The following is a 205,000-nucleotide window of genomic DNA, read 5'->3' as shown; positions in this document are numbered from 1 at the left end:
GCTGGTGTACAAGCGTGACCCATTTTGCTGGTTCTGGAGGCGGGTCTTGGCTAAGTGGATGGGGAAGACACAGGTCACACCAATCAGGCCAGCAACTCCTCCATTTATCAGCTTTACAGGGAGGCTGAAATAGCACACATAATATGAAATAACACTGAAATAACACACATATACTTGCTGAAAGGGGATTCAAACTACAGATACAACAGCTACTGCAAAGAGCTGCCAAGAAACTGGAGAAACTCTTAATTTTATAACAATCAAACCTGTAACACTTTGGGTCAGATGAATCTCTCTCTCTCTCTCTCTCTCTCTCTCTCTCTCTCTCTCTATATATATATATATATATATATATATATATATATATGATAGACAGTCGCATTTTGATTATTTTTATTTTGTTCCATACACAGTACCCTCAGAGCAGCTGTGTATAATCTCAACTTCAGAAATGTGCACTGCGATGATTTTGTCTCGCCCAGTTGATTTTGATGTCCATGTGGTGAGATCAAAATCTTAGGGAGGAGTTTTAATGTCTGAACCTGAACTTTGTATTTCTGCCTCTGAGCTTGTGTGTGTATACACACAATATTTTGTGTAAATACATTTAGATATATAAATATTTTGTGTTGTATAACTGCAAGGCTGTAGTAAAATCAATTAAATACAAACCATACACTTATATTACAGCCAACCTGTTAAAGTGTTTTTTGTTGTTCTTGTTGTTGTTTTGCTTTTCTCCTTCAAACACAGACTATCCTGAACAGTTTTTATCAATATTTCACCACAATATTCAAACACAGTATTTCTGAGTATAACATAAAAAATGCCAGCCTATAAAAAGTATGTTCTCAAAGGTTCCCAAAAGAGGTCCAGCTGTTGCTTGAGTTGCTTAATTCTCTACAAAGGAGCCGAAATCACAGAAATTCCCATTTTCAAAGTCAATACACTGTGTCAATTTCATTATGTCTAATACATAATCCCAGTTTTAGAAGGTAGCACAGCACCAATGGAATTTTCTTGTAATGGAGCTCTTACCTGATCTTCTTTTCAGCCATTCACCAGACACTCAGGCCTGCAAATACTCCACCTGTGTGTCAGCTTGGCAAACTATCTCCTGTTTAAAAGTGTCTGAACGCCTTCCTGTGTCTGAAGGCCTTCCCACACACACAGTTTTCAAGGAAGACTCTGTAGTTGCTGTATATTGAAGACCTGGTGGGATTGACTCGGTGCCAGTCTGTTAGCTGCACAGATGGCCAATCAGGTAGAGAAGTCTAAATGATGCACTGGTAGGCAGATCCTTACACAGGAATATCTGGAGAAAAAAGAAAAAGTTACACCCTTGCAGACTCAGTTGTGACCTACTTAAGAACAACAGCAAAACATATTTTGGAATTTGGTGATCAATTCTTCCAGTGATGCTATGTTCAAAGAGTACTTCAGTGAGTTTGTTATTTTCCTCTCTTTTTGTCTCTCTCTCTCTCTCACACTCCCCCCCCCCCCCCCAAGGTCTGTACTTATGTAAAAGGGAGGATCTTAGGACCTTGGGGGTATAGATACAAACAGATTTAAAATTTGACACTATTTTCCTTCATTGTTTTAATAGCAGTGGCAAGTAGACAGTCCTTGTATGATTACCAGTATGATTACTAAGAATTTCAAATCAGCTACAGTGTGTGCCTGGATCCCCTTCTAGGATGAAGACCATTATAATGGCTCCCTTTCATTGACTTTCTTTGGGGTGTGTCTGCTTTACAATTTTTTTTCTAATTGTTTTTTTCCCCCTTTGTTTTTTATTTATTTATTTATTTATTTATTTATTTATTTATTTATTTTAAGGCTTAGGTGCCAGACAAGGTTGCTGCCACTTTATGCTGCCATCTTAGAAACAGCCTGCCCACCCTAGACCCACAGTGGAGTAACTGAGGCTCCACTGAAGTGGCTACTTGGACTAAAAATAATGCAATAAAGTATGGACTGGTACTAGGTGGGCCACCCATTGGAGCATGGGTTCCTTCTTGAGTCTTGATCCTCCCAAGGTTTCTTCCTTAATTCCACCCAGGGAGTTTTTCCTTACCACTGTCACTTTCAGCTTGCTCATTAGGGATCTGGACCAATAGATTCATAAAGTTGCTTTGTGACAATGTGTGTTGTAAAATGTGCTATAAATAAATTTGAGTTGACAAGGTTTGGGATCTCTGAGCAATTTTCGCAAGTATCCTCCACTTGGGTACTTTACCTCAGGTTTGCAGTGTGTAGTTTGCTGTGTGGTAGTTTATGAGCAGTAGGCAGGTGATTCTCACAGCAGCACCTTTATGCAGGTTCTTTATGTAAAAAAGACTTTAAGTCTTTTTTTCAAATTTGTAATTTGTAATGAAATCTGATTTGTAGTAAGAACATTCCTTTATTCCTCTGGGATCCTGTCCTCATTTGTTTCAACACTTTCAGGATTTGTGTTGGGTAGCCCTTTGACTACTAATATATATTTTTCTGTCATCCTGTAAAATGGGGATAGTGCTGCAGATAAGTTATAACGGATATTTTGCTGGTTCCATAACCAATTGCTTTAACCTATACTAGAAAAATATTTTTGCTCTCTTGTTGGCACAATTCCTTGCATTGTCACAGGGGATTTCTCAAGACTAGGAGCAGATATCTCTAGAGTTGAAAATAGGCATTGTAAAAATTGCTGTAAATTTACAGCCAGTTTTCATTAGTACTATCCCATTTTACTTAAAATCTGATTGTTACTGTAAAACAAATTATGGCTGTAAATTAACAGCCAGTTTTACACTTCCCCACTGTCCTTAAAAACTTTAATTTCCTGTAAAACTAATAAATTGCAAACTCATGATTTGGAGTAGCAGTATATTCAACCATCTGGGATAAGATTTTGTCGGAGGATGTTTTTGTCCTATAAGCATATTTTGCATTTAGCCATTGAATACTGGCATAACAGGGTGTTGTCATAACATTTAATTTTCCTCTAAGATAGGTACCTTCCAAAGCAACATTCACAAGTATTTTATTTTACAAGTGTTTTATATTAATAGTTTTATATTGGCTAATATCTTAGTTGTTGGAGAAATGATTTTGCAGTAACTGGTTTGCATAGCCTAAGGTTGATTTACAGACGAGATCTCATCAGAGAGACCAAGTATATACTGTAAAACAACAATTATGGTAAATGTTCTTGTTCACTTATTTGTTAAACTTATTAATGCAAATGTAGTAACACTCTTTTATCTGTTGCTTATCAGTATTCTTAGACGTTTGTTGAATTCTGTTAGCTAATTCTATCTTGTGTTTCTTGTTTTCAGGTGTTTTTTTCACATAATGCTTTTTTGAATGTTATAGCATGTTATTCTCAATCTGTTAAAGGTTAGGTTTAAATGCATTTTAAATGTTTTTGTTGTAATTACTATGATGGTGTTTCGTGTTGAGGTTTAACAGTTTAGCCTGCAGCTATGTATGTCATCCGTTGGTTGGGACCCAAAACAAACATAGTAAATATTCATATTCATTCAAATAATAAGAAATTATGTTATTGTTTTATCTTAGTAATTTGTTTATTATTGTATGAATCTCCTTAAAATGCTTTACACATAAAATACAAATAGTCAGGCACCATTAGTCAATAGGAATCCTGTGCAATCCTGCTGCCAAGTCATTAGAGTAGATTAGTAATTTATAGTTAAAAAGGATTATGGATTTTTTGTTTGTTTGTTTGTTTGTTTATTTGTTTGTTTTGGGGGGTACTTTTGACAGATTTATTCAGAATGTGTGTGAGAAACTTTAGGAAGATCAAAGTGTGTACTGTTAAATTTTTGGAAATTTGTATTTTCTTTTTTACCAGTGATTATGTCAAAAGAGTCTCCTATAGAAGATTAACTGCAAGTCTTTACTGAGCAGGTTCAGCAGCCACAGGCAGATAACGACTATGAGGATTATGGAGTTCGCGTGGTGTTAATGTTGGGCTAGTAACCGCCCTCAGGCCAGTACTACTCTACTGAAGCACTATTGATGTACCTAGAGAAAGCCTCAGGTTCACAGGTACAATAACTGATCCTTTTTTGGTTGTGGACTGGGTGGAAGGCATCACATGTCCTTTGAGGAATTATTATTTTTAAATGATCACTTAGAATTAGAACCTAAGTAAAAAATTAGATTAGGATTAGAAATTAGGATAAAATTAGATTTCATCCTGCTGATGATTTAAATGACCCAGGTTTTTTTTTTGGTTTTGGGTTGTTTTTTGGGTTTTTTTTGCTTTTTTTTTATAGTTGTATGGGCGTTACTGTGATGGGGGGTGGGGGTGGGGGGCTTAGCAGGATGCGAAGAGGAGCCGTGATACACCGAATGACGTTTATGTATAGACACAGAAGACAACATAGCTCTAAGGCCATTGGGGGATCAAACACTGACAATACTAACATTTAAACAAAGGACTTGTATACGCTCACATTAAAAACACAACTAGGAGCAGGTGTGAAACACATGGGGGCGTGGTGACACAGACACACACACACACACACACACACACACACACACACACACACCCGGGTAGACATTTGGGAGCAGGGGCCGTACCTTGACAGTTACCATTATTACATTACCCTAAACACGTAGTTTTTCCAACATAGATGGTTGAAAGGAGAATATTCCCATGCCTTGTTCTCTTTTGGAGGTACTGAAGCATAGTGATTCATGAAGTATTCCAGATGCATATGAATTTGTTTGTGATCAGTAATGCTCTGTAGGAAGCCTAAGCAAGTGACTAATCCTGGATTGTAATTTCTAGAAGTGGAATGGGCGTGGACCGTAAAGTCCTGAGCTCTTTTGTGCAATTCTCCTCTCCTCCTGATCAGTAAGAGTAATGCACGTAGTGAGGTGGTAGTAGTTAAACCAAGTGATGAGCTGGCACAGCTCAAACAGGGTTTTCATATACAGCAAGCCCATCTTGGGGCTATCTTCAAGAAACTAGAGACCTGATAAATTTGAGGAAGATGGTAGACCTATTTGTGCACAATCTAACCAACCCAGACATATAGCTCAGAAAGGTAAACTAGGTAGTAGGAGGGAAACCAGGAACAGGCCCAAAAACAGAGGGCAGGCTACTTCTGCTAGACATTCTGTGCAGCAAGGAAATTAGTTCCCTGTGGCACAGATATACAAGTGCCAGAGTGGGCCTGATTAGACTCTACACTGTCTAGAGATTCAGGGGAGGTGCCAATTAGTAGAAACTTTTATGGGAGTTTCTAGGGTATCTTGAAACTGGGTCCATAGTAACTACTCTTTCTGAAAATTTTTGTGTGTATGTTTAAAATTTCCAGACCTAAGGAGCTGAATTGTTGCAGGATTACATCTGGCTACAATTGAAGGCTGCCAACGGTTCAGATTAGGGATGTCCCAGTCCAGTCTCAAAGATGGGTATCGGGGCCAATCAAGGCATTTTTTAACTTATCGGTATTGGCTTTATTGATCATGAACATAAGCCAGATCCTTTGTTTTACCTCAGCAATCACACGGGTGTCGTAAACAGAGAGCAGAATGCGGCTAAAATGTCTACCAAGTGGAAATATTTTAAATTGTAGAAGGAAACCAGTCCTACAGCCATGTGTAATGTCTGCAATGCAAACATTTTGTGAGGCAGTAGTAACAGAGCTATGTTTGATATAACCAATTTGATACGCCAAGTTTCTCTGTGCCCCCTGCACAAGTGTGGACAGTAAGAGACTTTTTAGTGCCATCTCAAACAACATTGATGAGAAGCGGAACTGTTAATACAGCAGATGCAGATTTTCCTCAAAAAAACCCAACAACCCTTCACTTCATTTTGAAGTGAGAGTAAAAGTATTGAATGAGAGGAAAACTGAAGCAGCTGTGATAAATGCACTTTAAAAACCAGCCTGCCTTTATTATAAGTGTAGGCTACCATTTTATTATTTTGATATTCAGTTTTTACTGTAATGCTGCTACTCCAATAAGTAGAAACTGATTTAACTTTTTCCATGTTCACATTAAGCTGCTACACCTCTTTAAAGTGGCACTGAGTTTTGTTGTTCATTTTTATATGAACCATTTATAAAGACATCTTTTGTTTACTTTATTATGTAAAAATAAAAAAATTTAAAAACCATTAAGCAACAGCTTGCATGCAATTTTTTTCTTAATACTCTACAGAGCTATTCAGTTGTCAAGCATATACACTGGATTGATTTAATAACTGTAATGTACTTGAAGTATGCACTGTGCAATAGTATTTTATAGGAAAATACAAGTATCGAATCAAGGCTCGATATCGAAAGACATTCAATATTAAATGACTCAGATCAGGATCAGGGGCAAAAAAACTTGATAAGAACATCTCTTGTTTAGATATACCATAGATCGGGTACTTGGAACTGGATGTCAAGGTGCTGGACCATTTTTTAAAAAATGGTTTTACTAATCCTGGGGTCCTGGGGATAAACATTAACAGTGGGGGGTATCAAGAACTACTTCAACAATGTGGTTCTGCCCTGTTTAATCCTTCCCTAATTCAGTCAGCTGGTGAAGACTGGAAGCTGGCCTTGTTCAAGTGTTCAAAATGTTTTCCTACATATGAGATCCTTGGTAAGGTCAGGGTGTGGGGCTTAGCTGCTGATTATATTCAAAACCTTCATTTAAATTAGATATGGCCTCATGTAATCAGAGTTTGGGCTTAGCCCTCCAGTATGACTTGTTTTATCCTACTGGGAAGGGATTTCCTGTGGCTTGATGATCTCCCAAGCTTTGCTTACTGTGAGTCACAGTATGGTTTTGGTGCCCATTGTTAATGTTGAGATGCATAGCTCCTGCAGTGTACCCATTTAGGTGAGTTGTCTGTAGTTAAGTGGCAACTAAACAACCACTTAACACGTTTTGGAGAAACAAGTGATTTAGTCCCTGTGGAATTCATTCAGTCCATTCACCTTTGTTGTATTCACCCATAACCTGTCAGATATGTGATGGCCAAGACTTTTAGCTGATCAAGAAAAGCAAGGAAAGGAACTTCTCTTGAGATATAGCAATGTATTTAGTCAGGGTGATGAAGTGTTGGGCTGTATAGATTCAATGCAACTTGAAATCCCATTATTAGATAACCCTTGTATGGCACCAATGTTGTTTGCCTCTATCTCAGTAGGAACTAGTTAAAGCACATATTCAAGAGTTTTTAGAGAAGGAGGTCATCAGACCTTTTTAGTAGTTGTTCAGAAGAAAGATGTTATGATATGACTTTATGTCAATTACCAACAATTAAATGCTCATACTTGAAAGGATGCATTCCCTCTTCCATGAATAGAGTCTGTGGGCATTTTGGCTGGTGCCAAGTTACAAAATACAATTGAGTGCCTATTCTTGAGCAAGATAAAGCTAAAACTGCCTTATGCACTTCCTTCGATGTCTTTGAATTGAACGGTATGCCATGAGTCCAATCTGCAGTGGTTGGACATGGCTTTAAAGATACTGTATCATCATCATCACAGCTTAAAGCTCAAGTTACAAAAATGTATTTTTTTCAAGAGGAATATCACTAACTGGCCCATTTCCTTTCTGCATCAGGTGTGACAACTGATCCAGAAAAAATCAGGGTGGTAGGCAGGGTGGGAACTTTGAAAAGCCTGAGACATTTTTTGGGTTTTGGGTTTATTGGTGCTTAGTTGATGGCTTTGGCTTTGCATACGACCTTCTTACCACCCTCAACAGGTGGTGTCCTTCAGATTTGCCTGTGAAGATCAGGTCAGAAACAAATAGGAGAGCTGTGGGATGAGGCCTGTGAATTTTCTGCTCGTATCCATGCTTGTAGTGTACAGAGACAATAGTCCCATAAATACTTGAAGTCTGTATAACAGCAGTAGACCTCTGTTAGCTCAAGCTGACTTCGAAAATATCATCCAGGGGCTATAAAGCAAAGTGCTGATTCCCTCTCTCCTCAGCCTTGTATACTTCATCCAGAGTCCATGGCTGATATTTCATCATGAATGATGGTCTCTCCACATGCTCACGAAACCCAAGCAAGCTCTTCTCAGTCACAAGCTCTCCTCAAACAGGTTACATGGTCAGTCACTTCTCAGTTCAATCTTCTGAGGAGCATCAAGCATCACAAGGAGCAAACCTGGCAATAGAATGGAAAAAAATAGGAGACTGCTACGATAGGTGAGGCTGTAGTGGAAAATTTGAGCCTGTGAAATTTGAGACACTCCTGAGAGAAGTGAAGGGATTCTGCTGTTATTGCTCCCCAAGTGTTTACAGATACGCTTCCAGGTGCTCCATTATTAACCAAAGGTATCATGGGTGTGAGCGCACGGTAAGACTACTTTTACAGTGGTGCTGCTGGCCCAATATGAGAGCAAATGTTGAGCAGTGGTTCCATAATGGTGAATGGTGTTTAAACTTTAATATTATTTCTCTCTGGAGAGAATAGCTTTAAATTTCACCTTGAATGAAACAGCATCCTACAGAAGGGAGAATGTTCTGGTTGTCACTGATGTGTTTTCAAGACACCCCAGACCAGAGAGCCTCTACTATAGCATGTGTCTTGACTGACAGAAGGTTTTGCTTGTTTGGAGATACCCCTGAGACCTGTATACAAATCAGAGGTGAATTGTTGAGGAGTCTGTGTGAGATTTATGGCAAGGCCACACTGCTCCATATCATTCTCAAGGTAATGAGCAATGTGAATGATTTAAACACACTCTGTGTAGTCTCCTTCAAACACTTCCCCTAGAACAAAAGAGAAGATGGCCACAACATCTCCACCAATTTTGTTTGCATACAACAACATTATTCATCAGTCTACATCAGTCTGCCATTGAAAGAGCTGTGTGTCAATTTTATGGATTTTTGGGTTTTTTTTGGGGGGGGGGGATGTTTTCCCTTTGTTACCCTTAACCATATTGTTGGCTTAGGTTCCAGACAAGGTTTGGGTTCACTGCAGCGCTTTTCACAACTAGAGAAACCTCCACATGTGCAGTTCTCTTCAGGCTTGAGTGTGTGCTTGGAGGTGTGTAGTTCGCTGTGCAGGAGTGTAGTACACTGCACTGCCAAAACACAATTCATGATCAGAAACGTAATGAAACAAGAATTACCGTAGGAAGTTTCCAAAATTGACAGAAATGACAATGGTCCTCCTGTATACGTATATCTATGTAATGCATTGAACTGTTTGAGTGGCAGACTTTACATAACGAATCATGTAGATAAATCTTTATCACTTAGAGAGCTAAGTAAAATATGGTTTGGGTGAACCACCTTCAGAGAGGTATACGATACTGGAGTACTACATCAAACTGCCTTGCAGCTAGCTAACAATGCTATCCTAACTAGTCATCTGGCTAACAAGCACATATCTACTGACTGCTAAACTGGGTGCTTGTTACAAAGAAATATTGGTCAGGAAAAACACTCAACTATGTTCAGCAAATTGTTATGGTTCAAAGTCTAAATGCTATAGGCATTCAATTTCCCTATCGAGAAGTTAAATTTTATTTTGCCAAAACCACGTCAGGATAAAATGTGAGCTATCAGCATCATGTCCCCCAGACATGAGTGTGATGTCTGCTCTGGCCAAATGCCACTACTATAGAGATATGTCACTCTGAAAAATTTTTTTTATGATATGTTATCATATTTTTCCAAGCACATCATATTTTGCCTGGGGAGAGCAGCATTGTTGTATTGTGTTCATCTACTTAACCACTAATGGTGGTGTTTCTTAAATCTTGCATAAATCACCTTTAAAGAACCTTTTCGGTGTTATTGCAAAATTTGAATCTAAATCTGATCAGATATGAAGTTTCATATGACGCTCTGGCTGCACTTCTAGCAATGGAGTTACAGGGCCTAACTATTTCACTTGTCTTTAAAAAAAAACCCTCTTCTCTTCAATACCCCCATCATTCACTTAAAAGGGCTGGTAAAAAATGTTACATCACTAGTATGGGTCTCCCTGATTGTCAGTCACACCCACTGTACAACAGCAGGTTGGACAAATGAGCATTAAAGCTGGGGGAAAGCCAAGTGGTGGGGGCTTTGGGGCTTACTTCTAAGAGGGACACAAAATCACTAAATCCATGTTTACATCTGATCTGTGAGTGCTGCAAAAGCTACCTGAAATGTGGACATTATCACTTTAGCATCTCCAGATAGAGGTCTGAATGTAACGGTGAGTGATAAGGAGGAGGACACGTGTGCAGAAGAGCAAGATTTATTAAGGGTAAATCCAAAGTCAGAGTCGGTATAACGGTCCAGGGTCATAGAGCCAACATGGAGCATTTGAGGATACATTATAAACAAAACAAGGGCTAGGATAAACGAACGGAAGGCACATGAAGGCAAACTGGGGAAGCAGGTTATAACAAGGACGCTATATATATATATATATATATATATATATATATATATATATATATATATATATATATATATATATATATATATATATATATATATATATGTCTGTCTATCCCTTTGTATTTCCCTATTTCTCTGTGCAGTGTGTTTGTGTGTGTGTGTGTGTGTGTGTGTGTGTGTGTGTGTGTGTGTGTGTGTGTGTGTGTGTGTGTGTGTAACATACAATCCTCTCCCTGTCCCCTGTCTGGGCTTCCTAATACTTTTTTTGTGCTTTATCTGACCCAACCCAGCCAGCCATTGTTCTACTGACAAATCGAATAAATACTATAATACTATGTATCTGCGTGTGTCTGTAAAAAAGAAACACAGAAAGGACACAATAGCATGCATCTGGATATTGAATGAAACTATACTCTATCCCCTCCACTGTCTAGTTATCTAGGAGAGTCATTGCTCAATTCGATATTCAGATTACTAACTTTCACCTTCACAAAATTAGCTACACTCTTTCTGTTCCAGGAATGTCATTCATACCTAGGCTGCTGTTCATATGAAAGATATGAAGATATATGAAGCTCACTTTAAAAAAATAATAATACTAATGAGTAAGGAATTAATATATTAATACATTCAAGTTTTTTTTTTTAATCAGGTTTTTCACTAGTGCATTGGCTGTCATGGCAACATAACTCCAAAGCAGTTGTATTGCAAATTAAGTACCAGGGTTCACAGTCTATAGGTCTAAACCTGCAAGAGTTGCTTAAAATCAAAACTGTCACTTTTCACATGCTCTGACCTACCAATTATCTATAATCTCTACCAAAAGAATAGAATAGGAGATTAGGATTGTTATATTAGTATGATGTGCAAATAATTCACATAATAGCAAATCATTTTTCTGAACTTTTTCTCCACTTGTAAATATATATAATTTGCAAATGTCATCTTGAAACTATAGTGACATACTGATATCGGGCCACACCCTTCAGAGAAAAGCAGCAAATGCAGTTACCACTATTGTGATGCCACAATGATGTTTGTTTATGTCCACATATACTGTTACCGCCACTCTGCAAGTTTTGACGTATCTACCCTCCTGCAGCTAGAACAAGTTAAATAAGTAGTTTACCTGCCACTGGTTTATGCAGAAGAGAGTGGCAAGCCCTCAGTACAATACTGGGTATTGAGGGAATAATGTTCAGAAATTCAGTACCCAACCCTGACAAAAATACTTGCAGGAATAGAAGCTGGTAATGTAGCAGGAGAGGAGGGTGGAATGTTCTGGAAAGAGGTGACATAGTCACCCCATTTCAGTGCAGTCAAGAAATTAACTGAATCCAGGGGCACTCCAAAACAATTACGCTTACTGTAGAAAGGACGTGTAGATCAGGTTTATCCCAAGTGCATATGCACGTCTGTAGTAAGACAAGTTTGCAGAGCTGTGGGCCACACACCTGGATTCTTACATTTTTCCCATTACAAAATGGTGCTCTGTATGTACATCCAGTTGCTTACTTGTGCAATGAGATTATTCATATGTATAGTGTGTGCACAAATGCTTCATCGACAAGTGACATACTGAAAATGACACTATGTGGCTTTGATGTTGCATTTCTATATCCAATTACATGGAACTAGGATTTACTCAATTACTTGCTTTTAGAACTTGAAAGTCAAAAGGTTTGCCTCTTTCAGTGTATTCAGAAGGTAAAATGCAGTTTATTGTACTATTTACAATGAGAACAACTATTTTGTTAATATCCAAACTATATCAAGACACCGAAAAGCAGGAATGACACACAAAAAGACAGACAGAAAAAGATTAAATTTTCTCAAAGAGGTCCTTTCTCAAAGAGCATTGTGGATGAGATCTATATAATGGGAAAGAGGCTCTTCTCTTAGGGCTGCTTTTTATTACAGGTTCAGAATATATTTATAAGGTATGAGAATTAATGACAGGCTATTAACATCTGAATATACTCTTCACAGTGTAGTCACAGACAGAATAAATTATGATTAAGTAGAGCTGAACCAATGTGAGCACGAGAACAGGTATCTCAAATGGCCATGCTGCCATCAGTGTAGCATACGCACCTAAAGAAATGCAGGCTCAACAAAACCCGTCTGGTCCCACAGGTCATATGACAAACACTTTTGACTTCTCGTTCTATTGCACTTCCATTCTTCTGCTTTCCTGCTTACTTAAGGCCCAAGGAGAGCTGTTTGAAAACTCGGTTGGCGATAACGAACAAGGCTCTTCGTCGGAGCTCAGGAGAGGGGAAAGACTTTTGATATTACAATCAATAGTACTTAGTTTTCACAACGGTGTCCTGCTCCTTAGTACGTCCCAAGTTGTAGCCAAGGTGCCTATAACAGCAGTATTGGTGATACCAATACTGTGACACCAATCACAACAAACCTCACAAAAGTAATGTGATCATCATGTAAACATTTAAATCGGTAGTTAGTTCGGTCACAATTTTGAGAACCTTTTATCCTTTTATATTCCGTATAAAATATTATGAACTTGTATTTTCCGTGTAAAATAATTTGAACTTGCATTCAAAAGTGCATTTTCATATGGGTAATGTGAGAATACTTATTTGGTAAAAGCAAATACTGAAAGTAGGACGTACAACATCATAAACTAATCCCTCCTAATATACGAGAAAGGCTAATAAAATATTAATTTAAAAAATACATTTCCAACTTTCAAAACTCTTGTAGCCTATGCTTATAACCTTTAAAAATCATTTGTCTTATTAAACACTTGGCCACGGACAATGGTAACTCGTACGTAGTACGCTCTCAAATGATCAGAAATACACATTATGCTAGATATGTTCGAAAAGAATATTCTGTATTTGTAAATATGTACCTTTGTATAATTCAAGGTCCTTAGACCCAAGGCATCCGCCGGCTGATGAAAACGCGCTCCTTGGTTCTTGACAAATTGGTGCGATCGCCCGCACACGAGGAACATATAATCGAAAGTCTGGAACTCAAGGATGCTTTTGGTCGGCGATTCAAATGATGTTGCCAGCGAGAAAACCCTGCGGCAAAGGCGAACTCTGCTGGTCACTCAGTGCAAATGTCACTTGTCAAGTGATCTGCGCCAAAACAAAATTAAATTAAATAATTAGTAGAATAAAACGTTAGCTGACTGCAAATAGTAGTAAATGGACCGTGTATCTTATTGTCAAACAATTTCACATTTTTGCAGATCTAATAGATGTGACACAAAATTAACTCCATAACACACACACAAAGAGAGAGAGAGAGAGAGAGAGAGAGAGAGAGAGAGAGAGAGAGAGAGAGAGAGAGAGAGAGAGAGAGAGAGAGAGAGAGAGAGAGAGAGAGAGAGAATGAATATAGAGGGAGGGAGTTTGGGAAAAGCCCGCCCATAGAAAAACAGACATGACTTAAGACCAATAGACGATTGTCTTTGTCTGCCGTGAATGACGTCACCAATACCCCCCCCCCCTTCTTCCGTTTTCCGACCCGCTTTTACTTCCTTTCCGCCTGTAGAGCCTTGTCGTGAACACGCGAAAACTCTCAGTGAAGTGAGTGGACGAGTATGACTTTACATTGCTTGAACTAATAATAAAAGATTGCTCATTCCAGACTCTCTCACTGTTTATTAGATCCTTGTTTGAGTTAGGAATTGCCAAAATGAACTGAAAACAAGTAGAGAACGTCAGCGCTAGCCTTAAAGGTCCATGCGTGTTCACGGAGCCTCCCCCACCTAAAGCTAGCTAGCTAGCGCATTAGCTACCAAGCACATTAGCTAGTCATATTGGTTCCTAAACTATTTCTTAAACAAATTATAACTTATCCTTATTTATTTGTATGATAGCAAGCTGTAGAACAGTATTTCTTGAAACGAAGTAATCTAGCCATCTAAATAAACCGTTCAACACGTTGCGCTCTAAGGTCCTCAAAAGTATAATTGATTGGTTTATTACAGCTTCTGGAAATTAGTAATATGTTTCGTGCATTAACCCTGTAACAATATGCATCTGTTAGTTTTGTTTTTGGGTACTAAAGTTGTAATAGGTATATAGAAAATACTGTATATAGTGGCTACTGTATTGGTTAGTGTTAGTGTGACAAGCTATTCTTGCTGAGCAGTAAGTTTATTAATGTACATGGCACTGTGTGTGTGATCTGTGTTTCAAGATGGGTGGCTTTTTTGAAAAAAGGCTTTTCTGCATTTATCATCTGATGTTCATACAGAATGCGTTACGTTGCTGCTTATCTTCTCACTGCCCTGGGTGGCAAAGAAAATCCCAATGCAAGTGACATCAAAAAGATTTTGGAGAGCGTTGGCATTGAGGCTGATGCGACCCGTTTGGATAAGGTAAGCTTGTCCATCCCACCCATGACTTAATCGAACACCCCTAGCAGAGTTCTTAATCAAATCTAGGTGGTGTATTTGTTTTGTTTTATTTGGTTTTTTTTGGGGGGGGGGGGTGCCACATATTCTGGTTTTAAAACGTGTTGTTTACAGTTTGCTGACATTTTTATCATTGTTTTCTTTTTAACAGGTCATATCAGAGCTTAATGGCAAAAATGTTGAGGATGTGATTGCCCAAGGTGAGTATCATGCTGAAAGCTCGAGAAAGCATTAGTTAACTTCAGAAGTATGCTGACCTGTTTAAAGAATTATTAATCATTATGTGAAAAAGAAAACCACAGTAAGTTAATCTATGGTTTATATCATAGGTCAAATTCCATCTGAAAGTTTGCTCAAAACATGCCCATACTTGTTCATTTTGGTAGGCCAGTGCTATAACATGAATACAGCACCAAAGTTTTTTCATGTTTAGTGTTCTTCCCTTATCAATGTTAACCTACCGTAAGTTGTTTTTGTTTGTTTGAGAGTACTGCATTGTCTAATGGTGGTAACATCACTCATCTGGAACAATGAGACCTATGCATTATGTATTACACACCTAATGAGATTTTTTTAGATGCTGTATTTCAGGACAGAATTTCTTCCAACTACTGTTATGTTTAATTGAAAACGTAACATATTAGCCGTACTCTTAATAATGATGCCCACTCTACATTTTACCTACAACTCAAGTGGCGAAAGGGCTGGCAGCGTCCTTAAGCATGTTGCCAACATCTGGCAAATGGGGAATCGTACTTTTCATAAGCTTTTCCTATCATTTTCATGTTTTTTAAACTTTGAACTTGGGCTTCTTGCTTTGATGTTCTGCTTTGGTCTGGTTTCTGACGCGCGTTCTCTGTTCCAGGCTACAGTAAGCTGGCTAGTGTGCCAACTGGTGGTGCTGTGGCGGTGGCCACTTCTGCAGCACCTGCTGCCGGAGGTGCCGCTGCCCCTGCTGGTTAGTGGTCCCCTTATTAGCTTTCATGCCACACCTCTTGCTAGGACACCAAACTGGTAGTAGTAATATGGAAAGGCATTCCTTAATCCCAACACCTTGTTGCTCTTGTATTAGCTTTCTGCTATGTGGTTAAGCTTTTTGCTCATCTCAGTTCTTTGCTTTGTTTATCAGCTGCAGCAGAGGAGAAAAAGGAGGAGAAGAAAGATGAGTCTGAGGAATCCGATGAGGACATGGGATTCGACCTGTTCAACTAGACAGTTTAAGCAGGACCAAAATAAAGTTGTTGGGTTTTTTTTTTGTGATTCTGGCCTGAAGTCATTTGTATGATTTGGCATGGATGGTGGTTGACGTTGTAGGGGTGATCCACATATCATGCAGTGTTAAAATGTGTATTTATAAGCTATTGAAAGTCACTTGGGTTCTAAGAAGCACGCCCCATTATTGGAAATTACCTCTTGTATTTTTTGTCAGAACAGAATCTAAACCTAATTTTTAAAAATTTGACCCTACAATAGTAGTGGACAGTGAAATGGCCCAGGGCAGTCCACATGTTTATTCTGCTCTGGCTCCCAGTGCACCATTACCAGGAATTCTCCATGTTTACAGTGGTTGGGAGATGAAATACAGCAGAAAATTGGACTGGCGATATGTCCCTGAGAACTATGTTGAGAGCCTCTATCCTAGACCATTTAATACTAATCCACTAAAGTTAGAAATATATTCTCTCTTTTTATAGTCAGTTTCTTCTTCCATCAGTGATTGGTCTGTGGGATAATATAATTTTCTTTGTCCTTCCATAACAATCAGTTGTAGAATTGTAACAGGAAGACTTCTTGTAGTTAGGTCTGCATGTTTTCTTGAACTCCTGCATAAATTCTCATTTGAAATGCAAGGAAGTAGTAAAAAAAAAAGGGCTCAAGTGTAGTCATTCATTATGGCTGAACAAAGAGCTGAGCACAGAAAAACAATTCTAAGCAATGTTACAATTGTTTAAATCTATTTTAGAAGTGTTTCTAACATTTATGGATAAAACATGCTCTTTAGTATACAGACAAGGTAATTAATTGTGAGATGTCATCAAGTATTGTCACATCGGTATACATTAGTATTGGAACGACACATCAGTAGGGTAAAACTAACCTGTCATGTGTAATCCCAGGTCATATCCCAGCCCATGTTCTTACATTACTCAACATTTGCATTTAGATATGTTTAAGCAAAGGTTCCAAGTTTCGATGTTTTTTTAGTACTTGCTACAGAGTTCAGGAGATCTTTGGGTCTCTAGACATTTGGAGCACCATCGTCACATCCCAAGTGATTGGCCTTCTAGTCAGTTGCTGTATCGTCATTCTGTATCCATTCCCTCCCATCACTGCACAGAGGAGATGTTCACACATCAGATACTCGAATTTTAGGCAACAGACCAACCAGTACAAATCCAATCTGTCAGTCTGTGAATCAGAAGGTTGGAGCACTCACATGGTTTATGAAACTATTGGAACTAACCATACAAAAGATGTGCATGAAAGAAAAATGTCATTTGAGCAGTGCAGCACTGAATAGGAATTTGCAATTTGTTTCATTACCAACCAGTAAAAAAAAATCGTGTATCTGTAAATATTAACCTCAATAAATTCTGGATTTGTATTCATGCCAACATCTAAGGATTCCCAACCTGATGTTTACCAACCTGATCACTTCAGCAGCCCTCCTGCCTCCAGGGCACCTCTGTGCAGTATCATAATTCCTACATGCATGGATATACTTGTCTGAGTTCCTCCAGTTGTCACTGTAGGCATACCACATGTCTGCTGCACCTGCAATGGACTCAGTCACAGTATTTGCTTGTAACCATAACACCAACTACATGTAAAATAGACAATAATTAAGTTATAAGGAATAGGAAATGACCTTGGAAAGATTTGCCAGGAAAACGGTAGCACTGGGCATGAGCTCCCGTCCCCAGAACCAGCACGAGTGCAGCTACAACCAGTTTCATGTTTGTAGAATTCAGTGGAAAAGAATCCCATATACAACTACATGATATTCAGAAATCAACTCTCCTTCATAGTTTAGTTCCAGCCATAAAGGTCTCCACTGCTACTACATAAGGTTATGCCATGCACTACATTACAATGTCTGTGTAATTTAGACCCCTACTTCTCTTTCTTTGTCAGTTAGCTCTTTGAATGTTTGTTTTTGTCGCTGCAGTTCCTTGTAAACTATACAGGTGTACGCTGGCCATGGACATTTCCAAATTTATAACCAGATATGAGTTTTGCCTTTTTTTCTTTGACATCTGGAATCCGATCACAAAATCACACTAAGGGGAACTGCGATGCCGAAATCACCAGACAGGCAGTAGCCTATACAAACAGTGTGCAAGATTGGTATTAGAGCTAGTTTTGTAAACCTACATCTGTAAGACTGGCACTGACACTGAAACTGTCTCTAAATGTTTTTGCGTGTTTTCCATAACAATGTGGTATCTGTGATATTTTTATCTGAGGGTTTTATTACTTTCTTTCCCTTTGGAAAAGTGAAAGTAGGAATTTCCATTTGGGCTGATTTTTCTTTCATTTTTTGGAGAAAGTTTGTTTTCCAATTTTTTTTAGAGGATGGCAGTAAAAATATGAGGCGATGACGTAACTTGCAATTGACGATCTAAGAGGACAGACTTTGTTCAAATCACCATTCTGCATATTCTAAACATGTCCACTACACTTTCCTGTACAAACTCACTGCTGTTTCATTGATTTTCAGTTCCAGTGCAGACAGCAACTGCATACATTATTGCGCTCCTGTTCCTGCAAATTTCACACAGGTTAATATGACTTAAAACAGAAAACACTGACATAGTTTGCAGGAGGCCTTCCAGGGCCGCATTCAACTAATTGGAGAATTATCATGCCCTTCATGAACTGATCTGGGTGTGTGGAAAGATGGAAAACATGTAATGCATTGTGTTGCCCTGTCTGGAATTGAAATCCATTAACATGTACAAATTTAGTTTGCCACAGGCTGTTAGAGGTAGGTCTAAATGGAAAAAAAAAACTAAGTAAAACACTTTTGTTACAATGAGGCTATATTGAAGAATTATTCAAATTTATAATTGATTTGTCAGCAATAATCTTGGAATGCTACATCAGCATTTAAGTACTTATAAATCAAACACAAACACTTCACAAAAATAGTGTATTCATGTTGTAAAGTGTAGAAGGGTGACATGACCCAATCCAACATAGCAAATAAGTTTATGAATTTATTAATGGTGTAATATTTGTATTAGAAATTATGTCCAAATCTGAAATATATGAGAAATTTAGAGAAAATAAAACTAGGAAAATAGTACAGGACTGTGTGATTATCAAATGAATGTGACAACTGGTTCTTCTGCTCTTATAGCGAGCCTAGAGGAAGTTCTGCTTTATTATGCAGTTATAATCCAGCAAACAATGACTGTAAAAAATTACTGTCCACAACCTCGTTTTTATGGGTCATCCATCATTTAGATGGCCGTAAAATAGGCCCCAGACAGGACCCACCAAAGAAAATTTCTCAAGGGAATTTCCCACTTTCATTTTTTGTTTGTGTTTTTGTTTTTTAATGGTAGTACACTGTAACCAAGCAAAAAGGTTTAGGAGCAAAACAATAAAACACACAAAGAACACGACACAGACTGAACAAGGCTGAAATACTGGTTTGGTATTTTTAAAAATCTGGACCCACTTTATATTGTCGGCATTAAAAGCTGTAAATGCCACTATAATGTAACTACTGAGGGTGTTGCATATGAATTATAGTAGTATACTTTGTAAATATACATGCATATTAATTTACATAGAACAATAGAACAGGAACTGTCTACTTATCTAAAAACAGTTGTACATTTATACAAGCCAAATCTGAATCTGATACACATGCATATTTACATAAACTGTAGTACTGTAACCCCCCTTTTAACAGTGCATACATCCCCACTAGTTGCATCACAGTTACATGTATAGTTTATGTGTAACTGCACAGTTGTTAGACACACAATATAAGATGTGACCTAAAGTGCTAAGAAGCACATTAGGCTAACATCTTTGAACTCAAGTATTCATTATTCAAACTTGTTCTTATAGATAGTGGTGTACATAACTGGCTAAAGTATTCATTAGATCCTCTGTATACAACTGTATTTTGTCTCTTTGAGCACCACAGACCCTCAGGCTTGACTTTTAGTTTTTGAAAAATCTATGCCCATCCCTTTTTTTGCATTATGGGTCTTTAGAAAATAGCTACAAAAACAAAACAACACCAAAAACAACATCAAGAACAAAAACAGTAACATGGTTTCAAAGACAGACATAGAGGATAAGCGGTGTCTTAATTATATGGATATTGTATCTTATTAACACTGAGGCTCACTTCAAAATGAACAAATGAACACATTTGCCTGAGGTTGGTAGCCAAAAGTGAGCCCATTTCCACTTCTAGGCAGTCAAAGATTGTCCTCCAGATCCTCGAGGTAAACCCTGGTCCCCAATCTGGGACGATGTCTAGGACTTCTGCGAGTCGTTAGTGACAGAACACTTATTTGAAAAGTTGTTTCAGCAATTTAGAAAGCGTTTGGTAGTCTCAGAATAAGTCTGCAACCCTTGAAAAACTGCATGGTCTCTGTTCACTCCATGAACAGAGAGTGTTGACCTTGGACTCGGTACTGTGAAAGCCTATTGCAAAGTATTACAGGGAGGGTGTGGGCAGAAGAAAGCAGTTACCTGCTGGAGCTTGAACTGGGGACATGGCACAGATCATTTGCATTATGTCACATTTACAACATTACAGATCACACAGGAATAGACAAATTCTTGGACCCTCTTCTTTATTTCAGGTCCGTAGTACTTCTCTGACAATACTTGGATAGTCCTCTCCTTACATAAGTGTCCTGATCTGAGGACATTTGAGCTCAGGACAATAGATAAAATCAATATTCCTCAAGGATATACACCCATTCAGGGAAACATTCTCAGGGAGATATTAATGTGAGGGGAGCTTATAGAATTAACAGAATACAATTGCCAAAAAATAGTTGTACAGCTTCCAGCCACTAGAGGGTGCCAGACACATACTGGCTTCACGTTTTCACCCAGCGTTATCCAATCCACTTGTATATATAGTCTAACGTGTAGAATAAAATATTATCTATATAAAGAAAGACATATGAGACAGTTACATTTCTGAGAACTTCATTGATAAATGCCTGAAACATGCAGGGATCTGCAGAAAAGCCATGTGGCATTAACATGTACTGTGACCACAGGTGGCACTGAAAGTATTTGGCAGTTTAAGTATATACAGCCTAATCAGACATAAAGTTCATAAGATAGAAGGTTTTCAAGTCAGTTACCAATCAGGCATTACTATGCAAATCTACTATTGCAAAGCACTATGGGAATTTAATTTCTTTCTTTCTAAGTAATTTGTCATGAATATTCTTGCAGATATGTCTTACTTGTGATGCATAATAAGAATTTCAATAATAAAATCAAAATTTTTATTTTGATCAAAGTCTTAATATACTAAAAGCAGTTTATATATAAAATTCATGAACATAATGTATAATTAAAGGGAGGGGTGAGGGTGTCAGTAGGGGTATTGAAGGTAATAAAAAAAACATCATAACATTTAAAAGGCTGAAACACTTTATGAGATTCAATACTGAAAATATGTCCTATAAAACCTTCAACTCATACTACTGATAAAATAGACATACCCTAGCTTTCTTTTTGCTTTCTCTTATGTGCCACCCTGAAATTCCCATAATGAGCCCCTTTAACCCAAATCAGAAATCACAACCTAAGCCTGACATTCTATTACACATCTTCACACCTTCTGCCTCATCAAATGATAGTAAGAATGGTGAGGAAGTGAGTAAGAAAAATGAAGGATGACTGGCAGTTCACTCCTTCCTTTCAATTTTCTTATGGACCACCCAGAAATCATTTGACAACAGAGGACATATCCTATTCCAGCTATTAGGCTAATCACAGGAAAACTGAAATAAATTAATAGCAACAATAGCAGCAATGGCATGTGCCTCACCCTTGGCTCCTATTTTGTCCATATTAATTGTGTTAATGGATGCCATTGTAAATTCACAAAATGTAACACTAGCTAAGTGCCATCCATGGAGTACTTCTGGCCAGTGTAGTGAAATTCAATACCTATATTATTATTACCAAAGGTAATAATACCAATAATAACAATATAATTACCAATATTATTAACAATGACAAATCTAACCCAGCAGCCTTCTAACCATAACCCTAGCTCTTTTGGCTGTGTGCCAACTCTAGGATTTGTGCCTTATATTATCAAAGTGGCAAATCTAACCCTAAGCTTTGCTTTTTGCCATATGTCAGTGTTGGTGAATCTAACCCTAGCAGCCTTCTAATCTTAACACCAATGTGGCCAGATAATCCTAGACCAGATCTTTTCACCAAAGATATTTGACTTTTATACCCTACATTTTTGAAACTCAGTGGAAGCCATCTACCTGAGGTCTAGTCTTCACAAGTCAAGTTGAGGCCCCCTAGGTTGCACAGCTGGCCTGCTTTTCCCCGGAATACATCCAGGTTGTAGGCCTTTGCTTAAGTGCCCATTGGGGTCTTGCATGGATCATCCTTCTGAATATCCTGGTCATCTCATATTTAATTTCAATCTGCAATTTTTCAAGGTATTAGGGATTGGCACTGTGAAAGTGGCAGCAATGTGGAACCATATTTTAAAAAGGCTTGGTGTCATAACTCTGTGACCTTTTGACTTTGGGCCTTAAAAACTAAGAATAGACCATAGCCATGCAGCTTAATCTATGCCTGCCAGTTTGGTGCCCATCACAAGGCTGGTCTGTAGGCCCCTGTAATGTTAGTTTGACCTTTCAAGTGTCTTTGGCCTATTTGAATATATGGAAAGGGTCACTGTGCGCTGACCCTCTAACCTAGGTTCTTCAAACTCAGCATTTGCTAACTCCTTAAGGTTTAGTCTACACTGAGTTGGGAGCCTCTAGGTCACATGGATACTGAGACCGTATTATGTTAGTTTGCCTTTCCAATTAAAAAATTGTGCTCAGATCAACCTCCTGACCTCCCTCGTGGCATTATATTTCAATCTTAAATTTAGGTATTAGGTACTTACAAAAATAGCCATTTAATACAAAAAAGGGGCCCATTAACTCTGTGAAATTTTGACTTAGTACCCTAGGGAAACTCAGATATGTCAGTCAGACCCTTGCCACTTTGGACAATGTAGTTGAAAAGATGTTGGGGAGCTGCTCCTTGTCGAGTTATTTAAATTTGCACACACACGCGTGTGTATTTTCCATGGGAAAATTGCATATAGTAAATGTGCAAACGATAATGTTAATTTCCACAATGTCCATTAAAAACATATATACAGTATATTTGGACACACACAAGGCATTTTAATCCAATATATTATGCTAAAATTTGTTTTAAAGACAATATAATTTTGGAAAGCTGAAAGCCTATATATGGATTCATTTTCAAAAAACACACAAACAATTAGTTTTAGATGCACCCTCAGCAAACAGTTTTCTTTAGAACTTACCCTACAAGTGCTTTGCATAATTGCGTTATATGTGGCCTTATATTACAAAAGTGGCAATTTCTTACAAAGACACTTAAGAGCATTAACGCTGCATCCTTTTGCCCTAGGGCTTCAAAACTTCAAAAGTTTGGGGTACCTAGGTGGAACTGCCAGTGTGCAGAACCAGAAATTTTCATTGACGGGCTACTTAAACCGAGTGTTGCTTTGGCCTTCTCCAACAATATCCTGCCAAAGTCCCATATTCAAGAAAGAGAAGAAAATGAGTCAAGATTGAACAAACTTTTCATTTTATTGAATACGTCATGTTATACAACATTTTTAAAAATGTATTATGATTATATATATCATATAAAATGTTTAAATGTTCATAATTTATATAATTATTAATGTTATTTTCTAACTTCTTTATAGCTAAGCATAAATATTTTATAACCATATATTGTAAAGAAATGTGTATTTTAATAGCACACATGGAAAAAGTCCAATAAAACAAAAACCCCTATCATTTATTAATGCTGTAATTATTTATATCTTTATTATTAATTACAATTATCAATTTAATTTGGAAACTTTTTTTTTTAAAACAAAGTCTAATAAAGTTGCAAAATGCACACATCTTTGAACTGTAGGATCCATCCTGTGTGAAATGTTGCTTCTGCTCATTTGACACAGCTTTGACAGAAAGGTCTGTGAAATTTAAAACAAACTAACAAAAAACCCCACAACAACCCTATACCCTTTACACATCAATCCAGCTTCATTAATGCTTCATCTAGTGTCATTGGCACTAGATGGGGGGGGGGGGGGGGGGGGGGGGGGGGGTGGGGTGTTTTTTTTAAAGGCTTAGGTATGTTTAATAATATTAGGCCCTAATTCAAAGTAAGACATTTAGAGCATGCTCTCCTAACCTACACTGCACGCAGATGTAAAATGTAAACATAACATGAGCGTAAACATAAAGTGTGTGCATGCAAGGGTTTTGAATGTGGAGAGTGTTTTGAATGAAGCCCTAGTGTTTTGTCCATTCAAAACCCGTACTTGCAAAACACTAGGACTCCATTCAAAACAAGAAAACTTGTTTGAGCAAATCAGAGCTTACACATATTTAGTCGTGATAAATGCTTTCGTGTTTATTATTTGTATGCTCAGAGCATCGTTGTCTTATCAAAGTGCAATATTCCTTTTTAAAATCTTTTGCAAAAAAAAAAAAAAAAGTTATAAACCCAAGCCTGAAAGCTTTCTATCAGTAATAAAACTTGATCGAAATTACATTAACAAAAATAAGCATTTCTTTAATTATACACAAAATCCCTGAGTAAATTTACAAGATGCAATTCACAGATCACAGGGTGAATTTGAGATATTCTGTGCACTCTTTAGACCCCACTGCAGGGTAGTCTGGAATAAGGTTAATATGGACTGTTGGACAGAAAGCTCTGAAACAAGTGAAATGCAGGACCTGGAGCCCACTGAGGAACCATGTGACCAGCACCCTGCAAAGACAGTAATGTATTACAAACTTGTATAAAACATTTCACTCCATGAAACTGAAAAGAGACGAAATTTTAGACTGGATTATTACTTAATACTTTAATAATATGGGTGTAAATTTCAGTTAGTGTGCATTCCTGTTTAGGCTGGATTAGTTTACCTGGGGAGGCACTCCAATTTAACTGAGTACCAATGAGATTTGTAATATTGTTCCAGTATGAACATAATGTCCATAGGTTTACAAGTCAGGACCCAATTTGCCAAAAGCATTGAAGCATTAAGATACCTTTAAATTAAAAGGAGTGTGTTCAGTTTGACACTCCACCATTTAAAGATAATATTTAATGTTACTATACTTTTGGGTAAGCCAAATTCCACTTACATTTCACCAACAGAAAAGCAAAATCAGTTATATTCAAGGTATCATGTAATGTAATAAAACCGATTAATAGGCAATGTGTGTCCAAGAGCAGCTACAGACACTACAGTATATACCCTAACTAGGTAGGTTGGGGTTAGAGTATATATCCTAACTAGCAAGCTACTAGAGAGTTGTACCAAAATGAGGAGAGTGGTAACACTGATCAAATGCAGATGTAAATTTTAATATTCCCACATTAATAATGGGAACAGGGATAAGCTTTATGGTATTCCCATGGGTACTGTAATATAATGTCTTAATGCCACCAGTAACAGTGGGAGTGCAGACCTTCACATAGTTTAATCCTAAACAGTGTCAGCTTCTGTACAGTGTTTTGTTTGAGTGAGTTTATTCTTTGTATGATGGATGAATGGTGATTAAATGCAGTGGTAACTGGATGAAAGATGTACATTTTAATTTTACAAATCTTGTATCATCTGTAACTAGACAGAAAACCTGCTCAAGCATGGACTCCAAGGTGGTCATTCAGCCACCTATCAGAAAGCTGACCAATTACATTTTGAAAGAATATTCCCAAAAGCCATGGATAAAAACAATTTGCAATTTGATCAAAGTGGATGGATATACTGTCCAATACTGAGCAATACAATATAATTTGCCAAAGCACAGAGTTGTGGAATTATGAATTTATTAACATTGACTTTGAAGGTTTAGAATTTATATTAAATATCCCAAAAACTCATTACCAATTCAACACCCAAACATTTAAATCCCATAGTTGAAGATGAATTTTCAAAATTGAATTTAGGATTAAGAAGCACATCTGAAGTTTTATGTTTGAAATTATTATTAATTGACATACTCCTAGTACTATTAAATATTGGGTGCTATTTATTTTTATTATCCTTTTTTTTTTTTTTTGCAATTCACAACTGAAACAGTGTAATGATATGTACAGTAAACCATTACATTCACTTCAGAATTAAAACATTATTATCTTACCTTGACTGTGAGAAAAGTGATGTTGCCCATTTGCTGATAAAATCCAGCAATCTGATCTTCAAATAGCCAGTGCTGATACTTCACTGTTGGCTTTTAAAAAGAACAATTTATTAAAAATATATAAGGAATATTTGAATACTGATATCTAGACTGAATGTATGCCTTTGTGGGTTCTTGGTGGCTTAAATTCTGTGTAGTACTTCACTAAATGTGTAAAAGATGGTTGATCGTACACCTACTTTCTGTCCAAGCTGTTCAACAAACCACTGGTCTCCAAGGAAGTTGCAGGCCATATCTGTGTCTCCATTATAGACCAGTGCTCTCAGACCTAAAGCTAAGAGCTTCTCATATACAATTTTAACTGTAGAGTAGAGAATCTGATAATGGCTCCCAACCACATCACTGCAGAGTCATTGTGAAATAACATGTGTAAGATATCAGACTACATGCATAAATATTTAATTGAAGGAACAGAAATCCAAATCAAATTTGAAATAGATGTGTGTTTACCTGCAGATGTCCCATGGTGGCAGTATGTCAGGGATGTGTAGGGCCTTCCTAACATCTCCTCGGTTTAGCCAGTTCATTTGAGCTGTGCTATTGATGCATGGAGGCACTACACCAACTATAGGATGATTTTCTGTCAGCTAAACACAAACAATTTGGTGATGTAAGGATTTAATGACATAACATGTCCCAGCCAAGGTCAGAGGGTTAGTGTTAGACCAATGTGTCCCAACAAAGGTTAGAAGAATAACATGAGGTGCATGTAAATGTGTATGCTGAATGTACGAAGAAATTAACTCCCAGTACAAAAACCAAAAAGACATTTTGTTCAACCCATTTTGAGCAACAACTGGCAGATATCCAAATTCGGTTTCAATAAACCACAATTTTCCCCTCAACAACAATTTCCTTGAGTTGCAAAGCAAAACAATATTCCAATATTCTTGTGTGTCTCACAAGAAACATGCCTTTGATGTGGAAACTTCTGATAAAATCCAAATTTAATTGTGTGCACATTTAACTGGAGCTAATAATTTTGTATTTAGGTCTTTACAGTGCTCTGGTTGCAACTACAGAATAATTATGAAAAGAAAGTGAATATAAAATATGTAGATAATCTTCATTATGTAGATATGGTGATCTGTGCATTCTAATAATAATAATGGATAACTGATTATGCAGCCTATGCATCATCAGTCAGCAATTTGATTCTAGCACTCAATATACATTTTTGCTGTTATAACTGCCATAGCCTACGTTAGTCATACATAATCACATATATCCATATATTCATATTTACGTAGTAGGATAAACATCTACTTCCTCCACTGAAAAATAATCAGCTCATCTCTATATTTCTTACAAACTTCATTATTTTATATGCACATGTACAAGGATCTGAGCATGAGTATCTAACCCTGGGTTGACAAAGAAAGTTGTCAGCCACTGTTGTAAAACAATTTAACTATGGTTGTGCTTGTTAGGTTTTGTTATGCTAAAGTCAGTAGTCCATAAACTTGACCAACTCAAATATGCTTTGTGAGTCAGGCTTCAGGCATCTAATGAACTAACAGCTGTGAGACAGTTGATGCTACAAAACTGAATAGAATGCTGTTAGCAGAAATGGAGGGAAATTACCATTATTGGTAAAGAATATTGTTCCTATATACCTGACACCTCCTAAAATGTCTCCCCTCCATTTTTAGGTAATGATGACGCTTTAAATAACATCAGCCAGGTGTTGTTAGCTAGTTGAATTAACCTATTCAGCAGTTATTTGAACAGCAAAAAAAACCCCTGCAAAATCTACTAAGAGTCAAGTATAAACAAGTATTGTCCTCAAGTATTGTCCAAACTACGAATGCTAGACCACATTCTTGTGGTTATGATATGTGCTTGCAGGATGAGTTAGGACTCACATTACTGATCTTCCAGTGTTCCCTGTAGTTCTTGTAAAGGTGGAGCATTGTTCTTTCATAGGATCTGTGAGATCTGAACCCACCCGCACAATCCAGATAGAGAGCATATTCATTCAATCCAGAACTATAGACAATGCCAAATGCCTGCGCTACCTGGAAGACAAAGCATACAGATGTCCTTAAATGACAGTGCAAAAGAAAACACTACAAAACAGGGTTCATGAATTAGTTAGCCCTGTATTAATGGTAACATGATAACGGCCTAGTTGTTAATATCTACTTGTCTCTATTAGTATGGAAAATTCAACTCTGCAGGAAACTTAAGAAAATGTACATGTTGCAGGTTGTGTGGCCATAACTCAAAAAAAAAAAAAAAAAAAAAAAAAAACACTAAACCAAAAACTTCAAGATAACTTTTTCTTAAAACAAGCAAGTTATGTACAATGTAATACTAACTAGTATTTTGTGCAGTGCTTTATAATCATATCCATATACACTGTATACAGTACCATGCATATATGGTGCTCTACGTACCAAGTAGATATCATATATACAGCACCTTCCATATGTGGATTTCTATGCACCATGTAGGTATCATGTATATTGTACATATTACCATTCATATATTGCACGCTGTATAACAAGATTGCAGCACACACAGTTGGAAATGCTAAATCTAAAACATATGTACACTATTCTTTGTCATGCTTACAATATCTGTTTATGGTGCTATCGTCTTTCAGAGATGATGACCAGAGCAATAGGCTTATAGGTATAAGCTGTTTTATGAGTGTTTTATAGAAGGAGACTGAATTAGGCACTCCTCTCGTGCATGAAAAAAAGTGGTAGAACCCTCAGTCTCTGTTTTTATGTCTCTTTTATTCAACAGTTCCATCTCACTATACTGAATTCAATAAACTAATGTCACTCAATTATACTCAGTACCCAGCTAATTACAAACATAGCTATAAACTAAAGTTTTTTTTTGTTTGGTCTTCAACCTTAACGTACTGTTACATAACTTATGAAAACAAGAATTTTTTTAAATCAAAAGGGCTCCGATAGGCTCCAACAGAAAACAGGAACGCTTTCACAAAAAATGATCAACAGCACAAGTCATTGCATTACATGTTAAAGGTGCTGCAATCAATTTTAGAGCTCTTCATGAATTCCACCTGAATTTGCCCCTCCAAGGAGTCTACCCATTCTTTCTGCATGCCTTGAAACTCCCTGTTCTCATTCACACTCACTTTTCTCTTCCATATCCTGTGTGCACACACAAAATAATTGACAGGCAGGAAGAGTCTATCTGTGAAGAGGTTTCTTGATTGGTTAATACATCCAGACAGTGTTATGTTGCTTATTACAGAGCCCAAGGCAGCCACTGAGTTCCCCCTACCCCCACTCAGGGACAGCTATCAGGATGTAAAGACAATTAAGCCAAAGTGTTTTTAAAACACTTTTAATTAATCCAGAATATTCTCCCTCTGTCAACCCCCCTCCCCCCCAAAAAACAACATTTTACATGCATGTTTGTGTGCATGTGAATGAGTTACCGAAACAGAGCAATGTTCTTCACTGTTGTTATAGAAGTTACAGACTCCATCCTTGCAACAGTTTTCATTTAAGTCCTTCCACAGCCTACAAGCAAAGGCACATGTTACAGAGAACAGTTCAATACAAATATATGCAACCACAAACAGCCCAGCTCTTTTAGAAGTAAACCAAAGGTGGGAACAGGTAATTTTTGCATGCAACAAGTGAAATCTCACGTCTTTCAAATTGTCCTGAATTAGGACTTAAAGTATCAAGTAGAATCTCAAGTCATAATCTTTGAGTCTTAAATTAGTCAGAATGTGTTTTATACCAATTGAAATGACAATGCAACAACCTAAAAGTGGTATTTTTTTTATAATACACAATGAATGTTGTTTAATATCTCCTTTTTTTCTCACTGATATTTACATTTACAGCATTTGGATGATACTTTTATCCAGTGTCTAACAATTATTACTGAACACAACTTAAACTATGGAGAGCTCTCTTACTCTTCTCCAAACAGGCCATGGTAGTAACCAAAGTAGATGAGTGACTGGTCATTCAGAGCAAAGCTGCCAATACCATTCCCAACTGCAAAGCCCTGCAAATGAGCAGAGCATAAAGAAAGCAAATATTATATTAAAATTAAAAAACACTAACAAGCAATGCCCCTGAGGTCTCAGTGTAAATGTACACTGTAGAATTCAAGAAAACAGCTAACCATAAATGTGTCCTAGAGCTTTTCTTTCACCAAGTGATACAGGTGCCTATTAAAAAGATTCTGATTATTCTGTATTGCCTTTTTTTAATTAGCATAAACTTCAAAATCATTTTACTTCTTATTAAAACAGTAATAGTAATGATTCTTGTAAATCTCCAGTATTTTTCTCATAAACCTGAGTACGTCTCAAAACACTTTTTGAAACGATTATGTAGTGCATCTAGGGCTAAATAACGGGGGAAAAAAAAAAACTATACACAAATACTAACTATATACAAAGTGATGAGTTTGCTTTTGGTGTATAAGACCTCACAAGACCACACAATACTCTTAGTATCATTTTATTTAGTTTTATGATTTTTTTTGTTTGTTTTTAGTTTTTATTTAGATTATACTTGCATTTATCTGTATATTTTTATGTGTATTCAAAAAACATGCAGGTTATTTTAATAATTTTGCATACGTTAAATGTGCTACATAAATGAAAATTGTTGTTTTCTTTTTGGCTCAGAGATAAAACTGCTCACTGGCATCAGCAGTATGAGGCCCCTTCTACACAACTGTAAAATGACTACACTGATTACATCCATAGCTTACACTGCACAAATCATTCATAAATGTTTTGCAGCACTTCCTATTACCTGAAAGTTCACTTTGAGTTTTCCTCCCAGGGCTATTTGCAGGCTAAGTGTAGGAGCATAAATGCCTCCATAGCTCTCACCAAAAATAAAAAACTCATTTTGGGTAAAATTTGGAAACTTGGTAAAGAAGCTCTGCAATGCCAGATAGTTGTCCTCTGCCACCTGAAGATTCAAAACAAGGACAGTTAGGAGGTTTGTGTGTGTGTGTGTGTGTGTGTGTGTGTGTGTGTGTGTGTGTGTGTGTGTGTGTGTGTGCGTTTGCACTTTCTGACATGTACCTGATCATCATTAGTTGCATACTGCTTGTCATCTGAATAAGAGTACCCTACTCCAGCAGGAGACTCAAGATAAAGCATGTTAGCGATCCTATTCCAGCTGAATTCATTCTTATAAAGGGTGGCTCCATCATCGTTGACCTAATAACACATACACTCAGGCTTGAGTTGGTTATAACCATCTTTCTGAATGGCTGCAATAAAATACTCATCAGTTTGAGAGACTAAGCAATGCAAATGTTTGTGGTTTGTTTTTTTACTCACATGAAAGGGGCCATTCTCAGACAGAAAGCCATCCAGTGAGCTGCAGCCAGGCCCGCCATTAAGCCATAACACTACTGGATCTGCCAAGGGATCCCTCTGTGAGGTCACAAACCTAAAACACAAAAAGATTAAATTGTTACTTCATGCATTTCAAATGATATATTTTGGATTTATGGATGGATACATAGTCAGAATTGCAGGTAAACAAGCTGTGTGTATGTAGCTAGATATATATATAGAGAGAGATTTCAGGAAGTATCTGCAGTCTCTATAGTAAAAGATACAAGGGTAGCCAAAACTGCAGTTTTTCCAGAGAAACAGGACGTTTCAGACAGAGGTCCTTCATCACCTTTGCAAGCCAATATGCCACATAGACTAGCCAATATTAATAAACTCACCAATAATGCAAGAACTTTCCAGAGCTGGCTTTTAGATATCCCGACCACTGCCGATAATTTGGTGTGAAAGACATTCCCGGCAGGTTTATCACCTCGTCCGGATCGTACATAGCCCATGTTGTTGCCACAAGGGAAAAAATAACAAAAATACGCAGACAGCACATTTCACCGCGCAAGCAGTATAACTGAAAGTGTCCTCTACGCTTGGAAGCGTCTGGATTCATGACTTCTACCTTCGCCCCTTTCACCACTGAGTATATCGCCGTCCGCGTCCTACAAAGTCAAATGTTTCCTTTCAATGTGCAAAAAGCGGAAGTATCACCAGTGCATGACCATCATGTGAAAGACACGCAATATCCAAAATAAGGAAGAGGTTCTCTTTTAAAGAGTCCAGCAGTAACAATTGCCGTCCGCTTTATACGATTACTTGGGGGGGGGGGGGGGGGGGGGGTTAATGTCTACATTCTAAGCTTACGTTCGACTTTACGCCAAGTAACGTTTATTTTTTTAAGGTAGCATTAAATGAGGATATCCTAAAGTCGTGTTTTTGTCCCGTTTCCTATTTCATAAGTTTGACACTGAACCAAACGAGGATTAAAACGTTTTGTGGCGCACCCAGCCTTTGTGAGATGTGTGATATTATACCATGGAGTACAACTAAAGACGACAAATCAGAGAATTATCTTGCCAGTAACAAAGATGATAACCTATTTAAAGTATGTAAAAAAAAATAGCGTATGCCTATTCAAGTCAGAGACGAAAAACAGGCGAAGTGTGTAGCTTCTGTTCGCATCATAGTGAGTGTGCCCCCTGGCGTCAGACACCTTTCCTGTCGTTGTGGCAACAACGTGAACAAAACTGCAGCAAAATCGTTTTTATTAAAATCGACTCATCATAAAATACTCATTGTATGCTCACAACATCCTAACAAACACACAATTACTACAACACCATTGTAATCACCACAGGGAAGACAGACTGGCGCTTCCCCGCTCATAAAGGCGCGAGTTCCCGCCAATCCGCTTAACTCACGTGACGCGCGCGGACAGTGACGATTTAATCTTTCTGGCTGTTGATGAGGACCAAACGATTGACGCAGAATTCACGCGACGGAAAATCCCATTTCGCTGATGTGTTAGTTTTGCAGTAGACATTAGCTCCCCGATCAGTGTATGGGACGTCTTGGGCCTTAGTTTGCGTTGAAACCGATTTAGAAACTAGTAAGTGTAAATCGTAAATGCACCAGAGAAAGGAAATATCGCTCGAACGGCTCAGCAGCACGGGAACTAGGACGTAAATGACATGGCGGTACGTTTACTTTTTAAAAGTACAGTGAGCAAATATGCACTAGCCAAGCTAAAATCTTAAAAGTGCACAGCTAAGTAACGCTAACCTGTATTCGCTGTTGATTGGTGTTTTGTGTGAATCATCTGTTGCGTTGCTTAACTGTCCGGGTTGATTTCTTCTTCTCATAATACTCTGTAATAACTATTTAGCTACGCCACCCCTGATGCATTGCCAGTTAGGCCAAAATAATATAGGATTACTCAATGAAATACGTTCTGTAATTTGTTAGCTAGCTAGCTAACATTTAGTCCCGTGGTGCTTAACTCAAATGTAGTTAGAGTTTGAAAGAGTAATTGCTAGGTAGGTTAGCTAGGTTAACATATTGGATAGGCGAGACCGCATTTCTAAAAATATTATCAGTTTTTATCAGATTTATATCAGTTTTCTCGAGAAGACAGATAAATTAAAAACAATTTCGTGATTTGGTCAAGCAAATGCTCTGTCTGGCACTGATGATTTCTGTTGCCAGATAGCATGAAAAATAAACGACGACCATTTGGTGTCTGAAAAGGTGTATAACGTGAAAAAGATTAAAAATAATGAATGAATATATCTGCAAGCGACGATGTAACGTTTCCAAACAAAGTAGGACAGAGGTTGGGCTTCTACAGATTTGTAGGTTATCATGCATGCCGAATTTAATGAAGCTCAAACTAGGAGTTTCAGCTGTTCTGTCATCATATCACCGTTATTGATGAAAGTCCGTGAATCGTGCTATACTTTACAAGACTGTCCATTTGAGAGCACTGGGCAAAGTGTGCATGAGTTTGATCTGGTTTTAAAGTTATTTTAGTAATGTAGCGCCCCCTATTGATCAATGTATATTAATTAAACTTGGCATGACCTAGAGCTGCTTCACTATGTACCTGGCTGTCTGGTTTGGTAAGTATTGTGCAGTTGATTTAGAGCTCATGTTAATATAGCCACAGTCGCTAAAAGGTTTTAATATTTGGTAGCTATGTGGTAATGAAATTTCATATTGCTTTTTGATAGTTAAAATGTTTTGAGCTCTTTGAAGCCACATCTTTTAAACGTGGCTGTTCACCTGATTTGCAAGCAATATATAAAGAATTTAGATTTTATGAATTCTGGTTTAGCAGATATAGAAATTAGAATGAAAAAATCTGAACAAATGGGTTTCTACCATTTTGTGCTTGGAAACACGAATAATACTTTTTGTCAAATCAACATACTACTGCTTAAATTACCCCTAAGCATAGTTTGTTCATAATGTTTTACTACAAGTAAGCCACATGAAATTTAAAAAGAAAATTCTAATTCATACCTAGCTCTGTCTAGTGATAAAACCATTATTGTTGATGATTTCAATACTCATAATGACAATAAAGCCAACTCTTCGAAGGCATTTGTGTTGCTCAGAATTTTTCTTAGGTTCTACACAAGTTAAATCACACCCTAGATTTTATTCTGACTTTTACCCATATTAAGATACTTGCAGTCCTCTGATCTCAAGTCATAATTTGGAAAATGTTTGTAGTTATGAGCTATTAGGAGATCATTTTAAAGATTTTCATGATTTAGACAAGAAATCTTTACGATGAGTCATTGGGGGAAATTACAGTACTTCCTTATTTGTCATTATTATGACTTTTCAAGTCACTGTTTTTCTTTCTGCTGTGGTACAGCCAGGATTCTTTAGAAAGTAAATTACACAGAAAATTGTCTTCATATGTGGATTTGATCACTTAAAAAATGAAACCCTAATAAAACACTGATTTAAAACCTAACTGTCACTATTCAGCCTAAAGGTAAGGTTGGAACCAAAGGCAAGAAGCAAATCCATGAAGAAAATGAAGCTACTCTTAAATTCTACACTAGAGTCATACTAGGAGCCAATGTAAGACACATTCTGATGTTCTCACCTAATTTCCCCATATTAACTTCCTTCTCAGTTTGTCTTAATCTCACTACCTTAATTTCTCTCATACTTCAGACTATATACACAGCAGTAAATCTGATTTTCTATGAGACAACCTTTTGGACATGGGTAAGCATGTATGATGAGATTGTATGATGAGTGTATGCCTGCCTTGCTTATTATTAGTAATAAATATTGTTTTTTGGCATGATGAGTGTTAATTTATCATCTTCATACCAGTCAATGAGCAGTGAATACATGGTCCAATTTTTCAGGCTCCAGAAGTATTGAACAGCATGTAACTTTTCTTTCTTTTTGCTAGGTCTCCTAACTCATTGTATCGTTTTTCCTTCCAGTTCCTACTGTTGTTTGCACTGATGGTCTATGTGGGCAGCTACAGGTCCATGGCAACCATGGCCAAACCAGCATTTGCAGATGATGGTAGTTTGCTGGATGGAGGAATAGATCTCAACATGGAACAGGGCATGGCTGAGTCAGTACCAGCTTGTTAATAGTTTATTTAACAGGGACCAAATACATTCATCATGTCATTATGTAAATGTGCCAGCTTCAGCCGAATGGCTCCCATTCATCTGCACTAAACGTTTTATTTCACATAGGCATCTTAAGGATGTCATCCTGCTCACAGCTATAGTCCAGGTCCTCAGCACACTTTCCTCATACTTCTGGTGTCTCTGGCTTTTGGTAAGACCAACATTTAGCAGCTTTTTAACTATAAGAGCAATATTTGTATTTTCCCCAATGCAAAACCTGTGGGTTTTTTTTTTCTCCTTGATCAGGCTCCTGCACGGGCTTTACACCTGCTGTGGGTGAATGTCCTAGGTCCCTGGTTCTCTGCTGAGTCAGCTGCACCTTCAGAGGAAGTTAATGAAAAGAAGCAGAGGCGACAGGAAAGGCGGCAGATGAAGAGATTCTAGCTAGTCCACATTCGTTTTTTGTTTACTCCAGATAAACGGAACACAAGATGATCCCCTTGCATTTTTTTTAAGTGAAAGAAATACAAGAAGTGATTTATTAGCAATTTAAAATTTCTCACCAATCTGTCCTTTTCAACTTTTTTTTTTCTTTGACTTTTTGCCCTCATTCTCCTTCCATCACTTCCCCACTCTTTTGCTCAGGGTTCACCTGATTATTTTTGTGGGTCGGGGTTAAAAAAATGCATCTGTGTTTTGTTTTTTGATTAGGGCACTATTTCATTTTGAAGTGTTACTCACTTTAAAAAAATGGATTGCTGCTACTGTTGTATCAAGCCCACTAGTAAGTGAGACATGCCATCATCAGTGGAAAGTACAGCTACCAACAGGGACCCTGCCTTCAGAAATTGAGGGCGCATGAGCCGATAGAGCTTCAAAGCGCAACCATCAACTGTTCTTAGAATGCCTCATAGTTTTCTAAACTGCATTTTTAAGTCAAGGTATAAAGTATGCAAAGCATGATACCGTTATTACCAAAGTTAATCTATATTCTGAGAATATAGCATTATCTTTGTTAAATATTTTTTCTCCTCAACAATATGCTAATGTGAAAATGGACTGGTGCCATTTTGGAAACGTGAGGTAACTACATGATGTTGAGTGACAATAAAATAGAATACAGTTATCAATGTTATCTAATTGAATGGCTTGAATGAAAGTGGTCTGTATAGCAGCTTGAAGTTTTATTTATTTAAAAAAAATGTCTTGGGAAGTGAAAAATTCATTAAGCAGTTAAAAAAATTTTTTTTTTCACAAATCTCTTATACCAGTCTATATATACTACAAAGAAAAAGTACAGTAGTAATCTAGTTTTAAAATAATCAAAAGTATTTACATTAGTCTTATTCTTTGATTTTATCTGCAGTACAGCAGATAAAAATGTTATGTACATTAGCAATTGACATTTCCCTAGCTAGTCCTTTTTAATTTTAGTAAGATTCCAACTTGAGACATAAGTTACAATGAGTTACCCTATTAATGTTTTAGTCTTATATTTTAAAAAAGCATACACTTTAGTATTTATACATTCTAAACTTGTAGCATATTTACATGAAAATTACACAACTTGTAAATTCAAGGGAGTATCATGCATTTACTGATCACAAATTGTAAGATGGATCAAATACATTTTATTCAGACAAAACATTGCTTCTGATGTTACAGGTCTAATGTCTTACGAGATTCAAAATTAGAAATACACATACCAAGCAAAAGTGGTTTTGGATCTATACAACTGCATTTTTTTTTTACATTTTTTTTTTTTTTGCATTTTTTTTTTTAAAAAAAAGGCTGTTTTGGTTTTTGCAGACTGCTGCCAACATTACAGCCTGCAGACACAATCAAGTCTTTAGGCACACAGTGCTTTCACCAGTAGTGTGCGTGTGTTAATAGTCCAGTGGTGCCATAAGTAGCTGCAATTCTTTGAAAGTGCTGCCATGACGACCAACTTGCTCAGCCCGGAGCTTTACGACATTACTGAGGTTCTTCAGCTGCTTATAGCATGCCTTACATTTTTGATGCCTGTGAAACAGTAACAGTTATTCAAACATGCCTTACCTATGCTGCACTCCCACAGCTGTCATTAAACTACTGACTGGTGCAATATCGTTACTCATAGAAAATTGGGACAGGGATTGCAATGTACAATAACCATGCTTTACTATAATGTTATTTTAATGCTTAGATTATTTCAGGATAACAGGTCACTCAACTATCTCACTTTTATTGGACACTTTACTAGTCTACACATATCTTTGGGTTAATACTCTTTGTACATCCTGTTCTAATAGAACTGCCTGCTGCATTATCAACTGTTATCTGTGGTGCACTTTAGTATGTGTCAAACTGTTAAGTCTTATAAAGTGTTTTATTCACCACTAAGAAAGCTTTTTGCTATACTGTATTAGACATAACACCAGTGAAACTGAATAGAGCTGTTTAGCACCCAGAGTGAATGAAGGTTATACTAGCCTCTCCTCCCGTGTAATGTCCACTCCAACAGATGGAGGAGCGGTTAAGGTGTCTGAAATCAATGGCCAAAAACGCTTCAGAATCAGTCTTAAAGAGGTACATCCAGTCTGCACATAGCTAGGGGCAGAAAAGGGAGAGAGATTTTTATATTATATATATATATATATATATATATATATATATATATATAAAAAAACACACACACACAATCATATAATTGTGTCAAGTATTCTGTCCAAAATACCTATGGACTGTCTAAACATAGTCATAGTGTACACACTTACAGACTGCAGTGTAGAAGTGTTACTGCTTCGCGTGATGTCATATGCCTTACACCTACCTCTCATATTTACTCTGCAAGAGCTCCTCAATCTGAGGTAAGATTGAGCTGCAGGTGTCCAGTTTCCAAAGTGACCTAAAAGTAACCGTTTACCAGATGATGAGTATTATTATTAAAATTATTATTCAAATACTTATTATTCATGGAAGTTTTTTCAAATAATGTTCTTATTCTGATAACCTCTATTAGTGCAGAGGACTTTTCATTCATGTTTCTGAAGATATGGATGTGTATGCTTACGGTTTAAGGTTGATTATATTGAGGACGTCCACCACAATGGACAAATCATTCATGGACACAGCAGAGTCAAGTGTTGCCTACATTGTGAAGGAATACATGAAACCAGTGCTATTAGCAAAATGCAGGACTGTACCATCTCTACATATATTACTTGTTGAGTAGTTTTTGAGTAATTACCTTGATATTATTTCTAGCCCAGACAATCCGCACCATGTCAAGATTTTTGTGTCGGCTGGTTAGCATCACACACATCGTGTCGTGCCCTTTTCTGATCTGAACCAGTGCCTCTTCATCAGATGCGACACTGGTCTTACCACTTTGTGCAGGCTTTTATGTACATGAACACACACAAACAGGATTTTGTATGAATACATGAAGGGCATGTATAAGTAACTCTACACAGAAAATTCAGTTTCTGAGTAAGACATGAGGATCCATTCACACTCACTGGTAAGAAGTCCCCTGCATTAAGGCCAACAGGCTCATTGCGTGTAGAGGGGATGACGGCTGAATTGGGTTTGAGTTTGGATGTAGGTACAACATGCCCTGAGGGAGGAGCGAGCGACGCTGTTACCACAGAATTGGGTGGTCGTGGGACGGCAACTACAACCGTGGGCTCCACTCTCAGAACAGGCGTGGAGGAGGCAGTGGGTGCCTTCAGCTGCACACAAAAATACACACACTACATTAAAACACAAATAAACCAGAAAAAGCAAAGAATAAAAAAAGTAATTTAACACATACTCTGTCAGGCATTGGAGTAAGGATCTCTGCAGCTGGACTGGGCTTTAATAAAATGGTGTCTAAAAACAAATACATAAATTGAGGAATTTTTTGGCAGTTATCTTCAAATTAAAACCACATACACCTCTATACCCAATATATTTTAGAATTTAATTATACACACTTTACACTCACCATCCTCAAGTGGGGCAGGGAAGGGTTCATTCGTTTTGGGAGGTGTGCGTGCTGAAGAGAGTCATAGCAAGAAACATGAGTAAAGAGAAAAAGATGAGACTGTATATCTGTGTTCTCATGTATTGTAAATCCATGCATGTAACATGGCTGTCTCACAGATGGCATTGCGGGGCTGAAAGATCTCTCTGTAATCATCTGGATTGGTGATTTCTGCACTGCTCTCTTTCTCATCACGCTCCTCCTCACTGCTTGGGCTACGCCTCTCCCCCTCAGGACTGCGCCTGTCTGCATCTGGGTTCTGCTTCATTCTACGTACACATATGCACAAATAAAAACAATATCAAAAAATTGAATAAAATAATAATAAATCATAAAAATCTATGTATGAGTCAAAAGATAAATGACAAATTATAAAAAGTGACCTCAAAAGCAGGTCAATTACTGGTTGCTACAGGAATTCATATTAATTAAACTCAAATGAACGATAACCCTGTTTCTGTTTTATCTTTATGAGCACACCTAAACCTTTAGGAACTCATAAGTGATCATCCATTACTTACTGCTTCTCTGGTATATCTTTACATCTAGTGTAGGTGTATTTCTCCCCCAACTGAGTAGGATGGTTAAAAGCTTCCTCAAAAAATATCACAGCAGTGTAGGAACTGGATGCACCTGGGAGTCATCAATTCTAACAAACTGACATCTAACGCCAACTCTGTGCTAATAAATTCAATTCCAAAAGTATTTGGACAACGGCAAATTTTGCCTCTGTACACCAACACAATGGATTACAAATGAATCAGTTAAGATGTAACTGAATTGTAGGCTTCCACCTTTAATTCAACAAAATACTGGATTAACCATTTAGGAGTACAAACTTTTTTTTTTAGATTAGTTCCCCATTTTCATATGCTTAAAAGTAATTGAAAAACTGACTGACAAACAGTTTCATGGCCAAATGTAGCCTGTTCTCTCATTAATTCATGATAATTGAAGAAGACAAAAGGTCTGGAGTCCAGGCATTGAAATGGCATTTGGTAGCTGTTTATGGGAACTCTCAATATGTGGTCCAAAGTGTCAACATTTGGCTGAACAAACAAATCTATCAGAGAGATAGCACAACCTTTACGAGTGGCCAAATCAACAGTCTGGTACATTCTTAAAAAAGAAAGAATGCTTTGGTGAGCTCAGAATCCCAAACATATTGGAAGACCACGGAAATGAATGATTGCAGAATTCTTTCCTTGGTGAAGAAAACCCCCTTCACAACATCTAGCCAAGTCAAGAACACAGAAGGAAGTAGGTGTATCTTTGTCAAAGGGTACAACCAATAGACGCCTTCATGAATATAATTACAGAGGTCTGAATTAAAGATGCAAACCACTGCTAACATTCAAGAAAAGAAAGACCAGATTAGACTTTGCCAGAAAAAAAAAGCCTGCACAGTTCTGGAACAAGATTAATTTATACCAGAATGATGGGAAGAGTATGGAGAAGGAAAGAAAGGGCTTATGATGTGTAGCATATCCACCATTGACATCATCAGTCACATGCTGTAAAACTGACAGGATGGTGCTTCACAGGACAAATGGATAATGACTCAAAAATACCATGAAAGCAAGCCAAAAGGCGGCAAAGAAATGGACTTTTCTGAAATCACAGAAGTCAGTCACCTAACCTCAAACCAACTGAGCATGCTTTCCACTTACTGAAGACAAAATGTAAGGCAGAAAGATCCACTACATTTGATGACGTACAAACTGGTAACTGTCAAGTAAAGTGAAATCTAGGCCAGAGCTCATCTAAACTGTTTTTTCAAGCCTGTCATTAAAATTTCATGGTTTATGGGGCGAAACGCTGCACTCAATTTAATCCACACCTAGAGCACACTAAAACACAACTCAACTCAACTCCTCAAGTGACAGGAAGTGACATCACAGGAAATAACAGGAATTATGTCTGGAATGCATGTGTGAGCAAAAGGAATTGAGACGCACTTCTGTCTGTTGCATGATGTATTGGTTCGCTCATAGTTACGGCGTAGTGTTGTTCCTTTAGGAGTGGGAACTGCAAGTGGCTTATCGTCCTGAATTAGTCCTTGGATCACGGATCCTGATTTCTTTACTCGGCTGAGATCCACAACATGCAGGCTCACATTCATCTGGCTGTAAGACACTCCAATCTAATCAAGGCAATGATTAATAGAGAGGATAAAAGAGAGGGTGAGATAGAAACACACATTATGAGCCTAGCTACACTTGTTGAATGAATATTCTAGCACTTAAAAACAAACAAACAAAAAATAAATCAAGAAACAAACAACAAAAAAAAACCCACAGATTGAAAGTAAACTTAGGGCAGTTGCTGAACTCAACAAGCCCACCTAGACTTCCATTACAAATATTTCAAATCAACAGGCTTTTATTGTTTTTTTAAGTACAGGGACCACATATGTTCTTGTTCATGGTAGCATGTACTACAGGGATGAGGATGAAAAACACTTTTCATCCTCAAGTTTTCCTTTAATTATTTTTATTGTTGCAAGTTAACTGTCAGTGTGGAAGACTATGACTTTATTGTGACGTAAACTGCCACCTTAGACACTAACTAATGATTTCCGCAAAGGTTTCTGAGTGGTAAGTTTATATGGCAACATGCCCAGGTATGGTTTCTTAATAAAATATCTATGCAAGGTGAACCATGATTGAATATGGTGCTATAGTTCATTCACAATGAATATGTATCAAACAAAAAGAATTCACTCAGTTAACATTGGAACTACCCCTTTCAAATACTTCATAATTCATAGTAACTAAACCACCAAGATGTTATTACAATGAAAAATGCATATTAAATACACAAAAGTATATGTCTTTCTCAGTATGGAACTGACCATTTGATTGTTGCAAATTGCAAGGTCAGCCACCTTGCCCCAAGCTACATGCACTGCATCAAAGCAGCGGTCAGGTTCCCAGCCATACACTCGCAGTGTGTCCTCTGAGCCACTGTACAAACAACTACCATCAGGACTGAACAACACACACCTACAACAGAAAACACAGATAAACAAGGTGAGAGACTTCAAAAACAACAACAACAACAAAAAAAAAGGAGCGCCAAAGAGTGATATCCACCTTACAACTCCTGTTTCTCCTACTGAGGAGCCTATCATCTCAAATTTCTCCAGATCCCACAGCTTTATGGTCCTGCCAAGCGGATGGGTAAAAGTATATCTGTAGGTTATGAAGTCTAACTCTGGGAAAGTGTTGCTACTTGGACCAGAGTGACATCACACAGAGTAAAAGCAATAGATCATGCATACCTGCACTGAAGTAGTGGGAAATAACTACGGATAACTCCTTACACAGCACGCAGCGAGAAGTGGGAGGTAATTACAAATAACTCCCTCTTATTTCTATGAAAAAACTGTAATGTCCAGGCATATAGCATCTATGTAACCTGATTATTTTTACATGCCAGTGAAATCTATCCAATTTTGTATTCTCTTTTATTCAAACAAATCTCCACATTTTCCTTTGCAGACCAAAACAATTTTTACAGCATTAAACAGCCTAAACCAATATTTTTCACCTACTCAACCAGTATATCTAGAGTTTAGGTGTGCTTGCACATGGTTTCCCACCTTACTAGTACAATTACACCTTTTATTTATACAGAGAAACTGCTCTCCCTAGCCATGACTCTAGCTCTAAACAGTCAAGAAGTGCTTCTAACAGAAGATCTGGAACTAGGCCTAGCTCATCAGTCTCATCAGGTGGATATCCAAGAGTGAGGAATCTCTCATACATGTATATATGAAATGTACTTTTTGCAAATATTTTGAAGGACACAATAAGGACACATTTTTGGTTTTATAGGCAACCACACACTGAGAAACCTGTGAGAAGTGTTTGGGAGTAGTCAAGTCTGAGATCACAATGGACTGAAAAGCCTGCCTGAAGAGAAATGGCAAAATCCTGATGAGATATAGAACAAATCTGAATTACTATGTCAGTGTGTGATAAGAAGTATGTCAGTTTTCCAAGTCTACAGGTTTTGTGCATTTTTAGAAGCCGTGATGAGATGTTTTCAAAGGAGACTACAAAATCATTGTATAGGCATGTACTTCCAGGGATCTAGAGCGTTACTTACAACAGATTGTAGCATTAGGAATGGAGTTAGTGAAGAAAATATTAGTTACTGGCTATGTGGAGTCTTCCAGTTTTACTTTGTAGAAGGATAACTTCATAAATTTGTATCTTGCTTTTACAGCATTACTTATTAGAATAGACACATCGCATCTGTTTGCCCCATGTAGGTCCTCTTTTGTTGCTGTTTGTATTCATCTTGATCAAACTCTCTATGGTACTACTTATTACTTTACAGATATCACAGAATGCCACAAATCAAACAATGAAAACCACGATTACCATATAAACCAAAATAAAAGCAGATTAGAATAGCAGAACATAATCTAAAAGGTAACTATAATAACCTTTATAAGTCAATCTCTTATGTTCTCATGCAGTAAAATACACTGAATACCTGTCAGCACTCCCTGAAGCCAGAAGGTACTCATTAGGGTGAAACTGGACAATGCTGACAGATGAGGTGTGTGATGTAAATTCTGTGATCATCTTCCCGGCTGTTAAATCCCACAGCTAAAAAGGGGAAGGGCAAATGAGCATTAAGACAGAACAGAACAAAAACACAACAGCATGAAAACATCAAACTGCTTATCTACACATTAATTACAAGGAGTATTTATTGCCTTAATTGTGCTGTCATCACTGGCTGAAGCAAGCCACTTCCCATCAGGACTAAAGGCCAAAAACCGCACCGCTTGAGTATGCCCCTACAACAAAGGAAGGAAACACACCTGACTATAGTATTAACTGTTTAATTTGAACAAAACCACATTATAGACAAAAGGAAAACACTAATTACAAACTCACAAATTAAAAAAATAATCAAACTAATGGTGTTTACACTGTATTTGGACACTTTATTCCAACCCCAGATATTCAAGTCAAACAAAAATACTTTTTTCCCCCACTGCAGTCCAACTTACAAAGCTTTTGAACTTTCTTTGGTTTCCCTAAACTACTAGCTAAAAAAAAATTTAAAATCACCCTTGGCAATATATTGCAAATATATAAACATTTTTCCTCAACAAAACGTCAGTTACAAGCATTACAATAAATTTTTGTGAAGCTTGATTACCTGAGCTTATCATCATATACATGCATACATCTCTAAGACAACACAACGATTTTCATTTACCTTATACCTGAACACGCATCCTTTCCTCCTCACATCCCACAGCTACAAAAAGCAGAATTTATATGTATTTTAATACAATACACACAGGAATTTGCAGACATTTGGAGGATATATGACACATATGTTGCAAGAATAAAGAGTAATATGCTTGTATCACCTTAATGTTAGTGTCCATGGAGCCTGAGGCCAGGTACTCCCCAAATGGATGGAAGTCTAGACTGCAGATATTTGCCTTGTGCCCTGTTAATGTACGAAGTACTACAAGCAAAACAATACTACATGGGTAAACATGGTTTTTCTCAATTTATCATGTGTGTGTTCAATATATCTGTTCTCTCTTACTTTTGTTGCATTTATTGTGCCTGAACAAAAAATGGGTTGCATCTCCAATGCATGTTTTTACATGTACATCACTTGATTCAAAATGTTTCTGCTTAGTGCCTTCAAGTTTCAAATGAAGACGTCCATAAACACACTAAACTCACTCTTGGCAGCTTCCAGGTCCCAGACCCGCAGAGAGCCTGACTGAGAGCCAGCCACCACCTGCTCCTCAGAGCTACTGAACTGGACACATTCCACAGGGGTGTTGTGGCCTGTTAAACTCTACACAAGGGGACAAAAAACAAAAATGTATTCAACAGCTTCACCACAGACAAGATATGCAATTGCAGAGACAAAGTAGTAAGTTAGCAACGAATGTCTGTTTTGCATAGTTTCACACACACCACTAGGAATGGGCGATCTTCCCAAAAACAAAAATCATATCATGATCTTTTTAACATAAAAACATGATCCAGAATCTGAATTGCAATCCTTCTTCCCAATTTTTACAAATGCTGTCAATATCCAAATTTGAAACAGCCTATGATCTTATCCATTTGCACCATTTAAAACATATTGCACTAGACACTTTCAAAATGGTAAATTAAACCTGAGTTAAACTTTATTCTAAATATTAAACTAAGCTGTAAAAATAAATAACACAACAATTAAATAACAGATTTTTCAAGCACTGTAGAAGGAAAATGTAAACTAAAAAGTGCTTTATTTTGCAGTCCTTTGTCTTTCATTATTAGAAACATATTTGCAACTTGACAAATCGTACCATGCATCCATCATCAGTGTCTGCATCAGTGTCTTAAATTCCACATTCTATAGTTTTGAATGGCACCATGTCCTTAGCTAGGTGTGATTTGTCTTTTTACCTTGAGAAGTTGCCCAACAAAGATTACAGATAAATTTGTTTTCTGAAAAATCTGACTGTGCATAGCAGACTGTATATACAGTCTATGGTACATAGCCATCACATTAATACTACTGACAGAGTCACTTTTTGGCACTAGCTCCATATCTTTCTTACAGTTAACTCACTTTGAACTGTTTTTTAAAAGAGTCACAAACAAAAATGACCCCATGATAAAAGCTAGTGTTATAGTATGCCAATCAGCAGTCACCTTGTAGGCAATCATTCTGTCGGTTTGTGAACATAGCATGGATGCTCTTTATTACTGGCCATCTGTTTTTGTGAAGTTTGGGAACATTAGTGCAAGAACATAAAATGTCGTGATCTCCATGATTCGTTTGAAAAGTGGACTATGCAAATCTTCAAGCTCGATCACGATATCAAATTGTCAGATCGCCCACCCCAACACAAAAGGCAATCTGATGGAGCCACTACCATAATGCAGTTAGGTTTGTTGACAGCCCAGATGTTGACTCTGCAGTCTTCTCCTCCAGTGGCCAGCAAGCGACTTGATGATTTACCCAACACCAATGAAGATACATTACTAGAGTGGGCAACCATGTCCTCTAAAGCACAAAATATACATTTCAGGAATAAATGTATAGGAATAGAAATGTACAGGAACAAAATCTATAACGCTGTACAAAATCTCAAGCACAGGGCATCTCAATTTCAGTCACAAACAAATAATTCAGTAGCATTTAATTGTACTGCCTTAGAAACAAACTATTACTCACACTAAACTGCAGCCAATAGGAACTGAGCACCACTAATACATCTGCAGATTTGTTATGAGTTAGAAATTAATCAAAATTGACTTGCAAAAAGTTGTACTTACGGAGTTTCCATGCAACTTTTGTGGCACTGGACTGAGCCATTGTGAATGTGACATCAAACTCAATGCAAGGTAAAGGACACTATCTGTACAAAATGAAATATTCTGCTGGCTTTATTCTCTTTTGATGGAATAAAACTACTTTATGTTATATATAAAACAAACAATAGTTAAACTGAATTGGCATGAAAAACTGTAATACTTCCTTCATCTGGCAACAACCTGCTATAAAACAATAAATTACCAGAAATAACTTAGTTATTAGCGAAGACAAAACTTCCTTTGATTACAAAGCATGTTCATTCGTTTTTAATGAAATAGTCAATTATTTTGTATATAGCTATTGCATTTAAAATTATAGCAACAGTTTGAAAGTCAGTTTCACTCAAAATTGTGATTTAAAATTGTGGTAAAGTTCACAATTTGCAGAGAAACAGAACGTTTCTGACAGAGGTCCTTCATCAGCTGTGTATGTGTGCTATTCCTAACGAACATAAAAATATATAGCTACAGGAAAAGTATTTGAAATAACCCACTCTAGCCAGCTAGTTATTGTCCGCTTTCTACTTACCGAACCTAGCTTGATTAACTTTAGATTGCTACATTGAAATTAGACAGATATCGTTAGCTAGCTAGCTAGTTAGCTAACCTAGTTTACGCAGCACTTCAGTCTTTACACTAGTTAGCTACCCTAGCAAGCCTAATATTTTGTTCAAATGTAGCTAGTTTAGGGATTTAGTTGTTTAGTTAGTATAGCTAGCTTGCAGTCTAACCTGACGTGAGCTACATTAGTCAACGCTAATTTAGTGGCTAATCTGCTTTCAAACACCAATGCAAAACAACAAACTTGTTTCAACTGCTTCGCTGGTTCGGTGCTATGAGTTGAGCTTCTTCTTCTGAGAATAAATAAAACACATAACTTACGGAGCAGGAGCCTGTTAATAACATTTTCAAACATAAACATTTATTCGATTTAATCCACCCAGCTAACCCTAGATAGCTCACCTCATTGTTGTCAAATTTGTTTCGCCTGTATCTCTGGAGATCTGGACGCCGCTAAAGAACGAACCTTTCGGATTGGTTGCCTGTTGCTAGATCTCGCGAGGAAAAGGACAAGCAACCTCACACCGTAAACAAGAACGCATGCCGCTAATACGTCAAAATCTATCGTATTTTCTAATAGGTCCTGGATTAACAACACAGCACAAGGCTTTTAGAAACAGTGAACGATATTATGAAGGTTTGAGCGGTTCTATATGCCTAGCTATTTCTAGACAAGACTTTTAAGGTGTGCAAAGTCTAGAAAATAATATTCCAAAAGTAAACACGTCCTAAGACGTTTGACTATCGGTATGCACCCGAAATAACAGAAATGTAATTTTTGACTCATTGCCTAGTAATCGATGTTCTCCCAGTTGTCCAAAGACCAAAGTTTCCTTACTATGACAGATTCAATAAAGTGTCAGCGAAAAACTGTATTTCCCAGCCAAACTTTCCTATCTAGACACTCCCAGACAATCCACGCTAGTCAGATACATATGGATAAAACGAGTCAGGGGTGGGGACAGAAAGATGGTGGTTGACACATATCTATTTTTATTTGTATTGTTGTTTTTAAATTCTATTTTTTCATATATACAGCACTTTCAGTAAACATTCCCCCTGATTAAACGTATGTGTGTATTCCATGAACACTCCCTGTTTATAGATTGAAAACAGCAAGACCAAACTGCACGTTTTCTCATGTTTTCGTCCAGGTTGCACAGTGCGTTAATCTTACACACAAAATGATTGGATAATTTTAGATATACAGGCTATAGAGGCGGGACAAAACACCCACGTCGAGTCGCCTTGGAAAGCTATTAGGTCGACTAGCTAACGGTTGGGCTGAGCTTTGTTGGGGCTTTAGACACCAAAAACCATGACGAGTAGGTTATTCTACTATTGATTGTATTCACACGATGCCGCCATATGATATTCTAATACGCATCGTTTCGGTACTTATATTAGGTAAAATATATAGCTGGAAGTTTTACTGAATGTGCAAGCTTAAGACAACTAGCTAGCTAACTGCGTAGCTAGTTAGGAAGCTAGCTGTCTAGCTAACGTTGCCCATCTTACGTTAGCTAGCTAATGCTCGCTAGGTGTCTAACTAATTATACATTAATTGTTAACCTATATAGATAAGAAATGTATTTAGCTAAAACTGGCGTATTCATAATAGCTAATACTTTTGGTAATGTGATTAGCTAATGAAATGTAGCTGGCTACCTAGCTTGGTAGCTGATTATTTTTGCGTAACTGCCTGTAGCTGGCTAGCTAGCTAAGATAATTGTCGGAGTACTAGCGAAGTTAGCGAGAAATAATGAAACTAAGATACTAGTTTATTCGACAGCAGAGAGGAAACGTCATTAATGCTTATTGATACGCATGGTAGTTTTGATACATGCTATCTTGTACTTTGCTATTTGCTTTGTTTTTAAAGAGCTCATGCGCGCTTGCGTTGCCACGTCGGCTTCTATAAAATATGTTTAGCACAGTTCTGTTTCACCCTAACATGACCGCTCGCTGTTCTAAGGAGTACAATTCCTCTACGGATATTTGATCAATTGGAACGAACTGCAGCAAACCTACCGAGGAGGATGAAATTGTCACCTGATCATTTAGAGAATGTTTACTTTATCGAGTAAGCTTTTAGCCACATAGATAGCTAAACTAAAATAAATAATACAATTTACTTCTGTTTTCATCTAGTTGCTTGCCCTGCTCATGTTAGAATTCAAATAAGCATGATGGGCTTTTCTTATAACTATTCTAAACATTTGGAGTAATTTTTAAGACCATATGAGGAATCTTTGGTCTATGTTTGTTTAAATGTTTGTTCTAAGTGTTTGTTTAAATCTAGATTAAAAACTTACATATTTAGGCTGGCCTGTCGGGTTGAGTGTTTTATTTACATTTTATGTATATTGCATCATTTCAAGATTAGTAGTAGTAGTAGTAGTATTGTTTTTTCAATTGTTTATTTAATCTATTTTATTTATTTATTTAATATAAAGGTCTTTAAATTTTGCTGTATAATTTTTTTTAAAGTAGTAGTAGTTTAATTAGAAACAGTAATTGGCAAGTGGTGGATGAAATCTCCTTAATGAACAGGGGGAAACCAACGTGAACTTGCCCGGCAGAAGAATGCTAAGAAGCAGACTGAGCACAGCAAGGGCAGAAAAGATGATGGCCTCTCTGCTGCTGCTCGCAAGCAGAGGTGAAGCCCTATGCCATGTAAATCATCTTTTATCTTTTAATCATAGCTAATAAATTGTGTACTAATTATCTAACATCTCTGTTTGCTTTACAGGGATGCAGAAATTATGCAGCAAAAACAGAAGAAAGCAGGTCAGAAGACGGATGATAAAGCTAAATAACCGAGGAGGAACATTGTGACTGAGGAGCATTAGTGGAAATTCTTGGGTCTAATATGGTCATGAGAATGGATCTTTTATTGTATGAAAAGGGGCGTGCTGCTGTCCTCTTTTCTTTTATCCCATTCTGTAGTCCACATCATGTTTGAGACTGACACACGGAGAAAGCTATTGTCTCATTAAATTTGCATGATATTTCTCAGATGCAGGCCTTATGAGGGAGATTGCCAATCAACATACAGATTGACATTTGTATTTTTGTATGAAAACCCCCCAATAAAATGTACATTTTTAGTTCAATTCAAGCCATTACATTTTGAATTTTTTTTTTTTTCCCCCTTGTACATAACTTGTACATAAGCCTATGTGTTTCAATGACCAAATACAGTTTTCTGTCAGTTTTAAACCACCAAGTCCAAGCCTGCAGTGTCTCTTTTCTTGTCTGATTTATGAAACAAGTAAAGGCTCAGGGAAAAGACATGTATACGAAATGTGATATTAACTTTGGGATATTAGATCTAAACACCCTTTTGTGTGAGGTGTACAAAAGTACACAAAACACAAAATTATTGCATGAACAATTTTTATTTTTAATTTTGAAACAGCTAACTGAAAATTAAAATTGTAATATTTAACATGAAATGTAAGTTACATTTGAATAAGTTAATTTAAGTGTTGCACTGTTCCAACAATCAACCATTGCATGTTCCTTATTTCCCTTCATCATGGATGTTACCTAATCTATCCAAAAACTCAAGCAAACACTCACACCCTGATATATTTGTATATCAAGGCCTTCTTGGGTGGTGGACAGATTAAATTGTAGTAATGATAGTAAATGTTACATTTAAATAGGAATTCTATGTTGATTATGCTAAACAGTTTGCACTGCGTGTATCTCTGTGTGTTTCCTGTCTCATTGAAACAGGTGTTGACCTGACTATGGGTAACCGACCCTGAACTGTTGTAAAGACTACAATTCATGGATATCTCCCTATCAAACTACTTGCACTTGCATCGTGGTTTATATTTCACATTACATACTCATCTCTCAGCTACTTTTGTGATCTTATGAACTGAAACATAAGCATCATTAGATGCTTACCTTCCAAACAGGAAACTTTGAAGTGTTGCATAATAAAGCCAAAGTTAACATCATCTGGGCTGGAATATTACCAGGCAGTCAGGAAACATGGCTATTGGTTGTTTTTTCCACATTCACAAAGTCTTCATTATGTGTGTTGTGTAACTAGTTGCACAGCTATTTGTGAAGTTTCCCAATGATAACAGCAAAAGGTGTAGGTGTAAGGTTTTTCTTGCTAGCTCGCCCTACAATTACAAATCAATATTATGTAAATCAACAGGATGGTAAGCAAACACAAAACACAAACCCAGAATGCCTACTAAAAGGCGGGGCGGGAATCACAGCGAAACAAGGAAATCACAGAGAAACACGGAACACCTGGGTGGTGAATATGGGGGAGGAGAATGAAACACGGGACGAGGGGCGGGAACCAGGAACAAAACCAAAACCAAAACAAAATACACGTGGAAGCCGTCGCCCTGGATACGCGAACGCTAGAGGGGGGAACCATGATCCGTACACTAACAAGCATCAGACATCGTGTGATGATAGACCTAACTATCCGACTAAAATAAACCAAATCAGGATTTCAGAAATGAAAGCAGAGGAAACAGAGAAAGAAAGCAAAAATAGTGCATATAACGTCTAACACATTTCATTCAGAATACAAGTGAGCCTGAACTGTGTTAAACAGTAACGTTAAATATGTTTAGTACCGTTAGTTAGCATTAGCTATCTTGCGATTAGCTACATCTGTGGTCTTTTTAAAAATATACAAGTAAAAGAAGAAATTTCATTCAGTTCGAGCAAGTAATAACTTTTAAATAGTTAATTTAAGTCAATGTCTCTGCTGTCAACGAAGTTAGCGAGCCTAGCTACTAACTTGTAAAATGTACACGTTAGTTCCAGAAGCAGTCACAGTCAGTGAGAGACAGAAAGCAGACACCTCTGCTTTTTATGATGTTTAACCTTTTTAAACCTTCTGATGTTTAACCTCATAAAACATTATCAATACATTATGTCTATTTTTCGGTTTCTTTTTTGGGGGAAGAGGGATGTCTTCAACTTATATAAATAGCATTCTTAACAGAAAATACATCAGTAAAGTGCTGGGAAAACCACGTTAAAACGTTTCTGTTACTTTGTATCCTCCATTAGGTAGTTCAACTTAAAATATTTCATAAAAATCACATTTTGACTCCTGTAGACAAAAATTTGAGGTAACGAGGTTCACAGGTGTTCGGTTTTTGGTGACTGCAACGGGCGAAGGGAGTGGGAGTGTGTGTGTGTGTGTGTGTGTGTGTGTGTGTGTCCATCTGGCTGGGTGCCTAGTACACCATGAGATGTTTCTTTTCCTCATAAAGTCAAATACCTGAAAAAGAACATGGACGCAAATATGATCCAGTAAACTCTGTTTTTTTTGTAATGAAATAGTAAAGTAGACTCTGTTTTTATTGGCAGTTATTGATTGATATATATATATATATATATATATATATATATATATATATATATATATATATATATATATATATATATATATATATATATATATATATATATAATATATGGAAAATAATAAGTTTATTAACCAGTGTTTTAGTCAATCTTTAATTGACAGGTCCCTTATGGCACAAAGGAGTCATACATTATGTGCCCAGAGCCCTTTAAATTGCACTCACGTCATACTTTTAAGTGGTATTGAAATGAGAAGTCACAAGTGTCATGATTTTAGACAAATTTAGTGATCCCAGTGGAAACTCGCTTAGAAAAAAGAAGCAGGATGGAAAAGAAGCAAACTAAAAACAATTCCATTTCGATCATGTAATCACAAAATATATAATTAAAACACACATCCATGTATTACTAAAGATGTAAATACTAAAGATTAGTCATACTTGGCATTAATCTGACCTCTGACCTCTGTAAGACTCTTCAGACCATCTCACAACTTTCAGCTGGAGAGGACATGTGAATTTATAACATGACCATGTAAAGCTGCCTTGAGCAACCTATTACCCATAGACATAACTTTACCTCCTATGCCATTTAAACATCAAGTAACATGGAGCACATATGAGGAAGATGAAATGCTGAGAGGAGAGAGATTTATTAAGGGAAAATCCAGAATCATGGTCATAATCACAGCCCAGGGACAAGGAGCCAACATGGAAGGTCTGAGCATACATAGCAAACAAAAAAAAACCCACATGGCAACAGAAAAGGGGAACAGGATATATCAATACAAATAACACAGTCAAGGGTATGAACACAAACACCGACATAAACAACTAACACCAGAGATCACAAACAAGTCATGGAAAACAATGAGCAGCGATGAGACTGAACAATCAAAAAAAGAGTACAAAAGGGTAACCATGATGACAGGATGGTAGGGATAGGCCAATCGTGACACATGACTTTTTTGAAATGGCTGTTCATGCATTTAATGTATAGAGTAATATTATATTTGTTCTGCAAGCATAACAACAGCACTTTCTGTTTTAATCTAGGTCCTCGGTGCTAGTGTGTTTTAGCATACCTGATGGTTCTATGTATACTACATCATCAGGGCATACAATCTTACTCCATGCATACTATTTCATCAATGTACATCATTATCAGAACATAATCACTGCGTAGTATCATAGAATCTCAACAGCGTGAATATCTATGCTATGATTTTTATCTGTTCTATGTTATTAACTCACTTAATTGTTGCTGGTCTGTGAGTTGTAGCAGACACAGAATTCTTGCATTAGAATCCAAGTGCTAATGAAGGGTCCTGTAAGTGACTCAGCTTTACAATAATAGGCTGGTGTTTGTGGATTAGTCTAAATCAGAGAGCGAGAACTACAGGTACTTCCAGTTTATCTTGCTTGGGTTGAAGGCGTGGCAGAGAGCAATCAACATGGTCACTCTCTCTGCACTGGAGTTCCTACCCTGGCGCTATTGCAAGAAGAAGTCCCTCTCTCCACACACCCACATGCCAAACCAGAGGCCCAGTAGACCATGATATGACATTCTGCACATACACATCAATGTGAATCTAGAATATCTAGTCAAGTTGAGTTGTAGAATTTGTTTCTTTACTAATTTAGGAGCACTCTTCTACACATTTGTAATAGTACTCTCGTACTGGCAATGCCAAATATAACAGGCTATGTAGAAAATGTTATTGGATGACAATGATAATTTCCTTCGCCACTCTTGGTAAGTGCTTTTGCGTGTATATGTGTATAATTTTTATGTATACACATACAGTATACACACTCTCTACTATACACATATTAAATAATTATATGCATATATTTGCATAATTAACACCTACCAATTCTGATATATGCATACACACACAGTATATATGGGTGTCACGGAACGCTCCCCTCTCACTGTCACATGGTACGGCCCGCCGCCTGCAGTGGGAGTTTCTTGTTTGTAATCACGCCTACATGTCTGCACACAGCTGCACCTAGTTAGTGTTCTGTGTTTATGTATTTAAACCCTTGTCGGTGTGTGCATCACTGTAGGTCATTGACCTTGTTCACATTGCCTTTGTTTGTGTCAGTTTTCACAATGTCAATGCCCGTGTTTTTGTTCATCGTCTACGTCAATAAACGCCTGTCACTGTCAAGGGAGTCAGTGCGTCCTAAGGCACTCGAGCCGTTACTATATATAGATATGAGAGAGTATGTTTGTGTGTATATATATACACACACACACACACACATACACACACACACACACATATATACACACACACACACACACACACACACAGTATATGTGTATATCAGAATTTTGTAGGTTTCAAGTTTCAAGTTTCAAGTTTGGTTTATTCGTCACATACATAGTCATACACAGTATAACTCGCAGTGAAATGGTGGAGAGTGCTCTGTCCAGACTGAGGAAAAGAAAACGGTATTAATTATTATTAATAATAATTACTATTAATTATTATAGGTATTAATTATGGAAGTATATGCATATAATTGTTAATTATGTGAGTGTATGAGATTGTGTGTTAGGCTGCCCGAGTGCCGCAGGGCGAGGAGCAGGACGCACAGAGTTCCGTGACGTGGACATATGTTTTACACAACATAAACAGTGATCTCGGATAACATAATCCAAGAAGTGAACATAAAGATACATACGGTTATCATAGACAATGTGAACAAACACGTGAATGACGACAATAACCGACCACCTGCACTAACCCGGTGCAGGTGTGTGCAGGCGTGGTTACCAATACACAAACAAGACCCTCCTACTGCACGTGGCGCGCCAAACCACGTGACTCGCGGGAGGCCAGCGTTCCGTGACATTATGTATATGTGTTTAAGGAGCAGTAATTTTTATAATGGAGTAAACATTAAATGGTGCAGATGTAAATAATTATTAAAACTATGAACGTGCTGAGAGTTGTAGTCTTTGTCGTTTCAGGACAATTATTATTTATTATTTAATTTTTTAACTTGTTCATATCTTTAATGAATTTCTAATATTTTAGTAAGCTCGATATCTATTTTTGTTATCGTGGTAGGTCAGCGAAATGCAGGTTCTTGGCAGTCAACTGCATATCAACTCAAAATGATATTAAATTAAATATTAAATAAAGCTGTCATTTCTACAACTATGCAGTCAGTTTCCTTTTTTTTACTGACACTGGTCACTATAATGTGTATGATATGGCTGATAGTGTATGAAGTCAGAGCTGAGAGACAATCTATTGTTTTTTGTGTTCTTCAGTCAATAAACATGGCACTACAGCTGAAGTAAATGCTACTGTGAGGAGACTCATAATAAGTCACAGTAGACAGTCCCAGACAGACTCAGAGGGGATATATGTACATATTTGATAGACTGTGTGTATATGTATATTAGAGAGTGTGTAGATGTGTATACTTATGGGCGTGAATGTGTATAGTAGAGATTGTGAATATTTTATAATTGTGTGAGTGTATGAGTATGTAAATAATTATATGAGTGAAAGTATATGTTTATATGTGTATGTGAGTGTGTGTGTATATTTATGTAGGTATTTATGTGACATCTTCCACATCTTTCATGAGTGTTATTTCAATCCAAGTTCTCACATCTAACAGACCCTGAATGCAGAGACAATACTCCCAGCAACCTCATCAACTGCTTCCTCAATTTAGCTTTCATGCTGGGCTCATCAAAGCTGGGAAATGCCTTATGTGTAGAGCTTGGCTCAAAATTTGCCACCATTATTGTCCTGAATATTACAAACACAGACTTGAATAATATTAAAATTTGTAACTTTTTATGGTTGCAATGAAATAAAATTGAATTGTTTTACTTGGTAAAACATGAGGCAGGCCACAGAAGGATTTGTAGGGTTTATCTTAAATTTCAGTGTTACAGAGTAAAGTGTTAGGTTGTTGTTATTATTGTGGACTGAAACAAAAATATCTAACCCACATGAATAATAATTCCAATTAATAATGGATGGAAAACAGAGAGCTTAACTCTTCCTGCCAATGTCGACATACCTCACTGTTCCAGCTGGCATCTGATAGGTCCACTTAAGGTCTGAGAGAGGTTTTCATTAAAATAGAGGCTGAACTGACATTGATGTCCAACTCAGTGCCACTGCCAACTGTTTCAGAGAACAAGACTCTAGAATGTGCACAAACATATTCTGCACACTACTCAAGTTTGAAGGAATGTTATTTTGCAGGAAGTTGAGCTAGCTGTTTTACATATGATGTAGTTAGTTCTGGTGGATCCTGCAGTTTCTGGAGAAATTGGGGGTGGGGGGAATTCATGTTGTAACACTATTACTTGCTGGTCGGAAAGCAGTTTGACAGAGACCTCTGAGATACCAAGGGATTTGCTGTTTAACACAATGGTGTCGGTTTGGCTCAGAGCAGTTAACAAAATAAAGATCTGACCATTTTGTTTGTAGATTAGGGTAGATCTGACTTATGTAGTGGTCTTGTTGGACAGTGGTTGAGAGTCGAGGCTACTTCCATGGAAATGGCTCATTTAACAAATCTGCTGAAAAATGAAGAGCCTCTGTTTTAAGCCCTGCCTTTATGACAAAAAGCTAAAGGAAGAATTGCAAATAGCCCAGCATAACAAGTCTGTAGAGAACATATAGATTACATAGATAAAATTAAAAACATAGTTCACAAACAGTAGCTGCACTTCAATACATTTTACCTCATCTCCACATACAAACACAAAGACACACACAATTCAGCACAACAACCAAGGCACAAAAGTAACAACCAGTATCCCTCCCAACTGTTATTGGTAATATACATTCATAGAAACAGTCCTCAGTATTGATCTGTCTTTCAACTCTAGTTTACATGACCGTGATGGTTATAGGCAAAATTTATGAATTAATATGAAATACCGCTCAGACCACACTACCCATTAATTCATCATCAATATCTTATAGTCTCTAAGTTTGTGATTGTGATAATTCATCATTAAATATCTTTAATTTGAAATTTATACTGCAGGCAAGTATTCTGTGACTGGGAGATTCTTTTCTTAAAGGGCAATCATGATGGCTCATGAGGCATTTCAGGAGCCACAAGAGCTTGTCCACCAGAGAACTAGCAGATCTTTTATATCCGAACATCTAAAATGGATCTGACAGATCACATCCTGGTCTGGGATGTGCAGTTGTTTTCCAATTTTTCTCATTACATTTTCTTTTTACTTTTTTTCATTAAAAATTGACTTTTTCAAAACATTTAAATAAAATTTCCAGCTTTTCTATTTTCTGTGACATTCTGTGATTTTTCTGTTTTCTGCAATAGGCTCCAACAACTAGCTGATGGAAGAGCCAATATTTTACAGGCTTGGTTAGCAGCCATAACCCAACTAAATAATAAATATATCAGATTCCCATATCATCCAGCCCCACATAAAAAAATCCCTCAGATAGCTGGTTTTGTGGAACCAGTGTCAGTAAGTTGTAATATAGCACTCCTGGTACCACTATTGTGCTCCAAATTCAGCTGAGAAACTGCACCAAAGTAACTGTCAACCTTTATTGCCCACTTTCCCAGGGCATCTGGTTTTGACAAACGGGCATGTGTTCCCCACACCAGAGGCAATTGATGGGAGCAGAGTTTACTTGGAATGAGGACTGACTTTTAAGAAATTTGGACCATTCTTGAAATTCAAGCCCTAAAAAATGGACTAAGTGGAGAAGAAAATGGGATGGGAAGCATTGTATATATGATATTCACAATAATTTGAAACCTTGAAGATCGAAACCTTATCACTCTAATTTAAACACAAAGCTCTTGTGGGCTGTTTTTGTATGTCTGCCCTTCAGAATTTACTGATATTCTATGCCAGTATCATGAGGGACAGATGAGCAATAAGCACCTTTCAGAGTACCTGGAAGCAGGGTACATGAGCACTGTACGAATATGTGAAGGAGTGTGGGGCTGGTGAGGGGTCGTTACAGTATGACAGAGTAGAAGACAGCACTGCACTAATTTGACACAGAGGTCAACACTGCACTAGTATGACACAATAGAAGACTTCCAGTGCTCACTTTCAGCAGCAACCACTGCCTGCAAGAGGTCATGGCTTTTTACTAGTGTTTCCAAACCTGCCTTCTGTAGCGTGTATTTTTTGTACAAACATTAACAAACATTACTTACATTCACACTTATACAAAATACATTTATAGTGTTTGGCAAACACTCTTAGCCAGAGTTGCATACATATATTACTTACATAAGATAAAATAAGATATGAAAATAAATACATAAATGAAAAAATACACAACACTAAGTCTCTCCCCTGACAAAAAGTCCCATGTACCCATGTCCCATAATCATTTACATGACCATCAGTTCCTCATGCACATCAACATCAGTGTACAAAGCCAAAGACCTTTATTTTTAGAAACCTTTTAAAGTGGGCATGTGAGGGACCATTTTGAAGTTAATTAAGCAAAATCCCTTTGACATCCAGGAGGGAAAATCTTCTCAGTACTACTCAGTACTCTCATACAACCAGTAAAGCACCATGATTCTTCCTGCACTGCATTGCATCAGACTATGTAGTTCATAAGTTACCCTTTATCACTTCAATTAAATGATCAAATATATTAGTCACCTTATGTCCAACATACTCATCGCGAATAATTAAATTTGTAATGTTTTAGGACTCATAAATACAAGTGTAACGGTGAGCGGTAAGGAGGCGGACGTATGTGCGGAGCAGAGCGAGATTTATTATGGGCAAATTCAAAATCAGAGTCATTGTCATAGTCCAGGGTCATATTACCAACATGGAGAGTACAGGAAAACATGATTTAAAAACATGGGCTAGGATAAACGAAGGCAAACAGGAGTATCAGGCTATAACAAGACATTAGGAAAACTAGTGTCTAAGAAACACAAAGGCACAGAGTACAAACTTAAACACAATGATTCAAAATTATATGTACACACGAAGTCAAGAAACATGGGCAATGAACAGCAACCACATCTGGATCACGACAGGGTTTAAATGCATGAACTAAACTAGGGACAGGTGTTGAAAATTAAACAAGGGTCGGAGAACACAAAACTACGGCATGGAACTAAGGTACACAAGACAGGGAAAAATACGGAAGACAGAAGATGGGAGGGATTAATCATGACAACGAGAGTACATTGCATGACTAGATGGCAGGACAGCAATTTTGCACCTGTACCAAAGTGTACTAAACCATATATTTGCTTTGACCAAAACTAGATTATTGACTAACCTTGTCTTGGCATCATGAGTTCTTTAACGATGGCAGAACCCATTGGAATATTACTTTAGAATCAAGTATAGTCTACAAGACATGACACTGAAAAACTGGAAATTTCCCAGGGTTAAACCAAAGTATCTACTCATTGCATTTCAGTTCTGCCAGGATTAATTAGAAAGAAATTCTAAATACAGATTTTATATGACCTTGAGAAAAGGCTGAATCCACTAGAGTAACCCCACTGACACCACACTGACCACACTGACCCACCTGGACAAAGGGAGGGGTAATTATGTTAAAATGCTGTTTGTCGACTACAGTTCAGCATTTAACACTATCATCCCCTCCCTACTCACTACTAAGTTGGAGGATCTAGGACTGCATACATCCCTGTGCGACTGGATCTCCAACTTCCTAACAGACAGACCACAATCAGTACGGGTGGGCAACTGTGCCTCATCCACCCTCACCCTCAGCACTGGAGCTCCTCAGGGTTGTGTCCTAAGCCCCCTGCTCTACTCACTGTACACCTACGACTGCACAGCCACTTCCAGCTCCACCATCATTGTCAAGTTTGCTGACGACACAGTTGTCATGGGCCTGATCTTGGACAACGATGAGAGGGCCTACCTGGAGGAGATTAAACACCTGGAAAACTGGTGCCAAGAAAATAATCTCCTCCTAAACGTCAGTAAGACAAAGGAGATGATCGTGGATTGCAGCAAGAAGCTGGAGCAGTACTACCAACCTGTGAGGATCAGTGGAACCACGGTGGAGAGAGTAGATAGTTTCAAGTACCTTGGTGTTCACATCTCACAGGACCTGTCCTGGTCCCACAATACCAACTCCCTGGCAAAGAAGGCTTGTCAGCGTCTTTACCACCTCAGACACCTAAGAGACTTCAGACTGCCCTCCAAGGTACTGCAGAACTTCTACACCTGCACTATCGAGAGCATCCTCACGGGGAACATCACAGTCTGGTTTGGGAACAGCACCAAGCAGGACAGACAATCACTCCAAAGGGTGGTGCGTTCAGCAGAGCGCGTCACTCATACGGAACTTCCTGACCTGCAGACCATCTATTACAAGCGGTGCCAGACCAAGGCCAGGAGGATTGTGAAGGATCCCACCCATCCCAAAAATAGGCTCTTCTCTCTGTTGAGGTCAGGGAAGCATTTTCGCTCCCTGAAGACCAAGACAGAGAGACTGAAGAGGAGCTTCTTCCCACAGGCCATTCGGGCCCTGAATCAGGGAAACTGATCAACTGTGGGGACCACCACCATGTAACATATAACTGTAAATATGTTCAATTACAAGATGGAACTGTACATTGTGTACATAAATATATACATATCCATATATACATTGTACATTGTGTATATAAACATAATATATATTGTACATACATTGTTAATATATTTTGTATATATATAGATATATATTTCTCTATGCACCCCTGTTTTTCTTTTTCCTCAGTTTGGACAGAGCACTCTCAACCATTTCACTGCGAGTTATACTGTGTGTAACTATGTATGTGACAAAAAAACCAAACTTGTCTAAGATGTACGGCTTTTTCGCCGGAGCCTTCAGATTAGAATGTTCTTTAAATAACTTTTATTTGGCTTCTCTTTCTTTCTCTTTCTAAGACCAATAGAAAATAAGTGAATGATTCTGTCCAGGACAGGCCCAGAGTGACCAGGGACCACTCTACATATAATCTATAATATGTATATAGAAGCTGGCTTCTTGTCACCATCTTTAACTTATCTTGAGGGATTCAGCCTCATCTAGAGTAGACTATAACATATTTAAGAGAATCCCAGCTGCCTGACCAAAAATGAAACTGTCCTTAAAATAAAGGACAGTCAGGAAAATTATTGAATAAATGAGTAAAAAAAAGACTAAACATTAAAGAAAAGAGAATAAATTTGCCTGGTCTCATAAAATAAAAACAGCACACAACTTCTGATCCATGTATAATCACCCAGATACCAACAGAAAGTCTACAAATAGACTGAAGCTTCATTTTAACAATTATCTCCAGAAAGCTACCAACTAGATATTAGCAGCTGCATATATCTATAGCTATATATATGCTATATAATAGCTATATAATACACCCAGGAAGGCAAACAGCAGTGACAAACAAAGTAACCAGGGCTGGGTTGTAAAAAAAAAAGGTCTGGACAGCAGAGTCCCTTGTATCCTTCAAACGCAGAGTGAAGACCCATCTATTTGCAGAATATTTAAAGGACAACTGACCCTGCTCCCATATTGACTGACTAAATTAGTACTTATTGTAGGGTACTGTTTATTTTGTTTAACAAACTCTAGCACTTATTGCTTATTGCACTTATCATTGTTTAAGATAGACCTTATGTATTTTGTACTTCTAGGTATCAGCATTGATCCCTGTATTCTACAGTATTCAAGTTTGTTGGTATGTTGGACTCTAACCTACTTTACTGTACTAGGATATATTCTATGAGTAAATGACAAAGCACTTTTTTAAGTCGCACTGGACAAGAGCATCTGCTAAATGCTGTAAATGTAAATTTAAAATTTGTAGTGCAAGTATTACACTCAATAAACTATCTCTCTCATTTAAGATGGTCTTAACACTATGACAATTTGGAGAAATTACACACACATTTACCTGATGCTTTTATCCAATTAAAACTGAATACATCTTGAGGGTCAAGGACCTTGCTCAGGGGGCCCCCAAGACTGATAACTTGGAAGTGGTGGGGCATGAACCAGCAACTTTCTGATTACAAGTCAAGCACCTTAACCACTGAGCTACCACTGCCCAACATAAAAGGTATGTTCTTACCATAAAAATATAGTAGTTTATTTTATTGTCCGGTGAATATAAATAAAGTTATAAAGTTTTATGGCGTGTACACGTATCCTTTTTACATCCTCTATATACACATCGTGCGACCTCTGGTGTTAGCATAATAAAATGTGCTCGAGGATAAAAAAGAATGGTTGCACAATGGCGTCCTCTGATGTTCATTCTGTGATCTTAACTGAGTCTGGAAGTTCTTAATTTTTTAAATTTCGAGATAGAAGAAAGTTTGCCAACAGGATTTAATGCTGAATCATTTATTAAACACTGGAATTAAAATGCCATTAAAATATTTACTTTACGGCAAATTTACCCAGTCAGTGTTGAAACAAATGTACGTTTCCTAGATTATATAAAGCTATGGGGCAATATTATAGAGTGACATTAGCGATATTTTAAAGTTACTGAGCACTCTTGTGTCTGACTAAGGTTTCTACTACTTCTGACGAGGAGGTGCCCGGCTGTTATTCGTTCACGTCACTCTTCTCTCATTCCCTTCTTCCTTCCTGTCGAACACAGAGACTAGACCTAGCCACAATTCAAACTATATAGCGATTTCGAAATCTTCCAAAGTGTTTTCTACGTATACCACCGATTTTTGGAGCGTGGTAAGTTGAATAACTGTTTGATCCATATTCTTATTGGACAGGTAATTGAACTAATGGACTAGTCTTGCAAGACCGGTTGTCCCAGTGTATCCCAGCGAAACTCAACGAATTCTTTATGACTGGCCTGTAAAATAATCTGCACTCTGAACTGGATGCTGAAATATACATTTCCGCTTCTCAGGTGACATATATATATGACGATTTGTGTGAGAAATACTAGGTGGAAATTATTTATCTTTGTCATTTTACAAAGCCAAAATGTCGCCTTTTCTCTCTCTCTTTTTTTTTACTTCCACATTCTCTCATGCCACAAACAGATGGCGTCTGGAGGGGGATGGAGGGAGTGAAAAAGAGCCGCATAAACGAAAACAGCAGGCCACACTCGCCCTCTCTGCTCTGGTACAGAGAGCAAGTGCTAGCTTAATGTATCACGACCGGACGAACACTTAAAAGAGACACATATACCCGTGAAGGCTGGATCCAAGTTGTCTCCTTAGACTCGAAGTTCTTTTTCAAACTTATTGCTTGACGGCTAATTTTGGTTAGCTGGGCTATGAAAAACAATGTTACGAAGTTAGCTAGCTAACTAATTAGCTAGCTAGCTGGCTAGGTGTTGCTATGCTCTTAAGCCTTCGTTTGGACCTTGCTGTGATTTAGACTAATAATAATAATTGCGCGCTTGTGTTTTCAAAGCAGTGTACCCTTATCGAGCTAAAGCAAAATTAAATATCGTATCTAGCTAGTTATGTCACAAGCATTTGCCAGCATTAGCCTTAGTGCGGCGTATAACTGTGGTTCATTATTACGACTTGACAAAAATATGTTTCGGGTAGCTATGAATGGTCAGATCAGTTTTATTGATGGGGAACAAATGAGAATTTACAGAGGAAAAACAATACAACTCTGAATTTAGCCGGTGTATTTAGTAGCTAAGTGTGTTGCTAACGTTGCTCTATTGACGCTTTAATAGCAAGCTGTAGTGGCTGTTTTATCGCCCTAGTAGTTTTACCAGTACGCTACCATCGGAACATATTTCTCAATTGATTGCTGAAATGTTTATATATCCTGCTACAAGAAAGTAGCCTGCGACTTAGTTTTAGTGCCACTATTTAAAATTAATAAGGGTAGGATTTCGAGAATAAAGTTCTAATATTGCGGGAAAAAGTAGTAATATCGCAACAATACAATCTATTACGTTTTTATTCTCTAAATATTAACTTGTTAATATTAGCTACTTTATTCTCGCAAGTTTACGACTGTCTTCCCGAAATGTTAGAATTAACCTACGATTGTGTTTCTACAAATTTTACTTTATTAAGATACTTCGCCCGTATTGCAACTTTATTTGCGTAATATCAGAATTTAGTTATGCATTTTCATCTGGAAATATTACGACTTGATTATTTGAGTCTTGCATAAATAAATAAATAAACAAACACAAACAAACAAATAAATAAATAAAACACGCAAGAGTTTTTGTTTTTTAACAGCAGTTTATAAGGAAGCATAATTCTGGATTGAAGTAAGAACAATAACTTTTGTCTTAAATTAAGAGGCCAGTGTTCTTGGTCTGGGGCGCTATATTTCCATTTTAGGTCATGAGGTGCTACACAGTCCTGTAAACCAAGTAATCTTAGATCAGGATATCGGTGATACTCTGGGGAGTCAGTTTTGGCCTGTGTACCAGTTAGCCAGATGTACATTAAGCTTTAGATTAAATTGCATTGTCATTCTGAATCATTTTGATAAAGGTATATGACTGATTGCACTTGTTTATTAAGCCATGACTACAATACCTAGATGTGATCTGTGCTCAGACTGAATTCAGGGTGGGTATTCCAATGTCTTTCTGTGATAGTGCAGGGAAATGTAGTTGGCTGTGTACCTAGAGGACTTCAGGCATCTCTCTTTTGCTCAATACTTGCAGTGTTCACAGAGGCAGCAAAGGCAGTTTGTGTTAATGGAGTAAGCTTGGGCTAGTCTTCCATTTAAAGTTTGTAATCTTGGCGTATTAAGTTTTTTTTCTTCTGCATTTCTGCAGTGTTTACTTATAAATGATATTTTTGTCTTTTTGTAATTTGATTAATTGAATTGTGAAGGACATTTTTATACACTGGAGTTTGATGCCATAAAAATTTAATTAAAGACTACTGTCTGGCCTTAACTGAACGATAAGGCAAATAATATACATACAAAATGGCAATTTTCTAATGAAATGATAACTTTCTGTAAAATGACAATGGGCAATAGAAACATTTCACCTTTTTTCATTACATAACTGTGCAGTGGTAGTCTAGTAATGTGTTTAAATTTGGTATGGTTAAAGTGCATGTTTTTGTGCATTATTTCACAAACTTTAGCTTTACTTAAAACTTGCTGAATTCTTAATACAAGAATTCTTTCTTGACACTTTGTATATTCTGCATTAAACGATTTTGTATGACTGTGGGGAGTCTATCATCCTCAGCATTAAATAAAGTTTTAGATTTACTTAAGAATGCAAATGATTTAGAACCATAATATACTTTTTTTTTTTTTTTTTTTTTTTCAAAAAATTAAGCTGCATCTTGGAATAATGATCTTATTTTATTTGAACAACTGTGTAGGTTAACTCTAGATCATAGTAAGCAATGTTTTAAATATACTGGAGTCATGGTAGGCTGCTGTTTGTTACTGTGTTAACATGACCAACCTCCAACTTTGCATCAGTGGTCAGTGTTTGACCACAGGAACATTAGTGGCTGGATGTTTTTGGTTAGCAAACCATTCTCAACCCAACAATGACATTCTCATTACCAACACTGTTGCTGATATAGAAGTATAACACCCACCTCTATATCAGAATTACTGCTGTGTTGAGCATATGATATTGTAGCTATAATCTCAACTGAATGTGAAGTATAAAGCATTAGCCAGCTAGAAATAGTAAGTGAATTTACCCAATAAAGCCCTTGAGTAACACAATAATATATCAAGAATATTTTTGCCAGCAAAAGGAGCACAATTATCAAAGTATAAAGTTATGACTTCAATATATAACTGAAAGTTGGTAATCTTACAACTAGGCTTATGCTACAAAGTGAGCGATGCTGTTCATCTCTAGCATTGTTGACTAGTAAAAATATGTTGCGTAGTAAACAAAAACAATGTAAATGTTGTTGAGGGATGACTTTAGAATTATCAAGTACATCATCATGGTGTAAACTGCTTGGTCATTACAGTGCCGTAGCTCAGATAAAGCAACTGCATAACAATACTTCTGATTAGTAATAAACAAGCATTAGAATGAAATTAACTACTTGTGGGTTATGGGTTTGCTGTTATGTTAAATGTAGTTAGAACTGCTCTTCTGTAGTAATGTTTTGGCACAGTCTATATTGTGCCTTTTTTAAAAGAAAATCCACCATGACTAAAATATAAAGTTACTAATTTTCTTTTGGCAAATACCTTTATCCAGATCTGCCTACAACTGGGGCTAAGAGGCTGAAATACAAACATATCTGATGGACCAAAAATTCAGACTGACAACATGAATGGATGGGAATATGTAAATATGACAACATGCACAACAAATTAAAAATGGGTGGTCCTTGCAGTTTTTAAACAGTGTTTATAGTGCAAGCTAGCATCACTCTTTAATTTTAAAAGAGCAAGGAAAAGATGGTTTTCCATGATTTCAGCCTTTTAACTATTAGCCCAGCTATATTGTAGGTTACGTGGATCATGCAGTAGCGGAGATATTTAAGGCATACAATGATAAAAAAAGTAAATCTATAATTATGTGGATTTTGGAATGGCTAGCAAGGCCCACAAGCATCCACTGGAAAAGATTAAGTTCTAGTATTGAACATTTATAATTTTGTTAAATGTGTGATTTGCAAAGGACCACTCAGACTGCTGAGAAGTCTGAGTAGAACATTGTAACCTTTATCATGTGAATATCTCTACACTAGGGAAACCCAGTAGATCAAATACCATATGTTTTATCCCTTAAATTGTTTTTAATGATCTGCCAGTATTTTTAAAATTCCGTAAAATATGGAGAGTTCACGTGGAAACCCATAGATACTTATGATCTTGTATCTAGTGGTTTTGGTTTGGCTGTTCTTGAGTCTTTCAGACTGAAGAGTCCAGAAATGAGATGAGGGTTGTTTATCATGTAAATGGATGATGTAAATGGACATGTTTCCGTATGAGACTAGTAATAAGAAGGCTGCCAGTTCAAGCCCTGCCATTGCCAGTTTATCACTGTTGGGCCATGAGAAAGGCCCTTAACCCCTCAGTTGTTCGAATTGTACTTGGTCACAGTTAAAAGTTGCTTTGGATAAAAGCATCTGCTAAATACTGTAAATGACTAAATGATTAAAATGATTTCATAGGATGATTAGGTTATGGAATTTCTGGGCTGCTAATTATAACCAATAATTAATTTGGCAAATACTGCTAACCAAAAACTTAACTTTTTTGCACTTTAAAAGAAGTTTATGCTACAGTCTGTGACAGAGGTTGTCACTCAGGAAGGTGAATGTGTGTTTTGGCTGCTGTGCCTGGAAGGTGGCTCCTTGGTTCAGTGCTCTGAGCACATGTTTAATGCCCGGAAGACTGAGATTTGAGACCAGGTAACCTCTGCCCTCATCACACAATCCATGAAACACAATGAGTGCTAGACAGACCAGAACTTGCATTCATGTAAGCTGCATACCACACAAAAAACAACTGTTGTCAGTTGTCCCTTTATGCAACATAGCAATGCCTTTTATCCTACATACCCTTTTGTACTAACAAGTTGACAAAAGAAAAGCAAACTAGTACTTTGATTACTAACTTCTTTTGTAAAAGTATTAGGCAGTTGTAGTAGCTGTACAAATAAGCAGTAATGGTCTGCTGTTTTCGTTTGTAATTATCAGCTGAAATGTACCAATTATTAGCAAATAATTTATCCAATGCAGATTGTGCACCCAAGTTACAAATCAGCTTTCAATGTGCACCCAAGGAATCTTGATGGGTTGGGGGAACTCAAGCTGATCGTTCACTTCATATGAAGACATTGTTGAACGTTTTTTTATTAAGATAATCCCCATGTCATTAAACCATTAAGTTTGTAAGTGTTCTGTGCTGGGCCACATTCATGTGGAAATGCGTATGGAACAGTTACTGTCCATACTTGGAACCATTCAGCCCTACAGTGGGAAAGAGGCTTTGGGGACCCCTGAGTTCAGTAGTGGTGAGCAGCATCATGGATCCTGCCAGGGGTCAGCATTCAGCCTCTTTTCTACTGTAGAGCCAAATAGTTACTAAGGCTACGCCAGGCTGATCTATGCTATTCTGGACCCCTGAGACGGGTTACAGTTTCTCTTTCCACAATGGTTGTGCTGGAAATCAGAGCCAGGAAGTATTTTTGGTGGTGATGACGTCTTGTCATAATTATGTGATAGTTGTCAATAAACAACTCTGGTCACTGTATGTGTCTGCTGAGGTAGAGTTGTTTGGACCTGGATCCTATCTGCCTGATGTCTGGTATTCAAGTCATATAACATCTAGTTCTAATCATAGTGAAGTTTAATCACAGTGAAGGTACATGTTTACAGTCTGAGGTTTGGTGGTAGTGACTGCTGAATTATGTTGATTATGACAAAGTAAGAATTCAACTGATTGTTTGCTATTTGTTTTACTGTACAAAGGTAATGATGCTCTATATACTCTAAGGTTCTGTTAGTACTTGGCTAAGAATCTTTCCCTTCTGTTTCCAGTAATGCATAATGGCTAAAACTGAATAGTGACTGAGAGAGATGCAGGGCTCTGTGTCATTGCCAAGGGTGACTTTTAAGTTTGTTTTAGTATGTTTTGCAGTGTAGGTTACATTTGTTATTAGCTAGCATAATCCACAGTTGTTTTCTGGTCCTAAAGTCTTTACTGAGTTATCTGCAATTTATTTGCACATACTATCAATTCCTGAAACAACTAAACAGTAGAAGCTAATGCTTCTGGATGGAGTCAGTCACACACAATTTTATTTTTTTAGAAGGTTCCTAAGATTGTGTATTACAATTTTCTAACAATGACTAAGAAACATGTAATGTTAATCATTCAATACCAGCTGATGCCTAATCCATTTAGTGCCAATACTGATATATTGGTTTGGTGTGGTGCATCATTAGTTGCATTTAACACTGTGTGCGTGTGTGTGTGTAATAAATATATACGGCAGCTTTAGATGCTGTGTGTGTATATAATTCCCCACTATATAAGTTTAGGGAATTGGCGACCTCTCTGATGGAACTATGTCATCGTATGAAATGTGAGGAGTATTTTGAACTTGTGTTGTGTTTATATTTATGGCATTTACGTGACGATTTTATCCAAAACAACCTATAATTATGAACGGGTACAAGTCGAGCAATTGAAGGTTAAGGGACCTGCTCAGGGTCCCAACAGTGTACTGCAACTTGGCAGTGGTGGGGCTTGAACCAGCAAGCTTCCGATTACAAGTACTTTAACCACTGACCTATCATTTATCTGCACATTTCAGGTGCAGATATGTATGAGAATAAATATCAGGTTGTATTTACCGTGTGCTAGGTTCAACTTTAGCTATAACAGTGGTTGGTGATTCTGTATCTATTATCTATGTTGCTATCAACAGTATTGTGAGCAGTTTAGCCTTTTTGGTTGAATATCAGTTGCTTTGATATTGTCTGCTATTAGACACCTAAAATCGTCACCTAAATTCCATAAACATAAATGAAACACAATTTACAAAATGCTCCTCACATTTCTTGCAATGACAGTTCCATCAGAGAGGTCACCACACATCTGTCATAACCTTATGAGCCTGTAGCCCATTGAAATATCAGTCAGGTGTTAGTTAGATGAGTCCTTCTCTACCAGCCCTATGCCCTTGGCACTGTGAACCCAACACCCTGCCATGCCTGCATACCAACACCTGGCTCTCATTACCTGTTCATCAGCTCGACTATTTATTCAGCATTCCTTCACCACCTTGGCGCGCGACATTGCACTTCTCTATGTAGTCTTGTTCCGTAGCCATATCATTCCTATATCTGGTTAATTCTTGTTATTTCTCTGTCAGTGTAGCTCATGTGTATTTAGTGTTCACCTTTGGCTAGCTAGCCAAGCAGTCTGAATTTCATTTCATGTTGTAATGATTTTGTTTTGTGGTTTACTGTGTATTTCTCGCCTGTGTTTCAGCAGTGTATGTTTATTGCCAGTCACTTTTGAATCTCTTCAGGTCATAGAGCTGTCGGCAACACTGTAAAGCCAAACCCATGTTTATTCTGGTCTGTCGCTCTCCCTTTTAGCTTGCCAACTCTCTTCAGTTCTAAGTTTCTTTGCATTGACCACGGGGGAAGCCGCAAATGACTGGTTTTGTCATTCCATCATTTTCATTCCATATTCAGTGATATCTCTCTCCTTCCACTCATTAACTTTCAGTGTTGTACAGAGGAGCATGGTGAGCCATGCCCCCCCCACTAATGTTACTCAGGAAACCTGTTCATTCAGCATGTTTTTGAGCACGTGTGTGTGACATTAATACGTAAAGATGTCTGACATGTTCCAAAAAACTCCCGCCAAAGCCAACCCGACAGCAATGATTTTGAATTAATATTTCATGCTTTACAGGGCTACTCACAGCAGCAGAAAGACTCTATATAATAGCAGATATTTTTTCGTCTTGATTCAGTAATGCGACTTCATTCAGTTTTAACAAATCTTGCATAGTGCAGCTTTGTAAGCTGCAAAAGCCAAGCTAAAATTTCAAGTTACACCTTCAAAGAGTTTTTTTTTTTTTAGAAAGTTGTATTCTGTCTCTCAACAGCACTGATGCTGACTCTAGTGGTCTCCACTGCAGAGACTGCAGTGGAGACTCTAATTTCATCTTCATCTTTCATCTTTCATCAAACGTCAACAAGATGACAACTGGCCCACTGGGGGATTTCTAACACTGCAGTGCAAATCAGTGTATCCATGCTGCCAATCACACATACAGGCGTTAATGTTGAAAACTGAGGTTTCTGTGAGCATTAATGAGTAGACGTTCTTGGCAATCAACTTAATTTCTTAAGATGCTAACATAGAGCCTTTAAATTTTAATGCCTACATAAGTTTGTATACTTTTGAATTTTTGTGTTATGGTGAAATAAAAATAAATTAACCACTACATGGAGCACATTATGAAATGAAAACCAACAACAACAAAAAAGTCACCTTGTGCTTTAAATATGATTCATAAAAAGTATGATTCATAAAAAGTTTATCATGTTTGTAATATGTGAACTTTCACCTTTAAACTCAAAAACATTTCGAAAAACGACATTTCCAAAAGTTGTCCATTGTCCATTTCTGGACAATGGACCTCCTTAAGATTCATTTACAGTGTTTATTTACTATTCTTAACAGATTTTTATCATTATTAATCAGTTGATTCAATCAATCAAACTTAAAAACAGTGAGTCAAAAAAAAATATTGAATGTATCTAATATTTCTCATTAAGTATGAGGTTATTACAAAAATAATGATTTTAAACAATTTTATAGAAATTTTAAGTTTTAATTTTACTTCATAAGAAAATTCTTATGCAGTGTCATATAATTTTACTTCCTTCAATCATTTATTTCATTAAAAAGCCAAATTTCCAATGCAGTAATATTTTTTGCAATGGATAACGGTACTTAGAATCACAATAATCTCTTGGAATAACTTGAATAATATTAGAATTTGGGGCAGCGACATATCCAATGATTTTTTACCCTGTTGGTTGCATTCAAAATGTTATAACTTGAGTGTATCATTTATTGAAGATAAAAGATACACAATCATTGGCTTTACGTGGCACACATCATCTTAAATAAAATAGATCTTATGTGTAATAATTAATCTAAATCAATTTGGAAAAATAAATTTTTGTGAATCTAAAGTAAAGTATTTAAAGTGTAGAACGTATATTGTGCTATCCTTTAGCCATAGGTTGCAAAAAATAACAGTTATTGTGTATTTGGCTTTGGATAATCAAGAAGTTCATTCACATGAAAGAAAAAAAGTAGTTGTCTTACTTAACTTGATATTGTTGTTCATATGGGGCAGTGATGGAGGTGTTTTACAAGTGGTTGACAGTGGCAGAAGTGGCAAAAACAGCCACAAAAAACACGTGTCATTACTGTATTTAATAGTTTACATTTATAGCATTTAACCATATAATAGTTAACTGTTATGTTGCATCCACTGCTGACACATTGACTATTCCTTTAATTGCAGGTCTGAGCCCAATCATGCTATCCAGTAGCAACACAGTCAGTTATATTTGGTTTCTAAAAGCTTGAATCCAGCTGTTGTCCATGATGTATGGTTTAACGTTTAATTTGCATTCAGTGTCTAATATTCACCTTTCACTGCCTAATCTAATGGTGGGACAGACGATTAACAGTTTTGACCTCAGCATCCCAGTACTTACTGAGGGCACTGTGTCTGATATGACAGAGTTTCTCAGTGCTCTGAGGAGAGCCTTAAGCACTGCATGTAATGTGACTATGCAAATACTGATTGCTATGGCAGTGATGGAAGTGCATTCATCAATCTCCAAAAATTCTCCAAGGTGATTTCTGCATCCTACAGTGTGATTACAACTTTTGAAAAATCTGTGCAAAATTAAGATCAGTATTAAGTTTCCATGCTGAGCATGTTTTCTGATGACTCTTCTTTGGCCTCATAGACATTGGGAAAGCTGCTGTTCTGCCAAACACAGGTCCTAAGCAATGCTTTGTGCAGCCATTACATCATAGCATCTCCTTTCAAATGCAGTATGCTGGTCAAAACTAGTGAGGTTCAGCTTCTTGACTGTACTTTCTGTCCAGCACACATGCTGATACACTTAACATTTTAATGTATTTAGGTGAGTTTACAACATAGCTAGGGTTCATTTACAGTTACATGACGGTTACATGATAGGGACTGTTAATGTTTGGACTGTGTTGTTTGAAACTCGGCCTAAAGTAATCACTCACCCATCTCTCTTCTCTTTTCTTTCCCTCTTTCACTCATGCTCTGATGCATTTTTTTGTCCAATGATTTTCTTGTTTCTTCTCCCTTTCTCACTCTCTCCCTCTTCTCTCTCTTCCTTTCTCTCGTCCTTTCTCCCTCTCACTCCCATTCTCTCTTCCCCCTCTCCCCCCTCATTTGGTTTCTGTGTCCTTCCCCTCCCCCACTGCTTTCTTTCTTCTCTCACCCTTTGCTCTCTCCCTCCCTCTCTCACCCTCTCCCTCTTTCCTGTCTCTCTCTCTCTCCCCTTGCTCTCTCCCCTCCCTCTCTTTCTGTATCTCCTCCCCTCTCTCTCTCTCGCTCTCTCTCCATTTGTGCTCTCTCTCTTCCTCTCTCTCTATTTGCTCTCTCGCTCTGCCTCCCTCCCTCTCTCTCTCCTCACTGGTGAAGGCTTTTCTTCTCCTCCCTCATCCCTCCATTTTCTCGTCTTCCGCAGTCTCCCTCACTCTCAGCCATTTTCTCCAACGGTATAGCCAATATTATTCTAAATCTCTTTAAAATAAATAAAAACAACAAAAAACTTCATTGTGTAAATATTTTGCGACCTTGTTCATTTGACTAAAACACATTAAAATTTTAAGTAATAAAGGTTAACAACTATGCCAAACTACATGCAATACTTTTTAAAATGTATTTGTTCAATTGTACTTCAGCCCTTTGTGGACAAAAAATCCAACAGACAGAATACAAATAATAGAAAACATTATTTGCTATAAAGTAAAACAAAACAAAACAAAAAACATGGATGTTTGGTTATTAAATGGTTACTTTTGTATAAGTTTTAAAGAAGTTGTATCCGAGTGCTATGTTTGGCTTTGTGTAGTATATTTGAGTGTTTAAAGTGGGTCTTGAGGTGCTGATGATGTGTATGTACACTCAGTACAGGTGGTGCTGCAGACATTCACTCACACACAAGGCTGTAGGCCTATAGGACTATGGTTACATTTTCTAGGTTTTGCATATTTGAATTTACTGCATCCGTTTACTGCATCTGCTCACTCATTCTCCCTATCTTTCCCCAATACTCCATCTCTGCCTCCCTCCCTCTTTCACCCTCCCCTTTTCTCTCTCTTTCTCTCTCCGTCTGTCTGTCTCTCTATCTGTCTGTCTAATTTTTCTCTCCCCTTTTACTCTTTGTCCCTGCATTTCTGCTAGACTGGATGTTTATCAGTATATTACATGTTTACCAATTCAGATATATGCAGATCTTTTGGATATTATATATAGTACACCTAACTGTATTGTGTATTAATGTAACTGAACAAGTGTTTGTGGTGTGAGACAGCGAGGAAGAATTCTTCTATACTGTTGGGGGGCAGTGTGTGTGTGCGCGTGTGCATGCGTGTGTGTGCGCGTGTGCATGCGTGTGTATGCACGAGTGTGCATGCTTGCACCACTGAGAGAGAGAGAGAGAGAGATATGGGGGAGGGGAAGAGTATAGAGAGAGAGAGAGAGAGAGAGAGAGGTAGAGAGGGAAATTAGAGCAAGCACATAGGAGAGAAAAAGAGAGAGAGTCTGACAGGGAGGGGAGAGAGGAAAGAGAGAGCTCACAAACAGAGAACAGAGAGAAAGGACGACAACATAGAAAAGAGAGTGAGTGTGTGTTTATGCGTGGCTAGAGCCAGTGTAGCTCCAGACAGCAGCAGTGTGTGAGAAGCAGGAGATAAATAAACCTCTGACTGAGGATGAGATCTCTAAAACACCTGAAACCCCAAACCAAGAAAAATGTGGTGAGTTTGTCTTCCTGCACCCAGGACACCCTTAGAGGGCGTGTGTGTGCGTGTGCGTGTGTTCCATGTGTGTTCACCATTTCATTACTGTGTATTATAAAGAATGATACCAATGAAAGACATCGAATGAATTGACCTACTTTAATAATTGGACAGACACTATTCTTTCAGTCAGATACATTTCTTTGAATGTATTTGTTTCATCACTTCTAGTCTGTGTTTCAGGTTTCAGGAGCTTTACTGTTTTCTGCTTTGTCTGTTTTACTTTCTGATCTAATCCTTCATTTTGTCTGTCTTTCATTTTGTCATCCTCCCTGCCTCTCTCTCTCTCTTTCTCTCTCTCTCTCTCTCTCTCTCTCTCTCTCTCCCTCCCTCTCTCCCCCTCTACCCCCCCCCCCTTGCTTGTTCACTCACTTGCTCACTCATGCTGTTGGCCCCTCCCTCTCTAACTCTCCCTCCCTCCCTCACTCTCTCGCTCTCTCTCTCTCCCCCTCCTTCTCCCCATTCCCTCTCTCTGCACTCTGTTATCCCTTTCCTGCACCACTTCTGACACTCTGCATACTCTCACTTTCTTTGCTGTTTATGATTCCTTACTCCCTTTCTCACTCCCTATCCCTTCCTTTCTCTTTCACCTTCCCTCCCTCTTTCTCTCTGTTCTCTGCCTCTTTCCCTCGCTCTCTCCCACCGTGTCTCTAACTCTTTTCATCTCTCCTTTTACCTTTTGTTTTTCCTGCATCAGGGTTTACACAATGTGCTATTAAAGTTTGAGATCTCTCCAGTGTTCAAGCTGTAATAAACTGTGAGGGTAAAATGAAAAAGAACATGGCATTGAACATGGCATACTGTAGGTGTGTGGAGAGATAAGCAGGTGTGTTGGCAAGAGGAAGAGTGGAACGGAGACAAAAGAGGGTAGATTTTGTCTAGAGAAAAAGAAAGATGAAAATAGTCACAGCTGTCTGTTATCTAATTTCTGTGAAGTTTAATGGAATTTAATTAATCTGAATGTAATATTCTTACCTGAGTTCACTGTCAGTTTTATTCCAAATACATGTTTAATTTGGGGGTGTCACATGCCACTCCAGTGTTCTCTGATTTAACACACCCGATGAAGCTCAACACCTCACAATGAAGGCTGGTTCAGTTGGTTAAAAGTGGCCTGGTTTAAATCCAACATAAACCGGATTTTTATTGAAATGATTGTGAACTCTTGAGTCCTGTAGCCTGAACTATTTTTGTGCTTGTTTCGCAGGAGGAGAAGACCCACCGGTTGGTCAGATGTTACTCTGAGGCCATGCACCAGCAGATGGATGCAGGGACACAGACAGACCCTGTGGTGGTCTTGTCTCTGGCCCAGGCTGCTGTGTTGGGACTTATATCCCAGAATGAGGTCTTTGGCGCCACCATTGCCCCCAATGGCTTCTACACCGGAGACCCCAAAGAGTCGCCTGCTCCACCCGGAGAGCGTATGGACTATGAGTACGCTGACCAGCTCATTGGCGCCAATGGGGACTACTTGGGGGTGAACCTCGGCGAGGATGGCCACATGCACCCAAGCTGTGCCGAGAGGAGGTGGCAGGGGCCTCCTGAAAACAGCAAGCCGCCTGTGGGGCATCTAGAGACAGGTTCACATGTCAAAGGAGAGTCTGTGACCCCAGGTCTCCCATCCTGCAACCACATGATGAACACCATGATGCCTAGAGAGACCATGCCGATGGTGGATCCTTCTGGCTACCGGGTTGCTCCTAAACCGCATCCTAACAACTGCTGTGCTGCCTGTATCCGGGAGCCCAAGGGTACTCAACCAGTGCCTGAGCCCCACCCTCACACCCACCCCCATCCCCACCCTCAACCCCACCCCCACGTACATCATGAGGTTTCTCCTCGAGACAGAAACCACACGCAGGAGAAGACAGGAGTGGAAGAGGTGCCAGATGAAGGTGAAGATGGAAGAATGGGGAAGGGTGGAGGAGGGGAGGAGATCAGCAGCTACTTTCAGGCCAGCGAGGTTGGATACGAGGGTGGCGATATGGATGGGGTAGGTGACTTTGATGAGAGCAGTCAGGGTATGTTCTGGGGGGAGCACGTGGAAGGGGAGGCACCGCGGGGCCGCCGCATCGACCGCCTGGACATCAACATCCAGATTAATGAGTCGTACTGCGTGGATGTTGGTGAAGGCCTGAAGCGCTGGAAGTGCCGCATGTGTGAAAAGTCGTACACGTCCAAGTACAACCTGGTGACGCACATTCTGGGGCACAACGGTATCAAGCCGCATGCCTGCCCGCACTGTGGCAAGCTGTTCAAACAGCCCAGCCACCTGCAGACGCACCTGCTCACGCACCAGGGCACGCGACCGCACAAGTGCACCGTCTGCAAGAAGGGCTTCACCCAGACCAGCCACCTGAAGCGCCACATGCTGCAGCACTCAGACGTGAAGCCATACAGCTGCCGCTTCTGCCGCCGCGGCTTTGCGTACCCCAGCGAGCTGCGCGCTCACGAGGTGAAGCACGAGCGCGGTCGCTGCCACGTCTGCTCCCAGTGTAGCATGGAGTTCCCCACCTACGCTCACCTCAAACGCCACCAGGTGAGCCACCAGGGCCCCGCCTCCTTCCAGTGTGGCCAGTGCACCAAGGTGTTTGCGTACCGCAGCCAGCTGCAAAACCACATGCTGAAACATCAGACGCAGCGCTCCTTCTCCTGCAGCCAGTGTGGCCTGCAGTTCCTGCAGCTGCACCAGCTGCGCCAGCACTCCCTCACGCACAAAGTGCTCAAGCCCCAGACCCGCGTCTCGAAGGTACACAATGCCTCTTACTGTCTATCTTTTCTGTTTGGTAAATGCATCTGTGTATATGTATTTATTATGTACACATAGGTAGGTGTCTATGTGTGCATCAATTTCTTTACACCAAAAATTGGAGATTGTTTGCTAATTCCCGCAGTGTTGCCATGGATTAGGCCATTTGCCTACATCCAAAAGAAGCTGTACACATTTAGAACATGGCAGATAAAGTCCTGCTTTACACTGTCAGGGAAAAAATTATTAGTTTATAAAACCTAACCTCTTACATGTTAGGGTAAAATATATTTTTTACTGAATGTGATGGATGGCTAATGCCAAAGTGCTCAGGATCTCACAGGTTAATGGGGAGATCATATTACGCCATGAATGCCCACTCTTCCTTAGTGACACAGCTGATTAACATCATTTTACAGATGCAGTACTCTGGGCTCAGTAACAGTACTCTCCACTCAGTAACTGTCCACAGCAATTGTAAATAGCTCCTTGCTGCAGTTACTGATGAGTCTCTATGTAGAAATACACCCCCACCTATTATTAGGAAAAGGTATTTATCAGAAACACCTTGTAGCTGTACCGTTGAACACTATAGCCCATTACTTAGCCATTGGCAATTTATTAGCAATTCTCTGGTTCCTAATCATTGGTCAGTATCTGACCACAAGACTGCTGTGATGGTAGACCAGTCTCAATCTACTAGTGACACTAGTGTATTCCATCTATGTTTTAAAAAAAAATCAGAATGAAAAGCAGAAATGGGGTGGGGGGGACATAAATATTTCCAGAGAGTTTTAGCTTAGTCGATGTGGAAAAGATGGAATATTGAAAAAGAAATGCAAAGAGGGTTAGAGATAGGGTTATCTTAGGGATAGGGTTAGGTTGGGGTTAGGTTTAGGGTTAAGGTTAGGTGATGGAAAAGCTTTCTCTCAAATAAATGATATTTATGGGGCCCAAAGTCACATGATTCTGTTCCTCCTGTAAACCAGACAAAATGCAAACATAGTGTTAAATCTCTCCATTAGGTTTGTCTTTTGGGTTTGTTTCTTTACATGCACAAGGAAATGACCCCCATACACTTTCTATACTATACAATCATGCTACATCTTGACGATTTTTGCATAACTGTAATGGATGGAAAAAACTTTATTTGTATTTTCATTTGTGAAAATGAAATGCACATATTTTGCAAAAACAGTGGAGTGGAAATCTAGTCATTGACACAGTAACACTACGGTGCATAAAAGACTCCCAGTAATATGCCACCATCACGTCAGTGTCATTTCTGTGTTGAGACTGAGCTCCTAGTTCATTATACAGCAAATAATAGTTGCTATGTGTTTCTAATAAAGTGGGAAGTATACTCTTAAATTTACATTAGTAGACTAGTGAGAACAATTATTCCTAAATAACTACTTGTTTAGTTAGCTTTTGTTTACCAAATAAATAACAAATATAAGAAGCTTTGATTGAGGTTTGAATCCCAGTTTTGCCATGTGGAGTTCGTGGCCAGCTTTTCAGTAAGATGCTTTCAGTCAGTTCAGCTCACGAGTCTTGGAGACTGGAGATTAGGGTAATAAATAAATGCGGGTTTCAGATAAATGTATTCTGGCTTTCAGTAAATATATTTATTTATAGTTGCTATTTGATATACCGTTTCAGTTGAATTCATAAAATATAACTTTTGGCAGGCTGGTGTTGATTGTAAATTGTGCTCCACATGGTGTTTGTCTTGTCTTGTTTCTGCATACATTTCCAAATAGGCTAATTTATTTTACCAAAACCTTAAATCTGAGCTTAAACAATGTCTGAAACATGAACGTATTCTAACATTTGACTAGTATTTGGGTTGATTCCTGTTGACTGTCAGGGAATAAAGGGATTCAAGTGTGATGTATGTGCACGAGAGTTCACATTGTCTGCAAACCTGAAGAGGCACATGCTTATCCACGCCAGTGTCCGGCCCTTCCAGTGTCACGTCTGTTTTAAGTCCTTCGTCCAGAAACAGACCCTCAAAACTCACATGATTGTGCACCTGCCTGTGAAACCCTTCAAATGCAAGGCAAGTATTCAAAAAGTCTAGACATCACACATGACTCCACAAATCAATTTTACCACTCAAGCTGCTCCAACATAGATCTATGTGACCCCAACTCAGTTAGAATAAGGTACCTGTGTTTTCAGTGTTACACTTAATTACGGAAGAGGTAAAGAACACAATATGAATTTGAGGTGCCTGGTTTGTCAGCAGTCTGTAGGAGATCTTCAGCCCTTCATCTGAACCTAGAATTCAAATCTGCTTGTCTCCCTCTTCTCTTGTTATTATCATACTTGACAGCTGAGACACCAGTTCATTGCTATCTTTGCTGGTGCCTTACAGGTCTGTGGGAAGTCATTTAACCGAATGTACAACCTTCTGGGTCATATGCATCTCCATGCTGGCAGCAAGCCCTTCAAGTGTGCGTACTGCTCCAGCCGGTTCAACCTGAAGGGGAACCTAAGCAGACACATGAAGGTGAAACATGGCATGGACATTTCTCCAGATGGACAAGGTGAGGGAAAATCAAACAAAATATGTTAAGCTCATTTTTAGCCAGTTTCATTTTAGGTTGCGATTGGGGACTGTTTGTTTGTTAGCAACAAACAAGTTAATTTATTTTTCTCATTCCTTTTTCAGATGCTCCTCCAGATCTAGAACCTCATGAGAATTATGAGGAAGAGAACTTCCACTTTGCCGCACCTGAGAATATGGATAGTAATGATGCACCTAATCTCACCAAGCTCTCTGAGGTGGCTATCCAGGAGCTGGACTACTATAACTTTGGAAAGGATGTGGCAAGCTATAACACAGCCTGAACACTACACTTGAGTTAAAATGCTCTTAAGTAACAGGTGGCCTGGGCTGGCTGAGATGTTTCTCCATGAGAACCAAGGCCTAACTTTTAGGATTGATGGGCTGGTGGCGGCCTTGGTCTCACTCCCATGGTAACTACTCTGATCCTGTTTCAGAAGAAGTCTACTAGCTAAGAGTCTTTTGAACAGTTCTAAAAAAGGTCACCCCTATAAGTTAGTACTTTGTGATTATAGTTATATTTGAAACAGTTTCTACATACTGAACCATAGGTGTGTTTACATTCACTCACTCTGCAAATCATCCAAATAGCATTTTTAAGCAGGAAGAGTGGTACAAGTACCACCTTGTGGTCTTCCTCTCTGCTGTTCATCCCGAAATTACAAATACTAATTTCCACTCCCTTTCACTACATTCGTTTACATTCACTTAAATTACTCATAGAATTACTCCAAAAGACTCTTAGGTGAAAGAACGAATCTACACTGGTCAGTGTAGTATACAGGATGACTGGAATTCTGTATGAGTATGTTGTAGCGTGAGTATGTATGAGTCTGTTAATAGCAAGTATGTGTCTATGCTGTAGTGAGAGTGTGTATGCTATAGTGATTGTGCATGCGTGTATGAGTATGTTTAGTAGTGAGTGTGTTTATGTATGTGTGAGAGTTGTAGAGCGTGTGTATATGTACATAGTTGAGAGTGTGCATTTGGGCCCCTGTACCAAACCTACCGCTCTCAGTCACACCCATTTGCGGCCCACCCTAAAGCGCCACTACTGTTGCCAGAACTGAATATAACCATAAGAAATCTTTGGTTTAACAGCCACTTATTTTGTGAAGTATTATTGTTTCTTTATATTGATTTGCTATTTATTTTGCACTTTTGATGAAACAAAAATTCATTTAATATCTTCCAGAAAAAACCTAGTTCATCACTGACAGTTTGAATTCTGGTCTCCCCTGCATCTTCCAAGGATACAGACCTGTATCACATCCTTTGTATGCTGTTCCTTAAGGCAAACTTGCCAACTGTGTAGGTTCTTTAATTAAACCATTTTGAAGTGAAGTCATTTTCTTGCTTCCTTTACTTAACCAGGTAAGTACCTTCAGGTCTGTGAGCTCTTTGGTAGACTAGTCAGTCTACACTCACATTTCAAGTAAACTTGTTCAGTCCATATTTACATTTACCATAGACCTGGCAAGTTTACACTGACATTTACATTAAACCTGTCCCAATCAACAATTACAATGACCAGGCTAATCCACAATTCATGTTTTATAATAGACCTGTGCAACCCACATTTGCAGTAGAATGGCCAACTTGCATTAAGTATTTGGATTCCTAACAGCACTTTTCCATAATTGTGTAGGTTGTATGTTTGTATGTAGATAACATGGGAATATGGCAATGAACATCCCAAAACAACACCAAAACATTTATCAAACATGGACATTGTGGGAAAGATAACTCTTCAGTGACTTGCATTGTTTTCTTATGTGCCATGTTTAATTGTAGCAGCAAATGTATAAAACTGAATATATTTTATTACTGAAGAGGCCAGTGTCAGGTATGTTGCATACAATAGTGTTCTTCTAGAGGCTATTAATGCTTGGCACCTAATGGGATGGAGCAATGTTCAAATATATCATTTGCTCATCATGGAATAGACTTTAACTGTTTGAAACATCTCACTAGAGACCTTTTTTTTTTTTTTTTTTTACTGCAAACAGCGTGCACAAAATGTGTTCACTATCGTTCACTTTGTTAAATTGTTGGCCCTTAAAGAACAAAGCAGCACTTCTCTGAGACATTATTACACACAAAAATCTGGATGTGATGCATCTTAATGAGTATTACTTAATTACTATTTTTATCTAAATCCCCATGGTTATAGCTATGTAAAAGCTTCATTTGACTAGGGATGGTGGTCTCACTGTTAAAATGTGCAGTCCAAGACTTACATGATTTCTTGTCTTTTGAATATATGGCATTCAAGTGTCAGCCCAACCCCCTTTGGTTGTAGTTTTAGTCTGTCATCCCCCGAAATCACACCTTGACTATATAACTGAACTATTAAATTACTTTAGTGTCTGCAATGTCTCTGATTGTATTATTTTGTCAGTAGTATAGATGTCGTTTAAAAAACTGCAGTTGCTCAAGATTTTAGAACTGTATTTGAATGTTTTGATATAACTCGTATTGATTTCCCTATTCACTCTCATGGGCACACACTTGATTTGGTTTGTTCAATGATGTCTCTAAATGTTAGTAGTATTGGTTCTGGTTCTTGGAACCAAATTTTTTTTATTTGTTGAAATTGGGTCTAGGTTTCCTCTACTGAAATCTAAGTTGTAAACCACAATATTCTACCATAGCCTTAGGTCAGTTGAGCTTCAGTCCTTTTCTACTTTCGTGTAGGCTTCTTTTTCCTCTGCTACTACCAATCTATTCTGTCCAAATAGATCTCGTTCCTGTTCACACCTTGCTACGAAAGCAGCAGGCTGTCCCTTTGAGCAATTTCATTAAAATAACTGGCCTTATTGTTCATTGCATACCATATAATAAACACATTATCATACAGGTCTGTAATCAACATTGCCCATTCTCATTGCATTTCATCCATGATCAGCAATGTTAGTCGCAGGCCTAAAATTCACTTTTTACTACAATAAAAAAACCCATTAAACCCTCTGTTTCTGGCTCTGTGAGGCATTTCTTCACTATTTTCAGAATAACATGGACTCTATTTATAACATTTTCAAATAACCCACAAATTTACATGACCCTGCCCTAGAGGGATTTTTTTTTATTTTTTATATACACTGTATGCATCCGTTTACTGATTTCACTCTGACCATGCCATTAGGCATCTCAGATTTAATTAAGAAATGACATTCTACATGCCAGCTAGACCCTGCTCCCACTCCTATACTCAAAAAATGTGATATTTCTCTCTTGATTAACACATTTTTGGTAGAACTAAAAATTATGCTGTCATCCCAGTCCTGAAGAAACCTGGTTTGGACTCAACTACTTTAAATAATTACCAGCCAATTTCTAATCTCCCCTTCAGTGCTTAACTACTGGAAAGGGTTGTTCGGTTTCAGTTACAGTCCCATTTAGCATCAAATAATCAGTTTGAATGGTTCTAGTCTGGTTTCCATTCATACCCTAGTACAGCGAGAGCTCTCCTTAGGGTCATAAATGACCTTGTTGCTTTATATTCTGGAACAATTAGTATCCCACTTCTGGATCTCAGCTCTGCTTTTACAGTCTCTCATGTCATACTCATTGCCTGTCTTTCTGCTATTTCTATCTCAGGTGTTGCTCTTTCCTAGTTGAATTTCTACCTCACTGACAGTAACAATACAAATCCCCTACTGCTGATGTTGCTCAAGGCATTCCCCAGGGCTCTGTTCTTGGTCCTCTCCTTTTCATAAATTTTATACTCCTATTTGTCAGCATGGATTCAGTGTACTTGTGTCACACTGATCTATATCAGCTTTAGCTCCTCTACTCCCTTGCCTCTTTTCTCTCTATTTGCATGTATCTGTGATATTAAGTGTTGGATGCGCTCACATTTCCTTAAATAACGCTCTCCTTATAATTGCATCCAAAAGATCTATTAGTACCAAGTTTGATATAATCTTTGACATTGGAGTACATGTAAATCTTTTACAAACTGTTTGTAATGTTGGTGCCCTCTACCATCTCTAACATTTTCAGACTCTGGTTCATGCTTTTATCAGTTCCCTTCTTGTTTACTGTACTGCCCTTCTCTTTGGTCTCCAAGTTAGACTCCTTAATAAACTACAATGTATAAGATTCAGCAGCTAGAGTCTTTATTCACACTATACACCATTACTATATTACATGTTCTCCCCACACTACACTGGTTACCGGTCCCATTTCCTATCCAATACAAATTTTTCCTTATAGCCTTCAAAGCCTTACATGGATTTGCTCCTCCTACGTCCCTACACTTTAGCTTGCGCTGGCCTTCTGGTACTGGTTTGCTTAAATTTGGTAGATACTACTTTGCCTAGTTCAAACTGTCTTCAGTTGGTGGTATCATATTCAGTATAACACTGTCAAAACATGAACTCACTTACCCAAAGTTTATGTGACCTTAATTTCTGCCTTTAAAACAGAACTCAATCTTTTCTGGGTGTTTTCCCTTTCTCTAATTTTTGAATGTTTTGGTTCTGCACTGCTTTTTTTGTTTGTTGCCTGTCCTATGTTTTATGTATAGTTTATATAAAGCACCTTTGAGTGTGAGAAAGGTGTTATATAAAAAAAACTTATTCTATACATGTTAATTATTCTAAAATGATTATGCAGTAGCTTATGGAACAAGTGAAATAAAACTGGACTATTCATTACTATGACTTCATGTAGTGCAGCTGGCCATGAGCCATGTTTACATCACATGTTCATACATCACGTTATTAAGCTAAATTGAGTTAATGGAGTTTCCAAAAAAAAAAAAACAACAACACGGCAACAATTTTTAGGCCAGTTATTGTGTGTTGTCTGATGCCATTAGATGCAGGGGTAGGATCATCCACAGTGTGTCAGATTTCATAACAATCCCTTCAGTATGCAGTTTACTGTAACTAATTTTACTTGTTTAAAAAGGGTATAGTCACAAAACATGAAAAAATATACAGAACTAATTAAGATGTATGAGCAGACAGACTAGAAAAGTGTCAATGAAAAAAAAAACCAAAATTTTACAGAGATTAAGCAGAATAAAAATGTTACCATTTTCACATTTCCTCAAACACCTTCCTTTTCTTTTTTCTTAAATTAATCATTCATTCAAAACCAAAACAAATAAATATATATTTTTAAAGTATTTTGTATCATGAAGGTCTACTGGTGAGAGCAGCACAGGTACAGACGTACTGAATGCAAGCATGCAAAATCGTAAAACAAGATTTCTCTCACAATTATACACTAGAGTTCCATACACCTGAAAGGCCTGACTACTGATTCTTATATAAAATGCTATCACAACACAACCTGTTCAATCAATTAAAAAGCTCGCTTTAATTTCAACTACATGCATGCCTTCCTTGCTTACTGCAGAGGTAGCCAAGTCTGGTCCTAGACAGCTACCGTCCTGCAGAGTATAATTCCAATCCTAATACAACAAACCTGGCCCTAATATTAAGATGCTACTGAAGGACTTGTTTACCTGTTAACATAAATGTAATGTAACTGGATCAGGAATGATAGATTAGGGCTGGAACTAAACTCTGTAGGGCATCAGCTCACCAGGACCTGCCTTGGCCAAAGAATCTCTTGTGTGTTCCCACTAGGAAGTGAAGAGGGGTAAATTAGAAGTCGCATACTAACTTTTAGTACCGAATAACATTCATATTTGAAAAACTTGAAAAAAGACTATAGTAAAAAAAATCATACAGGTTCCTTATTTATAGCCCTAGTACAATCAGGTAAGAGGAAAAAAAAAGTTAACTGATTTGAACACCATGTCCTGTTTTCTAAATAATAAGCCTACTGTAGGTACCTGATCTTGCCATCAAAGCATGAGGTCAGCACTGTTTCCTGTGCATGGTGAGAAGGCGGCACTGGAGACACTCCCAGAGTGGCCTTTTAGTTTACACACAGGTGATCTGACTTTCCTCTTCAGATGACGACAGTCATATATGTGCACTGATCTTAACACAGAGACAAAAAAATTGTCTTTGATAATTCTAGATTGTGCAACATTTGAATTCAGATCTGGGTTTTGATGCCAAAGATACAGATGGCTTCTTATGAGAAAGCCACCAGCTTCTACACACACTTCTTATACTACAACGTAAAATCACGAGTTTGACCAGTTTTGTTTATAAACCTGGAAAATGCTCAGTCATTGTGTTTCAAACCTGCTCTCTGCAGCAGCAAAGTACTGCCTCTGCAGTGGGTGCACATGTACACTGCTCACACACTTAGGATCCAAGGTGTGGAGCCACTCATATGACATCCTATAAAAAACATTCAAAACATATTTATTCTGCAGCTTCAAAACCCCATTTGAAACAACCTAAACAACAAATAGGTTTTATTAAAAACAGGATTTTTTTTTTTACCTTGGAGTCCTTCGGTCAACTATGACAACATCTCCATCCATGAGTAAAGTTGAACAGTCCACAGACAGAAAGTCAAAGCTTTTCAGACCAGAGTCTGAGTGGTACACCTATGTACAGCATTACATATCAGCCAGTGAATAGACAAAGGTTATAAGAAAATCATACAGGGAGCAGGGGAGTTATCACCTCTATAGATTACAAACTACACTTTTCCGCATATAAATCCAAGTTTACACCAACTAAATTGCTTGATCCACATAAATTCTAAACAATGTTGTATTAACAAATCGATCTTACAAGTTTGCAAAAAAGATTACTTTTAGAAAATATCTTATGGTAGTAAGGACATAACACAGTAATGATTTGAGTGATGTGATGTGTTGCTAAGTTTGCAAAGCAGATATTTAGAAGAGTAGGCAGGACATCAGTATAGACAGGGCCTAGTTTTACCTTCTTACCTCTTCAAACAGCGCCCTTTCCAGGTCCATGCTGTGTGTACTACCATCATTGCTGACTGTGAGCAGGTTGGTAGGCTGTGCTGAGGAGAAGGCCAAGCAGCCAACCACACCAGATTGTGGCTTAAAAAGCAGCACGCCATCATCACCCCAGTCCACCCCCTTTGAAACAAACACAGGCCACACAGGTTAAAAACATTACTGGTCATTTAATTAGTTCATTTATTTACTTTTTTGACCAATTGTATTTGCCAGTAGCAAGCCATACTGTCTGTCTGCAAGATAGAAAACATATGTCTTTACCGAGCTCTACACCGGAATCACAATGGTGAGGAAATGCATAGTAAAGGGAAAAACCTATCCACCACTCAATCAGAAAGACCTAAGAGGCCACTTAAAAAATGCTTTCGAAATGTGTGATTTGTCTTAGGCACTTCTTCAATGAACATTTCCCACCACATATTTTTGGCAGACCATTCGCATCTCTCAGTGCCATGTAATAATGACAGACATTTTTTGGTTCAAAATCCAAACAAAATACAAATGGCATATCATAACTGTATGGAGATGCTCTGCTACTCAAAGAATATACAGTCAGCAGTACTGTAGTCAGAAACTGACCAACGATGAATAAGGTGGAGTGACTGTGCTTGTCAAACGTTCGGTTACAGTCTGTAATTGGTTTTGGGTTTGCGGGGCAAGTAGTCCGGGAGCCTGATGATTACTGCATCAGCAGTTGAGACTCAAGAGGAGAATGCTGCATCTCATTTTGTCTGGCATTATTGAATAAAGGTAAGAAATACTGACCTAACCACTCAAATTATGCCTAGGATTAACAAGGGGCATTGGTCCCCATTAACTCACCATGGTCAAAAGGCCAAGGTGGCCTGAATAGTCCCCAGCAGCCATAAACAGAGTGGAGGAACATGGATGAAAGTGTGCAGAAAAAAGTGTGCAATTATTCACCACCTTTGTCACAGCACTGGCATCTATGGACATCATATTCAGTTGTTCCTGGTACCTGAGACACAAAGCACCTTACTACCTGCACTTTCTCCAACAAGCAAGTGTACAAAGAAGAGTAAACTGACCTGATCATCTACTCAGTAATGTCACAAGATTATATAAATAATGCCAGGTAAGATGAGGTTTTGTTGTTTTTTTCCAACAAGGCATGATCATGTTAGCCAATAATTTAATAAAATCCAAGGTCTTGTCTCACAAAGCAAGATTATTGCTTAGGAAGAAAGCTTTACATTTAGTTTTATCTACCCCTGGATTTTCTGTCTTATCACAGTGGATCACTTTTTTTTAGGGCTACATCACAATGGCATTTTATGCACCATGGATATTCTGTTCAGTGGCAGATTAAGTTTGAAACTGTTGATCATAAACAAGTCAAGTAAAATTTATTTATATAGCAATTTTCATAACAGATGTAGTAAACAACTCTTATCAATTCTCTGGTGTACCATATGTATTTTCCAGAGTGTCTCGCAATGCATTTGGGAGCCTTAACTCTGACACAAGCACTTTGCTTATGTAAAATATCATTATTTACTACAATAGTCATTAATCACATTGCATCACATAAAACAGCATGATTTACTGTGTTAGTCATTATTCACATTTTACATATTTATTTGATTAGTATTTATGTAGTAAGCACTAGAGCTGTGCGATATGAACAAAAGGTTAATATTCTTAAAATGAACTGTGTACCCCAAATAAATTATTTACTACTCACTTCCACTGGAGGTGCCTCTGATATTTTTAAACAATATGTTGATCTGTGTAAGACATTTATTTGGAATGGGAAAATGCCCTGTATACATTTGGGAAAATTGCAACAAACTGTTGGGAGTGGTGGTCTAGGGCTACTAAAACTTTTTTTAATTATTATTATGCTTTTAGCCTTAGACATTTGGTTCATTGGTCACTCCCACCTGAAAGGGCTCTCCCATAGTATGGAATTGAGTATTTGCCATAAGCCCCACTCCCACTTTTTCACTGTCCATAAAATTATCACAGTACAGTAGTTCAAACCCTATGGTTTCATATGGAATAAGGTTAGCCCAATGTTTAAATGTAATCCCTATTTTAATTGATCTTCTTGCAATTGGCTAAATCCAATGATATGTATTCCAAAATCCCATTATGTGGAAGGAGTGGCTTGACTATTTTGTCTTAGATATAAGAGATACTTAAGATCAAAACTCATTAAAACCTTTCAACCAATTGGTACAGGAATTTAGCTTGCCTAAATAACAGATTTATAGGGATATTTGCAACTAAAACATCTGCAAATGGGAATTTTTGAGGCGAGGTCAAAATTATCCTGAACAGGCAGAGTTGGTTTCTGAGATGCTAAATGTATATGGTAAGGGACATGAAGCATCTGTTTACTATTCTTTGCTTTTAAGACAGTGTAATAATAAGGCTACAGTGGGTCTCAAGACATCTTGGGCAAAATATTTGAAGCTGTCATTAAATGATGAACAGTGGGATAGATTTTTCAGAATATTACAATAATGTCTAGGGATCTCAGAGATAGACTTATACTGAGGAAAAAATAGATAAATATCAGATGTGGGGAAAATACTTACTAGTCACATACAGGGTTGCGGGTGAAGCACTTTTAAGGTCCTATTTCATTATTATCATCTATTTATTTTATATATGAATATTTGTTTTTTCTCTTCCTTTGTTGGAATACCTGTGAGGAATATGACTCATAGTAATTTGCAGTTGTTAGTGTAGGCTGAATGTATGCTTAATCCCCCAAGGATGTGTGGTTGGACAAGTTGAGTGAGACATTGTTAAAAATTGAAATGTAATAAACTATAAAGTTACCACAGCAGTGGTAGCTCAGTGGTTAAGGTACTTGACTTGTAATCAGAAGGTTGCTGGTTCAAGCCCCCCTGCCAAGTTACCACTGTTGGGCCCCTGAGCAAGGCCCTTAACCCTCAAGTTGGTCTCACTCATAATTGTAAGTCACTTTGGGTAAATGTAGTCATCCAAATGATGAAAAATATTGCTGTAATGCTTGTGTTTTGCCACATAATGAAATAAATGAGAGATGGGTTTTGGGCAGTAGGACGCTAGCATTACTGCTACTCCAGCTCTCCAACTAATCAGCACTCAGTAGCAGAAACACCTATATCCTACTGCCAAAAACATGTTTGCTGTAGAAAAATACACAAGTAAGTTTGCGTTTCTATTTTTAGTATAATACACACTGCTAATTTCAAAATTAAAGGAAGATCCTTGCCAGGTGGTAAACTATTTTCATTTTTATTTTTTAGCCATTTATCTTCATTCACCCCCATTCATTTTGGACTTGCTTGGGAGCATCTCTAGCATCTGACAATAGAGAGTGATAATTCTCCTCTCTCAATATTCTCTGATGGAACACAATATGAAACAATTATGTATCATGTAACATCATATCATCATATCGCACAGTACCAACTACTTGAATCTTAAAAAAGTGTCATTAACTGGTTAACTTAAGCTCAGTCATGGTTTCATTTCATTTCAAGTATGGGACAAAAACATCCAAAACTGTGTTACTAAGGAAATACTTAGGCACAGCACTGTATATGTACAGGACCAAAACACAAAAGCTGGTTCTTACATCTTTAGATCTGGCACCTCTTGGTCTTGTTTAATGTGGTTCTGTCTCAAATAAATTACAATTAAGTGGGGGTAACATAAATTATACATAATGTAGACAACAAAGGAAACCCTCACTACCTCAGTGCACAGCTTAAGGAGTCCCTCAGGTAGTCTGCTGTTTTCCTCCACATTAAGTGGGTTCATCTAGCTAGGTCCTGCTGCCAGTCTTCAAAAAAAATGTTTACATTATCAATATAAGGATTTGATATCAGATTTATTGAGCCAGAATCGCACACTTGCCCCTTACTTCTCTCGCTGGCCCTGCAGCTGCAGCCTTTGAAAGAGAAAGGACTTCAGTCTCTTTCTTCTGTAACCTTAGTGACTTGCGACGGGGAAGCACCTCTAGTCTTCACTCTACATTCGAATAATTTTTAGGCAGGGACAAATCTGACAGCAATTTCTATTTTTGCACACATATTGTAATAAGTAATGACATAAAAATATTCAGTATCTTTTCTAAAGCCCTGATGTTTAGACCATAACTTACTTTTTGATGCCTCGCTGAGAGGACTTGGGTTTTGCCCTCAGTGCTTCAACGTCCTGCCAACAGTCAAGACTGAGTTGCTACCTTCATTACAAGGCCCATAACTCTACTCTCAATTCTACTGATTCAACATCTACCTGTAGGTTAGGCTTGGTTTGGCTCTGATTGATATTTTACATATTTACCTGATGCAGTTCCAAAAAGCAGAGGAAGGCTTTGTTCTGCCTGATATTTTCTAGACGACAAAGTTCATACTTGGACAAATGTTGATGAACCTATGAAAAAACACATGGTGACCAACTTGCTCCAAGAGCCTGGATATTAGGGAAAGGGTGCCACTGCTTAATCACTTACTGAACTATAATCTTCCTCAGAGTTGTGATCTGAGTCAATACTTTTTGTTTCAATTTTAATCTGGTCCTCATCTTTTCTGGTTCTCTGAAGATGACAGTCAAAGTCAAGCCATGATTATTATATAAACACACATAATACTATGGTTATGAGGGCTGCAGACCTCTCTTCTGACTTGTTTCTTTTCAGGCTTTATCTCTTCGGGGCTTTCCGATTCCCCTTTTCGTTCCACCTTGACTCGTTGGGACCGTCGCAATTGCATTTTCATACTTGGATTCTCAAACTCCATAATCTAAAAAAGACAGTTTCAGCTTTTAACAGGGCATCGCAATAGTATTCGGGTTTTCTAAAGATTTCAAAGCTACAGTGACTGTTAGCTAACTATCGTCAACTAGATTACTAGTTAGGCTATAGCCTAGTTAACTAGCTAGGTAGGTTAGGTCAGCTTGCTACGCTATGGAATGTTTTGGTAGCTTTTGACAAACTAACTAGGTTTAAATAAATAAATGTTACCTAGGTAGATAACTAAACAAGAAGATAGCTAGCTAAATGTCATGTAGGTCTTTTAAGTTAGTTAGGTCAGCTAGAGGTATTTTCACTATTGGCTGCGACATCCTAACCTAACAGGCAGTGTTGGGAGAAGAGCTCTCTCTTGATTTAATTTATCCACAGCGCAAGCATTCGCTCTAAAATCGAGGTTTACTTGCTTAGCTAACAAATAGCTAGCTCCTCCAGAAACTTTTTTTTTCTTAAACAAAGTTGTTATCCTAGCTTGCTAATTTACCTGTAAACGATGCAGTTTCACAACAGTCGTAATTAACCGACATCTCTTGTGTAGCTACAAAGGACATATCTATGGCAATCATACGTATTTAAAACAGGTCAAAAGTTATGCTAGATGGCTGAAAAGCTGTGAGAACGACCACATAACCTAGCTACAGAACGAAAACTAGCAAAAGCTAACAACTAATAACTAACAACTGCATGAAAACTTCCACTTTGAGGGACGACCAAAGCCCACCTGCAAGCGTGAAGATCTATAGACACCGAACTGGCTGTCTACAAATACAAAACGAGTGAGCTGTGGGTTTTCCTTTATAAAAAGCACTACAACGTTTACATTTCTAAAACATTTCTCAGTGTGCATGTGTATACATGTGTATGAAAAGAGTGGCAGAGTGAGTGAGAGAGAAAGAAAGAGCGGGAAACTTAATATGATTTCTTATAAAGTCTCAGCTTTCATAGCCAGCTAGCATTTAGCTAACTAAATAGTCTAATTTAATAGTCTGACTGACCAACTGCTTAGCTCTCAACATAATGTTATAAAGGCCAAAACCCAAACAACTAAAAACAATTGTTTAGTGTTACCCGTGAGAGGTAGTTAATTCCCCAAGATCTGGTTTGGATTGTGCCACGGTTCGTACAGCCCCAAATTACAACAGTTACGCAATGTTGACACAGTTCAGATGTCATTGCGGCATCTATGTGAATATCATTAAGACTGACTGTATAAGCCCTTCCCTGATCTCAGATTAATTTATTTTAGTATGTTTTTAACAGAATAGGTAGATGTAGAATAGATTCTTTATTATTACTGTACTCAGGTGCAGTGAAATTTCACATGGCTTCTCTTACAGAGATTACAAGGAAGTACAAAAAAAGGTTGTGCAACTGTGCAAGTTGACAAAGTTTACAAACTAAAAATACCTGGTTAAATGTTCATATTTATGGGGTTGGGTGTTATAAGAATAATACATATTAATAAATAGATAAATAATTTTAATGTTATGTAGAAATAGTCTGTGGGGGTTAAGGTCTGTACATATGTGCATGCATATGTTATTAGTGTGTGTGCCACAGTTTTTGATATATATGTGTGCATGTGCACGTGCACTTCCAGTCTTTGTAATCAGCTCAGTGGTTGGGCAGGGAGATGTGTGGTAGAGGCCACAGCCCTGTTCCTCAGTCTGTTGGTGCGGGATCTTATTGTCCTGAACCTTTTGCCTGATGACAACAGTTCAAACAGGAAGTGAGCAGGGTGTGTGTTGTCTTTGATGGTATTGCCAGCCTTATTCCTCAGGCATAAATAGTGTCCAAGTTTGGGAGCCCTGTTCTAACAGTGCGCTGTGCCACCTCCACCCTGTGATGCAGATCTTTTCGCTCAGTGGCTGTGCAGATGGCCAGGATACTTTCACTGGTGCTGCTGTAGAAATTCATCAGTAGTTTCTTTGGGAGCTGGGCCTGTTTTTGCTTCCCGAGTTAGAAAAGTCTTTGTTGTTGGTTTTTTTTTAAACAGGTGTGAGGTGTTAGAGGTTCTCGTCAGCTGTTTCAACACATATGTTCCAACTCCAGCATGTAGGCTGTCTCCTCATTGTTTGTGGTGTTGCCAACAAATTTATGTGTGATAGAGGATGCAGTCATATGTGAAAAGCAGGGGGCTCAGCACAAAGTCCTGTAGGGTTCCAGGGTTTAGGATGAGGGTGGAGGAGGTGGGCCTTCCAAATTTGACCTGTTGTGATTGGCCAGTGAGGAAGTCCATGACACATGAGCGCACAGAATCAGAATCAGAATTGCTTTATTTCCAAGTATGTCCAAGACATACAAGGAATTTGTCTTGGTGTGTGCACACATGTATGACATGCACAGATGGACTAGACAAGTGCACAGGCTATTTACACAGCTTGCTGTAGCGACAAGTTGAATATGTTGGTAAACACTTCTGCAAACTGGTGCGCACATGTTTTCAATGCCCAGTCAGGCACTCGATCTGAGCCTGATGCTTTGCTAGCATTGACCTTCCTCTGTGTGGTCCTAACCTGGTGGTGCTGTAGAGCCAGTATCGTTTGCTGATGAGTGAGTTTCAAAGTGAACAAAGAACTGGATCAGGACATCAAGCAGAATGGCATCATTACTGGGAAGCATATTGGAGCTGATGTAGTCAGTCAGTGCCTTGATGTCTTTCCATATATTACATGGGTTGTTATTTTTAAAGTGATCCTCAGTGTGCTGTTTGTATCAGCACTTGGATCCCTGATGCTTCTCCTGAGTTTCCCCGTGTTTCAGAGTAGAATTGTTTGTCAAATGATCAGAATGCTGCCTCCTGCTCCTTGAGTAGTGTCCTCACCTTGTCATTTATTTATTCACTTAGAAAACACATTTTTTGTCAATTGGGCTAACACATTTTCAGTGCAAAAGTTTATGTAAGGTAGGTATAGTTACTATTGATCTTGCCTTTGTTCTCATGGAAGTCTATCTGCTGTTCACACATAAATGTTTATATATCAGACTTATATAAGCTGGACCAGGCAAGTCAAATGGAACATGTTATCTAAGACTGCATAATACATGCAACAATAATGTTTATTAAATAAGGTGTATAACAAACATTTAATGCTAGGCGTGATGTCCGTGAATCTCAGTGAATTTTCAATGTTACCCAGTGCATCATGCCAGGATGCATTACTGTGAGGTATGCATGCTCACAAGGTCAGATTTGATGTAGGCCATGTTCTATAATGTTCTAGGCTACTGTTCTATAAAGCATTGCCTAATTTTGGCCAGCCTGAGTGAACTCATTACCCTTTATGATCTGTCCCAACTCCTGTAGCTCTAGCCTGTTCTTCCTTCTGTTTCTGCATTTTTTAGGCAATCTGTTTTGGCTGGACCTGCTGGAATCCTTGTCCCTCGATCAACATCCTGATATGTCCCATCATGGAGCTTTACATGCGCTCTTGCCGCCTGACATAATGTTGATGTGCTGCCCTCTGCTGTCCTCCTCCTTCTCCCACACCTTACATCCATGTGTACAGGGTGTCCGCCCCTTCTGCTGTCAGCAACGTCATCTAGATACTCCACAGATTTCTTATAGTATTAGAATACAATATATCTTAGAATATGATTCATGCATTGTTCCTCTGTAATATCTGAGTGCCTCTGTTTAATCCTGTTGAAATTACATATCAAAATCCTACAAACCGGTTTTGCCCAAAAGAGGTTTGACTCTGCGATTGAGTTTGACTGCTACCATGACTTATTCTACATATCCATGGAATGAGTTTTTCCATGGAGATGTTTTATCCATGGCCACCATCGCCAGGTATTCCAGCAGCTTGGTATATATTACAGTATCGTTCATGTGAAAATGTAAATCAATTGTGAGGTTAAAATAAGGTCAGTGCCACTTTCTCTTTGCTATAACATCTAACAACTAACCCTAACCCCTAATTAACATAAATATTCTGCACTTATTGAGCCAACTTAGGAAGAGCCTGGTTCTCACTGATTCTTTTGTGTGGCCTATTAATACATGGGTTCTACAAAAATCAACTTTTGACTCTTTTTGGGACTCTTTCTGCATAATCCATCAAATTGCACTGTTCTTTTTACTAACAAGATGAAACATATGCATTTGCTCCATTTCTCCAGTTTATTTTCTAAAAGAAAAGTAAATGAATCATCACTGACTCAAGTGTTTTGTCATTTTTATTTTTAGCAGATATTACAGATAAAATTGGCCAAATGCACATGAATTTTTTCTAAGGCTACAAATATGTTCTGCATACCAACTGTTATGCAGAAGCTGTTCAGCATTTCTTTCTGAAGGAAAGCAAAATTATGTTGATATATGGGGGACAGTGTGGGGTATGGTAGTGGTGGGAATGTAGGCTGGGTAATCCTGATCCCGCACTGAAGATATTTTAGTGGTGCTCCAGCACATGAATGAGCTGGATGTCTGATTCAGGCAGAACGTTGTGATCAGATAAAAGGCTGTTTGTTTTACAGAGGACTTTCACGCTATCCAGAGGTGCTCAACTATAATCAATGACAAAGCTTCTCAAGAACATGGGTCTCTCCATAGTGACATTGGCATGCTAAAACATCAGCAATGATTAGCCACAATGCAGCCAGCCAGGTGGAAAAATTCTGGTCAGCTTAACTTGGATCATCTCAGTTTGGACAACTACACATTCATTGTTAAATCTTCACTATAGCAACACATTTCTCTGGTCAGCATTAACTACATTTACTTCACTGCAGAAAGAGCCTTTGTCCATAATAGATTTTTATATGTTCACAGTCCTAAATACACTATTAATAATTTATTTGTACTGAAAGAATTTCAGGCTAATCTGCTCATATTTGAACATAACAAAAAATAAAGCTTTGTAATTGTACTTTGACTTTGAAATTTTCAGGTTGATTAAGAGGAGTATAATATGTATTTGAAGGCTGAATGCTATTTTCATGCATCAGTGACCTAATTAATGCAGATTTATATATTTAGTAACAAGTTAGTTTAACTAAGTTAACTATAGTATAGGATTTAATGTTAGTGTTAGTTAAAATTAGTTTTAAAGCTGGTGTTAGATTTAGATTGATGTGTATATAGTTAACATTTGTTCAGTAGGGAAAGGAGTGTGATCTAATTGTTTGGACAGCTATCTAAACCCTCTATTTTAATAACAACTTCCATTCACATCTCCTTCTGCAATACTTTCTATTATGTAATATTACAATTTTATAATTATAGTTTTAAATTAATCTATATTTAAAGCAACCATGCATTAGCTAAAAGAACAAAACTGTTGAAATTGTAAAAACTACAGAAATCATCACCTGCATGTTTTTAAGGCATTTCAAAAGAAAAGGAATTTCACCACACACCACATACTGTTTCCATGTGATGTATATCTATTTTGACAGGTGAAGGACAATTCACTGGACAAAAATGCAATAGGACGTCATTTCTCCTGCACCTTCTGGATGTAGGAAAAGCTGCCACTGCCTCTTTCTGTCCCCACAGCAGCAGAAACAGAGTGGAGCTGACAGGTACACAGTGCTGACAGGTATGCGAAGATCGAGTATGTTGACTTCAGCTATACCTGAGCTATACAAACCCATACGTACCACCTCTCTTCCTCTCACTGGCCAATTTTATTATGACAGTCAGGACAGACAGCAAATAGGCTTCAGCCAGTGGCCCTCCTGGAGCCCTGAGAGTACTTTCCAAAATGTGTCTAGTAGATGAAATGTGGGTAGGTGGGGTAAAGGGGTAATAAAACTGCCCAGAGTAGTGAATCTGCAGGAAGAGTGGTGGTTTTCTCTTTATGAAGTGGATCTCAAGAAGGCTTTTAGACTGAGAACTGGGAGTAAATTTGGTGAAATCTGACTGATTCCACACTGCACTCTGTTTAATCCTGTCAGATATGGAACCCTTCCAGAGACTCTGCTTTTCTCACTAGCATCCACTGCTGGGAAGGATTGAAGACGACTCATTTTTGCTCAGAGGTTTGAATTTTGTACCTGGAGGAATCCGGGGAGAGCAGTTCTGAATGGTATTTTAGAGACTCTTCTCCTGGTTGCTCACATCTCCTTATCATTTTTCCAGCCCAGCTAACATTGGTGAATACGTTGGACGGAGAACTGATAAGGGCATGTGCCTGACACTTACAACCAAAACCATTTAGGCCATATCAAGGGATGCAAGCAACACATGATACAAAACAAGTGAGTGTTAATCATTTATGAGTTCACCAGTGTTACTTTTTTTTATTTGAGTGCTTTTCTTTACAGTAGAGCAGTTTCCTAAAATCATTATGATATTAAAACAGACTCTAGTCAAAACGTATTGAAGGAGTTTATAATTACCCTTGAATAAAGCTTTTGAAATATTACTTCTATCCCCTCAAAGAATGGGTAGCAAAAAGTGGCTGGAAACAAATAAACATATTTCCTAAATAAATTAGAATATTAAATAACATATTCATATACATTAGTTTACATATTCTTGGCTACTACAGGATGCAGTTCTATCTGAGAATGATGCTAAACAAAAGTGCTCATTAGGCTTACTGCTGTGTACGTACCCGTGTGCGCATCTGGTGAGATTTAGAAGTGTACTTAATGTATATTACAAAAATTAGAAGACTTACGACCAATGAAATGCATGATTTTTTCTAAAGGGGTGGGTCTATGGCAGGTTGGGCCTTCTTAACGTTCTGAAGAAGGGGCTATTATTGGTAAAACCTTAGCCAGGGAGGTTCAAATGGCAATTACAAGTCAGACATTGTGGTGTACCTAATCGAAAAGCATTTTTGAAGGATAACTTCAGTGAAAATCTTATAATAATTCAGTAAGGTTGGCCAACGCCATCTATAAATCTTAGCTAGAAAGGGGAACGTTATGAACATAGTTTCCGTAACACGAACCAAGGGTATGCATAGCTAACTACTAGCTTGCAGCATAAATGCTAACTTGCTCCTTTTGTTCTATCAGCTGCATTTGTACTGCATTTAACATCCTGTGTAATTTCTTTGCGTATTTTATTTGTTGGGAGGTATGTAGATCGGCTATTCGGTTTATGCATTGCACAGCACTGTTGAATATATATATATATATAATTATAATTTGATATCTCTGTGTATATAAATGCTCCCTCAGAGCATTAGGGATCAGGGATGAACTAGATATGGCTTTATGTTCTCCAGCAGGGCAGACCAGTATTGTACAAACTGACAGGACAAAGCAGGATGTTGTAAATGATGCAACATTCCACTTTTGCATACTGTATACAGTTCATCATACACTTCGATAAAACTAAAACAATGGGTTAATACAAACATTAACACAATATATATTTATATTACTGAATGTGCAATTCATATAGTTACACTCCAATTATCCTTTGCAAACTAATGTCAAATTCAGCTCCTGCAGGAATGTAGCCCTTTGAAGTTCTGTGGTTTCCCTGCTCGTAGTTCTTGACGCATTTTGCAAATAAGCTGAATCAGACAGCAGCAAAGGAAGAGGGCAATAACCACACCAGCCTCAAGTCCAGGTCCCCTGGGGAACAAGCATGTGCTCTGACAACCAGAGCCAAGAGCCTGCACTATGGCATGGCAGCCAGAAGACACACTTTACCATTCTCGGTGACAGTTTCAGCTCCTTCAGGGGTATAAAGTCCAAAGGTACCAGACTGTGTAGGACTGGGTCCCTGCCAGACAGGAGTTTAATATACCTGATTTAAACAACTGATCTATTGAGCAAAAAAAAACTTTGATAAGAAAACATTTAGGATTCATTATGTTATCTGCTCACTGTGTACTCTCAGATGATGTGTTAACATTTTGGACTTACAATGCAAAACATTACTGAAGCACACTTTAGTGTACAGTATGGAAGTTAATATGTGGCAATTAACTAACCTTTATTATCAGCTGTGTTATCATCTGAACCTATAAGCAAAATCCCTAAGGAAGTCAAACAATACCGCAGATCAAATTCCAAAGCATCCAGAGTGAAAAAGGAAAAAAAAAGGAAAACGCAAACACTTCATAATAAAATAGGGATAAATTGTAAGGCACAGGGCAAATTAACAGAACACACATCACAGTTCTAACTAGTGTTTCTTATTTAGCACATGCATTAAGCATATAATCTATTGGAGTTTCAAAAGGGAAAAAATCTTTTTACCCAACACAATCCATAACACATCAAAGTACATTTTTTGCTGAACCATTCCTTTAAGCCCTTTCACACAGACTTGTAGTTAATTTTTCATTAGGCATATGTTGCTTGATTGTTATTAAATTGATATAGTCATAGCATTCAATAGATATACACTGGTCTGGAGAACTGGAATGAAGATGTAAAGGTTTGGAGTTGTGTGTGGAGTTGGTCTTCATGCCATTTCTACCATGGAGGCACTGAGGTCCCACAGCCTGCGGGCGGCGCTGTCACTCTTCGCTTGAGGAGCTTCTTCTTTAGGAGCGCAGTCACTATTAAACCAATCAGAAATGCAGCACACACATTCAGCACCAGAAATACAATAACAGGCTACGGCTGTTAAATATAGAACATTTATAGAACACTTCTTCAGTACTAAGATCCTTAAAGGAAAATGTTTTGAAGTAATGTAGATTTTTTTGTTGTTGTGAAATGCAGGATCACTGGCAGCCATGCAAAAATAAATTAGGAAAAAATTCCTTGTTTATTAACTTGATCTTACTATGAAAATAAATGCACTTTCAGTGATGCTAGCTTAAGCAAACAAAAATACAATAACTGGCACCCATGCATTTAGCACACTGTGCACCTTTTTATATATGGCATATTTTAAAGAACTTTGGATACAAAACAGGCCAAAATCATCCCAGATCTACCATCATACCTCACAGTAAGTTTCTGTGGTTTTCTGAAACACCTTGGCTGCTTTTATGCCAAACTCATTTCTTGCTCCTTCCAGAACCTGGTTCAAACCACTGGCCTTGTGCTTTGATAATTATTTATACCACTGTTGCTTGAAGATTAATACCTTTCTTACGTTTAGATTAATGTCTGTTTGCATTAATTTCTTTTTGCCTTGTATAAAAAGTTGTCTCATATCTTCAGCAAAATATCAAGATGGTGAGTAACAAGTGTAACAAGTAGTAATTTTTGTCCATCTGTAAAGGAGACCTATTTTATTGTTGTTGTTTTTTTAGCTTTAAAATTAAATTATTCAAAAAAAAATTAATATAGCTCTTGATTGTGCTTTTTGAAACCTGTAAATGGTACAATAAAAATTATCATTATAATGCAGCTTTTTATGGAGTGTTCACTTTCTGGGCTGTAATTTCATTACGAAATGTGCTATTAATGCAGAATGGGGTAAAAGCTCAGAATGATGGGGGATACTGATCAATCAAGAACTCTTTAGGATGAGGTGGATATTGATTGATTAAAAGCTTAGTAGTGAACTGAAATTACAGCAGAGGGAGAGTGTTTCTTCAAGTGCAATGGGGTGTAACATCACAGCAAGCAACACATCCAGAGAATCATTATTGAAGGAAAGCACGTCACAGTGACGAACATTTAACTCAGTTACCCACTTAAACAATGACAAAACATGTATGCGTTCTTTAACAAGATGCCAGGACATATAATTGTATCTTTGATTCTGGTTAGTACTAAGACTACAGTTCCCATATGATGGTTAAATTACTCTAATTCTGAGAGAGGGCAGTTTTTATTTAGCACATGTCTATGTAAAAAATAAGATATATGTATGTGTGTGTGTGTGTGTGTGCGCGCGCACGCGCATATATATATACATATACATACACACACATACATACATATACATACATACATATATATATACACATACACACACACACACACACACACACATTATATATATGTGTTTGTGTGTGTGTGTATATATGTATATGTATATAAATATAAATATAAAGAACCAATCTATGCAATCTTACATGTTCAAATAAACACAAAACTTGCACTTGAGTTTTTATATTTCTTTTACATTATTTTAAAATGTAACATTGTAAACAAAACAAAATAAATACATGATATGTTTACAATGCTAAATCTATATGTATAAAAGAAAATATATAGAAAATATGTTAATTTGTGATGTGGCTTTCCCCAAGGTCAGGTGGCCTATGTGGTGCTTGTGAATTCATCATGTTTAAAAATAGAAAACCAAACTACATTTAAAAAAATAAAGCAATTTTTTTCTCAAAATGCATAAAAAAGTTATATATGATCATTGTAGCACATTTTTGATGCCCACTAGAACTAAATATTTATAAAGTCAGCAGTTTAAACAGAAAACCATCAGAGATTGACTTGTATATCCACTAACCTGTAGTAGAGACCTGTGGTGTTCTGAAGGCCCTCATCCACTGCACAGTAGATGGTAGTCTGGGCACCCTGCCATGGAGATTTTAAAATCAAGAACAAAGGCTTGAACAAGATGATCTTCCACAGAGCCATGGTTGAGAAAAGATACCGGCCCAGCTCAGTGTTAACAACCCCGGGATGTAGAGAATACACACATACACCTGTACCTGCGGGCGACACCAATCCTCATGCACATATGCTATGTAGACTGGAAGGATGTGTGCATGTGAGCATGGAGGGGTACAAGAATGTGTGTGGACATGAGTGTAAATATCAGCTCACCCTTCAGTCGTGCTGCCAGCTCACGGCTGAACAAAACATTAGCCAGCTTGCTCTGCTGATAGCTCTTTAATGGATCATAGTCTTTGTCCAGGTTTATGTCATCAAAATAAATCTGCCCTAAGAATGAAACAAAGCGCCTAATAAGCATCAAACATTCAGCAAACAGAATGCAATAAGATCAAGCCAAAGCAGAAAGCTTTGTTAAAAATATGCAGTTCTTGGACATCAATGTAGCTCACACCTTTCTCATGGGCGCAACTGGAAACATTGACAATCCGGCTAGGGGCAGATTTTTTCAGCTTGTCCAACAGGAGATTGGTCAGCAGAAAATGTCCCAGGTGATTCACTCCAAACTGCATCTCAAAGCCATCTTCAGTTTTCCATTTGGGGCACATCATTATCCCTACATGCAAAACAAACAAACAAACAAAATCATTCTAATTCTTCCAGTTGAGTCACTCCACCTTGACACAAAGATCAACCCACAAGACTGGAGACAGAAACCTGGACTGCACGAGCTGTATCAAATCATCTGCACCTGGTCAGGACTGCCACCCTCTATATGGAAGATTTCAGAAATGAAGAAAAGCACAAGGTTGGTAACAGCTTAGATCCTAGTTAACATCACCTGCATTATTAATGAGGATATCCAGTCTATCTTCGTGCTCATGGATGTCTTTGGCCAGAGCTCTCACGCTCTGCAGGGAGGCCAGTTCCAGCTTCTTCACTACCACATCATTGTTTCCACTTCTCTTCCTGATATCCTCTGCTGCAGCATGCGCTCTGTCTAAGTCTCGGCAGGCCAGGATCACTCTAGCACCTGACCAATTTGGGGTTAGGGTTAGGAGTAGTAAGTAGGCGGTCTCTTTGTCTGGTGTCACTATTAACTGATTAGTGGATTTGTGTGTTTGATATGTAAAACACTAAAAACATTGCTGAGTGCCTCAAAGACAGGATTCAAGAAACACTGGCACTGTTTATATAGTCTCAACTATAGACCATATAACCATTAGATTAATGTCCACTCTAACATTGATAATCTTTGAATTTGATCTTTGATCTTTTTGTTCTTGAAATGAATACAGATAATCACAGGTAAAGAAAACAGTATTTTCTGTAATAACTGTTCCTTTGGCTATAATGGTTTTTAAATAGCTTCTAATATTAAAATATTCCACTCCATTTAACAAACAAGAAGTAAGTACACTTTGGTTACGCAGTTTGAAAACTATGCCTTTTTAAAAATTATTTGGTTAGTAATATAATCAGTTACAATATTAACTAACATAACCAAGCCTAACAGGCTTACAGTCTAATAGATACACTAGTTAAGAATTTATGTGAAATACTGAAGAGTAAGCAGATCTCACAATTCAGATGCTTTTATCGCCTTTCTTATGACAAGCTCACCTCTTTTGGCTATGTCCACTGCTGTCTCTTTTCCGATCCCTGTGTTGGCTCCTGTGATCAGCACTGTTTTGCCATTCAAGCAAGCTTTGCTTCGACAAACTCCACCAGCCTTCCATCTCTGCAGTGCCAAAACGCCAACACCTAGAGTTCGGAGAACAGTCACACACACTTACAAATTACTTTTATTAGCATTTTTATATTTGAAAATGTACTACTTGTGCCGGTGTCTACTTTTCAAAGTTCAGAGTTACCAAGTTGATCTACAATGCAAAATTTCAAGCAACAGATTACTCAAGAAAATAACATATATGACTAATCTCATTGAGAAAGTCTGGGTCATGAAATATATACCCACTTTTCAAAATTTCATTAATTCAGTGAACTAATTCACTTGATCCAGCACTCTTCTGTAAGAGTTTCACAATGCACATCATAACCAGATGGTTAAAATAAGTCCATTTCTGTTATTTTCAGGCTGACTGCATATGTATGTTTCAAAATCTAAAAGTTTGTCAGACTCAGTATAATTAAAACTAATTACTAGGAGAGGTGGGCATTATCGTTTAGTTTTTAACCCTTAAATTATTTTTGGTGAAGGAGCTCCTTTTTAACCGTATATTTGTCGACTGAGTTAGGTTCAGCGCAAACAGCAACAGTGCATAATGTGGATTATTATGTATTATATACCCCACAACGAGAGGCTAACACACATATTACTCGTAACCTTGTAGCGTATGAATGAATTTAGGGACTGGATAAGTTCCTTGCTCGTCACAATTAATCAAATACTAGCAAGTTAACTATGTCGCGTCTGCACCACATTTAAGACTGCCAAAAATTAACTGTACAAATATTCTGACATAACCTGATAAAGTGTTATAATTGGCTATTAGAATAAAGGTTAGTGAACACTTTAGCTACCTGCGACAAGAGCACATGCGATCCCTACACGTTGTTCTTCCACGAACTCTTGCACTATTTTCACGTAGTTCTGCATCATTACAATGTAGCTATTACTTTTAGCTAGCCAGCTTGTTTGACCAAGCTATTTTTGTTTTGTTGCCTACGGAGGGAGTATGTTTTCCCCCGTTAACAACTTCGAAAATAACTAGCACACTTCTTAAGCCCTTAAAATGTTGACTGCTGCTTCGAAGAACAACCTAACAAGTGACAGCAGCTAATGACATCAGTATTGTTGGTCCCACGTGAACCATAAACCACGTGACGGTAAGCCAGGTTAACCAATTCTTCCTCGTACAAAACTACCGCCCCACTTGTTATTGCGTATTACATACTGTATAGACTTTAGTACTAAAAAAACCCAAAAATGTTACAGTAAAATTAAACTGTCGACCCACTTGAAAGCAAATAATATCCACTTTGGTATTTAAAAAACCCTCAAATATATTACATTCAAATTGTCTCGTAACGCCAGGAAATTGTGACTGCAATTCTGAAATGTACCACTAGATGCGTAGTTGTAAGGAGCTGATCGTGCGGGTCTGAAAGTGAGGGTCTGAAAGTGCGGTAGTGCGGGTCTGCATCTGGATACTACTCCTTTTTCCGGGTTCATTCCCTCACTATCAAAATACACCAAAATAAAAGCTTAGCATCCGAGACAAGATGGTCGAATTATGAAGACCCGCGTTGTAATTATAAAAATAGGCATTTGCCCACAATAAGGTTTACAACATTATAAAGTTTCTCTGGAGCTACAATTGGCAAAACCAGCATTATTCGGAAACCACATGTTTTGTTATTGTTCCTATTTCCAGATACAAAAGTGTATTGTGACTTAGAAAAGAAATATTCATATGAAAGTTAGTTACCCCAACCAGATCCCCCCGCACAATAATGGTTGAACCGCCTATCTAGTTTTAACTTGAAACCCAAACGTGAAATAACCCGGAAATATCCCTGTCCTCATGCCACGTCAGTGTTGATTCGCGTGTCCTTAAAGGTTGTCAGATTTATGTCTTCTTTAGTATTGTTGGCGTTGATTCAACTACCTCATATTTTATGTAATTTATAGTATTGGTCTTTGCTCACCTGAAGCAACATGCAGCGCGTGGGATTGTTAATTGTGACACTGTACGCAGCTTTGATCGGTGGCACTGAACTGACCTTTGAATTACCTGATAATGAGAAACAATGTTTTTACGAGGACTTAGAAGAGGGAGCCAAGTTTGATATCGACTTTCAAGTAAGGTGGATTAAAGTGGATTAAATATTTAAAAGCGTTTTAATTTATTAATTTAATTCTTAACCAAAATGAGCATGTATTATGTAGTAAGAATGTAATATTTTAATTAACCTCGAACCAGAAATTGCATGTGCATTGCTATGTCACTTTGCAGCTGTCAAAAACATACCCTTTTAACTCTAATACTGTACACCTTTTTTTCTTCTTCTTTAAACCAACTTTCATTGTTTAGCTATGTTACCTGCAAAGTAATACCATCCCAGATAGACACATTTTCCCTTGCATTAAGTATTTACATGGGCCATTCTCTTTCCCTTATGTGATGCCAAGGGACATGTTTCATATAATCTGCACTAATATGCAAGATAATAATCTGAAGACGTTCACAATTTCTGGTTGTGAGGGGGCAAGGTTTTTATGTATTAAATGTCAAGATGTGCATATTCACATTGATAGCACATGACTGAGTTGCAGATTCTGGGAATGAGGTAGCAAGAAGAGTGGCAAAGAAGCACTACAAATGCAACTTGGGAACATAGGTTGAGAGTGCAGTTGATAGTGTCCCAGGTGCAACCTAGAAAGACTTAGACTTTCCTTTAACCCTTGAAAAACTGTTCATGAATGGATCTTAATCTATTTTATATTGCAGGTTATTGCTGGAGGGAACTATGATGTTGACTGCTTTGTGACAGACCCAATGAATAATGTCCTGTATGAAGAACAGAGGAAGCAGTATGACAGTTTCAGTCACACAGCAGCTCTAAAGGGTGTTTACAAAGTCTGCTTCAGCAATGAGTTCTCTACCTTCTCTCATAAAACTGTGTATTTAGACTTCCGAGCTGGAGAAGATACCCCATTACTGCCTGACATGAACAGGGCAACAGCACTTACCCAGGTAGAGCATGGAGACACACATACTGAGCTTCTCTTATAGACCACATACTTCTTTTTTATTTTTAAACACCTGATTTATTTATTTATTTATTTTTAGTAACTTCTGTTAGTCAAAGCAAAATAAGAAATTCTGATTGTGATTATTTGAAGAGAAGGTAAACTGTAAATTCAATCTATTTGTAAATCTCAGTATGTGTAGTTAAAAACTTGTTTAAAGTATCTGCAGTCATTTAAAGTATTCACTCAGCTACTTTCCGAAGTAACACACCTTACTTCCCACTCTACTACTTTTATGCTTGAGCTCAAGTATAAGCAGAGTACTTTTTGCTTTTGTTTGAAAAATGTTTTAACAATGATATCTGTTTTCACACAAGAATAGGGTTTATGCACTTTGTCCTCCACTAATAAATCAGGAAATGTCTCTTTAAAACCTATTTCCTCTTCCACAGATGGAATCAGCTTGCTTATCCATCCATGAGATTCTGAAGGTTGTGGCAGACTCTCAGACATGGTACCGTCTGCGAGAGGCTCAAGATCGCCTCAGGGCAGAAGACCTGAATGAACGTGTGTCTTTCTGGTCAATTGGAGAAACCATTATTCTCTTTGTGGTCAGCCTTGGCCAAGTTCTCATGCTCAAGAGTTTCTTCAATGACAAGAAAACCAATGTGGCCACCAGCACATAGACTTTCCACTGTCCCATCAAGTACAATCACTAGGCTACTTCTGCCCCCCCTTTAAAGAAAGCTGCCTCAGTTTAAGCGTATACTAACAATGATATTAGCAAGCACACTTCACCTAAAACAACATAAAATAGCACCCCATGGTGTTGTATCATATTTCATACCTGCAAAGCACTAATCATCTGTTGGGTACAGTAGTTTAAGGCTTTCTGAAAGCTTTGCATTAATGCCAGCCATTGTTTTTATTAATTGTTTAGTTACTTCGGCTGAATCTCTGCTTCAGCCAGTCAGCAACTAAGGCCAAGTACATGGCTTATTATTTAATATTTTTCTCTTGTTTACTGCTAAGCTTTGAAGATTGTTTTTTTTCTAATGTTAGACCCTATACACTGTAAACCAAAGAAAACTGTGGAGCTTGTTTTCAGAATTATTTGTTATTTCATTCAACCTCTATTTTGTTAACACTCTTTGTACTCTTTGTAAAATTCCTGTGGTGTCAAATATGAGTTTATACATAAGTAATTAGACAAGTGTTGTTAGAGTATCATGTTTTGTGAAGCTGTTGAGAAATACTGTTTACAATTCTTTAAAAATCTGTTACAGTTCTTAAAATAGCTGTCTTAATTACCCACGTTTTATGACCCTGAACTAAGTGTAATTCTAATTTGTCTAAATGTCAAAGTACTTAAACTAATAATCCATTGTCTTGAATCATTAGACCTATGTAGACTTATGAATGCTTTTGTAAATATCTCACTTTTCTATGATACTGATGACACTTTAATTGTGGAAATTGCAGTCTTATTGAGTTATTTAAATAGTAAAATATACCGAAAAGCAACGTTCACTGAAGCATGAAATCTAAAGTTGAGGGAGGGGTTCTGCGTTATAGATAACGCAAAAGTAGCGACGACTAGTTGCCGTTTTTAGAAAAGTGCTAATCTCTTACTTGCTTTGAAAGAATGAGTCACCATCTAGTGTAGTCCAGGAAATCCACGGATAGGCGATCGGATGACGTCCATACGGTACTATAGAACGGTCTGGTCTGTTCTGCACCACCAATAGCCTATGATATATGAAATTTTCACACAGTGTTCAATTCTCCGGAACAATTATAACGAATATTTTTATAAGGCTACGATAATTTGGTTTATCGTATGCTCGACTTGGACTTCCAATGCATAAACGGCGCCCTAGCCCTCTCCAGAAACGCATTGAATTAATGTGAAAAGACTGCTGCTCTGCTGAGTGTCCGTGGGCTCCTCAGTGTTCGCATCAACTGAACTACCGACAACGGAGGACATAATGTGCAAACCAGAGGATAAGTATGACAGGACATTACTCCAAACGCTTTCTGTCGCGGCGTGGTTGACCAAAGAGAAAACTGATATTTCACCCTTGATATGTTACGATCAGCTTAACGCTTTTGCCAGCCGCCACTGACTGGCCAAGATGTTGAGCCGACTGATGAGCGGCAGTGTTCGCAGTCTGGACAGAGAATTCAACTGCACCGTCCGGCTCCTGGATGACACGGAATACACCTGCACGGTTCAGGTCAGTTTTGACGTGATTTCATACCATTACAGTTATACACGGAGCAGACACACGTGTTTTCCATGTTGACGCTGATGTTGCTGCGCAATAAAACTGGAAATTGCTTGTGGTTGTGCATGTGCATGATTAAGACGTTTTGCCAGTATGTCCAAACGTGCACGTTGGTTTCAGTCTGCATTGCGCAAGTTTACTGAAACGTTTATATATTTAGGTAACATTTAGAACAAAGTAATAGCTTTGAGAACGCAACCTGCTACCATCATTCTCTACTTGTGATATGATCATACAGACAAAACGTAAATGTTGCGTTTCAAGGTAAGCGTACAGTTCGGTTTATGCAGCACAGAGAAGATAAAGAAAATGATCCCTCTTTCATCAGTGGTTTTCCTGCTCTGTTCATTTAATTTCACTGCATTGGGAAGCTTTCATTTTGTGTGTGTGTATTTTCAGTTCAGTTGCTATGATCCCAGCAATTGGAGTCTTCCTGTTGTATCTCAGTCTTTGTGCCCTTAGTGTCAGGACAAGGACTTTAAGAGAATGGCTAAAGTCACACAGACATCATTCTGATCATCTGTACGATATGTGTACTTTAGTCACTGTTCAGTGACAAAAAAAATGTAATCTTACTCAACAGAACATTCCTTCATCAGGATTGCTGGTCTAATTTACTTTCAAACCAGGAGGTTTCCCATAGCTGTTTCTGTGCCCTGAGGTATTAGGGTCAAATTGAACAAATTCACAATAGATGCATAAAAACACAGAATTATGTTCATTTAGGTAGGATTACTGCTACTAGTATCAGAGGTACATTTTTAGGCCCAAAGCTTCCTTGGGGAGTAGGTGTTAGTGATGGACCTTAGTAAGCTCTTGTAAGTGAGGTTATATGGTTGGTGTGTATGAGTGGGGTTATACATGTGGTGTGTTTGAGCGAGGTCATATGTATGATGTGTTTGGGATTGTCAGTCTCCAACCATGACAATCCTTCGTCCTTGAAATTCTAGGTGATGCTGTGGTCTCCATGGCAACAGACTAATTCCATCATCAGTCTCCAGCTGCTCCTGCGCTTGTCAGACAGGAGGCAACCAGGAAATGTGCACATATGAACACATGCGCGCACACGCACACACACACACATGCACACATGCGCACACACACACACACACACACACACACACACACACACACACACACACACACACACACACACACACACACACACACACACACACAGGTTTACACACACCACCACCTCTAACACAATGAACAGTCATTCATGGCAGGTACCTTGGAAGATGGCCACACTCTACAGGGAAGGGATTTGATGAAAGGTGAGTGTGAGAAGTGGAGAGAAAGGAGAGATACTCTCACCCCTCTCCTCTCCTCTTCTTATCTCTACTGTCCTCTCTTCCTCTCCACTCTCCTCCCCTCTCCTCTCTTCTTCCTCCTGTCCTCGCTTCCCCTCACCTTTCCTCTCCTCTCCCCCTCTTCCATTCTTTTCCTTCCTCCCCTTCCTCTACTCTTCTCACCTCTACACCCTCAGCAGTGCAATCCCCCTTAATTGACTGATGAGGTCAGAGAGGTTTTGTTAGAGACAAAATGCTTATTAGTGAAATATGGTCCCTTGCTTTTGAAAGACTGCTGACTACTTTCGGCTCCTGACTATCACACGTATACAGATTGGACATCTGAATCTCTGTCTTTGGTGCCCCCACCACCTACACACACACACACACACACACACACACACACACACACACACACACACAAACAGAGAGCGAGAGAAACCATATACATCTTTCACCTTTGTGTAATGTCAGTGGACCTATTGTCTGGTGTAAGCATTAGCCTAATGTACTTTAGGTATGTATACCATAAACCTGCCCAATGCCACAATATTTAAATCTTATTCTGATTTAATTGGAGGAAGTTGCCAATCTTAAATTTTTTAATCAAAATAAAATATTAGCTTTCTTATCCTTTGTGATATCTAATAAGAATGTTTGAGTTGAACAAAAAGTCAAATAAATGATGTCTGTGTTGTTATTCTTTGGTTGAGGGTTTCAATTCTAAAGAATACAATCAGAATTCAGAGTGCCCGAGATGGCACAGCAGCAGTACTTCAAGACATTTTCATTTATCAAGATATTTTAAGACATTTTCTTGGTGTACGATATGTATTGCAATGTTTGGTTTTCATAAGGTTTGCAAACAAATGAACATACAAGGTGGCAGAGGTAATACAGTAAAAAGTTTATGGGCACAATGTTTAAAATACATTTTAAAAAAGAAGAAAAAGTCAAGCAAATGTTTAAAAAAAACTAAAAACTTCATATGATAAATACAACAGGCTGTTATTTGTTATTAGACTGCCATTTATCCTCTTTTTATGAAACATGCAGTTATTCGGTGTTCTAAAGTTGCTAACAATGTGCAGAGATAAGCATTGTTTATTGCAATAGCCTATTGTCATATTGTCCAAACCTACTCAAAATCTCAAAATAAACTGTTCTGCTCAAAACATGTCATTTCACATGCCTGATGGTGTGTGTGTGTGTGTGTGTGTGGGTGGGTGTGTGTGTATGTCTGATGAGGTGTGTGTCTAAAGATTTTGTGTGTGTTGGTATGGGGGTGTGTGTATATGTGTGTGGGTGTCTGCTAATGTGGGAGGGGTCATTTTTCACTAGGTTCAATGTACAGTGTGATAGTCAAACACTTGCCCTTCCTTTGTCTCATCTAGTGCAAGCCAAGCAGATCCAAGTAGACACTTTCTGTGCTTTGCCCATGTACACATATATACACATTCTCTGAAGCATCTCAGTGAATAATGAACATTTTACTCATTAACCTTTGCTTTATTTAATCTCACATACCTACCCATGAACATATAGACATTAAACACTTCTCTTGCATTATATAATAAATCCCTGCTGTCAGATTCCCCAGAGTTCAGATGTCTAGCTTTATATAATGTGGTAGTGTGTCCTTTACACTGGATATGTTGCTGTGTTTACTCACTCAGCCAGTCACTGTAATGCAGTGGAGTAATTGTTCAAGTAGAAGGGCATTATAAGCTCAACTCACTGTGTAATTAGTTGGTTAAATAACTTAGAGTATAGCTAGCTCCCTGGCTTCCACAGATCTGTCTCTCTCCTAAGTCACACTGAATCAACAAATGACCTTAAATTACAAAGGAAAGAAAGGTAGAGTGAAGAGAATCACAAAGGACAGTGCTTAGTTTGAAGAAATGCATGTCTGGAGAAACCAAGTGCAATTCTGGATGGAATTCCAATCACTGACTCCATTGTTTTGGGGGGCTTCAACACACACGTGGGCAATGATTGGGTAACCTGGAAAGGATGAGTCAAAGTCATATAATGCTTTTTACAGCAACCATTGTCACAAAGCAGCTTTCCAGTGAGAAAGCCAAAAGAGGAGTGCTTGGGAGTGACTGGGAGGAGCAGCCTGCCCTTCTGAACCCAGAGTGATGGGATTTTATAGAATGTCTGTGTTCACCATAGTGTGTCCATAACAATCACCATGTTCAAATACAAGGTCTCTCATAAGTAGTAGTGAGTCCAGGAATTTATAAATCTGGTGTCCATTGGATAGTCATGACAACTTTTAGGGTCCATAATGCAAAACAAATATGTGTAATTGTCAAAAATGATGAAGGAAACAAATTTCTATTTTTTCTAATTGTTAATTGCCATTTTATTGTTTAAATAACACAATAGAAAACACAGTCAAATGCATAACCTTTTGAAATAAATCTATATTGTCAGAAATGCTGTAACACCGTAGAGGGATGTCAATAATGATGAGACAAATCAGAATAAGATTACTGGGAGACATATTCACTTCAAATGGATCTTGAGTCTGGTTTGAGTGCACACTGACTTTTAAGTCTTTAGTGCACAATTTTAGTTTAGTCTCGTTATTTATGGCAAGAAAGGTTATTATGGCAGCAGGCCACTGGCCAGAGAGTAAGACAGCAGAGAAGACGTGGTGACAAATTGCAGGATACAGTGTGCTTACCAACAGGCAAACCAACTTCAAACAGTGTTTAGTATAGTGGTTTTTTTAGTTAAATGACTATGATCATAGCTAAGATAACTGAAGTTCTCTTAAGTTTTAAAATAATGTGACCTATAACTACAACCTCTGCTATATGAGCTGACAACTTAACCTAAAAAATAGCATACACGCTACTCTATGGATTCAAGCTCTTTAGCCTCTTAACTGTATAGTATGCATTTACCCCCTGCTCATCAGACTTTTTTCTATAACGTTTTTCTAAAGGCTCATTATTTAGTGATGACCATTTGACCATGTTGAAACTGGAAGCAGAGACTTGAAAAGAAAAGTTTTGAAATATTCATTTATTTTTCCCTATCTTGAGACTATCTACTTTATTTTTCCCCATCCACCAGGCTCTCTGGTAGACTAGCAGAGGAGTTTGTCTGGAATTATTTCAACTTGCACCTCCAAGAGAGCTTCCTGCACATCCTGGAGGATGAGTGGACCCTGTTTAAGACCTCCATTGTGAAAGTGGCTGCATATAGCTGTGGCAAAATGTTTGCTGGTGCCTGTTGTGATGGCAACACAAAGTGACAGTGGGGGACAGCAGAGATGAGGGATGCTATCATGCAGAAGAGGCTTTCTGGGAACTATGGATTCAGCTGAAGAGTACTGGCAGAGCAAAAAGCTTGCAGCTTTGACAGATGCAGAATCAAAGTCCAGGATATGAGAGAAATTTGGAAAGGTCATGGAGAATGACTTTTTGGCAGCCTCAAAATTGTACTTAAGAATGCAGTGACAGCTCATGAGGGGAAGAAGGGATCCAAGATGTGCTCAGCAAGGGTGGTGAAGCTTTGAACTTGACTGAGAATGTTGTCGGACATTGGAAGGAACACATTGAGCATCTCCTTAATCCAAGAAACATACCTCCTGTCCAGGACATAGGACCAAAGACTTTTGGGGAGTCAGAGTCCATCTCCTTGGCTGATGTCACTTAGGTAGTTGGAAAGCTGCTCAGTGGCAGGGCACCAAGGGTGGATGAGTGCACACTTTAGCTGTTTGCAGTTGAGTGTGAAGCAGTTGGTATGTGGATCAGTACTTCAAAGTCTGAGGCCATAGTTAGTTCCTAGAAAAAGGGCGTACTCTGAGAGCCAACAGAAAGGAGACCACATAGTAGACAAGCTGGAGGGATTTCATCTTCCGGCTGGCCTGGGAATGCCTGGGATTAATGATGCAATATGTTGCAATGTTACAGCAATTTGTGCTGATGTTATAGTGATCTGTGTTGATGTAATAACAATCCCTGGTGCTGTTACAGTAATGTCTGCTGGTATAGTCATTTATATTGATGTCATATCCATCTGTGGTGATGTTATAGTGATCTTTATTGATGTCACAGCCATCTGTGGCAATGTTATAGTGATCTTTATTGATGACAGTCATCTGTGGTGGTGCTATAGTAATCTTTATTGATGTCATTGCCATCTGTGGTGATGTAGAAATCTGTAGTGAGATAATAGCAATACAGTACCAGTCAAAAATATGGACACACCTTAATGAAGAGGATTCCACAGAGTTACTGCAGTGTGGTAAAAGATTTAGAGGTAATAAAAATGTCAGTCTTGAAGTTGATTAGTTGGAAGCAAGAAAAATTGCAAAATATAAGGATCTGAGGAACTTTGACAAGGGTCAATTTGTTATGGCTAGATGACTGGGTCTGAGCATCTCCAAAACAGCAAGTTTTTTCAGTAGCTACCAAAAGTGGTCCAAGGAAGGACAATCAGTGAACTGGTGACAGGGTTTACTGACACAGGTGTGGAGGGTTAATCTGTCCAGTCCAATCCCAAAGAAAAACTACTGTAACAAAAATTGCTGAGAAGGGTAATGATGGCTATGATAGAAAAGTCTTACACAACACACAGTGCATTGCAGCTTGCTAAGTATGAAGCTTCATACCCTGTCCACTGCCCAAAGTGCCTACAATGGGCATATGAGCATCAGAACTGGACCACTGAACAATGGAAGAAGGTAGCCCGCTAAGATGAATCACATTTTCTTTTACATCATTTAGATGGCCAGATGCACATGTGTCACTTAGCTGGGAAAGAGATGGCACCATAATACATTATGAAAAGACGGCACTGTGATGCTCTGGACAATGGTCTGCTGGGAAACTTTGGATCCTGGCATTCCTGTGGATCTCACTTTGACATGTACCACCTACCTAAATATTGTTTCAGACAAAGAAAACCCCTTTATGACAGCATTTTTCTGTAATGACAGTGGCCTCTTTCAGCAGGCCTCTTCCAGTATTCTATGAAGAAATTGTTCTAGAATGGTTTGTGGACATTACAAAGAGTGCAAGGTGTTGTCTGGGCCTCTAAATTCCCTAGATCTCTATCCAATTGAGCCTATATGGGAAGTGCTGGAATAATTTGTCTGATCCATGAAGACACCACCTCACAGCTTAAAAGATCTTTCGCTAACATCTTGGTGCCAGATAACAGAACAGTGGTTTTCAACATGTTGGCCACAGCCCCACACTGGGCTGCTATGGGGCTGGAGGCTAACATTGTCTTTCTTTTTTCTGTTTTGCAAATTAAAAATCCACATTCACCCTCCTCTGGGCAGTCTTTTTCCTTCAAGCTCGGGTCCTCTACCAGAGACCTGGGAGCTTAAAGGTCCAGTGTATTATCTTAGCTGTTCTTCTTCTGGATGGAGATCTTATATGTTGTTCCTGGGATCTGTTGAAGCCATTCTTCCAGTTTGGGGGTCATAACTCCTAGAGGTCCGATTTCTGCTGAAACCAGGGTTGCCTTCATTTTCCACATCTTTTCCAGCTCTTCTCTCAGCCCTTGGTATTTCTTGACTTTTTTGTGTTCCTTGTACCTCATGTTGCTATCACTTGGGAATTCTTCATCTATCACTAAGGCTTTCTTCTTCTGTTTATCCATCACTACCATCCATGGTTAGGCATTACCATTTTGTCAGTCCATAACTGGATGTCCCATAGGAACTTAGCATGGTCATTCTTCACCACCTTTGGGGTTATATTCCACTTTTACCTTGTAACTTCCAACCTATACTCAGCACAGATGTTTCAATATACTATGCAAGCCACTTGGTTATAATGTTCTATGTAGGCTCTGTCTGCTTTCATGTTGCATCCTGCTTGTATGTGCTAGATTGTCTCAGGGGCATCATTGCGCAGCCTGCAACTGGGGTCCTGCCTGCTGTAGTAAATCCCAGCCTCTACTGATCTTGTATTCAGAGCTTGTTCCTGTGCTGCCATGATTAGTGTTTCTATTTCTAGCCTTCTCCAGCAATTGGTAGGATTTCTCCATATCTGTCACTACCATGATTTGTCAGTGGTATGTAGTATGCAGGGGTTTATCCTTCTATGATGGTCCCTGTTTGTCCTCATCCTCCTTGGGTTTCTGTTAAGCACTTCTTTACTTGGACCCATCATCCTGGTGTACTCCTGGATCTTGGTTGTTTCATCCTGGATAGTGGCTCGGATGCTTACTAGTCCTTAGCCCCACTCATTCTACTTAGTGAACTGTCTCAGAGTGCTGGATTTGGGATGAAACCCCCTGTGCATTGTGAGGAGTTTTCTTGTTTTGATGTCATTGTCTTATATCTCCTCCTTAGGCCAGCCTATTATGCCAGTGGGGTATCTGATGACTGGTAGAGCATATGTGTTGATAGCCCAGATCTGTTCTTCCCCTTCAGATGACTTCTCAGGAGTTGCCTCTTTCCTTGTAGGCATTTGGATGTAGCTGCTTTCCTTGTGGCCTCTTCATAATTCCCATTTGCTTGTGGGATTCCAAGGTGCTTGTAGCTGCCTGCAACATCTGTTGTTACCTTTTAGCAGTATGATCCCCTCTGTCCTACCTTCCCTCTCTTTGTAACCATACAACCACATTTATTCAGTCTGAATGACATTTAGATGTCATTGCTGTATAACTGATTAGAGAGTCAATGTCTTGTTCACTTCTGGCATACAGCTTGTCATAGATGTAGAATGGGTGGCTGATGGTTGCGCCATTTCAAAGCCAGTATCCATAGACACTCTTGGTGATGATCTCACTAAGGGTGGTTCAGGCCTATACTGAACAGCATCGGGGACAGGGCAGCTCCTTGATAAATGCCACACTTGATGGTGACTCATTCTGCTAACCTAAAGTTGACCTCTGTGTTTGTCCTCCACATCCCCACTGAGGCTCTTCGAGTCCTGTTGATATACAGCTTCAAGCATGCCAGGATCCATGTGTGGTGAACTGAATCATAGGTTTTCTTATAGTCAATGTGGGCGGTAAACAAATTAGTCTGTCTGGTCTTATAGTCTGGAGTGTTTTATCCACCAGTAGCTAGTGCTTGGCTCCTCTGGTGTTCTTGCCAATGCCCTTCTGCTGCCCGCCCATATATTGATCCATGTGTCTTCTCTTTTTATCTGAAGTGAGGCCTGACAGGAGCTTCCATGTTGTGCAGAGGCAAGTTATTGGCTAGTAGTTGGATGGAAATGGCCCTTTCTGGGGGTCTTTCTGGATCAGGACTGTCCAGCCCTGTCCAGCACTGTCCAATCCAGGCGTGGGCCTGGAGCTGTCCAGCTCTTCATACTTGAGACCCTTTTTGGACATCTACTAGAGTGATGGTTACTGGATCTTGTTTATAAATATTGCCAAAAGTATTCACCCACCCATCCAAATCATTGAATTTAGTTCCAATCACTTCCATGGCTACAAGTGTATAAAACCAAGTTCAGTGAACTCCAGCAGGGTACTGTGCTAGGATGCCACCTTTGCAACAAGTCCAATCGTGAAATATCCTCACTACTAAATATTTCACAATCATCTGTTAGTGGTATTATAACAAAGAGGATGTGATTGGGAATGACAGCAACTCAGCCATGAAGTGGTTGGCCATGTAAAATGACAGAGCAGGGTCATCGGATGCTGAGGCACATAGTGCACAGAGGACGCCAACTTTCTGCAGAGTCATTTGCTACAGACCTCTAATCTTCATCTGGCCTTCAGATTAGCTCAAGAACAGTGCATAGAGAGCTTCATGAAATGGGTTTCCATGGCCGAGCAGCTGCATCCAAGCCTTACGTCACCAAATGCATTGCTAAGTGTTAGATGCAGTGATGTAAAGCCCACCACCACTGGACTCTAGAACACTAGAGACATGTTCTCTGGAGTGACCAATCACACTTCTCCATCTGGCAATCCAATGAACGAGTCTGGGTTTGGGCGTTTGCCAGGAGAACGGTTTTTCAGGAGTTGGGTTTGGCCCCTTAGCTCCACTGAAAGGAACTGTTCAGCAACAATTTCATGCTCCCAACTTTGTAGGAACAGTTTGGAGATGGCCCTTTCCTGTTCCAACATGACTGTGCACCAGTGCACAAAGCAAGGTCCATAAAGACATGGATGAGCAAGTTTGGTGTTTAAGAACTTGACTGGCCTGTGCAGAGTCCTGACCTCAACCCACACTTTTGGGATGAATTAGAGCAGAGACTGCGAGTCAGGCCTTCTTGTCCAACATCAGTGTCCGACCTCACAAGTGCGTTTCTGGAAGAATGGTCAAAAATTCCCATAAACACACTCCTAAACCTTGTGGAAAGCCTTCCCAGAAGAGTTGAAGATGTTATAGCTGCAAAGGGTGCGCTGACATATTAAACCCTATGGATTAATATTTGGATGCAACTCAAGTTCATTTGTGCGCGAAGGCAGACGAGCAAATACCTTTGGCAATATAATGCTTGTATATGTGCGTGTGTGTTTGTATATGTGCATGTGTGATAGCTGATTAAGGACATCTGCCCGAAATGCCCTGTTTCTCTGGAAAACCTTGTGTACTTCACTACAATTATTATAATTATGAATCTATCTATCTATCTATCTATCTATCTATCTATCTATCTATCTATCTATCTATCTATCTATCTCTCTCTCTCTCTCTCTCTCTCTATACATATATATATATATACCACAAAGTCTGGCCTAAAATAAAATGATGTAAAAAGGTTATAATGACACTGCATATTTTTACTTTTTTTTCAGATCTTTAGCTTGTAGAGGTCATTTCCTGTCCCTGCAAAGACACGAATACACACATGTATACATGCACACACTTACACACGTGTGCATGCATGTGCATTTACTACCTTCCTAAAGATATGCTTGATGACACAGAATCAATATGAATTAATCTCTAAAGAAGAAATCTGGTAGTCATGTGTGTCTGACATTCTTCAGCAGTCCCTCCTGTCCTCCGCATGCATTTATTGTAAGTCTGCAGTAAATGTTCTGCTCTCCTCAAAGAGAGGTCATGGAGGCCATTCTGTGACTCTGTAATGCCAGTGTTCCTAGACATCAATTTTCTATCACTTAGGTTTGTTAGCCAGTCTGTAGCAGTGAAGACCACATTTGAAGTGGCATGGGTACAGTGATTAGACCTGAAGAAAGGGCTCTATAAAGAGCAACCAGTGCTGATGCTTCAGTGTAATGGCTCTTGGGCTCACTTACTCTAATTATTATAAATAAAAGCAGAAATCACCTGCCATCCCACTCCTTTTACATCTGTATGAAATATATCTAAAGTTCTCGACGTGTGCTCATGAATGTGTTAATATTTGATGTCTGATGAGGAATTCTAAAATATTAAGCTGTCTCAACTCCCAACTGACAACTTTGGACACATTGCTAATGCAGTTCCCATCCATTTTGAATATGTATTTTGAGGATATAGATGATGATACAGGTGGAGGTGGACAATCCTCATTGTGCTGGATGCATGTTAGAAAGTATCTTTATTAAGTATCAAAAATCCACATTGTAACATCAACAATATTATTTGGGTGCAATGAGATTTTTACTGTCAATTAACTCAATTATGCTTGTGTTACAGAGGGATGCAAAGGGCCAGTGGCTATTTGAGCAGATTTGCCAACATCTAAGCCTGCTGGAGAAAGACTACTTTGGCATCAGATATGTTGACCCAGACAAACAAAGGGTGAGTTCCGGTGATTGGACTAGAAGATGTGATAGAATCAATGCAGAGATATTTGCATTATGCAAATAATATAATTAGTATTATTCCAGCAATCCCCACCCCCCAAAAAGTAATTTAAGAAGGATAAATTAAAGCTCCACTAAATGCTCATGTAAATAATAAAAAAATATTTTTGCTGAGAAAATGAGAAAGAATGGTAGAGGGAGTTTGCAAATGCTATATTTCTCATACAATGGAAATACAGGGGTAGTAACAGCAGCTGGTCATCCTCTGCTGTCCGTTCTGTTTTACTGTGATGGATGACAATTCTTTAGAAAAGTTAGTTCAGAGAGAAATACAATCTAATATATAACTTACTGTAATGACTACATGTGGAATGGTAGTAATGTTCAATGGTAATAAAGAACATAATCAAATAGTCCAGAGAAGATTGCTCATAAGAAAGGATATTCTCAAATGGAGTGATCAAGAAGTTCTTAAAAGGATCCTCTGCACATCAGTTGCTCAGTGGATGTGTAGCAGCTTAGTCTTGCTGAGCTTCAGGTGGGATGAGATATCAGTAAACATTCTGAGATATCAGTAAACATTCTGAGTGTCTGAAATTGAAAAGGAAAGGATTAGTTGGATATCATCAGCATAGCAATGGTAGGCAAAACCATGGGCAGAGATTACATCATCAAGTGAGTGAAAAGGTTAGACTCTAAAAAGTCACTAAATGGACAAAAGCATTGGGACACCTACACATTACAACTACAGGAGCTTTTATGATGTTCCTTTCTAATTCCATAGGAATACGGAATTGGTCTCCCCCTTTGTAGCTATAACACCTTCCACTCTTCTGGGAAGGCTTTCTACAAGATTTTGGAGTGTGTCTGAATTTTCACCCATTTATCCAGAAGAGCACTTGTGAGGTCAGATACTGATGTTGGACAAGAAAGCCTGGCTCACAGTCTCTGTTCTAATTAACCCCAAAAGTCTTTGATGTGGTTGAGGTTGTTAGCCACAAACTGGCTAACAAACCTAATAGATAGACGTGATAGAAAATTGATGTCTTACTGGCTCTGTGCAGGCCAGTAAGGTTCTTCCACACCAAACTCACCCAACCATGCCTTTATGCCTTGCTTTGTTCACTGGGGATAGAAAAGGACCTTCCCAAAACTGTTCTTAAAAAGTTGGAAGCATACAATTGTCAAAAATGTCTTGGTATGCTGATGCATTAAGGTTTCCCTTCACTGGAACTAAAGGTTCTATGCCAACCCCTGAAAAACAACAGATTTATCCCTCCTCCACCAAATTTTACAGTTGACACATTGCAGTCAGGCAGTTAATGTTCACTAACCCCAGACTTGTTCATCTGAGTGCTTGATAGAGAACAGTTATTCGTCACTCCACAAAACATGTTTCCACTGCTTCAGAGTCAGGTGGTACCTTTACATCTGTAAGGGTCAGTGCCAGGCCGAGGCCCCCTCCGGCCACCAGAGGGAGGCCTTGAGTCAGGTGCACTCCTAATCAGGCTTGATGCACAACAGCTGGGCTAGACCTATATAAGCCCAGTCACCCAGTGTTGGGTCTTTGCTAAAGTTTTGAGCTGAGCATCTAACTGGTAACTTCGGGTATTGAGCTCTGTGAGCCCTTGTGCTACACCTCACTTCAGCGAGGATGTCTGCGTTTTTACACATTCCCTCTCAAATCTGTCTCTTTCCCAAGGTTCCCCTTAGCCATTAAAGTTCCTCCCTGTTTTCTGGTTTTGTTTGGAAAGATTTAGTTTGGTGTTCCCCGTTGCACTGGGGCTGCCATTCTTCCCATAGCGTCATTTGTTCCCCCTTTCCCCATGCTCGGCGTGGTGTTTAGTTTTTCCTCTAATTCTGTTGTCCTCCATTCCTTTGAAGGGAGATATACGCGCAGGTACTTTTATAGCTGCTGCAGTCTAGCGGGTATTTGTTTGCCTTGCAATAAAACGGCCGCTGTTCAACTCCCCACCTTTGGTTATTTATGTTTCTTGTTTTAACTGTTCTACGATCTAACTGTTTCACACACGGAGCTACAATTGTTAGAGCATGGTTGCTCACCCAGTAGGCTGTTTGTGTCATCACTTATCTGACCTGGGTTTGAGCCCATATTACAACATCGCTCCATCTACTGTTTATAGCTGCTTGGCCGTGGAAACCCATGCCCAGCTTTTGTGCTGTTGTTAATGCCAGTGGAGGTTTGAAACTTTACATCTATTGAGTCAGCAGAGTGTTGTTTACTTATATGAACTACACACCACACAGCACTCAATGACCCCCCTTTTTTAATTTATGTGGTCTGCCACTTCTTGGCTGACTTGCTGTGGTTCCTATTATCACGTGGTTCCTAATGTCATTGAGCTAATTCATTGAGCTCTTTACATTGGCCCATTCTTTCACAAATATTTGTAAAAGCAGACTGCATGGCTAGGTACTTGATTTTATATACCTGTGATAATGGGACTGAATTATTAAACACTTGAATTAAATGATTGTATCTGGACATATATTGTATTGTTCTTACCAAACATAAATTATATCCCAGTTTCCCAATGATATGTTCAGTCCAAGTGTTAAAAACATTTTCTACAAATCCTTGAATGCCTGAAAGAACAAGCTAGCTGCAAACTCCCTACTTTTTTTCAAAGTTTATACATGGTCATCCCTAATGAAGATGGTTTGAGTGCTTTAAAACATGCCTGTGATGCAAGACCTGAGAAATTCTCTCACAGATATTCTCTTAAGACTGTTGGAACTTGTGTTAACTCTAAACTGCTTCACCTTTGACACCAAGTTCTACTCACAAATAAGATGACATTGGGTATGGGTGGTAAAATGGTACCATCTTATGGTATCGTCCTATCCTATGATCCTACCAAAACCCTTTTTTCGAACAATATACTGGAACTGTATCCAAAGTATTTCTGAGATACATGATGACATTTTTGTTACTGCTACATACACATGTTTCAGTTAAGTCTGAAAATACTGGTTTATATGGCACAATCTATTATAAACCCGTGGACGCTCATTCCTGTCATGGCACTGCCCCCTCCTTCTTGACTCCTCCCCAAGTCCGTGTGACATTTGTGTGTGTGTGTGTGTGTGTGTGTGTGTGTGTGTGTGTGTGAGCATGCATGTCTTTATTGCCACACCCTTCCCTCGTTAACCGGTTATGTGTCACACCTGTCCTTCATTGTTGTCCATGTTAGTGTACATATTTAAGGTCCTGTTTTGTGAGCGTCTTTGGTCAGTGTTTGACCCCTTGTGCGCTATGTTTCAGCTAGCCCATTGTGCACTAAACTGTTTTTCCGCTTTTTAAGTTTTTGTGTCCTGTTATCGCTTAGTGTTCTTCAAGTTTTAGTTTAGTTTTATTTGTGTTTAATAAACCTTTGTGTTTGTGACCACGACGGCTTGCCTCTGCATCTTGCCTCTACCTCCCAACCTCACAGTTCCTATTTGCATAATGCCTCTTCACATTCCAAAGCCTACAAAAACTCAATTCTTTAATTAAAGCTATTACGTTTTGAGCATATTTCCAGTGAGAATAAAGACTTGCTCCAGAAAATATGGAAATGTGAATTTTCATAACTTTCATAACCAGAGGAAGCCATAAATTACGCCTTTGCTCATGTTTTACCTGTTCAGAGACATATAAATAATCAGCTGTTAAAACAACAATTTCTTTCATGCTCAATTATCATCTTACAAATAAAACAGTGGTTAATATTATACTTAAACACTTCAGGATGTTTCATGATGATGCAGAGACCACATTCTTTTTTACGGATCCCCCAATAATTTCCTAGAGACCAGACAAAACCATCAAAGATGTGCTCATCAAGAGTGAGATAAATAATAACTGTGGTTCTGTAGCCTGTAACTGCTCTAGATGTGCTACATGTAAATTTATTAACACAGCAACTGAAAAACTAGTACTAAAGGAACAATTGTTATCACCCATGTATTACTGTCAGAGTTGTCTATTGTATTTCTTGCAGGAGATTTACACTGGAGAAACCAAGTGAAGGTTTGCTGAGCATCTTGTAAAATGATCAGCAAGCCTGTCACCTTCAGATCTTCAGAATTAAGGATTTGTAGTTTCCAGTGGCAAGACCTTTTAATGCTAAAGGACACTGCATGATATGTGGCATAATTTCTATGGCAGCAATGAAATTAGGAAACCCAAAGAAAAATAACTATTCTCTCGGAACTTTAGAACGCCATGGTATGAATTTTATGATTTAAACCATTTACTTTTTCTAACATATACTCGTTTCAGAAGCACTTTGCTTGTACAGCTGATGAAGAACCTCTGTCTAAAATGTCATGTTTATCTGGAAACCTTGTGTACTTCACTGATATTTTGATTACCTTTGACTGTCTTTTACTACAGTACACTGCAGTTACTCCCTTGAATGTTCTATGTATAACACATAATACAAAAAATACTAAGCTGAGCCTATATGATGCTATTAACTTAATACATGCTTTTATAAGGACCTTTCAAACCCTTGATGGTTTAACTCCAACATATCTTGCAAAACTCTAGAAGCATTATAACCAAACACCAACTACTTTGCTCAACTGAGGCAGGTTTACTGTTGATCTCCAGGATTCCTTGCAACTCAATTAACGATAGATATTTTATGTTCTAAACTCTTATTATTGTATTCCAGAGAATATGAGGAATTCCAGCTCTAAGTATTTATGAATCCAGATTAAACGCCTACTTCTTTATGCTTAGCTCATTTGGTTAAGTCTCTTATTTGACATTATGTTTTAAATGATAATTTCTTGCATTAATTATTAACTAATTAAATTATGTTTTAACAATAGATAAAGCATAATGTTCATTCTTTACTATGCAATGTTTCATCTCTTTAATGTAAAGCTCTTTGAGATTTTGAAACTGTAATGAAATTAATATTGACGTGTCACTTTGATTCTGTCATTTCAGCATTGGCTAGAGTTGACCAAATCCATTACCAAACAGATGAGATGTAAGTCATATATTCTGTTGTAATTTCAAGAGTTTGCTCTTCAGTGCGGTATTGCACAGCTGTGAAGGACAATATCTCTGCCCTATTATATTAAACATATTGCAAACTCTGATCACAGGTAAACTGTAGATTGCTACTAGATGTCCTTCTCTTTATCCTCTTTATTCTATTTTTCTCAGCTCAGCCACCGTTTACTATGTGTCTGCGAGTGAAGTTTTACCCCCCTGATCCTGCTGCTCTCAAAGAAGAGATCACTAGGTAGTCATTTATATACATATCACTTATATATACAGTATATATACAATGTATACATAAGTTTCTGCTTTACACTTTGACCTTTAAAATGTGTATTAAAATAATGTTTTACTGATTTTGTTTTTAGATATCTAGTCTTTTTGCAGATTAAGAGAGATTTATACCACGGCCGACTGTTGTGCAGGAGCTCAGATGCAGCCATGCTAGCTGCATATATCCTACAAGGTAACGGCAGCTGAGCACTAAGTTAGGCAGTGCACTGGAGTATTGGGTACAGGGTCAGGCAGTGTGTTGTAGTACTGAGTATGGGGTCAGACAGAGTACTGGAATTTCAAATTCAAATCAAACTTATTTATATAACGCTTTTTACATCAGATGTCATCACCAAGCAGCTTTACAAATGTCCATATCCAAGCCTCCAGTGAGCAAGCCAAGGGCGATGGTGGCAAGGAAAAACTCCCTAGAGCATGAGGAAGAAACCTTGAGAGGAATTAAGACTCAAAGGGGGGGCCCAATCCTCCTCTGGCTGACAACAGACACTACAATAGCCACAATATAGACAATACGGAGCAGAATAAATAGTGAAAGAGAAAAATAAACAAATAATAATAAAATGAAGAAATAATTAATGTCTAGTCCGGTTTTCTAGAAGTCCTAGTTTGGTCCTGATGGTGTGCCCATGTCCGAAACCCACCTGTACCGAGTACTGGATACGGGATCAGGCAGTGTACTGGAGTATTGGGTAGAGGGTCATGCAGTGTGTTGTACTTCCAGTGTGTGTACTGTACAGTACATATGCCACTGGAACTGAGACACTTTCCATAACAAAATATGGTATTAAAATGAAGTTTCCGTAAGTGCATTAACTGAGGAGAATGTAATGCAGGGCAGCTAATCTTGACTCATTTCAAGTTCTGGTATACTTAGTTTGTGTACGTGCGTATATGTTCTGTTGTAAACTGTTGTATTGTTCTGTGCAATTGTATGAAGCTGTTTCACAGTCTTGTCTTATCGTGTAGCTGAGATTGGAGACTATGATGCAGGGAAACATCCAGAGGGTTACAGCTCCAAGTTTCAGTTTTTCCCCAAGCACTCTGAACGTCTTGAGCGCCGCATTGCTGAGATCCACAAAACTGAGCTAATGTAAGAGATGATATAACATGATGTAATGTAATGTAATTACTTGGCTTTCTCTTTTTCCCTTAACCTTTGTCCACTGAATGGCACTCATAATACAAAAGGACGTAAAATTTGTGACAGGGACCAAACCCTGAAGCTACTATTTAATAATTACTCTCAGGAGTCTCCAGTGGTGTGGAATGTTTTGTGTATATCTTTGTGCGCATATGTTTATGGACATGCAGAAATATGCATGAATCTGTGTGTGTATGTAAATGACTGTATGACTCCATCACTCTCTCCCTCTCACAGAGGTCAGACTCCTGAGACCTCTGAGTTGAATTTCTTAAGAAAGGCCCAGACATTGGAGACATATGGGGTTGATCCTCACCCTTGTAAGGTATATACTTGTGCACTTCACCGTCATTTCCTGTGTCTGTCCTGCTATGACACATCTCAGTTTGAAGCCTGTTCACCTTCAGCAGTGATAGTCTTTTTGGCTTTTATGTACAGTTTTGGAGTGGGACTTTGGATTAACCAAAGTTTATTCTATCACAAGTGATATTAGTGATATTAGTGCCCTATAAATGGAAGTTTTTGTTCTATTTTTCATTATGTGTGCTAGGATGTGTCAGGAAATGCAGCATTCCTTGCTTTCACGCCATTTGGCTTTGTGGTACTGCAGGGGAACCGCAGAGTACATTTCCTCAAATGGTCAGTAGGAAAACATCTGTCATGTCATAATCATATGCTTTGTGTGCATGTGTGTGTGTGTGTGTGTGTGTCTGTGTGTGTGTGTGTGTGTGTGTGTGCGTGTGTCTTTGTAACTGAATAACTGTATTAGTCTGCTGTTATTGTTAACAGGAATGAAGTTACTAAATTGAAGTTTGAAGGGAAGACCTTCCACATTTATGCAAATCAACAAGAGGTGAGTAGATCAAAGAATAGTAGCTCAGTATTAGTTACTGTGTTTAAAATTTCAATTAAATATTTAGGGGTCCAAGGGCCGTAGTTCCTGGAACCCTATTGTATTTGTTAGAGTTTTTCATATTATTCAGGTTCCTCGCTGAAATGAATTCCTCACTGGTACAAATAATTCTGAAAAAATGTCAGACGTTTAGTGCAATGTGGATGTGACATCCACAGTTTTGGGTTGCAAAACCGATTGCAAAAAAAAGTCATTAGATTTACGGTCATTAGATTTTGACCAAATTTGATACATAAATATCAGTTGACATTTAAGTAGTCTTACCATGGTTGGTGTGAATTGGCCTCTGGGAGGGACTACAATGGTCATTTAGATGAAAACCTTGTTTTGATAAATAAAAGTACAATAATGGTGTCACAAATATCAGGCCTGGCAACTACCCCATTTCAAACATTTTGATAAACTGTACATATGATCAGGGATATTAATTAATTCATTAATTCATCATCAATTCATATTTACACCACACCCTAAAAAAACCATTAAGGCTTAGTTCAGTCACCACCAGACTTCATACACATTTTCCTAACATCTTGTTGAAGCCCTCCAGTAAGTTTGGTTGGTATAACTAAATCTTATTCAGTGTAACAGTATAAGGCATGTTATTAGAGCAGGACAGTACTGCACTTTTTATATCACCACCAAAGAATCAGAAAGTCACCAGCAGTTCATATTATATGTGAAGTGCAAGTTTGTACATTTTAAACACCTTGCTTTATGTATAAAATGTTGCAAAGTAGCATTGTGACATTGTTTTCATTACAGTGGTGCAAATTTGAACTACACATACACCAAACACAGCAGAAAAATGTTCAGTGCCTACTAATCAGACATATAGATTCATTGCTAATTACACTACACCAGTCATTTTTATATAACTTTGTTAAGTCACCAACAAACTTCACATACATTTTCACAAGATATTGCTGAAGCCCTCTACCAAGTCTGGCTGGTAATGAGTCAGTCTGATTCAATGTAACAATTGTAGAGCAGGTGCTACATGCATTCATCATATAATCAGTGCAGACTATTATCAGCACAATATAGTTTTTAGATTTATGTATTATCACCAAAAACAGCTGAACCTGTTATTAAAATGTTGCAAAGTGACAGATTGTCTTTGCTAACCCTGCAAAAATATGACCTCCAGATACATTGAACACATTAGAAAAATATATACAATGCTTAGATCCTAAAACAGAATTTACATGCTCTTTGCTCTTTCACTCATTTAATCCTGTGACAACTAAAGTTCAAACAGGAGCAATTAGGTATATTCATTCATTCCTATTTACACTACACCAGAAACAAAATATATAATACTTAGTTCAGTAACCGCCAAACTTCCCACTGATGTTCACATCTTCTTTATCCATTAATTCTGGTTGGCGTGAGTCATTCTGATTCAATAAAACAGGTGCAAGCAGTACAGTACAGTTCTTTTTATATCAGCATCAAAAATTCAAAAACAGATTTTGAAATTAAATTCAATATACCAGAAAACTCAGAAAGTCTCCAGCTTTTCACATTAGGTACAAAGTGCCAGTGTGTAAATTAATACTTGTAAAGACTGCTTTGAGGGAAGGGACGTCCCTGTAACTATCATATAAATCATTGCAGGTTATTAGAGCAGCAGTACGCTAAGCATTGTCTGCAAGAGCATAACAGTCGACAAGGTAATACTCTGGACATGAATCAGACAATGCAATGTAGGTCTGAGTAGATAAATGTACTCACATTTAACTTTTCACCTACCCTTTCACTCACTCAATCTATTCAATCTAAACGATAATGAATTAAAGCAATCAACTAGGTCTGCTTGTTATGAGTCAATATGATTGTGTATCAGTTAATGGAATTTCATTCTGTACTATAAAATTAAGTAGGAACCTTTTGTGACATTGTGCAACACACAACAATTGAACAGCACAGTACACAGGGCTACCTAATTGTACTTGTAGTCATAGTGATATTATAACCTGTAACGTGTGTGCCCCGAATGCCGAAGGGCGAGGGGCAAGACGCACAGGTTCCAGCGACATGGACAAACATTTATTACTACATAAAGACAACAGCACTCACATGCATTACAAATAATGAATATGAACACAATATTGGGGTTTGTCATGTCGCAGCTCCTGTTTGCAGCAACCCAAGCCTCGGTCTGGGTCCGGTCATGGTGGTCCAGACCTGTCTCGAGTACCCCAGGAATACTGGGACCTCGGGGAAGCATTTAGCAAACTGAACGCCCAACTATTGCTTCCGCACCGGCCATATGACATGACCATAAACCTCCTCCCGGGCTCCAGTCCCCCTAGAGGCCACCTGTTCTCCCTTTCAGGGCCTGGACGTCAGGAAATGGACGAGTACATACAAGTCCTTCGCGTTGAGGTCATCCAGCCATTTACTTCCCTGGCTGGCGCAGGATTCTTCTTTGTCGGGAAGAAAGATGCTGGGCTATGCCCCTGTATAGACTACCTGGGCCTTAACAAAATAACCATCAAGGATCGCTATCCATTGCCCCTCATGACATCAGCATTTGAGACACTGCAGCAGGCCTCCGTTTTTGCTAAACTGGACCTGCGCAGTGCCTACAACTTGGTGAGAATCCAGGAGGGAAATGAGTGAAAGACGGAGTTCATCACCCCCTCTGGGCACTATAAATACCTCGTCATGCCGTTTGGGTTGATGAACGCACCCACCGTTTTCCAATGGTATACCAGTGAGGTGTTAAGGGAAGCCCTTGACAGGTACGTGTTTGTCCACTTAGATGACATATTGATCTACTGCCAAACGGTAGACGAACGTGTTACCCATGCTAAGCGGGTCCTCCAGCTCCTACTCGAGAACCACCTCTTCGTTAAGCTGGAGAAGTCCACGTTCCATGCACAAACCATCTCCTTTTTGGGATTTATAGTCTCCCACAACATGTTATGCATGGACCCAGCCAAGGTATGGGCTGTGGAGAGCTGGCCTAGACCTACCTCGCTGTGTCTGGTCCAATGCTTCCTGGGCTTCACAAACTTCTACCACAGGTTCGTGAAGAACTTTAGCACGGATGCAGCCCCACTGACCGCGTTGACCAGGAAAGTGTCTGGTCCGTTCTGCCGGTCCACCAAAGCCCAGCAGGCGTTTGAAGAACTAAAGTGCTGTCTAATCAGGGCTCCTATTCTTCAGCTCCCCAATACAGAGCTTCCATTTATCACTGAGGTGGATGCATCTGAGGTGGGTGTTGGTGCAGTTCTGTCCCAGCAATCAGGAGAGGACAAAAAACTGCATCCCTGTGCCTACTTTTCTCGGCATCTGTCCTCAGCAGAATGGAACTACGACGTGGGTGACCGTGAGTTACTGGCAGTCAAGCTTGCGCTCGAGGAGTGGAGAAACTGGCTGAAGGGGGCAAAAAACCCCTTCCTGGTCTGGACAGGTCACAAAAACTTGGCCTACATACAGCAGGCCAAGCGACTTAATCCGCACCAGGCCAGATGGGGACTGTTCTTTGATTTTACCTTATCATACTGGCCGGGCACTAGGAACATTAAACTTTATGCCCTCTCCCACCAGTTGGAATCCTCGCCGCCTTCTGCTCTGCCCTCGACCATTATCCCAAGGGTCCGCATCATAGCGCCAATCCAATGGGGGGGTTGAGAGAGCAGTACGTCAGGCTCTTGTGGCTGAACCAGACCCGGGTGGAGGCCCACCAGAACGGCTGTATGTACCTAAGGTGGTTAGAACTCAAGTCTTTGAGTGGGGACATGCATCCCCCTTTTCAGCACACCCAGGAGTCACACAGATGCTTGAGTTTCTCCGTCGGCGGTTTTGGTAGCCACGCATGGAACCCGACGTCTGAGCGTTTGTGAACTCCTGTCGCATCAGTGCAAGGACCCCAGGACAAGGCCCGCTGGTCTGTTGCATACACTGGCTGTCCCTTCGCACCCTTGGTCTCATCTGTCACTCGATTTTATCACGGGGCTGCCCCCATCAAGGGGTAATACTGTAATTTTAGTGGTTGTCCACAGGTTCTCCAAGCCCGGCCACTTCGTGGCACTGCCAAAACTGCCATCTGTGAAAGAGACAGCTAAACTATTACTTATTCAAGATGTCCGTCTTCATGGGTTGCATCAGACTGCGGGCCTCAATTCACTAGCCGGTTCTGGGGGGCCTTTTGTCGGTTGTTGGGGGCAGAAGCCAGCTTGTCCTCTGGCTTCCATCCCCAATCCAACAGCCAGACCGAGAGAGTTAACCAGGACCTGGAGCGCACCCTCCACTGTCTGGCCTCTTCCTGCCCATCCTCTTGGTCTGAGCACCTATTTTTGGTGGAGTTCACCCACAACACTCTGTGGCACTCCTCTTTAGGCATGTCACCATTCGAGTGCCAGTACAGTTATGCTCCACTCATGTTTGCCGACCAGGAGGCCGACATGGGTGTTTAGTATGCTGAGCAGACAGTCAGGCGCTGCCGCTTGGCCTGGTGGAGGGCACACAGGGCTCTCTTATCTGCTACAGCTGCTCAAAAACATTATGCTGACAAGAGACGGTGACCAGCTCCGACTTATAGGCTGGGACAGCAGGTTTGGATATTGGCCAAGGACCTACCTTTGCGTGGTTATACCCACAAACTTGCCCCTCGCTACATCGGGCCATTCAAGGTTCTTCGCTGCATAAACCCTGTTTCTTATTGCCTTGCCCTTCCTCTGTCATTGCGTGTCCACCCCACTTTCCACATATCTCGCCTTAGGCCTGTATTGTATGCGGTGGGCCCTCTGACCAACCAGGTCAAGCGTCTCTTGAACGTCCGGCGGGTTTGTGATAGAGTCCAGTATTTGGTGGACACAGGCCCAAGGAGTGTTACGTGGTCCCCTCCTTTGACATCCTGGACCATGAACTCATTTGGGCTTTTTGGCGGGATTGAGTGGCTGGCCTTCGGACGTCAGAAGGGGGGGTGGGCATGGGGGTGCTGTAAGGGTTGGCACCAGGCCGAGGCCCCCTCTGGCCACCAGAGGGAGGCCTCGATTCAACCACACCACTAATCAGGTTTAGCACCCAACAGCTGGGCTAGACCTTATATAAGCCCAGTGACCCAGTCATTCAGTGCTGGGTCTTTGCCAAAGTTTTGAGCCAAGCTCCTAGCCAGTAACTTCAGATATTGAGGCCCGTGATGCTACACCTCACTTCTTGTCTGCGAGGGTGTTCGTGTTTTTACACATGCCCTCCCCTCTCCAGTTTTCCCTCTCGAATCTATCTTTCTCCCAAGGCTTCCCTTAGCCATTCAAATTCCTCCTGTTTTCTCGTTTTGTTTGGGAAGTTTTAGTTTGGCTTTCCCCAGTGCATTGGGGTTGCCATTTCTTCCCGTGGCATCCTTTGTTCTTCCTTTTCAACGCTTGGCGTGGTGTTTAGTTTTTTCCTTTTGTTTTACTTGATTCAAGCTCTAACTGTTCTGCACATGGGTCTACCATTGTTAGAGCGTGGTTGCTCACCCAGTAGGCTATTGGTGTCATCACCTGGGTTCAAGCCCACCTTACAAAGAGTTTAAATACACAAAGTATAACCTTGCAGGTGTGGTTACAAACACTGCACGTGGTGGGCCAGACTCCATGATGTAACTAGTGTAGACTATTAGAACAGTACAGTCCTTTTGATACCATCATCAAAAACTCAGAAGGTCACCAGTATCTCACAATAGATGCAAAGAGCCAGTTAGTACATTTTCAACACCTTGCCTAGTCTATAATATGTTGCAAAGTGTTACTCAAATCACATTGTCCATATAAAGCCATACTGATTAATATTATTCACAAATGTAAAACAAATGTAGAGTAATTACTGTATTTGTGTTTTGGACCATGTGCAATTTCTCTGCACCCATGTTGGTTCTGACTCACAGTGCTCTGTTGTGCATGTAACTAAACTCTAGTCATGTGACCACTCCACATGTGTAATACTCCACATTAAATTAAACCATTGTATGAAGAATACTGCATTTTTATCACATTATTTAAAGTGGTACATTTTTAGACACATTGTCAATGTAGCTCTTATATTACATTCCTTTTATTAAATTTTAATGACTTTAGGAACTCAAAAAAAATCATGACTGTATGACAAAAAATAAAATAAACATTCAATAAAACATCTCTGAGACTGTTACTTCTGTTTATTACCATTTACACCACAAAGAAAATCATAATGCATAGTTCAGTCACCACCCAGCTACACATCCAGGTTCACAACATCTTGCTGTAGCCATCCAGTATAGTAGGTAGTATTTGAACTGATTCAATGTAACAAAGCAAGGCATGTTATTCTTTTAGAGCAGCACAGTACAGTTCTTACCTTTTTATACCATAACAAAAAACTCAGACAACAGCAGCCACCGCTTATGGGTGGTTTCAGCATCCAAAATACTTCACATCAGACTTGTGAACTTGATGAACAGGTTTTGTTTGGACCCCTAAATTGCCATTACCAGTTATATTATTTGCCTTATAATGACAACAGTCAGCTGCAAGTGACTTTGCCTTTTATCTAAACTCAGGATCAGAAAATCATTCTGACCTACTTTGCCCCAACACCTGAAGCCTGTAAGCACCTGTGGAAGTGTGGAGTGGAGAACCAGGCATTCTATCAGTGAGTAAACAGCTCCCATTAGAATAATCTAGGTTCCACAAACCTTAATTGACTCTAAACTAAACATAATTACATATGTCTAAGGAATGCTTTACAGTTAAAACCTTTAAGGAAGGCCTAGATCGCGTTTTTGTTGAAACTGGTGTAGTATAATTTGAAAAACACCCCTGTTTCTCTTTCTTGGAGGTTTGAGAAATCAAGTGAAGTACGGACAGTGTCCAGCAGTAATCTATTCTTCAAAGGGAGTCGCTTCAAATACAGGTAATTACACTTTAGATGATTTTTAGTGCAAATTTACTGATTTTCAATGAACTGATTACCAACTGCTACATACTGTCTCTTTCTTTATTTGACCTATTTTGGTATGTTATATATCAAAATATTTTGATAGTAACTGATATGTTTTATAGGTGACTTTGGTTTGTGTAATTTTTCATCATAGTGGCAAGGTGGCTAAGGAGGTGATGGAGCAAAGTGCCAAAATCAGACGTGAGCCACCAGAAATCCACCGGTGGGTTTTACCATTGCAGTTTGTTTGTTTAATATATAAACTCATTAACTCCTAAACTCACATTGTCTAATTCATGTATTAACTGATTAACTCATAATCAAATAAACCTGTTAACTCATTATGTCACGGTTAGCCCTCCCTAGCATGTGTTTCCTTGGTTTCCCTGTCTTGCATCCTTGTTTAATTTTCCCTGTTCCTGTTCTGGTCCCTGTTTTTGTTTTCACTGTTTCATTAGTTTCACCTGCTTATTTATAGCCTGTGCTTTATGTCTTAGCTTGCTGGTCATTGTATGTCTCGGTTTGTTCTAGACATCGTTTGTGCTATCCTCTGTGTTTTCGGCTCCTTTCAGTTTGCTTGTTTGTAGTTTTTGTGTTTTACTTTCTGTTTGTTTTATCATGTTTCCTGGTACTCCTCATGTTGCCTCACTGACCCTGGACCATTATTATGACCCTGATATTGGGATTGCCTTAATAAATTTCGCTCTTCTTGGTGTTACACGTTAACTCATGAACTCATTAGCTCAAATATTCTTTATTAACATGTTCATAAGTTTTTAAGCTCCATATATGCAAGTTGAATGGAAAAATTTGTCTTTAATGCAAATAATGTGTAATATCGCATGTGTGTGTGTGTGTGTGTGTGTGTGTGTGTGTGTGTGTGTGTTTGTGTGTGTGTCGCACGCGCATGCACTCCTCAGGACTGGGATGGTCCCGAGTAGGAGTTGTCCTTCCATCACACATGGTCCACGACAGAGCAGTGTGCCACGGACACGCAGGAGAGCAGTCCACATATCCATCATGGAGGGTAAACACACATACACAGTCTGGGAGAAAAGTATATTTTTATTTATATATATATATTTTTTTGTCAGTGAACTTTAAAAATATTTCTTATAAACTAAAGCAGATCACTCATTTCATTGTTTCTGTTTGAAGTGTTGCACATCCTGTGTTTTAAACAAACCAGTCATTCACTGAGATTCATTATACTGAGCAAGCAGATGAGGTAGAATGGCCGACTTCTTCACCACCCCCATTTGTAATATGAGAGCTCTTGCTTTGTGAAGTGTGCGACCCTTCACCTGTGCCTGTCAATCCGTAACAACCACTGTAATTGTGTGTGTAGGCATGAATGACTGTTCTATTATATTTGAGAATTGTATTTTAATTATAGTTCAACATGCTACTGTTGATGCTTAGCATGAAAACACTTTCCCGTATAAATAAAAGCCAAAAGGCATGTAATGGCACTGTTGTATTAAACATGGGGGGGGGGGGGGGGGGGGGGCGCAGCAAATACAATAATATTTTAGCTCATGATGTCTCTCACTCAAAAGCCTTTAAACCTGCTTGGAATTTATAAAGCCTTAACATGTCTACATCTTGGATTAGCATGGAATAGGATGGATTATACTATGCTGAGGGAAAATATTAGTTCTTAACAAACTGCAAATTCTTACAATTCTCACTTTCTTTCTTATTCTAGCACATATACTTGCACTAACAAACACAGTGAAACACATAGACATGCACAGATGACACACTGAAGAGTGAGAAATGTTGTTCCCTATTGTGTTACTATCTACAAGGCTATTATTACTTCATCTGTAAATAGAGTCTCTCAGGACTCCATGTATGTCATTGTGGTGTGTGACAATGCGCAATGTGTGTGGAGGGGGTGGGGGATATATGTGGAGGGGGTGCAGTTGATTCTTTTGGTGTGACTTAAACTAGGAAAAAGAGGTGCCAGCAAGTTAGTGAGTGCTTGCATATCCTGTTTGACTTGAGTGCCTTCTCTCTCTCTCTCTCTCTCTCTCTCTCTCACTCACTCTCTCTCTCTCTCTCTCTCTCTCTCACTCTGTGTCTCTCTCTCTCTCTGTCTCTCTCTCTCTCTCTCTCTCACTCACTCTCTCTCTCTCTCTCTCTCTCTCTCTCTCTCTCTCTCTCTCACACACACACACACACACACACACACACACACGTACACTCGTGCCAGCAGCATGGTGAAGTGTCTGATCAGGATTAAGACGAAGGTTAATGTTCACCTTCGAATGATTAATCACTGTTACCGGGATGTGAAGGTACGTGTGCTGACTCTGGGTCCCAGGCTGCTGGGGAAGGTGCTGGGGGCTCTGCCCCTGGTCCCCTCACTGCCGGACTCGGACAGCTCGCCTGGGGCAGCATCCACACTCAGCCTGCCACTGTGTGATCGACCCTGCAGGGCTGAAGGTAACTCCCAGACTCGCCACCATGCTTACATGGTTTCCTGTTTGTGTGTGTGTGTTAAGATAAGTTTTGGAGTAAGTTAAGAGGAGCAGTGTATATCTAAATGTTGCTGCCATAGTTTTTGTACAGTAATTGTGCAGTATTTTACTGTAGTTAAGAACGCTACTGTAGTTTAGTACTGTACAGTAGTTAAGAGCTGTACTGTAATTGAGTACTGTACTGTAGTTGAGTACTGTATTGTAGTTAAGTACTGGAGTAGGTCATTTTGTAGAAACCAGCAAGTGTAAGCTAGTTTGGTAAATATCCAACAGAAACAATCTACACCCTACCTTCATCCCTCCTTCCAAAGCCACTCCCACAAAACACATGAAAATATACTGCTTGACCTCACCTGGAGAAGTTCATGAGAGACAGCACTGGAGAGAGGAATGTATCACATTGTGTTCATCATTGTATCCAGCTAGCTCATGTCTCATTCACATGTGATAAAATGCCCAACATTATCATAATTGACATAAATAACACACATGGCAATAATTCTTACACACATCAGTCAAGCTAGTGTAGTATTGGGAAATTGTATTGTTTGGAGTTTGGTAACTTACTGCTGGCTAACTATGGTATCATTAGATCATCAGACAAAGCTAAAAACATCAACAAGGTTAGCAAAACTATATAACCAAAGTCATTTTGAATGTTTATTTTGAAATTTCATCTTATTTCATCCATTGTTTGCTGCCAAAAAAAAAAAAAAAAAAAAAAAAAAAAGCCGCAGTGCCCAAATACCTAGATAGCTAACTGGAAAAGCCACACTGGCATTCACTGCGGTTTACGTTTATATTTATAACATTTTGCAGAAGCCCTTGTCCAAAATCGACTTAGATAATGAAATAATGATAAATTATAATAAGACAGTTTTGACCTCTTGCTTTAATTTTGGTTGTAGAATTTCTACTTTGTTGGTTCTTTATTTTTTCTTTGTTTAGCTGTACAGTCTGTGGTTGCTATCAGTGCACATTTCTACACCATTCTTGTGCAACTAGCATGCTAGCTTTCAGTAGTATATATATAGAGCTGTGTGAAGCACTCTGCATATGTGCAAATGACTACATGTCCAGACTGCAGAGCGGGAGCATGTGGGCTCATCGTTAGATAGGTAGGTAGACAGGCAGATAGGCCATCCAATCATTTAATTTGGTCAGCATGCAATGATTGGATGTATTTTTTTTTAATTGTTCAGCAGCTGTCATGGATAACTATTTTTTACTTTTTATTGTCAGAGCATTTGATTTATTTATTGCTATTGGGATTTAAAGAGTTTTTTTTTTTTTTTAATGCTTCTGCAATAAATTGTCTATTCCACCTTTAAGTACTGTAGTTGAGTACTGTATTGTAATTGAATACTACTATTGCTTAGTAGTAATAATAAAAATACAAATTCTGATTGTGGTTACATGTAGATGTTAACTTGTAGAATTTTTTTTTATCATATACTTAATGAAGAAATTGGAATGTATCACTTAAGTGTTTGAGACAAATAGAGTACAAAAAAATTGTATTACATTTTTTATCCATTCATGAATTCATCTATTTTAGCAATTGCTAAATATCATGACTCTGCTACTTGTTTGAAATGTCTCTCACTCAACCTTTTGGTGTGAAACTTTTTTTATGATAGTAACTCCTTTAGCACAGTGATAATGTGCTACATAAACATTGGCCTTGAAGGACATCCAGCAGATGGCTGAGCTTCAGCAGTTCCGCTATGAGTAACTAACTCACCCTGCTGATGCTGGTTGGCCTGCGATAAATTCTGATGCGCTCTCCCTGCTACAATTTTTATTGAACACCCTGGTTTATTTTTCTTGGACCAATTAGTATAGTTGGATTGAAGTCTTTAACAGTTCAAGTCTTGGACAGTATCTGCCTTTGTTAAGCATTTCAGCTACCAAAGTTATCTTGCACTTTCATTCATTTACAAATCTTTCAAATCATTTACAGTTTGCTTACTGTTTACTGATGGTACCACCCTCAAATCTTCACTGAAGAAAGTAAGAAGGAAAGAAATGAGGGTGGGACAGAAAAGGCTGAGTGAATGAGGAGTGAATGAGGAACAATTCTCTTTCAAACGTTTTGTGATAAAGACACTATATCTGACATCCACACATGGCAGCACCCCCACCTGACACCTCCAACAAGCTTGTGAAAACCTGTGAGAAAAGTTTGTGTCAGTATTCAATTTGTGTTAAACTAATCAAACCCAGGGAGTATGTTTGAATGAAAATGGAATTAAAAACTCCTGTTATACATTGTTATGCATTAATTTCCTGTAATTGATTTCAATTCAAAGTATGCTTCATTGTAATAAAACATGCTGACATAATGCTCATTCCTAACCTGCCCATTTTTACTATAGTATGATAATATAATATACACTATACTGAGAATTCTAGTCTTTTGATTACTATTCTTGTAGAGCATGAACAAATGTTACAACTATGAAGAAATGATAGTTGAAAACCCCCCAGTTCTTTAAAGGATGAAAGAATTGGAAACATACTTTATGGGGTGCACTGTAGATCCTTGGATTATTTGGTCTTTATATGACCATGCGGAGCACATGAGGGACCAAATGGCTCCCACTTTACTTTCTCTGGGTGCCCAGTTTTTTGTACACCAGTTTATATGTCCTCTTGATTGGTCTTTGATTGTGATTACTACAAACCATTATTGCAAAATGAAATTCATATATTCTTTCTAGAAAACGATGGTATGGTTTTTACATATGTTCTGCAATTACACTTGTATCTTATCCTATTAACATTGGATTGCATCGTACTAGTCCCAGTTCCATAATTATAATATTGTCCTTAGTTCACAAAAAAAGAGGTCTTTTAATTCTATGATGCATAATATACAATTTTGGGCTTTATACTTTGTGATGTATACTGGCAAAGCATTACCATGCTAGTCATAATTTCTGTAAATGAAGATAATAGACTTAACTGATGAATTTCCTTATTTACTGTTTCCTAACTATCTCAGGTCTGGAATCTTTACGTGACAGTGGCCACTCTACGCCGGTGCGGTCCGTCTCTGATGATGGCTCTTTGGTGAGGTCACATGGCAATGGCGTAGAGGGTGGGAACAGAGCAGCAGAATTCTCTGAAGAATCCTATAGCCCATCCCACAGTATGGTACCTACACCTGTATCCAGCAACTGCTCACTGGACCAGACCCTGTGTCGTCACACCAACGGCCCCCCACTCATCTATGAGGAGGAGGAATCTGAAGCAGCCTGGGGTAGTAGGGCTATTACTGGGCCAAGGGGGAAATCCTCTCAGCTGGGGAAGATCCAGCCATCCACCAGTAGCATGGAGGTGGAGCAGATGGGCGAGGTCATTGGCAGTTTGGCGCGACTCTTCTTGGTGACACTTGTTCTCCTATTAGCCCTTCTCCTTCTTCTCATCGCTCTGACAGAGTCTGAGTTAGATGTTGCCTTTCTGAGGGACATCCGGAGGACACCTGAGTTTCAGCAGTTCCACTATGAGTATTTTTGCCCGCTGAGACGCTGGCTGGCTTGCAAGCTGCGTTGGATGGGAGGGCATCTTATAAATAAATAAGAGACTCAAATTCTGTGCTGGAGCCTCTACAGTCTTTGGATCTTGAAAAGCTTCCACTGACCTTTCACACTATATATATGGTGTATCACTGTATCATTTGCATAAAACTTCCAGTTCTATACTAGGCCAAAGCCATGGGCTTCCCCATCACCATGCCAACAGGACTGCGCATATCTCTCATATCTCATAGGGAAGTTTTATCATTAGCATTTATCACATGTGATTGCAAAATAGAGAATGCTGCAATTGATCAGTTCTGCCATTAGCTGATTATTATTATTATTATTATTATTATTATTATTATTAATAATAATAATAAAGCCTTCTCTTTTTGTCTAATTTTCTCTTCTGCTCCCTTTTCTTTTTATCACCTCTTTCAATGCAATTACATTTCATCACATCACAATTGTCCTTTTACTCTTTTCTTTCTCATCACCATTTTATACTTTTAATCTGTGCTGAGACCTAATACTGCAAAGACAAAAGATGCCTTTTAAATTACTTTACAGTAGAGACTGAGATTCTGAAATGAGGTTCATTGGTAAAACACACTTGTCCATTGGCTGTGTGCTAGTTCTTTTCCATTTCAGAAATAGCTACTGACATATCCATGTATTTCAAGTAATATAGGATGGAGTTGTATGTGTGTGTGATTAATATGTAACATCAAATGTTTTTTATTGATTTGTCAGAGATTGGTGCAATAACTGTGGAACTTGTTTTTATTGATAAGCAATGAAATGCTTTTCCAGTAGCAACGCTCATTTTTAGATAAATAATATATTGCAATGTTTCCCATCAACGTTCTTAGATAGATGTTGGTTCTTATGCTTGGTGAGTCTCGCATGCATACATTTCAGCCCCTTAATACAGATGTAAACTTCTAATGAACTTTGTAATATGATGAAACAAAACTTCCTGCTTGCAGTACAAAAAATTCAGCAGTTACATTCATTCTTGTTATTCTGTAAAATGGTTGGAATCTGGTATTTATTATTTCTGCTTCAAGAAATAGTTCAATTAGCATATACTACTGTATGCACGCACCTGTTCATACATGCAACACACACCATACCATATGCACACTTGTTATGGAAAATATTTCTGCCTTTAATACAATGATGCAAAAATCACTTAATTTAAAGCAACAGCTGGGAGCCAACACAGCAGTGTTAGCACCACAATACAACCACAGCTGTGTAGTTTGGCTTTCCATGGACATGGGTCATTTATTTATGTGCATGATCACTTTGTAACCAGAAATACAGCAAAGAATAAGCCTTGATAAATGATCACCTGAGCTATCAATAGAAATGACTAATACACTCCAACCCCTTCCCTCAATCTGAACTGTTCTTCAAATTAATCACTTATAGCAGCTTCATTAAATTTCTGGTCTTACAGAGACAGTAATAAAATCTACAGTTAGCTACTAGCTCCCCCTACCATAAACACTGTATGCCTGCACCTAGGTAAATTTCATAATAGAAATTGAAAAGATACACAATGAAAAGACAATGAAAGAAGCAAAAATGATTATAATGCATGTATATCAAAATCAACAGAAGATCAAGCGAACCCAGACTGCATAACCGTGTTTTTATGCTAAAATACAATTTCTGCCTTTTGAATTTTATTTTAATTGTTGTTTTCCCCAGTTAAACTTTATTTTTACACTCTAAAAAAGAGAATCTCACACCACCACTTTCCTCTTGAAGCATCCCAACGTAGCAAAATCATAGATTGCATTATTTTATATGTTGGCTTTTTACAAAACAATGTATTGTGATGTATTAAAAATATACTGTAATATTAAAATTATTTTAATGTATGGATCATATGTATGAAACATTGTCCCACATGTGGAATGTAATATATTTAGCATAGTATTTTACAGATTTAATTATATTGTGGTTTAAAATTGTTTAAAATATATTTCCCATATCTTTTTTGGCAACATTAACATTATACTGGTACACTAATACACTTTGATCTCTAAATAGGTTCTTTAGTGTATATCAAGTATATAGAAAGTTGTAGAGATGCTATTATATTCAGTGCATCTACTATAGGCTAAGGCTGAGTTTCATCTCTTTTCTTCAAAGTTAATCAGTATGACAATTAGTTAAGGCTATTTCTTAATTTCTGCCTTAGGACATGACATTTATCAAATTGTACAGATGCAAGTAATACATTTTTAATATAAAACAAACAAATAATATAAACCAAATTAAAATCTGTCACTCAAATGTAATAGCAATACTAAGGTAAACATTCAATGAAGAATGCTTCTTAAACCGAACATAGTCAAATTTATTTATATAGCACATTTTACAACAGATGCCACAAAGCAGCTTTACACATGTTTGAGTCAAAACCCACGGTGAGCTAGCCAAGGACAACAGTGGCAAGGAAAAACTCCTTAGAGCATGAGGAAGAAACCTTGAGAGGAACCAAGACTTAAAGGAGGGCCCATCATTCTCAGGCCAACAACGGTCACTACAATATTAACAATATAGACAATAAGGAGTAGAATAAATATTGAATAAACATACTGCTGCTCAATAAACCAATAATTCTAATATGGCTGACTGGTACCAAAACACCTTCTCATATTGTTTATTTTTCTATTATTTTGTTATATTTTGTTATAAAGTTATTGTTCTCTATTATACTGGTATATTTTATGTTTTCTAGAAAATAAAGTCTGTCCACCTTTACAAAAAGTTGTGGCATGATTTTCATTTAGTGCAAAAAGAGAAGACAAAAAATCTCTTTGTAACTATTGACCAAGGGTCTTTGTGTGCCTTTGTAAATGTGTTGGCTTTGGGTATTTTTATATCTTTGTAACAGTGCTGACCCAGGGTCTTTATGAGTCTTTGTAATTGTGTTGACCCTGGGTTTTTGTGAAAATCCAATGACATTTTATAAGAAGCAAAACATATATTCCAGGGTAGACTGTTTCAGATCCAAGAGTGTAACAAAAACAAAAACAAAAACAGTAAATGACAATACAGTTAAAACACAGAATTAATTGACATTATTAGGAAATGCTTTTATGTAGATGATTCATGTTCGTATCTTCAGTTGAAGATGAAATACAGCTAGTCCCTTCCCTCTGCTGCTTATGAGGAAGGAAGCATTCATTTCACAAAGTGTCTATGAAACAGGAATGATGTGCTTGCTGTTATTCCAAAAGAAGACAGAGCCAAAAAAGTTCAATAGCTAGATCTGGATAAAGATAACCTACCAATCAAAGGAGCTCTTGGACTGAAGTGGTGTGTGGCAAAAGATGTCTTCAATATCATAGCTAAATAGAACCCTTATACTCAAAGAGGTTTTCTTTTGATAGGAAGTTCAGTAAATCACTTAGGTTTTTGGCTCCACTTATCCTACCAGAAAAAAAATGCTTCAGGAACTATGTAGACAAAGTCACTGGTTAGGATTAAACAATTTCTCAAATTGTATCTGATAAGTGGACATGATGGCTATCAGATCTTGTAAAACTGACAGTAAAGTCCTGCCTGCTGTATTCAACCACATGATTTTGGAGTCTTGGTACATGCCCAGCTGTACCAAGAAACCTTGTTTCTTTATTGTGCCTGTGGTCCAAAGGGTTCTCCAGTCCTGCAAAATAGTAAACACAAGGTTGATTCAGTGTATCTACATTGGACATGAAGCATACAGATCATCACTGAGTGGACAATGTGTCAATACAGATGATATAGGGAAGGCTAAACAGGCTGTCATTTGCAGAAACTGACATTATTAGTTGACCTGGCCAAGTTTTTACATCTAGTGGCGTGAAAAGGAGAAGATTTTTTTTTACATTTACATTTTTGCCATTTAGCAGAAACTCTTATCCAGAGTAACTTAGAAAAGTGCTTTGTCATTTACTCATAGAATGTATCCTAGCCAGTACAGTAAGTTACAGTTCAAGACATAATTTAACTAGAATACTGTTGAAACACAGGGATCATTGCTGATGCTTAGAAGTGCAAAACAAGTAAAAGCTCAGACAATGATAATAGCAATAACAAACGATATAAAACTGTATGTGCTAGAGTTTCAGTTACCAAACAGGTGTAGGATTGATATAGATTTATAGCATTTAGCTGATGCTTTTGTCCAAAGAGACTTACAATTATGACTGAGTACAACTTGAGCAATTGAGGATTAAGGGCCTTGTTCAAGGGCAACTTGGCAGTGGTGGGGCTTAAACCAGCAACATTACAATTACAAGTCAAGTACCTTAGCCACCAAGCTACCACTGACCATGGGGTCATGCTAAATGTTCTACAAATAGATACGTTTTCAGTCTGTGTTTGAAGACTTCAAGGGAGTCTGCTGTCTGGACAGCCAGTGGAAGTTCATTCCACCATCGATGGTTGTCTTCACTGAGACTTGAAACATGGTATTTCAAGCCGAGCCATACTTGAGGTTTGAAGTACTCAAGGAACTGATCAGGCTTTGACCGTTGTCATTATGTATGGTGGGGGTGGTCCATTTTTGGCTTTGCATGTGAGCATCAAGGTTTTAAATCTGATGCAGACAGCTACTGGAAGCCAATGAAGGGCCAAATGAAGGGGCAAATTATAAGTAGCATTTATGGATGAAGGAATTCCTATAGTTGGAGGGTGACTGAACAAATTGGTTATACCTGGCAAAGATACATATCCCATTATTATGCCAAAGATCTCTATTTCCTGTTCTACTTTAGTATGCACATGAGTGTACAGGCCATAGAGGAAGAATCCATGTCTTTTCAGAACTGAGAGAAATACTAAATCAAATTCAACTGTAATGACAATAATCTAAAGGTTTGTGGTCTGCAGATGTGAGGGGTAAGTCTGGAGAACAGAAAATGGATGATTTACCATCTGAATGTATGAGCTACAGACTACTTTAGACCAATCAATACAAAAGGAAGCAGGAATTCTTTGGAAAAGAGAAGGTATTATTTTCTGGTGTTTTACTGCATGGCCAGCAGGGCAGTACATCTAGAAATAGCCCATTCCTTAAATACAAATTTATTCCATCAGGCATTTCATCTGCTGAAGAGGCCAAGTATCTCAGATCAGATCATTCGAGCTAATTCGGTTGATGCTAACAGAGCTGAAAGCAGCAGTGATGTCCTTGTCTCACAGAACACTTCAGAACAGGCTTCTAAAGAATGGAGTTCCCCTTCAGTCTCATCATTATTGAGGAGAATGGGAGTGACTAATCAGGATGGTAAACAAATTCCTTGTTCAGTTCTACACCAACAAACACTTCACTGGCTTCCTGTAGCTAGTCTTTTCATATTTAAAAGTGTCATGCTTGCCTACAAGGCTGAAAATGGCCCTCCTCACTCCTATTTGATGGCAATAATCAAAATCTAGACCTTGAGTCCTTTAAATTTCAAATATGGCTGGGTTGGATCCACCATCTTTCAAGATTCATGGAAGACAAGCATTAAGATCCTTTTCCATCATAGCATCCAGTTGGAATGAACTTCCACTGCTGTCCAATCCACGGAGTCCATTGCTGTCTTCACAGACTGAAGAATCATAAATTAAACCTAATCATATTCTTGTAAAAATATTTTATATTTGCAGTAGAACTGTCTTTTTTAGTAAAAATAATCAGTGTCTTTACATTCTATAGCACTGTATTGTATCTCCCAATTGAGGTTTTAGCACTGACACTTGTTTCAAGGTTAAGGGGATTGTACTCTAACCTAGTCCAAAATAGTTCCAGGATACTTTTCTGAGTAGACAACTAAAGCCCTTTTTTTAGTTGCTGTGAATAAGATGTCATAAATAATGAATGCCATAAACATAAACAACATTCCTGTGCTGTAACTGTGGAGCCACCAAAATTATCTGTATCAAAAGTGATTCAGGTAAATTGCATTAAATAAGAACTGCCAAACTGCAGCCAAGAACTAAGAACTGACTGGCTATAGTCATGTGCTTGTGATGTCCACAATCCCCCATCTTAGAAGAGCTGTCATTATTAGCAAATCATCATTAATCAAACTCATCATGGCCATTGCACCCCGTCATTTTAATACATGGACCATTGCAGATAAACACTGCCTAAATAGCCAAAGTCACTGCCTAAATAGTCAAACAGAACTGTAGTACTGCAGAACACTTAACTTAGCCTGCATGGCATATCATCATTGTCACGACCAGTCAGAGGTCTGTTTATCCCAAAATGTCACATGCTCTGTCATTTTGGAATTTAGGCAAAACTTCTCATCTTTAAATTGTTTATTGTACAATACTATGGTCACCTACAGAATATATGAACATTAAATGGTTTCATATTAGTTGCTTGTGATCAGAGTTCTTTGATCTATCTTAAGTTGCTTAGAATTCTTTGCTCTTAAGTTGCACATTGCAGTTTTGTTACATGAACCTACTTTAAGGTGTGTGTGTGTGTGTGTGTGTGTGTGTGTGTGTGTGTGTGTGTGTGTGTGTGTGTGTGTGTGTGTATGTGTGTGTTTGTGTGCGTGCGTGCGTGTTTGTGAGTGTGTGTCTGAATGCCCTCATCTAATCCTCCCGTCTTCTGTTCTACCCAGAGTTTATAAGGGGTATGAGGTCATTGCCCAGGCAGGCGCATTTCATCAGAACCCTCCGAGGCAAACATCTGAGACAGCTCAGCGCTGAATTACAGTGACACTTTGGCATGATGTGTAATCATCCTTGCCCAGGAAATTGCAATACCCAGAGATCAGGACCACTATGTTCCACGCTGTCCATAACTTTAACTGCATTTTTAGTACATTATAAAGTGATTTGAGTGCAAAATGTAGTTTTTTATGTGCTTTTATGATGTTACAAAATGAAAGCCCTGTATTTTTTAACTACAGTTACATTATACCTTCAGATGTGGACCTTCTGGCAAAGATCCATTGTTCAAATACAAGAATGTTTTAATGCAAAAGTAGTAATAATGCCTTTTTGGTAAGGATTTGTTGATTTTTTTTTAGCATGTCCTATAGGTCAAACCTAAAAATAGGTCCTAGTGATAGCCAATAAATTAGCTCAAATATCTTTAGTACTGAAAATGTAGCTACTTATTATATCAGGTGATGTTATTAAAGGTTAAAAGACTTGTTGTACAAGTTGCAAAAGTTATAACTGTACCTAAATGTGCTACACATAAAGTTGGGTTGGTTACTTTAATCAGTTACACAGTTTCAGACATAATACCAAAATTTTACTGAAGTTGCAACAAGCATTTTCTCCATATTAGACCCATTAAGTTCTGAGAGGATACCTTGCTTTCTGGAAACTTTTACTTGATTAATTTTGCTTGAAAATTATACTTGATTTGCTTCCATATGTCTCCCATAACTTGATTTAATTTTCTGTTTCCACACTGTCTTGTTGTAGGCATTCTAGCCCATGATTTTTCCCAGCTGTATCTTTTTTTCCCTATATGCACAAACTCTGCACTCTATTAGCAAACCAGTAAACCTTTCTGACAAACACTCGATTTGTCAACATTTTATCTTACATATACACAAACATGCAGGATTTAGATAATACTACTACAGTCTGATGAGAAGTTTTTAAATTTTACTAAAAGAGTTCATGATTTATGAGGTGCTGCACTAACTGTTGTAATCTAAATGAATAAAATCAGAAAGTATTCCATATCAGAGGAGAGGGCAGCAGGAAGGTCACTTATGATGGCAAACAGATGTTTGGAGCTTTGGTTTTGTGGCATATTGCACACACACACACACACACACACACACACACACACACACACACACACACACACACACACACACTCAGAGAGAGAGAGAGAGAGAGAGAGAGAGAGAGAGATGCAAGTTAACAAAAAGACTACTATAATGAAAAGTCCAAAAACAAACAAAACAGTGCTATAAGTAGCACCAACAGCAAGAATAGAAAATAGCATTGTATGAAGTAGGCTTAGCAGATAACTGTAGGGCTCCAGTTCAAAGCACTGGAACTAGGTGGATTTTTAACTGATTGACAAAGGGCGCATAAGAGGTTTAGTGGTCAGAGCACATGCTTTCACACCCAGAAGACTCAGGTTCGAGGTCAGGCATGGCAGCTGCCCTTTGCCTTTGCTACAAGCATGAGAGGGGCATTTGTCTGTTGATGACAGTAGAGCAAGACACTAATTCACAAAAATCAAATCTGCCAGCCCAGCACTGCTCTGTTGCCCCCAGCATGTCTTTCAACTCTGCTTATCAAGGAAAACTTGTGGGCAAGCAAATACTCATTGTATTTCTAAATCATTACCTAAGTCATGAGAGCTATAATTAGACGTGTTTCATTTAAACAGTCTGCTGGACAGACTAAGGCTTCTTATATATTGGGACAAGTGCCTGATCGTATATATTGGGACAGGCACCTGATCTTCTTATATATTGGGACAGGCACCTGATCTTTTTACTTTAATAATAATAAGAAACTAAGAATTTTTTTTTTTGGCTTGAATTTTTTTGAAGATTCCTTCCAAAGGAATTGGCATGTGGAAATCTTGCAGGGGAGGAAAATAACTGAGATTGCAAACTCTTTGCATTTTATGTTAGGGAAGTCATAATGGGGGGCTTGCATCATTTATGTTGTACCAGAAGCAAGTTACTGGTTCAGAGATTAGCTGCTTGGCTGACTGAGGATGGCTGTCTTACTGTGTATTATGAGTGACATAGCTAACTTCAGAACTACTCAGTATCATAATTATCCAATATCTGATTAATATTTTGCAAAGTAAAACAATATGAAAATAATATTCAATGATCATTACTCTTATTAAAATATAAAAGTAATGTACTGATAAAATGAGAAGAGTAAATCTTAAAGAGAGTAAAGAAATAGATTTTTAGCTGTTTGTTTTAAAATTGTGATAGAAGGAGCCTTTTGATGTTGATGTAGTTTGCCTGTATGATGGGGAAAAATCTCTAGAGTAAATTAATCTTAAGAATGTATAGTGTAATGGGGCGGCAGAGAGGATGCGAGAGGCGAAGTTCCATTAGCAAGTTCTTTATTATTCATATTCCACGTAGCGTTGCCGAGTCTAGTTGATACTTAGGAGTGGAGTAGCGTCTCTCCAGTAGGCTCACATAGTTCGACTACTAATGTGCAGCGCCATCCTTCTGAAGCTGTGGGTGTATAAATACGTGTGCAGGTCAATGAGGTGCAGGTGTACCCAAGTTCCAGTTCAGGTTTGGTTTATTTGTCACATACATAGTCATACACAGTATAACTCGCAGTGAAATGGTTTGAGAGTGCTCTGTCCAAACTGAGGAGAAAAAAACAGGGGTGTATAGGGAAATATATATCTATATATATACAAAATATATTAACAATGTATGTACAATATATGTATAATATGTTTATATACACAATGTACAATGTATATATGGATATGTATAAATGTATGTACACAATGTACAGTTCCAGCTTACAATTGAATATTTACAGTTACATGGTGGTGGTGGTCCCTACAGTTTCAGTTTCCCTGATTCAGGGCCCAAATGGCCTGTGGAAAGAAGCTCCTCTTCAGTCTCTCTGTCTTGGTCATCAGGGAGCGAAAGCGCTTCCCCGACCTCAACAGAGAGAAGAGCCTATTGTTGGGATGGGTGGGGTCCTTCACAATCTTCTTGGCCTTGATCTGGCACCGCTTGTAATAGATGGTCCGAGGTCAGGTCAGGTCAGCAAGTTCTGTATGAGTGACACGCTCTGCTGAACGCACCACCCTTTGGAGTGCTTGTCTGTCCTGCTTGGTGCTGTTCCCAAACCAGATTGTGATGTTCCCCGTGAGGATGCTCTCGATAGTGCAGGTGTAGACGTTCTGCAGTACCTTGGAGGGCAGTCTGAAGTCTCTTAGGCATTTGAGGTGGTAAAGATGCTGACGAGCCTTCTTTGCCAGGGAGTTAGTATTGCGGGACCAGGACAGGTCCTGCGAGATGTGAACACCAAGGTACCTGAAATTATCTACTCTCTCCACCGTGGTTCCACTGATCCTCACAGGTTGGTAGTGCCGCTCCTGCTTCTTGCTGCAATCCACGATCAGCTCCTTTGTCCTACTGACGTTTAGGAGGAGATTATTTTCCTGGCACCAGTTTTCCAGGTGTTTAATCTCCTCCAGGTAGGCCCTCTCATCGTTGTCCAAGATCAGGCCCATGACCACTGTGTCGTCAGCAAACTTGACAATGATGGTGGAGCTGGAAGTGGCTGTGCAGTCGTAGGTGTACAGTGAGAAGAGCAGGGGGCTTAGGACACAACCCTGAGGAGCTCCAGTGCTGAGGGTGAAGGTGGATGAGGTACAGTTGCCCACCCGTACTGATTGTGGTCTGTCTGTTAGGAAGTTGGAGCTCCAGTCACACAGGGATGTATGCAGTCCTAGATCCTCCAACTTAGTAGTGGGTATGGCGGGGATGATGGTGTTAAATGCTGAACTGTAGTCTATAAACAGCATTTTAACATAATTACCCCTCCCTTTGTCCAGGTGGGTCAGTATGGTGTGGAGCAGATGTGCAATTGCATCATCAGTGGAGCGGTTGTGGAGGTATGCAAACTGGCAGTGAAGGCTGGCAGTGAAGATGTGATGAAATCTCTGACTAGCTTTTCAAAGCACTTCATCATGACTGATGTGAAGGCAACAGGGCGGTAGTCATTGAGGCCGGAGGGTCGAGGTTTCTTCAGGATGGGAACGATAGTGGAACGCTTAAAGCTGGATGGGATGATACCGAGCATCAGGGAGAGATTGAAGATGTTGGTGAATACCTGGGCTAGCTGGTTTGCGCAGGCTTTGAGGACTCTCCAGCAGATACCGTCTGGTCCTGCCGCCTTCCTGGTATTCACTCTTTTGAACACTCTCCTCACGTCACTCTCCGTAATGATGAGAGGGCGCTGTTCTATGGTGGGCTCTGTGCATGCACCGTTGGCTACGCTGATAGCACCCTTTGCGTTGTTAGCATTAGTGCTGTTAGCATTAGCGCTGCTAGATGTAGCCTTGAAGTGAGCGAAGAATGTGTTCAGCTCGTTCGCCAGAGACTCATCCGCACTCATCAGTCCGGAGGGTGGGCTCCTGTAGTCCGTGATCATCCATAGTCCCTGCCACAGGGATCTAGAGCGACTCTGCTGGAACTGTGTCTCTAGTTTCCTCCCATAGCGCCGCTTTGCCTCCCTCACCGCCCTGCGCACTTCGTATGCCGCAGACTTGTACTCGTCCATGTTCCCGCTGATGATCCCCACGTTGTAGGCAGCAGTGTGAGAGTTCAGAGCCTCGCGGATGGTTTTGTCCACCCAGGGCTTCTGGTTGGGAAACTTCTTGTTGGTGGTTCTTGGAATCGTGTTGTCCACTAGTTTCCCAATAAACCCTACTACTGCCTCTGTAAACTCACCGACATCATCAGTGCTGCACCAGAACATGTCCCACTCTGCGTCATCCAGAGCGTCCTGCAGAGCATCCTGCAGAGCGTCCACAGATCGCCCTGTCCAGCGCGCGACCTCCCTCTGAACTGGAGCTTCCCATTTCAGCCTTTGTTTATATTTTGTTAGGAGGAAGATGGTGGCATGTCCGACTTACCAAATGGTGGATGAGCTAGTGCCTTGTAGCTGTCCTTGTATGTGGTGTAGCAGTGGTCAAGTGTCCTATTTCCTCTGGTGGAGAAGGTTACATGCTGGTAAAGGTTGGGCACTGCACGCTTGAGGTTAGCACTGTTAGAAATCCCCAACTAGGATAAGTGCAGCGTCCCAGTGTTGTGCCTGAAACTGTGTGAGAGCATCATGAAGTTCCCACAGTACAGTGTCCATGTTGGCCTGAGGTGGGATGTACACAGTGTTAATGATGACCGAAGTGAACTCCCGAGGAAGGTAGAAAGGACAAAACTTGAGGGTGAGCAGCTCTAGGTTAGGTGAGCAGGAGCGGGCGAGAGTAACAACATTGGCATTGTTGCACCATCTGTTGTTTACCATCACACACACTCCACCGCCTCTCGACTTCCCCGAATCTGCCATCCTGTCCATGCGGTGAACCGAGAATAACTTGGCTGGCTGAATGGTGTGGCTCGGTACCGCTGGGTTCAGCCACGACTCGGTGAAGCAGAGGAGGTTGCAGTCCCGAATGTCCCTCTGGAACTTTATCCTGGCCCGGAGGTCATCGAGCTTGTTGTCCAGAGACTGGATATTGGCTAGCAGGATGCTAGGTAAAGGAGCTCGGTGCCCGAGCCCTCAGCCTGTTCCTGACGCCGGCTTGGTTCCCTCGAGGCCTTTTCCTCACGTTGCGTCCTTTGTTCTCCCTCAGGATCGCCGTCGGCCATCTTGTGTCCGGGGTTAGAGATGGCTTGAGGTGAGTGCTATGTAGATTAAGAGAAATAAGAGCATCTCTGCTGTAAGAGATATGCGTCGTGGTGTAAGAAGGGCTGTGGAGAAATCAGGGGTAGCGGGAAGAGCGAAAAGAGTGAAGAAGATAGCGAAAAGAGCAAAAAAAGTACCAGGTGTGGATGGAGCAGTCATGACGGCAGCCAACCTTACCGGCGCCATCTTGCAAGAATGTCAGAAGACAGGTGATTGCGAGTGAGGAAAGTGTGTGACACGGTCCTGGTCCAGCAGGAGCGTGTTCCCCCCCTTTGGGTACCGGTCTACCATGACAGAACCCCCCCCCCCCCCCCAAAGGCCCTGACCGGCTCTTGGCCCGTTGACTCGGTGCAGGCCTCAGCGGGCACCACCTATGAAACGAGGCAATGAGGCCGAGGTCCAAAACCTGGGAGGCCGGGACCCAACAGCGCTCCTCAGGACCGTATCCCTCCCAGTCCACCAGGTACTTGAGACCCCGGCCCCTCCTATGGGAGTCCAACAGAGAACGCACCCTGTACGCTGGGCCATCTTCCATCACCAGAGGCAAGGGAGGAACTTCTGGGGAATCCCCTTCCTCTGCAAAGGAGCCCTCCCTCACAGGCTTCAGTGAGGAAACGTGGAAGGCCCAGGAAGCCCAACTACTTCCCGTCAGGCCTACTCTGTAGGTCACCTCGTTAACCCAGCCAGTAATGGAGTAGGGGCCCTCATACCTCGTCTCGAGCTTGCCTGTGGCGCCTGCTCGGCCGTCTCTGGTAGAGACCCATACCTTCTGCCCGATCTCGTACTTGGGGGTCTCCCCTCTTTTTTTGTCAGCCTTCCTCTTGTAGACAGCAATCACCCTACGCAGGTTCTGGTGTGTCTCCTCCCAGGTCCGTTCGCTCTCCCAGCACCATCTGTCCACTTCCGGCTTGTCTGATGTAGGGATGTTCCAGGGGTAAAGAGGCGGCTGGTAGCCTAGAACACACTTAAAGGGGGTGAGGCCAGTTCCTGTGTGTCACAAGGAGTTCTGCACGTATTCCGCCCATGGGAGGTACGTATTCTATGTTTCTCAGTGGTGGTTACAATAGTGGCGCAAGAACTTACCCAGCTCTTGGTTGACCCGTTCCACCTGCCCATTGGCCTGAGGATGGTAGTCAGACGTCAAGTTAACCGTGATGTTAAGCTTGCCCAGCAATTTCTTCCAAACCTGTGATGTGAATTGGGGACCTCAGTCTGAAACAATGTCCTTGGGCAGACCGAATTGCCTGAAGACCTGGCGGAACAGTAGATCGGCCATCTCCCATGCATTGGGCAGGGCTACCAATGGGAAGAATCTAACCATCTTTCGAGAACCGATACACAACACTCAGGACCGTGGTGTTGCCCTCAGAGACCAGCAAGTCGGTTACAAAGTCCACTGCCAGGTGGGACCATGGTCGGTGGGGCATAGGCAAGGGGAGGAGTTTCCCTGCCAGAGGCACCTGGGGCGTCTTGCTACATGCACAGTCGGGACAGGACAGGAAGCCACATACCTCCCCACATCTTTGGGCATAGCAGGCCACCAATAACGTGCCCCAATCAAATGTGTGGTGCGGGCAGTGCCTGGGTGACCCGTCCCCAAGGAAGTGTGTGCCCACGTGATAAGTGCACTTCGATGTGCTGAGGGGACATAGAGGTGATTGTCGGGGCATTGTGGATGGGGATTAGCATCCTTGATTTGTCGGTCCAATTCCCACTCCCGGGACGCCAAAAAGCAGGTGGGCGGGAGAATCGGCTCTGAGCTCGTGGACAGTGCTTCTGCTGTGTATTGTCGCAAGAGTGCGTCTGCTTGGGTGTTCCTCTCTCCCAGCCTGTAGGTGACCTTGAATTGAAACCCAGAGAAGAAGATTGACCACCTGGCCTGCCTGGTATTTAGTCTCTTGGTGGTCTGGAGATATTCTAGGTTCTTGTGGTTGGTGTATACTGTGAATGGGTGTCTTGCCTTTTTCTCCCTTGTGTTGCAAAAGCACCGCACCCACTCCTATGTTGAAGGCATCTACCTCTAGCACGAAAGGTCTCTCAGGGTCCAGTTGTTGCAAGATGGGAGCAGTCGCGAAGGCGTTCTTGAGCTACTCGAAGGCTTTGTTGAACTCCTGAATCCATTTGATCTTTTTCACAGGTCCCCGGAGTTGGTCTGTGAGGGGCCTTGCCAGCGAACTGAAGGATCTATTAAACCTCCTGTAAAAGTTGGAGAAGCCCAGAAAGCGATGTAGTGCCTTGTGTGTAAGCGGCCTTGGCCACGCCTTCACTGCCTCCACCTTGCCTGGTTGCATACCCACACACCCTTGTTGAATGGCGTAACCTAGGAAGTCGACCTCCTTGCGATGGAACTTGCAGTTCTCTGCCTTACAATACAGGTGGTTCCCTAATAGGGTCTGTAGCACGGCCCGTACGTCACACACATGTTGGTTCCAGGAGGAGGAGTAGATCAAAATGTCGTCGATATATGCGACAACAGATCTTCCCAAAAACTCCCTCAGAACCTCTTTAATGTAGGCCTGGAAAATCAACGGGGCCGTTGCCAGACCATATGGCAGAACTAAATACTCATAGTGGCCCATGGAGGTGCTGAATGCTGTTTTCCATTCGTCTCCCTCCTTGATCTGGATTAGGTTGTATGTGCTTTGTAAATCCAGTTTCGTGAATTACCGGGCCCCTCTCAGTTGTTCTAGTGCGGCTGGTACCGGGGGGGGGGGGGGGGGGGGGGAATGCACCAGCAGCTTGTTGAGTCCACAAGGTCTCAGGCCCCCATTCCTCTTCTTCACGAAGAAGACTCCTGCTGATGCTGGAGAGGTCGAGGGTCAGACATACCCTTATTGCAGTGCTTCTTTGATGTACTGTTCCATAGCCCGCTCCTCCTCCTGAGAGAGGGGATAGATCCTGCACCGAGGGGGCACCTCTCCCTCCTTGAGTGTTATGTCACAGTCCCAATCTCGATGCCGTGGAAGCCACGTGGCTATGCTGGGGCTGAAGACCTGCTCCAGGTCCTGGTACTCCGGGCTTTCTATTGAAGTAGCCTGGAGGGGTGCAGCCTTGTTGGGGAAGCACCTCCGATGGCAGGATGGTGCCAACTGCAGGATCTGGTTTTTCACCCACAACATCTGTGGATTGTGCGCATGCAGCCATGGCAAGCCAAGGGTGAGGGAGTGAGACAGACCAGGCAGGAGAAAGAAACTGATGCGTTCTGTGTGCCCTTCCCGGGTGACAAGGAGAACCTGGGGAGTCACATGGGAGATGTATCCTGGACCCACCGGACCCCCATCCAGGGCCTGTATGCTTAGCGAGGAGGGCAGAGCAATGGCCTTGATACCTAGCTTCCTTGCAAAGTCCCAGTCCATGACATTCCCTGCAGCTCCCGAATCTACTAGGGCATAAGCTGACAGTACACAGCCTTTGCATGAGGCCTTAACCAGTATTTTAAACAGGGGATGAGAGGAAGAACAACTCACCGTACTGGCGCCTCTTCCTCCCTGTTGTACCCCAGCTACATCCAGCTGCATGGGCCCCTCACGAACACATCAATCTGCGCAGGTTCGTTCCAGCATGTTCCTGCCACTAAGGTCCGGAATGCCATGGCGTAGTCAGCCGCGGATTTCAATCCCTGCCTCAAGCGCAACAGTGATTGCCCGCAGAGCCTTCCCTGATGGGGATGGTTAAATACAGAGCGTAGTTCTCCGATAAATCCCGCATAGTTGTTCATAAACAGGGAGTTATTTGTGACCAGAGCTGCACCCCATATACGTGCTTTTCCCGTGAGCCTCAAGATGACAAACGAGACTTTTGCTTGGTCGGACAGTCGCAGCTGGTATCCAAAGAACAGCTCGCACTGCACAATAAAACCTTCGCAGGCCTCGGGGTCCCCTTCGTTTGCCTCGGGGGAGGAAATCAACCCTTTAACCCCTTCGCATACTGGCGGGTTGACAGGGGAGCTCGCTCTTTGCTCGGTACTTACAGACATTCAGTTGATGTACTGGCCGAGCGTCTGCACCATAGAGCGAATCTCCCCAATCTCCTGTCTTTGCTGATCCAGCGCCGCCATCTGGACAGCCAACAAGTGAGCCCATTCAGGGCTGCTCACTTTGCTTCTGGGTGGCTGCACATTCTGTGACAGGGGCGGCAGAGAGGAAGCGAGAGGCAAAGTTCCATTAGCAAGTTCTTTATTATTCATATTCCACGTAGCATTGCCGAGTCTAGTGGATACTTAGGAGCGGAGTAGCGTCTCTCTAGTAGGCTCGCGTAGTTCGACTACTAATGTGCAGCGCTGTCCTTCCGCACCAGTGGGAGTATAAATACACATGCAGGTCAATGAGGTGCAGGTGTACCCTGTCAGAAGACAGGTGATTGCGAGCGAGGAAAGTACCGGTAAGTACCGGTCTACTGTGACATATAGGGGCTCTACTGTGACATATAGGGGCTTATTTGTTGCATTATTGTCACTCACTGGGATCAAGTTTTAAAATAAATAAGCAAAGATCTCCTGCTCTACTTAGGGAAGATATGATTAGTTTTCTCAAAGTACTCTGTTGTAGAAGGAAGAAAGATATGTAAGACATGAAAGTTACAGTTATATGCCACTGCATCTCTCTAGAGCATGGCTAGATTCCTTGCTCTAAACACAGATATCATTTTCCAGACTAGCTGTTTCATATTATTTGATATCACTGTAGGTACCACAAATAGGGTACCATGCGCTAATTCAGTGACATGCTACTGACACTTATCAAAATGTTCTAATCAGAAATGGACCATCTAAATAATGTTTTACCAAAGTTTTGTAACTGTTTGTATACTTCAGAGGGTATATATGGTGTCTATCTTCATGCTGCTTGATCTTTTATTACAGTATTTGACATTTGACGACATTAAATTAAATAGAATGGAGTTGCAGTGACAGGTTTGGTGCTCTCTTGCTTCTGTTTCTGTATCTCTGACAGTTACCAGATCATGCAGGTATGATACAGGCCCAAATATAGAAGCCAACCCTGATGATAAAAAAGTCATCTAGTAAAATTTGGTTCTGGAAAGGAGCCTTTGTACAACAAATAATAATAATAATAATTACAGTAAAATATAATCTTACTTTTAATGCAAATTATGTAAAAAAAAAAAAGTAAATAAACTAAATTAAATTTAGACTACAGTCTTTAGAATAAATAAGAGAATCTCAGAATAAACTCACTAGATTTTTAAACTGAGAACAGGCTAGACAGGACTGCTAATCCCTCACACATGGTACTGTAGTTGAGTGATGAAACTACTTGCTTCAGACTGGAAGAGAACCCAATCAGTGCCACCTCTTACTGAAAATGTACAACACCGCTTAGTCTAGTCCATGAATGTAAGAGTCAACTTCTTCAAATGTGAGTTCCATAAAAAAAAACAAAACCTCTTATTCTCAGACCAATAAGTAAATGATGAATTCTGGAACCTTATAAAAGGGTAGTGTATTGAAACCTCTGTTTTATGACCAGTGCCATTTTCCTTATATTATGCTATATTATTATTCGTAAGCATAGTATAACTCTCACTGCTATGTTTATAATACAACATCAAAATATGTATTAGCCAAGCCAGATGGTAGACACTTGCACATCTTAGAATTAAGACTTAGAATTATGTAACAGCATTCAAGGGCTAGATAAATGGTAACTTAGAATATGATGCATTTACATGACAGAGCTTTAGGTCAGGTTAAGGTTTACTCTAATGACCAATAAATATATGACATCACTATGTATCAGCATAAGAATATAAGCCATAAGGCCTACATTCTTGTTATATACAAAAGTGGTTCATTAATGAGCACAAATAATAATAAAGAAATTGTAATAGTAAATAGTAGAAAAATAGTAAAAAAAAATGCTAAATTTAGCATTTAGTATTTTATCTGCTTGTCCATAACATAATGTTGAAAGTTTAATTGAACATTTTCTTCAGATCACTTTGTGTTCTAAGCTTTTTCTGTTTGACTACTGTAGAACATCAGAGATTGTCAGTGAGCTGCCAGTGTCGTAGTGCATGTTGACTGGTGCATTACATGGTACTTTGTCTTTTGTTCGGTGGTACAATTATTACTCTTCTTACAATCAGTAATTTTTTGTCTATTAAACTTATTTCAGTGTTGCCTCATGACACTTTTGGTTCATGCAGCCCAAGACTTGTGGTGGTTGAAAGAAACACCATGCCTTATTTTACAGGAGTGCCTTCAGCCTGACACTCATGGTCATATGATGGGGGTTTCCATATTAAGCATTTAATGTGCTGGACAAAGTACAATTAGACTGAACTAAGAGTTTAAAACCCTGACTAAACTCTCAAACTCTTAATCCCTGGGAGCAACTAACAGTGTTAGCAGTTCACCAAAAGTCTAGCTAGTCCTGCTTTCTGCTTTGAATTGCTTCAGAAAATAATGTAGATTCAATTCAGATGGGAAAGATTCAGCCCATAAATCGGTGTTCAGTTTCTCAACCCGTTTTGGGAAATCTTATGTGCTCATGGGGCTTATTTGTGGCTGTGCTATAATTAGACTCTATGAACTGTATGCTGCAGGCTGACTGGAAACAGCAGACCCTTTTGGCCTGGCACTTTAGCCTGAATGCTCACCCAGCACAGAGAGGAACCCCAGAGCTACGCTACACACACCAACCCTACAGCCAAGCTAACAGCAAACATGTCGGAATCATTGGGAATCTGCTGTTGAGTGAAGTGATGGAAGACTAACGAAACATCTTAGCAGTAGGATTACGGCAAAGTGCTCAGTTTCTGCTGTTGTGTGTAGAGAAGATGAGCTCCAGAAGGCTGCTGAATCGTTCGTTCTCAGCAGATGGAGGATCCAACATCCACAGGACCTCTGATAGGCTGGCAGGCAATGGAAGTAACAGCTACAGCTACCTGGACACTGTCCGAACAGAGAGCAGGTAGATGTATTCTGGCAAGATGAATTAAGAGAATTCAGAGATTTTAAGAATGTTTTGGTGCGTGAATATTCTAGCAGTATATACCAGTAGTGCTTTGGATTTATTTTCATTGTTTATTTCGAATTATGCCTTTATTGTATTTTCTGGGTTTTTAAAAATATTTTATATCCCAAAATTGCTGAAATATAGTAATTGTTGTGTGAAGCCAGTTCCAACACAGAATTTGAAGAAGCTGTTTAAAGTATTAAATGTTCAATGTGGATACTTTATTAGATAAACCTATAAAAACTAAATTCATTTATTGTATAACCTTTCATCTTTAGGCCTACAGAGTGATTATGTGATAAATTACATATTACTTCTACTACTACTCCACTTCCACTCTAATCTCCTACCAACATTAGCATTGTCACATGAGGCAAAACTAATCCATGTCCCATCACAGAGGTGCAGTGATTACATGTTTGCTGTCCCTTGCCATGGGGCAATTGGTTCAGATCCCTTCACTTTATATCAAAGAAAAAGATTGTTATTAAAATCTGGTTAGGGGATCAAAGAAGCAAATTTGGGATTCATGAAAGGTTTTGAGCTATTATTGTTGCAAACTTGTGTGGCAGGCAGACCTAGTCCTGGAGAGATTTGTGTTCTCACCTGTTTTACATGGTGCTGTTTCAAGTGCAGAATAGCACTAAATAAATCTGCTCCATGTTCAGTTTCATGTGGAGCTGTATATCTGTTTAGTTCACATGCTGTGAAGTGCATAATTAATGGACTGTAAAAATTTAACACCAGTTAATATTACTTACCTGGAGAGTTACACAGTATGTGCCTGCATTATCTACTCAGATCTAGCTAATCAGGAATATGGAAGGCATACTACAGGTCATCACTGTTTTGTTGATATTTTTGTGTTGAAATAAGTGTATATCCTATATTCCTAACCAACCCTATCCCTTACTGTTAATCCTGTGTTAAAACAAGGATCATCTTATGTTTGTGTGCATTTGTTTGTGTATGTGTGTGTGGTTTAGGGTGCGTGTCTGTGTGTGTGTGTGTGTGTGTGTGTGTGTGTGTGATATCATAGTAGTACATGTAGTTATACAAATAACTATTACACATCTGTATTTGTATCTTTAGGAGCACTCTTTACTGTGTTTTGGCCCAGTTAACTGAACTGACACAACCAATGTTTGAGACCACCTTAAAATCCAGAGCTGTGTCTGAAACCACCAATGTCAAATTCAGCTGTGTTGTCTCAGGTATCTACCAAATAAATGTATGGATGTTAATGTGTGAATGAAAGTCTGTATTGCGTCCAGTTCCTACCTTCAGAAGTTGTGTGTGTTGTTCTGCCCTTATGTAGGTTATCCTGCTCCTGAAGTGACTTGGTACAAAGATGATGTACAACTGGACAAATATTGTAGCCTCCCTAAATATAAGATCATTCATGAAGGCAAGACACATACCCTTCACATATACGAGTACGTTCTACTCCACCATTCTCTTTTAGCCCTGTTCTTTCATTCTGAGGTCCAAACGTAGCGGTCTGTTTCAGTTATCAGTGATGTTCTTCTTGCCTTAGTTGTTCATTGGAAGATGCTGCTATCTACCAGGTGTCAGCACGGAACAGTCAAGGAATTGTGTCTTGTTCAGGAATACTGGAGGTTGGCACCATGAATGAGTACAAGATTCACCAGAATTACTTTGCTAAACTAAAGCAGAAAGCAAAGCGTCGCCATCGTGGGCAAGAAGAGATCAGACATCCTGACAAAGAAAATGTTCCAGATGCCATGGACGCCGTCTGGGAAGGTAGCCCTGAAAGAGCTCAGAGGAAGTGCAGGTCACCCACGGACGCCAGCATCCCTCATATTGATGCAGCTTCTCCAGAGCAGCCAGAAGAGCTGCGAAATCACAAGGAAACAGCAGTAGCTGCAAATCCGCTGGATGGCTTTCATCCAGAGCCTTCAACTACTGTTAAGGCAGTCTCCAATGATGATACATTTAACAATGGACAAGCAATAGTAGATCATAATATGATAAATGTGGTAAACTTTGCATCTAATAGAATGCCAGACGAGGATCTTTTTGCCAAGAAGAAGATCAAAATCTCAGCAGAAGGAGGTGAGAGAGGAGGAGAAGACAGACAGGCTGACAGAGAGCAGGAGAGAAAGAAAGAGACTCAAAGAGGAAAAGACAGAAATCTCTCAAAAGCAAATCTGTCACCATTACCTTCAGAGGTGCAGATGGAGGTAGATAGCAATGTCATTCAGCCTAAAGCTACATCAGAACTGAGGAGTACAGTTAAGGAAGTCAAAACAAAACTAAGAAAAAATGAATTTTTAGAAATGGCTGAACGAAACAGAAACATGTCTGCCACAAAGCCCCCTGCACCTCAGAAACAGCCTTTGGTGAAGATTTCTACAGCAACAAAAACTGACACAGCCAGAAGACCTACAGATCTCAAAAGATCTACCAAGGTAAAGAGGGAAAATCCACTTCCTGCTGTACCATCTCAATCTCCTTCTCACCTAACTGATGTTTCACCACATGACAGGGCAGTAAAAAAGAGTCTCACAAAGAAAAATCAGATGGCTATAGAAAGACCAGGTGATCCACTATCAGGTGAGCCTGGAAGAGGTCATGCTGAGCAGGTTGGCAGCAGAACGTTCTTTGTTAGCAGGGAGTGTACAGAAGCACCAGAGGGACTGAACTCTGGAGATACTAAGGAACAGGCATTATTTGAGAGTGTGATGATCCCACCTCAGATTGGAGGCAGAATTACACTCATCATGGATACCAGTGAGAGGAATGTGTGTGTACCATACACCACAAGCATGGTGAGCATTTCCATTTAGGCCTGCTGTGAGCTTATACCAGTGTGGCATTCCTGGTGTCAGTAAAATTCCATTTTCTAGTTATTAATAGAGTCATAAGCCTATTATTAGATGCAATATGTTTTGAACTGAATAACATAAACAGACATTGTATTTATCCATGACACATATTGTATCCTTGAAAATGGCATCACATAGCACCCAACGTTGTGAAGAACCACAGAATAATTCTGTTATTAAATGTGATGTCATGCTAAATTTATGTTGATGTAATCCTGTTTTCCGAATGTCTTCACCAAAGCTACAGTCCCCTCTGAAGTCATTAAGCCTTTAAATATTCTCTCTGTATGGCCATGTTATGAGTTTTCCCAAGAGGAAAAATTATTAAGTGCAGACATGGAAACTAATACACAAGCAGGTGGCTTTCCATGTTAACAAGGTTAAATTTAAGCTGTGACATCACACATTATGCAATATTTGATTCAAAGTGTAACTATAGTGAGAGTGCTAAAGGGGGAAGTCTTCACTCTAAGATCAGATGCTGGCCATGAGAGATATAAACAGAGTAGACTGATGCTTATATTCTTAAGTATGTGCTTGTATGCTCAACAGTGTAGAAAATCACTAGGTGAACATGATCTAAACTGTGAACTAACTATACAGCCAAAAACCAATTTCCCAGCATTGTATGCGCAGGGCTAGTGATAGCCCCCCCCCCCAAAAAATGGGCTAGAATTAGGGTTAGAGCTATTTCAAGCCTTGATTAGGATCAGGGGTATTAGTATTATAATTCAACTTTACAGGGTGATAGATCTCAAGGGTCAGAGTGTGATAAAATTCCCACTCACAGAGTATTTACCTATGTTTAACGAAAGATTGTTAACAAATATTTTGTGTTCTGTTTTCAGGCTACAAAGGATCAAATACCTGATCACATGGAAACAGCTATTTGTGACAACTCCACTACCCACCACATAGAGACATGCACAGATTTGAAGCAGCAGCCTTCTAATGGTGTCATAGAAGATAATATGGGAAAACCTTCCTCATATAAACTTCATATTACAAATCATAAGCACAGGCAGAACATGGAACAACATCCCATCAGATCAAACAAGTCCAGCACACACCCTGGCACAGAGTGTCATCAGAAAGGCCAAGAAATTTCCTTGTTGGGTGAGAACACCCCCCTGAGACACAGTTCACAAACACAGCAACAAGACCAAGTTACATCAGCTATGAATTCTTCTCAAGTTGACGCAAAAGAGCAGGATCAGGAACATAGAAACCGAATGACTGAAGAACACTGCATAGGAAATAAATCCGGAATACCAGCAGCAGATTCATTAAAAAAGTCCCAACAGCATGAGGTTGACATCAGTGTAACTGAAATTGGCAGTAATAAAACTGTATGTGTGAATGCAAAAACAGAAACAGAACACCTGATACCAGGCATCAGTGATGCCTATCAGGCCATAGGTACAGACTCGCAACTGCACCATCCCTCAAATACCTTAAACTCAGAAACTCTGCAGTTACAAACCCAGGAATTATCTGCATTATCCAGTCAGTCAGCACAAGCTACTGACATCCAAGAGTGCAAGAAAATATCAGAGTCTACCATCCCTGCAGTAGATGAGAACGAAAAAGGAACACCTGGCAAAAACTCTTGGGAATATGAGAGGAAGTCGTTAGTGGAAAATGACTTTGCAAAAACTGGCAGTGAAGTTTGTTTCCCTCCTGCGTCCCCAGCACCTGCTGGTAAACCCCCTAAACCAGAAACCTCAGCTTCCTCCAAAATCCTCTCTTCATGCTTAGAAACTGTTATCCCTTTGATTTATGTCACCGATGTGGACAGTACGCAGGAGAATGATGGTACAGATACAGCAACACATGAAAGTCCAGATTTTAAAAATAGAAATAAAAGTGCTGAATCCAGTCTTGCTGACATTTCAGTCACTACCAATGAACAAAACAACAATATATTAAATCAAATAGGATTTAAACAGACAGATACAGTGCTCGCCGATAGTGCTGCTCTGACCGATAAAACCCTGCCAGGCGTGGTTAGTGCACCATTGAACTTACAACCCTCGGAAGTTAACAGAGCCTGTCAAGCACTGGAAAAAAGTGTGAAAGTGAATGAGTCTTTAACTGTGCCGAGTTCCCAAAGTGCCGACGCAGCTGGTTCTGGGCCAGTAACAGATAACAATACACCACGCACTGCTGAGGGCAGCACAACGACTAAATTATCAGGCACAGCTGAAACCACAAATATCACGTCATTATTGATGCAAAATTTCACTCAACTAAATTTGGTCAGGGAATGTCCTGAAAGTTCACAGGAATCAAACCTTTTGCTCACTGAAAAACATCCTTCTCCACCTTCAGCGGGCTCTGTCTATTTAATTCAGGATCTTAAGAATGCGGCCCTGAACCTGGAGGACATGAGTGACGCAGCTGTGGTCCTGCAGAACACAGTGCCACAGCCAGGAAGAAACCTGAGGACAGAGGACACACTGGCTGTGCCCCAGAAACATGCCTTAAGAGTCTCTCAGGAGAACATTTCCTCTCAAGCTAAAGAAGAGGAGACCATAGTGCAAATGGCAGGGGACACAGAGGTAAAGGAAGGAGCACCACATGGGGACAACCTTCCTCCACAGGAGTCGCTTAGCAGCCTGCCAGCCCAAACACCACCAGAGAGGATTTCCTCTGAGCTTATATATCAGGATGTCTTGCTCGCACTCCCAAATCACGACCAAGAACTTGTGCAAGGATCAGCACAGCTCAAAGGTAAAGTCATGCAAAGTGAGACATTAAGTGTGTTTAGCACAGCCGTTCAAAAGGCATATGTGCAAGCCTGTGGTTCATTGGTTCTGTTGGTGTGACTGTGTAATTTTGACACGACTAAACTGGTCTTTTGCATGAATGGCAACATGTCTCTCGCCTTCCTGCAGCTCCACAGGTAATCCGTAAGATCCAAACAGAGATATGTGATACCTCTGGGAACGTGAAACTCTGGTGCCAGTTTTTCAATGTGCGGAGTGACTCTATTCTCAGATGGTATAAGGATGATGTGGAGATGACAGAAATGAAGAGCAGGTATGCAGACATAGTGTTCCAGTGTCCTCTAGTGGTACAAAAATATTAAAACACATAGCATAATATACCTGTGATATGGCGTGGTGTGAAATAGTCTTGAGGGAGTTGTTATTAAAGGAAAGAGCTACCACTGTTCAGTAGTACTAGTAGTAGTACTGTGAGGATGTTGTTATTGAATTATAATTTGACCCATATTTTTCTGTTTCAGTGCAGGTGATGAGAGTCAGGTGTCCTTGGCTGTTGTTCAGATGTCTGAAAGAGACTGTGGGCTTTATAGGTGTACCATCACTAATGAATATGGCACAGATTTCACAGATTACCTTCTCACCTCTGAGAGTAATTCACTGAACTTAATGGTATTTTTCTTTCAAATTGTCAAGTTATGACAGCCTTTCTTAATCTTCCTTTTCTGTTTTGTCCTCAGGTCCCTCTAGTTTGGTCCTGCGTGAAGATTCTTCAGAAGGTACAAGGATCAAAGAATCAAAGCAGCAGAAGTCTTTTTCCTTTAGTTCTGACTCTGTGCTCATCACACAATCCTCTCCTACCTTTCTCTCCCCTCACCCCTGTGCCCATGTTCTGCAGTGGGGGAAGAGATTGAGATGACTCCTCTGCTCTTCGGTAAGGGTCTGTCCAGTGCAGGTTACTGGGGTGTTACGTTTTTTGGGCGCATTTTGACAGAGGAGGCACAGGTTGGGACAGGTTGCGAACACAAGACCAGCCGGGCTAAGGTGATCTACGGGCTGGATCCAGTGTTCGATATGGGGAACTCATGTCTCATAAAGGTACAAAGCCCTATAGCTTACAGAGGGAGAGAGGAAATCAACCTGGCTGAAAGGAATATCCAAATAACCAAGCAGGTGACACCAGTATCAGCATATAAACTGCATGTGATTTATTTCTGTATGGCTTTTGTTTACATTACTCCTGCAAGAATGTTCAACTTAAAATCTTTTTTCTCACTTTCAATTTTACAGGCCTGTAAGATTCAAAACCTGGCAAGAGAGTACTGCAAGATCTTTGCAGCCCAGACAAGAATGATCGAGAATTTTGGTTCAGAACTTGAGTGAGTAGATTTAACTTTGCAAATTCTAACCATAAATCGGAATGCAAAAGAGAAACCAAAACAGCATGCAAAATTTATATAAGCGATAACTGTTCACTCTCACCACAGATATAAAATATATCTGCCCACTCTTAAGATATAACCATTCAATTTCACCAGAGATAAAACTGTTTTCTCTCAACATGGATATAAGACATAAATGTTCACCAGATATAAAACTATTAGCCTATATATGGCTTTAATGTGTGCTTTTACATCTGTGTCTGTGTCCATGTGAATTTGTCAGGTTTTTGCCTCTGTATTTCATTTACCGGCCAGCGAGAAACATTCCTTACGCCACAGTAGAGGTGGAACTTAAGGGTGTTTATCTTCACTACTGTGGCCTGGACAAGGCAGGGTCACTGGTGGTGAAGGAAAGGTCAGAAGTAGCACAGAAGTGTTCCTCCTTCCAGCATTGGATTTACCAGCACACTAATGGCAACCTACTGTTCACCAGGCTCGAGGGTAAAGTGAAAGGATGTTTCTTTTCCTTAATATCCACTTTGGATATTTTTATGTAAAAATTAATAAATTAACTTTTTATATCTTTACATTAAAGGTGTTGATACAATAATGACAAACATTGGAGTATCAGTTAAATCTGAAGGGTGAGTATACTTTATAATACTTCTGGATCCCACTATTCACAACATAGATTAGGATTCCCAATACTGTGCATGTAAGGAGTCTGCAAAGCTGTAATTATTTTTATTATTTTTATAGGTATCAGGGCTTCCCCTGCAGGGCTAATCCTTTGGTTTTTGAAAAATTCCAGTCTCAGCATCAGTGTAATTATTTCTGTGGCCTCCTCGGCCTCAGACCTCTCAAAGTCACAGAAAAACTCCGGGCCGCAGTCCGACCCAAGGCTTCCCAAAGCCCCCAGCCTCCCTGCCGGGCAGACAATGGTCAGTGCCCACAGACCCAGCGCAAGGCCTGTCACAACCAAAGGTGACTCACCAAAGTCATCATAAATATTCGTTTTTTCCAGTGAATGAAGCTATTTCCAGTCCCCTTCAGAATAATGGTTCCATGCTTTTGTGATCAACAAATTTTGAGTAAATCTATCTATCTATCTATCTATCTATCTATCTATCTATCTATATATATATATATATATATATATATATATATATATATAGAGAGAGAGAGAGAGAGAGAGAGAGAGAGAGAGAGAGAGAGAGAGACTTAAAACTGTAGTAAAGTACAGAACGTTTCAAACAGAGGTCATTCATCATCTGTGCAAGCAAAGTGCTTCATATATATATATATATATATATATGTGTGTGTGTGTGTGTGTGTGTGTGTGTGTGTGTGTGACAATAATGCTCAGAAAGTGACCTCTTTTAAAACTCTTTTAAAAGTCATTCATCAGTCATCATTAAATGCAATTTCTATGGAAGACCTAAGTTTCCAAGAAAGATATTGCCCTAATAAGGACACAGTTGGCTTAGACTTTTCCTAAATCATTTTTATTATCAAAGTATTATTAGTAGTGATTAGTGATTAGCAGTGCTGAATGTACTTGACTTATATTCAGAAAGTTGCCAGTTCAAGCCCACCACCACCAAATTGCCACTGTTGGTCCCCTGAGCAAGGCCCTTAACCCACAGTTGCTCAAGTTGTACTCCATCATAACTGTAAGTCGCTTTGGATAAAAGCATCAGCTAAATGCTGTAAATGTAGTGAGCACTGAGGGTTGATTATGAGGATATAGAATCTGCCTCACACCACCCTGGCACTGCCTAGACAACTCAGCATCAGAGCAGGAAGTGAAGTTTTGCGGCCATCCACAGAGAGGTCAACAGTCACTTTGAAGGACTTACTGTGGCTGGAATAAAGGTGCAGCAGTCCACAGTCAACAGCTCTCCATTCAATTGACCTGTATGTGAGGGTAAATAAAAAAGTCACTGATTTCTAGAAAGAAAAAAGAAAATATATCAGAAAATGTATCAGAGTGCCCCAGCTAAATCATCGGCTGAAGGTTTTATGGTCAGATGAGACAGAAATTGAGGTTTTTAGTCAAGACTCAAAATGATACGTGTCACAAATTTGAACATTGCTCATTCCTCAACAAAATAGTTAGGTGTAGGGGATGGCAGTATCAAGTTGTATGGAAGCTTTTTTTTCACTAAGAACTGGGCATATTGTTAAAACTGATGGATGGATGAATGGATGGATGGATGGATGGATGGGTGGATGGATGGATGGATTAATGAATGGGGATGGTGCAAAATACAGGGACATACTACAAGACAACCTGCTTCAATCTGCTAAAAACTGAAGCGTGGGAGAAACTTCACCATTCAGCAGGATTTTGATCCCAAGCACAAGGCCAGAGCAAAGAGTGGTTGAACAACAAAAAGGTGAATGTTAAACAATGGTCATGTCAAAGTCTACAGGATGACTCTCAATCCAATTGAACACCTGTGGCACTATTTGAAAATTAAAGTCCACAAGCATATTCCAAACAGCCTACCAAAAATCTGCCAAGAAGAATGAGAGAAAATCACTCCTAAACAGTGTTCAAAGCTGGTAGAAATATACCCCAACAGATTTAACGCTGTTCAACAAAAGGTTTTTACCAAGTACTAGTCTGAAGCAACCGAATCTTATAAGCAACATTTTTTCAGTTTTTAACATTTTAAAAGATCTGCTGACAAAATACATTTTGACTTTGAACATTTAGAACATATTGGTTTGCAATAAAAATACTGGCTGTAAATATCTGTGTGTCATTTGTAATCCAGACAAATCTGATGAATCTAAAAGACTTTTAAGGGGGGTGATTACTTGCAAGACACTGCAACTTATTTTATACTGATTCATTTGATGAGGAAAAAAAGGCTTTAATTCAGATTTTTTTCCTGAAAACAATGTATGCCAGTTCTTGACACCCTAGGTTTTGCACTTTTCATTCTCTACGTCTATAGCTCTGAGTCTTCTCCAAAAATCATAACGGAAAGGGTGAGTGGCACATAGCAAGGGATGACACTATCCCTCCATGAAGGATATCTCCAGGTCCTTAAGAGTCCTTGGGTGCTTTACCTGCTTAAAGGGTCATTGCTTGTGGACCCTCTTCTTCAGCTGCCCATTTCATTTCATTTCATGGAGTTTTTTGGTCTGTGAATGATTTTTGGGGCAGGTTTTTCTCTTAAATGTCCTAGACCATGATAAGATACTACACATCCTGATGAGGAGCCTGTTGCCTTTGCAAGTAAACTAACCTGGAAACTTTATTCTCTTGCATACTAATTACATATAAAGCTTTATGTGGTCAAGAACCTTTATTTTAGTATGTGATGACAGTATTTCATTACAAAGTTCCATATTTATGAATGCCAAGCACTTATGTTTCTAATTAACCTTCATCCTTAAAGGGGGGGGGGGGGGGGGTGGGGGGGGGTCACCCCCAGTGCTGATGCACTGCTCAGCCTTCATCACCCCCAGTACTGATGCACTACTCAGCCTCCATCACCCCCAATGCTGAAACACTGCTGAGCCTCCATCACCCCCAGTGCTGACGCACTCCTCAGTGGCTGAAATACAGGAGAGGAACAAATGGCACTAAATGCTCACTTGTGGTTTCATGACACAATGGGATGATAATTTAGAACCTCTTTTCGCACTGACCCAAGATCCGCTATCCAAACTATGGCTATTGTAGCTATTAGACATTGTGTTTAGAATGACTACCATGGGGTTTAAAAAGAAATGACAGTGGAATTTTGGAAGGTCCGCAGAGCTAGATTTTGGGTGGATCTGTCAGCTCATCATTGCATGTGCTTCTTTTGTGAGACACTTTATTCAGACAAGATCTCTGAAGACCTAAATGCATTTGGAGGAAAACACAACCTGCTCAGTTCTTAATTTATCTGCTACCAAGCACCATTTACTGGTTAACTCTACTGGTATCGCTCTACTAAGCAGAAAGCCAATTTTCCAAACCCAGTAAGAGCTTAGCTATCTGTGCTGTTGAAACACATATGTAGCAGCATCATGGAGAATCCCAGGAGTAGTACACAGCAGTAGTACACAGAAGTAGTATACAAGACTAGTACACAGAAGTAGTATACTGGAGTAGTTCACAGGAGTAGTAAACAAGACTAGAACACAGGAGTAGTACACAAGACTAGTACACAGAAGTAGTACGCAAGATTAGTACACCGGAGTAGTACACAAGACTAGTACACAGAAGTAGTATACAGGAGTAGTACACAAGAGTAGTCCACAGGAACAGTACACAGGAACAGTACACAGGATTCAGAGCTGAGGAGTCCAAACCTTATCTGTTTTGAATGAGTGTCAGATAAGATGAAAGTATAAGAAGAGGCAGAAGGCTGGAGGACCATAGACCCTTCTCAAAGAGCAAGCCAGGGATTGATTTGTGTATTAACCAGGCTCAGCTCCATTGCTTTAAATATTAAAGCAGGTCATGTTATTAAAGCTCAAATGAGATAGCTGTGAATGATTGTATTTCATAGAAATGCTGGTGTTACTGTGTAAAATTAACAACAGTGAAACAGCATGAAATACTGACAAAGGCTTTTCAATAAAATGGTTTTGAAGGTATAGTGATAGAGAAACCCAACAAAAGTCTCAAATAAAATATAAAGAAGAACGTCTGTCCCTTCAAATCTGTCATATCAGATTACATATCATGATGCAGAACAGCTGAGTTATGGGTGGAGCAAGTCTGTGGATCTGTGGTGTGGATTTTAGATTTTGACACTTCTTCCTGTTGTTTAATTTAAAGGCATAATCAGCTAGGACACGTCTTCTATAAATAATCCATGCTTAAGTTATTCACATGCATTTGTTTATTTAATTTGAAAAAAAGCAAAAGATGACAAATTCAATATAATAAATTGAAAAGGGCAGATAGTGGTTTATTCAGAGGTTTAAAGTGATACTTCATATGTTTGTGTGCAATGATATATGCATATATCATTGGAAAGTTTTACGGATACTGCATTAATTAAAAAAATAATAATAAACTAGCCATGATTTCATTAGTCATGTTCACAAAACATTTCCAGATTCCAGATTCAAAACTTTATTTACATTTATATTAGATATGCTGCAGCAGCACATTGTCACAATACAGTTGAATTTACAATGTGTAACATGTTCACTATATGTTATTTTTGATTGCACTGAAGGTTTTTCACAGAAATTGCTTTCAGTGTAGCTGTGTCATGTCTGTGCTGGATGGTCAAGGTAATGGTGAAAATAATGGCGTTTGTGATTGTCCGTTATCATGTTGACTCCGATTAAGATAAGGGCCAGGCTCATGGTGTTGACAGCAGTCTCCACATGTTGCAACATTCATACAAAATGCTCAGTACAACACATATGTATGTGTTGAAGTGAGAAAGCAATGTATGACTGACTGTGATCGCACTAATTGCCATCAGAGTCCAGGAGTATCAGTACAGTTTTTTCTGTTAATATAGACTGAGATTGGTCATCATGTCATAAAAAAAAACATATGGCATTGGTCCACTGTCGGCGAATTACAGTGAATAGATTATACTGAAGGACATTTGGAGAACTTTAAAAAAAATGAAATATTCCTGAACCTAGACAAGATCTGCAGTGAATGTGCAGAGAACATCATACATTAACATACTTCCAACAGAGCTGCTTTAATAAAACCAAATTAAAATTTTTGAAATTAATCACTGAAATGAATTCATATGAATTCAAGTCTGAACTTGGCAAATGTCTAGTACAAGAGCACTTAAATATGACCTTCTAGCATCTATGTGTGAATTGTTGCTAAATCATATCTTTATAAAGTAAATTAAAGGATAATGAAAAGATTTAGCTACCAAAGACTGGTTAGTTAACTGGACACACACGTACTACTTAACAAAGAGCCAAGAGAGGAGAACAATTTGATGTGAAATATGGGTGCTTACAATATTTGAGTCATCAGAATGGAACTGTTTGATATGGCATAAAGAAGAAAAAAAAAGAAAAAATTATGTGGAATTATAGGCTGAATTATGGTGCTGATCATACTGACTCTAAGAATGTAATTTGGCCTTAAACAGGCAGAATGTATGTGAAACTGCAAATTCTCCCTAAATGCCACCATACTGTTGGCATTTCAGCAACTTTTATCTCCTCACCACCAAAAGTCAGAGGCAGTCAGTGTGTCTGGTGTCAACGCTGTAACTGTTACCAGCAGAATAGTCCGGCAAGCAGACCGCATGTATGCCACAGGAAGCAGTGACATTCTGATAACAGTATCGTAACCTTCACAAGAGCAAAGGCTAAATAATGTGAGATAAAATAACTCTGGGCTAATTGTATTCAATTTGAATGGCAAACGTTCTTTGCTATGCATTTAATGATTTACTGTAAATATTTCTCTCTTCAGAACCAGTAGTTCCAGGAAACCCTTAATGTATTTAAAAAATTCACCACTAAAATCAAACTGACCTCTGTTTACACCAGCTCTGCCAGGCCACGCAGGAGAAGAGTAAGCTTCATTCTGGGTCCTGTTTCTGTTTGTTGGAAAGGGCATTTTAGTTGCTTTCAGCTAATAAAGGGTGGAATCTAGTGTAAAAGAATTTAATAGCAGTCTGGTAAAAATGACTCCTTACCTCTGTATTTGAATTTAAATACTGAAATCCAATGAAAACATTTATAAGGCCATTACTTAACTCTCAACAACTGCCCACCAGTACACCTCCATTAGACTCAATGAATGACACAATGAGAGCAAAAGATCTGATGTTGTTTGTTTTGATGGTGAGTCACTATGGCTCTAGAGCAGGTGTGAGAAAATGGTTGTATTGATGTGGTGGCTGGAGTCGTAACCCATATCAGCGATAAGTGGTTCACTCCTTATTCTCCAGAGGGCCTGCTGTTTATCCAGTTGGATGGCCACATGTGTTGGAAAGTGGTCATTTAATGTGAGAGTCTGCTTTCAGATTGGATTGGTTTCACCATGTCTTTTTCCTAAACACAAACACACCAACTTGATGGCAATGGATTAAGTGACAGTGGCTGTTGCTGGATGCAGGCACGAGTCATGAACTGTTTTTCTTCACCGGCTAAATATGAAATGTGTTTGCCTGAGATTCAGACACACTGACATTCCTCTATGGTACATATTTGTGAAGGAATTAAACTGAACTTTGTCTCAGGTGAAATGAGTTAAATGAGCTTATGTTATTTCAGTAGTCTACTTTAAAACCAAACCTATTCAGTTAAGTTAGTGTAGTGAATGGTCTCAGCACTGTTAAGCATTTCACAATAATGATAAATTGGTTTGGACAAATAAGGAGATGTGTTACCCATCATGATAGGCAGAGGTTTCCCTCTTGATATGGCATAGGAAAATCCTATTTGCCTCTTTAACTGTAGTTTATTTAACTGAATTAAATGCATATGACAAAAGCTTTTGTTCTTTCTATCGCTTTAAGGATAAGGCCACTGTAATGAAGGGCCAGCTATCAGATCTATCACAACTATCTTCTTCTAGACTGCTTTCCTTAAGTCACTGTCAACTTGGTTTCACATGATTAAAAATATTTTTAATAGGAAAGTTATTCAATGGAATAAGCATTTATTAATGTTTTATTTACAAAATATATATGTATTAATTACATAGGATCAGCATGGTTTAGTGGTACGTTGGTCCACCTTACTCTAAACTAGAGCCTCTCCTATAGGAAAACACACCACTCTAAAACTTGTAAGTGACAAAAAGTGTAACCAAAATGTTAGATGGTTTAGCTAAAGTTTGCTCAATCATAAATAAATGGAATGATATGCAGGAAAGTAATCATTTAATGTGAGATCCTGCTCTCAGATGGGAGAGTGGTTTCACAAGGCCTTTTAGCAAATCTTAATAAAGCAAATAGGATATTGATGATTTCATATGTATTTCTGACCAGAATATTTTTTAAATCACAAATTCACAAATTCATTCACAAATTATTATTATCATATGTACAGGCTGGTGTGCTCCCTTGATCCCCAGGTCCCCATCCTTCTCTGGAAGACAATGGACACTACAATAGTAACAATATAAACAATATGAATATATAAAAAAGTGACAAATGAGTAGCAAAAGTATAACTTCTAATGGTGGAACAAGTAGAACCTTGAAATACAAGAGTTGTCCTAATTCAGCAGGTACGTGAACTCTGATTGGTACTTTGGCAGACCTGACATCATCAAAATTAGTCCCACCCAACTCAAACTCAACAGAAAAAAAATGTAATCTCTCAACAGAAAAGACTAAAATCATTCTTTGCCTGCCAGTCCACTGAAAAATACTCACAAAATCTACAGAAAGCTAGAAGTTAATCATCAAAATGAGTAGACAGGGGCTTTAAGGAAGCAGGTTAATGAAGTAACCCCACTATCACAGTTATCTTTGGCTAGATAGTGTGATGTAAAATCTAGAAAATCACAGTTTTCTGTGTTAAATAGAAGCACTCTTCCATTTCAAGCAGACTGTCCTTTATACAACCTTGACATCAAGCTTCCATGTGTAACTGACCTCCTTATTAATGTCACCCATGCTGTTCTTTAGGACTGAATGCCAATGTTTGTTTGGGGGGGGGGGGGGGGGGTTTCACACATGTCATTACTGTTATCAGAACATGTTAAATAGCCTTGTTTATTTTGCATGCAGCAGCAGAAATTGCCATAAACCCACTGATGGGTGCCTCACAATTTCAGGTAAACACAGACAGGTGTGACGGGAAACAAAGGTGAGTGAGACAGCAGACATGGCTCATAAAACACTTTAGTTTAACATATCAGTGTTACTTTATAATTTGTGTTTGTTTATCGCCATCTCCAGGAAATTTGAAAGTCTGATTTATGATAAGAATAATTGTCAATATGGCAATGTTTATTCACCATGGTGAGTGCAGGGGTAATGTAGTATTTAGGATTTGCTTGGATTAGTTCCTTTGTCTAAAATCAAACACTGCTGGTAAACTGATAAACATATCCAGGCCCCACACTGAACCAATGATGTGAGGTCTCTGATGGTCTGAAAACAACACATCAAAGAGCAAAAATACCAGATGTTCAAAACACGATGTTATTCCATAAGAGCTGATATTACGTACAGAGTAACACATTTTAAAAGAATGAAATTCTCTAGGTATTACTGTGGGGACCCTTTGAGATAAAATGTACAGATGCACAAAAAAGATATTAAACCATTATATGAGCAGTTATTCTATTTTATGACATTTTAGGAAATTTCCAGGATATTTAATGTTTGCACTCTCCTTACTCAGCATGTCAAAGTTTACTGACCTTTCTGGGTTAAGAAATTCTCTAGACAGCATTTCTAACATAATGTCTGTGTTTTTTTTAGTGAATACTTCAAAATAAATGAAGAAAACAAGCTCCTCCCACTCTCAAGCAAATCTGGTCTAACAATCAAGTCTGTGTGTCTATGTGCTAATTAGAGACAGTTTATCACATTTTCAGCTACAAAGCATGAATCATGGCTCAACAGTGTTCTCATATATTGGACACATGTTTAAATGTTGAAATGGCAGGAGTGAGTGTCAGGACAGCACAAGGTCTTCTCATTTTTAGCTGATGTTAGTTCTTCTGAGGGTTTGAGGATGTCTAATTACCTTCACCTTCACTATATTCACAGGGGGGCAAAGACAGACCACATGGAGAATGTTAATCATTTACACTTTGAAGAGTTGTAATTTCTTACTCTATTACAGTTTTAGTAGATGTATTGTACTGTTTTGGCTTATTTGGTTGTTATCTATTTGTTTTGAAGGTAATGATATTTTTTATAAATTCATGAAGATGGTGTGAACCTTGTACCAGTGTTAACAACAACAACAATAATAATGTGTTTGGGATTTAATAACAGAAATAATGTTTGTCATGTATAAATTTACTTTCACCCTTGAGAAAACAACTGTAAGTCATATGTATAATATATATATATATATATATATATATATATATATATAATTTCTTTAGAGCTTAATTTTTTATATATATTGAAAAGGGTAATACATCTGGTAATACATCAAATAAATGCATTTGCTCCTATCTGTACAGAAGGTTGAGCAAATTTCTTACATAAGTGTTTGTTGACATGGTAACAAACTGCCAAACGTCCGCTACGATTGTGTGTAAATGAATTTGTGTAATAGTTACACATGGTCAATAGGTGCCTCATGTTTCCTCATTAGGCAGAACATGGGAGACGTGGGGTGCTGTCCATGGTTCTGATCTGTGTACAATCATGAAACTGGGTGACGCTTCACTGAAATCATCCTGGGAAGTTTTGGAAAACTGTAGGTATAAACGTGCCATGGAATTATTGTGAGACGGTAGGAAAAAATGTGTGTGTGTGTGTGTGTGTGTGTGTGTGTGTGTGTGTGTGTGTGTGTGTGTGTGTGTGTGTGTGTGTGTGTGTGTGTATGTGTGTGTGTGTGTGTGTGTGTGTGTGTTTATGTGTTTGGGGGTGGGGTTGGGGGGGGTGGCGATATGGGGCAATGTGCGCGCGAAATGACTGACCATTCTGCGCAAGAATGGGGCGCAGCCCAACCCACTGACACCAGGATATAAAGAGGTTGCGCGTTTGAAACATTAACGCTTGAGAACTTGAGAACCATACTCTATTTAACTAAAGCAAATTATTATTATTATTATTATTGTTGTTGTTGTTGTTGTTATTATTATTATTATTATTATTATTATTATTATTATTATTATTATTATTATTTTGAATCGGAATCGTTTAGAAATGTCCAGTTTTACTTTACACAACTTTACACAGTTTGGATTCTTCGCCTATCTTGTGCTTTTTTCCTATATCTCAGTCACATTTTCAGTCAGCCTCGATTTGACTGAACTGAGGAACAAAGTAGCAAAGATCAAAGTAAATCCAAGGGGAAATCTGTGGGCGACAGGTGAGTTTGGTTTTAACATTTCACTACATAATGTCTAAACCGCTAATATACCGTGTGCTCAAGTGGTACATTTCCCTTTATAATAACTGCACTAGAATAGTAAAATATTAATTTAATTAAATTATTTACATAGTTATTTTATATGCAACAGAAAGGACAAAAGTTTGTAGACTTCACCGCCGTCGGTGGTGTAGGCTGTGGATGATACGATGCACCGCGCATCCAGGTCTGTGCAGGTTGCCACGCTACCGAAAAGTCTTCCGTCTTTCAGGCCACTTCATGGGGAAGAAGAGTGTGGTCGACAGCGCATTTTCGCCCCCCGAAGATGACGCCATGAGCGCCTACGAGGTCGCTCTGAATCCACAAAAGGTCGAACCTGATGATCTTTATCAAGAGGTCCTAAAAATAGCACTACAGGCACGCCTCGACTCACAGGAAAGCCGCGCTAAAATTCCGGTAGGGACTAACAAATGCTTTTCGATATTTACACACAGTAATGACTTTCTTACATGGGTTGTACATGTTTTCTAATTTTGAAACATGTACCCTACTGATTGCTAACAGAAAGACTTATTAATCTGTAATGTAAAGAATATTATTAAGATTACTTAATGTGAATTTGTAATGTAAACTATATTAGGCCATGTAAATCTGTAATGTAAACAATAAAACATTACTTGAGAACCAGACTACAAAAGTAGTCCATTTTAGGTTCTTCCACCATTTGCTGGCATGTTTGCAATCTTTTGCCTTTGACATTGTAATTGTAAATGTAGGCAATATTTTTGTTACCTGACTTCAGTTGCATAGATGAGGTAAGTTTTGTATTATTAACTGGAATGATATTTTAGGAGACTGCATTATTGATGAAGATTTTAGAGAGCTACATCCAAGGCAACAGAAAATGATGATGATCACATATTTACCTCATAAGGACACACCACCTTCTGCTGAAACCTTCAACCATCCTTAGCTACTGGCACAGAGATCCCTTGATTGTAATTTGTTTGTTGAGTCCAATTATAAATCTACAAATTATACAAAAGAAATTAGTTGTGGTTGTATATTTATTTTTCCAATAATGTGCATCATTTTTATTGTTTCTATGTAACAGTGTATTTAATAAACAAATATTAGCAACATTTTTAAGACTTATGTCCATTTTTTATTTTTAAGTAGTATGGGTGACTGTCATATATAACTATATATAACATACACATCTATAAATGTTTAAATGTTAAAGTGAAACTCTTTGTTGAATAGATAAACACTAATACTCATGAAAGAACCCAGGACTGATACCATGGTATCCAGATGTCCAACAGTCTTCTATTCTCCACTGTTGTATATATATACTGACAAAATGATACAGCAGAAGAGGGTCGCAGTGATAGATGTAGCAATTCCAAGTGAGAGCAACATTAGAGGACACAGGGCTGTAAGAAAGGTTAGAAAAGATGTGGAAGGTGAAGGCAACAGTGGCCACACACACACACACACACACACACACACACCTCTCTCTCTCTCTCTCTCTCTGATACAAAAGATCCTTAGGTTATAGATACAAACTGCAACAATATATTTAAGTAGAAAACACACAGATCTCTTTAACTGAAAATAAAACCTCCTGTACATACCCAGACCCATCAGAATATGTTTGTGTTTGTGTGTGGGCACTAACTAGACAGTTGCCAGTGGTGTTTCAAGAGCCTTTTTCACATAGCAGAACATATAATATTGTATGTTAATCCACAGCTTGTATACACAGTGTGAAACCAAGAGAAAAAACAACACCAACTAACAAGTAAACAACACAAGAGCCACAGAGTAATCACACCACCAGAAAAGAAATATGTGGGTGAACTGTATGGCATACAATTCATTTTGTTATGTTTCAAGCATTAATACTAATGCCCTATGGGTTTTTTCAAGCCTCTTAACATGAAGTGCTTTTATATCAGCTGTGCTGAAATCAGGTAGTATTCTTAAAGGCTATGGTGCTGTCTGTCACTTCTAAATGAATGAATCATACCAATATAAGAAATTAGTTAATGTTACTTACAACCCCTGGCAACAGTTTCTTCACTGATAGTGACCATCAATGAACCTGCATTATTGTGCTTTCTACATATCAATATTGTTAATAGCACCAATCTCACATGCACAAATTTTGAAAACAGCCCTTGCTAGGGCCTCTATACAAGGTGTAGCACTGCATGAACCTTCTCTCCCCACCCCAGTCCTCCTAGAATATTTATCCCCTCTAACAGACCACTATAACACTTCAGTAGATTTACTGACCAGAAATCCTTTAGTGCCATAATACTGTCAAACTCTCAAAATTAATACATGTAAACTATCCTAATTTAGGACTGCTATAATCCATACTGCTATAATCCATAACATTGATAATGAAATTCTGTTTTGTTTTTATCAATAACAAATGTTGTAGTCTTCTCTCAGTTGTTTTCTAATGTAAATGAATACTTCTTATCTACAACAATCATTCACAAATTGAAATTCAACCATTTGACTTCAGTCCTTACCTGAGCATATCAAATAGTGGTATCAGTCCTGATTATTGATGTCTAACCATAAAAGGTTTGATGCAGTGATTATAATAACACACACACACACACACACACAGAGAGAGAGAGAGAGAGAGAGAGAGAGAGAGAGAGAGAGAGAGAGAGAGAGAGAGAGAGAGAGAGAGCGAGAGCGCCACTGTCACCCTTGGATTGCTCACGAGGGCTTGGTCTCTGACATTTGTATAGCTTCTTTGTGACAACATCTGTTGTAAAAAGTGCTATATAAATACATTTGAATTATATAGCAGTTTTAATTGTAATAGCATTGTCTAACTTGCAGACACTAAGTACGTTCCAGTTTCTTGTACCTGTAAATGGTTATTCTATTTTCAGTTGACAGCAGTACTAGAAGCAATTTGTTTTCAAAGCTTGAAAATTACAGTGATTTATAATAGCCACCTAAGGTCGGTGCTGAGATCAGGAACTAAAAAGCTAAAATGTGCGTGAAACTGGTTTTGGAATAATATGATTTAAAGTGTAAAAGAAGTGAACTGTCATTGTCATCCACATATGTATAAGTCCTTAGCCGTTCTTTGCCGTTCATTGACTAACGTTGTTGAATGTTTTGTAGCATCTTCCAAATAAGACCAAGTATATCAGTTCCAGATGAGAAACTCCTAGATTAGAGTGCCCGCACTTGCTGTTCTATTAGTGTCATGTTATACGTCAGCTATTTGATTTCCAGGATTTCAACGTAATCTTAATGATCTCTAATATTTATACAAGGTATTTGTATAATGTACACGCTTCATTCTCAAACAGATGGCAGTAATATCCAAAAGTGTGTCTCCATCTGTCGCCTGTAAAAAGAAAATGCATTTAATATAAATTGAGGTCACTGAGTCACGTGACTGGCGCTGTCCAGTTGGAAGCTCTGTTGATGATTCGAGCTTGGCCGTGAGGAAAATAGTCAGGACAATGGTATACTAGGTATGCTGGCGTGATATTAAACATTTGCTGCATTTATTTTCTGAATAAAATACCCACCTTCGGCAGTGATCATGGGCCAATGTGGAGTTATTTCTTCAAAAACGGTTTTGGTGTTTCTCAACTTAATATTTTGGGTAAGTCAGTGGCAGACAAGGAGAAATGAGGTGCCGTGTAGATTTAAACGACTCCTAGGAGTGCTGCAGCTAGCTAGCTGCTAGCGATCTCTTTTGTTTACGTGGACCCGTAAAATGAGGTGAACATCAACCTCTTCATGTTCAGCTTTAGTACACTGGCACATTCGTTGTTCACAGTTTGGAATATCTATCAAAACCAAAGTTCCATATTTAGCTAGTTTAGTTAGTAGATAATAGACTGGCTGCTGTCTGAGTGGTTTACTGCGGCAGCCATCGAGCATCGACACGATGCTGATTCAATTCAGTAGAGAGAGAGAGATAGATTGTGTTTTGAGTTCAGGGCTATTGTGATATCTTCGCGAAACACAAGATCAGGATTGTTTCGCTCTGTAACAGCAGAGCATTCACCTGTTGCATTTAGCATAATTAATTAGCTGCAAGTGTAGGCTTTGTGTTAACCAAGTGCATAGGTGTAATGCAACGCATTTTGTAACAGGTTGAACATAAGAAATATCATTCTTATATAATCGCCAGAAATGTCTTTCATCGTGCCACATCTACAATTGTTTATTACTGTTTCGACAGGCAGCTGCAGGTATTCTGTGCTACATTGGAGCATATGTCTTCATTACATATGACGACTATGATAATTTCTTTGAGGACATCTACACGCTCGTTCCTGCAGTGGTGATCATCGGTGCTGGAACACTCCTCTTCCTCATTGGATTTGTCGGTTGCTGTGCTACTGTAAGGGAGAGTCGCTGTGGCCTGGCGACTGTAAGTTAAACAGACATCATTACCTACCATGCCACTGGGGCATGACACCACCCACCACAGAAGTGGCATTACATGAGAGAAGTATGGCAAAATCATAAATAAGTAATGTTTGTGTATATTTGGTGTGTAAGAAGGACAAGCACACTTTGAGTCCATTCATGTACATTTGAGTACTGGTTTTAAATGCTCAAGTTCTGCATTTGATGACAGTTTACAATCACTAGCCTCTTCATTAGAAACACTTTGGTAGGTGTACAGTTAGAGTCTATAATCCACCAGTTGGCAGTTACAGTTTGTGGCTGAGTCCTTCATCAGTGTTTACAGCCACTGTTGAGAGGGGGATGGTAAACCATGTTCAACTTGACAGTGACACTGAGAAGGGTAAAAACCCTGTAAATGAAGGCTAGGTGCTGGGTACTGAGAGGATGATGGATTGTGATGCAACAGATGGGCGCAAGTGTGTAGTTGTATACTTGTAAAATGCACCTGTAAGACAGGTGAGCCTCAGAAGGTGAGACAGGATTGTAGGTAGATGGTAGGTTTTTCTAGTAAAATGGCATGTAATCTGAAATCTGTGACAAATGTTAAACCTGAAAATAAATTCAGATAATTTGACATAGATTATCTCAGCAGAATTTCACTTTTCAAATAGAATTTAGGAGTTGGTGGTAACACATTACAGGACTGAGAGGAGTGACAGGACTCTCATATAATTGCTGTGCTGTGTCTTGTGCCTTCTACTTTAGTTCTCGGCTGTGCTCCTGCTGGTGTTTGCCACAGAGGTGGTGATGGTGGTGCTGGGTTACCTGTACAGGGCCAAGGTCAGTTTTACCTGCCTGGATCAGCTCAGCCACGGTTTGGTCAAGGAAAAGGACTTTTTAAGGAAAAGCACATTGCCTCTATAGGCTCCAGCTTGGAATAACCATAACTTTAGTCTAAATTGTAATACCGATGTCGATTCATTATTGAAAAAACCTTTTTTAACTGTATAACAAACATGCAGAGTCTGATTGCTACAGTATTACTTATGAACCAGCTGCATGTTGTAAATTAGATTTTTTTACTTTGATCTGTCCCTAACAAGGTGGAAGCTGAGGTGAATCACTCCATTCAGAAGGTGTATTATGAGTATAATGGAACAAACACAGACGCTCCCAGCAGAGCGATAGACTACGTGCAGAGACAGGTGAGACCCTCTCTCTCCCTCGCGCTCTCTCTCTCTCTCTCTCTCTGTCTTTATCTCTTTCTCTGTCTCTCTGTGTGTGTGATATATTTCTGTATGGTTTATATATAGTGACTCTTGTCACAGCAGTAGGTTTTTTGCACATTCCTGTGTTGTCGCTGAGTGGAGAGCAATCCAAAAATAATGGTCCTGTGTTCAGACACCAGTCACTGATATAGAGCTGGAGGGCAGATAACACAGACTGTGGCAATGGATCTATAACTGGCAGGATGTTTGTGGATGGGGCACCACTCTCAGCTTAGCAGTGACCCAGGCATGTGTAGGAGTCCCTGGTATGATGAGACTGTGCTGACACCCAGAGCTATACAGTCATCGGTGGCTAGAGTCAAGCACTGACCTGTGCCCCAAAAAGATGGTGTGTATTTATACACACACACACACACAAGTATCAGTGCTTCCCCAGTCTCTTACCTCTTATTTTATCTTGCACTCAGCTGCACTGCTGTGGGATCCATAACTACTCAGACTGGATGAATACGCCCTGGTTTACTGAGTCCAGAAAGAACAGCGTCCCAGTCAGCTGCTGCAAGCCTACCATCACTAACTGCACAGGAACACTGACACGACCTGGGGACCTTTATCCAGAGGTACACACACACTCTGACATGACCAGGAGACATGTTCCCAGAGGTACACAGACACACACTGACATAACCTGGGGACCCAGAGGTACACATGCATGCCCACACACATACACAGACAGACACGACCTGAGGACCTGTATCCAGAGGTGCATGTACACATGCACACTTACACGACATGGGGCTCTGTACCCAAAGGTACACTAATCTATAACTTTAGGTAATCATTTGACAGACACCCTTAAGCTTTGCAGTTAAAAGCCTCCTCATAAACCCCTTTAATGTAAAACACTCATTGCAGGGCTGTGAAGTTCTGGTGGTGAAAAAGCTGAAGGATATAATGCTGTATGTCATTCTGGCTGCTTTAACCTTCGCTGCCATACAGGTGAAGCCATTACACAATAGTCTATTATACAGTGGGAAATATGTTTAAAACTACAGACTCCTGCACTGTATCATGGAAGCCAGGTTTTGGCTTTTAGACTGCTGAAGTGGACATGTCTCCTCTGTTCCCTGGCATGGTCCCTGAACAGATGCTGGGCTTGCTGTGTTCCTGTGTGGTCCTGTGCCATAGGGGTCATGACCCCACCTATGAGCTGCTGGTCAACACGGGAATGGATGCCTGAACAACTCCATGGAGACGACCCAGACCTCGCAATCCTCGCAAGTCTGTTCCATCTCTAGCATCGGTACCATTACATGCCACATCATATTATGGTTGGAATACTGGAAGGTCTCATGGTGGGCATAATAGTACAGAAGGTGAACACACATTTATGTAATTTTCTCTTTAGTCCATACCTGCACTTCTTCACCTGGGCTTGGTGGTTTGCATTGTTACTGTTTATTTAAAATGCAGTTAATTTCATTTTAACATGAACTTTGACAGACCTACCTGTCTGAATTTTACACTGGATCCATATGTAAAGTGTTATATGCCATAGGTCTTCTTCAGCGTGGTATTATTATTTTGTTGTGTAAATAGTGAATCAAGTCTATACATGACAGCACAGGTTTTATATATTTTTTAACATTACCCTCATAATAATGATTCTTTATTTGCAAGTGAATAGACTGAGATACAGATATTAGGATTGTTGCACTAGTTTGTTGTTTATTTGATATGTTTTCTCCAAGGCCAACTCTTACAGTCCTGTGTGCTGGTCCTGCTGTAAATAATCCGTCACTGATGTGCCAAATTCAGGGTGGCTAAAAGAGAGAACAGGAGACCTTACTTGAACTATATTAGTAGCTCATTTTATTAACTTGAGCATAATCAATACTTGACCATCAGTAGGGGGGGTGAAGTTTGAGTGAAAATATGATACAACACAAGTTTGCATTATACATATAGTGAATATATGATATACTAAATATATGATGCAACAAAATTTGTTTCTGTATTATACATATACTGAATATATGATGCAACACAACTTTGTTTCAGTATTATCCAACAATTTTAGAACTACTTTGTTGATGAACTGCTCTGACGGACAGTAAGAATTTATATGCCACAAAAGGCATGCTGAAAAAATAAGTTGCTGCTGTGAATAAATCAATGTAATTTATCCTAAAGTTTTATTAATGTTAATGCTGTTTTTTGAAGTTCAACATGTACGATATTATTTGCGCTAAAACCGAAAAAATAAAGTGTGGCATTTGTTTCAGCAATATAAAGTTACACAAGTTACACTAAATAACATTGGCTATGAATGAAAGTTTTCAAGTTTAGCTTATTCAAGCTAAAAAATTTATGACATGTTTAATGTTCTTCCTATACTAGTAAGAACATTAGGTGGTCAATTCAATTTTATTCAAAGTGCTTTTTTTTTTTTTTTTTTTTTTAAGATCCTATGTATTCTTAAACTGTCAACATTTTTGTCCATTTGCATCTAAGATACTTTTTTATGGTTTTAAACGAGTTTGAATTGGCAACTATGTTTATTTTAATCTGCTTTTGTAGGTGTCTGATTTATTGTTTATTCCAGCCCATATTAATGAAAGTAAAAGATGGGAACTATAAGCTTTTTATTCACACACACACACACACACACACACACACACACACACACACACACACACACACACACACACACACACAAACACACATATGGCACACCTGCCATAAACATTTGAATAAATTAACATCCCACTTTTTGTCCTCCTTTGGAGTCACCTGATTGTTTTAGCAGAATATTCTGTGATGTGATTCTCAGGTTGTAACCAACAGGCAGCTAAGGTAATGTAAGGGCACAAAACCTGTAATTAATTCTGGGAAAATGTAATGTCTCATTTGTCCATGGTGGCAAACTCCGCCTCCTCTCTTAATCCTCACATCTCCCTCTGTCTGAGACCCCGCTTCCTCTCTTAATCCTCACATCTCCCTCTGTCTGAGACCCCACTTCCTCTCTTAATCCTCACAGCTCTGTCTGTCTGAGACTCCGCCTCCTCTCTTATGCCTTCCTCACGGAGTGCATTTTTCTTTTATAGTGCATGTCTCTCAGTTGCCCTCTAGTGTTCATCACATTTCTCACGGAAGCTCCTTGCCTTCTTTATTCTCTTTGGTGGGGTTGTATTTCTCTGTCTGCGTTGTCCATACTAGTCGTCATCCTCTGATTTCCATCTTCTCTGTGAGTTTAACAAACTACTTCTCCAGTTTAAAGAGGAATCAAATTCTCTGTGGCCATTCCTCCTCTTGGTGTGCTGTAGTAGTTCAGCACATTCAAGCTTACATTGAGTTTAATAATAAAATATTTACATGCTTTTTAAAAATAATATTTAATAGTATCCAAAAGTAGGCTAGAGTTAATTAGCAATGGCAGCAGGAATCCATCAATTTAGACTAAATGTCAGAAAACCACTCCACACAGAAAACTTTAATGAGAAATATTGCCTGATTAATTCTAGTATGTCGAGAAAACTATAATGTACTATATAGTCCAGAAAGGTAGGTAAAAAGCACATATTTAATAAGTAATTTATTTTCTCCATTATTATTAAAAAGTACAGTGAAATATATTAGTAATTAAATATTATTTGAGTATCCTACTTAGTAGCATTTTCAAAGTATATGCATCATAATGCAATCATTCAACCCAGACTTGAGTAAAATGTAAGTATCATAGAAGGATATTTTAAAGTATGCTTTAAGAACATTGCTGTAATAACTGTCTATATGGAATTTTTTAAATCTACAATAAGTTTGAAAACAAGTATATAATAAGGCCATTTTGTGAAGATTGAACTAAAATGAACTAAAGATATTTATAGTCATGTATTTATAAGTGCTTAAATTTTTACTATGAGTACATACATTTGTTAGTGGATTTGCAGCATAGATTAAGTTAATAATTAATAATTAAGTACCTTTTCCACTAGGGCAACAAATTGAACAGAGCAAACTCATGTTATATTTAACCTAATGAGATCCCTTTTCCCATAACGTGATGGTCAAAGAGCGGTCGCTGGGGCAGGGATTGGACGATGGTGGTAGCTAAGGGTGAAAAGTTGTCCAATCATATGATACAAACAGTTACTTCTCTGAATGGCTTGCGGTCACTTAGAAGTCCTGCTCAGCCTGTGGGAAGGTGAGTTTGGTTTAGACAGATGATGTGGCACCCAGTGTTCTGCAGGGTCATCTTGGTCAGACCTTGATTAAGTAAGTTCCAGGCACGAGGCCGATGAGGTCACCCTTTCGAGCTGTCCACCAGCCATCATCACCCTGCTCAGTTATCATCACAATTTCGCCACAAGTGATAGAAAGCTCGTCTGAATCCTGGACACACAGAGGCTAGTGATCAGTGGAAAACAGGATAGACCAGTGTAACACAGGTTTATTTATACAAACTTACGCTACTAGCATCTCACAATATAAGCATCTTGGACTCCAAATACCACAGACCAAAGTAATTACCCTTCGTGCTAAACTAGGCTTTACTGTATGTACATTTATAATTCATGCTATGGACATAGTAAAATGCAAGTGACATCAAGTGCAGTATGTTCACCTGCGCTTCATAAGCATATAAAACTTTATACTTTTCGTCCTCAGTCTCTCCATGCTCCTGAGTGACAAATGCTCCACTTAAATGATCTTGAGCTACTGTGACCTCTGGGAGAGAGCAGACAGAGTGCTTTATTCAGCTGCTGAGCACTGTGTACTTAAAGCAGTAATCAGCCCACAGCTCATGAAAAAGAGGATTTCAAGGTACTTGCAGGCAAATGTGAACATTTCTTGAGTAGCAAAAAAAAGGCAAGCAAATGATTATTAGCACGGTACTTCATCATCATCTTAGCAAAGCCATGCGGGCTGGAACAGGAGGGACACTTGCCTGATTAGACCTTCGCAAGAAAACTTTAGTTCCTCACTACCCTCCTGCTCTCTTCCTGAGCACCAGTTATCAAAGTGACCTCAGAACTGTATTTCATCTCAGAACATTCATTCTAATTATTCAGATAAAAAAATGTTCTAGAAAAAAAAAGTTTGAATTCTAGAAAACAATGTTTGAATTTCCTGGTTTATGTTTATAAAATTACTTTAAGCATACCTCCCAATAACCTTGCATGAATACTGTGCAAATATGAAATTATTTTAGAAAATGTAAGAGAAACACACTGACGATGAGATGGAGCCACTGAAACAGTCAAGTTGTGCACAGCAGATGTCTCCAGCTGCAAACAGGACAACCTGCAGAGGGGTGACATCACACAAAATCCGCTCACTCAGTCCTGCTGTTACAATGTGCTTACACGGACTCATAAGACCATCGATCCTGACTTGTTTGCTTAACTATGACTCTCACACAGCATACCTTCACAAACAACCAATCACAGATCAATTTAAACAAATCACTGTTGTATAGACATGAATACAAATTACTTGGGTTTGAGCAAACTGAGTTCAGAATGACTTTGAGGGAATGTCAGTGGAAGAGAGAGATTACATTAGGATGGGTCTTAACACCTCCATTCTATACCCTAGTAGCATCTATAACAACTCTGCGGCAGGTCATAAGCTAAAGTCTCATGGAGCATATCAGAACTGACCCGTGTTCATCTTGTCCGTCTACCTGTCCGTTGGTGTCTGTGATGTAGTAACTCTGAAACTGCACAGAGTCTAAAGGAATATGCAGAGCCTGTAAGTTTTTCTGACTACAAAAAGGTAAAATTCACTTGCATTATTTCATTTTAATATTGGGATGTATACATTTCAAAAAAAAATATGAATACTGAGGAATATAATGGTCCCTGTCTAAAGGGCGATGGTGATGATGGTGGTGACTTACTTGGTGGGCTGAAGCTTGTCCTTCGCATTTGAATGAAACAGTTGTTGTCTGTAGTGGTGTCACACTGTTCTAGAACCTTCCTCGCTTCCTCATAGCACTGCAGACGAAGAACCCAGCAATAGTGTCAGAGGAAGTTAGAAAACACAGACCAAACTGTCATATCCAGGTTTTTTAAAAAAAAGAAGCTGAATTAGAGAAGTGAACAGTTTGACCTCATCGTCCTTTACACACTGCATGGACAGCTGATTACAGTGATCCCATAACACACAGCGTAACATCTTAATACGGTCCACCTCCTGCTGCTGGAACACCTAGAGCACACAAGCAGACCTGCAGAATATGCAGATACATCCAGTGTGGTGTGCTTCAGCAGGACAGCTGCTTTCTGGACCATATCTTGACTCTGGTCTTAATAATAATCATGATGACAAAGTATTTCTGCTAGATTTATGTTTGTGTGTGCATGCAATCATATGTGTTTCTATATGTGTATTTCCGCCTGTGTGTATTGTGTGTGTGTGTGTGTGTGTTTGTGAGGCCGTGTGTGTGTGTGTGTATGTTTATTTGTGTGTGCATGTGTGTGTGTATTAATGTGTGCATGTGTGTGTGCATTTGTGAGCGCAAATGTGTCTGTGTGTGTGTGTTTGTGTGTGCATGTGTGTGTGTACATACCTCACATGTACTTCTGTATGTGCTTTCCCAGTCTTGACGAATTTTATCCAGCTGCTCAACATTCCACATTAACTGTTTTTCTGTGCCACAGAAGATACAAATTCCAGAGGTATTAGTTCACTGTCCCTAATACTGTTATGGTCAGTAATTGATAAGTAGTAATACACCTGTCTGTAGATATGTGAAGTCAAGTCAAATTGATTTATATAGCACTTTTTACAACAGATATTTTCACAAAGCAGCTTTACACATGTCGGAACAAGCCAAGGGCTACAGTGGCGAGGAAAATCTCCCTAGAGCATGAGGAAGAAACCTTGAGAGGAACCAAGACTCAAAGGAGGGGCCCTTCCTCCTCTGGCCAAAAATGGACACTACAATATTAAATATGTGGGTCCTAAATGTCTGTGGGTATGTGAATCTGTTACACCTGTCTGAGGATAAGTGAGTCCTATACACCTGTCTGTGCGTATCTGAGCTCTACACACCTATCTGTGGATATATGAGTCCTACACACCTACCTCTAGAAATGTGAGTCCTACATACCTGCAAGTCGGGCTGCCTGCCTGCACAACCGGGCCCTGTTTAGAACCTAAACATAAGAACAAGAGCACATGCAGTCCGGAGTAATAATCATGTAACAAGTGTAACAATTTCCCTGACTTATGGATTTGCAGTTTAGGGTTTTTCACTATAAAAGCTCACATGTGAGTACATGGGGTGTCCCCATGACTGATATGGTAGGTAACTCAGGGAAGAGAATGGCATATTTGATATGCCAGAAATTGAAGTGGCAAATATTATATTGTGAGTGCAAAGTAAAATGTAAATTCATTACTGTGCTCTTATCACCATGGTACACCATTCAGGAGGTTTGTATATATAACCATTTCTGTTTATACTTTTCCTGTTGTTTTAATAGTAATTTTATTGTGTTGTGCTGGATTATTAAAAACAGACAGGATTGCAGGATTGTGAGAAAGTGAAGATAATGATCTTATGAAAATTCCATGAAATATAAATATTATTTGTACTGTCTGATGTGTAATATGTTGGATATTGTGTGAGTTTACATTTACATAGTGCCTTTCTCAAACTCAAGGTCACTTTAAAATAACAATACATCCATTATAGAGATTATTATAGAGACTATAGAGATATTATTTGAAATGTTGAGTATTGTTTGAAATGTCTTGTATTGTCGGATATGCTAATTATTGTTTGATATATTGATTACTGTTTGATATGTTGAATATTGTTTGATATGCTGATTATTGTTTATGTTGAATTTTGTCTAATATGCTGATTATTGTTGATATTGTTTGATATGCTGATTATTGTTTATGTTGAATATTGTTTATGTTAATTATTATTTGTCTCATGCCTTCATGTTCCAGTCTTGACTGTTCTCATGACATCTGGACGTGGTACAGCCACATAGCTCATTAGTCATAATTCACATGACTGAAGTCACAAGGATTTACTAAACCCTTCCATCGGGCTAAATTTGAAAATATTTTTATATATAAATATAGATAGATAGATAGATAGATAGATAGATAGATAGATAGATAGATAGATAGATAGATAGATAGATAGATAGATAACAGACTAATTTCTTGGATAACAGAGTCTGTCTTTTCAGTTCGAGTACAGCACTGAGACCTACTCAAACTGTTTATGAGCTGCTTTCTGTTCCTCCTGCAACCACAAATATGCATAGACATATTCTAAAAACACTAAAAAACATAGGTGTGGGCTGTTAATATAGTTACCCTAGAAGGAGTACAGACTTATTCTCACAGTGCTCTTAAGAAAGTTCCCTGAGAATGAGGACAGACTCTTAAAGAAGTTCCCCATATTGCTTCAAGGCCTCCACTTGGCTATAGCTAAAAAGATCTACATACTGAATCTTAAGCCAGAATGGGATCAATGTTAGAAATACAAGGTTGATAAATAGCCACAGACATCTACAGACAGACAGGTAAACCATCAGAGGAACACATGACCCACCCTCTCTGTTTGCCTGTGGGTGGTTGTGGCTGCTGGACTGTTCTTCCTCTCCACACAGTGCTCAGACTCATCTGCCTCTTTACACCTCTGCTCATAACATCTCTTAGACTGAGAGTCAAAAGACAGGTTATTGTGTGTGTGTGTGTGTGTGTGTGCATGCAAATATCTGTATTCAGCAGGAAGAAGAATAGAATTCATTTGTCATTATACATTTATCAGTAAGGTAGTGAGGTATTGAGGCAAGCCAATGAAATATTTTAGCTGTATCCTTTCTCTAACAGCATAGGAAGTCATTATATTATCTCTCCCTGTTTTGCTTTAATGTGCTCTCATTCTCTCACCTTTTCCATCTTTCTTGCTCTTTTTCTCTCATTCTTTTTGTTTCTCTCTCTCTATCTCTCTCTCTCTCACTGTAAATGACTTTCCTCTTGGTTTGCATTCTGACACTGGACATCTGGGTAGAGGTTGTTTGCCTCTGGATGCACTACTTCTCACTCTCTATTCCTCTTTCCATCTGAAATTATTTTGGTGATTAAGTGGATCTGACTATTACATTGATGCATCTTCTCCCACACCATCTTTGCAATAGCAGCAGACATGAAAAATGTTCCAATGTTTTCAGAAAAATGTTCAGAAAGTTTGTTTTTTAGGAAATTTTACCTCCATGGTTTTTTTGTGCAGGGCCTCTATGGGCTTCTGGACCTTCTCAATGATCTCCTCCAGCTGTCATAGGACAGGACACAGGCTGGTTATTAACTCACCTCTTCATAGGTGGCCAGCTTCTACTTGTTAAATGTTAGAGTTTTGAATTAAATGTTTTCTCACAAAAAAGTGGCTCAAATTAGAAACTCTTACAAAATTGACAACCTTCCATTTTACTGAAGTATAACATAAAGGGGCACTGCAGTTCCTTTATGCCTTTTGTGAATTTACAGAAATGGATTGAGTTCTTTTCTGACACTTAACACTCAAGCAATAGTAATTATGTCATAATCTCCTAAACTCAATGCTTATTTAGATACCCTAACGTATATAATTCAGTATACATTTACTACTGTAAACTATTCAGTAACTATATTCAAACTATATACCCTAAGGTATATAATTCAGTATATATTCACCACTGTGAGTTATTCAGCTGTCACTTTGTTAGTACCAGGTTGGACCCCCTTTTGCCTTTAGAACGTTTTTAATTATTCATGGCATAGATTCCACAAGGTCCTGGAAACATTTCTCAGAGTATTTGATCAATATTGAGATGATAGTGTCACACAGTAGCTGCAGATTTGCCGGCTGCACATCCATGATGCAAATCTCCCATTCCACCACATCCCAAAGGTGATCTATTGGATTGAGATCTAGTGACTGTGGAGGCCATTTAAGAACAGTGAACTCATTGTCATGTTGAAGAAACCAAGTTGAGATGACTTGAGCTGTCAGATGGTGCATTATCATGCTAGAAGTAGCTTTAGAAGATGGGTACACTGTGGTCATAAACAGATGGACACGGTCAGCAACAAACAATGCTCAGGTAGGCTGTGGCTTTTAAACAATGCTCAATTGGTATTAAGGGGCCCAAAGTATGCCATAAAAAAATCCCCTACTCCATTACACTACCACCATCCTAAACCACTGATACAAGGCATGATGGATCCATGCTTTCATATTTTTATGCAAAATTTTGACCCTACTACCTGAATGTTGCAGGAAAAATCAAGATTTATCAGACCAAGCAACAAATTTCCAATCTGTTGCTTTTCTATCTGCTCAATACAGTTTAGCCATTCTCCACTGACCTCTGGCATCAGCAAAGCATATTCGCCCAGAGAATTGCTCCTCAGTGGATATTTTCTCTTTTTTGGATCATTCTCTGTAAAGCCTAGAGATGGCTGTGCATGAATATCCCAGTTTCTGAAATACTAAGACTAGCTCGTCTACAACCATGCCACGTTCAAAGTCACTTAAATCACTTTTCTTCCTCATCCTGGTTCATGGTTTGCAAGTCATCTTGAACATGCCTAAATGCACTGAGGTGTTGCTATGTGACTGGCTGATTAGATATTTGCGTTAATGAGTTGAACAGGTATACCTAATAAAATGTCGGGTGAGTGTATATTCATACTAATATGAAAGTGATGTAGTTACAACAGCAAGTAAAGATAATCTCAAGCCAAATTTCAAATCTTCCACATAATTCAAATACAGAATTGCAGATGCTGGTTACATATTCATGTCAAGGAAGGTTTTTGGCCACTAACACCAGAGGCAGAGCTTTATAGGGGAGTCTCATTAGAAACTATGCCATCACAGTTCCAGGTCATTTTAAGGCAAAATCCCACTACCTTAGGCCACTAAGTGCCATTATTTTGGAAGATGAGGACACTCAGTCTTTGGTAAATAAAATAACAAAGTTAACGTGGTGCCAAGTTTAATGTTCCAATAATTTATTTCCAACTTAAATAAATGCATTTGTCTATGTCCTCCTGCAGTGTTGTATAAGACAATGTATGTTTGTGTTACACAGAATGTCATATCCTCCTGACTACCAGGAAATAAAAATGCCTCCCAATTCATTTTTTTAAACTTCCCCAATTGTTTGGAAGGTAATGAGCAAACTGAAAACATTTTTATTTTTAAAATTGTTTTTATTTTAAAATTATAATGTGTCCACTACAGTGGACATCTGAACACACTACCTATGAAACTGAATCATAATCACAATAAATCAATCCCAAAAAAATACCAAGTTGTCATAAGATTTATGATGAAAACTACCAACAGCTAAGATAATCTATATGTAACTCTTTTCTAGTGTATGTCTAGTGTTTGTATTTTGATGTTATGGAGTTATGTTTATGGAGCATGATTTTTCAAAAAGCAATTCCCTTTCTTTGAAACAGAGGAAGATCTTGTACTTTGTACACATCACATATGTTTTGCTGTTGCAACCAGACCTGTGACACCTTGATGCATGTGTTTTATCCACCATCTTTGGGAGATGGATGGCCCCACAGTGTCTCAGAGCTGCATTTGGCTGAAGTTTCCACTTTTGAAATGGGGGAATGTAGTCATCTTCACTCTCACTGGAGATTCCTACTTGGACCTGAGTAATCATCTGCTCACCAAGGAGCAATCTGAATTCAAGGACCTTCAGTGGTTTCTTTCCCAGAACTTGGCAGTCAGTCTTATACTGAAGCCATGCATTGGTGATCGACAAATCAAAAAAATTGAAAATTGTATGCACCGTCCATTTCCGAGTGCGAGTGACCAACCTATAGAAACTTAGCATCTTGTTGGCCATGTCCACACCAACCATGTTTTTGTTGTACTCAGCAATTGCTAATTGTCAGCTTAGAACAGGAAAATTGTCCATTGATGAGCAAATGGCTCCAAATGATTCCAAATGATTCTAAATGGTCTTGACACCTGGACAAACCTTTTCTCTTTCTTAGACCATCTATTGCATGTGTCCTTTGGCTCAATGCCATAGGCAGAGGATGCCATGACCACTGGTTTATTGTCAAACCACTTAATGACAGCAAATTCAGGATCTCGCCTGACCACCATCTCAGATGCCCCTCTTCCTTTTTTTTGATGGCCTGATCCCCTATAATGTTGCACTCCTTTGGAATTCTGTTCTTCATGAGAGTTCCTGTACCTCCCAAGCCTTTCTCCGTCATGGTGTCCAGGAGATTGACATTTGTAAAGAACCTGTCAAAAAACAGGTGGGTTCCTCTGGGAACAGTCTCTGCCAAATGAAGGACAGCTTGTTCTCCAATGCCCAATCCCTCTGTGACTTTAAAGGCTGTCTTACCTCGGTAAACCACAAAATCTAAGACCATACCACTTGGTGTGGCCAAGACAAACACCTTCAATCCAGTCGGGTATGGTTTGCCTGATACATACTGGCGAATTGGGCAGCGACCAGTAAAGGGAATCATTTGCTCATCGATGGACAATTTTCCTGTTCTAAGCTGATTTAGACATCCTTGCCTCACTTTGTTCAGAAGGGGTCTGACTTTCCACAAGAGGTCTCTGCTTTTGTCCTCATCTGAAATATCAAGGTCATTGGCAATCCCTTCCTTCTCAGTTAGAAATACAGAGAACAAATACAGAGGACATTTTTTAAGCACTCTCCTATCATCGTAATATATTGTTATATTACTTTAGAAAATGGTTTAATGTGTTCTTACATTTCAAAAGAAAACTTGCTCAATGATAATTAATAAGCATGCACTTTTATTCTTTCCATAAAAGCAGCTTGTGCTGATGGATGCCATTTTCTTTAAAGAGGAAGAGGAACTTGCCAAAACCCCACCCCCATAACACTGGTATCAATTAAAAGTTCTAAATGTCCGCTTTAAAGAACAAAATGAGTTAGCGCAGTAGTATGTTTGGTGTGGGAGATATTTTAGTCTAAATATGTATTCTATAGTGGACAAAATTGAACTGTTGGTAGTCAGGAGGATATGACATCTTTCACTGCGTCACTGACAGTTTTACATGATATATGACAAGTGTTTCTCATAGTATAGTTGACAGGTATTGAAAACCCATGAGCTCAAAGCCTGGAACATGTATATGCAAGGCACATGCAGTATAAAGGTGGCCTGGGTTTCCTTCCTCTAGCACCTCTGTTGTGGCTGTTACAGTGATAACCATAGGACCCAACCAACAGCACAGAGAAGTTCTGTCTGACTCACATACCATACCTTTTTTCTTTGTTCTCTCTGATGTTCTCGGAACACTGCTATTTTCTGAACTTCCTCTTTTATCATCCCAGATAGCAGGATGTGCTGAGTGCCCGTGTTCTCAATTTCTGGAACACAAATCAACAGCTTAAAGGTTGCATTATGCTTCTGTGTCTGCGACTCTGCAGACATGTGCATGCGTCGTACGCAGACGTTTGCATAATTTTCAGCCAACATACTTGAATGTAATGTGAACATGTGCACTAGGGGGCAGTATCCAAATTAGACAAATGAACAAAGAAGAAGAAGAAGAAGAAGAAGAAGAAGAAGAAGAAGAAGAAGAAGAAGAAGAAAATATCACTTATAAAAAAAAGGTTCTAAAGAGTTTTTTTTTATACTTGATATAAATATAAACTTCATCTTCATTTTGTTTTGCGCTAGCCAGTCAGCCTTCGCTTGCACAACGCTGCACATTGAGACATTTGAGATGTGTGCATTGGCTCTCTGCAAACTAAGCATACCCATAATCCCATGCTCTGCATCACAATGTGTATGCATTCCTTCACAGAAGTATAACTCAGCCCTGATACCTATAATATGATACCCATTACCAAGGAAAATAAATACAGCAAAATCAAAAGGACGGTATCACACATACCTGCTTTAAGCTGCTCAAAAGATGCCCTTAATGTGCTGTACAAAGTAATGTGAAAATGAATTATAAAAGTAGTACATGTTTAGATTAGTTTTATTTTAGTTTAATTTTGAATATTATCACAGGTATGCAAAATAATAATGGTTTATTTCTATCAAATGGACCCCATGGTGTAAATACAGAGGTGTGGGTTTAAATCCTAACAGACCTGATCTCTGTGTGACCTCCTGACCGCCGTGCTATTGCCACCAGCTCTTTTCCAAACTTTTCCTCTGCTACTGCTCTGTACACATGAAAAAGGGATATAGTCACACACACATACACACATAGACACACACACGCAAATGGTGGTTGCGGGGTGGCCTAGCTTATGTTCGCGATAGTGATGTCAAACAGACATCAAAAAAAGTTCTTACTGACTGTGCTATTTTTAAACATTCATGTGCGTGTCTTTGACATTGTAAGGTATGTAAGTGTGATTTTTGTTTCGGTTTCATGCATGAAGTTACTCCACTGCCCTGGCCGACTTTTGGTCTTATGGGTTTTAAGTTGCACATATAATAAAACCGTTATGCATGCGTTTCTATTCTGGTGTTTCAATTCTCATGGTCTGCCACAGCTACCATCCCCACCCCTTTAGTCATCCTGTGCATTGGTTGACTTCTGTATGTTTTCTTTGGTTTTTCAGCTATTTAAACATTTTTCTTCCTTATTTAAATATAAATTTTGCCACCGTACTCCTCCAGTGGCTATATTTACTAGCTGTACTTTAGGTTATGAATCAACAACTCTTTCATATTTGCTAATAAGTTATTTTAATAATCACTTTATAACTTTTGTACATTTCATATATTATAAAGTGTGATAATGTGTTATAATGTGGGATCTATGAGATGCTGTTCAATGTTTAGCTGTGTTCCTTACACAAATATTTAGTGAAAATACATATTTAGTGGAAGGTGACATACTTTCACAGAGTTCACAAGGCATTTGTCAGTTAATATCTGAGTGGCATAAGAGCAGGGCCCAAAAACAATGGAGGTGTTTTAACATCTCACTTTAAGTCGGAACAGCAATACAAGGCTGATGTCCCTTGTGTTTGTATTGGTTGTGTAAGTATACCTCATTCTGAGTAGCTCCTCCACATCCTTGCACATTCGTCTGCCATCATTCAGCCTCTGGAGGAGGGCCTCATAACCCGAGAGATCGGAAAAGTCTGACCCCTGAGACACAAAAGACGCAATTCTTACACAGTACTTAAATTAAGAGCAAATTACTCATGCTTAATGATGGAAATTATATTTAATTCACAAGATGTTATTTATGTTTACTCAAGTGACGCAACAGGGTTGTGTGATTACACGAGTAAGAATTCCTATTCGTAATGACAGCACAAGCGACTGGGTGATATAACTCCTCAGGCCAAGTTATACCATTAGAACTTTAGGACAAGCAATATCAAAGTACTCTTTCACTATATTTTCAGCCTGTATCTTATTAAAGTATATAAGGTATATAATTTTTATAGCACACTATAGGTGTAGGTGTGTAGGAGATGGGGTGACATGTCCACTTCAAAGTTAAAAGGGGCTGGGATGAAATGTCTGCCCCAATAATTTCTTCTCACAGCATCATGTGTCAGGTTGGCTAATGTGAGTAGCATGCCCCCACAAAGACTTATGATGAAACTTATGCCACTGTTGCACACTCGCTGACAGCCTTCAAAAACTTCGCTAAATCTCATTAAAAACCTTTGCTGTAACGTGTCTTTGTGTATTGTATGTTAATTCAGGAACACATGTGAATAACACCAGGTCTTAATGTTACCTCGGAAACTACTTGCAGTGCTTCACTTCTATCTGTAAACTACTTCACAAAAAGACAGTAAAACCTCAGCGAACATAGCTTATTACTTTTCTTCCAGCAGAACATCTCAAGACACTGTGAGTTTCCCATTTTTTATATTTTATATATATATATATATATATATATATATATATATATATATATATATAGAGAGAGAGAGAGAGAGAGAGAGAGAGAGAGAGAGAGAGAGAGAGAGAGAGAGAGAGAAAATAAGAGCGCGAGAGTGAAATGTAGTGAATTACACTAACAGGACGTTTCGGACACCAGCAAATGGGCAAGCTTTTTAAACTCGCCTATAAATTTTATATATATATATATATATATATATATATATATATATATATATATATATATATATATATATATATATAAAATAATTACCCGCTCTTCTTAATTGGCCTAATGAACATCATATTCTCCGTAACCATTTTGTTTAAATTAAATGATTTTATATTTTGTGCTACGTACTAGAAATCCTACCAGAACATTGATCACTGCTTACCCAAAACGCATCGCAGAACTGTAGAGCCGCCATTCTGTCCTGTTTCTTTCTTTTCTTTCTTCAGAGGTAAAGGCGCTACAGATGACAATTGCACAGACCCCAGAATCCGCAGATCAGAAGGAAAGGTTCAGGCGTGTGCACATGTCAAATCGTGAAACTATTGGAGCCCTCTTCTTTAATGAAGAAGAAACTCAAAGACAGATCACGATTAGAAAGTCGCCTATTCCGTTGAGAGCTTCTGAAAGAGGAAGGACTATACTAACGCCTTCTACAGTAGATAACGCTTTAAGCTGTGGTCTGGCTGAACTCATAACGTTACAGTCTGAACGATATGTAATGCCAACAATAATAATTACCTATTGAAAAACACTGCAGATTAATTAGTGAAGAAACCTGGGTGCACTTGGTGCAACAAGGTTTTCTGTCTGTCCCTGTAAAAAAAAATGTGCTGGCAAAAAAATGTCAGATAAAACAGCTATAAATATAATATTTTTCAAATGTCACAGATAATAAGCATTGCCTTAAAAAAAATACAGTTAAGCGATTGTCGTATGCTTGAACATACGACGCCCTCTGCTTGAAGGGGGCTGACGTTTGGAGCGTTTGAATGTAAAAGTATACTTAAATGATAAATAGGGCGATCAGTACGAAGTGTTAAAATCGAATCACGCTTTTTAAAGAATTCGATCCTCTATAAGATCACATTCTTGCATGCTTGTCCTGACCGCAAAACCGTTTCACTAAATACATTTAGATGCTTGTGGAACTGTTATGGGGATTCTTGTGTGTATGCATGTATGCATACGTACGTGTATGTGCGAGCACATGTAGGTGGGTGTGTTGTGTGTGGGAGTGTGTTTGTCTTTTCTGTTAATTTAAGGCTTTATTGTTAATTATTTATTTCTATGTGGTGCGTTTCTATGCATTTAATTTTATGATTCTATGCATAATAGGACCAAAATAAAATACCTATGTGTGCGCACGTGTGTGAGTCACAGTATTTACCATGCAGAATTGCTGAAGATTTGTCAGGCTTTTGAACCCGACTGTGCAAAAGTTCTTCACCATTCAATGGTTTGACGTAAACAAAGTCAATAGTATTTGGCTGTAAAATGTGCCTTTCTAGAGAGATTTACAGAGTCAGTATTATTCACAATTGGAGTACTAGGAACCTGACAAATGAAGAATGTAATGACTCTGAAATCTACAATCCAGTAAATTATTACACAAAATGATTAGAAATACATTGCTCAATGCCTGAGACATTGTTTTGTCATAGTTTTGGCCTAAAATGTATTTGACTATAAACTGTTTCTCAAAAATTACTTCTGTGTTTCCTCTTAAAGTTGCATTCTGACTGAGATTACAGTGTTTTATGATTGCTTACTGTGGCAAAGTCAAATGACAATGAAGGTCTCAAACCCAGGTTGTACAGGTGATATACATGTGCACTGAACACTGGACCAAAGAGCTTTCAAGGGGTGATGGTCTCTGTGACCACATTGCCCTTCCATTCTGGCGTTTGCTGGCTTGCACCTTTGCCACACTTACACACTAAAATTAAAAACAACTCACAACTAGTGAAACTCGAATCAAGAAGCAAAACCTCCGCCCAGATTTGCACTACTATAAGCGCATTCTCAGCCTCACCCTTTTTAGCAAAACACTACACGTAATGTAAACTACATAAACTATTAAACTTCTTTACTAGACCCAGAAATCTAACATGATAGCACTTCTTTACCATTTCAAGGCACCATCTTCAAAATTACCACACCTGTTAACCAACTGATCAAACATGGCTATCAGGTGAACAGACACTTAGGTGCTTAATTGTAAACTCACCAATCAGGTGTAAGCACTGCAAAAAAGCAACAGATGAGTTTGCATGTCTTCAATAAAAAAAAAATGGAAGACAATGTTGCAGGATGATGAAGAGAGAGAAAGAAGATAAGAGGAGGAGCCTATGGAGGAAGAGGTGTAAGGAGATGGAGAGATATATGTAGACCTGGAAGATGACATAGACAAAGAAGAGGAAAACCAAATTTATCAAATGACATTCAAATAACATTGGTTGACCATGGTGTAAACTATGGGTTGACCTTGAGAGAGGCTGGACAGAGAGTTCAGTCCAACCTCAGTAGATGTACAGTTGCAACAGTAATTTGGATATTTTAACTAGAGCACTGGTAAAAAACAACTTTACCAACTACAGTAAACTCAGTAAATGTACAACTACATCAGTACTCTTTGGTACCTATTCACTGCATTCCATGTTTAAAACAAAAAAGGTTCCGAGCTGGACACTAACATTAGAAGAAATGCTATACAGAACCATTTTCAAAAAGATTCTATATAGAACCATATACAACACATTCTCTATAAATGATGAGTCATTTCACCATGCAAAGAACCTTTTAAGCATACAAATGGTTCTTTGAACGGCCATGGGTCTAAAGTAAGAAGAAGAAAGGAGGGAGAAACGTCGCTGGCCACAAAACTACCTTGAATGTCCCGGGCCAGCATGGTGGTGACATCACAACTTGCGGTGCGATCACACAGAATGGGGCCCTCCTATTCACAGGTTTTTTTTTTCTCGACATGGTGGTGGAAGGTTTATGATCTATGTCCCTATATTAGGACGCCCCTCATCCGAACCTCATCATAAACCTTCCACCACCATGTCGAGAAAAAAAAAAACTGTGAATAGGAGGGCCCCATTCTGTGTGATCGCACCGATCACACAGAATGGGGCCCTCCTATTCACAGGTTTTTTTTTTCTCGACATGGTGGTGGAAGGTTTATGATCTATGTCCCTATATTAGGACGCCCCTCATCCGAACCATGGAGGAGGCCTGTGACCAAACTTGTGCAGGGTGTGGGGCTGGCGATGTGGAGCACTGATGACAAGTAATCTGTGGGCTATAAATAGAGAAGAGAAAAATTAAGAGTAAATGTGTGGTGATGACCAATAAATGGGAGATTGGGAATGGGGTAGGTGTGGCTTGTGTGTGTGTGTGAAAGAAAGAGAGTGAGTGCGTTCCTCCTGCTGTGTGCTTGGCGCACTGTGACAAGGAAGAATTTGCCATTCAGAAAGATTCTTCTCTTGCTGTCTTGTGAGAGAGGATATATAGCCTGTGATGTGGATTAAAGACGAAGAGATGATTAAGTGCTCTTTTTTTAATCATGCTTTCTTTTTTGCAAACACTGTGTTTTGTACTGTATACGTAGAATATGTTGTGAAATTCAGTGCAAAGTGTTACGTTTGGGAATGCATGGTTGTACTGAATGATCTTACAATGTGGAGCGGAATAAAGATTTATCAGTGCGCAGTGGTGGTCTTTTATGTTGTGTTTGTGTTGTGTTACTCTAACAGTATATCTTAATAAAATAAAACCCAGACTTTATCATTAGAAAAGTAGAAATGTTAAAGATGTTTTAAATTGAGCACAGCAGTGTGCAACTTCTTCAACCAGAATCAGATCATATGAACCCCGTGTGAGCCATAATTTACTTTTGTGTGTGGCTGTGTGAAATGTGTGCAGTGTTTGGACAATGAGCCCTGTTTTCACAATCATTCTTAAGCAATCTTAAAAACTAGCAAAGCAAATGTGCCTTTGCTGTTACTAGCCTCAGCCTTGCAACACACAGCTCATTTTTTTATGTTTGCAGTTTTGTTACCTATTTTGGTATGGAGTTGTATGGTATGGTATGGGGTGGTATGGAGTTGTATGGTATGGTATGGTATGGTATGGTATAGTACGGTATGGAGTTGTATGGTATGTATAGTATGGTATGGAGTTGTATGATATGGTATGGTATGGTATGGTATGGAGTTGTATGGTATGGTATAGTATGGTATGGAGTTGTATGATATGGTATGGTATGGTATGGTATGGTATGGTATGGAGTTGTATGGTATGGTATGGTATGGTATGGAGTTGTATGATATGGTATGGTATGGTATGGAGTTGTATGGTATGGTATGGTATGGTATGGTATGGTATGGTATGGTATGGTATGGTATGGAGTTGTATGGTATGGTATGGTATGGTATGGTATGGTATGGAGTTGTATGGTATGGTATGGTATGGTATGGAGTTGTATGATATGGTATGGTATGGTATGGAGTTGTATGGTATGGTATGGTATGGTATGGTTTGGAGTTGTATGGTATGGTATGGAGTTTTCGGAATGGAGTTGGTTGTGTACCTTCAAAACAAGTATCCACAACTTCAGGTTTTCTGGTAACGTCAACCAAAAAACGCACCTGCTGTATTTTTTTTTCTCATTTATTTTTGCAACCTGGTACAGCGCAGATTAATACCATTATAAACAATTAACAAACAAGTTATAACTGTGGTCTGTCACAACTCTTCTGATGAATAATCATATTATGTAAGTCACATATGAGTTTTGTTGATACTGCATTGATACTGTGTCGAGTCAGCTGTCCGTGCGTTCACGGCGTTTGACAGTCAGTAGTAGCTGTGAATCAACACATCGCCA

General features: G+C 39.0%; 15 protein-coding genes across 33 annotated transcripts in view; 9 read left to right on the top strand and 6 right to left on the bottom strand.

The window, feature by feature from the left end:
• The window catches only part of slc25a22b (solute carrier family 25 member 22b), a 4,395-nt gene extending 3,337 nt beyond the window's left edge, over positions 1-1,058 (bottom strand). Inside the window, exons 1-2 of the mRNA XM_026997920.2 lie at positions 1,039-1,058; positions 1-124 (exon numbers count right to left, since the gene is read on the bottom strand). The exon at positions 1-124 is cut by the window's left edge and continues 2 nt beyond it. Of these exons, the coding sequence (XP_026853721.2) occupies positions 1-124; positions 1,039-1,058 (144 nt within the window). The remainder of the gene's footprint in view (positions 125-1,038) is intronic.
• Positions 1,059-13,861: 12,803 nt separating this feature from the next.
• On the top strand, positions 13,862-16,030 carry rplp2l (ribosomal protein, large P2, like). The gene is made up of 5 exons (XM_026998023.2): positions 13,862-13,937; positions 14,611-14,734; positions 14,922-14,970; positions 15,636-15,728; positions 15,900-16,030. The coding sequence occupies exons 2-5, from the start codon at positions 14,612-14,614 to the stop codon at positions 15,980-15,982; spliced, it is 348 nt and encodes a 115-aa protein (XP_026853824.1). The 5' UTR covers positions 13,862-13,937; position 14,611; the 3' UTR covers positions 15,983-16,030.
• Positions 16,031-24,443: 8,413 nt separating this feature from the next.
• On the bottom strand, positions 24,444-32,761 carry si:ch211-122f10.4 (lysosomal protective protein). 3 transcript variants are annotated; one of them, XM_035533473.1, is made up of 12 exons: positions 32,474-32,761; positions 31,978-32,240; positions 31,580-31,691; positions 31,319-31,456; positions 31,041-31,202; positions 30,188-30,279; positions 29,696-29,780; positions 28,140-28,292; positions 26,725-26,861; positions 26,454-26,616; positions 26,215-26,304; positions 24,444-24,832 (listed from the first exon to the last, which is right to left on the bottom strand). In XM_035533473.1, exons 2-12 carry the CDS (start codon positions 32,199-32,201, stop codon positions 24,749-24,751), a joined length of 1,440 nt encoding a protein of 479 aa, XP_035389366.1. In that variant the 5' UTR covers positions 32,202-32,240; positions 32,474-32,761; the 3' UTR covers positions 24,444-24,748. The 3 variants fall into 3 exon arrangements, with proteins under 3 accessions (XP_035389366.1, XP_035389371.1, XP_035389378.1); XM_035533478.1 differs by having other exon boundaries at positions 31,978-32,243; positions 32,477-32,761; XM_035533485.1 differs by lacking the exon at positions 32,474-32,761 and having other exon boundaries at positions 31,978-32,321.
• Positions 32,762-33,089: 328 nt separating this feature from the next.
• Positions 33,090-36,823, top strand: tmem208 (transmembrane protein 208). Of its 2 annotated transcripts, XM_026997861.2 has the most exons (6): positions 33,090-33,285; positions 35,087-35,182; positions 35,279-35,332; positions 35,560-35,696; positions 35,824-35,908; positions 36,004-36,823. In XM_026997861.2, the coding sequence occupies exons 1-6, from the start codon at positions 33,280-33,282 to the stop codon at positions 36,139-36,141; spliced, it is 516 nt and encodes a 171-aa protein (XP_026853662.1). In that variant the 5' UTR covers positions 33,090-33,279; the 3' UTR covers positions 36,142-36,823. The 2 variants fall into 2 exon arrangements, with proteins under 2 accessions (XP_026853662.1, XP_026853663.1); XM_026997862.2 differs by lacking the exons at positions 35,087-35,182; positions 35,279-35,332.
• Positions 36,279-48,531, bottom strand: katnb1 (katanin p80 (WD repeat containing) subunit B 1). Of its 5 annotated transcripts, XM_026997858.2 has the most exons (21): positions 48,034-48,530; positions 47,876-47,924; positions 47,032-47,114; positions 46,629-46,759; positions 45,436-45,553; positions 45,108-45,208; positions 44,951-44,992; positions 44,439-44,522; positions 44,213-44,328; positions 42,802-42,873; positions 42,561-42,711; positions 41,665-41,849; positions 39,824-39,975; positions 39,668-39,718; positions 39,494-39,552; positions 39,198-39,410; positions 38,927-39,076; positions 38,750-38,826; positions 38,510-38,584; positions 38,170-38,286; positions 36,279-37,719 (listed from the first exon to the last, which is right to left on the bottom strand). In XM_026997858.2, exons 3-21 carry the CDS (start codon positions 47,069-47,071, stop codon positions 37,584-37,586), a joined length of 2,070 nt encoding a protein of 689 aa, XP_026853659.2. In that variant the 5' UTR covers positions 47,072-47,114; positions 47,876-47,924; positions 48,034-48,530; the 3' UTR covers positions 36,279-37,583. The 5 variants fall into 5 exon arrangements, with proteins under 5 accessions (XP_026853659.2, XP_026853657.2, XP_035382244.1 ...); XM_026997856.2 differs by lacking the exon at positions 47,876-47,924; XM_035526351.1 differs by lacking the exon at positions 48,034-48,530 and having other exon boundaries at positions 47,876-48,025.
• Positions 48,532-48,864: 333 nt separating this feature from the next.
• LOC113569817 (small EDRK-rich factor 2-like) lies at positions 48,865-50,861 on the top strand. Of its 3 annotated transcripts, none has more exons than XM_026997865.2 (3): positions 48,865-48,956; positions 50,185-50,290; positions 50,384-50,861. In XM_026997865.2, the coding sequence occupies exons 1-3, from the start codon at positions 48,950-48,952 to the stop codon at positions 50,448-50,450; spliced, it is 180 nt and encodes a 59-aa protein (XP_026853666.1). In that variant the 5' UTR covers positions 48,865-48,949; the 3' UTR covers positions 50,451-50,861. The 3 variants fall into 3 exon arrangements, with proteins under 3 accessions (XP_026853666.1, XP_026853664.1, XP_026853665.1); XM_026997863.2 differs by having other exon boundaries at positions 48,956-49,038; XM_026997864.2 differs by lacking the exon at positions 48,865-48,956 and adding an exon at positions 49,216-49,714.
• A 12,768-nt stretch (positions 50,862-63,629) lies between these two features.
• On the top strand, positions 63,630-82,224 carry znf710b (zinc finger protein 710b). 2 transcript variants are annotated; one of them, XM_026997939.2, is made up of 5 exons: positions 63,630-63,733; positions 76,767-78,308; positions 80,179-80,370; positions 80,689-80,860; positions 80,986-82,224. In XM_026997939.2, the coding sequence occupies exons 2-5, from the start codon at positions 76,809-76,811 to the stop codon at positions 81,162-81,164; spliced, it is 2,043 nt and encodes a 680-aa protein (XP_026853740.2). In that variant the 5' UTR covers positions 63,630-63,733; positions 76,767-76,808; the 3' UTR covers positions 81,165-82,224. The 2 variants fall into 2 exon arrangements, with proteins under 2 accessions (XP_026853740.2, XP_026853738.2); XM_026997937.2 differs by lacking the exon at positions 63,630-63,733 and adding an exon at positions 75,354-75,517.
• A 4,455-nt stretch (positions 82,225-86,679) lies between these two features.
• wdr76 (WD repeat domain 76) lies at positions 86,680-91,534 on the bottom strand. Its single transcript, XM_026997917.2, is given in 8 exon segments — positions 86,680-86,725; positions 86,727-86,843; positions 87,054-87,152; positions 87,258-87,364; positions 87,716-87,874; positions 88,577-88,733; positions 91,350-91,390; positions 91,469-91,534. Coding segments are annotated over 8 exon segments (792 nt in total).
• Positions 91,535-99,755: 8,221 nt separating this feature from the next.
• si:ch211-107o10.3 (uncharacterized protein LOC407663 homolog) lies at positions 99,756-109,434 on the bottom strand. 3 transcript variants are annotated; one of them, XM_026997874.2, is made up of 7 exons: positions 109,327-109,434; positions 104,601-104,741; positions 103,819-104,010; positions 103,432-103,593; positions 103,191-103,307; positions 102,871-103,075; positions 99,756-101,002 (listed from the first exon to the last, which is right to left on the bottom strand). In XM_026997874.2, the coding sequence occupies exons 1-7, from the start codon at positions 109,349-109,351 to the stop codon at positions 100,906-100,908; spliced, it is 939 nt and encodes a 312-aa protein (XP_026853675.2). In that variant the 5' UTR covers positions 109,352-109,434; the 3' UTR covers positions 99,756-100,905. The 3 variants fall into 3 exon arrangements, with proteins under 3 accessions (XP_026853675.2, XP_026853674.2, XP_026853676.1); XM_026997873.2 differs by lacking the exon at positions 109,327-109,434 and adding an exon at positions 105,522-106,237; XM_026997875.2 differs by lacking the exons at positions 103,819-104,010; positions 109,327-109,434 and adding an exon at positions 105,522-106,239.
• On the top strand, positions 106,522-109,067 carry tmed3 (transmembrane p24 trafficking protein 3). The gene is made up of 3 exons (XM_026997876.2): positions 106,522-106,803; positions 107,453-107,698; positions 108,147-109,067. The coding sequence occupies exons 1-3, from the start codon at positions 106,660-106,662 to the stop codon at positions 108,378-108,380; spliced, it is 624 nt and encodes a 207-aa protein (XP_026853677.2). The 5' UTR covers positions 106,522-106,659; the 3' UTR covers positions 108,381-109,067.
• A 202-nt stretch (positions 109,435-109,636) lies between the features above and the next one.
• Positions 109,637-143,989, top strand: frmd5 (FERM domain containing 5). The gene is made up of 15 exons (XM_026997871.2): positions 109,637-109,702; positions 109,794-109,931; positions 120,858-120,962; positions 125,931-125,973; positions 126,153-126,231; positions 126,356-126,453; positions 127,248-127,371; positions 127,660-127,747; positions 127,973-128,061; positions 128,212-128,275; positions 134,868-134,959; positions 135,146-135,220; positions 135,402-135,470; positions 136,168-136,274; positions 140,741-143,989. Exons 2-15 carry the CDS (start codon positions 109,830-109,832, stop codon positions 141,316-141,318), a joined length of 1,713 nt encoding a protein of 570 aa, XP_026853672.2. The 5' UTR covers positions 109,637-109,702; positions 109,794-109,829; the 3' UTR covers positions 141,319-143,989.
• Positions 143,990-160,234: 16,245 nt separating this feature from the next.
• Positions 160,235-170,348, top strand: alpk3b (alpha-kinase 3b). Of its 5 annotated transcripts, none has more exons than XM_027019844.2 (14): positions 160,235-160,588; positions 161,726-161,847; positions 161,952-162,069; positions 162,171-163,065; positions 164,331-166,215; positions 166,380-166,524; positions 166,733-166,860; positions 166,949-166,987; positions 167,107-167,381; positions 167,499-167,587; positions 167,874-168,091; positions 168,186-168,234; positions 168,350-168,574; positions 169,865-170,348. In XM_027019844.2, the coding sequence occupies exons 1-14, from the start codon at positions 160,455-160,457 to the stop codon at positions 169,905-169,907; spliced, it is 4,365 nt and encodes a 1,454-aa protein (XP_026875645.2). In that variant the 5' UTR covers positions 160,235-160,454; the 3' UTR covers positions 169,908-170,348. The 5 variants fall into 5 exon arrangements, with proteins under 5 accessions (XP_026875645.2, XP_026875641.2, XP_026875642.2 ...); XM_027019840.2 differs by having other exon boundaries at positions 162,171-163,425; XM_027019841.2 differs by lacking the exon at positions 169,865-170,348 and adding an exon at positions 168,957-169,238 and having other exon boundaries at positions 162,171-163,425.
• Positions 170,349-178,335: 7,987 nt separating this feature from the next.
• On the top strand, positions 178,336-179,631 carry nmbb (neuromedin Bb). Its single transcript, XM_027019861.2, has 3 exons — positions 178,336-178,554; positions 178,826-179,010; positions 179,406-179,631. Exons 1-3 carry the CDS (start codon positions 178,389-178,391, stop codon positions 179,460-179,462), a joined length of 408 nt encoding a protein of 135 aa, XP_026875662.1. The 5' UTR covers positions 178,336-178,388; the 3' UTR covers positions 179,463-179,631.
• Positions 179,632-182,031: 2,400 nt separating this feature from the next.
• Positions 182,032-186,874, top strand: tspan3b (tetraspanin 3b). Its single transcript, XM_027019856.2, has 7 exons — positions 182,032-182,206; positions 182,792-182,983; positions 183,730-183,804; positions 184,068-184,169; positions 184,661-184,813; positions 185,109-185,192; positions 185,341-186,874. The coding sequence occupies exons 1-7, from the start codon at positions 182,144-182,146 to the stop codon at positions 185,431-185,433; spliced, it is 762 nt and encodes a 253-aa protein (XP_026875657.1). The 5' UTR covers positions 182,032-182,143; the 3' UTR covers positions 185,434-186,874.
• Positions 186,875-186,901: 27 nt separating this feature from the next.
• Positions 186,902-200,860, bottom strand: pstpip1b (proline-serine-threonine phosphatase interacting protein 1b). Of its 3 annotated transcripts, none has more exons than XM_027019853.2 (15): positions 200,492-200,860; positions 199,246-199,346; positions 198,332-198,406; positions 198,127-198,161; positions 197,490-197,596; positions 193,438-193,500; positions 192,778-192,885; positions 191,311-191,356; positions 190,768-190,847; positions 190,308-190,406; positions 190,096-190,192; positions 189,857-189,926; positions 189,430-189,497; positions 188,818-188,921; positions 186,902-188,585 (listed from the first exon to the last, which is right to left on the bottom strand). In XM_027019853.2, exons 1-15 carry the CDS (start codon positions 200,522-200,524, stop codon positions 188,454-188,456), a joined length of 1,218 nt encoding a protein of 405 aa, XP_026875654.2. In that variant the 5' UTR covers positions 200,525-200,860; the 3' UTR covers positions 186,902-188,453. The 3 variants fall into 3 exon arrangements, with proteins under 3 accessions (XP_026875654.2, XP_026875656.2, XP_026875655.2); XM_027019854.2 differs by having other exon boundaries at positions 188,500-188,585; positions 189,426-189,497; XM_027019855.2 differs by lacking the exon at positions 188,818-188,921 and having other exon boundaries at positions 200,492-200,859.
• Between the last annotated feature and the right edge of the window lie 4,140 nt (positions 200,861-205,000).

Source organism: Electrophorus electricus, chromosome 1 (assembly GCF_013358815.1).
Source record: "Electrophorus electricus isolate fEleEle1 chromosome 1, fEleEle1.pri, whole genome shotgun sequence".
Taxonomy (NCBI): Eukaryota; Metazoa; Chordata; class Actinopteri; order Gymnotiformes; family Gymnotidae; genus Electrophorus; species Electrophorus electricus.
The sequence above is the reverse complement of the archived record's forward strand: the minus strand, read 5'-3'. Positions and strand labels throughout refer to the sequence as shown.

What these genes read in the sequence shown, in the direction of transcription:
- rplp2l (XM_026998023.2), top strand. Translation starts at nt 14,612, where the DNA reads ATGCGTTACGTTGCTGCTTATCTTCTCACTGCCCTGGGTGGCAAAGAA. An exon ending in ATGCGACCCGTTTGGATAAG is followed by an intron (nt 14,735 to 14,921) that starts GTAAGCTTGTCC and finishes TCTTTTTAACAG; the next exon opens with GTCATATCAGAGCTTAATGG. An exon ending in TGAGGATGTGATTGCCCAAG is followed by an intron (nt 14,971 to 15,635) that starts GTGAGTATCATG and finishes TCTCTGTTCCAG; the next exon opens with GCTACAGTAAGCTGGCTAGT.
- si:ch211-122f10.4 (XM_035533473.1), bottom strand. Translation starts at nt 32,201, where the DNA reads ATGAATCCAGACGCTTCCAAGCGTAGAGGACACTTTCAGTTATACTGC. An exon ending in AACTCAAAGTGAACTTTCAG is followed by an intron (nt 30,280 to 31,040) that starts GTAATAGGAAGT and finishes GCTCATTTGCAG; the next exon opens with GGCTTTGCAGTTGGGAATGG. An exon ending in CATGGCCTGTTTGGAGAAGA is followed by an intron (nt 29,781 to 30,187) that starts GTAAGAGAGCTC and finishes CTTTGCTTGTAG; the next exon opens with GCTGTGGAAGGACTTAAATG.
- tmem208 (XM_026997861.2), top strand. An exon ending in GAGTCATACTAGGAGCCAAT is followed by an intron (nt 35,183 to 35,278) that starts GTAAGACACATT and finishes CTCATACTTCAG; the next exon opens with ACTATATACACAGCAGTAAA. An exon ending in ATGGAACAGGGCATGGCTGA is followed by an intron (nt 35,697 to 35,823) that starts GTCAGTACCAGC and finishes TATTTCACATAG; the next exon opens with GCATCTTAAGGATGTCATCC.
- katnb1 (XM_026997858.2), bottom strand. Translation starts at nt 47,071, where the DNA reads ATGGCTCAGTCCAGTGCCACAAAAGTTGCATGGAAACTCC. An exon ending in CCCTGCCCCACTTGAGGATG is followed by an intron (nt 39,553 to 39,667) that starts GTGAGTGTAAAG and finishes ATTTGTTTTTAG; the next exon opens with ACACCATTTTATTAAAGCCC. An exon ending in GGGCTAGAAATAATATCAAG is followed by an intron (nt 38,827 to 38,926) that starts GTAATTACTCAA and finishes TTCACAATGTAG; the next exon opens with GCAACACTTGACTCTGCTGT.
- LOC113569817 (XM_026997863.2), top strand. Translation starts at nt 48,990, where the DNA reads ATGCCGCCATATGATATTCTAATACGCATCGTTTCGGTACTTATATTA. An exon ending in CGTTTCGGTACTTATATTAG is followed by an intron (nt 49,039 to 50,184) that starts GTAAAATATATA and finishes CTTAATGAACAG; the next exon opens with GGGGAAACCAACGTGAACTT. An exon ending in GCTGCTGCTCGCAAGCAGAG is followed by an intron (nt 50,291 to 50,383) that starts GTGAAGCCCTAT and finishes TTTGCTTTACAG; the next exon opens with GGATGCAGAAATTATGCAGC.
- znf710b (XM_026997937.2), top strand. Translation starts at nt 75,473, where the DNA reads ATGAGATCTCTAAAACACCTGAAACCCCAAACCAAGAAAAATGTG. An exon ending in CCCAGACCCGCGTCTCGAAG is followed by an intron (nt 78,309 to 80,178) that starts GTACACAATGCC and finishes GTTGACTGTCAG; the next exon opens with GGAATAAAGGGATTCAAGTG. An exon ending in TGAAACCCTTCAAATGCAAG is followed by an intron (nt 80,371 to 80,688) that starts GCAAGTATTCAA and finishes GGTGCCTTACAG; the next exon opens with GTCTGTGGGAAGTCATTTAA.
- si:ch211-107o10.3 (XM_026997873.2), bottom strand. Translation starts at nt 105,600, where the DNA reads ATGATGCAGAACTACGTGAAAATAGTGCAAGAGTTCGTGGAAGAACAA. An exon ending in CGCATGTGCTCTTGTCGCAG is followed by an intron (nt 104,742 to 105,521) that starts GTAGCTAAAGTG and finishes TCCGAACTCTAG; the next exon opens with GTGTTGGCGTTTTGGCACTG. An exon ending in TATCCTCATTAATAATGCAG is followed by an intron (nt 103,594 to 103,818) that starts GTGATGTTAACT and finishes TTTTGCATGTAG; the next exon opens with GGATAATGATGTGCCCCAAA.
- tmed3 (XM_026997876.2), top strand. Translation starts at nt 106,660, where the DNA reads ATGCAGCGCGTGGGATTGTTAATTGTGACACTGTACGCAGCTTTGATC. An exon ending in AGTTTGATATCGACTTTCAA is followed by an intron (nt 106,804 to 107,452) that starts GTAAGGTGGATT and finishes TTTATATTGCAG; the next exon opens with GTTATTGCTGGAGGGAACTA. An exon ending in GGGCAACAGCACTTACCCAG is followed by an intron (nt 107,699 to 108,146) that starts GTAGAGCATGGA and finishes CCTCTTCCACAG; the next exon opens with ATGGAATCAGCTTGCTTATC.
- frmd5 (XM_026997871.2), top strand. Translation starts at nt 109,830, where the DNA reads ATGTTGAGCCGACTGATGAGCGGCAGTGTTCGCAGTCTGGACAGAGAA. An exon ending in TTGATCCTCACCCTTGTAAG is followed by an intron (nt 127,748 to 127,972) that starts GTATATACTTGT and finishes TATGTGTGCTAG; the next exon opens with GATGTGTCAGGAAATGCAGC. An exon ending in GGGAGTCGCTTCAAATACAG is followed by an intron (nt 135,221 to 135,401) that starts GTAATTACACTT and finishes TTTTCATCATAG; the next exon opens with TGGCAAGGTGGCTAAGGAGG.
- alpk3b (XM_027019840.2), top strand. Translation starts at nt 160,455, where the DNA reads ATGAGCTCCAGAAGGCTGCTGAATCGTTCGTTCTCAGCAGATGGAGGA. An exon ending in ATTCAGCTGTGTTGTCTCAG is followed by an intron (nt 161,848 to 161,951) that starts GTATCTACCAAA and finishes GCCCTTATGTAG; the next exon opens with GTTATCCTGCTCCTGAAGTG. An exon ending in AAGGCCTGTCACAACCAAAG is followed by an intron (nt 168,575 to 169,864) that starts GTGACTCACCAA and finishes TGCAAAATACAG; the next exon opens with GGACATACTACAAGACAACC.
- nmbb (XM_027019861.2), top strand. Translation starts at nt 178,389, where the DNA reads ATGTCCAGTTTTACTTTACACAACTTTACACAGTTTGGATTCTTCGCC. An exon ending in GGGAAATCTGTGGGCGACAG is followed by an intron (nt 178,555 to 178,825) that starts GTGAGTTTGGTT and finishes TCCGTCTTTCAG; the next exon opens with GCCACTTCATGGGGAAGAAG. An exon ending in AAAGCCGCGCTAAAATTCCG is followed by an intron (nt 179,011 to 179,405) that starts GTAGGGACTAAC and finishes ATGATATTTTAG; the next exon opens with GAGACTGCATTATTGATGAA.
- tspan3b (XM_027019856.2), top strand. Translation starts at nt 182,144, where the DNA reads ATGGGCCAATGTGGAGTTATTTCTTCAAAAACGGTTTTGGTGTTTCTC. An exon ending in GTTACCTGTACAGGGCCAAG is followed by an intron (nt 183,805 to 184,067) that starts GTCAGTTTTACC and finishes GTCCCTAACAAG; the next exon opens with GTGGAAGCTGAGGTGAATCA. An exon ending in TAGACTACGTGCAGAGACAG is followed by an intron (nt 184,170 to 184,660) that starts GTGAGACCCTCT and finishes TCTTGCACTCAG; the next exon opens with CTGCACTGCTGTGGGATCCA.
- pstpip1b (XM_027019853.2), bottom strand. Translation starts at nt 200,524, where the DNA reads ATGGCGGCTCTACAGTTCTGCGATGCGTTTTGG. An exon ending in AGAGAGAACAAAGAAAAAAG is followed by an intron (nt 193,501 to 197,489) that starts GTATGGTATGTG and finishes GTCCTATGACAG; the next exon opens with CTGGAGGAGATCATTGAGAA. An exon ending in TTCAGTGGCTCCATCTCATC is followed by an intron (nt 188,922 to 189,429) that starts GTCAGTGTGTTT and finishes GCTCTCTCCCAG; the next exon opens with AGGTCACAGTAGCTCAAGAT.